The 288,358-nt window shown below is 48.7% G+C and overlaps 2 protein-coding genes across 4 annotated transcripts; both read left to right on the forward strand.

Moving 5' to 3' along the window:
• The first annotated feature begins 34,826 nt into the window (after positions 1–34,826).
• SNTG2 (syntrophin gamma 2) lies at positions 34,827–239,436 on the forward strand. Of its 3 annotated transcripts, XM_066385768.1 has the most exons (18): positions 34,827–35,047; positions 85,141–85,228; positions 160,454–160,591; positions 165,594–165,650; positions 165,736–165,793; positions 169,118–169,161; positions 169,263–169,304; positions 174,978–175,065; positions 177,175–177,266; positions 188,931–189,067; positions 196,378–196,504; positions 198,023–198,061; positions 208,739–208,855; positions 214,268–214,339; positions 221,127–221,333; positions 226,453–226,545; positions 230,382–230,492; positions 239,225–239,436. In XM_066385768.1, exons 1-18 carry the CDS (start codon positions 34,827–34,829, stop codon positions 239,354–239,356), a joined length of 1,863 nt encoding a protein of 620 aa, XP_066241865.1. In that variant the 3' UTR covers positions 239,357–239,436. The 3 variants fall into 3 exon arrangements, with proteins under 3 accessions (XP_066241865.1, XP_066241866.1, XP_066241867.1); XM_066385769.1 differs by lacking the exons at positions 34,827–35,047; positions 85,141–85,228 and adding an exon at positions 130,035–130,237; XM_066385770.1 differs by lacking the exons at positions 34,827–35,047; positions 85,141–85,228 and having other exon boundaries at positions 160,518–160,591; positions 165,599–165,650.
• A 14,371-nt stretch (positions 239,437–253,807) lies between these two features.
• On the forward strand, positions 253,808–287,268 carry TPO (thyroid peroxidase). Its single transcript, XM_066384947.1, has 16 exons — positions 253,808–253,995; positions 254,663–254,757; positions 258,515–258,599; positions 259,871–260,034; positions 261,156–261,288; positions 266,067–266,196; positions 266,565–266,771; positions 267,953–268,465; positions 271,649–271,901; positions 273,064–273,234; positions 275,495–275,732; positions 276,557–276,765; positions 278,460–278,630; positions 280,903–281,034; positions 282,759–282,858; positions 286,713–287,268. Exons 1-16 carry the CDS (start codon positions 253,814–253,816, stop codon positions 286,852–286,854), a joined length of 2,925 nt encoding a protein of 974 aa, XP_066241044.1. The 5' UTR covers positions 253,808–253,813; the 3' UTR covers positions 286,855–287,268.
• The last annotated feature ends 1,090 nt before the right edge of the window (positions 287,269–288,358 follow it).

Below are 288,358 nucleotides of genomic sequence, written 5' to 3' on the forward strand. Positions count from 1 at the left end.
TTTTCATATGCCTATTGGCCATCTGTATGTCCTCTTTGGAGAAGTGTCTATTCATTTCTTTTGCCCATTTTTTGATTGAATTGTTTGTCTTCTTGGTATTGAGTTTTACAAGTTCTTTATAAATTTTGGTTATTAACCCCTTATCAGACATATTGTCAAATATATTCTCCCATTGTGTAGTTTGTCTTTTTTTTTTTTTTTTTTTTTCCTTTTTCTGAAGCTGGAAACGGGGAGAGACAGTCAGACAGACTCCCGCATGCGCCCGACCGGGATCCACCCGGCACGCCCACCATGGGGCGACACTCTGCCCACCAGGGGGCGATGCTCTGCCCATCCTGGGCGTCGCCATATTGCGACCAGAGCCACTCTAGCGCCTGGGGCAGAGGCCACAGAGCCATCCCCAGCGCCCGGGCCATCTTTTGCTCCAATGGAGCCCTGGCTGCGGGAGGGGAAGAGAGAGACAGAGAGGAAAGTGCGGCGGAGGGGTGGAGAAGCAAATGGGTGCTTCTCCTGTGTGCCCTGGCCGGGAATCGAACCCGGGTCCTCCGCACGCTAGGCCGACGCTCTACCGCTGAGCCAACCGGCCAGGGCTGTAGTTTGTCTTTTTATTCTGTTCTTATTGTCTTTAGCTGTGCAAAACGTTTTAGTTTGATATAGTCCCATTTTTTTATCCTGTCTTTTATTTCACTTGCCTGTGGAGATAAATCGGCAAATAAATTGCTGCGAGAGATGTCAGAGAGCTAACTGCCTATGTTTTCTTCTAAGATGCTTATGGTTTACAGCTTACATTTAAGTCTTTTATCCATTTTGAGTTTATTTTTGTAAATGGTTTAAGTTGGTGGTCTAGTTTCATTTTTTTGCAGGTAGCTGTCCAATTTTCCCAACACCATTTGTTGAAGACACCATTTGCTTCTTTACTCCAATGAATGCTCTTATCTCCTTTGTCAAATATCAGTTGTCCATAAAAGTGTGGGTTTATTTCTGGGTTCTCAGTTCTGTTCCATTGATCTATATGCCTGTTCTTATGCCAGTACCAAGCTGTTTTAAGTACAATGATATCTGGAAGTGTGATACCTCCCACTTTATTCTTCCTTTTCAAGATTGCTGAGGCTATTCGTGTTCGCTTTTGGTTCCATATAAATTTTTGGAATATGTGATCTATATCTTTGATGTAAGTCATTGGTATTTTAATCGGTATTGCATTGAATTTATAAATTGCTTTGGGTAGTATAGACATTTTAATGATGTTTATTTTTCCTAACCATGAGCACGGTATATGCTTCCTGCTTCCACTTGTTTGTATCTTCCCTGATTTCTTTTATCAATGTTTTATAGTTTTCTGGGTACTAGTCTTTAATCTCCCTGGTTAAATTTATTCCTAGGTACTTTATTTTTTTGATTGCAATGGGGAAGGGGATTGCTTCCTTAATTTCTCTTTCTGGCAGTTCATTGTTAGTGTATAAAAATGCCTCTGATTTCTGAGTATTAATTTTATATCCTGCCACCTTGCTGAATTCATTTATCAGGTCCAGTAGTTTTTTGACTGAGACTTTAGGGTTTTCTATATACAATATCATATCATCTGCAAATAATGATAGTTTTACTTCTTCTTTTCCAATTTGGATGCCTTTTATTTCTTCTTCTTGTCTGATTGCTGTGGCTAGGACTTCCAAAACTATGTTGAATAAGAGTGGTGAAAGGGGGCACCCCTGCCTTGTTCCTGATCTTAAGGGGATTGCTTTTAATTTTTGCCCATTGAGTATGATGTTGGCTGTGGGTTTCTCATAGATGGCCTTTATCATGTTGAGGTATGTTCCCTGTATTCCAACTTTGCTGAGAGTTTTGATCATGAATGAGTGCTGGATTTTATCAAATGCCTTTTCTGCTTTTATTGAAATTATCATGTGGTTTTTCTCCTTCCTTTTGTTTATGTGATGAATCACATTGATTGATTTGAGAATATTGTACCAGCCTTGCCTCCCAAGAGTAAATCCCACTTGATCATGGTGTATGATTTTTTTCATATATTGCTGGATCGGTTTGCTAATATTTTGTTGAGGATCTTAACATCTAAATTCATCAGGGATATTGGCCTATAATTTTCTTTCTTTGTGTTGTCTTTGCCTGGTTTTGGAATCTGAATTATACTCGCCTCATAAAAGGAGCTTGGAAGTCTTCCTTCCTCTTGAATTTTTTGAAATAGCTTGAGAAAGATAGGAGTTAATTCTTCTTTGAATATTTGGTAGAATTCACTTGTGAAGCCATCAGGCCCAGGACTTTTCTTTCTTGGGAGTTTTTTGATAACTGTTTCAATCTCATTTGTTGTAATTGGTCTGTTTAGGTTTTCTGATTCTTCCAGATTAATTTTTGGAAGATTGTATGTTTCAAGGAATTTGTCCATTTCATCTATGTTGTCTAGTTTTTTGGTGTACAGTTGTTCATAGTATTTTCTTACAATATTTTGTATTTCTGTTGTGTCAGTTGTTATTTCTCCACTCTCATTTCTAATTTTATTTATTTGAGTCTTCTCTCCTTTTTTTCTTGGTGGGTCTAGTTAAAAGTTCATCTATCTTGTTTACCTTTTCAAAGAACCAGCTCCTAATTTCATTGATCCTCTGTATTGTTTCTTTAGCCTCTATGTCATTTATTTCTGCTCTGATCTTTATTATTTCCTTCCTTCCACTACCTCTGGGCTTTAATTGCTGTTCTTTTTGTAATTTTTTTAGATGCAGGGCCAAGTTGTTTATTTGAGCTTTTTCTAGCTTCTTAAAGTATGCCTGTAATGCTATGTACTTCCCTCTCAGGACTGCTTTTGCTGTGTCCCATAAATTTTGAGTTGATGTATGCTCGTATCATTCATTTCTAGGAATTTTAAAATTTCTTCTTTGATCTCATTGTTAACCCATTTGTTATTTAATAACATGCTATTTATTTTCCAAGTGTTTGAATATTTTTCAGTTTTTCTGTTGTGGTTGATTTCTAGTTTCATGCCATTGTGATCAGAGAAAGTGCTCAATATGATTTCAATCTTCTTAAATTTGAGACCGCTTTTGTGCCCTAACATGTGGTCTATTCTAGAGAGTGTACTATGAGCGCTTGAAAAGAATGTATATTCTGCTGCTTTAGGGAGAAAGGTTCTGAAGATATCTATTAAATCGAGTTGATCTAGTATGTCCTTTCAGTCTGCTGTTTCTTTGTTAATTTTCTTTCTTGAGGATCTATCTAGTGATGTTAATGGGGTATTGAAATCCCCTACTATTATAGAATTGCTGTTAATCTCACCCTTTAAATCCATCAAAGTCTGCTTTATATATTTAGGTGCTCCTATATTAGGTGCATAGATATTTATAACGGTTATATGTTCCTGTTGGATTGCTCCCTTTATCATTATGTAGTGACCTTCTTTATCTCTTACTATAGCTTTTGTTTTAAAGTCCATTTTGACTGATATAAGTATTGCTACCCCACTTTTTTTTTCATTTCCATTTGTGTGAAATATTTTTTCCATCCTTTTATCTTCAGTCTGTGTGCATCTTTTGTTTTAAGGTGTGTCTCTTGTAGACTGCATATGTATGAGTCCTGTTTTCTTATCCACACAGCTACCCTATGTCTTTTAATGGAATCATTTAATCCATTTACATTTAAGGTTATTATTGATATGTAGTTGTTTGTTGCCATTTTATTCTTTAAAACTGTATTCCTCTTTTGCTATATTCTTTTTCTCCTTTGATCTGTTTACAACAGGCCCCTTAGCATTTCTTGCAGCCTTGGTTTGGTTGTAGTGAATTCCTTGAGTTTTTTTGTCTGAAAAGCTTTTTATTTCTCCTTTAGTTTTAAACAATAGCCTTGCTGGATAAAGTAGCCTTGGTTGTAGGCTCTTGTTCTGCATTACTTTGAATATTTCTTGCCATTCCCTTCTGGCCTCAAGTGTTTCTGTTGAGAAGTCAGAAGTCATCCTTATGGGGGCTCCTTTGTAGCTGATAGTCTTTATTTCTCTAGCAGCTTTTAATATTTTCTCTTTATCACTTAGCTTTGGTATTTTAATTATGATGTGTCTTGGTGTAGATTTCTTTTTAATGGAGTTCTCTGTGCTTCTTGAACTTGTGAGACATTTTTCTGCCTTAATTGAGGGAAGTTTTCAGCTATGATATGTTTGAACAAAGTCTCTATCCCTTGTTCTTTCTCTTCTTCTTCAGGAACCCCTATGATGCGGATGTTATTTCTCTTTATGTTGTCACAGAGCTCTCTAAGATTTTCCTCAGACATTTTGAGTCTCTTCTCTTTTTTCTGCTTTGCTTCCATGCCTTCATTTATCTTGTCCTCTAATTTGCTGATTCGATTCTCAGCTTCATCCATCCTGCTTTTAATTCCTTGCATTGTGTTCTTCATTTCTGATATTGTATTTGTCATTTCTGACTGATTCTTTCTTATTATTTCAATGTCCTTTTTATTTACTATCTCTTTATTTAGGTGTTCGTAATGACCATCTATTGTTGTTCTAATATCTTTGAGCATCCTTACAATTGTTATTTTAAACTCTACATCTGGTAATTTGGTTATATGTGACTCATTCAGGTCCTTTTCTGGGGATTTCTCTTGATTTATTTGTGTTGCATTTCTCTGCCTTCTCATTTTGTCTATGTAAAAGAAGATTTGGCCACTGGAGTCCACTGGGTGTGGCCTCTGTGTTCCCTAGGTGTGGTCTGTCTGCAGGCCCACCATCCCCTCTGCTGTTGCTGCCTAGGGCGTTTGGGTATGGGCGTTGCCGGTGACTTCCCACTGGGGCTGTTGCTGTGGTTTCCACCTCACCTTCACAGGAGTGGCTGTGATCTCCTGCTCGGTGTACAAGCCTTGGTGGCCTTGCCTTTCGTCCCGCCCCCACAGGTGGCATTATGCTCAGCCCTGAGGGCAGGGGTGAGCACCTTTGCTCAGCTGTGGGTCTCTGTCTGATTCCTGGCTTTCGCCCCACCCCCGCAGGAGGATCCCGCTCGTGGGATGGCTGCAAGCCTTGGTTCCACAGGCTGGGCGGGACTGCATGCCCATGCTCAGTAGTGGGACTCCACCTGTTCTGGGCTTTTGGCTCCACCTCCACGGAAGGAGCCAGTTCCCAAGTCAGGCCATAAGCCTTGGTTCTGTGAGCGGGTCAACACTGTGCTCCTGCGCCCTTGCTCAAGGGCGGGTCTCCACCCCTTCCTGGGCTCCTGCCCTTCCCCCTCAGGCTGGATTGCAGGAGGCCTGCAGCTGGGCTTGACCACTTTTGCATGTCCCCTCTTCCCCAGCCGTACAAGATTGAGCTCACACCTGGGCCTCAGTTGTGGCCAGCCGGCTGCCACCTTTGTTAACAGAACTGCGCTTCCACGTCCCACTGCCACCCGCCCTCTGGTGAGCCCTCAGCCGTGTGGATAGGGGTGCTGCAGCTCAGACCCTAACACTTACTACTGTAGTCCTGAAAGCTCCCTCCTTCTAAGCAACTCTGCTCTGAGTGCCACGGGAGAGCTTGTTTGGCTGGTGTCTTGCTTCCCTTTGCTAGTATTGCTGTTTCCAGGGGAAATGCTTACTTCAGATTTGGGGAGTGACTCATCCCAGGGGTTAGGGTGGCTGTCTTTCAAAATGTTTCTCCCTGTGCCTCCTACATTACACTCTCTTCCTGCTACTCAGTCCTCTCCTCTCTCCCCGTCCCCCAGAGCGCAGGGTGAGTGGTTGTGAGAGAGGTTTTCTGAGCGGCCCCTTTAAGAAGAATCTGGGTCTGAGAAATCAGTCTCTTTCTCACAAACAGTATCCTATCTTGTTTCCAGCTAAATACTGTCCTTACACCTCTTCTGGGATCTGGGGCTGCAGGCTGGGGCTTTGTTCTTGGGACTCAGGACCCTCCCCTCTCTGCTAAACTCACTTCCCGCCACATGAGTCTCTCCCGGCTGCTGTTTGCTCCGGGGAGCTGGGCAGCCCTCTCCGCATTTCTGCTTTTTCTACCAGTCTCAGTGTGCCTTCTTCAGTGTTCCTTGGTTGAAGAGTCCTTAGTTTAGTCCAAAGTTGGTTTTTCCAGATGATGGTTCTTAAAATTAGTTTGTAATCCACTTTGGTTCTGGTAGGTGGAAGTTGGTATGTCCGCCTACTCCATCGCCATCTTGTCTTTTCCCTGTTTGGATTTTTTTAAGTAGCAGGTTTTATTAATTCTAAATTCCTGTTGGAAAAAGTCTGGTTACATCTAAAATTTTGTGGGAAGCTTCAGGATACAACAGTACGTCGTCTCTGTCTCCTTAGACACCAGCCTGCAGGAGCTGTTGAAAGACTTGACAGAACCCAGCTCTGCCCCGGGCCCTGGCCTGAAACACCAGGGTGAGAGGTCCACTTGCTTGATGCCTTGTCATGTCATTTATTTCCAACAAAGTCTCAGCTGATTTCCTTGGTAGAATGGGCATTGCCCTGGTGATGAGGTCTGGGTTATCTGCATAGGTTTGAGAAAGTGGCAGATGCACAGCCAGCAATAACAAAGACCAAACATCCACTAGAGACTGAATTGCAAAGGGCAGGAGGGGAACACGTAGTAATGACAGACATTTATGAGCTGTCAGCACTGCTCTATTACCAGTGACTTTATCACAGGCTCTGAAAATCAAGAGCTTTTCTAACAACCTTCATTCGCAGGGCTCAGTGCAGTAAAAGTCATGAGACCATGTGCAGGTCAGAATGACCCATCCTGCTGCAAACTTTTCAGAGGGATCCATGTGCTGTTTCTTCCAGGTGAAACCAGGGTAATGGGCTGTGTTGACTTCGACAGTCACTGGATGACTTAGCCACGTGTTGTTGTGAACACTCCTGAGAGTGTTTTGCTATCGAGTGTGTTAACATCGAGCAGATTATTTTTTATAATAAATAGATAACTAAAACAGATAACTTACTAGAAATTTATTAACCAATATTAACCCAATACATTTAAGTAAAAATAAAAATTCATGAACAGAAGATAAGTATCTATGACAGATGAGGATATTCTGGAAATCAGTAAGGAAAAGATAATGGGAAAAGGCCAAGGATCTGATCTGGTCATTTACAGGGGAAGAAATTCAAAATAGTGCTCAGCAAATGGCTGTGGGCTGTGAGTGCCCAGACCAGAGCAAAAGCCTTCCAGCCACACTGGCCAAGAGACTCTGTCTGTGAGTTCCGACTGATCACAGATCCGGTAATGTGCACCTACAAAGATCACTACTAGCACTGGGACGGCTCACCTGTACCAGCTGTAGCTGAATACCAACAGTTTTGAAAACATCCATGAGATAATTTTGTGGAAAAAATACACTTGGCCAACATTCATTTAAAATAAAAAGTCTGACTATATAAATACCTGACACAGAAAATGTTAGAGTAATGAAGAAGCAGTAGCAGTTTCAGGAGGAGAAAGCTTTGGCCATTAGCTCTTCCCACATCTCCATGGTAGACACAGCGGAACCTGGTCAAGTTCTGAGCCTGCCGCAGAGAACCCCCACTGCACCGGAACCCTGACAGACACATATCATGGGGGAGGGGCGCTGCTGACAACCCCACTGCTGAGCACAGAGGGGAGCATCCCAAACAGTGAGTGACTTTTTATGCCCATGATGTGCTTCCCTTATAAGGAGTTTAAATACAAGGAAGTGAAGTATTGTTCGTTCTATGTATCATTTAGGGGCGTGTGATTTATTCAGTCGTCTCAAAGGGTTCCAAATAAAATCTTATACCCATTTCCAATATAAAGCTGTCTTCAATCCACTGCAGAAATCATATTTAGCAAGTGATCCCATGGATAGCCCAACCGATTTTAGAACCACAATTACATTTAGAACATGATTATGGAGGTTCTGATCAAACTAATTCAACAGGAGGTAGATTTTTTATTTTTATAGAACTGCCTTTCAAAAATCCTTCCATGCCTCAGACAATAAGTGTGTTACATAAATGAATGGCTGAACGATGAGGAAACAGTGTTATTTTAGATCATATTACTACATGCCCAATGGATGACCCAACCTGGCTCTGTGCCGCCTTCTGGCAAACGGGCCCGTGTTTCTGTATGGTATACAGGAAGGAGTGTGGTCATGGTGTGTGGGTAGCACAGGGAGCTCCTCTCCGGAACTATCACATAACTGGGCTTGTCGGGACTCCGGCTGGGTGACTCCAGTCACTGCACACCTGCAGGGATGAGGTCAGAGATGCCCCAGGGGCTTTCGGAGGTGCCTCTCAGAAAACCTCTGAAAGAGAGAGACACACACAATAAGGCCCTGTGACGGCCACTGTTTGTGCAAGCCTGGGAAGTCACCAGCACCCGTGGGACTTTTGAGGGCCTGACACTGAATGTCAGCTAAGCAGTGGCAGCAGAAAGACAAGAGAACAGGAGCCTGCAAATGATGACTCACCAAGTGCACACACTCCAGTGACCAGATTCTGTTTGACACAGCAGCGCTGGGGCTGTGTTCATGCCTTGTCCCTAGAAGGAGCTCTGACCTAAGGAGTCAGCAGGGCTCTAAACAGAGAGGGTGCAGATGCTGACATCACATTGCAATTAGTGGGCACGTGAGATGAATCACCCAACTTTGAAATGGTAAGATGGACGTATTTTTTACATTTCAGTTGATGTGCACATTTTAAAATAATTCTATTTTCTCAAGACTACAAAATCCACGTTATTTCAAAGCTGTTGGATTTTATATATTGTAGAAATACGTATTTACAGTGCTTTCTAAATTACTCTAAAATAGACGGCAGGCAGACCGTGCCACTCTTAGTAGCATGGTTCTCCTAACAGGACTCCCAGGCAGAAGTAAAACACACAGTCCCACGGGGATGGCTTCCTTCAATGAAATATTTACCTGTTATCTTATGCCTTACATAAACTAAAGAGATCATAAAACTTTATTATTAATGCCTTAGTTTGTAATTAACTTTAAAATTCTGGAACTTATGCAATATATTATATCCTTCATCTATCAAATCTATATTTCACATAGGGATAAATATTCCTCATATGTAAATATCTTGATTGTATTTCTTTTTTTTGCTTTTTACTGTGAAAGGAGGGAAGGCAGAGACAGACTCCCGCATATGCCCCGACCGGGATACACCTGGCAAGCCCACTAGGGGACGATGCTCTGCCCATCTGGGGCGTTGCTCCATTATTCAACAACTGAGCTATTTTTTAGTACCTGAGGCAGAGGTCATGGAGCCATCTTCAGTGTTCAGTGCCAACTAATTAAAACCATTCAAGCCATGGCCGCAGGAGGGGAAGAGAAGAGAGGAGGGGGAAGAGTGGAGAAGCTGATGGGCACTTGTCCTGTGTGCCCTGACTAGGAATCAAACCCCAGGACTTCCACATGTCAGCCAATGCTCTACCGCTGAGCCAACCGGCCAGGGCCTTGATCATATTTTAGTACAGCTACAATTTCACTTCTCTGCTCTGTTGAACAATAAACTTCCTTAAAAATTGTTTTCGTCCCACAACTATTGAATATTTATGACTCAAAGAACTGGCATAAAATATCGTAATGCCTTTGCACCGAGGGCATCCTGTGTTCATGTCACCAAAGGCAGATGATTTTCAACATTCCTCTATTAGAATAAATTAACTTTCATTATAGGAAATAAAACAAATAATGGTCAGTAAAAAATGCAGCCAATGAAAATTTTTCTCATTGCACATTGTATGTATAATTATGCCTCTACCTTTCTTAAAAGATGAATAACATGGGCCCTGGCTGGTTTGCTCAGTAGTAAAGCATTGGCCTGGTGTGTGGAAGTCCCAGGTTCGATTCCCGGCCAGGGCACACAGGAGAAGCCCCCATCTGCTTCTCCACCCCTCCCCCTCTCCTTCCTCTCTGTCTCTCTCTTCCCCTCCTGCAGCCAAGTCTCCATTGGAGCAAAGTTGGCCCAGGTGCTGAGGATGGCTCCATGGCCTCTGCCTCAGGCACTAGAATGGCTCTGGTTGCAGCAGAGCAACGGCCCAGATGGGCAGAGCATCAACCTTAGTGGGCATGCTGGGTGGATCCCATTTGGGTGCACCCAGGAGTCTGTCTCTCTGCCTCCCTGCTTCTAACTTCAGAAAAATACAAAGAAAAAAAAAGATGAATAACATGGACCATAAATACATTACTGTTTAGTTATGTTGACGTATTTTGGGAAAATGTCACAATGTCTGAGGTATCAGCCTGTCATGGTTCCCTTGCTGCACTGCAGGTTCTGCCCTTGAGGACCAACTTTGCAAGCGGCTCGGTGCATCTGCATGAGCATCGGTGACCTTAGTCACGTCTGCTGACCTGGTCCAGACCTGCTAACTCCCCTCAGTGCCGGACGGAGAATTTCAGTCACTTCCGTTTAGGTTTTCCCTGAGGCCAGGACAAATACTTGGGAAATAACCCTGTCCATGCTCAGCCCTGTGGGTGTCCCCACCCCGCTCCTGTGGGCTGAAACCCTGTGGGTTTCAGTGTGGCCCCATCATCATGGCTGGAACGGGTCCTGCCTCATGTTTTCATGAACTCTGTCCTGGGGCACGTCTGCTCAGAGAGGAGGAAACCACTTGTACTCACCTCTCTCTGGTACCAACTATTGAGTGGTGTTGGCCCAGTGCCTGGTGACTAAGTAGGTTCCTGTGAAGGGGGGATGAGGTTACAACCATTGACCTGTCTGCAGGCAGCCAGAGAGCTGGGTGTCCTCGGATGGGGCTGTAACCTGGCTGGGCACCCACCGTTAGCTGCCTTCCGGGCTCTGTCTCCCTAATCTGTGGTTGGTAAGTTGACTAATGGCATCTCTAATTGGCATCTGCTAATCCTATCGCCATAGGAGAACATTGCTGTGACAATGTCACCAGAACGGAATGACAGGTGTGCAGGACCCCTGAGCACTGTGCAGAGTGCTGGGGCCTGTCCCTGAGCTGCAGGCAGGGCTGTGGGGATATTAGACTCCAGCATGGGCCTGGGACCCAGGCAGGTGGCCCACAGGGACAGGTGAGGAGACCACTTCACCAATACACATACTTACATGCATTTCTATAGTTCTTCATTTTCTATTTCAAATGCCAAGCAGTTCAAAAGCAAATCTTTCTTAGCCAAGATTTTTGCAAGACCCAGGCCCTTGTCCTTTTCCTCCTGGTTGCTGTGTACACACCTTTGACTGTAAGTGACATTGTTTTCAGGAGCAAGAGACAGAACAGCAGAGAAGGACCTGGGTCCATATGACAGAGGCTGCAGTCAGAGCAGGGGACTCGGGGCTTCGTGTCCGTGCCATCCTGTCAATCTGGATCTTGGAAGGCCTGGCTGGGTAGCTCTGCTGGTTAGACTTGCAGTTTTTGAACTGCCAGTACGCAGACCGGCCCACCAGAAATTTCATGCTGGTCCATGAAAGAGTTAACCACCCTGATGTTGTATGAAGATTACAGACCCAATGATCTTAGCTGAATTCACTTATGCTCAGGGTGATTTCTGCCTTAGCAGTCCCTGAAATAATTTTATTTTTACTGGTCTCCAAGAGTAAAAAATGTTGAAATCCACTGGGTTAGAGTGTCACACTAATATGCCAAGGTTGTGGGTCCCTGGTCAGGGCACATAGGAGAATCAACCAAGGAATGCATAGATAAGTGGAGCAAATCAGTGTTTCTCTTTCTCTCTCTCCAAAATCGATTCATAAAACATTTTTAAAAATTGTGTTTTCACACTAAAAGTGTCTCCCTCGTTCTAGTTCACACTGACCTTCTCAGTATGTGTTAATCCATTTCACTTATTATTATCCAATCTTGTTGTGTGTGTCTTACCTCAAGATCACGCTGCATCCCATGTTCCAAGTCTTGAGGCTTTTTGATGCGTTTCCATAGCATTTCAGACCTTCTGACTTCCAGGAGTGAACTGTTGGCCTTTGTCTCCTTCTTAGTCATGTGAATGAGTATGTTTTCCAGCGAACACAGGTGTAAGGTTTACATGGGCCTTAATTCGGAACTAATGAGAGTCGCGCCTGGAGGCCATGTGCTCACATCTGGGGCTGAGGTTGACTGACACCCTCTCTGGTCCTGTGGGCCCCATCTGCAAGGTCCTGTCCTACGATGTGACATATGAGGTGGGACTTAACTAGACTTGTCCTCAGCAACATTTATGACAAAAACGAAACACGTGCCGTACACCTCGTTATTCACGGTAACGGTCACCAAGTACTGACATTCCTTATTGGAGTGGAAGCCACCATAAAACATTAACATTTTGAAGTTGACTATGTCTGTTACTAATACTTTAAATCTGCCATCTTAAATATCTGTCTCTGACACATGAAATGTGCAGTTATGGGTGAACTCAATTTAAAAAACCACAGCTTTACATTTATGTCACATTTCAATGACTAAAATTTATTTTATACTATTAGTTTTCATTATTTTATGAATAAAAAAGCTCTATAGTTCTCATTTTAAATGGTATATTTAATCTTACTGTTTAAAATAAGAATTTTAAGTTGACCAACGTCACTCTGTTAAATTTAATCATCTAAATCAATGGTTCCCCAACCCCCCGGGCTGTGGACCGGTACTGGTCCGTAGGCCATTTGGTACTGGTCCACAGAGAAAGAATAAATAACTTACAATATTTCTGTTTTATTTATATTTAAGTCTGAACAATGTTTTATTTTTAAAAAATGACCAGATTCCTTCTGTTACATCTAAGACTCACTCTTGACGCTTGTCTCGGTCACGTGACCACCCTAAATATTTTTCACGTGGTCTGTGAAAATATTTTCTGACATTAAACCGGTCTGTGGCCCAAAAAAGGTTGGGGACCACTGATCTAAATAAAAACATAAATAAGAATTTAAGCTGTAGGTGAGTCCCGTTTTCTCACTCCATACGATGCACTTTTCTCCCCCTAAAAGTGGAGGGGAAAATGTCCGTGCATCTTATGGAGTGAAAAATGCAGTATTTTATTAAATATTTTAATACACTATTTGGTTCAGAATATTTTTTTTTCTTATTTTTCTTCTTAAAACCCTAGGTGTGTTTTATAGTCAGGTGCGTCTTATGGAACGAAAAATACAGTATATTTTGCGTCACGAACTTAGGAACTTAGAAATACTCCCTCCCACCTCCCACTGAGGTGGCCTTCACACTCCATGTTAATTCTACTGCACGGGTATAGCGCAGGCCTGTGACACATGTGTTTGGCAGTAAAACCAAAAAAATTTATTAGGAACCATTACTAACTTTCAAAGCTTTCAACGTTGTGATTATCGTTTAGTTAATGTCACAGGGAGAGTTAAAGTGAGGGTCTCGCCTGTTTGTGAACCGGGTGCTGAGATACGGGGACATGGATGTGATGGAAGTCGACAGGGAGAGAGTGTGTGGAAGGAATAAGGGAATCAAAGTCCTTGGCTAGGATCGCAAGGACAAGGATATGTGGGTGGGCCAGCCCAGGAGGAGGACGCTAGTGGGGACATTTGTGACAGTGCCACCTCTGTGTGTGTGTGTGTGGGGGGGGAAGTCACACTCAGCCAGTCCTTCAGCTCACGCCTGCAGAACGCGTGGCTGCCTGTGGCTCTGCCAGGCCTGGGTCCAGCGGCGTGCAGGCCTTAACCCTAAGGCTGATGGTGACCTATCAGCTCATCTGCAGCCACGGGAATATGGCTTTGTTAGCTGCAGGAGGTTGTTGTGGGGGCTTTCCCAAGCTTTTCAGTGGAAGCTGTGAGGGTACCCAGGTGTCTTCACAGCGTGACCCCTGCTCCATCAGGGTCAGCACACTGGCCTGGGATACTCGCCGGTGCAGATGGGGACACCCTGGTCAAGTGCTGAGGACGGCTGTTGGTCCCCAAGCTGCACTCACCCGAGGACAAGTCATCAAAAGGAAACCCCTCACTCTGACCAGGTGGCTCACTGGATAGAGAGTGTGGTCTTGGCGCCCTGAAGTTGCAGGTTTGATCCCCAGTCAGGGCACACATGAGAAGCAATCAATGAGTACATGACTAAGTGGGACAACTAAGTGGAACAACAAGTTGATGCTTCTCTCTCTCCCTACCTCTCTCTCCATCATCAATGAAAAAATTAAGAAAAGGGGGGGAAAAAAGCAAACCCTCTGGCACCACCTGCTGCCCACCTTCTGCATCACTCCTTCCAGCTCCGGAAAGGGGACGAGGCCAGAGTCCAGAGGCTCAGCACCAACCAGGGAGAAGCTGTCGCCCCACATCACTCACAACGTGTCGTTTGCTTGCGTCATACCTGGGAGATAAAGGCTCACCATAGGTAGGAGCACCAAATAAAACTTCCAACAAAGGAGAGACTTTATTTAAAAATGTTATTGAAGGGGAGACCATGGTCCAACAATCCGGGCGGGAGCGTCTCAGGCCTGGGCCGGACATCTCCTTCCCGAAGGGCAGCCACAGGCTGGACAGACGGCACAAGTAGGTTCGGCCCGATGGGAAGGGACAGGCGCTTTGGCAGAAGGTACAGGGACTAGCCTCCTCTTTGGGCATCGACACAGGTCCTGACTGAGCTCTGTGCGGCACAGGTCACTAAGTGTCCCAGGAAAAACTGGCCCACCGTGCACCCAGGACTAGCCCTTCATTCATCCTAACAAGGGAAATGTGAAGAGACTGTGTCAGTTGTCTGAGCCCCCACCTTCCATCCTTGACGCGCCTGAGAAAAGCTGTGTCCAGGGGGCAGCGAGGCAGTGCGTCTCAGGGCAGAGTGCACACAGACACTTTGAGAGTAGGAAAGTCACTTGTGCACCCCTATTGGGCCCCTTGAGCTTAACTTCAGAACTACTGGCCTAAAAGACTAAACTTGCACTTTACAAATTCTATTATTCACATCCCTATAAAAGATAAGCTTTAAAAATGGCAAAATATTAGAGTTATCCCGAGAGTGGAATCATAGTTTGAAGACAGGTCTTGCTGCAGACCTTGACCTGTCCATCGATGGCTCTCGGCACTATTGAACGCCAACAGGAGTCCCCAGTTTGGATACGGTGAAGGAGGAACCTTGATTCTGCCCAAACAGAACAGCTCAATAGTGCTATGCATAGTGCTGGAGCCAGCCCAGCTGAGAGACAGGTTGCCCGGGTCAGGCAGCCCTGGGGCCGGCCCGCCTTAGCCAGTTCTGTTCTGAGCTGTGTGATGCTCCGTGCCATGCTGCTCCAGGAAGGTATTGCTGGTGTTTCAGCTCAGCCTGGGAAATGTCATCTTCAGTCTCCGGCGGAAAGTGTGCTCCCTGAGCCAGGGGACCCCTTAAAAAAAAAGCCCAGAGCCCAGTCAGGAGCCAGCTGAATGAAAGGTCAGAAAATTTGAATCCTAATACCTGCTGACACTAGCAGCAAACCAGGAAAGGCGGTTGCTTCTGCTTCCCCTTGAGAAGAGCAGTTATCCAGGTGCAGTGGGAGGTAGTGGCTATGGCACCAGCTCCTCCCAGGGCTGTGGGCACACAGCTGGGTCCTCTTGTTCAGGACGCGTATGTTCAGGAGTCTTTTTTTTTTTTTTTTGTATTTTTCTGAAGTTGGAAATGGGAGGCAGTCAGACAGACTCCCGCATGCGCCCGACCGGAATCCACCTAGCATGCCCATCAGGGGGCGATGCTCTGCCCATCTGGGGCATCGCTCTGTTGCAACCAGAGCCATTCTAGCGCCTGAGGCAGAGGCCATGGAGCCATCCTCAGCGCCCAGGCCAACTTTGCTCCCGGAGCCTTGGCTGCGGGAGGGGAAGAGAGAGACAGAGAGGAAGGAGAGAGGGAGGGGTGGAGAAGCAGATGGGCGCTTCTCCTGTGTGCCCTGGCCAGGAATCGAACCCAGGACTCCCACACGCCAGGCCAATGCTCTACCACTGAGCCAGCCGGCCAGGGCCTGTTCAGGAGTCTTAAGGTGTTTGCTGGGCTCAAGGGGTTTTGGTGGTTGAGAGCGATTCGATGGACGGTTCTCAGTTCTCGTTAGGTCTCATATCACACCGAATAAAGCAGTCTCAAAACTCACCATGCAAACACAACGCTGAGATAGAGATTACCCTCACCTCTTACAAAAGCACCTGGCAAGTGACATCCCACAGAAAGGCCATGAGTGCTATCTTCATAAATAGGGGGATCCTCAGCTTGACAAAGCCCTCTGTTTCCTCTGATGAGAACTTGGAAGGGTGACTGTTGTCATTTTGAAAAGAGGAAAAGAGAGAGCCAAGTGACCCAAAAGGCACCGCCCTATCAGCCTCCAGCTGTCTGCCCAAGGCTGACTTTCCTGTGCACAGACAAAAACTAGACCTGCAGGGGCACAAAGGGAGCCTGTGAGAGTTTGCTCATTCATATGTTCATCACTAGTAAGGAGGTGAGAACACGTTCCAACTAGGGCTCTGTCTGGTTTGAACATCCCTCCAGAAGTCCTTCCCTACGTCTAAGCATCATGGGGTGGACATCTGGGTTTGTAACATGCTAGGCTGTTTCCACTCGCGATGGCCTTACAAAGGGGAGTTCCACAGTAGACAGGTTTGAAATAAGCGCAGCCAGATTTAAGGCACTTAAGGTACAGGTAGCAATGTAATAAGAGGTAGCTAGTGACTAATTCAGCTGCGGGAGACGGTTGGGTCTTCCCTGGGGAGAGGATGACTGATGTGTATATAGAGTGGGCTCAGGGAGACCAAGGGGAAAGGTGGAACTCCCTTTTGCCATTTAACCTGGTAAGTTTCAGAACAGGGAAGTTTGACAAGACCCATAGTAAAGTTAGGGACAGTTGAGGAATTGCTAACAGGAATGATATGGGGTCATCAGTTTTATCAAAGGCAGAAGCAGGCTCTGTGTGGCAGACCCCGCATTCAGACACGCTCCCTGGGGGAGGCCGATGTTTCTGAGTAGTGCACTGTGGCATTTCTGGGCCAAGGGTCACCACTTACAAGAGTTAAGGCATCAGGACGTGGTCAAGGATGAGGCAAGGTACCTAGAGCACTGGGGACACGACTTGTCATTGAAGGACCAAAAATGTTAAAATCTTCAGGAGCATAAACATCACAGCAGGGACTTTTCTAGAAGGATACACAAGAGTCAACATTACTAGTATAGGTCCAAGACTTTGTGGGGGGCGGGGTCTGGTCATCTCAGATATCATCTGGTTATTGGGACTTGTGGTCAGCTGGGGTTTGACCTCAGGGGTGGGCCGAGCAGTCCACTCAGAGGCAGGATCTGGAGTCTTTTTAGGAGGAATATGACTCCAGGGTTATCAGGGCGCTCCAAGGCTGGGGCCAAAGTAAGCTAGGTCTTTATCTTTTGAAGGATGGTTGGGCATCAGGGGTCTGTTGCTGGGGATGGAGAAAACTCCTGAGCAGGTTGTAAAGGGGCCAGGACATTACAGAGTGATTAAGAAGCCGACTTCAACATTAGCCAGCAAGTCCTAAACATCCTTGAAGCAGCCTTTTAGTCTAAAAAAGAAAGGTTACTATTCCATGTAGCACAAAGGGTCGAGGTTTAGTCCCTCCAGGATAGGAGGTATCCCAGAAGTTTAATAGAGGGCTGACAAAATTGGAGTTTTTCTTTGCAAACTTTTGTGTCCGTTGGGCAGACAAGCTTCTTTAGAAGGGGAACAAAGCCCTGGCCGGTTGGCTCAGTGGTAGAGCGTCGGCCTGGCATGCAGGAGTCCCAGGTTTGATTCCTGGCCAGGGCACACAGGAGAAGCACCCATCTGCTTCTCCACCCCTCCCTATCTCCTTCTTCTCTGTCTCTCTCTTCCCCTCCCGCAACCTAGGCTCCATTGGAGCAAAGTTGCCCCGGGCGCTGAGGATGGCTCTATGGCCTCTGCCTCAGGTGCTAGAGTGGCTCTGGTTGCAACAGAGCAACGCCCCAGATGGGCAGAGCATCGCCCCCTGGTGGGAATGCCGGGTGGATCCCGGTCAGGTGCATGCGGGAGTCTGTCTGACTGCCTCCCCTTTTCCAACTTCAGAAAAAATACAAAAAAAAAAAAAATAGAAGGGGAACATAAAAAGCAAATCATCTATGTATCAGCATAAGGTAACCTCTGTCAGAAGGAGATGGAAGCTAAGTCAGCCTTAAGAATTTGGGAGAAAGATGTCGGGCTGTCTGTGTATCTGAGAAAGAATTGTTCGGTATTAAATAGCTGATCTTCCCAAGTGAAAATAGAGACACTGGCTACCTAAATTGACGGGAATGCTGGAAAATCCACTGCAAATGTCAACCCATGAGAAGTATTGGCAACAGAGGGAGGTTTGGAAAGCAAAGTGTGGGGCTCAGGGACCACTGGGTACTGGGGGATAACTATTATTGATAGCCCTTCGATCTTGGACAAACCACCATCCTCTTCCATTTGACTTATGAACAGGTAGGAGGAATAGGGTTGTTACAAGGATTGGTTCAGATAAAATCATCTACAATGGGCCATATTCCAGCTTACAGCCCCGGGGCTCAAGGGATACTATCTAATGTTGGGGATCGGCTTATTATAGTCTACCTGTATTATAGATTGGAGGTGTGGGATGACCAGAGCCTACATCCATGTTGGAATGCCTGGAGGCTTTCTGGCTGGTTTTGAAGAATGAGGTGGTGCCATCACTGAGGCCTGTTGGATAGACAGGAATTTGGAAGAGAGTCGTTTCAGGGACAGGATCTGCCTGTGGGGAGAGTTTAGCCATCCCGTCCCCATTTTGAGAAAAGGAAATATGTACCTGATGGGACAGGCAAGAAGCAGTGGCTGCCCTGAGGGTCCCAGTGGGAACAGGTAGGGATTGGGGACCATTGTGGGCTGGTGACCCTGACTGGGGAAGAAACACAGGGAACATGTTGGGGTTGAGGACAAACACGTAACTCCAGTATCAGCTGGGGCTCTGACGAATCCATCCCCAATTCTAACACTGAATTCCCTGAACTTGTTGGCTTAAAGTAAGGAAAATGACCCTTGATCTCCCGAGCAGCCCTAGTACTGCATGGGGATCTCGGGGACCCTCACCAGGATTCGGCTGTTGCCATTTCTTAAACCCACAGTAATCCTTTTTAACATGTCCAGGTTTTTACAGAAACAGGTTTTCTGGTTTTAGTTCTGAGCAGTAGGTGACGTTCCTTCGTAATTGCTGCAACTAAAGGGCCGTTAGTTCGGTGGTCTTTTCCTGGTACTCTAAGGCATGAACAACCCTGGAGTCCTGACCCTTTTTCTAAAACTTTAGGTAATTGATTTGCCAATGAAGCTATCTCATGAGGACAGTTTGCTGCCCAGTTAAGATCATGCTATTTGCCTGACCAGACAGCGGTGCAGTGGATAGAGCGTGGGCCTGGGATGCTGAGGACTCAGGTTCGAAACCTCAAAGTCACTGGCTTGAGCCCAGAGGTCGCTGGCTTGAAGCCCAAGGTCTCTGGCTTGAGCAAGGGATCATTGGTTTGGCCAGAGCCACCCCCCACCCCACATCAAGGAACATATGAGAAAGCAATCAATGAACAACTAAGGTGCCGCAACAAAGAATTGATGCTTTTTGTCTCTCCCCCTCCCTGCCTCCTCTTGCTAAAAATAATAAATAGATAAATAAATAACAACATTAAGACATTTATATTCATGAAACAGAATTGAGTGAAGCCTATGAGGGTGAGAGATAACATCATCCACATTTTTGCAGAGGGGGCATTCTAATTTCTTAGATGACTCCCAAGTAGCCTGTCCAGGCTCACTGGAGTCTCATAAAAGAGTTATGTTCAAAGAAAGTGAAATTCTCCAGGTGGTCTGCCAACTTACCCCTCCACAATACCCAAACCTAATTCAGATTTAAGTATTTAGAGTATTTTTTATTCATATGGAAAACACAGCCAAATAGACTAAAAGACCAGTGCATTTACATGATGATAACTGTGGTATTCTTTTCTAATGCAAAGATGGTAGAAATAATTTTAAATAAAGGGAATTTGAGTTTGACCTGGGCCAAGGTACTTAGCAAATAGGTGGTCGCAGATGAGCTTGGAGATGTTCTTACTCAGAATTCCAACCCCCGGCCCCCTGGGGAGCCTGCAGAAACCACAGGTGGTACTTGTGTGCTGGTCAGGTGGGTTTGGGCCCCTGCAGCCCATACTTCCTGGCAACCTTTCGCCCACATCAATGAGGTAATATTTTCAAAATGGCTCTGAAATGCATCTTTAGTGAGTGAAGTACAACACACCTGCAGACAATTGGAGCAGCACATACCTTTAGGTGCAATCTCGAGCTCTCGGAAACCACACAGCTGTTATGGCAATCAATACTGCCGTCATTTGAAGTCCTCAGGCATGGGCTCCGTGCCCAGCACATCTGTCTTTGTAGAGAGAAAATCATTTCTCCAACTTGCCTGCCGCTGTGATGGCTAGAAGACCCTTTAGAATGCCCAGCCCAGGGCAACGTTTTGTGATTTTGTTTCCCGTAGACTTCGTGCCTATGTGGAACTATCCCCTGGTCAGTATTCACTCAGCCCGGCTCCAGGCCTTGGGTGGAGACACACTAATGACCGCAGCCAAAGACCACAGACTCATAGTAGTTTTACTTGACTTTTCTTGTATGGCCTGGTTCGCTCCTTCATGAGAAGAATCATCTGGTTAGTGTGGTTAGAACCACAGTAACAGGAGCCCCCATTTGTTTGGTGCTGCCAGGTCCCAGATGAAATGTGCTTTCTGTGACTTCCTCTAATATTTACAGAAGCACTGTGGGTGACTATAAGCTATTCCTTTCTCCAATTGAAACTGAGATTCGCAGAGCTGAAGTATGCCACTGAGATGTTTAAAAACACACAGAGCAAATAGGTTGTCCCATCCACAGTCATTCCCTGTTTACCCCACGCATTGAGAGACACAGAGAATGGCCCCACATGCTATGGTGGCACCCACACTGTTCACCGGGTCCTTCAGGGCTGGGCACCCTGGCCCTGACAGCCGTCAGGCCTGAGGAGAGGGGAGAGAGGACAGGAGATGATCTGGGGGGCAGGGGACAGTGACGGAACCCAGGAGGAGGCTAACACGTTCCCAGCCAGGCGCGCCCATGGGCATTACCCCTGGGGGCACCCTGCTTGGCTTTCCCACCTGTCCTGGCTCAGGGGCCACAGGACTCTCTGGAACCCACACAAAGGCTGCTGTGTGTGCGCCATGGCCCCTCAGGACAGTGTCCACTCTGCCAAATGAAGGGGAAGAACGGGACTCCACAATGACCCAGGGGTTCAGCTTTAGATGCCCTTTAGATGTGTCAGGACTGGGGATGGAGGACGGGCGACTAGGATGCCTGCAGGGAGGTGGACGCCGGCGTGGCCTCAAACGTCAGTGTTCCTGTTGTCAACGTGGAACTCTGAGGCCTCAGAGTCTGTTTCCATTGACTTCCCCACCCTGCCCAACACGGGGCATTACTTATTTATCAGCCGAGGACAAATGCTGGTGGAGGGCCTGGTGCACACTGACCAGGCACAGCTCTGGAGGGGGCGGCGGGCAGCAGAGAAGCTGCTCTGAAGACATCTCAGGGTGAAGGTCAGGTGAAAGGGACACATGTTTTGCAAAGGTGTCTGGAGACATGGGGCCTCTGTGAATTCATTCGACGTCCAACGAAGCGTGAACCAACAGGCCACCCTCCTTAGCTCCGAGAATTAATTCAAAGGATCATCACGGAAGGGCCTGTCCCATGAAAGCTTCAGAGTGGAGAACAGAGGAGAGGGGCCAGGTGGGTAGGCAGAAGCTCGGGCCTCCCAGGTCCCTCAGGCTAGGAGGGTAGCTGTCTATGGGAGAGGACGGAAAGGGAAGAATGGCTCCAGGTTTGGTTTAAGCACTCGGCTGGAATGCAGTGCCGTCATATTGCGTGATGCTGGGTTTGACCTGAGAGCATGAGGTGGCCCACAGGGAGCCCAGGTCTGAGGGTTGGATCCAGAAAGGGTGAACTGTCCCTCAACCTCTTCACTCTCACCCATCCCCACGGCTGCGTCTTTACAGAATCCCAAGTCCTCCCAGGTCCTGAGGAGACAGCAGGGCCCTGCCCTCCTGGGAGCCCCCTGTGCAGACCCACCAGCTCCTCGCTGCTGACTACATGTCGAGGTTGGTCACAGGAGCAGTCCCGACAGCTGACAGTTTTGCATGTTGACTGTGGGACAAGCATCTACTAAGGTCGAATGCTTTTCCTCGCCACTTGTGTTCACTGCCCCATGTGGCAGACCAGAAGGACACTTAGAGTGCCCTCTGTGACCATTCATGGGACTCCACAGGCCAGGACTCCTTCCCAGGAAGCCCAATGCTCCCTAATGCCAGGCTGCAGCCTCGGGAATAATGGCCACCTGAACCCTGTCGGTGCTTGTGATCAATGATACAGCTCCTGACCACAAGCTCATAGGACACCTGGGACTTCAGGGCACTGTCTTCGGACACGGCACAGACAATTTCCTCACTGCGTATTGCGACATCTCTTTTGCTACAAGTCCCATTGTCCGGCATGTGTGACACTGCATCTTGAGAAACTTAGGAAGTACTCGAAGCATTCTGTCTCCTCGGTGGACACGGTCACCACAGCCTGTGCCCAGAAACCAGGGAGTGACTTTCTGGAATGGATTCTAAATATTTGCACTCAGGGGGTGCGGGGGTGGGGGTGGGGGGGTGTGGGCGTCGTCAGATGTTGCCAATAAAGCAAAGGTCAATTACTGAGCTGTAACAGCCTAAATGAATGCCACATGACGGGATGTTCAGGCTACTTAACATGCAGCAAGTTTTAAAGAGACTTGACAAATTGAGCTTGGGTCTGTTTTCTTTTGAGTGAAGAGCTGTACAGAGATCGCCCCTCAGATGCCGTCACAGATCGCCCGCACATCTCTCCACAGGGACCATGCAGGAGATGCAAAGGTGATTCTGAAGACTCCAGAGTCAACCCCGGTTCCTGCGTGTACTCCGAGGACAAAGCTTTAGCTTCTCAGTGACTCCCTCGCCCTCACCTCGTACCTGGTGGGTGCAGCCGGGTTGTCCTGTTGAAGAAGCTCACCTGTCTCTGCCCCTTTGTTCCCACGGGAGCTCCCCTCTTCCCTCACCCCCCACCTGTCCCAACAAAGGTCCCAGCATTTAGCATGTACCAAAAATTAAAGAGTTGAACTACATAACAAATGCTAATTTGAATTCAGTAAAATCATTTGCATGTCCACCACCGGCCAGGTCTGCAGGACTCTGCAAGGCTTTTCGCTCTGATTTACACGGGAACAGGAGGGGGACAGTGGGACCCTGCACCCTCTCCCGGCCTCACAGCCCAAATGTCCCCTGGGAGCCCTGGGGCCGTGAGGTTGTTTCTCAGCAAGGGGAAGAAAAAGGCTTTACAGGTCGTCAAAGGGATTTCATGCAAAATGATAACAAAACTCCATTCAAAGATGCAATACTTAGTGCTCCTGGGATTCACAACAGGTTCCTAAGCAATAGGCTCTTGGTGATGATGGGGCCTCTTGTTCGTGACCTGGTAAACTCATGCTCAGAACAGCCCCAGAGCCGGTTAAAAACCGTTCTCTGGGAAGAGCTCCCTGAGACTGTGCCCCTCAGGACAGCGGAGTCTTCCTCACAATGGAAATGTTTTCAACAGCATGTGAAACAAGGAAAAACAAAACAAAACCAGCTAAACTTTCAAGTGTTGTTATGGAAAAGTATTATTTTCTCTTCAATTGTAGTCCAGGTTGTCACCTACACTTCAGTTTCCCTGTAAACGCAAGGTCTTCTTAGTGTAGTTATTGTCAGACAAAGAACCAAACCAAACTTTATTTTATTCTTTTTTTTGAAATTGCATCTTGGGAAAGTTCCAGATCATGTGTGCATTTTTTTTCTCTATAGCTTTGGTCATTAATCAACTCACCTGTCACCGTTGTGAGAGCCTGAATCTCTGGCATCTGAGACAAGCCCCAGATTGGAGATTCCACTGCCCCGAGCACGTGACTTGCACAGCTGTCTGCTCCTCTCCTTCACTGGAACCAGGAGGGGTAGGGTTAGGGTTCTGCAATCTTTTCCCCTAATTCCTGGTCATTCCTAAGAGTCATGGTTTAGCTCGAAATGCCCCCTCCTGATGGGCTGCTACAGCCAGTGCAGTGTCCCCTGCCACCTCCCGGCCTTGACTGTCCTGCCAACCTGCCTTCTGTTTTGCATCAGAAAATCTGATGAACTAGACAAACACTGGTGACTGTAGGACATGAGCTGTATGTTGAAGGGTGAGGTTGAACACCAGCCTGGGAGACAAGAGCATGCATTGCTGTGACACATGGACGAGAGAGGGACAAGGTCCAGCCCTCAGGCCCAGATGTGGGGTAAACAGCTGTGTTAGGCTTGCTCACTTGTTTTCTAGCTTCAAGCACCTCGCATGATTAGTGCATGAGCTTGTGGCAGAAAGCCACATGTGTGTAGCCTGTGTAAGGCTATGGTAGGTACTTTCCCTTGGCGTGGATCACTTGCCCACCACTGCAAGGGGTGGTAATCCCGTTTGCTTGCCTGCTGTTGCAAGAAGCACTCCTCTGTTGCAAGAATCCTATCAAGGGAATGGTTGAATGCTTTTAGGCTCCGCAGTTCTTCTGTGGTCTGCCAGAATCCAGTGTGAACCTGCCTGGCCTTGACCACCGGCGTGACACCAGACAACTGAGATGGCCTTTCTTTCTTTCTTGCACCACTGAGCAGGCCGTAGTGGCCACCTCCAAAGCCAGGTCTGTACTCAGTTCATCTATTTCTGTAACTTCCTTGTTTTTCCCTCAGCCCCGAGCTTTCGCCAAAGGGTAGATGAGGCCAGGTATGTCTGTTGTTGCAAAGGGACAAGCTGGCGACTGATGCTCTTTCCCTCCTGGTGACTCCCTGTTGTCCCGGAGCTTGACCACTCTCCAAGCCCTCAGAGCCCAACACTGACGACATCTGACTTAGCCGTTCTGTCTGGCTCAGCCTTAGTCACAGCAGCCTGTAGGCAGGGGTCCCCAAACTATAGCCCGCGGGCCGCATAAGGCCCCCTGAGGCCAAAAATCCGGCCCCCCAGCACTTCTGGAAGGGGCACCTCTTTCATTGGTGGTAAGCGGATGCATCCTGTGCTCCTGGAGTACTGTATGTGGCGGTGCGGCAAAGCGCAGGGTCGCTCACGTACAGTACTACTTCCGGTGACACAGGACGCACACGGCTCCGGAAGTGCATCATATCACTTGTTACGGCTAGCAGTGACAAATATGGAACCGGACATTGACCATCTCATTAGCCAAAAGCAGGCCCATAGTTCCCATTGAAATACTGGTCAGTTTGTTGATTTAAATTTACTTGTTCTTTATTTTAAATATTGTATTTGTTCCCGTTTTGTTTTTTTACTTTAAAATAAGATATGTGCAGTGTGCATAGGGATTTATTCATAGTGTTTTTTATAGTCCAGCCCTCCAACGGTCTGAGGGACAGTAAACTGGCCCCTTGTGTAAAAAGTTTGGGGACCCCTGCTGTAGAGGGACCAGCTGTCACACCATGTTCTCTGGAGCCCACGGAGCACACTGATGGGCTTCCATCCTAATTTGCAGGTTTTCTTTTGCCAAGAAAATCCTCAGAGGGGAGTAGGGAAGGGACAGGACCAGAAAAAGGTAGTCTAATGCACAGGGATCTGAAATTCCTGGAGGAACCCCTTCCCCCTTGCCCAGTGAGTTTTGTCAGTCTGCGTCACTGTCGGGTGGTGGCACTAACATCATCACTACGGGAAACCCTGCGTGTCTGCGTTCTAGGGGAGGGAGACCCTGTGTCTTGAGCTGCGTGAGTCGTCTGGATCCACAGATGAAATATGTGGCTGTGCGGTGCCTGTCAGCTCCCAGCTGAGTTGTAAAAGACTGAGCATCTTGGGTGGGGGCAGCCTTGCCAGGTGGGTACTGAGCACGCGTGTGCTGGGCACCCACAGAGCCTCTGTCCAGGATTGCTTGTCCTCCATCCACTCCAAACTCGCCAACTTGTCCTTTTCAATCTCCTTCATTTTTTCATCTGCTGGTTTAATCTGCTCTTAAGCATATTCCTGAAACTAGAACGTCAATAATTAAACTTGGGTTTATTCATTCAGACGTAGTTCCGAGCCTGGGTGTGCCTGCACAGGGGTAAGCAGGTGTTTCCTAACGTTGAATAAAGGTGAGCTCATCAGCTGTTTTTCTCTAGCTGCCTGTGCGCACGTGCACTAGAGTGTCGGGGTTTGCTTCTGGCAAAATATAAACAAACACAATTCCTGCGTTATCGACCTGACCTAGTTCAGATGAAGGAAGGAAGTGAAAGCCGACCGCTGTCGGTCCTCCCTGAGCTCAGGACAGCACCTCGGCGTCCGAATTGCTGGGCTTCCCTGCACCTCCTCGTGGGGGCCCCAGCTGTGTGGAGGTCAGTGCCCTGGAGCCCGCGGCGGTGCACTTGTGCCCCCTGCAGGCTGTCGTGAGAACATCTTCCCGGGCTGAGAGCTGAGGACCCAACTCACCGCTTTGGGAACTCAGAAGGTCTGGGCTCAACTGTCTGTGCCCTCCGCGTGCAGCCCAGGAGCCCGGGCTGAGCCCGGCCAGAGAGTCACGGTCACTTGTGCACGTGTTTTCCTCTCCCTGCAGCCAGCCAGCTACCACTGCAATGCTCATGGGGACCCCGATACCATTTGATAATTAAATGCTGATCATCACCCACCTGCTGGGAACAGGTAGGGTGTGCCCTTTCAGAATGGAATATGCAGCCTGTCTTCTGGGCCTCGCAGGAGTGTGATTAAATAAGCACGGAGGACGTGACACAGCTTTTCCACAAGGGAAACTGAAGTTGAGAAAGATCAGGGATTTAGCCGGTGTGGCATCTCAAGCTCAGAGCAGGGAGCCCACACACCAGGGTTCTCTTCTCCACAGAACATCTCATGCTCACGTGACTCTTCTAAGCAAATCTCTGAGAACACATGGAAGCAGGATTCAGAACCTCTGTGCTCTTGGGGACGAACCAAGATCAGGGCGGGTCGAAGCCCAGGCGGCAGACTCAGCTCAGGCAGCAGCCACTCTGAAACCCTGGCTGGCCGTGGAAACGGCTCCACAGAGCACCCAGCTGCCCGCAACACATCTCCACAACTACTATGTGCTGACGTGTAGCCCTGACAATGGCTGTGGCTCTCATCTGGGAAACCAGCTGTGTTGTAATGTGCTGACAGCCTCACCCATGAGAGGAGCTGACAGTCAACTTCCAGGATGGTACGGGGGCCCCACCACAGCACAAACGTGACAGCCCGTCTGTTCTGTTACTCCCCTTGGGACTGAGATTCTAGGGAGTGACCACCCGGTCTAGGTTGTGGGCTGGAGAACACACAGCCCCTGGGTCACTAGCCCAACCAGGCTAACAATGAAGGACAAAAGGAGTGTGGATTGAGGTTGGATATTATGCTGGCAAAAAATTAAAAAGACAAAGTCCCACAGATGTTTATTAAATATGTGATCAAAAATGTGAAACTTCATATTAAACACCAAGTATATTTTGAGACTCTTGGATAAACGCTTATATTGTCAATATAGAAACTGCCTGAATTTACTACTTAATGTTGGGACTTTACTACTAAATGAAACTTCAACAGTCAAAACTGATTTCATATACAGTGAATTTATTACTTTAATGATCATGACAGCAGCAACTGTTGCAGAAAAAACAGGGAACAAAGACCTGTCATGTTTTTATACAGAAGTCATTGAAGGTCAAATTCATGCAAACGGAGTATGACTGATTGTCACAAAAAAACTGACTGAGTGACATGGCCCCATGTTCAGATGGTCCAAATGGTTTACGGACAGAGGACGCGTCTCCAGCCCCTGGGCCCCTTGTCGACCACAGCAAATGCTGGGAGCTGTCTGGACAAGACCCACCACGAAGGGTAGGGTGTGACAGCCCCCGTGTCCCTTCCGAGCATCTGTGCATGGTCACAGGACCTGCACCTGTTTGTCTTTCCTTCCTGTGACACAGTAAACTCCATGAAGCCATCATACTGTTAAATACCCTGAACCGGTAACTTTCAGAAATGCAGTCGAGATGACAGGTACAAACTGAAAATCTGGCTTCACATGGGATACTACTTTTGAAGCCATTTTTTAAATGTTCAGTACAGAAGTTTAACACACCAAGAAGGAACCAGAAAAAATTTCAGGTTAAAAGCTCCAGATTTACCTATAAGACTCTTATCAAATCACTTTTAAAGTTAATGCCAAAACTCAGGAAGTAATTTCTGTGCTGAGTTCAAAATTGTCCACAAAAACATTAACTACCTGGACTTCAAGGTTTAATTTTAACCTATCAGCATCGATCTTAAAGCTGCAGAATGTAAATGTTCATCTGAACACTTTTTTTTTCCTTTTTGAAATCTGAATGTTTCACTTAGGGGAAAACATCTAGTTCAAATTAAGACAACTATTACCAAACTACTTTTTCAAACCCAAAGCAAGAACCAATAGCATTTCCTTTATTAAATACTGTATTTTTAAAAAGAATTGGGATTTCTAGTCCACGGTCACTCTCAAGCTATGATTCCAGGTGGGCAGGGACAAGATGTCCCACACAGTTGTCTGATGTCAGCATTATAAGTAGTTTGTACCTGTTCACATGCAACTGGTAGCATTATGTTCTTGTGCACCCAAACCAAAAAAAATCACCAAAACAAACAAGAAAAACACTGAAACTCAGGAATACAACTGATCTGTGTCATAAAAATGTATCTGAAACAGCTCATAATAAATTCAAAGGGCTGATTCACGCCTTCCCGTGGAACTGGATTCTGTGGCCCGTTATGTGTGACCCTTCTAACAAAGAGCAAAGGAGCCCCTGGTCGGTTTTGCCCCGGGACAGTCGAGATGTTTCCAGGGACCTGGCCTCACAGGAGCTGGCCCATGGTGCTGAGATGGGCCCTACTTTGTCATGACCCTGCTTCCAGGGTCTCCTCCCAGGCTCCTCTAGCACTGCTATCATCTGCAGTCAGATCACTTGGGGACCAGCCTGGGAAGGAGACCAGAGGGCCCAGCAACGCCAGCGCCCTCGTCCCACCAGCACCACGCTGCAGTGATGAGGGACTTGCAATTCGCGCTGCAGCAGGATGTCAGCTCTCAGTTGGCTAAGCAACTCTTCAGAAGAACCAGCTCTAGAAAGGTCCACCTCAGGCAAATCTGGGTTCCAATCCCGGAACAGCATGTGACCACCTGTTCCTGGTTCAGAGCGCGCTGTTCCACTGTTGGCCGACTGAGACACTATCCTGGACACTATTCCTTGTGAGCTGTTGTTACACACAATAATCCCTGCAGTACCATGTGTTAAATGAATGACTAGCAAAGACAATCTCAACCCTGAGCACAACCTGCTACAGACAGAAGTGTGGCCATCAAGGACGTACTGCCCAACTGTGGCCTGCTGCCCGGGCACCTGTGACCTGTGACTCGTGCACTGCATCTTGGAACGACAGGGGAGGGGAGCCACGAGGCGCTCAGGCCTGGGCTGTCCATCATTCCTCCTTTCTCCTCCTCCTCCTCTCTTTCATCTTCTCTTGTAGGTTTTTCAGGTCGGTCATCACATGCAAAGTCTTCCGTACCCACATCACCTGAAAGCAACCGTTTTCAGCGTTTAGACTGGAAAGCACGTAGAGAGAGCACAAGAACTCTGTGGCCCCACCACACACGCACCACAATGATCATGGCGTTGAGGAGCAACGGCATCGAAAACACCAACGAAATGAACATCCCTCTGGAATCGAAGTACTGGTATTTTGAAAATAACCTGTTTTAAGAAAAATTTAAAATTACTTGGTGTAACAAAACAGTTTTAAATTATATTCTTTTTAACATAGGGCTTTTGGAGGGGTCTCATATCAGCGCAGGCAGAACCCACCACTCCCTGATTGCACCTGCCCCCAGGCTGCCACACCCCCTGTGAAGAAAACGCAGCCAGTCACTGGTGATGAAAACAAGGCCGCCAGCATGGGGGAGGTGATGGAGAAGCAGCAGGAACCGACGCAAAGTAAAGACTCTCACCAGGCGCTCCTGCTGAGCAGCGAACCTGACATCCATCCTAATGTGCCCGTGACAAGAAAGTCCCAGACCACGTGGTCCCAGCTCCCACACGTGATGGAATGATAACAGCTGTGTGCATGTCAGGCATGTCCTGTGGCTGAATTCTCACACAGCCTCCCTGTGGGGCCACAAGGCTGGCTGGGTCACTGACCTGCTGAAGGTGGCCCAGGGCGGGGCCTGACTCTCCCACAGGGACCTGAAGGAGCTACTAGGGAACACCAGCATGTGGCTGTAAGACTTGGCTGAGACCAGCTGCCTAGCCTGGGTGACGAGGACCTGGCGCCTGGGGAAGCTAGGCTGGACCATGGAAGACAGGGCCAGCAGCCAAGGAGACTGCACTCATGGTCCGTGTAAAGGGCTGAGGCTGCAGGGCTCTGAGGCATCTCAAAGTACCGTGGGGCCTGTGGCCTGAGAAACAGGAGAAGCACCTTCAGGTGGGGAGGTGCTGTGGGCATTCCTCATAGCAGTGGAATGGTCAGGTGGGAAGGGATAACGTCACAGTTTACTAGACACCTGCGGGGTCACTGGGGCAGCATCCCAATATTTGGAGGTCAGACACGAGGAAAGAGCAGACAGGTGAGGGGTGGCCTACGAGAGAGGAGGAGACCAGCCTCAGGGAGAGATCACGACGTCACCCGACAGGGACAGGCTCCAGGAACAATGGAGCAGTGACAGGGTGACAGCCTCACTGTAGAGAGGCCTGAGGTATGGGGCTGGGGCTGGGTGAGCTGTTTCTAAGATGAGAACGTATGTTTCCTAAGCCCACTCATTCTCCATGATGGCACCCCTGCTACAGGGGTGTGTGGCCTGCAAGGCTGGGGGACGGGAGGGAGCTGCTGTGCGTCCCCTCTGGGGACACGGTGCTCTGTGGGCGAGGAGGGGCATTCGTCAGCTGAGGGTGACAGGGAGGAGGCTGCGCTGGTCACTAGAGAGGTATCTCAGCAAGGGCACTTCTGTGAAAGAGGAGCACAGGCTTAGCTCTGTGGGCTGAGAGGCAATGTCTCCAACTTGCTGTTTCTGACAGGATAGTTTTTCTTTTTTATATTCAAAAACTTATAAAAAGCGTACATTTAACCCTTTGAGTAGTGAGTTTTTTTCATGCTCGCTGACCTCCGGGAATAAGGTTTTTTTTTTCAAAAAATGAAATTACTGTAGTTCCAGTTCCAGTTTCATTAACTTAAAATCATGTTTGTTTGATAACTAATTTATGGAAACAAGAACATACAATACATTTGCCTTTTTTTAATGTTGCCTTACACATGTACGATCCTACTCTGGATGGTCAGGAGGCATGAGGACGTCCACGAATGTTCGTACTACTTAAGGGTTAAACAAGTAAAGCCACTCTTGGCTCACAGCGGTATAAACAGCTCGCCCAGACCTGGCTGCAGGCACTGTCTGCAACCCAGCCCCCCAGAAACATGCATGGTTTTCAGATCTGGGGAGGCTCCACCTGACACGGGACAAGAAAGGTGGAGGGTCACTGCGAAGCCCCTCAGTCAGCATGGTGTGTCTCGTTCGCTGCTTGGGTGCAGGCCCTAAGGCCTAACCAGGGGGCGGTGTGACCCTCCCTCAGGTAGGGTGACACAGGAGACAGAAAAGGTGTCAGCACAGGATGAGGATGACTGTCCTGGAGCGGGGCAGGGGCAGGACATAGGAAGTGGTCTGGGGGAGCAGGAGGGACTCCTGAGGGAGGGTGGAGGGCAGGGTTAAGCCGCACACTGGACATGGCGGTCCTAGGAGGGCAGAAAGGCCTCAGTATACCCTCCCCTCGACTACACGTGCCTCCAGCTCTAGCGCACCACTTCCTTACTCTGCTAAAGTTACTTTAAAACAGTCCCCTGACCTCTCTCTCCCTCACGGTCATGAATGGCATTACCCAGTTTTCAGCCAGACTGCTTAGTAAGAAACATTTAAGGAGCTGTTTCCCACCCTGAACCTGCCCGCACAGAGGCTGCTGCCTCCTCTCGGGGCCTGTGTTCTGCACACTGGGGTTCTTCTCAAAGAGCAGAACACAGGACAGCGATGAGCTCACCTCCAGTTCATGGCCGCCACTTCATTGATGTACTCAGCACAATAGACTAACATTACTGCAAAAAGAAGAAACCATATCAGAATCTAGGGGACTGGTTATTAATCACTATAGAAGCACATTTTTTACGGGTGAATAGTTAATGTAAATGTAACAGGATAGTAAGAGTTTGAGTAGAAACATAATTTCTACTTTAGATATAACACAAGGAAATTATAAAACTGTAAAGCTAGCCTGACCAGGCGGTGGCGCAGTGAATAGAGCGTCGGACTGGGATGCGGAGGACCCAGGTTCGAGACCTCAAGGTCGCCAGCTTGAGCGCGGGCTCATCTGGCTTGAGCAAAAAGCTCACCAGCTTGGACCCAAGGTTGCTGGCTCGAGCAAGAGGTTACTCGGTCTGCTGAAGGCCTGCAGTCAAGGCACATATGAGAAAGCAATCAATGAACGACGAAGGTGTCGCAACGAAAAACTGATAACTGATGCTTCTCATCTCTCTCCGTTCCTGTCTGTCTGTCCCTATCTATCCCTCTCTCTGACTCTGTCTCTGTCCTTGTAAAAAAAAACAAACCACCACCACCAATAAAAAAAAAACTGTAAATGGGTATATACAGATATACCCATTTAACAGAAAGGAAAACTAAGGTCAATAGACAAAGTTACAGTCTCCACAGTCTAAGTGAAACCACACAAAGCTATTCGCTATACAGAGCTACCAAAATCCAGTTTTTCTGCCTGAAAACCAAGAGCCCACCACACTGGCTATCTTGCTGAGTTTCCTACATGCCCTCAGTCACAGATCAGGCCTATCTGATAACATGCAGCAGAGTCAGGAGCTGTGCAGCTCAGTCCTCACAGCTATTCGCTTCTCAAGTTCACAATTCTGACAGCAAGGCTATCCCTGTGAGCACAGTGGCATTTGTGGTGACGTCAGGGCAGCAGGAATCCCACTGCTGCAGACGCTGGCCTCACGCTAACAGGTCTACCTGATGGGGGTGCACCGAAGCAAAGGGACGCCTGACCTGCTGTCCTCGTCCTGCAGGTCCAAGGCTGCTGCGTCTCTTGTCAGGAGCCTTTACCCCAGATCTCTGCCTGGGCCAGAGGACTGTTCTCTTCCAGTCAGAGGGGCTTTTACTCCAGGATTTTATTTTGTCCGTGTCATACTTCTCAATCATTCCATGTATAGTCTCTGTATTCATGGGTGGGCTCTTACCTTTAAAACTGACTTGGGCAACATGTTACTTTACGCACTAGTTTCCTTCCCAGTTTGCTTCCTCCCTCCCAGAGCAAGCGACACAGTGCTCAGCTCGTGGAGAAAAGCTTCCCGTGTGGAGGAATGAACCTCACTCTTCCGGGTGTCGCTGGCAGAGAACCCCTCCCTGGTAAGCCTGGTGCTCAGTAGACCCCTTTCAAAGCCAACATCCACCATTTACTTTATCTCCAAAAATCCCCCGAGTTCACTCTGGAGGGTGCCCTGAGACTCCAAGGACTGCACAGATAGGAGTGTCAGGTCTCTGGAATACATTACACTTTGAGAACACACCAAAGTTCTGTTTAGTCTACTCACCAATGCACAGGAAATGCCCGACCTGCAGTCCATATCTCTGGGACGAAAGACAGGTGAGCAGCAGGCAGAGCACATGGAAGGCAACCAGGCCTATGAGCCAGGGCTCGGTCCAGTCTGTCTGCTGCGGGACACACATGACACTCATCGTTAGCTCTCACAGACCGGGCCTCATGTTTCCAGGGTCAGTGGGGAGTCAGTGGCCCCTCTCTCCTGAGTAGTTACTTCTGGGGCTACTGAGGAAAGTGTCTAGACAGCCCCTGCCCTGGGCTTCACAAAACAGGGGAGGGGCAGGAGGAGAGGGAAGGGGAGAAGGGAACCAGGAACCCCTCCATGGCAACGAGGGATTTGAAGAGGAATTCACAGGTTTAATGTTCCAGCACAGACTGAAGAACTCACCGAACTGTCCCTTGGGAACAGATCACACTTAACCTCAGGGTCACTCTCCCATGAGGTGAGAAGGAAGTGGCTGGTTCAGGGGATGCACTTAGTTACTTCTACTTAAAACTCCTATTTCAAGGTCCTTAAACTAGCAGATACCGCTTTGGGAAATCGGAGTCATGCCAATTTGCAAAATTTTATTTTCTCCGACCTTTCTGCCTTACATCCAGCCTTGCAGTAGGGCTGCGATTTCTGGTCTCTCCACCCGTGGGGGTGGGCATGTCCACACCCCACGCTCAGATCCCCGCCAGTGCTGAAGATCCTCCAAAACTCAGACCACACCACCGAGCTCAGATCCACGCCCTGCCCAGTCCCCGCTCCACATTAGGCGGGACACGCCGCAGAGCCGAGAGCCCTCGGATCTAAGTGTGTCCACCCCGCTGCACGGCCCACTCTGCACAGGTAAGCTGGCCACGAGCTATGTCCATCAACTCGAGTTAAGGGCCAGAGAGAGGGGCAAGGGGAGAGGGATAGGGACGCCGCACTGGAAGGGGACAGGGAGGAGGCGGGAGCCGCAGCACCACACGACTCCCGCCCCATACGGGTCACACCGCCCCGGCCAGCGGCATGCCCAGCACACCGTCCCAAGCCCCGCCCCCTCCACCCAAGGCCTACCCCAAACCCCGCCCTCTCCCCAAGCTCCACCCCGGAGGCCCCGCTCCCGGGAGCCCCGCCCCCACTACCCAGGCCCCGCCCCGGAAGCTCAGCCATCACCGTCCAGGGCACCAAATACGCCGAAGTCTCGCCCCAAACGCCGTCTGGTGCCCTGGCGTCCATGGCGGATGCGGGAAAGCCCAGGGCGGCCCCAAAGGCCTACGTTGAACTAGTCGCCAAGATACCATGATGACGGCAGGAATGCTGACGGGGAAAGAGGTGACCGAGAAGGCGGACGGCATGGTGCGCAGAAAACCTCGCCTTCACCACCACCATCGGGCAGGCCCCGCCCATATGCCGGCTGGCGAGCTTCTGGCGTCGCCTCTCGTGGGATCTCATGTGTCGCGAGACCCGCTGTGTCGGAAGTGGGCACCTGGGGAGTGCAAATCTCGCGATATTTGGCGGTGGTGAGTACGATGACGTTTGCTAGGTTTTAGAGCATCACCGCGCATCTCCGTCCGTCATGGGTCCCTCCCCATAGAGCGAGCGGGACGGAGCACGCCGTGAAGTCCGCAGGACCGGTCCGGCGCCCCGAGGTGCAGCTCGGCGCCTGCCCCGGGTGGCCGAGCGCATCCCTCGGGTGGCCGTGCGCCAGCGGGCCCGTGCTTCCGCCGCCAGTCCGTGCGCGCTGCTGTCCGTCTCTCCACCCCCTACCGGGAGCGCGGGGACGCGGGCGCGGCGATCGGGCCTCGGGCTGCGCTGTTTGTGCCGGGGTGCGAAACCCAGGGCCGTTTACAACCCAGCAGCAGAAAGCCGTGGGGGTTTTTATTACCCGTGTCGTGGGAGAGGGGGAAGCGGGTCGGGCCGTCCCCCCACGGGCCCGCGCCGCCGCCCCCGGCTGCCGTCGCTTCCATTCCTCCCTCCCTCCCAGCACAAACCGAAGAAGCGGTCCCCTGGTTCCAACAGCCAGTACTCGTAAGACTCCAGTGAGAGCAGCGGGCGGCGGGCCCTCTTTTCCCCGGTGCGCGGTAGGCGCTCTGCCGAATAAGATGTCCCCTTCCGTGGACACGCCGGCGCTGTGATAGCCCCGGGCTTGCCCTGTTCTCCAGTGTCAGGGTTGCGTTGGCCTCTGCCCTGTCACTTACCACTGCTGCCCCTTTCATTTCAGGGCCACCTCATTCTCCATCATAGATTTCGCCCTTTGTCCCCAAGTCAGATGCACAGTGACACTGTGTTTCCTACATCCATGGATGTGGAAAGATCTAGAAATACCTACAGGCGTCCCGCAGGTGGAATCTATAATTCTGTGTTGAACATGAGGAGCCACTGAGCCATTTCACCCGCAGGTGTTGTAAAGTACCAAAGGCTATAGAATTAATATTAATATTTTAGGAGGCTTGGAGAACATTTTATTAATTTGGGTTAAGGTGTGCAGAGAAATTGTGAGAATAGTCTCTGTACTGTGTGATTGGCATAACCAGGATGGCCCTTGGCATTGTATTGTAAATGCAAGGGGAAGAAAACATGGATTCCCAGACATTCCACCACACCTGTGGGGAAAGGGGTGAATGGCTAGCCAGGTGCAAGAAGAGAAAAGCCAAAATAAACCTTTTCTTATAGCAATGAGCCATTTGCGGGCATTTGTCTCCACCGAAACTACCTCTCCTATGTACATGCGTGTGTGACTCTGGACAGAGAGATAGCAGATGAACACTAGATAATATAGGAAAGCCTTTAATATGTAAAGAGACATCTTTCTACCGTTGTGTTGACTTGTAAATTTTGTTTTCTCCAAAATGATGTATGGTGTGCAAATTGAACGTGGTCCTATCATGTTAAAGGACATATGACTATAACCAATAGCGGTAAGGGGCTCCTAATTGCAATTTTTGCTTCTGTACTTCCCACTTACAAAACTATAAAAACTGGCCCTGGCCGGTTGGCTCAGCGGTAGAGCGTCGGCCTGGTGTGCGGGGGACCCGGGTTCGATTCCTGGCCAGGGCACATAAGAGAAGCGTCCATTTGCTTCTCCACCCCCACCCCCTCCTTCCTCTCTGTCTCTCTCTTCCCCTCCCACAGCCAAGGCTCCATTGGAGCAAAGATGGCCCGGGCGCTGGGGATGGCTCCTTGGCCTCTGCCCCAGGCGCTAGAGTGGCTCTGGTCGCGGCAGAGTGATGCCCCAGAGGGGCAGAGCATCGCCCCCTGGTGGGCAGAGCGTCGCCCCTGGTGGGCGTGCCGGGTGGATCCCGGTCGGGCACATGCGGGAGTCTGTCTGACTGTCTCTCCCCGTTTCTAGCTTCAGTAAAATACAAAAAAAAAAAAAACTATAAAAACTAAGTAGAACAAAGGGCCGGCGTGCTCTCCGTCAGATTTCTGTCGGAGTTGCCGCCTGGCCAAGCTAAGACAATAAAGCTTTGATGTGTAAACGGTGGACCTTGTTCCTGTCTTCCATATTTCGGGTCCCTCTGAATTTGGATTAACAAACACAAAGCTGACATTCTTGTTCTCGTCCTGCATCCACCCTAGGGGGTAAGTGCCCTCCTGCCGGCGCCTCAGCGCGTGTCTCAGTCCCAGGACAGGTGCACAGGATCAGGGGGGCAACTACGGGGCGGGCGGGCCCGTACAACTGGCCGAGTGCAGTGCATGGGGCTACCAGCAGGTGGCAGCACAGGCCGGTTTCAGGTCCCAAGCTGTGGAGACCCGCACTCGTCCATGGTGTTGGCTGCAAAATGTGTTTTCATATATTCATACTTGTTGGACTGAGAAGTTTTGGTCGACGCCATTTAATTTTAGGTGGACAAATGATTTATTTTTCTGAACATTGTGGGGTAGCTAAATGTTATTTTTGAGTTCTATATTAGATTGTCTTAGATAATTGTGGTTATTTTGAAATGCGCTTGTGAAATCCGTAATTATAGATGATAAAAAGATTTACAGATAAAATCCAACAAATGTAATACCTCACTTTTATTCTTTCAGTATTCTATTAGTGCATCTCCACCTCAGGGCTCACAGAGGAGTAACTGCATGGACCTCACAGCATAGTGCTGACTTGGTTAGTTTATGGCTCCTTCTCTCTGAACTCAGCCTCTCCAGGACATTAATCATGTCCTATCTGCTTGTTTTGCACCATCAGCACATCTGACAGTGGGTTGTCTGTGAAAATGTTTGTGATGTGAATGAATGAACCTGTCATGACCGCTCATTTAGTAATTAGTAGTGAACCTGTTCTGGAGTTTTATTTTTGTATAGACCCTTAGGACCACACGTAATTAGATGCAGTTACTGCAAAACCTTATGCTACTAGACAAAGACCTTTCATGCACAAGAAGAATGAAGAGTTCAGAAAGAATGTAGAGTCACTGTCTTTGGGGAAATTGAGTCAATAGTGATGTTACCAGTTGAAGAAGTTCCCTTTTTTTCCCCCTAAACCAGCAGATGCTGAAGACCGTGTTTCCAGCACAAGTTTGGAAGGCCAGCACCGGAGACCATGTGCCCCCTCTAGCCCCAGGGATTTCCATGGAGTCCAGACTTATCTCGGCTGCTAATAACACACAGCATAGCGTGTGCTTTGCATTTGGAAACTTTTTCTGTCTTTTTTATTTTATTTCATTGACTCAATATAGATAAAAACTGGGCACCTGTCGGGAGCTGATTCACAACTGCTGGCTGACAAGGTCACAGCAGAAGAAGACCCACAACTGCTGGCTGACAAGGTCACAGTAGAAGAAGACCCACAACTGCTGGCTGACAAGGTCACAGTAGAGGAAGATCAAAAACTGCTGATTGACAAAGTCACAGCAGAGAAGACCAATGGCTGCGGGGTGACAAAGTCACTGCAGTGAAGACCAATGGCTGCGGGGTGACAAAGTCACCGCAAAGGAAAGGCACAACGATACTTCCCCCTTTGACTTTTTGAATTAATCTGGCCTTATATCCCCCCTTTTCTGGGTGTGTGCTATTATTTGTGGCACAGGGATAATAATACCGTGCTTTCCCTGTAGATTCATAGTGATTTCTTTGGATATGAGACAGAGGGTGTGAGTACCACAGAAAAGCCTGTAAGCCCCTTGAACTGGGCTCATAGACATAAGAGGCTGGCTATGATATCCCTCGTAAAGGGTTAAGTCTGTAGGAGAATTCCTTCTTAATCATGTTAAAAAGAATAAATTGTGACTTAGGAGGCAGTGGCTGTGCACAGAGCACCCTTCGGCCTTCACTTAACATTTTTTCCTCCCTAGCCTTTTCATGTGATAAGTAGAGAAACATTCCTTTCTTCCTGTTTATTTGATCTGCAAATAGTAGTATATTCTGAGAAGAATAGAGTCAAAACTTAACTAGTGTTTAAATAAAATGTAGGAAGTAATAACAGTTAATGTCTTGTGTTGCTGCTGGGCTATCTTGCAAGTGCACTCTGCATATCTTTGGGTGAAAGCTATTCTTAATGTTATGTTAATTTCTTTAGAGGCAAGCCTTTCAGAATCTTGTAGGACACCGCATAAACTCAAGGCCATTTAAACCTGAGCAAGCGGTGGTCCATTGTTAGTCGTCTGCTAAATCTCTGCCCCTTAACTCACGACAGACTAATACTTTAAAAGCTTTTACTGATGTTGTTATTCAAGTTATTTTGAATGATTTGCTACCTGATTTGTGACTCATAGATGTAAATTAACTGTTATCCGGAAACATGAAAACATAGTGAAACAAAAGCAATAATTAACACCAGGTGTGTGTGTATAAAAAGGGAGCTATACTAGCATTGAGCAGAGATGCCTGGCAGTAAATGCTAACCGGAGAATAAAGAGAAAGAAAAGAATTCGGCTCTCTCACTCCATTTTCGCCAATGCCGTCTCCTCCTGTGGGACCCCTGGATCCCCCTGGGGCTGGACCCCGGCAGGCACCCACCATGGAATTGAGGCTCTCCGCTCCATTGTAATCTCATCCTAACATGATTACAACCACAGAGATCCTGTTTCCAGTGAGGCCACAGCCATAGGTACAGGGATCAGGACTTAAGCACATCTTTTGGGGACACAATTGGCCACAAGAGGCAGCTCCACTGTGACCATGCTGCCTGATCAGGAAACACTGCCTGGACCACAGTGGGTGGAAACCAAGATGTTTTGAGTACAGCAGGTACAGAGAAGACGAAACCCCAGCAAGGTCTCGCCTCCGTGGGTTTCAGCTGCCAGTATTGTAGGGAGAGACACGACTGCATAATCTCCAGTCTCCAAGTTAACCTCTCTCTGTCATCTGCTCTTCACGGACTTTGGCCTCAGGACGACAACACTGACGGAGCAGTCTGTGGCTGTGACGTCATTTCTTCACCTGGCCACGGCCTTTGCTGAGGCTGGTGCACTCCTGTGTTCCCACCAACAGGAAGCCACCTTGGTTTTGGTTTTGCTGGCAGTTGTTCCAAACCCTGTGGTGGTTTACTTTCTAAGTCCTATAGAATTTATAACAGTAGCCCAGCTTTGTTTAGTGGGAAAATACCTCATTGCAACTTTGTTCCAAATGCTAATTTGCATTCTGCTGCATAATTAGGTTTTTATGCATATTCCTTTCTTTTTTTTTTTAATATTTATGATTTTAGAGAGAGAAAGGTGGGAGGGAGGAGCAGGAAGCATCAACTCATAGTAATTGCTTCTTGTATGTGCCTTGGCCAGGTAAACCCAGAGTCTTAAACCAGCAACCTCAGCACTCCAAGTCAATGCTCCATCTACTGCGCCACCACAGGTCAGGCACATACTGCTTTTTAACTGGAAAGCTTTTAAGAGAATTCCATGCAATTTGACTACTCAGGCATAGCAGCATGGCTTTCTGGGGACATGCTATTCCCAGCCACTGACTGTGAGGGGCTGTCGAACCCGTCCTTTCTCACTGCCCCCAGCATGCGGCAGTGCGTCTGGGGATGAACGCCGGACGCACAGGACAGCAGGCCTTGTCCTTTGAGCACGTGCCTCTCAGGTCTAGTGGACAGACCTGTGGACCCTGACACACAGCTGTACTTGAAGTTTGCTTCACATAAGCATGACTTAGTAGATTAAACAGAAACAAAGCAATAACTGTCAGTGGTTTAAATATGCCACTATGACATCATTGTGAGAAATATTTTAAAAATTATCACAGTCCACATATTTAAATATTATGGTCAGTTTTAAAAATCACACTCTTCCGTGATAAAACGGCAATCAAAATGTTTGAAAAGAATTTTACACATTACAAAATGTGTCTGGTTTAATGTTAAAAATGTGGTGGTTGAAATATATATGGACTGAGCAAAAAAGTAAAAAGAAAATTATATGAGGCACGCAGCTTGTGAACTAAGGGTAGTTTTTGTCAAGTCCTCATAGTATTGCACACTTTCCTCGGACAATAACTGGATTTTTAAAACAATTTTCTCTTAATTTTCAACACTGAACCTTTATTATAATAAAATGTAACTCATTTTATTAAAATACCAGTTGTGAAACATGAACAGGTTTAAAATCACTGTGTATAAGACCCATTTAAATATGTTCCACGGTTTTTTGTGATTCATTAAAGTTCTGTGTAAAGGATTTGGTTTCTACCATCTTTTAGAACAGGAAAATGAGCATAAGATTATATTTTAAATTCTCAGGGATGTCTTATCACTGAGGGAGGTGGCAGGGGCTGATTGTTGAGTGATTTCTAGTAACTGGAAGCCAAACCAGAAATGCCCGTCTCTTCTCTGCCCACTGACACCACGCGGATGCCAAACCTGGGCTGAGCCCCGGGCTGCCAGGCGGCCCTGCAGCTGTGTGTCTGAAGGCGGGGGAATGTGGGTGGAATGCCAAGGACTGCCCTGGCAGGGGGGGGGGGTGTACAGAGAAGCCCCCTCCCCTCCTAAGAGCCTCCCTCCTTCTATAAACCCATTTCTCCCTCTTTTGGAGCTACCGTGTCCGTGAGCATCTCACCGCGGCAGCAGCCCCAGTGACATCCGTTTGGTGCATTTTATCTCGACATCATCATTAAGACACCAGTTAAACATCACCCGACAAGATGGTTCCATGTCTGAGCCCAGAGACAAAACAACCGAGTAAGCAGTTACTAATGGGGAACGTTGTCATCAGAGGGCGAGCCCCACGCTACACTTGGCGATTGGCACAGAATTAAGGACGCGGGTGCTGCCACCCTAACAGTTGTCCCACTACACAGGTCCCCAAGGACAGGCAAGGTGGGACAGCTGTCTGTTTTGCAGGAGTGTCCACTCCGACCCCTCAGTTTTCAGGCCATGAGAAAGCCCCACGCTGCCTCTCAGGACACTCAGAAAGAGTCCAGCTCCTGACCTACATCACTCAGAGTGGAGGGGCATCAGTTCTCATCCCAGTGAACCATGTTAAATCTGCTCTGGAGAAGGGTGTCTCTGTCACCACAAGATGGGGCCTGTGGGAGGGACATCTGTTTTAGGGGGGACATTGGCATGTGACCCTTCCCTGATTGCTGCCAGCGCACTGGTCGCTGGGGCCTTAGCAGTCACCGTGGGTCAGAAAAGACCCCGTTTTATGTCTAAGGTGACATGATTATTATCACAGATCTTACCCATCTTCTAAATGTCTTCAGACATTTAGAAACAGGAAGTTAATCATGTGGCCAAGGTTGGACCCTCGGTGCATCCAAGTAGCACTTTGCATGTCTTGTGTGTAGCTTTTGTCTGAGGGACTGACGTGGCCATCACCAGAAGCAGAAACCCTGTACTGACACACTTCTTGACTACTCCCACACCGTCCTGAGGGACAGACGCTGTTCTAAGCGCTGTGCGTGAGAAAATGACTCCAAGAGAACATGGCTGTCTGGGTGACGCAGCCAGCAGGTTGGGGTACTGCTGGGCTACGCTGCCCTTTCCCTACAGACTGTCCCAGGCAAAGTCTTCCCTCATCAAAACTCCCTCAAATCGGAATGGTGACGTCCCCAGAAAGTAAAAACTGGTGACTCAGGATCTGCTTCTCTTGCCCCAAATGTAGGTTTCAATATCCAAATTGATTTTTCTAAAAATTCTGCTGAACCCTTATTCACCTCGTCAGTGTTTTGGGGGCCCTGTCACATTGCAAGGCTGCGGCTGTCAGCAGGGACAGAGCGCTGTGCTGGTCAGTCATCTGTCCGGTCGGGGGCTCTGTTAGAAAATGGGGCTATTTGGGAATAAGAGTCGGCTGTTTAAGTACAGTGCTTATCTTCCTGGCCTGTCTGGGAGATGGGCTGGAGGAAGCACAGGCTCGAGGGCAAGTGTCCTGCTGGCTGAAAGGACTGTACACCTAGGACACTGAGGGAAGGTTGCGGGCACCAGAAACGCGCTTAACACAGGTGACTCAGCAGCTGCCATCCACTCTGCTTGTTCCCAAGGCAGCCTGCCCCAGGGAACTAAGAGGGTCCAGTTGGTCGCCACCCAGGCGCTGCTGTCTGCACTTCAGTGCCCGGGAGTCTCTCAAAGTTCAGGACAGGTGGAGAAGGCTCCTGGGCTTTCCTCCTGGAGGCCATGAGTACTGGGCATTGTCACCTCACTAATTTTTAGACACTCCAGGTAAATGAAATGTGATCATAAATGCAGTCATTAAATTCTAGTGACATTTCTTCCTTCACTTCCAGCAAGCGTCAGCTACTCTCACCAAATTAACGGGCCTGCGGCATCCTGGGGCGTCTCATTCCCTGTGTTTATTTAGGGGCAGCTGCCATTGTACTGGTGCCTCAGAGAGAGAAAGAAAGACAAAGCCCTGGGAGTGAATAGTGTTGGCTTCAAAAGCCAAGTGTGACAGCGGGCACAAACCAGCAGGTGATTATCCGGAGCTTTTGGAATGCTGATGAGTCTAGGGATGCTCAGACACCTGCAACCACCTCCTGAGCCAGCTGGCAGGCCTCCGCTGTCCCTTGCTGGTGAGAATCACAGTTTGATACGTGGTGGTTAGTTCCCCTGGACGTCTCCTGTGGGGTTGGAGTTGGACAGGTGGTTTACCCTCTCATTGGGACATCTCAGTCCTTCAATAGCAGCCTGTCGCATGATTTTCTGGACACTCAGCCCCTATTGTGTGATCTGCTCACCATGGTAACAAGACACCAAGATGAGGCTTAACAATTTACTTTCTCACCGTCCTGGGGGCAGGTGGTTCCTTCTGAGGCCTCCTCAGTCTTCTCCCTGCTCCTCACATGGTTGTCCCACTGTGCCTGTCTGTGTTCTCATCTCCTCTTAGTGGGACACTACTCGTGGTGGAGAAGAGCCCACCCTCGTGACCTCATTTTTCCTTAATCAAAGTTCAGTTTTCCTGATCCCATCCCATTCTGAGGCAGTGGGCATTGGGACCTTTTCACATGAATTTGGGGGACACAACTGAGCCCATTACAACAACCAAAGGGAACATTCTGCACAGAGCTGAGGACGAGGCTCCCTTTATGTCCTCTTGTCTCAAATGACAGCATTGGGAACTGGGCAAAGAAAAGGACTTTAGATCAGAGAGAACTGAATTTGAATGAGAATGATTTCCCTCACAGCAGCGTGTCCTAGGGATTGTTATTTTTTTAATTATCTGAGTCTTAGTTTATTGTAAATGCAGTTAACTTGGCTTTCTGATGGGTGGTCCCTAGGACACGTGGTAATATGCCTTCAAGACCGAGCACTGTGCCAAGTGACTGGCTTTTGCTTAATAAATAATAGCTGTTGCGACTTCAATAATGGTTTATCCCAATGACCCCTGGGGTGTCTTCTTTCAGCTCCTCTTTCTAATGCACAGACTGATGTTCCTGCTGCTTGCAGCTCTGCCCTGCACGGTGAGGGACTCGTCAGTAACTGCGTAGACAGTGTGTGCATTTTATTCTGAGAGGTGTCATTTCTAAACATAACATCATAGCTCACTTGCTTCTTTGAACACTCTTGCACATGGATTACTGCGTCTTGAAAAAGGTGTAAAGGTCAGAAATGTTTTTTCTGAGACCAGACCCAGTCCATGTCCAGTCAAAGTGGCCATGCAACTCCAACCACTTTCTGACGTGGGTGCTCTTGTGTGTGTTGTTAAACAAGCCAGTTATTGAGACAGAGCTCTTTTTCTGAGGTTGGAGGTTGAGGTTGCCTAACAAACAGGTCTTTATTGAAGATGTGGATTTCTTGATTTTTTTTAACTTGCTAGGTTCAGTTTCTCTTTCTGTGAAGGAGCCGGAGATGCACTGGACACGGTACAGGAGAAGGTTTTGTCAAGAGAGTTAAGTATGTGCAGTTACTCGGCAGGAAGGTGGAGGCAGTGTGACCCTGCAGGAGGCAGACCGGGGTCAAGTTTTACCAAACCCCTCCCCTCTTTCGCATGAGGGCAGTGTGCTAGTGTGCGGTGGGAGAAGTGGAGCATGACTTTTCCCAGCCGCGGCCCCCACATGTCCTCGCCCCTGGCCAGCTGCACCCTCCACAGGGGGCTGCAGAGCAGCTAGCCGGTGGGTACCCCCTATGGGTCTCACCCAGCAGAGAGGAAAGACCTTGTCAGATCTGAGTCTCTGTGTAATTTGGGATGTTGGCTGTATCTGCTAAGATTAGCTGAAGAAAGAACAGTTGCTTCCTTCTCAAGTTTGGGAACTTTAACATTAGTAATAACAGTTACTATTTATGAGGTGCTAACCTTGTCAGACAGTAGACTGCGAACTTGATGTATATTTGTGATTTAAGACAGAGAAGATGGTGACTAATTGCCATTATTGTATCCTCTATGTACTTGTAAGAAGATAGTATGTTGAAGAGATATTTTCAAGAAGTAGAAGTGCCTTGGCCACCAACTGGATGGAGAAAAATTGAGGGAGAGGAAAAAAGGGAAGAACACAGACCAAGAGATTGACGGGATGCTGAAGACGTTAAAGAACATAGGTGACAATGGCTCAAGGACCAGTTTGATCTGAATGATAATGATTTTGCTTTTGCAAAATCGATTTGAGCTGCTTACATGAAATTCATGTGTAACCATGCAGAAGACTGGAGGGAATATAAAAAGAAGTTGGGATTAAGAACTTGGCATTCTTTAGCATGAAGAGACTTGGTGAAGTCATAGCGGTTGATGAAATCTCGGGTTGAAGCCCAGAAGAGAAGGTCAAACAGGTGAAACGGTAACAACCCACTTCTCTCCCAAGTACAGAAAAGAGCAAAGTCTTGGGATGAGGGTTCAATTGACTTAAAGAGTCAGTTACAGGAAAGGATGACAAATCGATACCTTAACACTGTGAATATTTTTTAAAAATATAAGCTACATAAATCATTGATTTCAACAAGAGTATGGGACCTCTACCTTGGTGTGGATTTTGGACTGTGGGAAACTTCGCCCCAAATGCATCCTGAACATTTCTCATTGAAAGTGGGTGTGATTTTAAGGACATTTGCACAACTATTTAACTGTAGGACATTTCTAAATATTTGTTGATTTCTTTTTTTTTTTTTGCTTTTCCACCAATCCCTATGGACTCCTATATTTACATCTTTCCAAACCATTCCATTCTGTCCTAACTCATACATCATGAATATTCATAGCTGATCCAGTTGCATGGTACAATTACAGTAACAAGCAGGGCCATAGGAGAGGAGGGAGTAAATGCCACTAGGTCTCATGGGAACATACTGTACTTCTGGGCACGCGTGCTGTTTCCAGCATTCGCCACGCCCCCTCCTCCCCAGGCCACAGCAGCATAAAATGACACAACACAGAGGATTTGTAGAGATTAGATAAAGGATGACATGACAGTGACTACTGTAAGGAGAAATATTCCTGCAGAAACTTAGCAGATGGACAAGAGTGTGGGGGTTATGGGGGGTGGGAGAGGAGAGGGAAGAGGTTGGGGGAGGGGAGGGGCACAAAGAAAACCAGTTAGAAGGTGATGGAAGACAATTGGACTTTGGGTGATGGGAATGCAGCATAATCAAATGTCAAAATAACCTAGAGATGTTTTCTCTGAACATATGTACCCTGATTTATCAATGTCACCCCATTAAAGTTAATTTTAAAAAAAGAAAAAAAACATTTAAGATTTAGATATATAAATAAACGTAGATTAAAAAAAACTTAGCAGGTAGAGAGATAAATTTAAAAAAAAAATTTAAGAAAAAAATAAAGTGGTTACCAGTATATCCTGAACACCTACATTGCATTTTTAAGTTGTGCATCTCATAAAATAAAGCCATTATTAAAATTTATCTTTTTTAACATTTAAAATACAGTAATACATTTAGACAATTTTACGCCTTTATAGAACTTCAGACTTCTATAGAGACTCAGTGTTGGGAGGCGGGCTGCAGTTTCAAATCATCTGACCCCCCCCCCCCCAGGTGCCTCTAGGTCCAGGTAAGAAGATCCTTACAGAAGCTCCAAAGCATCACATTGTACCCCCAGAAAACATGCAAAGTTTTATTTCTCAAGTGTGTCTCCCCATCCCCTGTCACCCACAGAACTGATGAACGTATTAATAAAGGAACTGTAAATGAACCAAAGATGTAATCCGCACAGAGCATCACATGACACTTACCTGTAGCTGCTGGGATTGAGTTTCCTAGCGCAGTCTTGGGTTTCTGCCATGCTCTTGAGAACGCTGCCCTGGGCACCATCAGCGTGATGTTGCAGCAAGACTGAGTCCTGCACACGTCTCCTTTCTCGGGTCTGTAGCATCTGCTGGTCGTGTGTGCAGACTTGGTGTCTTCCTTTGGCCAAGCCGCTCAGATGTGCCCTGTGAAGCCCAGACCCAAACAAGCAGCATGTATGACTCTCAAATGTCTTTTCCAAGAATTCCTTTTGCTCTCTACTGCTTAGCCCACAGGTGAAACACAGACCACTCACCAGAGCTCACTTTGGGTGTGAATTCAACAAGCTGGGGAAAAGGAGGGCTATTAATTTCACACCACACCCTGCAGAAAATGTGCCTCTCTTTATTAGCTGATAGTAGGAAGAAGACAAAAAAGGAAAATGAAAGATTCCTAAAACATTTATTATACAGAGCTTGGTGTTCAAATTAATCTAAGTTGATATAAAAAGAAACATATCCATTCTTTGGCACAATTATGAAATATTTGCCAGTTAGAGGTTTCCTAATCTTCTCTGAGTCTTCAAACGTTCTTCCAACTGAATCACTTCTCTCATTTTTGCATCAAGTCCCAAATGCCATTCTCAGAAGGAGGAAAGGGATAAAATTAAAGAACTCTGTTATGTTAATAAGAGAGTTTAACCCAAGAAAGAAAACAAAACTAATTGACTGAAGAGGCTGCCCTGATTTCCATAGAGCCGTCTGGGGCTGTGTCTGTCCCTAGTCCACCTGCCACTTGGCACAGTGACCCCTGACGTCCGTGTCTAGTCTCGGCTGTGGTGCCGAGTTGAACTCTCTGGTTTTTCTTTTTCACCTCCTACTCTTACTTCTGCTCATAGAAATTTCTGGCAGCTTTGCAAAGGAGGTGAGAGGGAGAGCAGGTGCTGAAGTTGGCCACAGGGCCCAGGCCCGCCCTTGTGACACCCAGGGCTGTGTGGGGGACACATGCTCATTAGCGTCCTTTCAGGTGGCCATGTTGATGCTGGTCATCTTAAGTTGTGCTTCAATTAAGGCCTGAAAATGACATAATTAAGAAACATGACATTTTGGGTACCGCAAATTTTGTGAGTACAGCTGCTGGATTTCAATAAATCTTAAGGGCTATCTTCCGTAGAAGAAGAATGCATTATGTAATCAACAGCATAAATTTACAGTGAATGGCAGTGCTAGTTTGTTTCCAATCATAGACCCCCATCTGCACAGATGCAAATGCAGTCCTGGCTAGTTGGTAAGTCTATGGATGACTGATAATCTCATGATGAGTTGACCAGCTCAGCAGGGTGAATCTAACTGCCTAGACGCAGGCGAATCCAGCAAGGTGTTCAGACAGAGTGGATTCGTCATTAATTTAAAGGCCAATTGAACACCTTTTCTCTCTGCCAAGATCAAGCTCTCTGAGGCTAATGTTCATGGGTGGGCTTCAGCAGACCAGGAAGTTCTGGAATCACACACAAGTCTCTTTCTCAGTCTGTTTAACATGTGATTTTTTTTTCTGCAGAGAAGATCTAAATCATTAACTTCTCCAAGGGTCCATGGTCCCTGGAAGCTGAGAAGACTGCATTTCCCAGTTCCCAGAGCTACACTATCCTCCACTCTCCCTCAGGTCCTTTCTGTTACACTGCGTTTCCTCACACCAGGTCAGGGCCTGGGCTTTGTCCACACGCTCACAAAACCACAGAAACATCTTGCTTCCCACGCACTAAAGGCTTTTCTCTCCCGTGGACGTTGTGCACAGAAAGTAAATGAGGTGGGAACAAGACACTTCAGCCCACGCAGGATACAGGGGCACGTGGAACATCCTGCAATGAGGACTTGGCTGTGATACTCAGTCCAGTGGCCACCGCCTTTATTCCAGAATGGAAAAGCTCCTGTGGCGTGTATCAATGTGAGGTACTGTGGGAGAGGACAAAGGTCACACTGCCCTTGGCTTTGAGAGGTCCACCTGCTGGAACTAGGTCCTCGGTAGCAATCAGTACCATGGACAGAGAAATGGAAAGCCATACAGGGACTCTCCAAGAGTCCTCCGGGAGCAGCGACCGGGCTTTGGCAGATCATTAGGGTCTATAGCTCCAGCCAAGGTCGTGACCGTTCATGCTAGAACAGTGCTGCAATAAGAGTCATTGGTCCCCTGGTGGGGGAGGGGATGTCACACATCCTCCAGCTCATGTCATAGTCCAAGTTGGGCTGATGAGCTTCATGCAACTCATAGAACAGTGCATGTTTTGGGGCCTCAGTGGTGGGAGGCGGGCCCCAGTTCTCCATATCTATCTAGGAGTTTTCGGGACCTGCCCTGGAGTGGGCCCCTGTCACTCCAGTCACCTTCCATGGTCCAGAGCCTTGTCAGGTGTCCCAGCAGAACTACCACAGGGAGGAGCATCATGGGCACAGAAGGCATGGCTGGGGCCCACGAGGCTGAGGCTGTGAAGGCAGCAGCCACAGGTTTGTGGGTGACGAAGTACCGTGTTGAGGGTCTGCCACCACAATAGGTCCCTTTGGCCCAGACCCATGCTTAGGCCTGGAAGAAACAGCACCATCGCCATGGTGGGGAACAGTAGCAGGACACCCCAATCTCCAAGGTGTGGGCCCCCGTTCAGCACTGAAGCAGAATCACCCATGTTTATCAGTGGGTACTTCACCACCCCCAATGTCAGGCACCCTGGTCAACCTCAGAAAACCCTGCTCTACTCAGTTCATCGCAGTCACTAATAACAACCCCCTTCTGTGTTAAAACCACCCTATTTTGGATGATAAATAATACAATAACCTCACAACAGTATATGAGCAGATTAGTGACTCCCATAGTGCTTTGCTTTTTCACTGTAAATGAATTATTTTGTTGGAAGTGATGCTTTATGTGAAATTATGAGGACAAATAGACATGTCAAACGTCCATCATTGGTGTTAGCAGAGGAAGCTCGGTAAGCAGGAGGCAGGGTTCTGGCAGTGTCAGTGCGAAGGGGTCCATGAGCTTGGCCGCAGCAGGGCTGCATCCTGTGCGGCGTGGTCACTTGTGGCCTGCAGCAGAGTGATGGCAAGTGTGACAGGCAGGTGGTATGGGGAAGGCAGCCAGTCCTGCCTCAGCAGGACAGTAAGAAGCTAGGGAATTTCCTTCACAGGTGGAATGGGGAAACTGAGACCAAATAACTAACCAAGGCCAAACAATTTGAGCAATTTTAGCCAGCTACTAAGTCACAAGGTCTTATCTTCCCTAACCAAGGACACTTAGGAATAAAGAGTTTACACATTCCAGACTGTCCAGGGCAGACCGGCCTTGGTCCTGGTCCCTCTTTGATGACAGTCTTTAAAAAAATTAAACTAACCGGATAATATCCCTGACACCTCCTTACACTTATTTTAATATATAAACATATTGAAGGACACACCTGGAAAGCTAATGAATATTGTGTTAAGACCCTCCCCTGAGACCTCCCCTAGGATTCCCACCGGCTGAAGAAAGATACAAAGCCTCAAGACAGCCCACCAACACACTCGCTCTAGAGCACACCCAGACCTCTCTCTCTTCCTCTAAGGTCCCCACAAGACTTGCAGCCCAGGGAGCAGTGGGTGGTGGTGGCTTATCCTAGGCTTACCCTCTGAGCCTGTCTCCAAGGCCCCCTTTATCTCTGACTTTCCAGAGAGCCAAAGCAGCTCCACCTTGGCTCACTTCTGTCACTGTGACTTTTACTTCTCAGTGAGTCCCCACAGCTCTGTGTGGCTCACTTCTTTCCTATAACATTTCTAGGGAGCCAAAGCAGCCTCACCTTGGCCATCTCCTAATGCTTCTTCTATCCTAAGCCCTTCCTTCGTTGCACTGTCCCCAGCTGTAATAAACAGAATTACCTGGACTGGTGTGAAATCTTTCCTGCACAGAGTTAAGAACCCACACACTACAGGCCAGCCCGAGGCAGACCTGCTCCCACCCCAGCCCCTGTCTAGTGACACTGTGAGCAAAAGCACCACCCTTCCCAGCATCAAGGTCACCGATGTGTCAGCTTCCTAAGGCTGACACCTCCCTTGTGGTGGGGGCTTTGGTGTACATTTAGGTGGGACGCAAACATCCTGCCACTCAGGACTTAGCCCTGCGGTTCATCAACACAAATCTTCCTTTAGCTTCGTTTCCAGTAATTCTCCATTTCACTTTCCAGATCCCTGTCTGACCACACAACGGGCGTGCAGGTTAGCACCCACCTCCGCCTCCCGCTGGCCAGAACTCTTCCGTGTGTGGATACACACTCCATATGACTGAAGGGCGATGTAACTTTATTCCACAGAAAATCTGGACCTGGTTAAGGGGCTCTTCCTTTTCTTTGACTATTACTAGATGATCCTTTGTAGAAATTTAATGTGCCCAAGGGTGAAGTTCTGGCCATAGGAAGTGCTTAACAAGACTCAAAACTTGTTACATCCTGCTCAGCTCTGTGCTTTCTTGGCCTTTGAATTAGATCAGTGGTTGGCAAACTCATTAGTCAGCAGAGCCAAATATCAACAGTACAACGATTGAAATTTCTTTTGAGAACCAAATTTTTTAAACTTAAACTATATAGGTAGGTATATTCCTTGTTGAGGTAGCGCCCGCACGTGGTATTTTGTGGAAGAGCCACACTCAAGGGGCCAAAGAGCCGCATGTGGCTTGCGAGCTGCGGTTTGCCGACCGCTGAATTAGATTTAACCAACCATTTAGGGTTTCGTCATTAAAAGGACAGAATGGGGACAAAAAAGCCAGGTTCCTAGGCTCCTGAATGAGAAGGGGCTTATGTGCTCTGCAGGGAAGGCGTGTGATCCGACCTGTGACTGCTAACCTGATACCTGTAAAAGGTAAACAAGGTAAAACCACTACACAGAATATAGCCATTCGTAGGTTTCTACCCCAAATAGGGTGCGACAGTTTGATGTTTTAAGTAATATTTTTCTGAAATAATAATTGGTTTACCCGGGTTCGATTCCCGGCCAGGGCACATGGGAGAAGCGCCCATTTGCTTCTCCACCCCTCCGCCGCGCTTTCCTCTCTGTCTCTCTCTTCCCCTCCCGCAGCCAAGGCTCCATTGGAGCAAAGATGGCCCGGGCGCTGGGGATGGCTCCTTGGCCTCTGCCCCAGGCGCTGGAGTGGCTCTGGTCGCAATATGGCGACGCCCAGGATGGGCAGAGCATCGCCCCCTGGTGGGCAGAGCGTCGCCCCCTGGTGGGCGTGCCGGGTGGATCCCGGTCGGGCGCATGCGGGAGTCTGTCTGACTGTCTCTCCCTGTTTCCAGCTTCAGGGAAAAAAAAAAAAAGGAAAAAAAAATAATTGGTTTAGCCTCCTCTATTCCATTGACTGATACAGAGAATGTTTCAATTTTGCTTTTTACTGTGTTGCATTTCACTAAAAAGTGTTTAATGTAAATGTATGTTAATTGCCTTTACCAACATCTAAAACTGAAAAACATAGGCATGCATTAGGAATTTCTCTTTCTATTGATTTTTAAAATTACTCCATCCCATAGAGCTTATAAGAGCATATTTTTTATTTCCTTTATCCTCGATAAATTTACAGTAAAGTCAATTTCATCATTTTAAGACTTTAGCCCATCCTAATCATATCTCCTGCACACGGCCGTGAAGAGTATTTATGAAAAGAGGCTGCACTGGACTGTTTTATGGAAGCTGTAACTGCAACAATAGCTTTAAATCAATGCTCCATCTCCTACTGGAGGATGTGGTGCACCTCTCTGTCCTGCGAGACTGCGTTCTCTGCAACCACCTCCATTTATTGTGAGGGAAGATCCACGTTTTTCCTCTGCAACCCATTATGTCCTCGTTTGTAATGGATTTCCAGTTATTTACGCAATAGTATATTTCTTATTTTATTTCACTCATACATTTGCTTTTCACTGAAGGGTATAAATTGAACTGAGGCTTATATGTCTATTTTAAATCCCCTCAGGCGTGGAAGGGGTGGGGGCAGTGAGGGGGGCTAGAGGGGGACCGATGGGGATGGAGGGAGACTTGACTTGGGGGGGTGAACACACAATGCAACATACAGATGATGTGTTACAGAGTTGTACACTTGAAACCTGTGTAATTTTATTAACCAGTGTTGCCCCAATAAATTCAACAAGAAATACATTCCCTCAGGCATAAAAACAAAAGTGATTCAGAATTTTGACACCTAAAATTTTATCTTCCCTCTCATCAGGACTAGTTTTATAACATAATTACTATTTTTTTTCTTTAAATCTACCACCAAAAAATGGTCATCATTTTACAAGGATTCTCTGAGTTGCCAGCTTTGCCGCTGTCGGAGGAGCACGGACACGGGAGTTCAGGGCCACCTCGTGGGGCAGGAGGCCCCCACACACGTCCCCGGGCGGCTTGCGGGGTTGGGGTGGAGGAGCAGCATCCAGGTCCACACTGACCACGGAGTTGGCTGGGGAGGTGTGAGGTTGCAGGTCAGGCGGTCTGGTGCCGCTTTTGCATTGCTGTCCTACTGGAGAGCGGACACTGGGCCCACGGACCCGCCCCTGGAAGCCCTGTGGACATGTCCCCGTGAGCCCTGCTGGGATGCAGGCTGGAGGGCAGGGAGCCAGCCACGGGCGCGCAGGGCCTTGTGCCACCACCCCGTCCAGTGTCCCAGGTGCTCCCAGCACAGGTGCCCCAGTCCCAAGGGGGAGGACCCCGCCCCACAGCAGGTACTCACTGTGGACATGTCTTTGCATCAGAGACAACTAGAAAACCATGCGAGTGCCAGACAGAACCTGAAGTTGTAGAGACGCCGGGACTTCACAGGTGGCAAGGGCTGGACACACTGAGGTCCCGGACAGGGACAGACATGGGAGGACAGGGACACAGGAGTCGCAGACAGACAGAGCATCTCAGTAAAAACTAGTTAAAGTGGTTGAGACATCCAGAAAATAATATTTAAATTTTCAGGAATGTAGAAGACACAAATTTGAACTCAAGGACCCATCAATGAGAAGGCGCCCCAGATGCCAGGTGAGCAGGAGGGTGTCCTCATGTAAAGACCTCACAAGACACCTGCCAGTCCCAAGTGACTCCACTTTGGGAAAGGCAATGGCTCCGGGGTTCCAGATTTTCTCTAAAATCACCTACATACATTGTATGTTACTCACTCAGAAGTTTCCGAGCACACAGGAGACATGAACGGCCTAAAACCAAGAAATGTAACCATAATTTCAATCAAACATCTGGACCTTCAGATGCTGGGGGCTATGGGACATGGATTTAGAAAAAAATAAAATATCTTCAAAACATTAGTTGACAAGATGGAGAGTTTCAACTGGAAACTGAAAATAAAATTTGAAAATTATGGTGACAACAATTTTTTAAATTAAGAGCTTAACAGATGAGCTGATCGGAGAGTATGGTGCCTGAGAGAGTTGGGCGCTGGCGTTGAATGGGAAGAAAACATTTTAGTCTCCACACAGAGATGAAGAAGAATGCAAGAGATGAATGATTTGCACACACGATAATATCGTAAAATCGTGGAGGTCCTGACTGTCTGTGTTTGGTGTCCAGGAGAGAAAAGGGCAAAAACATATTTAAAGAAAGGGGACCAGTTTTTCAAAACACAATATACCCATCAAAGTCATCAAGATGCAAGACGAACTATTGAACCTGAAGAGTAAATAAACTGAAAACTCATCCTCAATGCTCTGTAGCCCGGTGAAGGAAAAGGGAAAGTAAGTGAGCATTTACAGCAGAAAATGGAGTAGACACATAATTTTTCAAGGAGCACTTAGAACACCTATGGTTGGTTTCCCAGTGGTAATAACAGAATTGATGACCAGGGAATCACATTTGTAAAGTGCTGGGAGAAATAGATACTGAGTCTGAACTCTGTACTCTGAGAAAATCTCCTGGAACTTAGGAAGGAAAGATGAGCCAATTAGAGACAAACCAAGTGAGAGGATGTCATCATCGGGCTTTAATGAAAAGAAATACAGGTAACATTCTTCAAGCAGAAGGAACATGAGCCCACATGGAAACAATTTATATTGGAAGACATAAAAGCTATGGACGTAGGTAATTATGTGGTAAAACTAAGTGACTTTTAATGCTATAAAGCAATTGAATGATATTTTGTGGAATTTAACTATATGAGTAATTAGATAATTTAAAGAAATTATCTAAATAACAGAAGGCCACTGAGTCACTTCAGCTGTCCCATTCTGGCCATGAGCTTTCAAAGGTTTCTACATCCCATGTGAAAGTTTTTGATATAAGCATTTTTTTTGTTTCTTTCTTTGAGTTTTCATCTCTCTGCTTACATCACTGATCAGTTCTTGACTGTTGCCTTTTTGTGAGAGCCCTTAATAGATTTATCTTAGTCAATTTACCTACCCTTTCCGTTACTTCCCAAACCCGTGCCGCCGTGTCTGCGTCTGGTCTGAGGTGTGCTTTGTCTCTCCAGACGGTTTCTTTGTTTGGTTCTTGAGCACGTCTCACCATCCTCTCCAAACACTAGACATGCTGTGTCCAACCACAGGAACGGACACAAGTACTGTATTTTTCGCTCCATAAGATGCACTTTTTCCCCCAAAAAAGTGGAGGGGGAAATGCCCATTCATCTATGGTATTTTATTAAATATTTTAACACACCATTTGACTCAGAATGTTTTTTTTTTTCTTATTTTCCTCCTTAAAACCGTAGGTGCGTCTTATGTTCAGGTGTGTCTTATGGAGCGAAAAATGTGGTGAGATGTTTGTCTGGGTGGGAGTTGGGCTCTGTGTGGTGGTCATTCCAGCTGCAGGTTGCAGGCTCCAGGTTCCATGCTGCCCGTTTGGTGCCCTCTGACCCGCGGCTTCCCTAGAGACTACTCCATGAATAAAGCCCAAGAGGAGTACTGCTCCATGTGTGCTCCCCAGTGACCAGGAGACAAAGTGTCACTAATAAAACAGAATACGAGCATTGTAAGAGGAAGTTATAAAGAAATTTAAGCCAGTTGTTTAAAAATTTGAACAAAATGAGTAATTTCATAGGAAGACACCGTACATCAAGACAATATGAGAAGAAACAGAAAATGAAATAGGCCCAAATCTCTTAAAGACATGGAAACTTATTAAAATCTCCCTGCTGCATGGACTCCTGGATCAGATGGCCTCACTGGTAGATGAGATGAAACTTTTACTATAGAAATAACCAATTGTATATGAACTCTTCAAGAGAATGCAAGATGATAGATTTTATCTAATGGTTTCAGGACACCCATAGTCTCCAAAGAGAGGAATACAGATCACTTACTAATCTGCGTCCTAAACATAGGTACAGATATGCCAGACAAATATGGGTAAGGTGGATTGTTTGGTATATAGAAGAATAAGTAAATCCAAACTAAGGTTTTTAATTATAAAATCAATAAATGTAATATTCCATATTAAGAAAAATTTTTTACTCATCTAATTAAATAAAATAACATTTGATAAAACTATATTGATTTCTTACTAAAAATACTTTATATCCAAGTACCTATAGAACATCACCTCCTTACTCTGATAGCTCATCCACACCCACAGCAGACCCCTTGGGAAGGTCGGTGTGTGGAGACCTGTGTGCAGTCAGAGTGAGAAAAGGGTATTTGTCATCAACATTTGTAGCCAACACAGTTCATAAAATTTTCTTGTCAGTAAAATAAATAAATGGTAAGGATATTTGAAATAAAGACATAAATGTGTCTGTAAGGTACCATGTTTATGAAAGAAATATTCTATAAATTATTGGATTTAACAGATGAGTTAGACAAGCTCACTGAATATAGTTCAATATGGACAAACCTGTCCTATTTATCAGCAATTACCTAAAAGGGAGCAACTTTCTAAAATGGTACCATTTACTCTAGCATCAAGAATGACTGAATATCTAGGGAACGTGTAGACAAGGTCTCTATGCCAAAATTATTAAAAGATTGTTGAGAGGAATGAATGAGGACCTAGATAAATGGGAGAATATACTATTTCTTGGATTGAAGGAAGCAATATTCTTTTTACTTATTTTTTATTTTTCTGAGGTGAGAAATGGGGAGGCAGAGAGACTCCCGCATGAGCCAGACCAGGATCCACCCGGCATGCCCACCAGGGGGCGATGCTCTGCCCATCTCAGCCGTTGCTCCATTGCAACCAGAGCCACCCTAGCACCTGAGGCAGAAGCCATAGAGCCATCCTCAGCACCTGGGCCAACTTTGCTCCAATGGAGCAATGGCTGCAGGAGAGGAAGAGGGGGTGGGGGAAGGGTGGAGAAGCAGGTGAGCACTTCTGCTGTGTGCCCTGGCCAGGAATTGAACCTGAGACTTCCACACACCCAACCAACGCTCTACCACTGAGCCAACTGGCCAGGGTGGCAATATATGTTTTTTTAAAAAAGAGTTTATTGATTGATTTCAGAGAGAGGAGAGAGAGAAAGGGGGAGAGCAGGAAGCTTTGGCTGTGTGTGCTATGGCCCTGCACCACGAGCACGAGGAATCAACAGAGGGACGTGGACTGGAGTCAGACCTAACAGGATGCCCAGGGTGTGACCTTGACTTCCAGCCTGGCTTCCGTTAGGAAAGGCAGCTCACCCTGGAATGAGCTATGCAGAGACTACGAGGAGGGGCCCCGTACAAAGGACAGAAACAGCAGTGGCAAACCTGAGTTTTCTCGTCTGTCCGAAAAAGGTATGATTGATTTTGAAAGTGTGCAGCTGCCACGGTGAACATGCATGTTCGATGAACACCTTGTCAGAGTGACCGGGTGGTGGATCACCTCGCTAGGGGTGTGGAAATGGCCGAGCTCTCCTCTGAGGGAAGTTGGGAGACTTCCGAACATCCCTCTGCACCCATGAGTTCATCCTGTGAAAATAACAGCGCCTGACAGGGAAACTGGCGTTTGTGACAGGCAGTTGTGTGTGTCTGTCTCTGCAGACTCGCCCTCTTCTCTTTCCTGAAGAGGAAAAACAAAGGTTTTGCTTTTTTTGAAAATGGAGCACTGACTCAGATCCGTGGAGGATGTCAATGAGGCCCCGCTGCCCGCAGCAGGAAAAGTCACAGGACCATGAGAGCCCGCATTTCATAAAAATAAGCCCCCTTCCACATGTATGTTCTTAAAATGCCTATTCACTTAACTCTGGGGGGAGTTTGGACAAACAGACTGAGCGGAACTCGTCCCATGTGTTTGGGCAGGAAAACAAAAGGCTTCCTTGTCTCTTTTCTACCTTTGTTCAGTTCTGAAAGGAAATAATTTTCCCACAAGCTTCCATAAAACCCAATTTAAAGGCATTTCACAAAATTATATTTGTTATTGGATTTTGTATACAATTCTCTATCAGAACTGAATTTACATAAAAATTCCCCGCAGCCTCCCCCTCCTGTGAGACTCAGGCATTGATCAAAGATGAACGGCTCTCAGACTCTCTCCATTTGATCCACGGCCTCGTGTCTGAGCACAGCCCCGCAATTCTATTATTAGCCTTCAGCTCTGATTCATCCACGTGCAGAACGGAGATGATTGATTCTCCGAGGAAGCTCTAAACATGAATATTCCATCTGTAGTGGCATCTTTTCTAAAGAATACAGTTTTCTGCAAGTGACTCGCATGTCCCGGTGGGGTTTCAGGCACAGGCACAGTGCACAGACATCTGTCATATGGCACAGGCTGCCGAGGATGAGCTGTTGCTGGGGCTCAGGCACTCCTGGCAGGTGCAGTGGGAGAAACGGCGAGGACGGAGTTTTTTTTGGGGGTCCCTGCAGTATGGCAGCCCAGGGTGAGACCAGGTCAGCACCCAGCAGAGAGATGGGCAATCGTGTGTTGTTACTGCTGGAGTTTGGCTCCTGCCTCTAGGCCTGGGACAGGGACTGTGTCCCTCTGCATTTCACAGGATATGTTCTCATCCTTGAGAAACTACTCCATTCCCCAGGCCAGGGCCGGGTTTACATCTGAAAGTCAGAAAGGGGCTGGGAAAGAATTTAAGTTGCATGTGTTTTTAAAGCCATGCTCCCAGGATGGGCCTGGGCCTGGGGACCAGCGTGAGGGTCGCCCAAGGCTGCCCTGCTCGTGGTCAGGGAACTCGTCCGGTGTGCGGGAGCATCCACCTCACATACAGACAGACAGGGACCCGCAGGCGCTGTTTGACACATCCCTGAGGGGTTTTCCCACTTTGAGCTCACCGTGGACACTCTGGGCTTTCAGTGGCCGAACCTGTCGCTGCCTCGCACCTGGGAGTGACCCAGGACGTGTGTCTCTCAGAATGGCTCCTGTGTCTGTGACTCTGAGAGGCATGCACACACGGCAGGAAGATGGAAGAAAAAATGTTCTAAAGACTTCTGTGCCGTGGTCCCCAGTGCCTGTGAGGGCCTCCCTCTGTGGGACTGCACACAGAGGATCCAGTTATGGTTCCTGAGGGAGAGGTCTTGGTGGCCCAATGAGACCGCAGGTCCAGGTAGAGGAGGCAGACAGAAAGGGGGGAGGCCGTGGTTGGAGGTGGAAACTAGAGGGATGTTACCCCAACCTGGGACACCTGAGGCCACCAGAATCTTGACGGGACCAGGATCAGTCTTTCCAATCAGCACTTTGACTTCAGCCCAGCAATGCTGATTTCAGACTTCAGGACTCCAGGACTCTGAGAATATGCATTCCTGTTGTTTCATGCCACCTGGCTGGGGTTAACTCTTTATAGACAGTGTCTGCAGACAATACGGCAGGGCTAGAAGATGCTGGTAATGACCAGTCAGCAGCTTGGTTCATACGATTCCAAGCAAAACATGCTGTTATCCGTCAGCCCCGGGTCAGAAACCCTAAGTTTCCCCAAAGGGCAAAGAAAGAAGACATTTTCTTCATATTAACAGTCTCATAGCATTTCTTTAAGCAGAAACTCTCCCAAGGGCATTTAAATGGTATCGAACCTCACACTTCCACACACAAGTAACACTCATACGTTCTACACGTGTGTCCTCCTGGTGAGGGGTGAGAGGTAGGGACAGAGGGATGGTGCATGATTTCAAATATTATGACTAAGAGACTTCAGGACCAAAGTGTGGATGGGTACTTGTGACCGGAGTCCTGAGCGGTGGGCAGTGCTTCCCAGCGGGGAGGGGGGAGAGGGGCAGGTTGCAGGGTTTTCTGAAGGGTGCGCCGAGCTCTAGGGAGACACCCAGAAACCCAGGCTGAGGTCCCCGACGGTCTGAGACAGCAGGCGTCCCGCGTGTTCTCAGCACACAAATGACAGCCTTCAGGCATCATATTTTGTCAGACATGCAGGTTTTAACCCCACTCCCAAATATAAAAAGTAAGATTTTCTCGCACGAAAGAGCAGTCTGTCGGCCTCCCCCAGTGGAGAGAAGGCGTCATTCAGAGGCTGAGGCAGCGCCAATCGAGCACCGGGTGTCCCTGGAAAACTGTCACGGTTTCCTTTTTTCCAGCTCGCGGGTCAGGTGGTTAGATCTGTGTGCATCTCGCGCGCCCTTCCTCCACACCGTTAGAAGTTCATGGCTCATTCTGCATGATTGCCTTATTTCTCTGGAAGAGAGCCATTTCTGGGATTAAAGCAGAATTTAGAAGCTTGACCGGTGTGAAGGAAGCCAGCCAGGACAGGGCAAGGCGGGACGGGGACACAGCAGACACAGAGTCCTCGCCGCTTTCTATGGTGCTGGACCTCACAACGCCTAGCCATTTACTCGGGTGCCCTGCCCTTGACAGTAGTGAGAGGAAGAGAGGGGGCCTTTCAGTGCCTTTTACAAGGCAGCGGAAAGAAGTGTTGGCATTTCCACACTAATGATGCTGGGAGCCAAGAGTTGAAGCTCGAAGTCATTAAAGATGCAGAGCATTGTCTTCAGAGTAATCAGAGGGGAGGGCAAGAGTGCATGGCGAAGCCTCCAGATGGGAGGGGTCACGGGGCACCCACCTCACCTGGGGAACGGGAGGAGGCAGGCTGACAGGAAGGCTCACAGTTCCAGCTACCCCTCTAAGGGGAGCAGCATCCAACGTTCAGCTTGCAGAGTTGGAAACAGAGAACTGTGCTCTTAGGACATTGAGGCCGATCTGAAACGAGCAGGTGTGATTACGGGTCTCCGAGCTTCCGTCACACGAGATGCATTTCAAACATGGACGCAGTCTACGGCCATACCACCCTGAACGTGCCCGATCTCGTCTGATCAAACATGGACGCAGGGCTTCTGAGGATGGTCCCTCGGGGACTGCACAGTCCCAAGGAGTCGGGGTTCTCTGTTTAATGAAAATGCGTCTTGTTTGTGCTTTAAAAAAAAAATTGACACCTAAGTTCTAGCATATTCCCATTTGAACATAGGTACTTGAAACCAGATGTTCAGTTTGACTGGTTTAATTTCAAACCATGACGACAGGACTGAGATGCAGGTGAAAGGGGGCGTGAGGGCTGCAGAATGGGGGTGTCCTCCCTCCCCCTTATCAACAGGCCAGCAACCCACTCAACTCCTTTCCCTATTTGAGTCTTAAATTATTTTAAGTAGCCAAGTTTCAGTTCCCAGATGGAGTTTTGAAAGCATTTTCAATTTTATTCTTTTTTTTATTTTTATTCTTTTTTGGTTTTCCCCAAGTCCAAAGTAGCAGCTGTATTTGGGCTGATGCCGTCTTGCTGATCATGGGCCTGGGGACTCCTGCCAGCTTGTGCCAAGTAAATATTTAATTCGGGGGTACACTGCAAAGCAGCAGAGCCCTCCGGACCGCAAGAGGCATTTCCAGGGAAACAGCGCCACCTTGGGAGCTTTGGGGAAGCGCAAGCTGATCACAACTGACAGAATGCTCTTCCTGTTTTAGCGCCAACGGTGGGTTAGGTAACACTCCCAGAGATGCTTTTTTAATTTCCACATTGTGGTAAATAAGTAGCTCCTTTTGAGAAACCTTTAAATGTAAATATATCTGCTAATGTTACTTAGTGAATTCTTCAATTTACCATTCTTGCTGTTTACATAGCATGGCATCCCTGAGAAGTGATTTACAGTTGCCCGTAATTTTGCCAGATGTCAAGATAATTTCATATAAATAATAATGTGAGAAATGAGTAGTTGTTTTTATTTATAAAAATACCATGTGGAGAAAAGATATGTGCTAGAGCAGCAATTATCGACCTTCTTCATCTCCTGGCTCATATAAACTAATTACTTAAGCTCAATAGCACACCAAATAATTTTTGCCAATCTGACTAAAAAAAAAAATGGGTGTCATTTTGATTTATTCACAGCAGATGGTTATTGTGCTGGCCATTGTCATTGTTTTATTTGACAATCTGCAGGAAAGGACCTCAGTGCCCCTGACTAAACAGGCAGGTATCACGTGATTTAAAAATTCTTGCAGCACAGTGGTTGAAAGTTGCTGTAATGGAAGCTTTAGGGCGTCTCTTTTTACAGACTAAGTGGTGAAGGGGGTAACATGGGAGGGCTGGGACAGCTTCAGTGTTTACAGCAGAAATCTCTGAGGATGATGCTAAGAAATGTAATCACAAAAATATCCATGCACAAGCCCTCTGGCGTTCTACCAGAGAGCAGTGTGTGGCCCGCAGACAGATGGTTCCTGTGGTATTGAGGTGCAGAGCCAGGGTCGTCATCAGGGGACATCTGCACAACGCACACTCTCTGTGAGGGGACCCTGGAACCCCGCTGCACAGCCGACCTTCACATGTGGTGCCCACGTACGTCAAAAATAAGAGATTTATACAACAGTATTAAGTGTATAAGTTAAACACACAAATAACCACATTATATTTGTATTTCATATACAAATATGTATATCACATATACATGGGTGTGTATGTGTGTGTGCATATGTGTGTATGGTATATATGTGCACACACATGCACATGCATGTTGGATCAGGAAGACACCCACCAGTTACGGCAGAATGAGTGCCTGTTGGAGATGGAGCACAAGGTTGGGAGCAGAGAATCAAGGGAACAAAAGAAAATAAAATTTCATAAGAGAAGAGCCTCATGTGGTCAGCTGATAATCAGTAACTGCTGGGGACATGATAGGAGAGAATCAATTTCATTCATTTGAGGTCTTTACAATAAAAAATATAAAATACAAAATGAACCTAGGACCTAAAACCATGATATTAAAACTGGTTTGGGGTTAGAAAAATAAATGAATTATTGTTACAAAGAATATTTTTAATTAACTATGCTAAACAATGGTTAATTTTTTTGAGAGAGAGAGAGAGGGACAGACAGAGACAGATAGGAAGGGAGAGAGATGAAAAGCATCAACTCATAGTTGTGGCACCTTAGTTGTTCATTGATTGCTTTTCATATGTACCTTGACCAGGGGGCTACAGCAGAGCCAGTGACCCCTTGCTCAAGCCAGTGACCTCAGGGTTTGGAACCTGGGCTCTCAGCATCCCAGGCCGACCTCTCTATCCACTGCCCCACTGCCTGATCAGGCTGGTTAATATTTTTGAAATGCCACCGATTGATAAAATAAAAATATCCTGCAAAAGTTAAGGATGTGTGCGGTGGACCAGCATGGCTCCAATGGCAAAAAGCCATTATATTATAAATTTGAGGCTTAGCAAAAGGCTAAGTTCTCCCCCCTCCATCTCCATATTTGGCTTTAATGCTAAGTATTTGCACCCACTCCACTTGCTTCCTTGGGTTGCTGGAAACAATATACATGCCCTTCCTCTGACTCTAAGTTTGTTTCAAATGTTTGTAAATTTCACTAATGCATCCTGTTTTTGCCTTGAGAGAGTTTCTGTCTTAGCCTTTGATGTGCAACTTTGTATCAAGGTCCTTGATTTGCATAGGTCTATATAATAAAGCGAACTGGGGCTATGAGGCACTCGGATACTGCCAGGCAGTTTGAAGAGTCCTCCCAGTCCCATCGGTTTTGTTTTGACAAAGTGTGTTTCCTCAATTCCGCACCATTATTAGGAACTGCGCTGGTCCGCGGCAAGTGGCGCCCCAGGTAGACTGGAAAAGCCATCCGCAGCACGCATGAAGATGGAGCTTCTGTTTTCTTTAAACTGGAAAGATGAACCCAGGGGTCCTATACTGGAGCTTTACAGCCATGGGGTGGTGAGGAGAACCTTGGGATACACTAAGCTGGGTGGCAGAGGTAAATTTGTAAGTTGGCAAAAAAGGAGCTCTGAATTAGGAGTAGGTCCTTGCCTAAAATATGAGCGGGGCATTGAGGCAGGAGGAATAAAGGAAAGACTATATATTAAACAAAGCAGCAGAAAATAGGACTATCAATACCCACAACAGAGATCTTCAAGGGAAGAATAAAAAACCTGACTATTCAGGCAAGACATAGTTAAGTGGCCCTTGTATAAATGAGACCAGTCTACCGGCCACTTGGAAGAAATACCCCAGGCTCGTCCACGTAGATGAGGCCAACGGCCCTGGGCAGCTTTTAGCCTTCAGTGGCAAATCCCAGTATTTTGGGCAAGGTTAGGTCACAGGTGGCTGGAGCAGGGCTGGAAGAGACTGAACCCTCCCTTAGAGGAGCAAGGGGGAAGTCTACCTTCCAGTGTGTCCCTTCTTCCTCACAGCAAAGGCATGTAAGCCTGGCAGGCTTTGGCTTAAATGACCATCCTTTCCACTATTGAAGCAGGGCCCTGATGGAGTTCCAGTTGGAGCGTTGGAGCCTTTGAGGGCGTATGCCAAGAGCTAGTATTTTACCTGATCTCCTTTGGGCTTTTTCTGCCTCTTGGTACCTTAAAAGCCATGCTCAGAAGATCTCGCTGAGGGGCTTGAGAGCCCCTATCTGCCTATATATCTGGAGCTATTTGGAAAAAGACAAAACAGTGTTATTAGCTGAATCAAATAAAAGAGGGTAGAATTTTGCAGGACCAAAAAATTTGGCATCTCTTGTACATCAGTATTCAAAAGAAATTGTTTAAAGTAAAAAGCATGATAGGATAAACCTGCAGGAGCTCCAGGACATGACCCCCCCCTTTCTTTTTATATTATTTACAATTGAATCTTCAAGCAAATGTTAAGCACACTTTACAATATTTTGACTTCAAAGATTGCAAGAAATTCTTGACTTTGTTAACTTTTAACAAAAATAGAGTAAATGCACCTTCAAGCAACATTCCCACACTTATCAAAACACCCCCTTAATATTAATTAACAGGCACCTTAAAGAGTACATATCAAAACTGAAAAATCCCAGTGTGATCTTCATTATTCTCCTATAGTAAAAAAAAAATTTTTTATACTTTTATTATGTAAATCTATGCTGCTTCAAGCCTTTCACTTGCGACCTGGAGCAGCCTCCAGGAGCAAGTCTTTTGGATCCAAAATGAGCGCGCTTTACTTATTCCAAACAAAATTATATTTATGTAGGGAAATGAAATTATTATTATTATTTTTTTTTTTCTGAAGCTGGAAACAGGGAGAGACAGTCAGACAGACTCCCGCATGCGCCCGACCGGGATCCACCCGGCACGCCCACCAGGGGCGACGCTCTGCCCACCAGGGGGCGATGCTCTGCCCCTCCGAGGCGTCACTCTGCCGCGACCAGAGCCACTCTAGCACCTGGGGCAGAGGCCAAGGAGCCATCCCCAGCACCCGGGCCATCTTTGCTCCAATGGAGCCTTGGCTGTGGGAGGGGAAGAGAGAGACAGAGAGGAAGGAGGGGGTGGGGGTGGAGAAGCAAATGGGCGCTTCTCCTATGTGCCCTGGCCGGGAATCGAACCCGGGTCCCCCGCACGCCAGGCCGACGCTCTACCGCTGAGCCAACTGGCCAGGGCATGAAATTATTTTTATTTTGTTTTCAATACTAGAGCCGGCATTTCCAAAATTATTATTATTATTACTTTTCATGTAAGGACTTAATTCAGGCCTTATAAACAAAGACACTTAGACATTAAACAGAGACTTCACATACAGTCACACAAATCAAGAGTGAAACCCGGGGTTTTAGAGATTAAACTATGGCCTGCTTGATCTTAAGTAGGGCTACCTTAATAGGAATGTAATAAGGATATATACTAAACAGAGATCTCTCTCAAAAAATCTCAAGACTGCCGTATGAGATTTCTGTTCAGCAACACCCAAATCAGGCTCTCCTTTCGCCCTCTTTTCAGGCAGTGGAGCAGGAAAGAAATAAAATGATCTAAAACATTCAAAAAAATTAGATAATAATAATTGAGAAAGGGAAGAGAGCATAGTAAAACAAGCCTCATACAATTGCGCTTGTGAAGTGAGTCTCTCATCTAGAATCATGGTGTCTCAACAGTCGTTCAGGGATCCACCGAGGAGCTTCACCTAGGAAAAACACACACATATCCTTGGCCCCATAAGAGAACAGGGTCTGGCCCTTGCCAGATTCCTGTGAGTGGGTCCCTCTATCACACTTCAGGGAAGGCTTTCCTTGCAGGGTTCCAGAGTCTCTCTGCTGCTGAATGACCCTGTACATCAGTATTCAAAAAACTTAAAGTAAAAAGAGCATGACAAAGAAGATTTGCAGGAGTTTCCTAATACTTAAGTTGCTGTTTGGCTCCTAACTCTGAATACACTTCACAATGCACTATCCAAATCAGTAAGTCTTAAGGATCTACATTCTATTCTATTTAAATTTAAATGAGCGCTCATTACAAGTTCTAAAAACATTTTATTTTTTTTAAATATTAGAGCCAGCATTTCCAATTTTTGCATGCAAGAAAACCTTAATTCAGGCCTTAAAAACAAATACATTTTAGACAACATTAAACAAAGACTAAACAGAAACAAGAATTAGACGAACCAGACAAACCAGAGAGAAATCCGGTTTTTCAGAGCACATCCAGATTAGAAAGATGCCTGCCTGATATTAGTCAGGGCATTTTCTGACAGAGAGACTGAAGGATGTGACTAAACAAAATCTCCTCGAGAAAATTTGCTCTCGGCAGCTGCTGGGATATTTTCTATAGTCAGATCCAACACAGGCCCCCTGCCTCAATTTCCAGGCAAAGAACAAGAAAGAAACAAAATGATAGTTCAGAAGACCATAGTTAAAACATTAAAGAAAATCAGATCATTACAGGAAAAGCTGTAACTTTCCTAATACCTGAGTCTCCTATCCATTCTCAAATTCTATAGTTGCTGTAACCGGCGGCTCAGGTTGACTATGCTGAGATTTTTCTCCTACCTCAACAGCCCCTTCATGAAAGTCCAACTTCCACAGCAAATAATCACCACCGGAGAGACAAGCACAAGCAATCACCTTCCAGTCATTTGGAGGAAGAGCCTTTGTACTAATAATATCTGATAAACCAAGTGAAAAGGGGGCCGTAGGCCCATACTGAACACAAGCAAGTTTAAGCTTTTTCAGAGTTCTAAAAGGTACAGGTTTATGTTCTCGCACTAGTCTCCCTGTATCATCCGGTATTTCTACAACAGGAAAACGGGTAAAGCCATCATTTATTGTTTCTCCTACATTTCAAGCCTGATCTATAGATTGTTGGAGAGGGGATTTCCCAGATTTTGAGCTATAGACTCCGCAATCAGCCCAGTAAGGGAACGGAGGAGCAGAGGGTTGAATGTAGGAAGGAGCTGAGGGCAGCAGAGGCCCCGCGGCTAAGGCAGCCATAGCCACGGATTTTTCATGCCCCCCCCCCATCATCCTCAGACTCCAAGTTATCCTCGTATTCACATACCTCTGTTTCCAGCTCACCCTGATATTCTTCAGACAACGATTTGTCTTCATACGGAAACATTTCTACATAAAGGTCCCTTACTTTTGACCCTATCTGTCCCATATTCTTTTACTCCCAACTACACTTTCCCCAAAAACTTTCTTTACTCACTGTGTGCACTTCACTTTGGGGAGTTACATCACCTTCCTTCAGTTTTAGTTTCCTCATACTCATACTCAAGTCGTCTATTCGGGTGCCACTTGCCGCGGACCAGCGCGGCTCCTAATAATGGTGCGGAATTAAGGAAACATACTTGGCAAAACAAAAACAATGGGACCGGGAGGACTCTTCAAACGGCCTGGCAGTATCTGAGTGCCTCATAACCCCAGTTTCCTTTATTATGTAGACATATGCAAATCAAGGACCCTGATACAAAGTTGCACATACAAGGCTAAGACAGGAGCTCTCCCAAGGCAAAAACAGGATGCATTAGTGAAATTTACAAACATTTGAAACAAACAAAGAGTCAGAGGAAGGGCATGTATATTGCTTCCAGCAACCCAAGGAAGCAAGTGGAGTGGGTACAAATACTCAGCATCAAAGCCAAATATGGAGATGGAGAGGGGAGAACTTAGCCTTTTGCTAAGCCTGGAATCTATAATGGTTTTTTGCCATTTACGGTCCACAACAGATATGTTTTATTAACTGATCGAATGGGTCTGGCCAGCCATTGCATGAAGAAAGTTGACTCTTCCATCCTTGACGGATTAAATCAGAGCCACTTTAATTAAAATATTGTCAGCTGTGATGGAGATCTAATAGTTTGTGAGCCAAATCTGATGTTAGAACATAATTTCTTGATAAAATGGAACACTTCAGCTCCTAACATGTTGCTGTTTAGATTGTGTAAAAATGGTTTCACACACTAACACAAGTCAAGAGGTTATCAGGATCAATTTCAAACACGGCTGAACTGCATGCTGTTTAAAAGAAGCTCACGTCTAATGTAATGACCCACGGAGGACCAAAGAGAAAGGATGAAAGAGATAAACTCTGCAAAGTTTAATTAGAAAAGCAGTAATTATTTATTAACACCAGGTAAAGTAAACATTAGATCCAAAAAAAATTGCCAGGAAACAAGATGAGTGTTACCTGTGCATCCAAGGGCTGGTCGGTGCCAAGGCCACTGCTGTCCCCAATGCACCTCACCAAACAGCAGAGTCCAGTGCAGGACACGGACACATCAGCCAGGAGAGGAACAGACAGTCACATGCCAGTGTCCCTTTCTCATTGCTGCCAGATGTGGTCACAGATGGAGGGAAACCAGGCACCACGAAGGACAGGACGTCACAGATGGTCCTGGAACACCCACCACAGCCATGTCCCAGGGTCCACAGAACCAGCCACACCCCAGTTCATATAAATAGTTGAACAATTAAAAAGCACATGAAGCCCTGGCCGGTTGGCTCAGTGGTAGAACATCGGCCTGGCATGCAGGAGTCCCGGGTTCGATTCCCGGCCAGGGCACACAGGAGAAGCGCCCATCTGCTCCTCCACCCCTCCTCCTCTCCTTCCTCTCTGTCTCTCTCTTCCCCTCCCGCAGCCAGGGCTCCATTGGAGCAAAGATGGCCCGGGCGCTGGGGATGGCTCCTTGGCCTCTGCCTCAGGCGCTAGAATGGCTCTGGTTGCAACAGAGCAACACCCCAGATGGGCAGAGCATCGCCCCCTGGTGGGCATGCCGGGTGGATCCCGGTTGGGCACATGCGGGAGTCTGTCTGACTGCCTCCCCGTTTCCAACTTCAGAAAAATACAGAAAAATAAAAAAATAAAAAGCACATGAAGCCTGACGGAGTGTGTTCTCTGACCAAGTAAGAGTCAAATGAGAAATAGTAACAGGAAGAGAAAGTCAGAAATCAACACAAATAGGAATGAAGTGAAAACCACGTATCACAAGCATGAGAAGACGCTAAAGCAGGAATTAAGCAGAAAGTGTTTTTTCTCAGGGGACACGGTGTGACCACAGGTTCATGTCACTCGGCCTGGGAGGTGCAGGGACACACGCCGGTCACTATTCCTGGTGAGCTGTGTGTTCACCTTGAATTGGGTGAGAGATCTCAGAGGAAAGTCAGAATCAAGAGCGCAGCTCTGTGGCTGGGGACTGGGTATCAGCCAGAGGACTGGAGTGGCCAGTGGCCCATGTCTGACCACGCCTCCCAGACACATAGCTCTGCAGTGAGCCCCACGTCTTCCTCCCGAGGGGAGCACGGGATGCGAGCCTGTGACTTCTCACCTGCTGGGCAGTTCTTGGACTGTCTTGCACCCTCTCAGCCCGGGAAGATGCATCAGGTCCCCCGCCTGTCACTGTTGCCGTCAGACCCATGAGGTTAGTGTTCACAGTACTCCGCGTGCTGGCAGATGGCAGCACATTGTCCGGGGCACATACATGGCGTGGCATTTGCTGTGGGATCCCCCTAACGAGCCTCTCAGGCCCCTTTCCCACCCCACCCCCAACCCCGTTCAGAGCCAGTCCAAACGGCCTTTGCTCACGGTCATGTCCCTCCAGCCACCAGCAGGCGACCACTCTGGGATTTCTTTTTCTTTAATGACACCAACCATCTTCACTCTTCTGTGTTGTTCTCCTTCTTTCTCATCATGTAAATTATTATAAGCTGTGACCCTGTATTAACAAAACACAGACATGCCAGGTAAGGAAAAGCAGCCGTCACACAGGCCACAAGAGGGTCACACTGGGGGGTGGGGGTTCAGCCCATTTCCTCCAAATACTAAAAAGTGCTTTTTTAACACTTGGGTCAGCTGGTTCTCCCATGTCAGCTGAAGGACAGTATTCCTATTGGCAGTGCTGGTTTAGTTACCCAGAGGTCTAACAAAAGGTGGCATCCGTTACCTCCGGATGCAGGTGGACAGGGCAGCTAGCCTTCTCCAGCCAGTGACTGGCATCTGCAGTGCAGCAGGCAGGTGTCCTGGACGGAGCTCCGGGGCTGGCAGGGAGTCCACACTGCCGCCATCCCCATTGGCCTGGCCTGTCAGACAAGGACAATCATTTGCTTCGGGGACAGCACCGGGGATGGGATCGCATTTATCCTGCCAAGTGTATTTCTAGTTCTTGAACCTGAGCCAACAGAGGGGTCCACGACATAGTCTGTGCACCGTTCTCTGAAGCAGTATAATTGGAAGTCAGCCAGATGAAAACTACTTTCTCTAACCCGTGTATCACTTTAAAAATAAAGCAAATTATTCCACTCTGCAAAACGATTCCTAGTAAGAATCTAAATTGTGTTAAATTGTGGCGTTGGCATTTAACTTTGTGATTCAGAACTTTTGCCTTTGGCAGCCGGCCACAGTGCAGGCGCGACATGGATGTTTGTGCAGAAAGGAAGCGTGTGGTCTGGCCACCGATGGTCCTCAGGAGCTGTCTGAACATTAAATAAGGACGATAGCCGTGAAGGGAAGAGGTCATTGCAGACAGTGGGGGTCTGACTGTGGAAGGGACATAGGTCACTGGGGCCAGAGAACAGCAAGCTAAGCAGCTGCCACGGCTTCCCCAAGGTCCCTGGTGTGTCCAGCGTGTATAGCCCCCTATCCTCTGTGAAGGACGGACCAGTGACCTAGTTCTAAAGAGCAGGGTGTGAGACAAAAGGTGGTGTCACTCCAGGTTCAACATGTAACAGAATATGACTTCTACCTTATGAGCACTGTCACCTCCTGTCCTTCCTGTCACAAGGAAGCTTCTCTGGTCATGGCTGATGGGGGTTGATTTTATCGTGTCACTAAAACCAGGGCTTGCTACAGGTTTATCTCCTAGAATTAGCAGGCATAACATTTTTGGTAAGGACTTGTTTGTCAAAAAAATCTTCAAAAATCATAGTTGATTGATTGATTGATTTATTTATTTATTTATTTTTTTTTTTTTTTTTTTTTTTTTACAGAGACAGAGAGAGAGTCAGAGGGATAGAAAGGGACAGACAGACAGGAATGGAGACAGATGAGAAGCATCAATCATTAGTTTTTCGTTGCGCATTGCGACTTCTTAGTTGTTCATTGATTGCTTTCTCATACATGCCTTGACTGTGGGCCTTCAGCAGACCGAGTAACCCCTTGCTGGAGCCAGCGACTCTGGGTCCAAGCTGGTGAGTTTTTGCTCAAGCCAGATGAGCCCATGCTCAAGCTGGCGACCTCGGGGTCTCGAACCTGGGTCCTTCAACATCCCAGTCCAATGCTCTATCCACTGCGCCACCACCTGGTCAGGCAGTTGATTTATTTTTGGTAGAACATTGAGCACCTGCTGGTCCTGTGGCAGCACGGCTCTGCCTGGATGTGTCTGTAGCTGACGGTGTGAGGAGTTTTCTAAGGTAGCCCCTGCAGGGCCCAGCGGCACCTGGCTGCAACAGGCAGCACGGTGGTTAGTCACCACGGCAACTCAACACGGGGCAACTTGTGCAACTTAGAGAGGTGCAGAAGCTCCAACTTTCCTTTAGAAGGTGCCTGGGCCGCCACATGGCTCAGAGTGGGCTCACACCACTCAGCAAGCTCTCGCTAGGATTCGTGGCCATACTGCCTCTGGGCTGGACCGCAGCTGGGACTGGTTGGCACTGGACCCTGGAGAAGGGGGTCTCTGATCCAGGACGCTGTCCCTGAAGTGGCCTCGTCCATACACATGCCCCACCGTCAGTGCACCCCACACGCGCAGCCCCTGGTGAGTAGGAGTTCCCCCTCCCCGAACCAGCGCACCTTAGGGTGGGGGGGCTTCCACACCTGCTCCAGGGCACCCTTCCCGCTCCTTTCTTCTCACCTGACATGGGATTAAAACTCAATTAAAACAAACCTAAACCAACAGAAATACAATGAAGTTTATTTTATGTGTTTGGTTTGTGGCCAGGTGACTTTCTTTTCATTTCTATTTATTATATTTCAAATTAGCAAATTAAAGAATATAATTTTCAGTAACTCAGGGGAAAATGGCAAATATTATACAATGCGTAAGCTGTATGAGCAGGTCTGCGATTTTCTGTATCCAAAAGTACATTTTTTTTGCAATGTTTCAATTTTTATACACAGTGTGCCTATTAATTATTAAACACAGACCAGTACCTCAAAAACAAGAGTATTTTGTTTGAACTTACTACAAAGAGTGGTCATTTTTGTGTTAATCTAGTGTATTTGATATACCTCAACTCAGCACAGTGCCAACTGTGAACAAGTCATGATTATCAAATGGCAGAGATGTCATGTTAAAAGTCAGATTTTCTTTATTTTTTTAAAAAATTTTTGTTTATTTATTTTAGAGAAAGAGAGAAGTGAGGGAGGAGCAGAAAGCATCAACTCCCATATGTGTCTTGAACAGGAAAGCCCAGGGTTTTGAACTGGCGATCTCAGCATTCCAGGTCAACACTCTGTCCGCTGCGCCACCACAGGTCAGTCAAGAAGTTGGCTTTTCAGTTGCTCTGCCCCTCCCAAGGAGGCCACAGTCCGGGTTCCAGGGCTTCACTGCTGACATTCGAGAACAATGTAATCTATCTCAGTTCTCTGGGACACTCCATCAGGGTGGGAACAAGAGGGTCTTACCACTGGGAGCCCGGCACGAAGCAATTATTTCTAGTAAGGAAGGAAAATGAGAGTGATTTTGCCTAAAACTAAAGAAATACATATAATCACTTCCAATTCTGAAGTAACAATAGAGTGATTGAAGGCTTTTTTGTTACTTATGTGACTATCAATAATGTGGTGTTGTTGTTTTTTAAATGAAGCTTTAAAAAATGGCACCCAATAAATCCATGAAGGAAACACATAATCACCAAATAGCTAGAAATAAATTAACTTTCTTATTTTATTGGGTTAGACATTCCTATTTCAGTCGAAACCTTATAGACACACTAAAGGAGATTTTTGAATGCTTACCAGTTTTTACTTCTGCACAATGCAATCACACAAGTCCTGAAACCCAGAGACCTTCTTGCTGTTGGGGGAGAGACTCAGTGACAGAAGGAAGAGAAAAAAGAGAAAGGAGAAAGATTAACCTTGTTAACCTTGTCTCTGAAGCTGGGGGTAGTGGCCACAAAGCAGGGGATGTGTGTGGCATTTAGAAGGAGATCAGACCTTATCTGACACCCACCAAGGAAGCAGGAATGTAACTCCTACAACCACAAGTATCTGAGTTCTTCCAATGATCTGTGAACAAGGACACTGACCTCCCCCGAGCCCATGGGAAGCCCCCCTCAGCTTCTGACCTAGAGAACTGTCAGATGATACATTTGTGTTCTGGAAGACACTGTGTTTCTATTCATTTGTTTCAGCAACAATAGAAAACTAACTTTCTAATGCACACTATGAACATAAGAATACACAGAAGAAATGAAAACAAACTTATAAGCATTATAAAGCTGCTCCATTTTATCAGTGGTTCTGCGATTCCAGATTTCAGAAACGAACTGGCATACTCTCCACCTTGGCTGTGAAAGGCAGAGCCTAAGAACGCAGCTCTGAGCAAGAGGGCAGGACCCGGAAGCTCAGACGTTGATGGGGCTCGAACGGCATGAATGATTGATTGCAAAGCCAGTGTGGGGTTGTCCGTCAGTCTTTAAATCCCACACATAGCTCTGGCCCGTTGGCTCAGTGGTAGAGCATCGGCCTGGCATGCGGGAGTCCCGGGTTCGATTTCTGGCCAGGGCACACAGGAGGAGTGCCCATTTGCTTCTCCACCCTTCCCCCTCTCCTTCCTCTCTGTCTCTCTCTTCTCCTCCCGCAGCCAAGGCTCCATTGGAGCAAAATTGGCCCGGGCGCTGAGGATGGCAGTGTGGCCTCTGCCTCGGGCGCTAGAATGGCTCTGATTGCGGCAGAGCAGCGCCCCAGATGGACAGAGCATCGCCCCCTGGTGGGCGTGCCGGGTGGATCCTGGTCGGGCATGTGCGGGAGTCTGTCTGACTGCCTCCCCGTTTCCAACTTCAGAAAAATACAAAAAATAAAAAATCCCACACATAATCTACCTCAGTAATTCTACTTGTATAAACTCACCCATATTCCTGTAATTGTTCAAACGTACATATACAGAGGTGCTCCATTACATTGCTGTTGACACATTTTGGGGAGAAAAACTGTTGTAAACCTGTGACCCATTGGTTGCATTGTATCACAAGATAAAATGAAAAGTCCTCCACACTCTGAACATGTGGTCAAGAGCCGCGTGTGCTGAATGAGACAGTTTCCTTTCATAGATTAAAAAAGACAATGGAAATAGAGACTCAGTATGCCAAAGAGGCTGCATATCAGCATTCTACTGTTAACACTACGTTTGAACCACATGTGCATGGGCTTCTGAGAACACCTGTCACTCTGGGTTGTTGCGTTCACTGAGAAGCCCTGTTAACCAGCAGGAAATGGGTAGAGTGTTGCCAGTTGCACCGTGCATAGCGTTGGGAATTTTTACTGAAAAAAAAAATCTTACTTTCACAATAAAAAAAAATTAGATATCATTAAATTTTAAAATTACAGCTACGTTACAACTTTTATTCTTGGAAAAGAGTTTCATTATCTAAACCCATAGTAACTTTTATTAAAAAATGCTCTCCAGTGTTCTGGTACATTTGAGATATGCTAATAATAATATTAATTATGAATTAACTGATATTAACGTTATTCATCTAAAAGATATTACATTCTGTGATGTTTAATCAACCAAGACACAGAAGAAAATCTCTGTGAAAGATGCTATTCTTCGTTTAAAAAATAAATAAAAGAAACATTCTTCATGTTAAAGAGCATATATATACATATTTTAGTAATTAAAACATATCTGCATGTGCACTCTTTGCAAAATATTTTATTTTTATGACACTTCTGGAATGATGAACTTTCCTAGTAGCACAGAGAATTAACGTGGGACAACACATGTAAAGTATACCATTGCTAACCGCGGGTGTGTTTGCTTCTCTTTCTCAACTGTCATGCACCATCCTTTCTGTTCACAAGTATTGTCTTTCCTGTGTTTTTATTGCTGTTGCTTGAGTCACAAACACACACATTGGGCACAGGAAATGCAATAAATAACATGGTTCACTTTCCACAAAGCATTTTATGGCCTTATCTTTTTCTTTCTTTCTGTTTCCCAGAAAATCTTTCTTATGAAATTTGGAATATGCTACATTCTAAGTCAGTTACACTTACTGGGTTTATATACAGATTACCTTGCTTTGACTTTAGATCTTTTTTATAACTTCTTCACTTTGCATGTTCGGGAGATGGTCATCTGTCCCTGCCTTAACTCGAAAGGACAGCCTGGAGTTGAGTTTAGAAACTCTGCAAGTTGTGTCCTGAGTTTGTGTTATGTGAGTTCTCTTACTGATAAGCCGTGCAGTGTCCTCTCTTCTTTCCCTAAGTAGTGGCTCCCACCCAAACCTGTTTCCAGAGCCTCACGGTTTTCCATGGAGAAGCTGAGAAATATACAACTTAACAGAAAGCTGGCATATCCACTGATTTGCTAGCTGAGAGCTCAGTCTGCACTCTAGGAAGAATGGAGCCCTGAGACCTGGATGAGGGCTCTGTGGACATTTGGAGAGATTTCATGTTCTCAGTTCAGAGCGTCCATGTCCTAAACCAAGAAGCCACACATCGCAGAGTCTGAGCTGGCTGTCCTCTCGGACCCGGCGGGGGGCGGGGGGCAGGGGACGGTCAGCTGAACTGGCCGGCGTGCTCAGTCTCCTCAGCCTCTTCCCCTCCGTATTAGCATCGGGTCTTATGTGACCTGACAGTGACTTCATAAGAGACCTATTCTGTCAATGATGGTCAGAACACTGGCGGGGACAGTGGCCGTTTTTGTGAAGTGACCCTTTGCTAATTTTAGATACATCAATGCGTTAAATGCGTTCCCCACTTAATGTAATTTCTATGCAACACTTGTGGGTTCAACGGGGTCGGAGATGTGTGTTTACAGAAAGTGACAGATCATTAATCCAAGACACTCTAGACATGACCTTGGTGATGGGGACAGTGACAGCAATTTCTCAAGGCTTGGACTCCCACGCGACCTCTCGTGTGCTGCCCGTTGACTGCACTTTATGAACTCCTTGGTAATAATCTCCTCAAGCCAACGTCCACTAGCAGCATGAGCTGTGATCAAGCTAGAAACGACCGTTCTCTTTGTTATAATCATGCCTTCCAATTTTACTTCTTTCATGAATGGTATTTAAACATGGACCTATAAAATAGTGTTTTGTGTACATCATGACGATTCCTCTTCACAGGCAGAGAGAATTGTTTGGTTACACTACATACCGCATGGACTTCTTCATTAAGATTTTACCTTTTAGTTTAGAGAAGGTTCACAGCAAAATAGAGTGGATGCCCTGACCAGGCAGTGGTGCAGTGGATAGAGCATCAGACATGGATGCAGAGACCCAGGTTTAAGACCCTGAGGTCGCCAGCTTGAGCCCAAGGCCACTGACTTGAGCAAGGAAGGGGTCATTCGGTCTACTGTAGCTCCTGGTCAAGGCACATATGAAAAAGCAATCAATGAACAACTAAGGTGCTACAACGAAGAATTGATGCTTCTCATCTCTCTCCCTTCCTGTCTATCCCTATCTGTCCCACTCTCTCTCTGTCTCTGTCACACACAACAATAAATAAATAAATAAATAAATAAATAAATAAAGTGAATGTACAGATTTTCTCATCTGGCCTCGACTCTACACACACACAGCCTCCCCCACCACTAGCATCCCCACTGGAGGGGGACACTGGTCACCACTGATGAGCCTCCATGGATACAGCATTGTCACCCAGAGCCCATGGCTCACAGCTGGTGTTGTACATCCTATGGGTCTGGACAGCCATATAATGACACATGCCCATCATCACAGTATCACGTAGCACTGCCCAAACGCCCTCTCAGCTCTGCCTATGCACCCCGCCACGTCCTCCACCCCTGGAAGCTGCTGACTTGTCCCTTTCTCTCTGTGTTCAACTGTCCCTAGTTGTAATCACACAGTGTGTAGCCTTCTCAGCTTTTTCTCTCATTTAGTCATGTACATCTGAAGTTCATTTATGTCTTGTCGTAGTTCGATAGGTCATTTATTTTCAATTGAATGATACTTCATTATCATTCACCTGCTGAAGGACATCTTGGTTGCTCCCAAGTTTGGGCCATTATGAACAGAGCTTCTTTAAACATCTGTGTGCAGGATTTTCTATGGCCTTGACTCTTCCTCTCCTTTGGGTGAATACCAAGGAACATGGTTTCTGGATCTTATACAGCAACTGTATGTGTAGCTTTTTGAGAAAACGCAAAACTGTCTTCCAAAGTGACGGGATGTTGGCTGTTCTAACAGGTGTGCGGTGGTGTCTCTGTGGCTTTGACTTGCATTTCCCTGATGACTCACAGCGTGAAGTCTCTTCTCCTGTTTTTACTTGCCATCCGTGTATGTATGTATGTATGTATGTATACACACACACACACACACACACACACACATTCTTTCTGTATGTCAGTGGCCCAGAGGGGAACTGGCAACAGAGCCATCCAACTATGCTCAGCTCTCAATTTGGACAGTTTTTATTACTAAACGTTTTCATCACTTCTCAGGTGTTATAAATTTAGCCCTTAATTTATGTCAGAGTTGACTCACAGCAATGACTCATGCTAATGACATCAATGATGTCATTCCTGACTAAATGCCATAGGAGTTTGTAGAGAGTCCAAGCCCGCATCCAGGCAGCCACCTTCAGTGGTGGCAGTTGGGCATCACATGGGGCCGTGATCATGCAGACAAAGGAAGACAGAGATGGGAACAGAGTGCACCGCAGATTAATTCTGGGACGCTTAAGGTGTGGGAAGACGTCCCATCGGTTTCCTAACCCTGTCTGCCCTTCCACCGTTCCAAACTGTGGTGTGAGAGACACGTTTCGTGTTCAGGGTAAATGTCCCGGTCCCTGAGCTAGCTGTGCTTGAAGCATAAATCAGGAACGAGGAGATTCGTGGAGAGGAAGCGCGCTTGTAAAATACAGAGTGATCAATGATTTCATTAAGTATATATTAATATGAGCGCCCAGAGCGGGCTCCTGTTAATAGTGGCGTCTGGCTGAGGGGAGGGGGGCACCCTGCCCCCTTTTCTGTCCCTTGTGCTTCCTGCTCATCTTACGGCTTGGCTTGTGATAATGAGCGTTGAGCAAGAGGTGTTCCATCACGATGACAAGCAGGCAATGAAGAGAAAGGTCCCAGGCACTCACAGCAGTGTGGCCAAGGGATCGTTTGTCATTTTTCAAATGTAACTTTTTTTTCACACAAGCCAAAATTAAGGCTTTTGTTTTGTTTTTTTTGCTAAATTTCGTCTGTAGGGCTGAAGATGAGCACTGCTGCAGAGCGCCCCCCATGAGCCTGCCCGGTGTCCACAGAGGGGCCCCCGCAGGGAAGTGGCAGCCCCCTCTCTGCTCTGCATGGGGGTGGGGGGAGCTTGTGTTCTTCTGTTCCATTTCCTCAGCACCATCATCTGCCTCTTGCCATGTTGCAAACACCGTGTGTTTTCTGAAAGAATAAATACACAGTGTCCAACGAGTGGGAGAGTAGCCCCCAGGCTCCTGCACACCTGCACCTGCCCTCTCAGTGACGTCAGATGTGGCCGCATCACTCACCTGTGACCCGGAAATGGGCCCCCAGCACTGAGCTAACGCAGGGTCCGAGCCTGCACAGTGAAGCCCGGGGTGCCGGGGCCGGCTGCATTCTACACTCAAGTGAAGTGCTCAGTCAGGAGCAAGAACCAGGCACAGGGCACACATGCCGGTGTCTGCAGATGGGGCAGGACGGACGGAGTAAGGCTTTTACTGCTCATCTGAGTGATTTGACTGTTTTTTTTTTTAAAGTGAGTATTTCTAACTGCTAATGCATCACAAATAAGTCACAAGGAGGCAGTTCATGTTTCCGAGTGCCCTGTAGTTAGGACCCTGAGCACGTCCATGGGGTCCTGCCTGATGGAGGGCCTTGCTGCTCTGTGTCTTAGTTCTCTGAGATCGGGGCTGGTCCCTGTCCTTCGGGCTTCATCCGGACGGAGGCCCAGGTGGTTGCAGCGGGCTGTCCCTGGGAAGGTGCTCACAGTCACCTGCAGGCACCTTCAGGGCACATGAAAGCCCAAGGTCATAACATGGGAAGGCGACCAGAGGACAGAAGGAAGGACGGACAGAGGAGGAGGAAGTGGGGTAGAGACGCACAGACTCACCTATGCGATTTCCTGGGCTGACCGAGGTGAGGGGTCACAGAAGGGTGACCTTCGCGAGCACCGTGGCATCTGTGTGCAGTGCAGAGTGTGATGGTGGCTGATCCGTGCACAGCCAGGACCCCACTGCTGTTTCCAGATGGCGGCTCACCCACAAACGTGTCACACGTGAGTCATGACTACAGAGGCAGCCTTCTGGCCAATGAAATGGCCTGTTTCTCTTTAAAATAAATTTCTCATGCAAGGAGAGCAGGTGGCTGTCCTCAGGGAGACGTGATGGCAGCTTCAAGAATGTCCTGGGTTTGCGCTCGTAGCAGGTACAGGATAGCAGCGGAAGCCCCCCCCCCCCCACTGCCACAGCAGTGGAAATGGTCACCACCCTTCTGCCCTGGCACCTGGGAGAAGGCAGTCCACCTTTCTGGACAATCGCCCCACCTCTGTCCCCCGAACTGCACCAGCAACTGTGCTCAGGTCAGCCTTGTTCTGAGGTTCCACGAAGTGGCCGTGGGTCCACCCCCCTGTCTGCTTCTACGCATGGTTCCCTCCGTGTTCTGCGTTCTGTCCCCTTTGTCCTGTGGCACATGTCAGGGGGGCGACCCATCTCACTGCTTTTCCAAAACTGCCTTTGGCCATTGAAAATATTGAACTGCTAGAGAATCCTGATATGACAACAGTGGCCGCAGTCTGTCCCTGCATTTGGTGATGTGTTTTTACGTCCCCTGAGTTTTCACTGTTGTGCTTGACAAGCCCGCTCCCAAATGACTTGTTAAATTATTGGGGGAAATCTACTTTTTCTTTCTGCGTATTTTATGCTTGTATTATGATTTTAATTCTAGGCTTCTATTTTTTTCTCACTGAAATCTACTTGGAAACTTGAAGAAATCTTTTGCTACGCTGTTTTTCCCCAGCCTCTTTATTTCTTAAATGATTTGAGCACGCTGGTGCTACATGCCGTGTCTAATCATTCTATACCTTAAGAATTCGTTGGCCTGTCTCTCACTTCTTGTTCCAGCTAAGTCTCGCCACATGCATTGTTTTCTTTTAGCACACTATGACTGGAAGGCAAGCTCACAGCCCTTGACATTGGACTTTGAGAACCTCAAGAGATAGGCTGGAGGCTACACCCGCCTTGTTTTCTTTGCTGCTGGCTGGCACACAGGGAAACGCTGTCCCACAAATTCTCCCCATAAAGGGCACACAGTTGGCACAATTTCAGACTCCAAGCGAGGGTGCCGGACAGTGAGCGAGGTCTCTCTCTCCCCCAAGGGCCAGATGGCAGACGCGTGACTCTCCCCACCGGGTCCCTGAGTGTGCAGGTCTGCCCTCTGTCCCCTCACGCAGGATGCAGCCGGCACAGCCCTTTCCGTCTCTGCTCTGAGAGCAGGGAGAAGGCCGTCTGTCCATTCATCCATCCTGCCTGGCCCCAGGCCGGTATCTTCCCCACAGTGCCGGCCAGCCCCTGAGAAACAAAGGTACTGGCCCACGGGTGGGCAGACACCCTTCAGTTGGGTTCTGGTCTCGGCTCTGCTGACCTGTAGTGCAGCTCTGTCCCTGTCCAACTGTCCCCATCACATGCACCCTCTGCCGTCGAGTCAGCTCAGTCAGGTTTAGCATTATATCTGCTTCTCTCTGACATGATGCTGGAGATGGAAGTCCAACTCCAGGACTTCTAGCCCAAGCTTGTCACAGGTCAGACAGGCAGGTAGTGGTGACTAAACTGGGAAGGGTTTTGTGATCATTAAACTGCAATTTCTTACGTATTTGAAGTGATATTTGTGAAGAGACATGAAGTAATTTGGGCAAAATCACAGGCTTTGCTGGTGTCTCATCCAGGTTTATGGAAGGGCTGCCCCAGAACAAGTCTGGCTCCTCGGGTCGACGGTAAGTCGGAACCGGGCTCCCTTCCAGGACTTACAGATACTTAAGATGAGACATGACTCGAGTCTGGTCGTTACCACGTGCACTAATGCATGCAAATGGTTATAAAGCAGCAAGAAAATACTAAGTGCCATAAGAAATAAAGTTTATTCTGACACAGGCATTTCCATAAGTATTAATAATCATGCAACCAACAGGAAATAGGGTCTATAATTGAAGATAATGAGTCTAATTAAAACAGAATCTGTGAATGCCTCACTTCTCCCAGGACCGCATTCTCTGACTCTTGGTACCTAATTCTGCATTTTCATCAGGAGAACATCTCCCCAGGCTCCTGCAACAAAGCTTTCCTATGGATGCTAGTAACAATGATTGTACTACGCACCATACACACCATATTTTAAAAACGTAATTAAACTAGAAATTGCTTTGGGACATAAAAAATTCAAAGCGGCATATTGTAGGATCCGAACAATTTACACGGAGACCGGCAGCTTTGGGCAGGCGAGCAGAGAAGGCCGCCGGCGGCCTGTGGTGAGCTGGGAGCCGACAGCCCGTCTCCAGACAGCTGGACGGCAGGTTTGGAATGGGCTGAGGCTGCCCCTTGGGCACAGCGTCCTGTGCAGGAGCCTCTCCTAAGTAAACACGTCTCTCTATATGCAACGTCGGCGTATTCACGGAGCTGGTAATGTTGTTAAGTAACAGAACTGCCAGGTCCTTATTTCATTGCCGTACTATAGCCAAAGAAACAAGTTACACCTCACAGGTGCCACTAGCACATGATGAAAAGATCTTCTTGTCTCTGTGCTCCCTGGGAAAGCTCCACGATGCTGACAAGAAGTCAGTAACCCTGCCTGACGAGGCCGTGGCGCAGTGGAAAGAGCGGCAGACTGGGACGCGGAGGACCCAGATTCGAAACCCCGAGATTACCAGTTTGAGCGTGGGCTCATCTGGTTTGAGCAAAGCTCACCAGCTTGAGCCCAAGGTTGCTGGCTTGCGCAAAGGGTCACTCGCTCTGCTGTAGCCCCCTATGAGAAAGCAATCAATGAACAACTACGGTGCTGCAACGAAGAATTGATGCTTCTCATCTCTCTTCCTTCCTGTCTTTCCCTATCTGTCCCTTTCTCTATCTCTCTCTGTCTCTGTCACCAATAAATAAATAAATAAAAAGGAAAAAAAAAAAAAAGAAAGTCAGTAACCCTGACTTGAGGGGCCTCCTTTGCTGAGAGTCTAGGGCTTCTATTCTCTCTCAGGCTTGTGGTCGGCCACGCAACTCACGGGAGGCGTGCCAGGGCATTGGAAGTCATGTGGAACAGGGAGGCAGATGTGTGGGTGGAGGGGCACCCCTCCCGTCCCCATGGCCTGCCCTCGGCCTGCCAGCTCTGCCTCAGCTTCCTGACTGACACCCCCTCCAAGTCCCCGCTCCCAGGCAGCTGAGCCCACTGACCTAGACAAGCAGGTGCAGCTGTTTCTGGACATGCGGGGCCGTCCTCTACGGGCGCTCTGCCCCAGAGCTCTGTGCTGAGCAGCCATGGACACTGACGTGGCCCTATGGACTGACCGCCCCCCCCCCCCCATCATACTGATCCTTCTACAGAAAACCTTTGTACTCCAGACTTGTGATGGCGGTTTTGGGGTATGGGGACCGGGTCGCTCCAGCCCCAGGCCTGGTGTCCAGGCACTGGCTGCCTGAAAGTGGTCATCTCTCTGCAAAGATCCTCCCCTGGCGACTCAGACTGTGCGGGGTGGGGGTGGGCGGGAGAAGAGGTCTGCACTCCAAAGACCCAGCAGCAATGCCAAGGGCACGCCCGCAGTAGCCCATCAGAGGGAATTGAGGCGGCCAGCGCCGAGACTGGACCTGCAATCCATGGACTTGTATGCTCTCAGTCCTAAGCTGGTGTCTGGGAGCCAGGGGAAGTGGCCATCTACAGAGGGGATGGCCCATGTACCTGACCTCCAGGTAGCAACACTGGGGACGCCGCCATGTTTATGTCACAGAGCCCGATGGTTAGGCTCCATGGGACGTGGCAACAGACACATCATGGACCGAGGACGCCAGAACAGCACTGGTGAGGAGGCCCCGAGTCACTGGAAATTATGTGTGGGGCGTGTGCCTTCTGTAGGCCAGGACCGCCAGTAGATGGCGGGTGGTGGCTGTGAGGAAGGCACAGCCCCAGGGGCCTGGGGGAGGGGGACCTAACAGGATCAGAGTCCCAGCCTGGGAGGGAAAGTGAGGGGCTGGTAACAGCATATGTTAGAATTAATATGTACATATGGATTTTATTTCTTGTAGAAAGAAATGCATATTCTTAGTAAAATATCACAATATAGAGAACAACAAGAAGAAAGTAAATGTTCTCTAACCTCGTTAGCCGGTGGTCACATTGTGTCTAGCACTAGCTGTAATTTTGCTCGTGTATTTACGTATATGAATAATTACTACAAATGTGATTACAAACACATTTATGCAATAGCTCACCAATTTTATTTATAGCTTCATCATCATTTTCAATAAATATTTTAAAGTAGAATTTTTGATAATCACATGACACAAATACAGCTGTATATATAATCTTAATGTGTTTGCTGCCTTTAATTTTGACAATAGCGCAGTGGTGAATAGACCTGTAACTCTATGTGCTCATATACACACAGTTAACGTATTACCGAAGGTCATTTCACAGCTGTGGAGAGTGTACATGCTTGACATGGTCTCTGTGTGTGTGCATGCACGTGTGTGTGTGTGTGTGTGTGAGAGAGAGAGAGAGATCACATCCGTGTATGCATGTGCAGATGTTTAGTACCTACCTAGTTATTGGTAAGAATCTTTTTTTTTTTTTCTTTTTTTTTTTTTTTAAGAAGCTGGAAACGGGGAGAGACAGTCAGACAGACTCCCGCATGCCCACCAGGGGGCGATGCTCTGCCCCTCCGGGGCGTCGCTCTGCCGAGACCAGAGCCACTCTAGCGCCTGGGGCAGAGGCCAAGGAGCCATCCCCAGCGCCTGGGCCATCTTTGCTCCAATGGAGCCTTGGCTGTGGGAGGGGAAGAGAGAGACAGAGAGGAAGGAGGGAGGGGGTGGAGAAGCAAACGGGCGCCTCTCCTATGTGCCCTGGCCGGGAATCGAACCCGGGTCCTCCGCACGCCAGGCTGACGCTCTACCGCTGAGCCAATGGTCAGGGCCTATTGGTAAGAATCTTAGCTTTGCATTTAATAGTCATTACTGCTGGAGAGATGGAGCATTTCCATATTACCCCATTTGGTTTTTTTGCAGGTGGACGGAGCTCCTCCCTCCTGCTCACTCCCTTCCCTTGAGTAGGTTTGATCTATGCCTCCCGTTCACTCACATTCATTTTATTTTCTTGCTGCAGTGGTCCAAGATCACACGTCCTTGAACGCATTCTTGGAGAACCCGTCACATCCGTAATGGAGCTTATAGCTTTGCTGGTGTCACTGATGGTAAGAACTTCTCAAACTTTTTAAAATTTTATCTTGGTGTCCTTAGACCTTTCCCTCATGGTTTAAACACTGTTCCCTGATCAGTAGTTCCTGAAAGTCATTGAATATGGTGGAGAGCTCATCATTTCAACAAAAGTATCCTTGATTGGCAAGTATTGATATGCATGATTCTCAGAGTGGAAAAGCTTCAACCATCCCAGGGCGCCCTCTGATCTTCAGAGCCTGTCAGCAGGAGTGGCTGATTCTATTCCTGCTCAGTGAGGGGGGGTGGGGAGACTTCGGCTTCTGGTCCAAAGGCTCAGTTCTCTTAGCCTCAGGTCTCCTGCATGCTGAACAATTGCTGTCTGGGCCCCTTCGGGTAAGCCCTGAGTTCCTATGCCTGAGGTAAAACCAGAGCCCCATATGGACACTGGATGGTCAGGATGGACAAGCCAGGGGCCCAGCCTTGCCCAGCAGTCACATCGCTCCACAGACTGTCCCCACAGAGTGTGCGTCCCTGAATATCATTTCTGTCTGATGCTGCAAAATATCAAAAGCGTGAGGCGGCATTTCCAGTAGCCAGAGGGCACCACAGAATTAATTCACTCCAACTGTGAACCGCTCCCTTCCCACATGCCTGAGATTTTCTGTCCCCATCAGACCTCAACACAAACACTCTTTGGCAGTCCAGTGGCTGAATGGAATTGCAATAGCTAATTTTATTCAGCTAGCTAAAGACGCCTTCTGAGGCTTCCCAAAAGCGGGTAAAATAAACTCCCTCTAGACACAGCCAGTCCCCATCGGTGCCCACCGGTCTCTTCCAAACGTGCCATTAGGAACGTGTTTGGTTCATTGTCACGCGGCTGGAGGGGAGGCTTCCTGCAGACCCTCGTACAAGTCTCTAGGGGGTGGATCGCGGGATCCCACAGGTCCTGTGCACGGCTCTGGTGGAAACCGCACGGGTGGGTGAAAGAAACCGATGCTGTTCACACACCCAGGCTGAGGCCAGGCCACCATCCCTCTGACCTGGGGGGCAGGAGGAGGGCACCCCTGGAGGAGGGCTCAGTCGCATCACACACAGCATGTCTTTTCTGATATGTTCAAATATCTCTGGCGTTAAGATTTCTGAGCTGAGGAGCCAGACACCTTGGATTTGATTGAGTTTAATTTTTAAACAGCTACCATGCTGACAAGATGAGAATGTTGAATAACGTTTTATTTTAGATAATAATTAGGGCTTTTTCATAAAGGAATTTTTAAGAAACTGTTTGAAGGGGTTCAAAGCCTGCTTAATTTTAGGCTGTCTCAGAAATAGGGACACTGCTCATAAACTTGTTTTTGAAAGTATAGACCTGTCATTCTTCTAAGCACCTCGAGGAAGCAATTTTCTTTAAAAGGTTATGGAAGCTATTTTCCATCCATCATATTTCTCTTCAAAAATATTCCCTTTCAAAGAACAGGTGAATGTTTTATGTGCTTTTAAAATCTTCTTTTTTTACTATTGAGAACTGATTCTTTGTTTTTATTATAGATAGCATCTGCTGGAGATATATGTATATATGTGTACTTATCTACCGTATTTTTTGCTCCATAAGATACACCTCTTTTCCCCCAAAAGTGGAGAGGAAAATGCCCATGTGTCTTATGGAGTGAAAATACTTGAACATACCATTTGGTTCAGAATATTTTTTTTCTTATTTTCCTTCTTAAAACCCTAGGTGTGTCTTATGGTCAGATGTGTTTTATGGAGTGAAAAGTATGGTGTTCTTTTATATAAAAACCACAGTTTAGAAAACCCTGGTTTGGGGACCACGGTGTCCTATGATTCTAACAGTTGTGGTTCATGGCAGCCATCCGGGGTGCATCTAGGACAGGACATGACAAGTTTCTTTTTTTAATTGAATTTATTGGAGTGACATTTGTTAATAAACCACACGTTGCCAATTGCTACTTACACACTCAGGGCTGTCTGGCTCTGTGGGGCTCGCTGGCCCAGAGGGGTAGCAGGGGCGGAGGTGACCCCGGCTCAAAAGCATCTAACTCAGTCAGGCCCATGGCCTTATCACTGGTCCGGCACCAGCTCTGGTTTAAATGAAACACCATCAGAGCAGGTGAGAGGTCGGCAGGAGCACACGGATGTGGCCCATGCGCAGCCCCATGACCACGTCGCTTGGACCGCTGACTCCCTGGACGGTCAGACCCTCAGACCCTGGGGGTCACAGACCTTGCTGTGTGCTGGACTTTCCCCAGGACCACAGGGTGGGGTCCTGTGGGACTGGCCGTGCTCGTGCCCGCGACCATGGACAGCGATGGGTTTCCAGGAGGAAAATGGGGAGAGGTCGTGTCCACCCTGCATTCTGGGGCGGGGGGAGAAGGGTTATCCCTCCGCATGGCTACCGGTGTCAGTGCATTTACAGTGAAATGTATTCTCAGAGGTTGTTTCCTGATAAAAAGTCATGCATGTTTGTTGTATTATTATATGTATTTAGGAAATGCAGGAAATACAGAACATCACTCACCCTCAGTGCCACCATCCAGTGTAACTGAGTCAGGGCTTTTTCCCTGTGTGTGTGCTCACATGTGTGGAGGTATGGGCACGTGTGCAGTGAGTGCACATGTGTGTGAGTATGTGCACGTTTGTGGTGTATGCACACATCTGTGGGTATATGCATGTGTGATGTAATGCTCATGTGTGTCAGTATGTAGATGTGTGTGCACACATGCATGTGCATGTGTGGACATGTGTGGGTGTACTCGTGTGGGTGTGCATGTGTGTCAGTGTATAGATGTGTGTGCACACGTGTGTGGTGCAAGTGCTGTGCAGCACCTATTCAGTCTTCTGAAAGCACGTGCCCCATCTCACAGCCTACCCACAGGGCAGTGTGCTGGCCATGTTGGGACAAGTAGGCACCTGTCCTCTTCTCACTTGCCCCACGAACACCTTCCAGAACAGTTTGCTGTGCTGGGCGTGGGTTGTGCTGTGTGCCCGACTTGGCCTCCTGGGGACCCACCCAGCGCCTCTTGTGCCTCGCAGGTGGCCAGGTGACCCTGGGGAGCCTCTGGCCTCGCTGGCCGCCCCTGGTGTGCTCAGGGCAGCCTTCCTGAGTTTCCCTCCCACTGGTCCCACATGGTGTTAAGTCCCTTTGTGAGTGGATACAGACGTGCGTGACAACACAGGACAGAATGAGAAAGTGGGACACTGGCCCTGGAGACACAGCCAGACATCCACATGGAGGGCAGGGCAAATGCCACACTCCATCTAGGATCACTGCAGAATGGCCCTATGCCCTCACTGCACTCGGGGAACGGGAGGACCGCAGCACCTCCTGGAGGAGACAGTCAAGGTGAACCAAGGGACCCAGGTGTTGGCTCACTCCTTCCCACTCCAACCCCACAGCTCAGAAGACGGAGCATGAGAGTCAGGCAGGCAGGACGTGCTTGGACGTGATGCTGGAAGGTGGAGCAGTCACACAATGGTGCCGACATGTCCATGCTGATTCAGCTGGTGGTGCAGTGCACCACATGAATGCAAGATGGCCACTCGCATCATGAGACAGAGCTCAGAGGCACAGGATCTCAACGGCAGAGCGACAGCCCAAAGCCCTTTGATGTCCTGGAGCTTGAGCCCCAAGGCGGGTCCCAGCTCTCGGTCACAAAGACCCACTGGTGACCACAGAATGATAGAAGCCCGCACAGGCCAGGTGATGGGTCGACCTGACCATTTCAGCATGCGCAGGAGGTGTTGTAGATACACTGTAAGAGTCTGAGTGACAGACACTTCCCACAGGCAGGGCGCCACAGTTCTCTGGGGACAAGGGTAGGTCCTGAGGCCAAGAAGGAGGCTCCGCTCATGCCCAGTCTGGGAATGGTTCTTCCCGGCAGGGACTCAAGGACTGAGGTGAGGGACATTCTGTCCTCACTGCTGTCCCGCGAGATCGAGGTGCAGCTGGAACACAGGCTGAGAGGGAAACAGTTACCCTCCCCCTACAGAAGGGAGCAGGTGGTTGAGCCAGGCCCCTCAGCCTGCCTGGTGACATGCCCCTGACGAAGATTGTCTTACACCCTCCAGCTCAGAACAGTTTCCTGGCCCTGCATTCAGAGTGCGGGGCTGCTGTTAGCACCTGACTTTCGAGCGACAGCATCCGTTAACCTGTGAGTTCAGACAAGTGACCGTCTTCCTGTAGAGCTGAAATGCCCATTCCAGAGGGGCAGAAAATAACACTAATTGACTAAAATAACACATAGCTGAACAGCACATGGCACCGCCCTCCAGGCCCTGAATAGAGGGATGGCCTCATTGTCAGACTCCTGACTGTGGGTCCCAGGCAGCGTGACACAGGGCCCACAGCACATCTGTATAAAACGACTCCAGCATGGGAAAGGTAGGGACTGTGTAACAATGCTGCAATGACAGACAGACCGGCAGAGGTTACTTATTTTGGACAAGTGCCCTTTATTCTTCTCAGGGGGAGGGGAGGACGCCAGGCTCAGATTCTCTGGATTGTGAGCACATGTGATGATACGAATGTGTCGTTTTCACAACTCCTTCCTGTCTTGGTGCACACAATTCATTGCCCAAGTCTCAGGATCCTGAAGCTGCTTGTTCATTTCTGTGCCTGGGAGGTGCGCTGAGGATACCCTGTATTTAAAATAATTTGTGAATAGGCAGTGTGATTTTTGTTTGTCTGTTTGTTCCTTGTCAGTGGGCACGGTGAAAGCTCACAAGGTTAGTGTCTGCATTTTGTGGTTCGTTGGGAGGGTTCAGTTCTGGGGTGCACCGCAGACACATCACAGCAGCTGACTCGCTTGGCACCCCCCACCCACCCGGAGCCTCTCCTCTCCTCTCCCGGGGTCTAGGTCCAAGGCTGGGTGGCACTGTGCCTACTTAGGGGCTGTTTGTCTGTCAGCGTCTCTTCTCTCAGAGCCTCTAGTGGCTTTGATTTTTCTACAAGATCAAGTTTCGGGCTCTGTGCTGACTCTGAGATCACACACCAACTCCCTGCTGCCTGGCCCTCCATTCACTATCTCCCATACCAGATCTGTGTGGCGCAGACTCCGGGCTTCTCTGCAGGGACTGTCACGTCACCACTGCTCACACTGTCACCTGCTCTCCTAAAGTGTCACCTCTCCTCCACCTTCCGGGAGCATGACCACTTGACTGGATTGTATTTCGGCTTCTACATTAAATGTCCATGTTTCTCTCTGAATGTCACGCAGCGGGGGGGGGGGGGGGGGGGGGGGGGGGGGGGGGGGGGGGGGGGGGGGGGGCCAGAAAAGATTATTAGGAGAGGCTCTGGTCTCAGCAAGACAATCAGCAAAGTATTCAAAATGAGCTTTGTGACCCGGGGAGCTTGTGGGAACTGCCTGCAGCCTCCCACCTGCTCTGAGGACATGGGAGAGGTGCTCTCGGGGGTCCTCAGATGCCTGCATCAGACCAGTGGTTTCTCCCGGTACTGACCACGCTGCAGAAAACATTTGCAAACACTTGTCCTTCCTGTCCTGTACCTTGAGTGCTGCCTCAGCCACTCTCGCCCTGTCCCCGTCCTCCACAAGGACACGGCAGGTGTCAGCAAGGAGGGTGACGTCAGAAGACTGGCAGTCATACTTCTTCGTGTTTAAAACAAGCACCACGCCCAACCCTCAGCACCCTACAACTACTCACAGCACACGTGGGTGCGGCACTCTGGACAGCCGCTCATGCCAGGGCTTTCTGACCCTCTGGGCTCGTGATCCGATCAACATAGGGGAGGGTTTAAAGCACGCTGAGCAGAGACGAACAGGACATATCCTTTCAGTGGAGACCTAAAAATACATTGGGTTGGAATTAAAGAGTCAGAAAAATAACTGGGTACACCTTTCCAAAATACTTGGGATTAAATTAAGTGCAAATGCTACTTCTCCTGTCAAAATAGCAAAAAGTAGAATTTCCCCCTACTTACCGACCCGTGGCTCTCCTGTCACGAGCCTGTGCTGCATTCAGAAGGAGACGCGGTCACAGAACGAGTGTTGGAGGAAACCAGGAGCATTTTGTCTTCTGCTTGTTTAAAAGATAAAGTCACAGTTTTGTTATAATGAGCTTTACACAAATAACTTTAAATTGTGCATGTGCTCGTGAGGTGGGCATTTTCCTGAGGGTGGGACATTGCAGGGATCACTGAGAATTGACCTGGCATTGACTTTCAGAAAAGATTCACCCTTGTTTATAGGTTGACAGAGACCAGTGTCTGTCTATTCCTATAAACTCACTTCTGTGTTGAGATTATCCCTGGAGTCGGATCAAAATTTAGTTAGGGGCCCAGACCTGCGGAATGTCCCCATTCTGATACGCAGCCCGTTTGGGTCTCTCTGTTCCATCTCAAAAGACGGTATGTCCCAAGCGTGTTCATGATTTTCAGTAAATTGTCTTGACTGGCACATTAACTCATCAGGGCTGCCGTAACTAAGTCCCAGTAATTGGATGCCGTCACCGACAGAAATGGACTTTCAGTTTGGAGGCCGGAGGCCGCAGGGGGAGGTGTCATCAGGGCTGGCGCCCTCTGCGTCTTCGTGGAAGGTGGTGTGTGCTTCGTGTTTGCAGCAGCCTCCGACGCTCTGGCGGCAGTTCTTGGCTCAAGGTGGCATAACTCCGGTCTTGACACGGAACTCTCTCTCTGTCTCTGTCACCCTGGGCGTACTTTCCCTCTTAATAAGAACACAGTCATGTCAGATCAGGGACCCCTTCACCTGAACTAACCACATCTGCAAAGACCTTGTGTTCCAATAAGGTCATATACACAAATATTGTGGGGGGCAGAGGGTTAAGACTTCAGTATCTTTTGGGAGACATAATTCAACCCACAACAATTGGTTTATCTGTTTGAAAGTAGAATAGAATCCCATTTTCTCCACATGTAACAGAGATGGGGTGGGGGAAAGGACGGGACACTTCAAAAGACGTCCAAACTATAATCAGAAGGGCAATCTCAGCAAAATGTATGCTGAACTATTTCCAGTTGCTTGGGATGAGCTGACCACAGCAAATTGCATTCTCTGGTTGCAAATGAAGCTGACAGTCTGTTTATGTAGCACCTCACGTCCCTCCCCAAACAGGTCCTCGCCACTCGCAATGGGGTCTCTCATGGAGCCCCTCAGGGGCCCTGCTAATTCTGACTCATTTGCTCTGTCCATTGACACCCCTGCCTTATTCTCAGGTTCAGGTTTTAAGGCAAAATCAGAAAATCCAGCCATCTGTAGAGTAGATGTTTTCTGCTTCACAAGCTCGGTATTTGGCGGATTAAATGATGGCTCCCCCACCCTTATTGTGTAGATAACATTTCATTTGTGGAGAGAAAATAAATGTCGCTTTACTCACACCCGATTTCTGGCTCAACGACTTTGCAAATCCATGTTAGTCACCTGAGCTTTGCTGTGTTTAGAAGAGAGAACCATGCTTACGCCACAGTAAGCTAAACAAAATACCAGCAGTCTGTCTGGCGTTGACCAGCACACCGTCTTTGTTCCCGCCGGACACTGCCTTTAACTCCTGTGGTTCCACAGCATCGAACTCAGGACCCCGGTGTCGCTGTGGGCACCCCACGGGCAGCGTGCCCAGGGGCCTTTTCACCCTGGAGGGGCCATCAAAGCATGTCACTGCTCCCAGGTGAGGACACGGGAAGTATTTTTAAAACCACGTTCCTAAAATAACTGAAGATCGTGTCTGAGGGCACGTGATGTCCTGAACCACGGCAGAGTGAGGTTTGCAGACTCTCTGCAGTAATAGCATCGCCTCAGAACGCACCTGCACATGGCTTGTCGTGGAGATGGTGCCCCAGTCCTAGCTCATGTCTTCCATCCACACCCCGAGGCTGGAACCAGGGGGTTCACGATTCAGTGAGCAAATACCCACCATGTGTTCAAACCGAAGACAGCGATTTTCAAAGAGCAGAGGCTGGCGTGCACGCGGTTCTCTGATGTGCGGAGGAGAAGGCGCGGCGGGACGCTGCAAGTTCCACCCAACCTTCCCCGGCCCCCGCCCCTCCTGGGGGGACCGGCAATATCTCTCCTCTTCTGGGAAGGTGAGGTATTTACGGAGTGGACAGGGAATGCCCGGACCTGAGCGGGGGCGAGACAGGCGGCAGGCTGCTGTTCTTCCCGCTCTTCGCAGGCTCAGTTGTCCGCCCTGTCCTATGACTCATGTGGATCGTCCAGACGACACAGACTGTGCTGCGGGGCTAGAGGCTTAAAAATGAAAAGTGACCAGAGCTGCGGCCTGGGCCATCAGAAGCTTGGAGTCACGGCCATTTCCCACAGGACAGACGTCGGCATTTACGCGGACTCGGTTCCACAGGCCCCACGCAGGATGGCTCTGTGTGGACAAGGAGAAAGCCCATGACCGTAGGTTAGGCAGACGACGAGGGCGTCCTGCAGGGTCTGATGCACTGAGCAGGAGCTCGGCAACAGAAGCTGCCGCTGTGGCCCGGGGCTGGGTTGACAATAATCCACAGGGAACCCTAGGAGGGACATAGGCGAGTGTTGGATGTCAGCACAGGGCTGGGCTGCTTGGAAATAGAGGGAAAGAGTGACCTCACGAGGAGCCAGAGGTCCGGGGCTCTGTAGGGACACAGAAAACAAGATACCGGTCTCATGTGAACCCAGCGGGCAGTGAACACCCAGTATTTAACAACACTTATACTCTCACATAAGACTCAGCAATGCAAATAAGCAAGACAGGCGACTGGCTCTTAGCACTATCTTTGTGCAGGTGAGAAAATAGGCCCAGGGAGCACAGAGCCTTTTTCACGACACTGAGCCCCTGTGCTCCTTGGGGACACTGGGCAGTGGGAGGTGCCACATTAGGACAGGGCTCCCCCAACAACTGTGGGCCTCCAGCGTTGCCCGGGCTCAATTGGGGGAAGGAAAACCAGGCAAAGTTTAAGTTACAGACAAAAAACCAAACAAACCCAGAAAACAAAAGCAAGGACCCAGAATCTGTGACACAGAACAGTGGTAAAGGGCACTGATGCTAGGCCTTCAAGAAATGCAATGAATATTTATTTCTTATAACTTGGAAAAGATTCATGTTGGTTTGAAAAGGCACATTGGATCCTAAAATAAGAATTAATGAGCCCTAGTTAGGAGGGTTGGAACATTGCAGGGGTGGGGAGGGAAGAAGGTGGTTATAATAAAAAATTTAAAGTTTCATATGCCTGTTTTTATGGAGAGAAAGTGAAAACACTGACAGTGATTCTATTTGGGGATTTGGGTAGTGAGCCGTTTTTATTGTGGTTTCTGGGCACTGCTCTTGCAACATTAAGCTCAGTAACAGCAAGAAATGTCAGAGTGACTTTGGTTTAACCAGAAGAAACTTTTAGTCTGTTCACAGCCCGACAGCCTGCATACTCAAGCCTGGCCAGGGTCCCCAGCTGCGGTTCCGGCACCACTGCCACACTCAGCATCCCATCTGCTGGGCCCTGACCTTTATGTCGGCACCGGGTATCAGGGCCGCGGTCTGCAGCCAACTGTTTAAAATATATTTGCAGTTCTGTTAAGGACTACATGCATGTGTCTGGGTACGTGTCACACAAAGTAAGTGCAGCGCACCCATCACAAATCATAAATTGTGACAATTACTGCAGACTCCAGTAGCTAATTGATTTCCCATAGAAAGCACTCATTGATTTTTGCTGAATGCTCATCCTCTGCTCAGCTCTGGTGTAAGTTTGACAAATGGATCTGTCCCCCATCCACTAAGCCTTTTCCCAATAAAGTGTGACATCTTGGGACAAGCGGTGCAGGCCACCAGCCATGAAAACCGAGTACATCCAATACATGGCTGGAGGAAAAGATAAACAACCGTTAGAAATGTAGCAATATTTTCCACAGAACTCTATGTACCCAGATCAAGGAAGCCCCTACCCTAGAGACTTAGCCAAGAATGAGGTCAGCTAACCGCACCCCTCCCGCCCTTGTAAACGCTGCTTGCTTGCTCAGCCTAGATAGCCACCCTATAAAAAGGAGCCATTTTAGAAGCTCGGGGCTGCAGTGCTCCCTTGCGTGGGTTGCCTGCAGTCCCTGCGCAGGTTTGCAATAAAACTTATAAAATTCACTTTGGGTTTGCTGTGGTCTGTCTCCTGGGATGTAACACATGGAGGCCCCAGCAAGATAGGCCGTGTAAGACCCCTCCTCACGGAGTGGGCTGCAGCAGACGTTGGTAGCTGGCCAGCCTCCGACAGTTGCCATTTGGAAACTGAATTTGGCTGATTTGAAACATTTGGAGTCTCGAGACTGTTTGGTAAGGAAGCTTCCTCTTTGAATATTTGGAAACAGAGCTCTGGTTAGAAAAGGGTGTAGTGGAGCAGGCAGGACACCACCTGATTTCTCCCCACCCAGTCAGTCAGGGAACGCAGGTCACTGCCTTCTCCCTTTGGTTTTGGTTTAGAAGTTTTGTTTGTTTCGTGTGCATATTTGGTTTGTTTGTCTGCTTCGCCCATTGCTTCCTCACAGGATTCCTTCGAGAGCCAAGGGCCATGGGTCAGGAGCAATCTGCTGCCCTAACGCCTCTTCAGTGCTTGCTTGATAACTTTTCTGATTTCTCTCGCAGGGCACGAGACTATGGGACTCCTGTTGATTCCGCCACGTTGCGGACTCTTTGTGAACTAGAATGGCCAACCTTTGGTGTAGGGTGGCCCTCGGAAGGCACCTTCAATTTACCCACACTCTTTGCTGTCAGGGCAAATGTCTATCGGGTCCCGCACCCTGACCAGATGCCATATATAGATGTGTGGATTGACATAGCCATGGGAAGATCAGGTTATGTTAAGAAATTTTTTAAGAACTATATTAAGGGAAATTCGTAAACAAGCCCACAAATTATAGGAACTAACTAAAGACATAAGAGAGTGCTGGAGGAAGTAAAGAGTAGAAACTAGTTTCAGATATCAGATATTCACCTACTGACCCATAAAAATTTTACCCATTTAGAAAATAAAGGGTAAAAATTAATATTAAGAAAATATATTGAGAACTCTCTGTAAATTAAAATGGCCAATTTAAGAGCAGACTGGCCAAACCAAGGATTGCTAGACCCATAGAAAACATAGAGAGTCTAGCGTACTATAACCAGCACCCACCCACAGGCAGGTGGCACGGTCAGTATGCAGCCCAGTACGGCAGCAGAGGTAGAGAAAGAAAAGGCAGCCAGGCTGCAGCTGGCTGCAAAAGAAGTGGCAGAGAAAAGGAGAAGCAGCAGGCTCCCCTCACAGTTTCGGGCACCTGCCCCTCCCCCTTGGGCATCGGGAATCCCAGGCACCCTGATTGATTCCCTTATAGTATATATAACAAAGAAACCTCTTTCTTAGCTCAAGGGCTGAGCCACTGCTTGGTCAGGCAAAAGATAGTGCAGTAAGCTAGAGGCTATCATCACCTTGCTACAGCCCCCTTCCCTCCTCTGCTTTGGCTCTGGGGAATCCCCACCTCCTACCTGGAGCCAGACCCGAGGAGAAGATTTAGGGAATACGGCCCCTTCTAAACCCACTGCTTTAGCCATAATAGTCAAGAATTATAAGAAAAAGGTCCTCAGGGAATTATAGGGTTACTATGTCCTTGAGGGAATTGAGGACCTTAGGTAAACTAGAATACCCCACTGTTAAGAAAATAAGTTTATAAAATTGTGGGGTTTTTTAGTTTACTACCCCGACCCTTATAATGACTTAATGTTGTAAAGCTCTATAGGTCAAAAAGAGGGTTAGCATCTCTTTGCCAGCTGGGAAGCCACAAAATAGTAACTACATTTTGACCATTCCTTATTTTTCTCTGAAAATCAGTAGTTCATTAGGGATAGTAGTTTATAATCTCTTATTATAAATCATACTAAATTTGTACTACTAATAAAGCATATAGAATTGTATAGTCTGTCAAATACAAAGACTTCCTTTTTGTACCAAGGATCTGTTGTTGTAAAAAAAACATTTTTTATGTTAGAAATGTATATGTTATTTCAACAGTCTTTTGTTAATTCTCCCTTTCATTTGCTATTTCATAGCCTGTGATGTTAAAATTTTAGTTTAAATATTAGGGGATATGTAATAATTCAGTAATTGCTAATTGTTCAGTGTTAGGTCACAAAACCCAGAGTGACAAATATTACTATTGATTAGCTTAATAGAAGAATTCTTAACATAATAGGTAGAAAAGAGAACTCTAGAGACATAATCCTGAACCTCCACCTGATTTACCACCCTATCAAACTGCAATTGTTAATCAGCTAAGTAAATAAGTACATTAGGAAAAGTACAGAGGAGAAACTGCTCGGGTTCTACATAATATTTCCTATGGAAATGTCATAGATTAGAGCCCTCATAGTTCCAACCGAGTTAAAGGGCAGGGTACTGATTTAAGGTAGCATAAGAACAATAGTTCAGTTACAGCTGATAGTCAAGGAAAGAGAAAATAAGAAATAGTTTAAATTCTTTTTTCCAAGTAGCCTACAGAATTAGAAAGCTCAGAACCCCCTTTTCTCAGAGGAGCCTCAAGCCTGAACAGGACTGTTAGAAATCTGTACTGTACATAGGCTGCCCCACTTACAACAACTGAGACCATCTTGAGAAAATGTTTCTAATTGCCTAGCCTAAGCGGGACCCCACCACCCAAGCAAGTAAAGAATTTTTTAGACACTTTCCACCAGTTTCTGTTAGCCTGGATCAGAGAAGATACTCAGAAAAACAACCATAAGTTTATCTACGGTGTCAGAAGTTATTCAGGATCCTCAGAAGACCCCCACAACTTTCTTAGACTATAGAAAGCTTACAGAGTCTATACACACCCCTAGACTTAGAGGAGCCAGAAGATACTAAGGCAGTCAACTTAGCCTTTACATAGCATTCAGCTCTAGGAATTAGAAAAAATATATAAGTTTTTCATTAGGTAGAAACATTGGCTGCTAAAACTAAGCATTTTAGAAGGGACGTTGCTCCTCCCTCACTCTCATGGCCATAAATAACACTGGCCCCTAAGATGGCTGGTTAGCCAAAGACGGGTAAGATTCCTGAAGGCAGGAACAACCTAAGACAGGCACAGTCGAAGAGGGGCCATCAGGAGAAGGCTTAAGAACCAGCAAAGGTGAGGCTCAAACCCTCACCCCGGAGAATGCAGGAGACTGCTCTCCTGAAGTAGTGGTCATCATTCACTGTCCAGGCCACCTAGAGAGGAGGACTCCGTGGAAACTCTCAAGAAAAACCAAGCAAGCAGCTGATGATGCTACCAATAAGGTAGGCCTAAAACCAGTGGGGTTTTAGGAAATTTTAGTAACTTTTCTAGAACCCAGGTTGCCAAAGGTTTTTTTACAACCAAGTAGAAAAGTCAGACTTAGAATCTAATAGAGAAAGCATAATTTCTAAGTGTTTAATCTGTACCCAAATAAATATTAAGCAAAGTAAAGAAATTATAAAGAGAAACAGAGAGAGAACTTTCCCAGGTGAACGTTTATAAATAGATTTTACTAAAGTAATTGACAGGTAGAAAACATGAATCGGATCTTAAAGGAAACCTTAAACTTGTTTTAAACCGGTGGAAAGTAGCCCACCTTACTCCCCTTAGTCCTCCTTAGGGCGAGGTACACCCCCTACAGGGAAGAATTCACTCCTTTTAAGATAATGTTTAAGAGACTCCCTCCCTTCCTACTGAAACTCAGAGAGGAAATAAAACAACTAAATTAAATAACCACTCCTTTCTTAAGTACTTACAGCAGGTGTCCCCAAACTACGGCCCCCTGAGGCCATTTATCTGGCCCCTGCTGCACTTCCGAGGGGGCACCTCTTTCATTAGTAGTCAGTGTACTAGAGTACTGTATGTAGTGGCCCTCCATTGGTCTGAGGGACAGTGAACTGGCCCCCTGTGTAAAAAGTTTAAGGACCTCTGAGTCTTACAGGGTCTACAGATTACTCAGCAGGCTGTCCAAAAGACTGTCCGAGAGGTGATTCCAGCACTGCCAGAAGACCTAATACATCCCTTCCAGCCTGCAGACTCAGTCTAGGTAAAGAAGTACACCACCCAAGGACTGATTCCCATGTGGACGGGTCCACACACCATGATCCTGACCACTCCCACTACTGCCCAGGTAGAAGGCGTACCCACCTGAGTTCACCGCAGCCGGCTGAAGCTTGCAGTCCCAGCAGAGACACCTTTGTGGATAGCGGAGACTGACCCCGCCAACCCTTGTAAGCTGACCCTGAGAAGGACAGCATGCCCTGCTTCAGCCACAAACCAGAAGTTGACTGGTCCACGCATGGCTAATGCCTAGAGAAACTCACTAAGGACCTCCTTTTAATTAGACTGATGTCCATTGCTTTAGGTACAGTATATGATGTGATTGATCACTTCAGGAGTAAGACCTGAAATCAAAGTTCAATATTGTGTGAGCCTTTGGCACTGGCATATTCCAGGAGGCGCACGTGGCCTCACCACATGTCCCCTTCCTCGACAAACCGCCCGTCACGGAGCCCATCAACCCCCCCAGCTGCTGCCCGAGATGCTGTGGTCTGGGGGAAGGTCATGCTCAGTTTGTGGCTGAGAAAGAAAGTTGTCCACATGTGGAAAGGCCCTGAACATAGAGGCGACTGAGGGGTCTCGGTAAGTTTGGTGGAAGGAGAGGAGTTGTTAGCTGGTGTATATTTTTGAGGAATAACATGCCTCAGGGATGTTTAGGGACGTGCGACTGTGAACACTGGTTTTTTTAGCCCTTGGAGTTCATCTGTGTTCTGGCTTCCCTGTAAGAAATAAGCTAAAACCACCTGTCATTGCCTAACGCGGAGAGGACATGAAGATTTAATTTGCGAACATTTCCAGGGAATGAATCAATGTTCCGCAGCCAGAACAAGGGCTTTCTTTCCAGAAAAAGGTGTCTTGCCTTAACGAGCTAATAAGCAGGTAATGAATTTTCAGCTGCAGGCTCCCATGAAGGGAGACCCAGTGTAGGATGGGGGACCAGTCAGTGCAGGGGTGCCCAGTGCAGGGCACGCACCCTCCCGTCCTTCCCCAGCATCCCGACCGCACACACCCAGGGCAGGAGACTGCTCAGCAAGGAGGACTCAACAAGAACCAAACCAAGACTTTCCCCCTTGGGCCTTTCTGCTCTCGTCGTGTCTGACTCTGCACCTGCACTGGCTCCGTCTCCGTCTCCGTGGAGACACCACCACCACCTTAGCACCTTGACAACCAGGGGCAAAGGCACTTCAATCTCAGCTCACCTTTACAATTCAGTTATTAATCGGGGAGGTGCTTATAGGAGCACTTAAAATAAATCACTTTCAGGGTGATGAATGTTCCCCTGTTTTTAGTTCTCAAAATGTTAAGAAATGAAACTCCATCCTCGTTCAGGTAACAATAAATAAATACACTGGGAAGGCGAGTGTCCTAGCAGGATGCTGCACCCCGCTCCCCCACCCCCACCCACCCGGCGTTCTCTGGGGCACCTCAGCAGGGCGGGAGCCCAGCGACCCCAGAACGTGGCTCTGAGGCTCTCATTGGAACGCCTCCCCAGGCAGCAATGCGGCCCTTTTTCTTTTGAAAGATGAAACTCTCCTTTCCCCCCTTCGGCTATAAACCATCGCTTCTTCACCTGTCAGACTTAAGGGAAAAGACGAAAATCTCTTGCCACTAGTTTATGGTCAATATGAATTTCAAAAGAAATATAAGAACAGTAAACCTGATCAATTAAAACCGTTCTGATTTTCTGGCTACCAGGTAATCAATAATCAAGACCGCAGTGCCCTTATGTGTGACGACCTAAACCAGCAGTTTCCTTGTTTTGGGAAATGCCACAGAAACGTTGGAGACACGAAACTGCAGCTTGGAAAAAGTAATTTGTGAAAAAATCGCTTATGTCCGTCTTGACAGTGGCTTCCATACTAGAATGTATCAACGGCAGGTGCCTGCCTCTCATGTCCATGAGCCTTTTATTAAAACCACCCCCCACTATTTTGCGGTCGTTTACCGTGAGCAGGAGTCAATTCCATACCACAAGCGTCAATGGATAGTAACTTATTATTATAATAACCTGACCCAGCACCTCACTGTCCAAGAAAACTTGAATGCTAATATACAGATTATCCACACATCGACATCAATGCAATTCCAATATAAGTAACCGATGGCTTATTCAACATTAATGTCTGGCATTTGTATTGCTTCAACATTTATGGAATAGAGAAAATTTAAAAGGAATTCAGTAGAAATGAATAATATTTTTGCAGCAGATGAAAACTTAATATTTGCTAAGTATTTGAATTGTTATTAAGTAATTTTTTATTTAGCCTGTTTAAAAATATCAAATGGATTTTCTAAAGTAGGAATTAACATCAGTGATGTACGCATGTGTTATCCTTACTGGTTAAAATTTCGTGCGCACCTGCTGAACCTCAGTTATAATATTAAACACAGGTATACTGAAACTAGAGTATCAGGTCACTTGACGTCACAACAACCCTGCACCACGGAGGTGATGTTGTATCTCCTTCCAGGAAGATGTAACAACCTAGGTAAGGAGCTGAAGACCATCTCATGGTGACCCCCAGCATGGGTCCACGGACGTTGGCACCACGTGTCCCGGTCGGCCTCCATCCTGTCTTTGAGTCGAAGGCTCCTCTTCTTGCCACACTTCCGGCTTCCAGAACCCACGAGCCTCTCTCCTCTATGTCCCCAAACGTGTCCAAGACAAGGAAATGATACACATATTCAAGCCAAACTGTCCTTGAAGGGCAGGGCTTCCCTTCCGCCTCCTCACAGCCTCTCTGGGTGTTGGCGTTTAGTGGAAAGAAACTTAAGAGAAAGGAAACACACACCCTTATCGCTGTGAGTGGATGAAGAAGCCATGGAGGCACACAGGTCACAGTTAACCATGATCAAGTGCTAACTAACACACCCATTTCTAAAACTAAAAGGTATGCGGGTCCCATGCCCTGATGCAAATCAAGCTCAGCACCTGGGCTGGTGGACACTCTGGATTCCCACTTTGTACCTGTGTCTTCTGTCCGGGTGGCAGTCCCTGAAAACGGTGCCTCCGTCGAAATGTAGGACATCGTATCATATTGTGAAAGTTAACTTGCCCACAGTCTAAACAAAGATGAAAAAAAAATCACAGTATCAAGTCTGACAGAGAAGAAGTTCATCTCTTAAATCAACAACTTACAGCCCTCGCCTTCCCAGGGGGAGCAGAGGTTGATGAAGTGTCAGGTTTGCCGAGGTTCAATTCCAATCTGGAGAAATCTCACCCGAGTGCAAGGCCAGGATGTGGTGGGGGCGGGGGTGGGGGGTAGAATTCAGCTCCACTGCAAACAGCCTGGTCGGGATGAGCCAGTTTCCATCCGCCACCCCTGATGTCTCTGGTGGCTGCGCCTTAAGCTCTGATGACAATCTACCAGGCACATCTGGTCTCTGAATGTGGCTGCACACTCCCCTCAAATAAATGAAAACCTAAGTGCCCGCTCTCCCCTCGAGCTGCTGTTCAAACAAGCCAATGAAAACCAGTCTAGCTGGGCCCCCAGCAGTGCCTCAGCCCCCCCCCCCCCAGCTCCAGACAACCTGCGACATGTGTGCGGTCAGTCCAATCCACACACGCCTGCGAGAGCCTCACACGAGCCCACCCTCCTGGTGGCCCCAGCAGGCCTCACTGGTAGGTTCGGTCACTTCTTGAAGCACGGCTCTAAATGTTGCCACACTTTTTTTAAAAAGTCATTCCTCTCTCAGCAGAATCAACTACACTGATAGACTGGCCAATGACTTCTGTGATTTGAAAACAGTTTTCTTAAAATGTATCCCCTGGACTCTTCACCGCTCCCTGTATGGCAGAGGTGCCCACGGTGAGCAGGTGGTCAGTGGCCACCCCTTCCTTCATGCAGTTCTTCCCCTGGTGCAGCCCCCACCGTGGCCCCCTGCCTTGCTCTGTGCTGACACCTTCTTTGTCCCCACTGGGCTCTGGACTCCATGGGGCAGACTAGTCTTATATCACTATCAGGAACCCTTCCTCACACTTAAATGACGTTCGCCTTATGATTCACGGTGTCTGGGACTATCTGTGATGTGGTATTTGTGACACAATGTGACAGAATGTATCCACTGTGAGAGGATGGACCCACAGAGACGCTAATCAGCAAGATAAATGTCAATCGCACAGGTAAAGAGGGAAAAGGAAGTTGGAAGAAAAGACACAGCATGGTCTCATTTGGTTAAAGTTCAGAAACACAGTTGACAATGTGTGTTATTTATGAGTATATACATATGTATTTAAGATGACTACAGATACTTCTACAGTGAATGCCACACATCTAGGTTGTGGGAGTTGGGTCAAGATGGATTAAACCAAGGGCTTGGAGTCCTGGAATCAATAATCACTCATTTGTGATTATTCAGTAGTCAAAGGGAAAAGCCAAAGCCAATGAAAGGTTTACTCTCCAGAGTCAGGGATTAAGCAAAGAAAAAAAGACTTGAAGACACACAACAGTGTAGGGACTGCAGGAGGGGCAGAGGGTGGGGGAGGTGGGGGAAGGTGGAGAGGGGACCGATGGGGATGGAGGGAGACTGACTTGGGGGTGAACACACAATGCAATGTACACATGATGTGTTGTGCAGTTGTGCACCTGAAACCTATATAATTTTATTAACCAATGTCATCCCAAAAAGTCAATAAAAATTTTTTAAAAAATGGAAATCAGCACAGAATTAGTACCAGCATTCTGAAGATTTTGGGAAAGTTCCAGATGGTTCTGGAAAAGTTTCAGAGGGTTCCGGTGCGTGTGCTGCCCCACACAAGACAACACTGAGTTGACCTCAACTGAATAAACCATCTCACTCCAAGTCACCACCTCCTTCCGGGACAGTCTTCACCCAGTGACGGTCAGCAAAGGGCTGCGAGAGCTGCTAGGCAGGGTCCTGCCAGCTCTGGCTGTGGAGTCACCCCTCCTTCTGGCATGTGGACCCCAAGGCCCTGCATCTCTAACAAACGCCCTGCATGTTGACATCCCCTTAGAGGCTGCTGCCCAAGGGACCCTATTCACAGGGATGCATTTCCCCTGTGAGCTTGTGCGGGGCTGAGAGGTCTGGGGTCCTGTGGGCAGCACTCCAGTGTGTGACTTTAACACAATTCAGTCCACAACAGAGTGATCAGTTGGAAATCACTGAGCTGTTTGGGGAACAGGACCAGATAACCTGAACATAAAAGGAGAGGGGAGGAGACAGAGAAAGGGACCCACCCTGGGTTACTGAGACCCAGTACAATGAAGGTGCTGTCTAAGAAAATCGGGGATGAACTGAGAATGCAATCAGAGCGGGGACATTTTTCAAAACAATGCAAAACTGAAACTTCTGTAACCGAAAAAGGAAACAATTGAAGCAAGTACTTATGGGTTTTAGAAGTGATAAGACATTACGCACAATGGGACCAGTCAGCGGGACTGATGGACAACAGAAAGTGGACAGGCTGAGGCACGGAAGGGAAAAGGATGAAAATATTTTAACAAATAAAAATTAAAATGAAAGACAGGACACCAGGGATTGGCAAAACCAGGCTGTGACCCCAGGAAGACAATGGTCAGGATGGTTTAACGGCTTTTGTGATGCAACCTTTAGTAACTGAGGACAAGTGTGGAGAGGAAGGTGACATTGCTCAGGCTGTTCCATTGCTGACTGACCAGGGTTTTCAGCTCGGTCAGGCCCCGCAGTCGGTCATCCTGAGAAGCTGCTGAGAAATCAGGAGGGACCCACAGGCACTTGCTTAACTGGTTTCTTAATTTTTCTGGTTCCTAATGTCCAGGCCTATTAACTGAAGGTTGGACACTCTTCCAGCTTTTAAATCACTTGACATGACAGAGTGTTGCAAGAGTGTGTTTGGTTTGGAGAGATTCATTGAGCTGGACACTCCCAACCTGTGCCCCTTCCTGTTTGACAGTGTCACTCACTGAACTGTCCCTGAAGTATGCTCAGGATACAACGTAAACAGAGTGGGACAGTTTCAGCATCAGGAGTGATAATAACTTTAAGGGACGGGAGCACATCTATTATATAAAGTGCCATGAATTATTAATGATTCTCAGCAGTAAGGAGAATCAAAGGAATCCATGATTACTTTGGAGAAATGCTAGAAAAACAACTCATAATTTTGAAAGTGGGGAGAGAGGGGAAGAATAAAGTATTTATCCCGCCTTTTATATAAAAACTGTGCCTCAGAGTAACCAAACAGTCGACAAAAGAGGGGGTCTCTTTAAGGAACTATTTCAGCTATAAGTAAGGAAAGAATGGTAATATTAAAACACCATGACTTCACTGTTAATGGACATAGTCATTGGTTATCAATGTTAGCTAATGTGAGAGAGAGAGAGAGAGAGAGAGAGAGAGAGAGGGAGAGAACCACAGACTGCCTACTTCTCGGGGCAGCACATGGTATCCCCAATGGAGTAATCTTGCCAAAAACATGTAGTATGACTTTGGTCAAGTATCTTGACTTAGCTATCAATTTATAGGAAATACTGGGAACTGATGAAAAAACCTAAAAATGTAAACACCAGAAATGCAATTAGCTACACCAGCTGATAGGTCAAATGACCCAATTCCTTTAACAAATAAATTGTAAGGAGAAAAAGTAAATTGGAGGAGAAATACTACCTAGACCAATAGTCACAACAGAAACATTATAATAACTCATGGGCTTTGTTTGAATTATATTTCAAATACACCCAGTGATTTTTAAAATGCATTTTATTTTATTTTTTAGTGAGAGAGAGAGAGAGAGAGAGAGGGAGGGAGAAAGACAGGAACAGACAAGGGAGAGAGATGAGAAGCATCAATTCTTCGTTGCGGCACCTTTTAGTTTTTCATTGATTGCTTTCTCATATGTGCCCTGACCAGGGGGCTACAACCAAGCCAGTGACCCCTTGCTAAAGCCAGTGAAGTTGGCACCATATCTACCATCCCATGCTCAAGCTGGCAGCCCTGCGTTCAAACTGGAGATCTCACACCCAAGCCAGCTACCCCGGGCTCAAGCCAACAACATTGGGGTTTCCAACCTGGGTCCACTGCATCCCAGGCTGATGCTTTCTCCATTGCACCACCGGGCTGGTCAGGCTTAAAAATGCATTTTAAATTCATTAGAACAGGAGTCGGGAACCTTTTTGGCTGAGAGAGCCATGAACGCCACATATTTTAAAATGTAATTCCGTGAGAGCCATACAACATGTTTAACACTAAATACAAGTAAATGTGTGCATTTTATGTAAGACCAACACTTTTAAAGTACAATAAGTCTCTGAATTCTTTTTTTTTTTTTTTATTCCTCTGAAGCTGGAAACGGGGAGGCAGTCAGACAGATTCCCGCATGCGCCCCACCGGGATCCACACAGCACGCCCACCAGGGGGCGATGCTCTGCCCATCCGGGGTGTTGCTCTGTCACGACCAGAGCCACTCTAGCACCTGGGGCAGAGGCCAAGGAGCCATCCCCAGCGCCCGGGCCATCTTTTGCTCCAATGGAGCCTTGGCTGCGGGAGGGGAAGAGAGAGACAGAGAGGAAGGAGAGGGGGAGGGGTGGAGAAGCAGATGGGCGCTTCTCCTGTGTGCCCTGGCCAGGAATCGAACCCGGGACTTCCGCACGCCAGGCCGACACTCTACCACCGAGCCAACAGGCCAGGGCTCTGAATTCTTTTTAATAACGTTGTTATGCTGTTGCTAACCAATGATGAATAAAGTACTTCTTACCATTAATGCAACTTCTGGTGCTGCATAGTTTTGCTGATGGCTTTGTAGTCTGGTTGATACGTGGTGAGGTTAAGCTTCATGCAGGCATTGAGACTTCTATCCATTAAATGTGATCGTAGGTTGGTCTTAACATTCTTTAGATGTGAGAAAGACTGCTCACATGCATACGTAGAGCCAACATTGTAATACAGCAATACTCACACGCTGCAGTGTGTGGTATGTGATGGGAGGTGCGTTCCAAGTTTTGTTTTTTGTTTTTTAATTTTTTATTTTACAGAGACAGAGAGTCAGAGAGAGGGATAGATAGGGACAGACAGGAATGGAGAGAGATGAGAACCATCAATCATCAGTTTTTCATTGTGACACCTTAGTTGTTCATTGATTGCTTTCTCATATGTGCCTTGACCGTGGGCCTTCAGCAAAGTGAGTGACCCCTTGCTCAAGCCAGTGACCTTGAGTCCAAGCTGGTGAGCTTTGCTCAAACCAGATGAGCCCACGCTCAAGCTGGCGACCTCGGGGTCTCGAACCTGGGTCCTCTGCATCACAGTCCGACACTCGATCCACTGCGCCACCACCTAGTCAGGCGCATTCCAAGTTTTGACAATCAGCTGGTCCGCGGGTTGAAGTTTTTTTTATTTCTCCCCACTTGTGTTTGCTCGCCAACTCTGCTTGCTGTCATGCAAATCTTTCCAAATCTTCATTCAGTGACTTGAACTTATTTACCCACATGTCTGAGGCCTTCAGGTCAGCAGCTTGTAGCTCAAAATCTCTGACAGAGACACCGGGGATGTAACTCAGGTCAACGCTGTCCACTGCCCACTCACGTGGATGGGTGATGAACTTAAAAAGACGAGTGCACTCATGAAATTCTCCAAAGCGCACTTTGAATGACTGCAGGAGATTAGATGTGAAGCCCGCTAGCTGCTGGAGATCAAGATATTGAGCAGGGTCACTTGCTGTGCATGCATCATTAAATTTTCCCAGTTTTTCAAAGTGTAGTAAATGATCTGTTTCAATGTCGGCGGTGAAGAGTTCTAGCTTGTTTTCAAATGCAAGCACTACTTGTTGAAGGGATAAGACTGTATTTCCAATGCCTTGCATTTTTACATTGAGCTGGTTCAGATGTTCAGTCATGTCCACGAGATAGTAGAACTTCAGGAGCCACTCATTGTTAGCTACTCAGGATGCTTGACATTTTTCATTTCAAGAAAAGTCTGGATTTCGCTCAGACAAGCTGCGAAATGGCTGAGCACCTTCCCTCTTGACAACCAATGCACATTGCTGTGCAGAAGCAGACCAGAATAATTACTCCCAACTTCATCCAGCAGTTTTATTTTTTATTTTTATTTTTTTTCATTTTTCTGAAGCTGGAAACAGGGAGAGACAGTCAGACAGACTCCCGCATGCGCCCGACCGGGATCCACCCGGCACGCCCACCATGGGGCGGGGCTCTGCCCACCAGGGGGCAATGCTCTGCCCATCCTGGGCGTCGCCATATTGCGACCAGAGCCACTCTAGCGCCTGGGGCAGAGGCCGAGGAGCCATCCCCAGCGCCCGGGCCATCTTTGCTCCAATGGAGCCTTGGCTGCGGGAGGGGAAGAGAGAGACAGAGAGGAAAGCGCGGCGGAGGGGTGGAGAAGCAAATGGGCGCTTCTCCTGTGTGCCCTGGCCGGGAATCGAACCCGGGTCCTCCGCACGCTAGGCCGACGCTCTACCGCTGAGCCAACCGGCCAGGGCCTCATCCAGCAGTTTTAAACTAGCGATCATTTAAAGCTCAGGCAACAATAAAGTTGACCACCCAAATGACCAGCGACGTCACCTCACCAAGCTGCTCGCCACACATCTGAGCACAAAGCGCCTCCTGATGTAGGATGTAGTGAAAATTTAGGATGGGTCTCTTTTCATGTTCACAAAGAAGCGCTACAAATCCTCTGTTTTTCCCCACCATGCACGGAGCACCATCAGTACACACCGAAATAAGTTTATCCATCGGTAGATTTTTTTTTTTAGCGAATTCAGTGAAAGACTTGAATAAATCCTCCCCTCTTATTGTCTCTTTCATAGGCAAAACAGCAAGACTTTCCTCATGTAGTGTGTCACCAACAGCATACCTTGCAATCACACTGAACTGGGATAAATGACTTACGTCTGTTGACTCATCCAAAGCAAGAGAAAAGAATGGTGCTGCATTTATGTCCTTCACTTGTGTTGCCTCAGTTTGATTTGCCATCATGATGGTACAATTGTGAACAGTTCTTGCCGACAGAGGCGTGTCTTTTATTCATTTGATTATCTTGTCTTTATCCGAAAAGTCATCAAAAAGTTCATTGGCAACATCAAGCATGAATGTTTTGGCATACTCCCCATCTGTGAACGGCTTTCCGTTTCTCACAATTGCTATAGCACCAGCAAAGCTAGCCAAATTCCAGTCACCATGTTGGGTCCAAAAACGGAGTTGCTGCTGACTAGCTTGCACTCTGCACAGTAGCTCTTGACATGCTTTCTTCCTGCTGTCCCCCGCTGGATATTTCGATGCAAATGTAGTATGGCGTGTGTCGAAGTGCCGCTTTATATTTGATTGTTTCATTGATGTAATTTTATCATTGCATGTTAGACACACTGCAGAACCTGCTCTCTCCACAAAGGCGAATTCCTCTGTCCGTTTCTGCTGAAAAGTATGATACTCCTCATCTTTTTTTCTTTTAGCCATCTTCTTCATCAAAAGGGTTTCTGCAATTAGCTAGCTGACTACTTGATTAAAAGGAGGGAAGTTTACTTCCTGACCTCACAACGACCCGTGTAAGTTAGGCATTATTCAATAAAAATTTGGTGTTGTCCCGGAGGACAGCTATAATTGGCTCCAGCGACCTGCAACTATGAACATGAGCAGTAGGAAATGAATGAATGGATTGTAATACATGAGAATGTTTTATATTTTTAACATTATTATTTTTTTATTAAAGATTTGTCTGCAAGCCAGATGCAGCCATCAAAAGAGCCACATCTGGCTCATGAGCCATAGGTTCCCTACCCCTGCATTAGAACCATTGCAGAAATAGCCATTTCAATTCTAGGAATCACCTTAAAGTAACATTCACACAATCTCCTAACAAAACAGAGAATGCTTATTGCCGCATAATTTCTCAGAGTGAAAACTGGAAAAATATCCAGTCACCCAACAGGAAGTCAAGGACAAGTGAACTGACATGGTGAGAGGTGGAGGGTGGAAACTGTGGGGTGAGGAGGACACTCTGTCCCCACTGGGGCCTTTGTACACACGGCTGTATCCTCTTGTCAGCACTCCTCAGCGGCCCTTAAACCTTCTGCACTTGATGCTCTTGGAATTACGGTATCCGTCTCTCCCTTCCTGGTCTATTCTGACATGCTGCAACACGCCTACCCTACAAGACAAGCCTGGGAAATACTGTGAAAATCACATAATCCTAATGTCTGTAATTAGGTAATCCTTGTATCTTCTCCTTCCTATCACCTGTTATCTTCTGCTTACATTTCCCTTTGTAGAAATCACCATATTTTGTTGTTGCCTCTGTTTTAGTCCATTAACTTTTGAAGAACTCAAGAGAATAAAAGAAAACGGTGGCACTTCTGTTTATCCCGGTAGTCTTGTATTGCTGCTGGGCACAGATTTCTGTCTGCTGAAGCCTCTCTCCCGCCAGGGCCTCCTTCAAGGTTCCCTGAGCCTGGGCCTGCTGGGAGCAAGCCTGTCCGGCTGTAATTCATCTTAAATGCTCTTCATTTATCTTTCATCTTTGAAAGATAGTTTTGCTAGATATGTTTTTAAATCAACCATCTTTTTTCTTTTTTTCAGTGACATTTGCTTTGGGACTCCATTACTTTTGTGACAAAATATCATCTGTCCATAGCTTTCCCCACTCGTAGTAAATCTGTTTTTATCGGGCTGCTTTTTATCTTTGGCTTTCAGCAGCTTGGCTCTTGAGGGACCACGGGGCGATTTTCTTTGTAATTAATAGTTTGGGGTTGGCTGTGACTTCTGCCTCTGTGGATTGCTGTCTCAGATACATTTGGGTTATTTTCAGCCAGTATTTCTTCAAACGTATTTTCTGTCCCATTCTTTTTTTGTTAATATTGTTTCCTTCCAAACTACTGATATGTTTCTGTTTCTTAGTGTTGTTTCTTCCACAGGTGATAAGGCTTTGTTTTTGTTTTTGTTTTTCTCACTGTGCTTCAGTTTGGTAAAAATCAAGGCATGTCAGGGCACATCACCCAGGCTTAGGAATGTAAAAGTCAGGAAGGCGCTGGCCGGGTAGCTCAGTTGGTTAGAGCGTTGTCTCCAAACACAAAGGTTGTGGGTTTGATCCCCAGTCAGGGCACATATGGGATGCAACCAATGAATGCACAAGTAAGTGGAACAGCAAAATGAATGCTTCTTTCACTATATATATGTGTGTGTGTCTCCCCTCTTCCTCTCTCTGTTTTCTCAAATTAATCAATATATTTTTTAAGTGTTTTAAAAGTCAGGAGATGAAGCCAACCCTTCCTTTATCCTTTAGAATCCCCAATATTATACCTAATTCTGGTCTTGTTCTTCTGACCATCACGGGACAGCCATGGGTCACGTAGAGACACCACACCACTCACGCCCTAAAGCACACAGGGAGAACATGGCCACAGGCTCTGTTGTGGAGGAACTGAAACCACTCGGGAGGAAATGGACAACTTCTTTGTGGTAAGGATGAATACCTTCAGGTCTTTGCATAGTGAAACATTTTTGGTTCAACCATAAAATGTGGTCAGTGACTATACAATTATTGATGGACAGCATCCAGAGGAAGAAAACTCTCCTTTACAGAGGGTTTCCCGGTGTGGCTTTAGGCAGAGGTAGAGGGTCATTTGGAACCTAAATCTGGACGCTTCTCAGGTTCAACAATTCAGTCTCACTGCACAATTTTTAGAAAATTAATAGCCAATTACTCATGAACAACTGGGCACGGGATGGGAGTGACTTAGCTCTCCACTTCAAGTGCTTGAGTTTTTGAAGGAAAACAACAATTTCCAGAAGGAGAAACGGTCTTTCCTTCAGTGAGTGAAAGTGTGAGGTCATATCACCAGCAAAGCAGGGCCCTGGGTTTCCCTGAGCATTTCCAGGCTGCTCGGTCTCCACTCGGAAAACCACATTACAGAGCCCGCTGGAGGGACGTGTAAGATAAACCTTGTCTGCAAGATTTTTAATGTCCTGTAAACTCTGTTATCAATGTGGCCGAGCTGTTTCCCCCACAGGCGACCACGTGTGTGCCTGTCTCTGCACACGTGCTGAGGGGCAGGACGCCCGGGTGTGTGGGACCGGTGAGCACTCCTGCCCTCGCCCGTGGCCAGGAATTCAACCCTAGGGCAGCACGTGCACTGACGCCCACTCCCGGCTAACATGGGTGATGTGCACAAGTGTCTAGCACAGAGCAGCCTTCTCAAAAGGATCAATGTTATTTTTATTATGAAAATATAATCTGTTTAGATTCTTTTTATCAGTGACCCGTTTATGTCCCTGAGAACCCCCCACTGGGAGAAAGCTTTTCTGTTTTCCTTATTTAGAGTGTTGTAATTACTTCCAACATGTTACTTGAATGGGGGAATAGTGTTCTTCTCCCCCCAAAACCTAAATTTTTTAAATCTTACATTGCTTCCAGTTAGTCCATAATAGGAGTCTATGGGATCTTGATGGAAGGGAACATATATGAAGAAATAAGCAATTGCAGGGGACACTGCTAAGTGGTTTTTCTTTTAAATCTAACTTGTGTTGAATCTATTTAATTTTGAAATAAATATAATTATTTGGTTAAAAAATCTGTCTTTTACTACTTGATAGTGAAAACAAGTGAGTATTTTAATGACTATCCTTATTAATACTTTTGCAAAAGATGAGAATTTTTCATAGTTACTGGAGTATGTCATCTAATTATAAAATATAAGCAGGATTTCAGGAGCTTGGGGATTAAACTGAATCTTCTGGTGTCCAAGCTTCAGTTTTTGTTGTTAGTCTACTGAGGACTCACGCAATGCTGAAGTGCATAGCTTTTGACAATCGTGGAATTAATTTTCCCTGAAACCACCCAGGATATCACATTATTCTATCAATTCTCCATAAAAAAAAAATCAATGTGATTATCCATTCAATTTATTTCTAACTATAGAAGATGTATATTTCAAAAGACTCTTGAACTTTTTTTTGTCCTGTGAAACCAGCAGTATTTCATGAAAAGTATGCAATACAATCAGTGAATGTCTATTTTTGGCCACAATTTCTACCCTCAGAAAAATGTAGTGAATTCAATAAGGCTCTTGAAAGCATTTTAAAAAGTTCTTTCTCTCTGGAAAAAAAAAACCCTCATAAATATGAATAATCCCTTCTCCCATTAGTGTGGCATGACATTCATTTTTATAGATCAAAGCAGGGAGGCTGGCAATGCATTTGTCACGTAGGACTGTCGCCGTTTCATTCCAATGTCATTCGCTGGAGCTTTAGTGGCTGAGTCACCACGGCCACGGCAGAATGGACTCGTGTTCTCGCCCTGCGTCATCCGGGAGAAGCCTCCGCATGCGTGGACTTGTCCCACTCGCGTCATCAGAACAACGGATAAGGGTCCTTCTTGGCACCGGGTGAGGTTGTTAGGCAACATGAACATTAAATGGTTCTGCTGTTTCCAGCTGGGAAGGAGAACATCTGACACCTGGAGCTCGTCCGTACAGCGGTGAGGAGCGTGGCCCGCTGACACAGTCCCAATCACACAGGAGTGACAACCGTGTGACCACATCAGCGTGACAACGGCTTCTCCACAAGAAAAACCTGCACGCCCCGCCCCGCCCGGCCAGGAACCTGTGTTCCGTTTCTGCACGTTTCCTGTTCCAGACACTTTCTTGCAAATGAACTTGTGTTGTGTTTGTCCTCATGTGGCTGGGTTCCCAGTGCGTCCACAGGGGGACTGTCAGTACGGTATCCCTTCTACCCAAGTTGATGACATCTGTGTATGTGTCACGGCGTGGGTGCCAGCGCCCTGTGTGTACCTCACAGCGTGAGTGCGCCTGTCATTGTGTGCGTACTGTGTGTGTGTCACGGTGTGGGTGCGCCTGTCAGTGTGTGCGCACTGTGTGTGTGTCACAGCATGGGTGCGGCCGTCTGTGTGTGCATACTGTGTGTGTGTCACAGCATGGGTGCGGCCGTCTGTGTGTGCGTCATGGCGTGGGTGTGCACGCCCCATGCATGCATGCCTTTTGACTTGGACGTCCCAGAAGATTCTTGCTTCCAGTCGGCGAGCTGCGTCTGTTAGGAATTCCCACGTCACCCTGGCGCTCTGTGCGTTGGCGTGAAGCCCTGTTGTGCCCGCTCGTTGTGTCCCTGTGTTCTGTGGGTCAGTCTTGACCATGTGACCTTGTCAACCGAGCAGGGCAGCCGCGGAGGACACAGTGCTGCCTGCTGCCCCGTGTGCAGACTAGGGAAACCACCACCTGCACCTGCATGAGGAACGGTTTCATCTGAGAGCCAGAACCGCAGAACCCCACTAGTGTGCCCCACCAGTGTGTTCACTTTGACATCGGCTCAGTTCGTGTGTAGACAGAACCATGGTTTCCACGTTGTGACAGTCACTTCACCGGGTTGGCAGTCCCACTAGCCTGTCTGGCCAGGCTCAATTTTCACGCGTGCTTCTCTGGATCCGGCTGAGTCCCCATAGAGCAGAACAGGGTCTCCGTGTGTGCGCATGTGACAGTCCCCAGTGTCGCCCGTGGGACGCAGGTGTGACTGCGGATTCACACAGAATTCTTCCTTTTCGGGAAACCGCAGCTTTTGCTCCCCAAGCCTCACCTGCACAGGTGATGCCCACCCACATCACACGGGAAAACCTCCTTTGTTCTGTACTGACCGTGAATGCGGGTCACGTCGACAGACACCTGCACAGCAGCACCGCCGAACCCCTGTGTGGACAGCCCAACGGCGTGAACGAGAGGCTGACCTCAGCCTCTCTCTCGGGTTCTTGGGCAGTGTGGATTCTGGCTGAGCACTTGATCTCATGTGGTTGCAGCGGACGGAAAAGGATTCGGTCTCTGATGACATCTGTCCTGTGGAGGTAACAGTGAATCAGGTTAGTTCCTCTTCTCATTTGCTGCAAAAACAGTGTCGCCTCCCCACGGAAGGGACAGCTCTTTGAGCTGGAGACCTGTTTACCTGTATGTCTCTGTTTCCTCTATGTCTGAACTTGAAAACCCGAAGCTGTGTGTTTTCTGGGAGTCTGTGCACACCGGTTATTGGGGAAAAGCTTTGCCCTTCACGGTGGGATATTAACCTATCCTAACTCCGGCATGTGTTCTAAATTAGGTTACAGAGCCTCTTGAAAGAAAGGGTCACTCTTCTGAGTGCTTTATAGATTGCAAGGGTTTACGGAAACCTAATATTTCTTAACTTCCAAGAAAATAAAAGACTGGACTCCTAACACTTTAAGTGTACTAGCTGATGGAAAAAGACCAGCCTTTTCAAAGAAACTGCTAGCAAAAACCTATTTTTCTCTATAAGAAACCAAACTCAAAGAGAAACATAGGGGAAAAAATCAATCTGGTTTGATCACTGAATTTTAAAAACTGGTGTACACTGTTAAAATTTTTTATTAAACTTTTATAAGGTCTCTGTGTTTTCTCATGACAAGTCTAATTAATTTGTCTCCTATATTTCTTATATTGGTTTATGGTTGGGATAAACTAGGAATACATCTATATTATCCCAAAGGTTATAAAATATACGTATAATTACATTTTCAACTAACTGTGCTAGTGATTCCGACTTGCAATTTTTTGGAAACAATAATTATGTATTGTAGGGTCAAGATCTTTAGCTAAATGAAGACCCTGGAATAATGAGGCTAAGTTCTCTGCCCTGAAAGGTGAAGAGGCAAAACCCGGATGACAATAGTTCACAGGACAGAAAAAGATCGCGAATCCTTTTTCACAAGGAAGAATGTAGACCCGACTGCCTCTCATTTTTGGCACTTCCCTTTTTTGGGGAACAATTTTTCCTGGACTCATTCCTGTGTTTGCAGCATAGCCCTATCCCGAGGGGTCAGCAAGACCACGTCAGTGCTGAGGTTTCATAGGAGTGAGCCCTCTTACTGCTGTGAGCCCACACAACTGACCGAAAGGCTGGTCATTGATGCATCCTTCAGATTGATTTATGACCAAAATGGGAACTGAGGAGGAAAAAGGGTTCTATGAAAAGGACCCTCCCAGGGCGACCTGATTGTAAATCCCTACCTGGGCAGGTCATGGTGGGTGGTTGTCGCTCAGGCCCTTGAGTTCTTTAGAGAAAGGATTTCAGGCAGCTCTGCCCATTGTTCTTGTGCATCTGGGAGATCCCATTTGTGAAATGCCAGGAGTGGTTATTAACCCTCAGGAGAGCACATGATCACATGGACTGTCCCCTAGTCCAGTCCACCTTACTTTCTCCAGTTTTCCTTATGTCCCCTCCCTAATTTCAGATGCATAAAAGAAGCTCAAGACTGCTGTTCTGGGCCTTTGAGATCTTGCTCTGAAGCTGTGTCATCAGTTTGGCTCAAACGCTTACAAAAATCCTCCAAAAAAAGAGAGAAAACAAGTTGTTCTGCCTGTGCTTCGAAGTGATTGCACCCCTGAGTCATGACAGGGAATGCACTCGCTGTCCAGTTTAAGTAGGTGAAACTGCGTGTGGCCGTGAGCAGTAGGGTTGTGTGACTCACGGTGTTGCTGATGGGAAAGAGCTTTTCTGAGGTGAGCGTCCTCACTCGGGTCTCCGTGAAGTAGAAGCAGTTTGTTTGGCTACACGTGTTCGTCGTTATGGGTGGCTGAGATGGGTGGGGTAGGAACAGCCAGGGTGGCAGGCGTGGGAGGTGAAATGCCTAGTTACTAGAAAGAGGGTTGTTTTCTCTTGAAGTTGCTGGTTGAGCCTGTAAATAAATGAGGAGTGCTTGTGAAAGGACTTTTTTCCCCCTTGAATTCTAATTAGTCTGCAAATAAGAAATCTCTATAAAGAAGCAGCAGAGTATGCCAGTGCCTTGGCCCATTTGGCTCCATGTTGACAGAATCCTTCATAAGACTTTTAGGAAGGATCTTGGGAATCCATTCCAACCAAATACTGTCATCATACGAAACTTCATGTTCTCTCCCTAAAGTGACAAGCCAGCCTTGGATTCTCCTGGCTGGTTTTAACACCAGGTTCCTGTGTATTTTCCGTCAGACCCCGCCCCCCAGATGGCAAGGCCTGGGTCTCACCCCAGTAACGTTCTGTTCCATGGGTTGGTTGTGTCATTCCTCTCTTTATTAAAGATGAAAAACAAAGAAGTTTCTCAGTTCTGAAGGAATTAACGTTTGTTAAAGCGGCAGCCGTCTTTGGTGTCCTGTTTCCAGGTCCTCCGCGGCCTTGCTTCTCGGCCCTGAGCTATAGGCATTCATCGTCCTTGGGCACCTGCGGTCATTCCTTATGAGACGACATCTTTCTGATAAACAGTTTCATTCCCCAAATTACAACCTCAACCCAAGAAAAAAAATTTTCAGAGTGACTTTTATACTATTTTCGAGATTTCCCACGTGGCCACGGAAGTGCCCAGAATGAGTTCTTTCACTCCATAAGGTGTTTACCTGATATGTAAACTGAGAAGTGTGGGGGGGAGACGTCCTCTTGGGGAGAGACCCAGGCACCTCAGGTGAGTGTGGTTGGGTCACAGTGACTGCAAGTGGGTCTCAGGGATGACATGTTACGGAAAACACTGGGTCCCTTCCTGGTGAGATGGCTGAGTTTAACCAGGACAGGGGATGTGACTCCCCTCCATCCCGATGGTGTGGTCATCATGGTAACTAAACCACATGCTTCATCACGTCAATGGTTGCCTTTTGCATCTGCTCCCACTTTTGACCAAAAGATGGAAATTCGTCCACATGGAATAATTTAAAAATAAGAGAATTAAGAGCCTAATAATGACTAGTGGTGGCATGAAAGAAAAATAATAATCTGAGAAAAAACTGAGTTTCGAGATAAAAATTTAGAAACTCTAGAAGTTATATCATAATTAAATGATTGAATATTGATAAGGGAGACAAAAATTAAATGAGAAGAGTAGGTAGAATTGAAGATTTAAAAATAGGAGCTAAGCACCTTAAGATTAAGGAGGATTAAGAAAGCCACTATTGACAGAAAATAGAAAAAGAAATGTGAAGATTAGAGAGATGGATATTTTAATTGAAATCATATGATAAAGGGTTAACAGCATCAGCTGACAACAGAGTCCATAACAAGTGCAGAATACATCTGTATCATTTGCTTGAAGAACTCAACATACTTTCTTGGCAAAAACCAGGTTCTGATGTGGTTGGTGACAATGCCAGACTGGGAAAGGGACCTGTGACCAGTTTGGGCACAGGCAGGTGCTGGTGGGGGCCACAGTAGGTGTGTCTTTTGTCTGCGGGGACCACTCCCTTGCCTTTTTGTGGATGTAACCAGATCAAGACTTAAATCTTCTCTGCAGATGAAGGAGAATTAGCATGGGTGTTAATACTGAAACCTATCCTGGCTGAAATGAAAAGCTATACTCAAAGCGGAATGTTGACTCAGGGTTGTTGAAGAAATGGGTTAAACTTTTTAAAGCGGGGAGGGGAAGAGCAAGCCTCAGGCAGAGCAATGATCGCCACACATGTCCATGTGCTGCTCAACAGGACCTGTGGTTACGCAGGTCGTAGATGGAATTAGGGTGCTATTCACTGACTGTGAGCTGAGAAATTATCCTGGATTATGTGGTGGACGAATGTCCTGACAAGGGTCAGTGTCCAGAGCTACCACGTGAGAGCCACTGTGCTGGGGAGAGGGGGCCAGGAACCCCGTGATGCAGGCAGCCCCCAGATGCTGGGCAGGAAGGAGTCTCGGAGGAAATGCCACCTGCTGAGGACAGGTCAAACCCACCCTGGACTCTGGCTGCAAACTTTAGGAAAATACATTTGTATAGTTCTAAAGACGCCAGGTTGTGATAATTTGTGACAGGAAATCATTACATTATAGATCTCCCTGTCCTGTAGGATGAACACTTAGTAAAACCTCCATTTAAAAAAGAATGTCGGGAGTGTAAGCACTGAACAATGGCTTTTACAGCTGTGGGGGTTGCGATTGTGTCCCCTCATGATTCATATATTGAAGTCCTAACACCCCAAACCTCAAAATGAGACTTTATGGGGGAATACAGTTGCTGCAGATGTAATTGGTTAAGTTTAGCTGAGGCCATGAGGAGCCCCTCATTCAGTAGGATCAGTGTCTTTACAAAAGGGGAAATGGAGACTCAGACATTGATGCAGTGACCATGCCATGTGAGCATTACGCAAAGGTTGGCAATGCTTCTACAAGCCAGGGACACCGAGGATGGTCAGCGAGCCCCCAGGACCCAGGGGAGAGGCAGGGGCAGCCCCAGGGGACCAGCCCTGCACACCCCTCACCCCAGAAAACACGTACTTGGGATCCCCCTGAGTTGTGGAGCATGTGTGTGGCAGGTGGGGGGCGGGCTGCGGTGGGGCCTCTCGGGTCACCTGTGATCTCACCAGTGCAAGTGAGGGTGACCATCCTGACGCTCTTGGTGACAGCTTAGCAACAGAAACACACCGACACTGCTCTGGGACATACAGTTGTGAAAGTGCCCTTATGAGATTCATCTTCAGAAATATAGAGATTTACATAAAATTATTCATTTTTATAGCACCTCCAGTGTTCATGCAGTCTGAAAGCATTGCGTTTAAATTTGATAAATAACAGAACTTGACATGGCTTCAGGGTATCTCCCCACAAAATATTAGAGAGGGAGAAGTGGTGACCTTACGGCAGTGAGACCTAAAGGACACCATGGTCGTTAGTGGTCAGCGCAAGTGTTGCTCGGGCTGAGCCCACCTCAGAAATCACAGGTCACCTAACGAAAGGATCAGGCCGGCTGACTTTGGGAGGACTAATTCATGTCCAGGGCTCAGCAGAGCCTCTGCGCCTGGGAAGACATCGGAGTGGGCTCTGTCCCCTGGCTCAGTGCCAGCTGACCAGGGCTGCACCCCTGGCCCCTCAGCAGCAACGGCCCCCATTCCAGGTCCACGCAGAACAGAGTGCCCACGTCCTTGCAGTAGACAGGAAGACGAGATGTGTGCCTGTGTACGTGTGTGTGCCTGTGTGTATGGCTGACACTGAGGCGACATCGCCTTACCCACACCTGTCTGACTGTTCACAGAAGGCTGTGGAATGCGAGAGGGGGGCAGAAATGCAGCATCTGGGAGGAGGCTTTCTCGACACTGAACGGGATTTGTCTCACGTCGTATTCTCAGTTTGTAGAACAGATAAGTTGTATACCTTCTATTCATGTTTCAAATAAAAGTCTCTCCGTTTATTTGTAGTTTGGGCAATATTTGCCTATAGGTCAGAGATATATCTTACAGTCTACAACTACATATTGTATGTTCTTTCAGCTGGACCCAGACGCTTATAAAAAATATAAAATGAAACAAAGAAGAGACCCCAGGCAGTGAGGTAACAGCCTCCTCCACACCCACCTCAGCCTTTCAAAGTCAACCTAGAAAGGCATATTAAAAAGAAACCATGTTTTGGAGTAATCCAACATCTGAATGAATACTTAAGCTGTTTGGCAAGTTTGAGCTAAAAAAAAAAATGCAGCTCAGTTATTCTATATTCCAACATCTCAAGCAAGGAAATGGGAAAAAATTATTTTTAAAAGGTAACACTTAAAATCAAGGTCAGTGTGCATTACCAGGCACTTAGCATGAAAGCCTCCAGAAGAGCAACGTGCATGTGGGTGTGCTCAAGTCCACAGAGCACGTCTCTGTGACCTCCAACCTGTGAAGTAGCCTTTATTCTTCAGATTCAATAAAATGCAAGGGATCTAATGCAGAGTCAGCATCCCCATCACGAAACGGTGCTCGCAGATCTCCAAGTAGATGTTTTCTTACGTGTGGTGGCACGCCAGAGCTCAGTTTTTACCGAAGCAAGTGGCTTCCATAAAAGTTCTTTTCTGTTGAGTTTTCATATTTTCATTTACTGAAGTGCTAATGAACAGAATGGCCATATTGCACAGTGAAATGAACAGGCCATTCAAAAGCAAAGTAGGGATTCCAGCAACACTGTGGAGAGATTAAAAAATAAAATAAAATAAAATAAAAAAAATATATATATATATCATAGCACACTTCCCAGTGGAGGAAGCATTTGTTTTATGGGGGAAGAACGTGAAAGCCTAGTCACATCAGGATGTGACATCCAGCTGCAATGGCCGCTAGTGTCTATACCACAACTACTTGTCATGGCAGTAGAGGGACTTTGAATAATTATAGGGAATAACTACATTTACTGATGTTCTTTCCTATTCCAGACAGCACCAGGCATTTTTACACATGAATCATTATAACAAATTTCCGAAGTAGGCACTACGAATTTGGTGTTGGAAATTCGAAGCTTCCCTTCAGTCAGGCGCGCAGAGGGAGGTGGCGCGGTGCTCAGCCACATGCGGTGGCCCCCCCGTCCCCACTCACCAGCTCTGTGGTGTCATCTGTAAACTGGGAGGAGATGAGAGTAGCCCCAGAGGCTCCTCGGGCCACCACAGGGAAGACAAGATGATGTCCAAGCTGGTCCACACGAGGCTCAGCGTTTTCCCATCCCCGAGAAAGTCCTCAACACCAACCACTGTCCTGACTGGAGGTGGTGGCACCCTCCCCCTGCGAGCTCCACTTCCCGTCCCCTGCATCTGACCCACCTGCATGGGACTCCACTAAGTTTGGGAAGAACAAGGCAATGTTAGGGTTCTATCTGTAAATCAAATCACTGGCTCTAAGGGAAGGAGCTAGCAGTTCAGCCTGCTGAACCCTTTTCACAACAAACTAAATATTCAACGTGAGCGTCCTCCTTCAGAAACACTTTTGCAAAGCACTTCTCATTCTTCTTCATGTGCTGCGTGGACTTTTCCCGACCAATAGTGTCTATTACGTGACCCAGCAGGGCAGGGGCTTGGAAGAATGGCTGTGATGAGCAGACCTCTCGGGAGAACAGAGGCTTCTATGAGACAAATATGAAGACTGTATTTGTTCTTTTTAAATAGAATAAAAAAAATAGGAAGGATGAACATGCATAGTGAATTTTATACAGGACTTCCTGTGTAATTTGTGAAAGTGAAATGATTTACCTGTTTCCAAAACACTCCCCACACACCTGGGGAGAGAGAGGGTGCAAAGGATTTCCATCACAATGTTGTTGCAGTAGCAAAGAGTTATAGACAGAAAGACTTATCCTTTATTTATCAGGAAAATAGGTAAGTAAAATGATGGAATTCTATGAAGCACTTGAGATAATGCATTAAGCCTAATGTCATAGTAAAATAAATCTCAAAAACATAGAAAGGTGGAGAGTGTTGGAAACAGAATGATTTCTAGGCAAAACACTGTTTACACAACTCACACACACACCCCTACATATTTCTAAGAATTCCAGAAATGGATTGTATAATAAACAGAATAAGGAATAAATATGAATCGTTTGAGGGAAGGGTCCGTGGTTGGAAGTGCAGGGTTGGGCACACAAGAGTGTGGAGTAAATGAGGAAGGAGAGGCTGGGGAGGGGGAAGAGGGGATTTTGGAGAAGAAGTCTGGTGACGCGGTCACAGGCTCTGTGGACAGTGGGCCCGACGTGCAGGTGAGGGCTCTGGGCTGAAACCCACGGGGTGGTGGAGTGTGAGGGGACCCCAGCGAACACCACGGTGTCTGACAGGCAGTCACTAATGAACGCCAACTCCCTCAGATGCCACACTTCTGCCGACGCCCCATCTGCGTGCCTTGCACACTTGACAGAAGAATGAGGACGGTCTCCCTGTTGTGTCCCCCACCCAGCACAGTGCCCGCTCAAACATACATCACACAGTTGGGTGCATATTTTTGAATAAGTGATGAACAAACAGGATGAACCTTGTAAAATTATGGAGCAGGTTGTCGCTGGCTGTTTCATGAAAGCACTTTCTTATAAATAATAATATTGGATTGGAAGTAATTTTCCATAAGGAAAAGTAAATGAATTAGAAATCCAGACTTCTTAAAATTCATATAATTTATTCCTTTCTAATGTATAAGGTCTATCGGAAAGTTCTGTTCGTTTCTATCACAAGTTTCGACACATAAGCACATTTATTTGGCACATGTGTGCCTCTCTATTTTTATCACTTAATGTATACATACTGATGTAGCAAATTAACTAAAACAAAGTTGATTTCATGTCAGTCTTATGTGTGAAGCGATAGTGTACCCATGGCTACTGATAAAGTTCATTTACGCCACTGTAATTTTTACGAATTTCAACAAGGAAGAAATGCTACAGAAGCATGTCTGTTGCATCCACCATATTCCCTGGACTTAGCACCCTCCGACTATCACTTGTTTTTGTCCTTACAAAATTTTTTGAAGGGCAAAAAATTCAAAAATGAAGAAGATATCAAACAAACAAGCACTGGTTCAATTTTTCGCATCAAAAGATAAAACATTTTTCAAAAATGGGATATACAAATTGCCCTCACGCTGGCAAGAAATCATTAATAATAATGGCAATTATACTATTTAATAAAGTTCATTGACGGTAAGAAAAATTTGTATTTTGTTTTATTCCAAAAACAGACAGAACTTTCCGGTAGACCTTATACTTACTGAAAAAGGAAAGTATTACATGAGAGGCTGGCTTTATAGTGATTTTTATCCTGGGATATGCTGGAGAGAATCACATAGAGTTGCTCAAATACCTTATTCATCTTACTCAAGTCTGTGAACATTGAAGTATCTTTGTGTTCAGAAACTAATTATCTACTCCTCAGAGGCTCTGTACACTTATTTAACAGAATCAGGTGTGTGGCCTTGGTTATGAGTCAAGCCTAAATGTATTCATGGTTTGCTTCTATTCAGAGACCATTCTAAAACTTCAGGTGCATATTTGACTATTCTAATGCCGAGCAGATATTTTTAATATCATCTCCAAATAGTCCCACTCCGGTTAGGATAGAGTGACACATCACTTACGAGTTCATTTACTCTTTCTCAAAAATGTTTCACAAGTACTTCGCACCTAATCTGTGAAGGACACTTGTGCTGCATGGGTAATAATCTGGGCACCCATGCCCCGGAAGGTGACGATTTCTTGTGAGTGGTCCACACCTCTCTGAGCCTTGGGAGGACCCAGGGGGGTAGGGGTCTAACGTGGTAGCACCTGCAGCACTTCCCAAAGCATCAGGACATGGTCAGCAATCAACCAATAGCTATTGAATGTGTGACTAATGGAAAAAAATATCGGAAAATAAAAGAGGTAAAAGACATAAATATTTGCCTACAGCTTCGGGCACTCACTGATCACTGCCTTAAAAGCCACTCTTACACCATGACCTGAGATAATAATACAAGCTGCTGAGTCCTCTGGGAGTCCCTCCGTGGCCCCCTGTCCCCAAAGCCAGGCTGTGTCAGGACAGTGCCTCCACCGTCAGCAGACGTCCACATCCCCCTTTCTTTCTCCTTTCTCCTGTTTCAGGAGCAGCATGGCAGCTGTCTCGTCTCACACCGTCCTTCAAAATGGGACAATGTCATTTTTTCCAACAAAGTCTCAAAAATAGTATTCAACTCTTTTGTATATAAAAATATCCAGGAATTTCCAAAACAATGATTTAGTGGTATTTGAAAGAATTCAAACTTATTATGTGAAGAATGGGAAGAAGTGATACCCGCTCTGTAACCTAGTGCTTGTGAATTTTGAAATCATTCTTCTCATCAGTTTTGGGAAATGAGGAATGTGGTAAATGATCTTAAATAATAGTTTGTTTTCTTTTTACTCTGTAGTGAATTTCCACACTTTAGACAACACCAAGAAATTATGTGAGAGACAAACATACTTTTTTTGTAGCAAATATATATCATTATAAAACCACAGGTGTTGGCCCTGGCCCATTGGCTCAGTGGTAGAGCGTCGGCCTGGTGTACAGGAGTCCCGGGTTCGATTCCCGGCCAGGGCACAGAGGAGAAGCGCCCATCTGCTTCTCCACCCCTCCCCCTCTCCTTCCTCTCTGTCTCTCTCTTCCCCTCTTGCAGCCAAGGCTCCACTGGAGCAAAGTTGGCCTGGGCACTGAGGATGGCTCTTTGGCCTCTGCCTCAGGCACTAGAATGGCTCTGGCTGCAACAGAGCAATGCCCCAGATGGGCAGAGCTTCGCCCCCTTGTGGGCATGCCGGGTGGATCCTGGTCGGGCGCATGCGGGAGTCTGTCTGACTGCCTCCCCGTTTCTAACTTCAGAAAAATACAAAAAAACAAAAACACCACAGGTGTTTACAAGTCTTGTGCTTGGAACTGTGACAAGCAACCTGCACCTGCCAGCCCGTGCCAGAGGCGAGCATAGAAGCTAGAAATAGCACAGGACATGCTAGGAGGAGGGAACCCTGAGATGAGGCTCATAGTCAAGGAACCTGCTGCCCTTTTATAAACTGGGGACACTAGGACCAGTGCTGTCTGCAGCCCACAGATCTGGGAGCTCCCAGAGACCAAGCAGCGAGGACTCGGGCCAGGCCATGGAGAAATGACCCCAGAGCAGACGTGTGAGCCCTGTGCGGTTCTCCGTCTGTCCTCACAGCCACCGGCTGGTAGTGGTTCTGGGGGATCCTGGCCAGCACGGACGGCTGGGGCATGCTGGGGCGGGGGAGGTCTCGCTGGGCTCACAGGAGCCCATGTTTGGGGCCAGCTGAACTGAGTCCAGTGGCAGTTGTACGCTTAGAGAGCTGACTAGATACAGGGGCTGAGTGAAAATGTAAAGAGAATTGAGGTGATGCAGATACTAATGGAGAAGGAGAGGGGGCGGCGGAGAACCAGGCCCTGGAATCAACCCTGCAGGCGGCTCTGAAGGAAGGAGCAGGTACTAATCTGCACAACTCGATCGGCAGTTCAGTGCAGAGGCAGAGGTGGATATGTTTTTCATTTCAGTTTCTAAATATCATTCTCCGCTAAAAAGAATCAGGGCCCCTGAGAGAGAAGGCCGATTCTGAGAATGGCCTCACACAGAAGGTGAGGAAGCCCTTAGAGAAGAACGGGGATGGGCAAAGGGCAGAGCAGTCACAGCTCCAAACACTCTTAATTGGCCACTGAATAAAATGCAGACCCATTTGTTCATAGTAATATAAATAAATGAATGGATAAACAAGTCCTTTAGCATAGAATGCCAAGTTGTAAATGTAGAAAGAAAATGACACAATCGTCATTTGCAATCATCAGGGTAATAACTGACTCACGTAAGACTCATCAGAGGATTATTTAAATATGTACTTCTTCCTTACCATGGCAACCAGCCTCCATACTGACCTCCAGAGATCCTGAGGCACCTGCCCGCGTTCTTGGCTTATCCTCCCACACTGACTCAGGGTGGCTCTGCGTGGCCCTGATACTCACTTAGAGGAAGTAATGATCATACCTTCTGAGGCCTGGCCACACGAGACATGCAGCCTGGTCTCTCTAACTGCTTGTCCTGGGGGAGCCCGCCATGGTGCCAGGAGGACCCTCATGCAGCCCTGGGGATAGGACCAGGTGGGGAAGCTCCCAGACCCTACTCACTGGCCAGGTGGGTTAGCCACCTTGAGAAGGAACCTGGAGGCTAATCCCACCTCTTGGGACAGTGGTCCTCGTGGGCAGCCCACTGCCTCCCAAGACGCCTGGGTCCCAACCACCGAGGTCAGCCAATCCTCCTGTCTCTGAACGATTGTGAGACAATCGTTCATTACTGTTATTTTAAGCCATTGCATTTTAGGATGATTTGTTATGTAAAATTTAATAATTCCAATGTAAATTTATATTAATCACTTAATAATACACTCACTAACCAGTTATATAGTCACACGTTCCCACATTTATTAGTTTCATAGTAGCAAAACCTGCAGACACTTTGACCAGTGACAAAGTTAGCATCACCAGAACTGGGACACCAAACCCCATGTATCTTCTGATAATATACACAGTGAGTAATTTCCCTGATATTCCCACTTAAATGTAGAGGAATTCAGTGCTGGGGATTCTTTGGACCAATCCCAACTGCAGGTCCTCCTCTCCTCTTCAAAACATCACAACTGAGACTGACAGGGACCAGAGGGGCACAGGCTGAAGGCCAAGGGCCATCTGAGTTGGATTGTGAAGCAGAAGGGAACAGAAAGAAGTCAGTAATCGTGGGTGTGACGGCTACAAAAGGACATAATTAGGAAAATTGGTGCGATTGGAAAGCGGTCAGCCATTATGGTGTCAATGATAATTTTCTGATTCTAATGTGCTGACTCTGAAAGGAAAAGTGGTTTCCCTGGTGTTCTGGAAGGACATTTAGGACTCAGAGGTAACTCTCCACACACCTCAAAGTATCTGTGTATAAATAGAAACCAACCACACGGCAAACACTGTCAGATATGAACAAGGTAGAGTCTGCATGAAGGATAAGTGGAAGTTTTTTTTTAAAGTATGTTTGCAACTTTTCTGTGAATTTGGAATTATTTCAAAAGTAAAGATTAATAAATTATAAAGAAATTTACATCTATCATGAAAATTTTAGAATTTGATTTCACATAGGAAATTCTTTTCAGGTTATTCCCTGTCAGACTTTCAAGATAGTCAGTGTTCCACAATTTATTGTCATTATTATTGTTGTGGTAGAGCCCCATTATTTAAAAATAAGCAAGCAGCCTGATCCATGGAGGTGCAGTGGATAAAGTGTTGACCTGGAATGCTGAGGTCACTGGTTTGAAACCCTGGGCTTGCCTGGTCAAGGCACATACAGGAGTTGATGCTTCCTGCTCCTCCCCCCTTCTCTCTCTCTCTCTCTCTTCTCTCTAAAAATGAATAAATAAAACCTAAAATAATAATAAATAAAAACAAACAAATAAACCTTAATTAACAATCCTAACACAAAATGCATAGAAGCAGAGAAGCTATGGTTCAAAGGTTGAATTACTTAGCTTTTCAAAGGCAGCCCCAGAACATCTGAGACGTCCTAGATGTAGAATCATACACTTTTTTAAAAAAGATTTTATTTATTGATTTTAGAGATGGGAAATAGATAGATAGATAGATAGATAGATAGATAGATAGGAAGAGAAAGAGGAGTAGGAAACACCTTGTAGTAGTTGCTTTTCGTATGTGCCCTGACCAGGCAAGCCCAGGGTTTCAAACCAGTGACCTCAGCATTCCAGGTGGACGCTTTATCCACTGCGCCACACAGGTCAGGCTAGAATTATAAACTTTTAATGTGGAAAAGATTCCAGAAATGGCCAGGTAAAACCCACACATCTTACAAACGAACTAAATTTGGCCTGAAAAAACCCCCACAAAAGTATGCCCATATTCTTTAACCATTCAAACATTTAATGATAAAATTGGACAAATCTCAAGTCTCCCAAAACCCACATTTATGCATTTTTTTCATCTTTGGACCCAGGAGTAGATCTTCCCTCCAGGAGCCACTAAGAATAATAGTGAGGAATTAAAAAGCAAATAACAAAAAAACTAGAACTACCCTATGACCGGACAACCCCACTTCTGCCCTAAGGAAATGAAAACAAGATCTCAAAGAGGTACCCACACCCCACACTATAGCAACATCATTCACAATAGCCAAGATATGGAAACACTCTGAGAGACTGGTGATGGATGGATGGATGGATGGATGGATGGGTGGATGGGGAATATAGATCTGGAATGTTATACAGCCACCAGAAAGGAGACAGTCCCACCATTTGTGGGTGAACTTTGAAGGCATAGTGCTAAAATAAATGAGACAGAGAAGGATACCTCTCCATCTCACTTACATGTGTGTGTGTGGCGGGGAGTGGGAAATCCAAACTCAGAGAAATAAGAGTGGCGGCTCCCAGGGCCCAGGGGATGGAAGAGATAAAAGGACAGATGTTGGTCAGAGAGCTCAAACTCTGTTATGAGTATGTCCTAGAGATCTTTATACAGCGTGGTGACTATGGCTACCAACGCCACATTCTATACTTGAAAGTTAAGAGAGCACATCTTAACTGGCCTCACCAGTAGGAAGACACGGTTATTATGTGGCCTGATGGGGGTGTGAGCTAGCTGTTTGGTGGTAATCATGTTGCAATATAAATGTATCAGATCGACACTTCGTACACCTTATTGACACTACGTTACAGGTCAATTATGTCTCAAAGGTGGAAAGTGAAAACATGTAGGAGTCAGAAAAAGGAGCATCTGGAATCCTCTGTTCAATACACACGTTGTCTACCTGCGCCTGGCGGCCCGCGGCTCGGCCTCTTCCCCGCCTTGGAAGGTCACAGACTGGCTCGCTGAGTTTACATTGGGGTGTGGGATTCATGGGTGGGGGAGGGGAGCACGGCACAGGGTTTGGAAAGGGGGAAAATAGGTGCTTGCTTCTTTGTAACAGGTTGCTAGCCTGCTTTTTGTGTTTATTTCCTGAGATGTACCCCCAACTAACTTCCACTGACATTTACAGTCGACACTATAGGATGATCTCAGTCCATAACCTGATCCCGCTGCCCGGAGAGTCCTTTTGGCGCAAAGCTGAGTGAGAAGGGGAACCGGCCCACAGCTGGCCGTGCGGAGGGCGCGGAGGGCGCGGAGGCCCAGGTGGCAGGGCCACCGCGTCCCCAGCGGCGGGCACTGTCTCTTGGTGTGGGCTGACGCCGAAGGGACAGAGGGACGCGGGCTGGGCAGGACAGAGATGAGGCTTCTGCTGTCCTCTGCCCGCGGTCCCCAGGGTCCCGAGTCGGCTTGGCTGTGACAGGGACACCCCTGGGGAAGGGGTGGGAGACGTCCCCGGGGCCAAGAAGCGGCCGCACCGGGACCGTCCGAGGCCGAGAAGGACCAGTGCGCGCCCGCGGTGGACGTGTGAGTGCCCACCCCGGATCAGATCAGCCCGGGAGGGGTGCCGAGCCCCGCGGGGCCGCATCCCCGGCCGCGGAGCGCGCCCACTCGTTCCGCCGTCCCCCGGGTCCGCCCGCCACGCGTGCCTCCTCCGGGGCGGGTCCGCGTGGGCGGAGCGCACGGGCGGCGGGCGGAGCTCGCGGCCCCTCCGGCCTCTACCAGCCGCGCGCGATCCCGACCCGAGTGGGGCGCGGACGCGGCGCCCGCGGGGCCCTTTGATGCTCACGCGGGTCCCGGCGCTGAGCTCTCCCGGCCCGGAGCGCGGGCCTCGCCGCGTGGGCGGCGATGAGTGGCGACAGACCTCCGCCTCCGGCCGCCCCCCGCGGGTCCCCGGGCCGCCTGCTGGTGCCCGTGCGGGTGAGTGAGCCCTCCGGGCCCTTCGCCCTCCTCCCCAGTCGCCCCCTCCCCCCTCCCCGTCCTGTCCTCTCGCTTGGCTCCTCACCGGGAGCCCCCTTCCCTCCCTGCACCCCTCCTTAGCTCGAATCCCCCGTCCCCTGAGCCTTCTCCCCTGACCTAGTCCCCCGCTTCCTATCCACCCCTCGCACCTCTCCTCTCCTGCGCTCCTCCTCACCTGGAGCCCCCTCACCTGACTCCTAACCCTGCGCTCCCTTCCTCGTCTCCGTCTCCGGGAGCAGCTCCTGCAGCTGGTCGCCACAGGGACCCTGGGGGTAGTGGGCACCCTCCCCTGACCGCCCCGTTCCCCCACCCCAGGAACCCAAGTGGGGACTTGCGGGGTTTGCTGATTAGTGTCCTGGAGGGCCGATGTTGAAGCGCGGGGCTTTGGCTTTGCCGAACCGGGCTCTGGGGTTCGCTCCTGCTTCTTTGTGTGAGCGGCTCCTGGGTTCCCAGCGGGCGGGCCGGGGTCGCCGAGGTGCCCACCTGGAGGTGTCGTGGACGCCTTCCCCAGCCAGGAGCTTAGGGGCTCACAACGCCGGAGTTTGATGTGTGTTCTCGTTCCTATCCCAAACAACTCCCCTCCCCCTCTTATTTTTGAATAACCGAACTATTGATTGAAGGAGAAAGCAGGGATGTTGGCTCAAACCTGAACGAAAAGTTCTTGGGAACGTTCAAGTTGCCGCCCACAGCCCAGTGTTCTGGAAATAGTTTGAGAAAGAACCGATTTTCTAGTTCCTGCTAGTAGTCTGACGTCTGGGCTCTTGGCAAACGCAGTGACCTCACCCCAACCGACCCGGGCCGCAGACCCCAGTGCCAGAGTGCAGTGCAGTGCAGTGCAGTGCAGTGCGAACCGAACTGGGGATGCGCTTCTCAGACGTCAGCAGGTGAAGGCTTTATCCATTCATGTTTGTCATACGCTGCTCACCTACGGTGTAGAGATGTTTTAAAAATCTGTGTGTAGGTAAGATGCCTCTTCCATTAATTTTACCACTCTGGATGTTATTGCAAAATTTTAGCATTAAATCTTGTACAGAGTGGTTGTTTACTTTTTAAAGTGCTCTGTGGTGTGAATATAGCTGTTGCAGGTGGTCCTTACACCTGGAACATGTGCTTCAGGGGCTTTGAAACTGGACCACTTGAGATGGAGCTGAGAAGCCCAAAGTGACACTTTCATTTTAAAGCTACTTTGAATTTTGAAAGGATGCCCTTCCATGGCACGGAGCTTGAAGTGTTCTTGCCACAAGTCTAGTTTGTAATCTTCGTGATTTTAGTGGAAGAATGGCGGTGGATTGATTGTACGGTTATCATACTGCAGAAGTAACCCAGTTGATGAGTTATCGGCAGTAAATTCGGTTTTTTAAAAAAATGTGTCAGCTGCAAGGCCTCCACATAGTACTGTGTGCTGAGAGTTGTGCTCAGCCCAGTGGCTCCATACACCTGTGTGCTGCCTGAGGGGGTGAGGGCTTCTTTGTAAGAAGAGCCTTGATTGTATCATACAACCTGTGTGAATTGTGCTTGCAAGGAAATGTCAGCATCAGAAGGCCAGATATTAGAATAACAACGTAGAGCCTGTTAAGAACAAGAGTAATTTGTCTCTATAAATAATGTAAATAGTTGATGGAAAGTGGCCCCTGAAGATTAATACCCTATGAACCTTTCATGGCCATTAATTTTTACTTGAATGACGAGTCTAGACAGCCATGCAGAATTGCTATTTTTCTTATTAGTCACTATCTGTAATATCATTGAGTTTGCATAGTCATTTGATTATTTCAGGTACGAAAGAGAACTTAGTGCTTCTAATTAGAACAATGATAAAAAAACTGTTTTAAACCTTATATTTCTAGTCATAAATATATTTTTTTTCCTGAAGTTAAAAATATAACACATTCTTTATAATGACCGCTTGTTTGAATAATGGGAATTTGGCCAAATGTAAATGTCTCTTGTTCAGTACAGGGGCTTCTTTTTTCTTTTTCCTTCCGGGTAGCTGTTTCCTGTCTTGACTTGCTTTAAGTTAGGTGAGTTCGCATGTTTCTGTGCTTGGTTATCTCTGTATTCCTGGTGTAAACCCACTGCCGCTGGAGAGCCATTTCTACACTGTGCCCGTGTTTATGTTAGATTTGAATTGAGAGCCTATTTTTTGATTTTGAATAACAACACCACTTCAGTGGAAGGGGCAGGAAGCTTGAAGTGGCAGCAGGTGGCAATGTGCTGTTTTGTAGTAGGTGACAGTGTGTCGGGTCATTTTAAGTTGTGGCTGTCCTGCTAACAGCCATCTCTTAGAGAGGCAACTTACTGCAGGGTAGGGTCTGCGAAGGCACCTCCCTCCTAGGGAGGCTGCCCACGTATCTTAAGCTTTTGTGACACATTTCTCATCCTTGCTGACTCATCTTTGGCTTCAGCTGTGGGATTTCTCGTGATGTCTGTGACATCACCAGCAAGATTCCCTTGTTTCAGAGTGGGGGCATGATCTCATTTTATCAGGAGATGTGTTTGCCAGTGACCATTTGAACAAGATCCAAGTTAGAAAACTGTGCTCAGTTATGGAAAGTATTGACGGTCAATTTGTCTGATTGCCCAAACAGCATGTGTGGAACAACAACCTTTTCTAACTACATGTCTGTATAAATACATAACCATACATGTGGCTTTTGAATTTCAATGTTAATTTAGTTCTACCTCCCAGCATGTCGCGTGAGACACACTTTGAGAGAAGCTAACGTGCGGGCAGCCTCGGAGTATAGTCCAGCGAAGAAACGTATTCTGTCAAAGAAATGAGTTAACAAATAAAAAAAATCTGATTTATAGACTGAGTCACAAATGAAGACATTTAGTTGCCTTATAATCGGGATGGAGGAAAGAGATCCTGTGTATTGAGTGAGTTGAATAAATTCACATCCCAGTCCCCTTACCTATTAAGTGGGTATATGGGCCCATTTCCTGGGGTCTTTCCCTCAACTCTACCTGGTCGCTGCCCAGTCACCTGCAGCCTGCCTTCAGCCTCCATTCCTGAGACACCAAAGCCCCAGTGTCCCCAGACCACAGACCTGCCTCATGTTCACCTGGCTCCACGTCTCAGCCAGCACACCTCTGCTTCTCTGTCCTCAGGGTCTCTGGGGAGTGAAGCCTCAGTTCTGCCTTTCAGAGTTGGAGTATAGCTTCTGTTGTACCTTCTCTTGTTTCCTGGCCTTGTATCCAGGTCACCTCACCCTCTGCCCCTGTGGTTCAGATTGTCACCCTCCCTCGTGACCCCCAGCCTGGGGCATCAGCCACTCAGCTCAGACCTCTGTGTGTGCGTCCTGTTTGGACATTGAGTTCACATTTCAAAACCAGTGTCAGAACCTGCATCCTGAAACCTGGTTTTCCTTCTGGTATTTGCATGTCAGAGAGTAACCGCATCTCCCACACGCTTGTGCCATTGTCCAGAGCATGGCTGCTTTTGATGTCTGGTTCACGGGCTGGCCTCCTGCTTGCCTGGGGCTTTTCATAGAACTGTGTATTACAGCGGTATGATGTTTGGCTTACCTGTCGGCCCAGGTAGCCTATGGTAGCCTCAGGCACGGGAAGTGAGTTCTGGAAGAGGACTCTTCAGGCCCCCTATCTGTCCCTAGCCCTGCACTGTGCTGAGCACCAGTGGGTATATTTGCTTTGCATGTTCAGGGTGTTGGTGGCCGGATCCAGCTCAGGTACATCTGGACACCTCAGGTAGCCTGGGACACTCCACATTCCATGTTTCCTTTCTCACTTGAACTTCTGTGGTGCGGGTTCTGAAGGTCACTTTGAATCTCTGATCCCAACACCCTGAGAAACTCTGTGTTTAATTAGAATCTACAGGTATTCTTTTTTAAATGAAACAAGGAAGATTAAAAAAAATCCTTTAGAGGAAAATGCGTGAGAATTTCATTTGCATTTTAAACCAGTGTGTGTTTTTCTTTCTTTTTTTTTTTTTTTTGTATTTTTCTGAAGCTAGAAACGGGGAGAGACAGTCAGACAGACTCCCGCATGCACCCGACCGGGATCCACCCGGCATGCCCACCAGGGGGCAATGCTCTGCCCCTCCGGGGCGTCGCTCTGCCGCGACCAGAGCCACTCTAGCGCCTGGGGCAGAGGCCAAGGAGCCATCCCCAGCGCCCGGGCCATCTTTGCTCCAATGGAGCCTTGACTGCAGGAGGGGAAGAGAGAGACAGAGAGGAAGGAGGGGGGGAGGGGTGGAGAAGCAGATGGGCGCTTCTCACAGTGTGTGCTTTTCATTGATTCCCACTGGTTAGTGCATATTGTCATTCAGATTCTAGTTTTGGATAGATTTTTGGGTTATTTTCAGCAGACGCTAGATGTCACTTTCCCCCAGTCCTTGCTAACACTGCTTTTGGGCACAGGAAGCCAGCTTATCCCTTCTATTTCTGAACAAGACAGTAAGCTTGCCTGCTCTGCTGACCCAGGGCTGATCACCACCCCTGTCCCAGAGCCACCCCTGCCCAGAGCTACCCCTGTCCCCAGGACCCTGCCACCTTCACCAGGCAGTCCTAAGCTTCCTCTTTGCTCTGCACTTTGTCTTCAAGGCTGTTAAAAAGAGCTGGGAGGCCTGACCTATGGTGGCACAGTGGATAAAGTGTTGTCCTGGAAATGCTGAGGTCGCCGATTCAAAACCCTGGGCTTACCTGGTCAAGGCACATATGGGAGTTGATGCTTCCTGCTCCTCCCTTCTCTCTCTCTCTCTCCCCCCCCTCTCTCATTCTCTCTCTCTCTCTCTCCTGTCTAAAATGAATAAAGTCTTTAAAAAAATTAAAAAAAAAAAAAGAATGAAAGAAGAGATCTACTTAAAAAAAAAAAAGCTGGGAATACCATGACGCCATGATTTTTCAATTAAAGTTATTGGGTAAAATAGCTTTTGTTTCCTAAAGAGTCTACAATTGTAGATCCTGTCAATACAATTAATAATTAGCTTTTAGCTAAGTAAATATTAGGACAAAAAATGAATATGCTTCTCAACAATTAGAAAACACAAACTGTATTTTAGCTCATGACAAATTCAACTTCAGAGACCTCACCTGAGGGAAGTGTGAGCTTTGACGGCATTCCGGGTACAGTGTCTAGAGAGGTGTGTCACCCATCTCTCTCTCTCTGGAGACCTAGCCCAGTGTAGGCATATGAACTAGCCACTTATGTGGTGAATGAATAAGTTTGGCCACACCGTTGACATTTGGACATCAACTCTACCTAGTATGTTTTTTTTTTTTTATTTTTTATTCAGTGAGAGGAGGGAAGGTAGAGATAGACTTCCACATGTGCCCTGACCGGAATCCACCCAGTAAGACCACTAGGGGGCAATGCTCTGCCCACCTGGGGCTGCTGCTCTGTTGCTCAGCAACCGAGCTCTTCTTAGCGCCTGAGGTGGAGGCCATGGAGCCATCCTCAGTGTCCCGGGGCCATCTCACTCCATTGGAGCCATGGCTGCAGGAGGGGGAGAAAAAGAGAAAGGGGTAGAGGGGGGGGGGAGCAGATGGTCTCTTCTGTGTGCCCTGACTGAGAATCGAACCCAGACATCCACACGCCAGGCCGACGCTCTACCACTGAGCCAACCGGCCAGGGTCAACTCTACTTAGTTTTGATAGGCACCAAGATTCACTTGAAATTTGGATATCCTTTCTGACAGCACTGAATTATACTATTATATAGCATCACGTAAAATACTAAAATTCAGCAGCATCATCCCTGATTTACTCTTCATGCGTGTTAGGTCGGAGCCCCTAGCTCCAGATACAGATGCACCTCTGGTCCCAGCAAGTCACTGATCAATTACTTTTCAAGCAAAATAGTTTAAACAACAAATCATGGGTAAGAATTAAATTTCATTTCCAGGATGAATGCTGTTAGCAGGCCAATATTTTATTGTCCATTTGAAGAATTGTCATAGGTTAAATATAACCATGTGAATGCACCCAGATTCTATAGTCGAACATTTTTGTCCACTGAGCTAGAGGTGAGGGAAAAAACCTGTTTATAAAGTGTGGGATAATTGTCAGGTGTTCCTATCAGAAAGACGGAACATTTCCTGTAGAAAATAAATGCTTTGTATTAGCTCGCCGGGGGCCTTCCATCCTGTCTCCAGGTCCGCCCCAGCCCCGGCCTCCAACCCAGGCAGCCACACACCCCTCGCCCGCTGCCGGACCCCGGCTCTGTCCAGGATTCTGGGAGTTTAAATATGGACTAATCTTGGGGACTCATCTAAATCGGCACAGCCTTTCGAAGGGGCCTGGCTCAGCTCTGCCCGTGACACTGTTTGTGCCTGAGTGGGACTTGCTCCCTCGCTTCCAGAAGGAGCAGAGGTTGGCGAGCCCTTTGTACACCTGCTACGTCGGAGCCAGTACGCCCACACCAGCTGCATCAGCGAGTGTTTATGTGAATTGATGGTGTGCAGTCCTCTGAGCAAGAGGGAGGCAGTTGTGTTCCTGGCTCTTCCACTGAGAATTTTATATTGGTGATGAGCTGCTTTGGGTTTGAATAAAATTCTATCTTTTATTTTTGTAACGGGTATTTTTTAATATCCTTTTTACAAATCAGCATAACTGTTCATGGGAAAAGGTCATCTCGTCTACACCTCATCTCTGTCCTGTTGAATATTATTATCCTTAATGGGTCCAGATAATCATACTTGACCAAATGGCTCCATCTGTTTGACTTCTCATGGTATGGTTATCTTAGGTTGACTTTTAAGCACTGAGAAATATGAAATACCTCCTCAGACCTTAACCCTGGGGACATCCAGAACCCAGGCGCATTAGGAGTAGTCCTGGAACGGGATTGGCCACTGATGGGTCAGCACAGCTTCCTGTGGTTCCAGTGAAGGAAATCCGAGTCTGTGTTTAGTCCTAACCTTAATCATGGTCCTTGTAACAAAGTAACGAAATACCAGCTTCTGCCGTTATGTCGTAGAAACGCAAAGGGTCTGCTGCCTTCCTACCTTTGGGGGAACCTGGGTGGGCACGGGCTTTCTCAGCCTGTAGAAGGGGGATGTGGTGAGGGTACAACTGCGTGTCCTGTGGGAAACTGCTTTGTGATGACAAAGTACACACACGACACAGGGTGTCTGTGCACCTGCTAGGAGCCTTGTGCTGGGAGCTGGACGTGACAGGAACAGCAGACTGTGGTCCGGATGCAGGCCACTGACAGTCACCCAGGAGCCGCGTGTCAGATCCTCGCCGTCCCTGGCTTCCGCCCATACCACAGGGACCCACAGACTATTTTCACGTGAAGTGGGTCTGGCCCATTTAGGTGAGTTGCTAACTTCTCTTAACATGTTTCTCCGTCAGGCGCCTCCTGCCCCGTCCATGTTTTCTGGTTGATGGTGTTCTTGGTCAGTGTGGCGGCTGGAGCTCAGAGGCTGGCGTGTGAGCCCTGGTGACCGCAGACAGGCGAATGTCTCTGTGACTCACCTGTGCGACGGGGAGAACTGTATAGTCTGCCCTGTGGGGTTCTAGTGATGGTTCCATTTGCAGTGACTGTTAATAAATCTGTAATGCAGGGACAACCATATCTTCTTGCCACCATTGTTAGGTGCATCTGATTACAGGTGAATCAATGTGCCCTTCTACAGTTTCTACTTCTAACTTCGTAATAAGATATGACCCTGAGAATGTAGATACCAAACTTCTGTCTGGTGTGGTTTGATGGGCTTTGTCATAATGGGACCATTGCACTATGGGATGCCTTGTGACATGGAGAATTTATGTGATGCCCCTTACCAGCGGTGGCGGGGCAGTGTGTGCTTCATTGGCTAGAAATAAAACAGCCTGGTGTGGTAGGATTCTGTGAACCACTTGTAACAGTCACTGTTTCTGCTGGAGTTTTGCCCCAGGGTTTGGCTGTGTTGTGACTGAGACACTGATTGTCTCACTGTGATTTTCTTTAGGAAGACACTCTACGAGCCTATAATCTTAAGGTTGTCAGGTATCTTCTGTAGTCAGTCAGACGGTGGTCTCCAAGCAGAGAGGCCATGCCCTCCTCATCCCTGAGGATGTGAATGGCAAAGCTGGGAGGGAGTAGGTTTAGAGGCCCAGAGAGAGGGGTCTCCTGAAGGATTCGTGTGAGCAGGAAGCCCCAGGACGAGGGCTTATGAGACGGAGCAGAGGGTGTTCCCACGAAGGCGGCGACGAGCCCGGGATGCCGCTGCCCCTGGAGGGGGTTCATCTTGGACTTCCGACCTCCAGAACTGTGGCAGGGTCCATCTCTGCTGTGAGGCGCCAGGTCTGTGTGCACTGTTCCAACTGCCCTGCAAGGCTAACACATCCCTGGAGGAGGAGACCATCTCACGGGAACACCTCCCGCCAAAGTAAGGCACCTGCGCACGGCGGCCAAACTGAGAAGTAAAGTACTGTGTAATTGCTGACCTTTGCTGAGTGTCCTGAGCTGTGGAGCTCCGTGAGAGCGATGCTGTCAGTGCCCCTGAGCAGCTCGGCGCCGGCCCATGTGGCCCTGGGCACAGCTGCAGCCCCGGGTCTGACGCTGACCGGTCCTGTGTTTTATCTGTTAATCATAAACTAATTTAGATCTCAGTCTGGAGGACCAAACTTGACTATTTTTCTTGCTCAAGGCAATTTCAAGGGTCACACTGCAGAAAATGGAAGTTGACTGGATGGCAGGACGAGCAGATGTTGCTAAGCTGAAAGGTTGCGTTTCCTGCAACACCTTCTAAAGCAGCACCTCCTTTTTCTAAAATTTTAGGCTTATTTGCATCCATTGTCTTGTTTCCTTGAGAGCTGTCACGTTATTTTGAATTCTATTTCCCCAATTCTGAGACACAAGCTCATTTCCAGTGGCCAAGTCCAAACTGAGGTGACAGGTGTCTCTGGGCTGAGCTGAGGGCTCCAGGCTGCTGGGACAGGGACGGGGACGAAGATGCAGATGGGCTGGGCTTCCAGGGACCACGCTGCACATCCTTTGTAGGAAGCTGCTGCAGACAGTGTATATTTTTATCACAACCATGATGTTGAACTCCTGATGAGATGAACAGATTAAAAAAAAATCACTTTTTAAATTTTCTGTTGAGAAAGGTGAACCCATACCATTCAACATACCTTTATTGATTCTTCAGTGAAATGTGGAAATTCTAGCACCAAGGGCGCTTTTACCACGGAGCGCAGAGCATGGCTTCTGGGGCCATCTTGGCCCTGAACCAACTCTCTGGGTAACAACGTCGCCCGCTGTTTCTCCGTTGGTAAAAAGGCTCCGGTGGCTGAATGACTCAGAGCCATGTGGGCTTCTGCTCACAAGAGCTCAGAGTCTTGTAGGAAAAATGGAAATGTCATGAGAGGTATTTCCATAAGCTTGTGGTTGGCGGCCACCCTGGTGACTCTCGGAGGCAGTGGTGGGAAACAGATAGGTCTGCTAGTGACCAGTCCAGTGAGGAGGAGGAGTAAAGGTCAATGGAAGAGAGGCCAGACGGTGGGCGCAGACACTGTCAAAACTCTGGGAGCAGGACGGGGAGGGGGTATTTTGGGGCCTGATGGATGGAAGAAACAGAGTTTCCTGTCCTGTCTTGCTGACCACCTTGATTCCATTGGCCTCATTGGGACTGTTGTGTCTTTGCGATTGTGTGTGAAACACCATGTCTGTCATCTGTCAAGTGGCCTTTTGGGAAGCTGGAAGGAGCCCACAGTTTTGTTGCCGAGAAATATGTTCTTCACAAGTGGTTTGAGGGAAACCATCCTGTAGTCTGCGGTCTTTTCCTGTTCTCCTTAGAGTTGTTTCCTTCCTCACAGCTGCCGCAGCAGGGACCAGTCAGCCCCACGTGCGCTGCAGAGAGATCTCCACTGAGCAAGCTTTTTTTTTTTTTTTAAGTGAGAGGAGGAGAGATAGAGACAGACTCCCACATGTGCCCCTAGCGGGATCCACCCAGCAACCCCAGTCTGGGGCGACTGCCCAGACCAATCAAGCTATCCTCAGTGCCTGGGGCCGATGCTCAAACCAATCAAGCCACTGGCTGCAGGAGGGAGAGAGGGGGAGAGGGAGGGAGAGAGAAGCAGATGGTCACTTCTCCTGTGTGCCCTGACCGGGGCTTGAACCCAGGACATCCATATACCAGGCCAACACTCCATCCACTGAGCCAACCAGCCAAGGCCTAAGAGTTCATTCTTAACCCTACACAGCCCCGTCGAACCAAGTGCTAAGGTGTTAAATGTGTCGGATTGCGTTTTCAATTATGACTGTCTGAAGATTCCTCTTTATAGGTGAGCAAGTGAGAGATTCTTTTCATAGTAAACACCGAGGAGAAGGAAAAGCCTCTTTGAGGAAATGAACAAACACCGGGCAATGAAGAATTCATGGAGGAGGCTCTGCTGCCCTGGGACCTGGGGGAAAGGTACGGCTGTCAGGAAACCTCGCGGCTCCCAGCCGCTGGGACTCTGCCAGAGTGAACAAAACAACATGGTTTGGATGATGATCCCCTGCTTTCGTCCCGTGTTTCATAATTAAACTTTAGCAAGAGTACAAGGGTCTCTGCAGGGCTCCTTTTCTCCCCCAGGTCTTATTGGAAATGTTAGCCCATCCGAGCTGTCTGATGGAAGCGTGAGGAGTGGGTCGGTCCGGTGTAATTGACTTATTGATAAATAAGAAAGAAGTGAGGGGGTGATGTGAACGCTTGCTTAAGATACTTTCTTTTTCTCCAAAGTTATTGCAGTGAGGTGCTGAGGGACAGGGAGTTAATGACCATGTCCACACCCAGCTAAGTATGCGCTGTGCCCCAGCACCTCCTCCCCTCTGACTTTCTGATCACATGTCAGCCCTGCCAGGAGCCAGAAGCACTGGTTTTTGTCTTATTTTCTGTATGACTTTCTGGGGCTGAAGCTGGAGGCTGTCAGGGCTGACCCTTGCGTCCGGGCAACTTCCTCCCGAGCACCCTCCTGCATCTCAGCTTGTCATGAGCAGAGAGTTTGCATCAAGCCGGGAAGGGTGACCTGGGCCAGGCACTACACCAGTGAACAGAATGGCTGTTCTTCTGTGGCCACGCTGGTAATCATGGAGCAGGGATGGCGTGCGTGAGCAGAGGTGGCTCACGAGACAACCTCCCAGGCTGCGTTCAGTGTCCTTCCCCAATCACCCCCTTCTTTACTCACCAACGCTACCCATGGACACATGCACACATATGCACATGCAAACACATGCACATGCTCACACATGCAGATAGGCACACTGTTCCCATGTGCACACACATGTACACATATCCTCTCGCTTTGCACAAACCCATGCATATATGTACACATATGCACACACATGCGTTCCAAGCAGGCTTCTCCGGCTCCAGTGTCTCCGTGGATTTGGCACGGTCACTCGCCTGTGTGGACAGAGCCCTAATTGGAATTCAGCGTCCTCATTCTTTGAGTTTTATTTTTTTAAGTTCACACAAAAGCCTACTTCATAATGTGTGCTTGGTTTTAATATGAAACGGGGTTCCAGTTACCACCAGTTAAAGGAACAGGTTTCCCTCACTTTCCTTTGAGAACAGTTGATGTTTCGAAGCTGTGCCCACACATGTATCTGGGTCCGGAGATGAGATAGATTGACCGCCACTGTTGTCCAGCTGCTGCGTGTACATGTCACACACAGGACGTGCCTGTGGATCTACTGTCTGCTTTTCCAAGTCCTGTTCCCTGGGGATTGTGGGTAAAAGTCAGGAGGTGATAAGGCTGTCGGGAAAAACAGGAAGTGTCACTCTGAGTGACAAGGTGGTCACAGGATGAAGCTTGTCCCTGCACACGGTTTGTGTTCACGTCAGCGGTTCATGCATCTCAGTTCTTGTGGCAGAGGTGCCTTGCACACCAGGCGTGTGGTCTCAGCCTCTCCTGGACACTGGCTCTGCAGCCCTACTGCGCACCAACCCGACTGTGACTCAGTGACGTGTGGGCTCCTCACACAGCCTTGCTCTGCTGGAGCAACACCATGGCCTCCTTCCCCTCAGTGAGCGTCACCCACCTTCTCTGCTGGCCCCTCCCGGCTCCCTGGGCCCACGCTGCTCACTCTGCCTTTCTGGCTGCTTGCTCTGCTGCTATGGGCAGGCCAGTCCTCTGTGGTGTGTCAGTGGACCTGGTGGGGAGGGACGCAGAGCACTTAGGGAAAGTGCAAGTGCGGAGACAGGAAGTCCAGACACTGCCACGCGACAGCAGAACATCCCACTCTCAGTCCACAGGCCTGGCCTCCAGCCTGCAGGTCCAAAGTGCACTCTGTTACGCAGGGTGGGAATGTTACCGTCGGAACCGGGCAGCGGTGGACAGGGCTGCTGGCTCCCTCTTGGGGTTTCGGCAACTGAACCAAGGAGAGGTTCTGGGGCACGCCGTTCCCTGAGGGAGATTTTCTGGGCAAACAGATCTTCTCTGTCGTTTTTCTACCCAGGGAATTAACGGTTGTTCATTTCTTTCAGAAAGCAGTCTGCTTAATTTGTGAGGATATAAAATTCAATCAAGTGTTGCCAGAGAACCAAATATCCATGAATTACACTTGTCCTGAGACACAGTCTGGTCTCTGAAGGAGCAAACAGGCCCGGTTCCTGGGAGCGGTGGCCTTCCCTCCGTTATTGCGTGTCCGTTCCATCAAGGGAAATCCACCAGGACCGTGTGCCCGCTCTCGTTAAACACAGAGACCGGATGAGTTTTTTTTTTATTTTTTTTTGGCGAATGTACTAACTGGTGAGAAAGCATCTTCTTTCCCCCAAACAGGACAGTTCGTGAGCTGACAGATGTGTGTTTTGTGCTCACGGTTCGTCCTGTCTTTGGTAGGAAGTGGGAAGAGCAGGCTCTGGTCTGAGCTCTGGGCTGGGGCAGGTAATGTGGTTGTCTCCCTCTGAGAAGCGTGCTCCAGCTCCGCGGGGCTGGTCCATGCAGGGACAGTCACCCCCACTCCCACCCCCCAGCACTGCCCCTGCCGGCCAAGGCTTTGAGGGACATCCATGGCATGATTTCATTTAAGGAGAGAAACTGACCTCTGGTTGCTGGTCTCCCAGAATGTCCATGGGAAGTGTGCTTCTCCGTGGCTGATGTTACGGGGACGCTTGACCCCAGATGGAAGGGTGGCCCTCTGTGCAGGACTCTCCACCCCTGCCCCCAGGAGGCCCAGATGTTGCTGATGTTGCTACGTGTCATGAATCCTCGTAACTACTTAAATTTATCGCAAGAATTTTAAATATCCAGGAGGCAAGTATTACCAGTTTCTGAGAGAGGAAATGGGGGCAAGCATTGTGTTCAGAGATCCAACCAGCTTATTTTTTTCTGAGAAGCACAGCTAAGAGAGGGAGAAAAGTGCCTTTTACTTAACTGTCTTGATCATTTCCGGGTGTGTGTGTTGCGTAACTGGTACCAATCTCATACAAAAACGTAATGTGTATATTGCTCTGCAAATAGCGATAGAAACATGTGCACTTAGGGAGACACAGAGTCTGGGATGACAAGATATCATATTTGCCCCTTTTCCTCCTGGGCCCTGGGGTGAGGACTGGGGAGGCGGGAGGTTTACATCTGCGGATGGGTGTGTCTGGTGCGCACCCTGCAGCCCCTCTGGGACCGCAGCTGGCCCTCCCCCACTCTCCATGGGTGTTCTGCGTGGAGGGACAGAGGTAACTTCACCCTTTGATTCAGGGAAAATGTCCCATGGGATCCAGTTTCTTTCTCTGTTTTGAACGTTTGTAAAGACGGCCGTGGTGTGAGCAGACCTGCACTCAGAAGCAGATGGCGCAGATTTGAACCACAGAGCTTCCTGCACGAAGCCTTGTGCGGCACATGATATGAACAGGACCCCCCGGCAGGCACAGGACATGCAGGGCGAGGTCCGAGGCTCAGGCTATGGTGGGAAGGACCCCTCTGCAGATGATGCAGGAGGTTGTTGAGTGTGTGGGACGTTCTTTTCTTCCTCAAATACGTGTTCATTATGTCTGTGGAGACAAAATGTATCGCTGTTCTAATTAAAGGACAGATTGTGCTCTTTACAGAAGATGTCCTTGGCTCTCCCAAAAGATAAAACACGCTAGATAAACCAGTAAGCGCTTAGTATTTTCAGAGTTCATATCTCCCAGCGATGCTCACAGGGTTATCCCAGAGTACAATAGCACTTCTCTCTTTAATAGCTTTAGGTTAAAATTGAAACATTACTTTGGAGCTGCTCCACAATGAGTGACACATCATAGTATTGTAACACATTTAACAAACAGTTTCCTGACACATCTTTGTGGCAGGTGCTTTGGGCAATGCACATGTTATAGGAAATATGATCTGTGCACCTGGGGGCTACACCTGACTGGGCAGATGGAACATGTATGACAGGGCAGCAAGTAACAGGAATGGAATGGTGACATGCTCCCGTGGAATGGCACAGAGGGGTTGGGGCAGCCAGGAGGTTGTGGGAGCCTGGGGGGTTGTGCAGGGCTATCTGACAAGGGAAGCAAAGGTGGGCACTCACAGCCAGCAGGAGAACAGAAGGTGGGCCGCTCCGCCCCTCTTCACAAAGCCCCGACTCGTCTCTGAACCTTGTCTTGGGGTGTTCTGGGCTGCCCTGGGTCCCAGGAGGATTTCCCCATCTCATTTGCTCCCTGTGTGGTCTCATAAAGGATGAAACTACCTAATTTTGCATACCAGGAAATAGAAGCCGGAGAAGGGAGGTAGACTGTCCAAATGGGTATAGCCAGCCGTGACTAAACTGGATGAATTCGGTCATTGTCTGAGACTCTTTCTCTGACATCACTGTGCTCTCTGTAGAAACTTCCTTTTTTTTACGTATTGTAAAAGTAGTTGGTTAAAGCTGCATAAGCCATACAGTGTCAGTTACACCGTGTACAGTGTCTGCAGTTGGTCTGGGAGAGTTTCCTCTGCAGGCACCTCCTGGGTGACAAACTGTTGTAAGGTACCAGAAGAGCTGAAAATTGATATTGATATTCTGGGAGAAAAGGTCAGGCTTTCCTATGAGGCTTTCCTGTCCCATCACTCCTTTAGGGAGGGGAGGGGAGGAGAGGGAGAAGAATGTATAATAGAAGTTTCTGGCTTGTAAGAACAATAGGTCATTCAGTTTCAAATCTAAAATAAAGGTTAACCTAGAAACTTTTCTCTTTCAATAGGAGGCAGAATTTACATACCACCTTGCATTGATTGCAGTTCCTCCCCCTCCCTGGAATCTTGAGAGTAAAATATCTATAGGCTAGTGAGGGAAGATAAACCTTGAAAGATTTGTAAACATCTTTGATTGTGTTACCTTAAAGGTCTTAATGTTTCTGTGTATCCCCTAAACCAGGGGTCTCCAAACTTTTTACACAGGGGACCAGTTCACTGTCCCTCAGACCACTGGAGGGCCGGACTATAAAAAAAAACTATGAACAAATCCCTATGCACACTGCACATATCTTATTTTAAAGTAAAAAAACAAAACGGGAACAAATACAATATTTAATGAAAGAGGTGCCCCTTCCAGAAGTGCAGTGGGGGCCGGATAAATGGCCTTAGGGGACTGCATGTGGCCCGTGGGCCATAGTTTGGGGACCCCTGCCCTAAACAAATGTTGACAGCTCATACCATGATGTCACGTTCTCCCCCGCCCATGTGTGATCAAGGGTATATAAACAGCCCCTGAACTATTTTTGGCACTGCACAGTTTGGGCCTGGAGATGCCCCCTGTCAGCCATATGCGGCCGGCATATTTAATAAATCTTCTCTTCTAATAAAACTCTGCAAAATTTATCTGGACTGGGTGTCTCTACGTGAACTCGATGAAATGAGGTACAGTGCCTTTCAGAATCTGGGGTGCGGTACTGTAAAGCCAGTAGCCAGGGCCACCATCACAGCCGCCCGGCCCATGCAGGTTCACATTGGATTTTGACAGTTGGTAAAGAAACAATGGAGCCAAAAGCTGATGGGCCATTGTTGGTCAATTAAGTTTGTAAATATAATATATATGTTTGCTCACTTATGATTTATATTGGGTGTGGGGGACAGGCTGTAAGCAGGCCAGGTCATTGTAGCCTAAGGTTTAGTTTTAAGACTAAGCTTTTCCCCACACCCTTGACTGATTGTATGATCTGGGTGGTGCACTCTTATGAGGAATCCAATTATGCCTCAGATAAGTGACTTTGTATCAGAGACTTCCTTATTTGTATATTGGATTAAGGGTTTTTGGTTTTCTACACTATAAAGTGGGACAGACCAGGAGCTTGCTCTCTCAGTTCCTGCTATCACGATTGCAGGGGCTTCCCTGATCCCTTGCCTTTCATGGGAAAAGCTGGTTTTCTGCTTTTCCCTTGTCTTCTTTTGTGGTTTGCCTGTCTTGGTGAGACACCAATAAATAGGATGGCCCACCATCCTCCGACTCCTCCGCCATTTCTTTACCGTCTGCCCGAATCCATTGGGAACCTGCATGTGAATGGCCATGATGGCGGCTCCTGGCCTTACAACTTGCATAGTTTGCGGCAGGATTCGGAGATTGGTATGGGACCGCCACCCTTGATGGGTGGGGTAGAGGACTGGTTGCTGTTCTGGCTTCCTATGGCTGTCCTTTTAGGGGCCGTGGCTGGGTGTTCTTTACTCAAGAAGAAACCAGGAGTTCTGTGCAAGAAGCCACCCAAGGTCGAAAGCTTCAGTATGAATTGAAAATCGGACGGCAGAAAAGGCTGGAATTGGAGCGAGCACTGGAGAAGGAATTACGGGTTCATGAGTTGCAGTTTGCCCTGGAAGCTGAACGTTTGCACCGGCAGATTCAAGAGCTCAAGTCTCAGCTTCTGGCCAAAAGCCAGCAGCCACAGGAGCCTAAATGGTCACCAAAGGAGCAGCAGCATCCGTGCCAGTGGATTAGCTTTGAATCAGCGGAGCAGACACTTGCAACTCCTCTTCTGAGGATGAGAAGGCTCAGGCTGAAGCTGCCATATGCACACTGAGAGCCCGACCAGTGGTCTCCAAGAAGGTAAAAACCCAGCAGCAAAGAGTTCCTCAGGGGCAGCCACAGCCTCCTGCCCAGGTACTGTAACACTCTGTGGTCTGGCCCTATTCCCAGGCAGAGCTGATGGAGTTGGGGGCACAATTTAGGCAGAAACCTACTGAATCCCTGGTAGCCTGGTTACTACGATTATGGGACATAGGGGTGCATAACATCATGCTCTCCGGAACAGAGATGGAGAAATTGGCCGCCATTACCACACACTCCTCCTTGAAGCAGCGTCTTCAGAACTGCCATGGCAACCCAGGAGACCATACCCTAATTAGAATGGGTGATGGCTGCCATTTGTATGGTCTGGCAGAATGCTGGAGAACTGCCGGGGGCAATGAGTCGGTGGCAGTGCTACAGTGAGTTAGTAAAGGTCCTTCGGGAACTAGGTATGAAGAATGCTGTTTTTAACCCTGGGTCCTGTGGGCCAGACGAGGAAGTGTTTACGGCAAAAATGAGGGAATTTGTCCTTGCTAGCGCCCCATCAGCCCTTTTTGGGTCACTTGTGGCTATCCTAGGCCCGTATGTGGGGCAGCCCATCAATGCAGTTACACAGATGGTAGCAGATTTGGAAGAGCTGGAGGCCGCTCGGGATCATAAAGCAGTGAGGGCTGCTGCATATGTTGCCCCCCCCCCCCCCCAAATAACAAGGGAAACAGGCCTGTAAAGGTTACCCGAATGCAGATGTGGGTAGATTTGATTGCGGCTGGAGTAGATAAGGGGAAGTTGGATGGCCAGTCTAATAAAATTCTTTTGGAGCTTTGGTGGCAGCTTAAACCAGAACAGATGTTCCAGCCACTGAGACAAAAGGCCCCAGCAGCTACCAATAAAACGTTTAGTGCGCGCACAGCTCGGTTACAAGATTATATGATACAGACAGCTGAGGGAGAGGAGAACTCCCAAGACCCACTGTACCAGTTTGAATAGGAAAAGGGCCGAGGGACCCGTCTAACGGAGATGGGCGGGGACCGGAGGCCACACGTGGAACTGGCTATCCACTGGTCCCCTTCCAATGTACAATGGGTGTTGGCCTTGGTGGATACAGGTGCAGAATGGTCCCTCCTCTATGGGAACCCAGAGCGCTTTGCTGGGACCCCAGTGGCCATTGACGGTTATGGGAGCCAAACTGTTCAAGTGAAGCCAATAACTATTCCATTGGGGATAGGAAGACTGCCTCCTAAGCCATATAAGGTGTATGTGTCTTCTATTCCTGAATATATTTTGGGGGTAGATGTCTTGCAAGGACTGTGGTTGGAAACTAGAGCTGGGGAGTTTTGGCTGCGGATCAGGGTCGTGAAGGCCATATTGCAGGGACACGCATCACATTCCCCTTTGCAATTACCCATCCCTCGGTGTGTGACTAACACTAAGCAGTACCACCTGCCAAGTGGTTATGAAGAAGTCACAGAGACAGTCCTTGAACTAGAAAAGGTGGGGATCATCCGGCCAGCACACAGTCCTTACAACTCCCCAGTATAGCCTGTGCGCAAACCAGACGGAACCTGGAGGATGACAGTAGATTTCTGAGAACTTAATCAAGTTGTTCCCCCTTTGCATGCTGCTGTTTCCTCGATAGCTAACATGATGGATCGGCTAAGCCATGAGTTGGGGACATACCACTTTGTGGCAGACTTGGCCAATGCTTTTTTCTCTATTGATATAGTCGCAGAGAGTCAAGACCAATTTGCCTTCAGTTGGGAAGGGAGACAATGGACCTTTACAGTGTTACCCCAGGGCTATTTTCATAGCCCCACCTTGTGCCATGGGCTGGTGGCTGCTGACCTGGCTAAATGGAAACAGCCAGAGGTAGTCCGCATGTACCATTATATTGATGATATTATGCTAACTAGTGATTCTCTTCCAGAATTGGAGCAAGCAGTCCCTACCCTGCTATCCCATTTGAAAGCATGTGGCTGGGCAGTTAACGAGAACAAATTACAAGGACCAGGGTTATCTGTTAAATTCTTGGGAGTTGTCTGGTCGGGTAAGACAAAAGTTATCCCTGACGCAGTTATAGATAAGATCCAAGCATACCCCGTGCCCACTATAGTAAAACAGTTACAGGAATTCTAGGGTTTGTTGGGGTATTGGCGAGCATTTATACCCCATTTGGCTCAGTTACTATGCTCCTTGTACAACCTTATTTGGAAGGGGGTTCGTTGGGATTGGACTGAGCAGGTGTAAGGTTCATTTGCAGCAGCTAAGAGAGCTGTCAAGGTGTCCCAGACCTTAAATGTGTTTGATGCTGCCAGGCCCTGTGAGCTGGATGTTCATGTAACCTCGGAGGGGTTTGGATGGGGCTTGTGGCAGCAGACAGAGCACTCACGGCAACCTATTGGGTTTTGGTCCCAATTGTGGAAAGGTGCTGAAGTTCGTTACTCATTAGTGGAGAAGCAGCTGGCAGCTGTGTATGCTGCCCTCCTGGCCACTGAGAGCATTACAACCACAACACCAGTTACAGTCAAGACAACATACCCTATTGCAGGATGGGTGAGAGATTGGGCGACCAAACCACGTAGTGGTATGGCCCAAATGTCCACCCTGGCCAAGTGGGGTGCCTGCCTGCAACAACGCTATGCTTTTAGCACCAGCCCTTTGAGGGCAGAACTGCAGGGTCCAGTCACCTATGCGACCTTAGAGTCAGGTGCATCTGGGGCTCAGGAGGCAGAACCTGAAGTCAGTCCCTACCAGGAGGGGCGGGTGCCCATCCCCGAGGATGCCTGATATACTGATGGTTCTATCAGGGGCCAACCTGCCAAATGGATGATTATAGCCTTCCATTCGGTCTCTGAGACTATTTGGATGGACATGGGTATAGGCTAAAGCAGCCAATGGCAGAATTAAGAGCTGTTTGGCTAGTTGCCCATAATGAACCTTCACCTCTGGTGATCTGTACTGACAGTTGGGCTGTCTATCTTGGACTGACCCTTTGGATTGCTACTTGGCACATTAACCAGTGGATGGTAATGCACTGTCCTCTATGGGGTCAGGCCATGTGGCAGGACTTATGGGAAATAGGACACCAGAAGCAGGTGACAGTATATCATGTTACAGGGCATGCCCCTCTAGCCCATCCTGACAATGATGAGGCAGATACATTGGCAAGGGTGCCGTGGTTGGAGACTGCCCCTGCAGGTGATGTGGCGCAGTGGCTCCATCGGCGCCTGCTCCAAGCGGGACAGAAAACTGTGTGGGCTACGGTTAAGGCGTGGAACTTGCCTGTGTCCTATGCAGAGGTACTTGCAGCCTGTGAGCAATGTGCAGTATGTTCCAAGGAGCACCCTCGGAGACCACTGGTGTCACCTGACAGATACAGAGGGGTTATGTTCCACTGACACGGTGGCAGATAGACATCATTGGACCCTTACCAAAGTCAGAAGAGTACCAATATGCAGTCACCTGAGTAGATACTGCCATCGGGCTGCTTGCTGCTTACCCCGCTCGTAACCCTGACCAGAGGGCAGTCATACAGGCTCTGGACCGCCTGAGTGCTGCATACGGGCGACCGCTGGTCCTTGAAAGTGACAATGGTACCCACTTCACTGGTTCAACGGTGAGGCAATGGGCTCAAAAACTGGGGGTGGACTGGAAGTACCATGTTCCCTACCACTCCCAGGCTGCTGGTATCATTGAGCGTTATAATGGACTCTTAAAGCAGGGACTGCGACAGGAGGGGGCACCGGCTCTCTTACTGGATGGACACGCCGCTTATGGACAGTACTTCGGATTTTGAATGAGCGACCTCGACGGGGAAGCCCAGCTCCAGTAGAGGCCCTCTTGCATCAGGCAGCTGCCCCCATTCAGTTGCAGATATGCACCAAGGGCATTTTACTCAAGCCAAGTTTCGGACAGCAGGGCAACGTGCTCTTGCCTGCTCCAACAGCCCTTCTTAAAGGCCAACGGCTTCAATGGACTTGGCCCTGGACTGTACAGGCCCCCCATCTGAGATGGGTGGCCTTGTTGGCACCATGGGGAAAGGGGTTAGAGGTGGACCTCCAGTTAACTCCTTGGGCAACCAGCACCTGGCCACCTAAGGTAGAAGTGTATTATCCCTTGAGTGCTCAAAGGGACAGCATTATGAAGGGCACCTTTGTAATTTCTTTATGACCAATAATGAGTTCTCCTATTTTACTACACATAGAACCAGTAGATGCTGGTGTATTGGCCAATAAGGTTTGGTATGCCCACTCAGGGCGGCCTCTGGTGCCAGCTACGGTGCTGTCTGCAGACAAAACTCCGGCCTGTATTCTGCCAGAGGGAAAAGATTTGCCTCTCTTAGTGCCTCTGACAGCTCTCTCATTTTGCCCATAGCTTTTGATTTGTTAATCCTATTGCTGTAGTTGGTACTGTTTCTGTTTATGCAATGTACCCCACTCCTTGCACAGTGACCATCATGGAAGATACCTGTGGTTTAGATTGTGACGTGAGCAAAAGGGGTGGAATGTTGGTCAAATAAGTTTGTAAATATGATATATATGTTTGCTCACTTGTGGTTTGTATTGAATGTGGGGGACAGGCTATAAGCAGGCCAGGTCGTTGTAGCCTAAGGTTTAGTTTTAAGACTAAGCTTTTCCCCACATCCTTGACTGATTGTATGATCTGGGTGGTACACTCTCATGAGGAATCCAATTATGCCTCAGATAAGTGACTTTGTATCAGAGACTTCCTTATTTTGTATATTGGATTAAGGGTTTTTGGTTTTCTACACTATAAAGTGGGACAGACCAGGAGCTTGCTCTCTCAGTTCCTGCTATCACGATTGCAGGGGCTTCCCTGACCCCTTGCCCTTCATGGGAAAAACTGGTTTTCTGCTTTTCCCTTGTCTTCTTTTGTGGTTTGCCTGTCTTGGTGAGACACCAATAAATAGGATGGCCCCCCATCCTCCGACTCCTCCACCATTTCTTTATTGTCTGCCCAAATCCAATGGGAACCTGCATGTGAATGGCCACGATGGCGGCTCCTGGCCTTACAGCAATCATCTTTAATCCTAGCTTGCACCCGGAGGGCAAGTAAAAACATACACTGGGCTCCAAAACCCACTCATTCAGTGCTCACAAAGCTACTGACTTTATCTGAGTGTCCTAGAATCAAAGGTTTCTAGCTCACCAGACTTATTCACCTCTGTTCCCCATCTCCTTCCTTCTCTCTGCACAAACTGGCTTCTCATTCAGCACCTGTTGGTCAAGTGGGTTTGTAAATATGATGTATATGTTTGTTCGCTTGTGACTTGTATTGGGTGTGGGGGACAGGCTGTGGGCAGGCCGGGTCGTTGTAGCCTAAGGTTTGGTTTTGGGACTGGGCTTTTCCCCACACTCTTGACTGATTGTATGGTCTGGGTGGTGTACTCTCATGAGGAATCCAATTGTGCCTTGGATGGGTGACTTTGTATCAGAGACTTCCTTGTTTGTATATTGGATTAAGGGATTTTGGTTTTCTACACTATAAAGTGGGACAGACCAGGAGCTTGGACACACAGTTCCTGCTATCACAATTGCAGGGGCTTCCCTGATCCCTTGCCCTTCATGGGAAGAGCTGGTTTTCTGCTTTTCCCTTGTCTTCTTTTGTGGTTTGCCTGTCTTGGTGAGACACCAATAAATAGGATGGCCCCCCATCCTCTGACTCCGCCATTTCTTTATCGTCTGCCCGAATCCAATGGGAACCTGCATGTGAATGGCCACGATGGCGGCTCCTGGCCTTACAACTGGCATAGTTTCCGGCAGGATTCAGAGATTGGTATGGAGCCACCACCCTTGATGGGTGGGATAGAGTACTGTTTGCTGCTCTGGCTCCCCATGGCTGTCCTTTTAGGGGCCATGGGCTACATGTTTTTTACTCAAGAGGAAACTGCCCGAGGTCAAAAGCTTCAGTATGAATTACAAATAGAACGGCAGAAAAGGCTGGAATTGGAGCGAGCACTGGAGAAGGAATTACGGGTTCGCGAGTTGCAGTTTACCCTGGAAGCTGAACGTTTTCACCGGCAGTTATTGGAGAAACAACTGCGGATTCAAGAGCTCGAGTCTCAGCTTCTGGCCAAAAGCCAGCAGCCACAGGAGCCTAAACGGTCACCAAAGGAGCAGCAGCATCCGTGCTGGTGGATTGGCTTTGAGTCAGCGGGAGCAGGCGCTTGCAACTCCTCTTCTGAGGATGAGAAGGCTCAGGCTGAAGCTGCCATACGCACACTGAGAGCCCGACCAGTTGTCGCCAAGAAGGTAAAAATCCAGCAACAAAGAGTCCCTCAGGGGCAGCCACAGCCTCCTGCCCAGGTAATGGAACACTCTGTGGTCCGGCCCTATACCCAGGCAGAGCTGATGGAGTTGGGGGCACAATTTAGGCAGAAACCTACTGAATCCCTGGTAGCCTGGTTACTACGATTATGGGATATAGGGGTGGATGGCATCATGCTCTCCGGAACAGAGATGGAGAAATTGGCCGCCATTACCACACATTCTTCCTTGAGGCAGCGTCTTCAGAACTGCCATGGCAACCCAGGAGACCATACCCTATTAAAATGGGTGATGGCTGCCATTCGTATGGTTTGGCAGAACGCTGGAGAATTGCCAGGGGCAATGAGTTGGTGGCAGTGCTACAGTGAGTTAGTAAAGGTCCTTCAAGAACTAGGTATGAAGAATGCTGTTTTCAACCCTGGGTCTCGTGGGCCAGACGAGGAAGTGTTTACGGCCAAAATGAGGGAATTTGTCCTTGCTAGCGCCCCGTCAGCCCTTTTTGGGTCACTTGTGGCTATCTTGGGCCCCTATGTGGGGCAGCCCATCAATGCAGTTACACAGATGGTAGCAGATTTGGAAGAGCTGGAGGCCGCTCGGGATCATAAAGCAGTGAGGGCTGCTGCCTATGTTTCCCCCCCAACTAACAAGGGAAACGGGCCTGTAAAGGTTACCCGAACGCAGATGTGGGTAGACTTGATTGCGGCTGGAGCAGATAAGGGGAAATTGGATGGCCAGTCTAATAAAATTCTTTTGGAGCTTTGGTGGCAGCTTAAACCAGAACAGAAGTTCCAGCCACTGAGACAAAAGGCCCCAGCAGCTACCAATAAAACGTTTGGTGCGCGCACAGCTCGGTTACAAGATTATATGATACAGACGGCCGAGGGAGAGGTTAACTCCCAAGACCCATTGTACCAGTTTGAATAGGAAAAAGGCCGAGGGACCCGTCTAACGGGGATGGGCGGGGACCGGAGGCCACATGTGGAACTGGCTATCCACTGGTCCCCTTCCAATGTACAACAGGTGTTGGCCTTGGTGGATACAGGTGCAGAATGTTCCCTTCTCTTTGGAAACCCAGAGCGGTTTGCTGGGACCCCAGTGGCCATTGACGGTTATGGGGGGCAAACTGTTCAAGTGAAGCCAATAACTATTCCATTGGGGATAGGGAGACTGCCTCCTAAGCCATATAAGGTGTATGTATCTCCTATTCCTGAATATATTTTGGGGGTAGATGTCTTGCAAGGACTGTGGTTGGAAACTAGAGCTGGGGAGTTCCGGGTGCGGATCAGGGTTGTGAAGGCAGTATTGCGGGGACATGCATCACATTCCCCTTTGCAGTTACCCGTCCCTCGGCGTGTGACTAACACCAAGCAGTACTGCCTGCTAGGTGGTTATGAAGAAGTCACGGGGACAATCCTTGAACTAGAAAAGGTGGGGATCATCCGGCCAGCACACAGTCCTTACAACTCCCCAGTATGGCCTGTGCGCAAAGCAGATGGAACCTGGAGAATGACAGTAGATTACAGGGAACTTAATAAAGTTGTTCCCCCTTTGCACGCTGCTGTTCCCTTGATAGCTAACATGATGGATCGGCTAAGCCATGAGTTGGGGACATACCACTTTGTGGCAGACTTGGCCAATGCTTTTTTCTCTATTGATATAGTCGCAGAGAGTCAAGACCAATTTGCCTTCAGTTGGGAAGGGAGACAATGGACCTTTACAGTGTTACCCCAGGGCTATTTTCATAGCCCCACCTTGTGCCATGGGCTGGTGGCTGCTGACCTGGCTAAATGGAAACAGCCAGAGGTAGTCCGCATGTACCATTATATTGATGATATTATGCTAACTAGTGATTCTCTTCCAGAATTGGAGCAAGCAGTCCCTACCCTGCTATCCCATTTGAAAGCATGTGGCTGGGCAGTTAACGAAAACAAATTACAAGGACCAGGGTTATCTGTTAAATTCTTGGGAGTTGTCTGTTCGGGTAAGACAAAAGTTATCCCTGACGCAGTTATAGATAAGATTCAAGCATACCCCGTGCCCACTACGGTAAAACAGTTACAGGAATTCTTAGGTTTGTTGGGGTATTGGCGAGCATTTATACCGCATTTGGCTCAGTTACTACACCCCTTGTACACCCTTATTCGAAAGGGGGTTCGCTGGGATTGGACTGAGCAGGCGCAAGGTTCATTTGCAGCTGCTAAGAGAGCTGTCAAGGTGGCACAGGCCTTGAATGTGTTTGATCCTGCCAGGCCCTGTGAGCTGGATATTCATGTAACCTCGGAGGGGTTTGGATGGGGCTTGTGGCAACGGACAGAGCGCCTACGGCAACCTATTGGATTTTGGTCCCAATTGTGGAAAGGTGCTGAAGTTCGTTACTCATTAGTAGAGAAGCAGCTGGCAGCTGTGTATGCTGCCCTCCTGGCAACTGAGAGTATTACAACCACAACACCAGTTACAGTCAAAACAACATACCCTATAGCTGGATGGGTGAGAGATTGGGCAACTAAACCACGTAGTGGTATGGCCCAAATGTCTACCCTGGCCAAGTGGGGTGCCTATCTGCAACAACGCTGTGCTCTTAGCACCAGCCCATTGAGGGCAGAACTGCAGGAAGTCTTGGGTCCAGTCACCTATGCGACCTTAGAGTCAGGTGCATCTGGGGCTCAGGAGGCAGAACCTGAGGTCAGTCCCTACCAGGAGGGGCGGGTGCCTATCCCCGAAGATGCCTGGTATACTGATGGTTCCAGCAGGGGCCAACCTGCCAAATGGATGGCTATCGCCTTCCATCCGGCCACTGAGACTATTTGGATGGACACGGGTACAGGCCAAAGCAGCCAATGGGCAAAGCAGCCAATGGGAAGAATTAAGAGCTGTTTGGCTAGTTGCCCATAATGAACCTTCACCTCTGGTGATCTGTACTGACAGTTGGGCTGTCTATCGTGGACTGACCCTTTGGATTGCTACTTGGCACATTAACCAGTGGATGGTAATGCACTGTCCTCTATGGGGTCAGGCCATGTGGCAGGACTTATGGGAAATAGGACACCAGAAGCAGGTGACAGTATATCATGTCACAGGGCATGCCCCTCTAGCCCATCCTGGGAATGATGAGGCAGATACGTTGGCAAGGGTGCGATGGTTGGAGACTGCACCTGCAGGTGATGTGGCACAGTGGCTCCACCGGTGCCTGCTCTATGCAGGACAGAAAACTATGTGGGCTACAGTTAAGGCTTGGAACTTGCCTGTGTCCTATGCAGAGGTACTTGCAGCCTGTGAGCAATGTGCAGTATGTTCCAAGGAACACCCTCGGAGACCACTGGTGTCACCTGACAGATCCAGAGGGGTCATGTTTCACTGACACGATGGCAGATAGACATCATTGGACCCTTACCAAAGTCAGAAGGGTACCAGTATGCAGTCACTTGTGTAGATACTGCCACCGGGCTGCTTGCTGCTTACCCCGCTCGTAACCCTGACCAGAGGGCAGTCATTCAGGCTCTGGACCGCCTGAGTGCTGCATACGAGCGACCGCTGGTCCTTGAAAGTGACAATGGTACCCACTTCACTGGTTCAACGGTGAGGCAATGGGCTCAAAAACTGGGGGTGGACTGGAAGTACCATGTTCCCTACCATCCCCAGGCTGCTGGTATCATTGAGCGTTATAATGGACTCTTAAAGCAGGGACTGCGACAGGAGGGGGGGCACCGGCTCTCTTACTGGATGGACACGCCGCTTATGGACAGTACTTTGGATTTTGAATGAGCGACCTCAACGGGGAAGCCCAGCTCCAGTAGAGGCCCTCCTGCATCGGACAGCTGCCCCTGTTCAGTTGCAGATACGCACCAAGGACATTTTACTCAAGCCAAGTTTCGGACAGCAGGGCAACGTGCTCTTGCCTGCTCCAACAGCCCTTCTTAAAGGCCAACGGCTTCAATGGACTTGGCCCTGGACTGTACAGGCCCCCCATCTGAGATGGGTGGCCTTGTTGGCACCATGGGGAAAGGGGTTAGAGGTGGACCTCCAGTTAACTCCTTGGGCAACCAGCACCTGGCCACCTAAGGTAGAAGTGTATTATCCCTTGAGTGCTCAAGGGGACAGCATTTTGAAGGGCACCTTTGTAATTTCTTTATGGCCAATAATGAGTTCCCCTATTTTACTACACATAGAACCAGCAGATGCTGGTGTATTGGCCAATAAGGTTTGGTATGCCCGCTCAGGGCGGCCTCTGGTGCCAGCTACGGTGCTGTCTGCAGACAAAACTCTGGCCTGTATTCTGCCGGAGGGAAAAGATTTGCCTCTCTTGGTGCCACTGACAGCTCTCTCATTTCGCCCATAGTTTTTGATCTGTTAATCCTGTTGCTGTAGTTGGTACTATTTCTGTTTATGCAATGTATCCTACTCCTTGCACAGTGACCATCATGGAAGATGCCTGTGGTTTAGATTGTAAAGCGAGCAAAAGGGGTGGAATGTTGGTCAAGTGGGTTTGTAAATATGATGTATATGTTTGCTCGCTTGTGACTTGTATTGGGTGTGGGGGACAGGCTGTGGGCAGGCCGGGTCGTTGTAGCCTAAGGTTTGGTTTTGGGACTGGGCTTTTCCCCACACTCTTGACTGATTGTATGGTCTGGGTGGTGTACTCTCATGAGGAATCCAATTGTGCCTTGGATGGGTGACTTTGTATCAGAGACTTCCTTGTTTGTATATTGGATTAAGGGATTTTGGTTTTCTACACTATAAAGTGGGACAGACCAGGAGCTTGGACACACAGTTCCTGCTATCACAATTGCAGGGGCTTCCCTGATCCCTTGCCCTTCATGGGAAGAGCTGGTTTTCTGCTTTTCCTTTGTCTTCTTTTGTGGTTTGCCTGTCTTGGTGAGACACCAATAAATAGGATGGCCCCCCATTCTCTGACTCCGCCATTTCTTTATCGTCTGCTTGAATCCAATGGGAACCTGCATGTGAATGGCCACGATGGCGGCTCCTGGCCTTACAGCACCCCACCATCTTGGCTGCTTCTCCTGGCCTCTTCCACATGGCCTCTCTCTGCTCTCCTCCTCTCTCTCCTCTAATGCTAATCTCAGAAACCGAGAGAGCAAGGTCCTGGTCTGCCCCACTTCATAGTGCAGAAATCAAAACCTTTAATCCAATATACAAATAAAGAAGTCTCTGATACAAAATCACTTATCTGAGGCATGATGGGATTGTACCACCCCACATAAAAAAGGGTGGGAAAGGCTTAGTCCTAAAACCAAGCTCCAGGCTACAAGGATCCTGCCTGCCCACAGCCCGCCCCCAACACACATTAATATCACCTGGGCTACGGGCTTCTACATGGGCAGTGTCATCTTTAACAAAGTGAGCATAATCTATTTTATCTGCCCAACAGGTAGGTACTTTATAACAAAATGAGACAGGTTCTATAGGCTTGTTCTTAAGCTGAATTTGTATGTAAGTTGGAAAAGGTACATTTATCTATTTAATGCAACTTACACAGGTGTTTGTCTTACATAGTATTCAGTTTTACCTTCTTGTGCACATAAATACTTGAGCATTTTCAAACCTATAGAAGCTATCTTGTTTGCAGCACGGGGACCTCCTGTAATGTTGACTGTTGCACAGACCGAGCAGACCAAGATACAGAGACAATGTCAGGTTTGGAATTCTTCATTGAGGAGTGCCGTGCATAGCGCCCTTGCTCTGTGCAGCTGAAGACTGGGCTAAATTGTAAACCTGCCCATTTGGCTGACGTAGACGAGACCTTTGTTCACTGGGCTTCTCCCTGCCCTGTGCATTTTCATAGCTTTTATTTTAAAGTTTTTTTCAGTAAGTAGTGTTCCTCCTGTAATTCCTGTCAACAAGTCAGTGGAGTAAACGTGCTTGCTTCAGAATAATCAGGGCAAATGCACTAAGAGCAGGACTCAGTGGGGGCACAGGTAAAACGAGACCAGGTCCCAGGTGTGTGCTGTGACTGGCCTGGTGACTTGGGTGGCTGTCGGAGTGAGTCTGGATACATTTCACAGATAGGGTCTGTGGGATTTGCTGGTGGGCTAGATGAGAGGCAGGGAAAGGCAGGTCAAAGGGCACCCTGCTAGGGCTGAGACACCAGAGTGATGACATTGCCACGTAGCAGGACGGGAAGTCACAGGGTGTTCTTGTGTTGTTTTTGGTGTTTTTGTTTTTGAATGGCAAAGGCCAACATTCAGTTTAATTTTTTTATTTTTCAATTACAGCCATTATCTGCTATTATTTTGTGTGTTTATGCATGTGTGCGCATGTGCATATGCGTGTCTGTGTGCATGCATGCACGTGTGCATGTTTGTGCAGGCACACGTGCACATCTATGTATGCATGTGTACATGTGTGTGTGTGCACGCACACGTGTAGGTGGTGACTAGGACACTAAAAGGGACAACACAGCTGTGCCGTGGACAGCATGCGGTCAGGACCCACCGAGGCAGCAGTGGAGCTTTGTGTTGGGCCGCTCACCAGACAGTCCTGCACGGGAGCCCCTCCTTCAGGAAGGGTAGAGGCCGTGCTGCCCTGCCAGGGGTGGGGCCTGGCTGGTCTGTCTCAGTGACTGGCAGGTGGAAAGGGAGAAGCTTGAGGAAGGGCTATGGTACAGGGACCAGGCCATGTCTGCATCACAGGGCAGGGGATCTGGGTGACATTTCAGCATCACCCCTCAGGCCTGTGTCCTTCAGCACAGACACGACTGCTTTTCTGGACCAAATGTGAAGCGCTGGGTAGCATCGGTACACAGGTGTGGCTGACTGCCCATCCCGAGCGCTGCACTGCTCCTAGAGCTGACACCGCCCCCCCCTCTCCCCAGCTGCCAGGAGTCTGGCAGGTGCAGCCTGGGGCTGCTGGGTGTCCGTTCTTAGGAAGTTGCTGGAAAGGAGCAGCTTGCAGTGTGGGTGTCCTGCCCGCCCTCACCTGCCCCCTACCTGCCCCCTCTCTTTACCTGCCTGCCGCCCTCACCTGCTGTGTGCTCTTCCTGTGTCTGCAGACGAAAGCTGGCATCGCCCTGCTGCACAATGAAGCGTCTGGCCACACCTACAACGTACGGCTGAAGCTGACGAGAGAGGTCCTGACAGTCCAGAGGCAGGATGTCGTCTGTGTGAGTGGAAGCAACCCCCATGCAAATGTAAGTGCCCACATCTCCAGGCACCATGCACCACACTCCCGAGAGGAGCCAGGGCCCACACACACGATGGTGCCCCTGCGTGCACATGCCCAGCGCTGACTTGGCTGTCACAGAGCAAGCTGTCATTGTCAAGGTTATGTCACTTACTCTCCCTGACTGTCTTAATTTCTCTGCTGACATGAGTCCCGTAAAGAGCTTTACCAAAAAGAAGCCGCAGATGCCCCAGCAGGAAACGTGACATTCTCATTGGGAGTTCAGAAGACCTGATGTGACAGATAATCTACTTACTAGAAGACTTGCGGTTTCCACGTAGAAAGGGGACAAGGTGACCAAAGCAGACAGGTTTAGTGTTAGGGTTAGGGTTAGGGTTAGAGTTAGTGTCAGGTCTGTCCCTGCGCCACTGGGGGTGTGAGGATGAGCTTCTCTGAGAACGTGTGGTCCTTGGCTTAAATCACAACTTCTGACTCACAAATGAAGTTTTCTTATGGGTGAGAAACTTATGTGTTATGTTGCCAGTTCACGCGGTGTCTCTGGAGGCAGGGACTCTGGAGACCCCTTATTTTTCTGGTTTCTGTGACCTCATGATTTTTGCCTGGGAAATGAAATGTGTACAATCCTCCAGACCTCCCTCCATGGGCACAGCTGTCCGCCCAGCACAGGGTTGTTGCTGAGACGTGCCCTCCAACTGGAGACACAGGGCTGTGTTGACCTCTGAGGCATGCACGGCTCCTCCCGGGCAGCAGAGCTTGTGCCTGCACATGGGATCCTGCTTCTTCCGTTGTCCGTACCCACATCGCCGCCCCCTACCACAGGCCTGTGGCCCCAGCGCCCACCCTGGCACCAGCCAGATGTTCCCTATGGGTCCAGGACCGCCCTCCTGCTTTCTTCTCTTGAATCTTGGGCCCAGATCGGGTTTCTCTCATCCTGCCATGGCCACTCCTCATTCTGGAGGATACCCCCACCCCCGTTGTCCACCCCCAGTTCTCACAAGGGTTCCAAGTCTTTTCTTGCTGAAATGTGGCCACATCATGAGCACAATCCCCCACCCCCATCTCCATCATCTTGACTTCTCTCCCCTTATGTTTGCACCAGACAGGTGGGGTGGGAGGGACCTTAGGGCAGTTTGTAGCCATTAAAACAACCACCCTTCCTAATACAGTGGTACCTTGAGATACGAACAGACCAACATATGATTTTTTTTTTTTAAGATACAAGCTGCGACTCGGTCCATATTTTTGTTCGAGATCCGAGCGAAATTCTGAGATACGATTCGTAATTCGGAAAGCTGCCGCTAGTTGGCGCGTTGGCGCACGGGTCCAGTATCGGCAGTTTGATATACGAGTTGACTTACAAGCTCGGTTACAGAACGAATTAAATATGTATCTCAAGGTACCTCTGTAATGTTTTATAATCTATGGAGAATCTCAGATGAGTTAGAGTAAAAACACTTATTTTTACGCTACAGGAAACATAAATTTCACCTCTTTTTTCATTATATCTGAGTCTCTAACGAGGGTTTCTTGTTGAAAATGACCCGTTTCCCCCCTTTGCCCCCCCCCACAGAAAACTGAGTACATGTTATTGCGTAAAACTTATGTTTATAACATCTGATGTGGAGACGAGGGATTTCCCCAAACAGCGCTTTCAAGGATCGTAATAGGAAACTTAACTTGAATATCCCAAACTCACTTTTTTATTTTGTTTGTTTGACAGACACGTTTGATGGGTAAAGAAGTACCTTTGTCTTTGGAAACAGCTCTAAAGACTTGACAGCCAGGATAGGGTGGGGCTGACTGACTTCTGGTTATGATGGGGCCAGCTACCACATGTGAGCTCGGTTCAGTGTCGCAACAGTTTTGGATTAGATGACGGAACGGGGAAGAATTTTTCCTGACGGATCTTATCTCGCGCGTTTGTGACAAAATTGAGCTGGACCAAATGTGAACGGATTACTGACTAGTTACTGTAGACCCCGGACTTCATTCCCCAGAGTCTCACACCTTTAGCTGCATCCTGGGTTCGTTCCTCTGAGTGGTGAGTGAGCCCTGAGCCTGGAAGGAAGCCATGTTTGTGGGAACCGTGCAGCTTGAGTGAGCGGGTCCCTGTGGCCACCATTTCTTTTTGTAGTCAAGCCTCCGTCAGGTCACACCCGTGCCCACTCTTATCAGTGGCTGGAACAACTCCGTGTGTAATGAGTAAGTTAACGGAAGAACGTCTGTTTAGGTTTAATTAGAAAATCCCCTTTGATAATATTAGTTCCTGTCTGGGTCCGTTCACAGAACCACTGTGGGTGGTTCTGCCCAGGACTTAGCGTGACCAGCTCTTGTCTGTGGGCCATAGTCAGGACACATAGGAGGAGGGACTGTGTGTGGAAAGGTTTCAGTTAAAAGCTGCAGCCTGACCTGTGATGGCACAGTGGATAAAGCGTCGACCTGGAAATGCTGAGGTGGCTGGTTCAAAACCCTGGGCTTGCCTGGTTAAGGTACATATGGGAGTTGATGCTTCCTGCTCCTCCCCCTGTTCTCTCTATCTCTTTCCTCTCTCTCTCTCTCCCTCTCTCTCCCTCCAATAAAAATGGATAAATAAAATCTTTAAAAAAAAAAGTTGCAAGAGTTATGTTTCCTTTTTTTTTTTTTTTTTTTTTTTTTTTACCATCCACTGACTTTTACAAGTTTCATTTGAAAAAAAAAAAGTTCTCAGGCGTGAAAATATCAAATGCATTTTAGAACCTTGATAGTCACAGAATCTTCCTGTATGGACACTTGGCTTAGCTGAACTTTTCTCCCCTCTTGAAAAAGCACTAGGAACACTTTATGCTTGAATGAGAGAGTTTTACAAGATAAAAAAGAACAACTTTTCATAAAAGAGACTGAACATTGTAACAGTTTTTTGGAACTTAATGGCTTGCCGCGGACTTCCCTGTAGAGACCTCACATAACTTCTGTCTTCAGTCTGCTCAGGCTGCCCTCCCTAAAGAGCAGAAGTCCATTGTCTCACTGTTCCAGAGGCCAGAATCCAAGACCAAGGTGCTGGCAGGCTTAGGTCCTCTGGCTTCCAGGCGTTCTCTTCCAGACGACCGTCTTCCCGCTGTGTCTTCACGTGGCCGCTCCCCCATTGCGGTGTCTTCCTCTCCATGTAAGGACACATGTCCTGGAGGACCAGGCCTGGCCCTTTGACCTCACTTAACTTAATTAGGTCCCAGAGACCCTAACTCCAAACACTGTCCCATGGGGCTCAGAGTGACAGCATGGGGATTGGGGGACACCATCAGTATGTAGCGACTTCATACATTGGACCCTGCTGACCAGCCTCACTTTCCAGATGCAAACACTCCGTGTTGCAGAAATTCCAATGCCTGAGCCAGACTTTCTCAGGAAATGTTAGCAGACTGCATAGAGCACTACCTGAGTAAATGGTGTTCTAGTTCTAGTAAACAAATACTAAAAATACTTATGATGCATTTTTTTTTCTTCCCTGTGAGGAATATGAGTCTAGATTTTGGGTCTGCACTTACCCATTTTGCCACAGGGGATCATTTTTTTCTATTTCCGTTGAATTACCTTCTTGAGATCTGTACGTGAATAAGATGACAAGTTTAAATGCCATTATTTGGCAAAGTCTGTAGAGATAGAAACAAACTTGTTTCTTCTAAAAAAAATGTTTTTTCTAATAGGCACTTACTTGCTTTCAGTACGGTTCAGATGCTCACATGGATGGCTGAGGTTGAACATATTATTGAGTATTTTGAGAAATCCCATGTAATAGACCTTCTTGGTTAATAGGATCTTAGATAATACAATCTTTTAATTTTATGTTTCTCAGAAAATTTATCTTAAACGCATAAAGTGTGATTGTCACCCAAGGAGTATTTCCCCACATGTCCAGGGTGAGGAGCAAAGCGGGAATTCAGGGCATCCTGGGTGAACGAGTGTGATCTAGAGGGGATGCGTGAGAGATCTCACACATAAGAGGTTAGGAGACGTCCACCGGTCCATCCCCACGGGAGGGCACACTGAACTTCCAGCTGTCCATCCCCGGGGACCCTTTTAAACAGGGTCAGCACCCCCAGCCAGTGTACGGGACAGTAACTGAATAATCGTGCTCACTTAGGAATTAGCCTAGAAAGGATGGGACCATGTAGAGCAGGGGTCCTCAAACTACGGCCTGCGGGCTGCATGCGGCCCCTGCCACACTTCCAGAAGGGGCACCTCTTTCGTTGGTGGTCAGATGCATCTGCATCCTGTGCTCCTGGAGTACTGTATGTGGCGGCGCCACAAAGCGCAGCATCGCTCACGTACAGTACTACTTCCGGTGACGTGGGACACATGCATCACGGCTCCAGAGAAGCGCGTCATATCACTTGTTACGGTTAGCAGTGACAAATATGGAACCGGACATTGACCATCTCATTAGCCAAAAGCAGGCCCATAGTTCCCATTGAAATACTGGTCAGTTTGTTGATTTAAATTTACTTGTTCTTTATTTTAAATATTGTATTTGTTCCCATTTTGTTTTTTTTACTTTTAAAATAAGATATGTGCAGTGTGCATAGGGATTTGTTCATAGTGTTTTTTATAGTCCAGCCCTCCAACCGTCTGAGGGACAGTGAACTGGCCCTTGTGTAAAAAGTTTGGGGACCGCTGGTGTAGAGAGATGGGCAGAAAGAGAACAAATTTCCCAGACGGAGCCCAGTGATCCGGGAAAACGGGATCGGTGTCGTTCCTTGGGGACAGTATGAGGGACGACAGCTTGGCAGGAACTCTGCGTGGGTTTTACATAACACACGTCACTGGGCCTGTTTTTATCTTTTCAACTTTGTTTCCTTATTCGACATCACAGATGGAAGACGTGAAATTGAGTCATTCCTGTTGTATCCGAGTAATGCCGCTTTTGCAAACACAGTTAAACAATTTAACTGAAGATGTTCTCTATGCATGCTGCGTACACTTTCTGATGGTGCGTTGTAACCTGAACTTGGTTTGTTTTTTGAAATTTCTTAAAGCGCAGAACTGTTACACTTCGCAGAGAGCCTGTTGGCGGCTTGGGCCTGAGCATAAAGGTACGATCCGCCCCCCACCCCACCCTACATTCCCCTGTGATGAACTCTTCAGTGTCGGTTATACCCACACTCCTCTGTCTTCCAGGGAGGCGCTGAGCATGGAGTTCCTGTCGTCATATCGAAAATATTCAAAGACCATGCAGGTAAAAACAGCCAAGATGGCTGTGGTGCATTGTGACAGTTCGGGAGATAATATATTACTTAACACGAAAAACTAGCAACTCTTTATTTTGCTTGATTGTGTACATTTGCCATTTACTTCTGGGGGTGTGTCTTACTTTATTCCTGATGCCATGGGGTTTTGTTTCCACTGGCCCTGCAGACCCAGGGAGAGAGTCCCCTCTGAAGGCACACTGACTCTGGGGTTTGGGCGCCGGGTTTTCTAATGACCTGGGGGGCACTGGGCTGGCTCGTCAGTGATCGACAGAAGGAAGCAGCGGCTTTGGGGACACGCCCCCAACTCCTTTTGTGTCCTGAGCGGTCACTGTGCAGGAGGGAAGCTGGCAGTGCTGGCTCTTCTCCAGGGCTGGGCAGCTTGTTTTTCGTAAAAAAGAGAGATTGTCTGGTATAACAGAGTCAGTCCGTTAGGTGGTGCTTGTGGGTCCAGCTCCTGTAGGACCCTCACGTGTGGTAGTGCCTCCCCCACCCCGTTTTGTCTGCCCCTAGTCCAGAGCCCAGACGTGGGTGACCTGCGGCATCTCAGCTGGAGAGGAACTAAGGACAGACCCTGAGTGTGGTCATTGGCAGGGAGGAAAACAGGGGTGTCGTCACCACCGGGGGCAAAGCCCACACACATGGTCGGGGTGCAGAACTCTCAGGCCCCCAATGTCACCCAGACCGGAGCCACCGTCAGAGCAGTGCCCTGCGGAGCCTGGAACAGTGTTGGCCTGGTCCCCACCCCTGGGCTCTGCAGGTGCAGGGAGCTTACAGGCGGTGCCCCTCGCCTCCTGCCAGGGAGGCTCCCTGCCGGTCCCATATTGCCGCAGAGACGGTTGACTTGGCATGTGAGCCCTACAATGACTTGAGTTCATTCTTGGGGAATGAGAGATGTTAACCACGAAAGACCAATAGCTGCGTCTGCCTGAAGGCTCTGTTTAGGACTCGACTCAACAACACGTGTTTTCCCCTTTCTGAGTGAAGTCACCAAACCACCTCTGTTGTGAGGCAGACGGGCTGGCCCTGAGTCAGGGTGGAGGTCCGTGAGCCGTCCACGGCTGCCGACCTCACCCAGGGGTTTCCCCGACTGCTGCCCCGTCCCTAGTCAGGAAGGAAAACGGGCACATGTGGCGCTCCTTGGAACCGTTTTTCTTGGTAACACAAAAGGATTGCAGTTTTGTAAGAAAATACATCTTTAATTAAAACCGTAGGTAGCAGGAAAGAGCGGTATAAGTCTCTGAATCAAAGGATCTTTTTTTTTTTTAATGTTTGTAAAGTGCGGCAAAACAAACATGGACGCTCCGTTGGCCTGAAGCATCCGGTGCTGTGTCCAGTGTCACGGCTGCGAGACTGGGCTCCCCGCAGACGCTCCGGGCCATGGCAGGGACAGAGCCACCATGTTTGGTCACCCCTGTGCCCTGCTCTCTGCCCCACACGCCTGCGTCTGTTTCCACAACCCTCATCAGTGCCCTCAGTTTAGGGATATTTTGATTTGCGGATGTAAATACAAGTTTCAGAGAAGAGTGAGGACATGGGAATAAGATTAGCATCAGATGAACAAAAGAATTTTTTTTTCACTTTTTTTCTTTTTGTATTTTTCTGAAGCTGGGAACGGGGAAGCAGTCAGACAGACTCCCGCATGTGCCCGACCAGGATCCACCTGGCACACCCACCAGGGGGCGATGCTCTGCCCATCTGGGGTGTTGCTCTGTTGTGACCAGAGCCATTCTAGCACCTGAGGCAGAGGCCACAGAGCCATCCCCAGCGCCTGGGCCATCTTTGCTCCAATGGAGCCTTGGCTGCGGGAGGGGAAGAGAGAGACAGAGAGGAAAGAGAGGGGGAGGGGTGGAGAAGCAGATGGGCACCTCTCCTGTGTGCCCTGGCTGGGAATCGAACCCGGGACTTACGCACACCAGGCCGATGCTCTACCACTGAGCCAACTGGCCAGGGCCGAAACAAAAGGATTTGATGCTTCACTCAGAGAAAAAACGTGTTTCCAACGAGGAGCCCACAGTCCCAGAGTGGTGGGGGAGGGCTCGCCTAACCGTCACCATGAACCTCAGAGCAGACACCAGCCTGGCTGGCAGCTGGGGGATGTGCAGGAGGGGGCCCGGCTGGTCCCTGTCCCTGGAGTCAGAGTGGCTCAGACAGTTCTCCTCACACAGGCACCATCCCTGCCTGCTGCTGGGAAGGTGCAGTGACTCAAACCCATAGTCTCAAAATGGAGTCGCCTTCTCCCAGGCCTCCTCCCCGTCTGCACCTGTGACCCTGAGAGGCAAGTGGTGTCCCTGTTCTGTCGTGACCTCATCCTGTCGGACTGTCCCCCCTCTGTCACCCTGTCCTACAGGGCTCACGTGCACGTGTTGGAGGTGACGCTGCCATCCCCTCACTCCCGGGCTCCCCCACGGCTACCACGCTGGAGGGTCTCAGAGGCATCTGTGTGTGTCACTCGTGTGCTGGTGCTAGGGACAGGGCAGCTGTGTGATCTGAATGCAGCATGTGCCGTGGAAGTGGCCTTCCCAGGCTCTGCTGTGTGCCGAGTGTCTGCGTCCCACGCGGCCTCGCAGTGTCTGCATCCCTGTCTGTGTGCGGGATGCTCACACCCACACCAGACATTCACAGAGACGGGAAGTAAGCAGATGCGTCCACTCTCCCTGTATCTCTCAGACTTGATTTTCAGGTGGAATAGTCCGTGCTCCTTTCCAAGGTGAAACCCATGGCAGTGATGTGGCGCAGGCTCTGGCTAAGGAAGTCAGGCCGTCCGTGCCAGTTTGCTCCAGGGAGGACGGGGGCTTCCCAGTGGCTCTGGGGTTTCTGCTTTATTGTTGGTGTTGACTTAACAAAAAATGGGGGTGGAGGCCCCACCACAGGCAGGGCACCCTCACTGGGGAGGCAGCATGGGTGCCCCACCCCCGACACAGGCTTGTACTTAGAAAGAGATGCTTTCAGTGTCTTAAGTCAGCCATCTGTTCAGCTTCGGAGGGCTGCCTGGGCTGCGGTGTTGGCATTTCCCACACCCATGCACACCCATGCATACCCGTGCACACACACTGACACACATGCTCTGTTCTCACATGCATACACACATCCACAGCCCCATGCACACCTGCAGGCACATTTACCTGCATGTGCTCACGTTCACCACACACACACACACACGTGCACACACTGACACACTCACATGTGCAATCGCATGTGCATATGCCAACACGTGCACACACATGTAAGCCTTCCCTGTTGCTGCAGACAAGGGACAAAATGTGACGTCGCTGACTTTCTCTTAACACTTTGCCACTTTTGCAACTTTGCAGCTGACCAGACAGGGATGCTGTTCATAGGGGACGCTGTTCTGCAGGTCGGTAGCTCAGACTTTAGCCCTGACTTGGTCGCATGTTTGTTTCGCACTCACAGTTGTCAACCATTATCCTCAACACTCTTCCCTTGTCATCTATTCAGGTTAACGGCATTCATGTGGCAAATGCAACCCACGAGGAAGTGGTAAGTGTGTTCCTTTATCTACCTTTTGTTCTGTTTTATCAGATGTTATTTTATTCCCGTTTTCTCTCTGAAGTTATACCTCACCGAGTGTATCCGTAGACACAGAGTTTTAGAGTTGGGCAGACAAGTTCAGAAGATGCTGTGAGTCATGTTTCAAAGGGACCTCCATGCCAGGTGCACCGTGTTGCGTGCCGGGAGCACATCTCAAACATTACCTAGTGCGTCCTCACAGCCCCTGCAAAGGCAAATGCCACCAAGTCTGTCTCCACAATGGGAGGAGTGAAATTCAGGGATAAGGCCACCCGGGCTGGCTTGAGGGTCCCCGTCCATGCCGACAGCAGCCTCTGTCGGGTTTCCACACGCCACCACCCTCTTGCCATGCTCGTCTGGCCCTGGGGGATGTTTCACCTGTGGTGGCTGCCGGGGATGCTGGCATGTCGACATGAGGTCAGTTCCCTCCGTGGAAGGGACTTTGCCTCATGTGGGTTCAGGCTCCACTGTACAAGGAAGAGTGAGGTAAGCTTTCAGCCTGCAGCTTTAGTTCCACAGTGTGTCCTTGCAATGTGGCCGCATGCAAGACACGTGTGAGGAAGGGCCACAGGCACACAGTTGGGCATGGTGCCTCAGATACAGCAGACCACAGGTGGTGATGAGGCCGGGTCTTGTAAATGAGAGGGAGGGCGAAGGGAGGTCAGGTGGAGCTGTCCACGGGCTGTGGCCAGCACAGAGGTGTCCACGAGAAAGGGGCAGGACACGGCTGAGCTGGAAGGTACTCCTGGCCGTCAAACTTCACATGGAGTTCTATTGTGTCCGAGCCAGGGTAGTCACGCCCTGTTTGAGTTTAACACTCGCTGTGGAGGGGCAGGTGTCGAACCCTCACCGTGATTCTCATCCATCAGCGTTTTCTGTCTAGTTTCAGGTCAGGGCCAGTGACCCACCCTACCAAAGAGTCGCTCTGTCTGCATGACGTTGACTTCCCAGGAAGCCAGCACTCAGTCCTCAGTGGTCACTCAGAGGGCTGACCGTGACTGTCCAGCCTCCATCCCTCCCTCAGGGTATATTGACTGACTGCTCCTGCCTGGGCCCCGAGAAAAGACTCACAAATGAGAGAAAATTGCTTTTTGGTCTCAAGGGACTTAGAGTTCTAGGCTCATGTTCAAATGATGGCAGCTTTAATTTTTCTCAATTTTTCAGACTTCTGTTTGCCTTTGAACTTAACGTTGTGTTAGCTGTCCAGTTTCTGCTGGAGTTTTGTCTCTTAATGTGAGAAAACACATAATTTGAGGAGAGACCGTGTGCAATGTAATGGCTTTCCTCCCAACCCTGGGGGAATCATTGCGGTCATCTAGGGTGCGCACTTGGAGTAAACGACCTGTAATCCTTATAAATGGAGCTACTATAATATTTGACTGGTACAAATATACTTTTTGAACCAAATGATCAAATTGTACATCTACATTGCTACGTAACACAAAAAACATGATTGGAGCACTGTTAACAAGACATGTAATCTCAGTTTTTCAGTTTCATAAAGTTCACAAAAATATTAAATTTGTAAGAGAGCCCATCAATCACATAGTTTTACACACTCATTTTTCAGAGTCTATTCTAGATTCGATTAATTCCAAAAGAAAAATGCCAATTCTGTTCAGCACGAGAGTCCACAAAAATTAATCCTAATCATTCTACATAGTAACTCCTGCTTTGAAAAAGTTTTACTACTTGAAACATGTAACGTCTGTTTTGGTTTTTTTTGAAGTGAGAAACAGGGAGGCAGTCAGACTCCCACATGCCCCTGACCAGGATCCACCTGGCATGCCCTCCAGGGGGCGATGCTTGGCCCAGCTGGGGCGTTGCTCCATTGCAACCAGAGCCATTCTAGCGCCTGAGGCGGAGGCCATGGAGCCATCCTCAGTGCCCGGGCCAACTTTGCTCCAATGGAGCCTTGGCTGCAGGAGGGGAAGAGAGAGACAGAGAGTAAGGAGAGGGGACTGGGAATTGAACCTAGAACTTCCACACGCTGGGCTGATGCTCTACCGCTGAGCCAACTGGTAGGACCTGTAACATCTGTTTTTATCCACATGGATGTATGATGTCTTGGCAGCCATGGAGGAGAATGAGCTGTCCGTGAGTTTATAGGATAGGTTTGGGGACATGTCGCCATTCAGAGAAAAAAGAAACTTGATCGCTGGGAAGTCACTCTGTCTGACTTCTCTGTGCAGAGGGAAATGATACCTGGTGGGGTCCCTGTCCCCTCCCCCATGGTCTGTGAAGCCCCTCCGCTCCCTGCAGGGAGAACTCACAGAGCGCCCACAAACTCCTTTATTGTGAGCAGACAGGAGACCTTAGCAGCCCTTCCTCTTGTCACGAGAGCATTTGTGCTGTGATGAAGAAACAGGCAGATGTAACTGGATCACGTAGCAGATGGAGGTCGATAGAGAAGTGGACGGATAAGTCAATAGATTATAGGTAGGTAGATGATTGATCTGAGTAAGTGACACCAATAAGCTGTTCGTCAGTTGGGAATGTATTTGGAGAGGTGGCTCTCCACTCCGATGCATACGAGTCGCCTGGCCCCACCAAGGTTTGCTAGATGCCTTTGGTCTGCAGTGCCCTCCCTGAGTCGCAGAGCCCTGAAGAAGAAGGCCCCAGATTGTAGGAATAGAAAGCCAACTCCAGTGAAGTCCTGGTGTGGTCTGTGGGCAAGCTATGTGTGACCAGTGGGCACCATGCAGGCCTGCACTCAACTTTTCCACCAGGACCTGATCATGCCGTCCCATACCCTTGCTCCCTACTGGTCGTGGAGATGCATATACCTGCCTGTGCAGTTTGGTGGGACAGATGACACTCAAGTCTTGTTGTTTCGTGTTGTGGCTTTTTGGCCCATGGTAAGGCACTCACACACTATCAGGCCCAGTAAGTAGTCTAGAGCCTTTTCAAGAAGAGAGCGTATATGTGGGGTTGTTGTACATGTGTGTTTCATGCATGTGTGGTTATGTGTTTAGTGTGTGCGTGCACACATATGTGGGTTTATTGTGCATGTGTGTTTTGTGTGTATGTGTGTGCATGCTCCAGAGTCACAGGATTAGTGCTCTCTGATCCTCAGTCCAGGTCTCTGGTAATGTGAAAAAAAGAGTGGTCAGCATCCCAGAGCAGCGAGGCTCTGAGTGACCTCTGTGTCACACAGAGCCTTACTGGATCAAGCATCTTCCCATCATCGGGTTAGAGTGTGGCGTGCCCTGATGCTGCTGTTGCAAATATCCTCACACTCTGCAACTAGGCCCGGGGGTGGGGGTCCAGTGGCCCTCTGGTAGGCCTGTGTCAGACTTTTCCACAGGCTGTTGTTAAAGAGCAGGACGTCAGATGATGTGGTGAGTTGGTGACGTCACTGTAGGACTGAATCAATAAGCAAACCCAGTTGTGACAACCTGGACTGGCCTCATGTTTTTCCCGAAGGCCCTTTCACTCACTCAGACTTCTGCTTCATTCTCTGACACTGATTTATGTCCTTGAATTTTAGTTCATTGGATAAATTCCCAATTCCCCCCAAGATGCTTCCTTATCAGAAAGTCCTCCAGGGCTCTGGCCCACGTGAACCTAAAATTGGTTCAGTGGGAGAGTGTCAGCCAAGGGCATGGAAGTCCCGGGTTCGATCCCCAGTCAGGGCCCGTAGGAGAGGCACCCATCTGCTTCTTCACCCCTCCCCCTCCCCCTTTCTCTCCTCCCCTCTTGCATCATGTCTCAAACAGTTTGAGCAAATTGGCCCTGGGCGCTGAGGATGGCTCCATGGCAGGGGTCTCAAACTCGCGGCCCGCCCACCAATTTTGTGCGGTCCGCAGACTAATCAAACTTCGTGGATTAGTCTGCGGGCCAGTCTGCAGGCCGCACAAAATTGGTGGGCGGGCCGCATGCGGCCCACGGGCCACGAGTTTGAGACCCCTGCTCCATGGTCTCTGCCTCGGGTGCTAAAATAGCTTGGTTGCTGAGTAATGGAGCAGCGGTCCCAAATGGACAGAGCATCGCCCAAGAGGGGGCTTGCTGGGTAGATGTTGATCAGAGCGCATGCGGGTGACTGTCTGTCTACTTCCCCTCCTCTCACCCTCTCACTTAATAAAAAAGAAAGAAAGAAAGGCCTTCAGGAGTAAGAGACCCAACATCCCAACAAAGTTGGAGCATCTCAGCCTGAGTCTCTTGCTAGTTCTAGGGCAGGGGTTCTCAACTTGTGGGTCGTGACCCCTGGTGAGGGTCGCGACCCACAGGTTGAGAACCGCTGTTCTAGGGTGTGTTTGGACAGAAAGGGACAAAATTTTTAAATAGTAACACAGTGTTTTCCTACATGGCTGGGATTTCAAGCACAAAGGTCATCAAACAGTTGACAGACAGTATTTCTTAGGGTTACATAACACACACACAGTTACACACACAGTTACACATATATACAGCAACCCACATGCATGCACATGCATGACACACATGTAAAACCCACATAAATGGGCATACATGCACATTACACACATATACATTAACCCCCATGACATCCTTGACAATTCACAGATTGCACACAGCAAGGAAATCTGAGATGCTCTAACTCAAAAAAGTGGGCGCTCACACAAATCTTAAGTGGTATTCATAGCCGCGAGACACAAACCCAGAGTGGCTCAGATACAGTCGCTCTGTGTGAAAGTGATTATTAGCTTCACAGCGTTCTAAACAAGTTCCTACTAATAGCCATCCCTTGCATTTTGAGAATGTGAAATTTTCAGAGATGCTTGGAGATAACACAGCCCTGATTGTGATCTTGCAGGAAGTGCAAGTTCAATTAGCTGAAAATTTCTCAGGTTTTACTAATACATCAAAAGGAACTAAAATAGTCATCACATTTTAAATAAACTGGTCATCTGAATTTTCTTTGGCTCTTTTATCTGTGTTTAAGTATACTGCTCACAAAAATTAGGGAATATTTCAAAATGAATATGAAGCGTTGAAATATCCACTAATTTTTGTGAGCAGTGTACATAGAATAATATTAGCTACTCAGGAAACAATTTTAGGTTCACGTGCCATTTCAAGTGTGACCTCCATGATAATCCAATCAGGGAGAGCAGAGAAAATTGTGATACCCAAACTTTTGGGACTGAAAACATTTTTAAAAATGGAAACTAAGGAAAGAGCTTGGTGATTCTCTGGTGGGTCCAGTTCTGCAGTTCAGACATGTGGATTTTGAGGCAAATCATGGCCAGATGAGTGATCCATGTTCCTCAACAAAGTGCGAAGGCTGAGGTGGCGTGTGAGCTCTGCACACGTCCATGCAGCATGTCAGTGCCCAGTGAAGCACGGCCCTGGGCCAGCAGCACAAAGGACACACTTGTGTGTCTCCGGGTGGGTTTGTCCCCTCTGTGAGGTCCTCCCTGCTTGCAGTCAGAGAAGAGAGACTGAAATGGACACAGTGCAGGGCTGGCTGCTCAGTGCTCCTTCGAGGTGCATCCCCGAGTCTGGGCGCACACGGAGCAGGGCCGTGCTTTCGTGGTCCCAGTGTCAGCCTAGTTACAGTGCCTCGGAGGGAGCGTCAGCCCTGACTTCCTGAGAAACAGATAAGGTGTGTGGGGCTTGGGGTTTTGTTCTTGTACCTGGTCCTTTTGTGATGACAAAGAAGTGTTTTTTTCTTGCCAACAGGTGCATCTTTTGAGAAATGCTGGTGATGAAGTGACCATCACGGTGGAGTTTCTCAGGGAAGCGCCATCATTTCTGAAGCTGCCACTGGGTAAGGGTGATGTGCTTGGGCACACCCAAGCTTCCTCCTGCACACATTCTAATGCACATGACTTGTTCCTTCCTGAGCGCATGGTCAGAGAAAGACAGAAATAGTGGCCCTGGGCGGTTGGCTCAGTGGTAGAGCATCAGCCCACTGTGTGGAAGTCCCAAGTCCTGGTCAGGGCACACAGGAGAAGCGCCCATCTGCTTCTCTATCCCTCCCCCTCCCCTTCTCTCTCTCTCTCTCTCTCTCTCTTCCCTTCCTGCAGCCATGGCTTGATTGGTTCAAGCACATTGGCCCAGGCACTGAGGATAGCTCTCTTCGACCCTCTGCTTCAGGTGCTAAAAATAACTCGGTTGCCAGTAGCCCCAGATGGGCAGAGCATCAGCCCCAGAAGAGGGTTGCGGGCTGGATCCAGGTCAGGGCGCATGCAGGAGTCTGTCTATCCCCCCTCCACTCACTTGGAAAAGAAGAAGAAGAAGAAGAAAAAAAAGACAGATAGGCCCCGTGTTACATGCTCCTGAGGTGTCTGCACTTACTGCATCAACAGACTTCTCAAAAGAATGTGTCGTCAGTCTGCATTGCTGATGATGAACATTTTCTTCTTTGAGTCAGCTCCTGTGTATGCTCACCACTCAGATACACAGGCTCACGTTTAGAACAAAGTCTGTGTTTAAGATACCTCTTGCCTAGAGAAACAATTTAGGAAGAACACTGTAGAAATTCTGAGGGGCCTCCCCTACCTCAGCCGGACACGGGCCCAGCGAGCAGGGGAGGTCTCGCAGAGCGGTGGCAGCCGCGGCCGTCAATCCCTTGCTGTGGCTGTTGTGACTGTAAAATGCATCGTCATCCTCACGCCGTGGACTCTGGCAGTGTGGCCCGGGGCCCCGTCCACACTGTCCTTGCCAGCCAGAGGGCTTTTCACCGGTCAGACTCCCCAGGAGCTGAAGTTGAGCTGGTGACTCTGTAGTGTCTGCCGAGCTGTGAGGCCGAGACACCTTCAGGTTCCTGGGCGGGGGGCTGTGTGATTGGGGTGCAGGCTCTGGTGTCTGACTTCATGAGGCATCAGCACAGAAGCAGGTCACCCCCGGGAGCCGCCCAGGCCTGTGCTCTAGCCGGAGAGAATCTGGGGTGACGTTGTGGGACAGCACAGTGAGCTCCTTACCGGACCCTCACCCTCCATGTGAACACCATGAGCTTGTCTTGATTCTGTCGAGCTGCTTACAAGCTCTGGCTGTTTGTTGGCTGTTTGAAGGGAAATTGGGTTGACTGAGCACCTGCTGTGCCTGAACCGCCCCGGGGGGAAGGGGGGCTTTGAGTGGACGCCTGGAACTGCTGACCCGTGAAGTTGATGGGTCTGAGCACCTTTTTCCAAAGGAGAAAACATTCTCATTGGTGGTGACAGGAATTAGCAGCAGAGGGCAGAGGGCTGTATTCTGAAGCAGTGAACACAGGCCCATGTGCCAGGCTTGGACTCTGCTCTGGTGACCATGACAACGTGACTGACGCCCACAGCGTGTCCATGCCTAAAGGCACCCCCCCTCCTCTGCTGCCAGAGGGCCCGGCAGGCTGGTGACGGCAGCAGGCTCTGAGGTCTGCTGAAAAGGGGCAGTCCCTGCAGCTCCTGTCCATCCCCTAAAGCAGTGGTTTCAAGCCACCGGTCCACGGACTGGTGCTGGTCCGCCAGAAATTTCCTGCTAGTCCACGAACGAGTTAACCACCCTGATGCTGTATGAGGGTTAATGACAGTGTCCGTAATCACCCGGACTGGCGGGTAAAAACCATTGCCCAACCGCTGATGTAGGAACTTGCCCCGGAAGCACCCAATTTTGTCATTTGTCAGGAAAGCGAGAAATCTGGACTTGCCTGTCCTATCTGGTTCCTGTCAAATGAACCAGAGCTGTGGGTGAGAGCCCATTCCGCCCGCCCTGCCCCGGGCACCTCTGCCTCATGGGGTTTAGAGCCCATAACCGTCTCCAGCGGGGCTCCCGGGCCTCCGCGGTCCGGGTGATGGCTCTCCCTTCCTCCTCCTGCACGTGGTCCCTCGATTGAGGCAAGGTGGCCCCGTGACAGAGCATCTGGGGCTTAGTTTGCAACAGCATATCTGTTTTGTTGCAGGGTCCCCGGGAACACCCAGCCGCCGCAGCAGCGGGGCCTCCTCGCCCCTCTTTGACAGTGGCCTGCACCTGAACGGGAACTCCAGCCACACAGTAAGCCGCCTCTTCCTACACTTAACTTAAGGGACGTTGGCTCGCTGCTGACATGCTTGGGGTGGGGTCAGAAAGCCTCTCACTGCCTCACGCCACCTGGTGACCATGTCCAAGGACACGCTGAACAAACACACGGGTTCGAGAAGCTGTTCCGCTGGCTTTTATTCCCGGGCAGGGCCCCTTGTGAGCAAGCGTTGTGTGGGAACTCAGGGAGCCCTGCCTCTGACTTACCGGGAAGGACAGACAGACAGACAGATGGCAAGAATAACAGCAGGTCATTTTCAGACGCACAAGAAAGGGACTCTTCTGGGGATTGCTTCTGAATTTAATAGAAAGCCTTGAAGAAATGCAAATGTCCTCTCTTTGCAAGGAGTTTTCACCATGTCCCTAATCTGCCCCCTGGGAGGCCCCAGGCAGCACTCTCTCAGGCTCAGTGTCCCCCTAGTGGGCAGCAGCGCAGAACGAGAGCCAGTGAGCACTTTGAAAAACATTCTCTTGGAGATCAGCACCATCACCAGGGCCAGCTGTCCGACCTTCAGGTGGAGCCCGGAGAGAAAGATTCCTGTTTGTGTGATACATGGTTAAAATATTGTAGACTTGCACATTTTACCTTTTAATAGCGTTCTGCATACATTAGAGCTGTATTTAATATCTCCGTGAGTTATGAAACAAAGTAATAAAACACGTGCCCATGAACCCTTAACTCAGTTCAGTAATGAGAACGTTATAGCTGATGCGCTATCTGCCCATCACTCCAGTGTCCCGCTCCTCCGAGTGCCCGGGAGGAAAAGGAAACAGTGTCCTGACTCTGGTATTTCTCATCTCCTTGATAAGAAGTAGCTTTATATATGGTATATATCCCTAAAATATGCCATTTCGTTTTATTTTGAGCTTTATGGAAAATTTTGTCATAGCCTCTGAGATTTACTTTTTTTTTTAATTTTTTTTTTTTTTTTTTTTTTTTACAGAGACAGAGAATCAGAGAGAGGGATAGACAGGGACAGACAGACAGGAATGGAGAGATGAGAAGCATCAATCATTAGTTTTTCGTTGCGCGTTGCGACATCTTAATTGTTCATTGATTGCTTTCTCATATGTGCCTTGACTGTGGGCCTTCAGCAGACCGAGTAACCCCTTGCTTGAGCCAGCGACCCTGGGTCCAAAACCAGATGAGCTCGCGCTCAAGCTGGCGACCTTGGGGTCTCGAATCTGGGTCCTCTGCATCTCAGTCCAACGCTCTATCCACTGCGCCACCGCCTGGTCAGGCTGGGATTTACATTTTTATGTACTGTTAGGTTTTCAGGATCCACAAATGTTGTGTATCAGCTTAACATACACACACACACACACACACACACACACATATTCCTTTTTTTGCTATATGGTATTTGTGTGATAATACTATGCTTTATTTGCCGATTTCACTGGGGAACAAAATTTTTTTTCATTTTCTGTTGCATGAGGTTTTAGAACTGTTTCTATATATTTCTGTATCGCTGATTCCAAATCTGAAATCTGTTTTTTTGGTGCATGCTCTAGTTTTTATGCAATTTTAATTTTTTTGTTACAGTTAATGGCATGCATTGGTTTTTAAATTGGAGTTAAAGGGCAACGACTCTTGGATTGAACATAACCACAAGACAATGTTTTACAAACATCACTTTTACATAATTGTAGTTGTTTTTAAATGTAAAAAATTACTATCTGATAAAAACACCCTCTTATCTTGTTTTAAGATTGAATAATGACTTCTTCGAGTAGGCGTAAATGTAAGAATAGTCCTGACACCTTCTGTTATATATGTAGCTGTTACACACTTCAACGTCAAAGGTGCAATATTTCATCATTTGTGACACGTGCATATATTGCCTATTTTCAAGTTCCCCTTGGTGATCAAGACAAGAATTGGGCTCCTCATATTGTGTGTCATAATTGTGAGGAAATGCTTCGTGACTGGACAAAAGGAAAATGCAAAGGAATGCCTTTTGGTATTCCCATGGTTTGGCATGAACCTAAGGACCACAGCAGTGACTGTTATTTCTGTCTGATCCATACAAAGGGCATCAGCAAGGAAAAACGGCATATGATCGCATATCCTAATATTCCTTCACCAATACGACCCATCCCACACTCTGAGACACTCCCGGTTCCAGTTTTCAATGGTTTTATTTCTTCTAAGGATGAAGAAAGTGAACATGGTGATCAAGTGTATTTTGATAAGATGCATGAGGAAATGGTTGTAAAATCTGAAGGGTCTTCTTTTGATGCCAAGCAGTCATTAACCCCTCAGCAGTTTAGCCAACCCAAATTGAATGACTTAGTAAGAGATTTGGGCCTATCAAAGAAAGCAGCTGAGTTATTAGCCTCTAGCCTTCAAGAAAAGAATGTACTTCACCGATCAGATAAAGTATCCCATTTCAGGAAGTGTGAACAAATTTCTGTGGACTTTTTTCTGAAGGCAAACACTTTGTTTACTGTCATGATATCAGTGGTCTTCTCAGCCAACTAGGTGTTATCACTTACAGTCCAACAGAATGGCAGCTATTTCTTGACAGCTCTAAACAGAGTCTGAAATGTGTTCTCCTACACAATGGTAATGTTTATGCAGTGGTTCCAATTGGTTATTCAATTCATCTGCGAGAAGATTATAATGACATAAAAATTGTCCTCGAGCTTGACCAGGCGGTGGCCCAGTGGATAGAGCATCGGACTGGGATGCAGAGGACCCAGGTTTGAGACCCCGATGTCACCAGCTTGAGCGCAGGCTCATCTGGTTTGAGCAACAGCTCACCAGCTTGGACCCAAGGTTGCTGGCTCGAGCAAGGGGTTACTTGGTCTGCTATAGCCCCACGGTCAAGGCACATATGAAAAAGCAATCAATGAACAACTAAGGTGTCGCAACGAAAAACTAATGATTGATGCTTCTCATCTCTCTCTGTTCCTGTCAGTCTGTCCCTATCTATCCCTCTCTCTGTCTCTATAAAAAATAAAAATAAAATAAAAAAATTGTCCTCGACTTTCTGAAGTATGAGAAGCATAACTGGGTCATTGTGTGGATCTTAAAATGGTAAATTTCCTGCTAGGCCAACAGAGAGGTTTCACGAAGTATCCTTGCTTTCTGTGTTCGTGGGACAGCCAAGCTTGGGAGAAACACTGGACACAGAAGGAGTGGCCGAAACATGAAGCTCTGGAAGTAGGGATGCAAAATATTGTGAATGAACCTGTAGTTAATCGAGACAGGATCATTTTTCCCCCACTTCACATCAAACTTGGCTTAATGAAGCAGTTTGTTCAGGCTTTGAATAGAGAAAGTAAATTCTTTCAACATATTATTTCTGCTTCTCCTGCCTTGTCTTTCAAGAAGATTAGATGGACCTCAAATTCAAACCCTCATACGTGATGAAGAATTTGCCAGGAAGATGAATAAGGAGGAGAAAGCAGCATATCAGTCTTTTGTGGCCGTTACAGAGAACTTCCTTGGCAACAGAAAAGCAGAAAACTGAACTTCTGGTTCAAAGGATGCTGTTGGCTTTCTGTAATATTGGATGTAACATGAGTGTTAAGATTCACTTCCTGAACAGTCACCTTGATAAGTTTCCTGAAAATCTTGGAGCTGTTAGTGATGAGCAGACTACTGCTGGAGCATCAAACGAGACTGTCCTCAACAAGTATACAAACACAAAAGCTACAAATGAAAATTTTTGCCTGAACAGAATTTAAATAAGTTTTGCGCAAATGTTATGATTAAAATAAGTGTTTTAATATGTTCTATTTCAAAATTGTAGACAAATTCTGATGCAGTCATATTTTTTAGTGTATTAGTGTATTTACTGCATTATATAAATTATTATATTTTCACAAAGATGATGCCCAAGAAGACATTCTACTTCATTATGTTAAACTAAATGTTGAAAATTTTACAATAAGATGATAACCTAAAATCTTGAATTGCAAAAAAACTGTAGCTTACAGAGAAAAACTAATGTCATATTTGAGATCAGCATACTCGAATTAGGTAAGAACAAGTGTTTTTGTGGATGTAACGAAAATTTTGTTACCCAGTGTTTTCAACCACCAGTGGACATTTGACTCTTGTTTTCTGGGTGGGTTTTGTTCACTCCGGGTTGTTGTGATGCAAGTCAGGGCGCCCCTCACCACAGACATGCAGGGGGATGTCTGGGTGTGTGTCCATTTCCATAATAACAATGCTGTCTGCACAAGGGTCTGACCCACCACTGCCCAGCAGGTGGGACGTCCCACTTCCCCATGTCTTCCCTGCTCCACGCTCAGTATTTTGGGGTTTAGCACATCGCAATCTAGTGGCTGTGCTGTGGCCACCATGGGGGGTCATCTCATCCTGTCTCCCCTGGGGAGGTACACTTGCTTTCCTGATCACATTGGCCTCCGGTCTCTCCTCTTCTCACTATTGATTTACACGGGAGGGGGCTCTTCTCCACACCGAGCCACAGGCATCCCTCAGCTTTACTTGCAAATTCATTTTTTGTTGGTTGTGAGTCAGAATTCTCTTCTCACAGTTCACAGCTTGTGGTTTTCTCTCCAGTATTTTTTGACAAGTAGAATTTCAATGCAGCAAGCTTGTACTCATCTCTTCCCAGCAGAGTCTGTGCTTTTTAGGATCTTGTGAAAGAAAACCTTTCTTATCCTGAACTCATAAAGCTATCCACTTATATTTTCTTCTAAATATTCTTAAGGTCTTTTTTTTTTTCACTTGACATCTCTAATGCATATGAGATATTTGTATAGAACATGTTGGAAGGCTGGAGCCCGTATACATTTTAATGGGTGGCCAGTTGTCCCAAACCATTTTCTAAGTGACCTATGAGGGCACTGTGGTCATGTAACACGTGCTCTGGTCCCTGGCTTATTGCTGGCATCTGATTGTATTGTTTGACAAAATCAATGCCAACACACTACTTGGCAACCAGATAGTTATTACGAATCTTTGTCGTCCGTTAGGCTCAGCCTGTCACCCCTCACCATTTTTTCATCCTCTCTCTTCTTATGTTTTTTTCTCGTGATAAATTTTTTAAAACCTTTGAGTAGATCCCACAAAGAGCCCTGTTGGGGTTTTGAGTATAACCGCATGTCATTTAGATCTGCTGAGGTAGTCTTTCCCGTCTGCGGAAAGGACATCTGTTCTTTATCTGAGTCTTCCTTCGTGTTATTGTGTTGTTTTTGTCTTTCTTTTTTTGGTTACTTGCAGCAGCGATCACATATTCCTCGTCTTTTCAAAGAACTAGCTTGGGCTCCACGGGTCCCTGGGTCACCTCCATTTTCTCCTTATTTTGTCGTTTTTCCTTTTCTTTGTGTTTTCTCGCTCTTTCTCTCATTTTTTGCAGTCCCATCTGACAAGCTCTATGCTCTCATGTGAGCTCACGGTGACTGCAGATGCATGTTCACTTGTTTCTAATCAGTAACTTTAATTAATTCTTTTTGTCCCCGTTTCTCTGTGCGCCTTTCCCCTTCTTGATTTAAGTGTTGAGTCAGACTTTTCATGTGTCCTTTCTTTTCTTTTCTTTTTCTTTTCTGAAGTGAGAAGAGGAGAGGCAGAGAGACAGACTCCTGCATGTGCCCAACCGGGATCCACCCACATGCCCACCAGGGGGTGATGCTCTGGCCCTCTGGGGCATTGATCCATTGCAACCAGAGCCACTCTAGTGCCTGAGGCAGAGGCCAACTTTGCTCCAATGGAGCCTTAGCTGCAGGAGGGGAAGAGAGAGAGAGAAAGAAGAGGGGAAGGGGTAAAGCAGATGGGCACTTCTCCTGTGTGTCCTGGCCGTGAATTGAACCTGAGACTTCCACATGCCAGGCCAGTGCTCTACCACTGAGCTAACTGGCCAGGGCCATAGTGTGTCTTGTCTTTTAAATTCTCCTCTACAGGTTTGAAATGGATATACTTCGTTTCCATTTATTTAGACATTACCCTTGACATTTACCACATGACTTTGATCACAAGATGTAAAGATGCACTGTCTCAGCCTCCTTGTAGAATAACACATGACCTTATCATATGTGTGCAGATCATCCTGTCCTACTGCGAACCTGCCGTCCTGTGTCTGGGAGTCCGCGACCCCCACACTGGTGACTTCTGGGATGATGGTCTCTGTCTCCCACCACGACCAGCTGTGCTAACGCCCCACATGGTGTTCATTTTCTTTCCCCTGGGGATGCTTACTGGGTGTCAGAGCCCTTTGGCAAACTCAGCTTCAGCTTGTTTTGAAATAGGGTATTTTCTCTAAAACCTGGAACCTGGTTTTTGCTGTGTCTGGTTTCTACTGCGGACACCAGGAAGAACTGGGGGAAGCTGCTGGCCGGCGTAGTCCCCTGGGCCCTCGTCGGGTCCCTGCCGATGGTGACCGGATACAGATCCGCTCTTGTTTCTCCTGCTTACCGTACCACGCGTTTTCTGCATCTGAGTCAGGTGCAGAGAATCCTCACGCTTTATCTTGGTCACCTCACCCCTTTCCCGGCAGCATCCTGTCTGGGGCTCAGGTGGTGCGTGCCCCCCCTTCTACCTGTAGAGCCCCGATTTCTTTTCCAGACTTGTTTCTTGTCATTGTGCTGCATTCTGGGGATTTTATTTTATTTCATTATTTTTCCCAACTTTGTATGGTATCATGGCTAAGCCATCCAGTGAGTGGGTTTTTAAGTTACTTTTTCTTCGAGAAGGAGGGGCTAGAGGCAGAGCACGAGACACTTGCGCTGTCGCCAGTTCAGGAGGATGAATTGTCTGTGTAACCAAGGAAGGTGGTGGAGAGAGGCTACCTGACTCCCCGCCCCACCCCCAGCATGTCACATTCACGGCCTCAGGCCCCAGTGTGTGATCTCCACTTCAGTGGGTGTGACGCTCATGCAGAAGACGGCTGTGCAAACAGAGGGCGGTGAGCACGGTGGCCTGCCTGGTACCCTCAGCACCTACATCATCCTCACCAAAAAGGAGGAGGAAATGGAATGTAACAATGCTCTATAATCATTCAAACAGTTGTTTCACCTTCAAAATAAAATGTCATTGTTGTTGAAACTCATTACGGTGAATCTGAATTTCAGAGAGTTAAAAAAAATAGCATTTCTATATTGCTTCCTCAAAGATATCTGTGTGCAAAGTCCATAATGATTGCAAAGCCAGCCTCAGGTTTCCATAGGGTCATGGCAATAATCTAATAGTCCATTTGCTCTCCATTCGTGCCCGCTGGGCTTTGACTGTCTAGACTGTGATCATCTCTTGCACTCAGCATGGATCGTACAGTATGTAGCAGAGGATAACTCGGGAATTAATAGGACCTGTGGTTGGAGAATGCGGCAAACTGCCGTGCATTTGTTTTATTGAAAGAAGTAAGTTGGAGACTGGCCGTGTTTGCAGACTTGCTCCGATTTCTCCCTTCTCCTGGAACCAGACCCAACAGAGTGGGAAACTGCGTTGTCAGTGGGGCAGACTCAGAACCACAGGAGCCCCGGGGCCAGGTTTCATCTCACGATAGCAGACAAACCAGACAAGGACACGACAAAAAGAGAGTTACAGGCTATAGATGCAAAAATCTTCAACAAACTGTTAGCAAACTGAACCCAGCAATGCAGTGAAAGAGTCACACACCACCACAGGGTGATTCCCAAAACACAAGGTGGGTTCAATATCCACAAATCAATTAACATGACAACCACATAATGTTAAGGGGTAAAAGGCATATGATCATATCAATAGCTGCAGGGCTGGGAGATAGCCGAGTTTTATGCAATACAGACCCTGACAAGCTTTGGGCTGGGCAGGTGGGTGTCTCCTCTAGAGCGAGTCCCCAAGGCCCGACAGCAGCACTGCCCGCCTCAGACAGGTGCCTGTTAGACTGTGGCGCTGGCCCTTAGCTAACCCAGACGCACTGAGCCCTGTCAGCGTGTCACGGCACAGACCTGCTCTGCTTCTCACCTGCACTCGGGAATGGCCAGCCGTCTCCTGCGGCGTGGCACCCAACACTGAACTGGCACATGTACACATGTGTGTGTGTGTGACGTGAGGCAGGCAGAGACTGGGGGTCTAGAGAGTGAAGAGGGGCAATGCGAGGGGCCTGCACTGTCACACAGGGAGACAAAACCCAGGAGGAGAGGAACTTCTAAAGTGGAAATTACCACCTCACAGTCCCCGAGAAAGCTGAGGGGAAAATTACATTATAAACAGCATGATCAGCCACCCACCCGATGCTAGGCAGTCACAGGTTTTCAAAGTGAGAAGGGCATAAGCATCGGGCCAGCGGTGGGTAGAGGGGATGGTGACGCTGTAGTCAAAACACTCCATCACCCGCACACCGTGGACTTCCCTTACGTGAGACGCTGACGGTGAATTGAGTGCAGTTATAAAAAAAAACCCTCCCTCCCTCCAAGAAGAAATTTCCCACTACAGACGGAGCTGGGAAGCTGTGGCACCAGCCATGCTGGCTTGTCCGCCCTTCATCCCTAGGTCTCCCTCTGACTAGGTGTAGCCTTCTAGCTGAGGGTCTGGACCGAGATCCCAGTGCGAGATGACCGATTCCTTCCTGTCCAATTTTAGGTCTTTCTCATAGGGGAAAAAAGATGTTTTCTCGGGCTATGTTAGATTCTTTTGGGGTTTTTTTCTTTCAGTTTTTTAGAAGTACAAGTTAGATGCGTTTCATTTTTCACAAAAGAAGTATTTGTAAAAGTTATACATATTTTGTTCTACTCAGTTTCATTCTTTAAAACATAAATTTTATGATAGAATGTCAGTTCTTTAGTAAGACAAGGAATGTTTGTAGATTTTGCCTCTTTTGAGCGGGGGGTGGGGTGGGGGGGTGGCAAAACAGTCAATTCAACGTCCAGAAAAATCTTTCACAGAGAAGGTACAGTTGTGGGTCGAGTTTGGACCATTCGCTGCATTCTGAGCAGCACGCTGTGGCTCCGGCCACACACAGCATGGGGCGAGGGGGTGCTGGCCACACTGGGGTCGGCTGCCGGGGTCAGGGCCGACCCAGTGAGGACATGTCAGATGTCTGAGGGATTCTTGTTTCCATGTTTCTGAGACAAACACGTGGGACTTGAGTATTTTTGGAGCCCTTTCCAGTTCTCTGTTGCTACAGCCTCTTTATCAACATGCTCACCGTGCCTTTGCTTTCTGTCTACCAGGATCATTTTCTCAGACACTGAATGATATTATGGGGGTGGGGGGGCTGGTTTGACCAAGATCTTGGGTTACAGAGATGTAGGCAGGTGGCTGCAGGGGAATTGGAATGAGGGTCATCCTCCAACAAGCCTGTGTGGCACTGCGGGGCAGGCAGCTTGATGCCACGTGAGGCCACATTCCCATAGGGTGGAGGCTGGCCCTCTGCTTGGGCTGTTGTGTCTGAGCAGAATCACAGAGGTGTGGGGACCAGTGGGGGCAGGTGTGGGGGTGGCAGAGGCCTAGCAGGGTCTGGTCCATGTGAGAGCCCTGTCAGGGGTGTGTTTCTGTGGACAGGTCAGCACAAGTACAGGGACAGAACAGGGGAAGGCAGGACGTGCCTCCCTGAATGTTTCCGTGGTGCTTTGGCCATGTGGGTGTGAGGTTTTCAAGGGCAGCTCACAAACCCCAGGCAAAACCCTCAGGTGGTCTCACCCTGTGACACATGAGGCCATGAAAGGGACATGAATTTCACACATTTAAAGTATGGGGATAGTTGGGATTTTCACAGAAATTCTTCTTTGAAAGAATCACACCTGAGTGAGGTGGCAGGTGGGGGAGGTCAGAAATTAGACTGTGGGGGCCCAAGTCCGTGGCTAAATGCTGGGGTCTGAATGCCAGAAAACACCCAGTGCCACGCATGCTGCTGAGGGGAGGAGCCTGTGCCAGTGCAGGAGGTCAAGCTGACGGCATTGCAGTTCCAGCAGCTGGAGCCGGGGAACACTTAACCCTCCACCCCTCATCCTCGCCAGGAAGGCTACACTGCAGGCACCTAGCCCACCCTGAACCCGCCGCTGCAGGTCTGAGATGGCAGAAGAGACAGAGTTTGAGGCTGAATCGTTCTACGTTATGGGGTTGTGATACACACCTTAGGTTTTCCACACACTTGCCTCAAAAAAGTTGGAAGCTCCCTAAATTTAACATAAAGGAACTAACTGCCTGTTGAACAAAAATCAGCTCATCAGAGAAAGGAAATAACATCCAGAGTTCAAACCTCAGGCCACGGTCGAGGGCACGGGGCTGTGTGTCCTGGAGCCGATGCCCAGGAACAGCTGGGCTCCTTCACCTGTTCCTGTGTGTCGTTGGTCTGAGAGAGGTGTCTGAACATCACAGGAAACCCCTTACTCTGTAAGGAAAGCATCACGGAGACGCGATTGCCCTCCACAGTGGCTCCGGGAAGCACTTTCTCTGCATGTGCAGCAGCATTTCCAGAGGAAACGTCTGTCAAACCCAATGTGAAGCACCAGGCTCACCAGCGGCCCAAGCACAACACCTTCCAAGGTGAAGGACAGGAAAGGCTTCCTCTGCCTGTGACAGTCTGGGGTGGAAATGTGACCAATGGGCTGTGTGGCATGGATCTTGATTTCATAAAGGAAAAGTTGTTTTTTTTGGGGGGGGAACTGCTTTTTAGCCTATATTTTTAAACATAAACTTAAAACGATTCCATCAAGTAACCACGTTGTCCTTGTTCGTTTAAATACTGTGTGTTGAGCACTGGGATTCTCCAGGACATTTTAAGGGGTGGTTTTGCAAATTGTTGCAACAACGTTGAGAACGAACACATGTTACAGCTTAGGTGTTTACATCTCCACCAGGTGCATGAGACATCGTTGGTGATGATCACGTATTCTTTGTATAGCGTCATGAAGTTGTGAAGGCAATGCCGCTGATAAAAGTCAATGGATACTTGTAGTTAAAGATGTGCCATGATATATAATCAGTTATATCAGACCTTTACACAGGTTCACAGTGGGTCTTTACCACTAATCAATAAGCTCTATCTTTAGGCCAAAACTTCCATTAGAATAGTATCAATATTGGGTGGCTCTGGCCAACTGACTCAGTGGATAGAATGTTGGCCTGGTGTGCCCATGTCCTGGGTTTGATTCCCGGTCAGGGCACACATGAGAAGTGACTTTCTTTTTCTCTCCCCTTCCCTCTGCTCCTTCTCTCCCTCTTCCTTTCTCACAGCCAGTGGCTCGATTGATTTGAGCATAGGCCCCAGGCACTGAGAATAGCTTGGTTGGTCCGAGCGTCGGCCCCAGATGGGGTTGCCAGGTGGATCCTGGTTGAGGCACAAGTGGGAGCCTGCCTCACTATCTCCTCTCCTCTTACTTAAAAAAAAAAAGAATACTATCGATATTAGTGCATGTTGTTTCCTGGACCTGAACTCTGAAACTGACCTGTCAGGTGGGTGTGTCTTCTCCCAGGGTCTCCTGACTCTGCACCTGTCAGGTCTGCAACCTCCCTTCCAATTTAAGTCTCTCCCCACCTCCCTCCCTTGGACTTTTCTTTCTTTTCTACAATCTTCTGTTAAAAAAAACACCACCACCAGAGAAGAAATAGTTTTAGTTCAGAGGAGCTGCCCCACGCTGTCTCGGCAGCTGGCTGGTGTTTGCTTGGCGGCGGTGAGGCTGCTACGTGGGTGCCCGCGGTGCTCCCGACTGGCTCTGTGACTCCTGGTTCTCGTTTATTTTGCACAGGCCCCGTCATCGCCGTCCTCGCCATCCTCGCCCATAGCTAACGAGCCCACATATGAGAAGCGCTGGCTAGACTCCTTGTCAGTCCCTCTGTCTATGGCCCGAATCTCCAGGTACAAAGCCGGAGCAGAGAACCTAAGGTGTGTGACCCTTGTCTGAAGTGGCAGCGCCAATCAACCTCCACACCGTCCACCCGGTCTCAGTTGTCCACTGACCACTTCACACAGCTGACGGTCCTCACGTGGTGCGTGTGCCTGTCCCCCGGTCAATGTGGCATTTGAACAAGGTGGAGGGGTCAGAGCGGGCGCTGGTCCCTGTAAGGTGACTGTTGTTGGTTCTGTTGAAACGTGATCATCAGAAGTAGACATCCCATGTTCAATGTTCAGGATTCACAGAATTCGAGGGGAGTAAGGCTGCAAATGGTGACAGAAGTCACCTGCAGTCGGTGGTCTCGTTTTCTTCATCAGTAAAGTGAGTGGTTAGACCAGAACCATGTTACATGCTCACGAGTGTTTGAGCTCCATTACTGAATAATTGCAAAAATGTATCTGTGAAGGTTGTATTTTCATGACTATTGTTTTGTGGGATAAGCTAGCATTTTGCAGTCTTGCTTAGTCATCTTTGGCTGACTGCTGCCAGGTTCCTGGGAAAGGCAGGGAGGTGGTTGGTGAATCCCTCTCAGTCTTTGGGACAGGTGCAGAGAAAACTCGTGTCTGCTCACCTGTCAGCAAAGGGAGAGTGTGTGTTGCTTTGACACTGAGCACTGTCCTAGATAAGACACGTGTGCATGCCTGCCTGCATGTGCATGCATGTGTATGAGCACATGTGTGCAGGCATGCACGTGTGTATTGTATGCACATGCATGTGAGCACCTGTGCGAGCATATGCACATGTGGTTGCATGTATACATGTGTGAGCATGTGTGTGTGTGTGTGCATGCATGTGGTGGGGAGAGCGAAGTCTGAGGTTCTTTTCACATGTCCTTCAGTGAAAGGGAAGGGCTAACTAATCACACTTTTGATAAATGGTTGTAATTTGATTTTCAGTGTTAACCGGTACTAGTTGTATAACCTCTTACAATAAAAGGATGTTTGTGATACCATAGCACTGACAGTAACTCTAAGCTTGATTTTTAAGTGTGTGTCAGTATTTGAAAAAGGTAGATAGACCTGATAAGATGTGTGTGGAGAGGTGGAAAGATAGGGGAATAGATACATAGATGATGGGTGGTTAGGCAGAAGATAGATAGATGGGTGGACTACAGAGGGATTGACGGACAGACACAGGTAGATGGGTGGGGAGAGAGCCGTTTGTAAATTTGACCCCATAGCAAACTGTATGAGCAGCCAACACACTCAATGCCACAAACCCCTCCTAGACAGGCGTGCGGACACTCCATGTGAGGCGTTCTCACAACATGCTCCTTGGTTCAGGGCTGGACTGTGTGGGAACCACGTGGGAATTTGGACACTGGTATGTCTGAGAGGGAAGACGGAAAAGTCGTGCTGTCTGATGTCTGTCCGGCTGTGTGTTTGGTTAACGGCTCTTGAACAAGCTAAGCTGCTGAACTTCACAGAGCACTTGGCAGCCCGTCTGCCCTCGGGTGCCTTAAAGAGGAGACATGACAGCGAGCTTCCCATGGGAGGGACAGTGCCCCATCGTCTGTCTGTCACAGGCGCAGGGCAGAGCACCTCCTGCTCTGGGCACAGGTGGGGTCTCTCAGTGACTGAAAACCCCCTGTGGGTTTCACCAGCCGTCCTGGCTGCCTGATGGTGGGAGAGAGTCGAGACGGATGAGTGCCGTGTCTGCAGGAGGAAGTGGGCTGAGCCCTGCCGCCGCCTCGAGTCTACTCAGCATCCTTTCCCGGTAGATGTGTTATCCACCCTGATAGCAAACCAGAAGGCTTCTGATTCTTCATACGGCAAAAATATATGTTGTTTTATGAAGGCAAATATGGTATTCATTTTGCTGACACTTTTACGATTTTAAGTAAGGTTTACTGTGGGCAGGGAGGTGTGAAAAGCACAAGGACTCAAACTCTGCGTTTTATAAAACAGGTGTGATGCACGCAGGTTTTAGTCCTTTCTCGAGTCTGAGCGTTTCATGTCAGCTGTGTCCTCCCCGGGGCCCCCATGCTCCCATTGCAAAGGAGGAAGAAGTGACGTGAGCTTTTCCACCCGAACAGAGGAAGGCGCCTCCACGTCCCCCCGCCTCCCAGGGAGCCATGGTCTGGGGAGGGCAAGGAACAAACAGGTTTAGAAATAGCCAATTCTAAATTAAATCAAACAGTTTTTACATCTCAAAACAAAGGCTGCACCCTCAAGAACTTTGATCCATCAAAATGGATTAAAGATGGACAGGACGAATAGGTTAGAAGTTGGTGTACTGGGTCCCGCCTGTGGCCACCTGTTGCAAGACCTCAGGTTTGCCACCAGCTCTTCGGGGTCTTCCTCTTCCAAAAGTAACTGTACCAACGTGGGCTGAGACTCCTTAGCTTCCTGAATTCTTTTGAAAGATTTCTGTAGATGCATATTTAAACCATACTCATTATAGTACATAGCGAAATATCAAAAGCCAGTTTTCATGGTGAACGTTCCTGTGCACTGTCCCTGATGCACAGCCATCTCCCACCAGATCCCCTCTGATGTCCCCGCCCAGTGGAGCTCAGCGCCAGGTGGCACGAGGGTAAAGTGGGAGGTGAGATTTTAGAGAGATGATCTGTCACTACTGACGCAGGTTAAGGCACAGGCTGCACAGTCCAGGGCTCAGTGAGAAGTAGGGCGATGAAGCTAAAGCCAGCATGATGGCTGCGTATTGTCAGCAAGGACCACGGCGGACGCAGCAGGAGCAGGGCTGTCTCCATGGTGCTTAGGAGAGAACATGAAGCCTGCCTGGGAAACGGCACGTTGACTGCATTCTCGTGTGACTGTGGCTACCGGGTTGGTTACCAACACGTTTCCCTGACATTATGTGGGGAAGACAGACAAGAGCCCACTATTGGTGGGCTCGTTGGGTAAAGAGAGGCTGGTGTTTGCTGATGGTGCCAAGCCCTTTCCTGCAGCGTGTAAATAGTTGGTGCACATGCAGCGGCTCCCATGACACAGATTTCTTAACCAGACGTTGTCTGAGGGTCAGGAGTCTGGCCAGCCCAGGCTGAAACTGGGGGGCGAGCTGGGCTGCTCTCCTGGCTGAGGCTGGGGCCCTCGCGATCCATCGTACTAGACGTGGACACATCGCAGACAAGCGCATTTGGGAAATGGTACTCCAAGTCAGAATTATCCTGCCGAATACCTGCTTTGTTTTGCAAAGGACAGTTTGTGTTTATTCATGCCCAAAACGGATGCTCGTGAGGAAATGCTCTGCGGTTGGGACACTCTGAGGACAGAGACCTGTCAGGCTGGGTGCAGGGGCAGAGCTGAAGAGACAGCATCCAGGGGCCCTGCGCACCTCAGTATGAAGGGGGGCTTGTGTGGGACAGGGATGCGCTGGGGTGAGGGAGGTCAAGAGCTCGGATCCATCAAAATGGATTAAAGATGGACAGGACGAATAGGTTAGAAGTTGGTGTACTGGGTCCCGCCTGTACAGCGGGCGGTCAGCAGTCAGCTGCATCTGTGTCTTGGAGAGCGGTTCGGGGAGGGCCTCCTGGGAGAAGAGAAGCAGCTCCAGGATGGGGAGTATCTGACAGCGTGAGGACCAGGAGGGGCAGGGCGTCTGCACTCTCACACACACATACACACACACACACATACACATACACTCACACGCTCACACATACGCATGCATATGCACCTGTGTGTCCAGTGCGTGCACATACATACACACATGTGCAGGTATTCATGCATGTGCACAGATAAAATATTGGTTCTGGGAAACTTAGAAAATATGACTGTATGAGAGGAAATGCTGATACTCTATACCAAGAGAGGTCACTGCCTTCTCACTTTGATGCATTCGTCTGTACATTTTCTGTGGAGAGGAAGCAAACTTATGGATTAATATATCAATACGGGGATTTTAATGAGATTAGATGTTTGTAGTCACCCAACTCAACATGCATACGCATGTGTCAATCAGCATGCCTTTAAAATGGGACCTGGGGCTCTTTTTCTGTTTAAAAATAGTTTTAGGAAAGCTATAATGTTCTCATATAAATGTTTATCCATGTTACTGATCATTAATTAGAACAAATGATATCATTGGATCGTGGGTAAAAAGTTCAAACATTGCAAGGCCTCTAAGATATTGTCAGACACCCGTTCACCAATGCAGGGCCCGCTCTCTTCAGCATGCTGGTGTGTTTCTCTTGAATAAACTCTTAAATTAACTTCCTGTGGAGTAAATGAAAGTTATGTTCAAAGCTGATGTAGTATGCAAATAAAACTGAATATTGAAAAGTGAGAACATCTGTTGACCAATAAACCCACCTACCCACCAGCAGACTGCGGTTTACAAGCGTTTAGTTGACTCATTTGAGAGTCTGGCAGGTCACCCATTCAGGTGAAGTCCACACGGAGTAAGTGGTTTCCACACTGAGTAAGTGGTTAGTGAGACGGATTTGGAAGAAGAGAGTTAGTCAACATTAAGGAAACGGGAGGGCTGTGTGGACAAGAGGTGTGTGTTCTGGGAGGGAGTCGTTACTCAGATATTCCTCCGCGTAGGCGAAACCATTTGAGGAAATTCATGTGGTGAAGTCAGAAGTCACCTGCGTGAACAGGGCTGCCATTCACTCCTGTGGGTACCAGCCAGAACTTTCTGCTGGGTTAGCAGTTGTTGCCATTAGAAATGACCCACTGTCCTGTTGAAAGACACGTTTGGGGATTTAAAAGGGCTCTTAATAGAACAGAAAGCCTTTGAGGGCCGACGAACATCTCTGGGCTTAGAACACGCACTCCTACCTGACTTAGAGCTGCGAGAAGTTCAAGTTCTACCAAAGATGAAAGAAAACGTAGGGACACCAGGTGTGTCCCCAAATGTCCTTGGCCCTTGGCTAACACTGTCGATGTCATCAAGTGGTCAAACCCGAGGCTTTGAGTCACTGTAGCCTCAGAGAATTTAAGCCTCTGTAACCCTTCAGGATCAGGTTGGTTTTGTTTTATAGACAAGAAATGCATCTCTCTTCTTTTGATTCATGCTATTTTACATTGATTAACTTCCATTGTTATGTAAAGTGGGCTTTTAAAATGTTGAGTTATTTGTGAGAACGTAAAGAATCTGAGACTACAGTCGATACCGCCATCCACACTGTGCAGAAGTCTTGACAGAGCACAGACCCAGGCTCCTGGCCAGCCAAGTAGCCGGCCACATGAGGGAGGGCAGCTGGAGTCCCCTGACCCTGTCCCTGGCCTGCTGCAGCTGGACTGTCTTTCACTGCCCTTTTCACAAAGAGCTTCTTCCCATCAACAGGCGCGTGTGTTTTGTTTTTAATATAAACCTGTAACTCCCTACAATTGCCCTTGAACACAACACAAAACAGGGACATCTCTATGAGCCATGGTGAAGCAACTCATTAAGGAAGACCCCGGGCTTTCTTTTCAGCAGGAACCAGGCCTCCCACACAGACACAGCCCCTCAGATGGCGGTGACCGCCCGTAGTGGTGGCTTTTCAGAGCTGAGGGCCTGTGGGGTGTCCTCTGGTTTTGGTATCAGGATAGTATTTGCTTTGTAAAAATGCGTTCTGTCCTACCTTTGGCAGAGTTTGTGAATCATGGCAGGTTTGGTGGAATTTAGCCCTGAAGCTGCAGGGACCTCAGCTTTTCCTGGTGTTAGTTTTTTGGCAGATCAGACTCTTAATTGTAACATTGTCCACTCAGATTTCTTCTGGACTCAGCTTAGTACTTTGTATCTTTCTGGGATTGTTTTTGGTTTTGCCTTTGTTATCGCAGAGCACAGCTAGCTGTCCAGGGAACTCTTGACAACCCTGTCTGCTTTGGTGGTGTAAACAGTGATACCTCCTCTTCGTTTCTTAGTCCATATTTTGAGGGGATTTTTTGTTTTGTTGGTTTTTTTTTTATAAAGCTAGCTAGAGTTTGTTGATTCTGCCCATCTTTTTAAAGAACCAGATGTTGTTTATGTTAATGTTCTCTGTTTTTCTCTTCGGTTTGTCAATTCCAGCTCTGATCTTTATTGTTTCCCTCCTTGTGTGTGGGCAGCATGCTCAGCACACTCTCTGTTTTCTCCTGGAAGCTGGAAAACTTCATCTGAGAGGCCTGGATCTTTCATTCTCCAGGTGTTGCAGTGCCTCCTCTTGTAAGGACACCAATCCTACCAGATCAGACCCCACCTCCCTTATCACTGCATTTAAACCTTACATCTTTCCTTAGGAGACTCCTCCTCCAAACACGTCCCCCTTGAGGACAGGGGCTTCAACCTGTGGATTTTGGGGATTCCACAGTTCAGTCCATCACAATAGTGACTCATAAATTTTCCTCCCTGGATCTGCGTGGTAGGGAAGAACTGTCTAATGAGGGACCATTGCTTTGCTGCTCTGAGTAATCGACCGCATAGGCTTTGGACAAGTTGGTTTTCATGGAGAAAAGGAAGGATAACCAAGTTCTTCAAAATCTCTACAGTCAATAAATGTCTGCGTGGTCATAAATATCATCACTGCTGAGTGAGGGCAGTGCTCGACCGGCCTGTCATCTCTGTGCCAACAGCTTCAGGTGATGCAATGGATGGGTTTCCCAAAAAGTCATGACTAAGAACCCCCTAAGACAATAACTCCAAAATGTCTACTAGAGCAAGTGTTATTTCCGATACAGGTTTCTTTTTTTTTTTTTTTTGTATTTTTCTGAAGCTGGAAACGGGAAGAGACAGTCAGACAGACTCCCGCATGCGCCCGACCGGGATCCACCCGGCACGCCCACCAGGGGGCGACGCTCTGCCCACCAGGGGGCGATGCTCTGCCCATCCTGGGGGCGATGCTCTGCCCATCCTGGGCGTCGCCATGTTGCGACCAGAGCCACTCTAGCGCCTGGGGCAGAGGCCACAGAGCCATCCCCAGCACCCGGGCCATCTTTGCTCCAATGGAGCCTTGGCTGCGGGAGGGGAAGAGAGAGACAGAGAGGAAGGCGCGGCAGAGGGGTGGAGAAGCAAATGGGCGCTTCTCCTGTGTGCCCTGGCCGGGAATCGAACCCGGGTCCTCCGCACGCTAGGCCGACTCTCTACCGCTGAGCCAACCGGCCAGGGCCTCTTTCACATTTTTATAGGGTTAGAAATAGCTGTCAGTGATAATTTCAAAGTTCTGAACTTAACGTCAGTAAATGTCAGTGCGTGAGATGCTGAGACATTAGTGGTCTGACCCTCGTGGTGGGCGGTGTTCCCCACAGTGACCACGGCCACCCTGGGAGAGGCTGGAGAGGACACCCCTGGGTGGTGGGGAGGGGGGTCGGAGTCCGATGACCATGCTGTCCCTCTGCCCTGCTCACGGCCCCTCGTTCTTGTCCTCCTGCAGGTCCAACGCCTTTGAAGTGCTGGCGTTCGGGGTTCGCACGGGCACGCTACAGTTCCCCACGGCCCGGGAGAGCGCAGACTGGCTGCGGGCTGTGTCCACGAACATCAGCGACCTGATGCTACAGAACGTGAGCCCCTTCTTGCTGTGCCCCGCACTTCCTTTCTGAGTGACACAGATAATGAGGGTGGTTTGTTGTGTGTGATGAACCCACACCCAGTCAGTTATAACATTAAACAGAACATGTCTTTTTTTTTTTTTTTAACCACATTTCAAATCTCTTGGTTAAAAAGAAGTTTAAAATGTAAGTGTTTCCTAAGTGGAGAGGGTGGGTTAAATCAAACATCTGGGTCTTTTACAGCTGGTTCTCTCCCTTCCTTTCCACACACGTAGACAGAAATCCTTGTGTGCATTTAATTTTAGCTGTATTCTATTCAAAGGCATGGATGTGCGGTGGCATTGTTATTTGGGGAGCCTACCTGGGTTAAAGATGTAATTCCCGCATACACTGTAAAATGTACAAGGAGGCATGTCCAACCAGAATCACTGCTTGTCCCATCTTCACCGCAGCCGTCCAGGACAGAAGTGATGTAAAAAATGAAACAAAGGACAGAATGCGATGGGGGCGGGGGAGGGTAGAAAAATCAACAACGTAGGAGACTGTCTGAAGCAGCCCTAGTGTGGCAGGGGCTGGTGGCCACACCTGTGGGGCTCGCGGGAGAGGGCCACTGACCAGCTTCTGTCCTCCTCCCTCCCGGCGACTCCCCGTTGACTGTGGTGTCCCCTGTGTCTGTTCTAGGGCAGCGGGTGTCAGGAAGATCCAGGGCCACCTTTGGGCACAACAACGCTGTGCAGTCACCGCTGCCCCTTCCTCTGCACTTCTTGTCCTGGACGCTGCACATCAGCGTCCTGGGGGATGTGTCTGGTTTCTGCTCCCCGGGTCTCAGCACCTTCCTTCCCCAGTTATGTACAGAAGCACCAGGGCCCCCTGAAGACCGTAGTCTCCTCTGGACATTGAGTTCCCTGGCGTCAGGGTGGATACAAGGCGAGGAAGAGAAAAGAAATGAGTGGTCTTTTCCTGTTTGAGGAAACACACTGGACAGCGAGAACCCTTCAGTTCTCGGTGAATTCCACATGTGCTGCAGCTTGGAGGAGCAGAGAGAAGAACGCAGATGCTGCAAGGTTCAGGGATTGGGGTTCTTCCCCATGTCAACTAGGGAAGTCATTCCTCTGCACCCCCACCTCCTCCCTGGTGAAGTTCGAGAAAAGACTGTCTGCCCTGCGGGATGGCCAGGAGATCAAATGTAGGAACAGACAGGGCGTGGAACCTACAGTTACCTGAGATTATGGGGAGCAGAAACCACCTTCCCTGTTCCTCTGTTGTTGAACGTTGAGTACCTCTGGGCCCATAGCTTCCCTGACATCAAGTGCGGACGCGGGATCCACGTGATGTGCATGTGCGACGGCAGTTCTGCTGGGAGGGCTGCTGCTGTGCGCTGCACTTGTTGCTCTGGTTTGGTCTTCAGGTGACGAAGGTGTCATGAGAGAGACTGTTTCCCGGGCCACCCCCTGCGGCCCATGAGTTAGGCCGAGAACCTGAATGTGAGCCTGCTTCTCAGAGTGACCCCTGGCTTCTCTCTCTCCACAGGTGAAATTGGCAAATAAGTGCTGCTCCCCGTGCGACCAGGTAAGGTTCGGGTTGTTCGTGTTGATTGTGTAACACATCTCCAAAAGCAGACCTTACCTGTGTATGGCATGTGCTACAGAAGGTTTGATGGGGAAATGTCACACAGCAGATGGGGGCCGGGGCTCTGGCCTCCTTGGTGTTTGCCCCATAACTCCTCTTGCACAGTGGAAACCACGGGGGGGTGTCGTCTCATCTCCTGTGTGGACAGCGCTGTCCATGGTCTGTTCATGGGCAGTTCATTCTGCAGGGAAACGTGATTAAACAGTGTGTGGGAGTGATGGTTTGAGCTGGGAGGCAGGTGTGATGGAGTCGCACCCCTGTGATTTGGAATGCGCCATGAGATGTTCCAGGATAACATTTTCATTTGGAAAGCTTCACCCTTGGGAGGGGGTATGAGATGGAAGGGGTCACTGCGGGTGGGGGAACCAGATGGCCCGGAGTCTGTCCTTTCCTCTGCCCCAACGTGCTGGAGTGGCTCCCTCCTCAGGCCCTTTAGCTCACTCCCTCCAAGGGCAGAGGCCAGCTTGTCACCTGCCTGGTGTCCTAATTCAGGGTGGGCTCAGGAACTTGGTCTGGGAGTCCTCCTAGGAAGAGCCTACTAGGTCAGGTTGAGCATCAGGTCAGTGGGCTTTGTAGCTGCTGTGTAATCCTTTCTGAAAAAGCCATCGTTTGGGTTGTGATGTCGGCGCAACTCTTTCATTGGTAACTCTCTGGTGTTCTGATTATACTCCCATAGGGTGAGGACATGTGTGCCCTGCAGCCTCAGGTCACCGAGACTGAGGAGTGTCCCATTTGCTCTGAGCTGTGTCTGTAAACATTCTTTAAGTCGCAGTTAGTGATGAAATCTGAATTCAAGATAGAAGGCATTCAGGAGAATAAGCCCCTGCCGATCAAAAGTTTACTGAAGAAAGATTGGAAATTGGGGCCGAGTTTTAAATTAAACTGCTCTAGTCAACATCTTTAACTTAGAAAAGAAACTCTTAAGGAAAGTTCTTCTGAAAGCAACATTTCTTTCTGGTAATACCTTTCTAAATTTATGATCAACTATTTTTTGCTTCACACAGCTAAATGAGGGTGTTAGTTATTTAATGAGTAGTGGTTCCAGAAACATCTTTAACATAGGATCCATTTCGGATTCTTATACATAAAGCATTACTTTCCTGCTGTGCTTTGTGTTTCTGAAACACTAGTTTCTTGTAGACTTCTCCGTCGAGGACAGAATTCTCCATGCTTCACAGAGGAAGTTTGTCTTCTCTGGGTGTGCTGACCGGGACCGGAGGCAGACAGACCAAATCGGTGCTGTTGTCTCCAGGGATAATTTGCCATTTGAAATTGGATTTCTAGCCCTGGCCAGTTGGCTCAGTGGTAGAGTGTTGGACCAGTGTGTGGAAGTCCCAGGTTCGATTCCCGAACAGGTCACACAGGAGAAGTGACCATCTGCTTCTCTGCCCCTCCCCCTCCTCCTTCTCTCTCTTTTTCTCTCTCTCTCTCCTTCTCTTGCAGCCTTGGTTCAATTGGTTCAAGTGGGTTGGCTCCAGGTGCTGAGGATGGCTCCATGGCCTCCAGCCCTGGTGCTAAAATAGCTTAGTTGCCAAGCAATGGAGCAATGGCCCCAGATGGCAGAGCGTCGCCCCCTGGTGGCTTGCCTGGTAGATCCTGGTCGGGCACTTGTGGGGGTCTGTTTGCCTCCCCTCCTCTCACTTTAATGAAATTAGATTTCCGTTAGCACAATCGAAATTAGCAAAATGCCCTATGAGATTCTTTCTGTGGTAAGTCAGAGACACCTTGGAATCCTCAAGAGATTGAAACTAAGAGATGCTCCTTAGTTTCAGCATGAGTGATGGGTAATTGCCCTCTCCTGGGACTACACACATGCACACACATCTCTGTCATGTCCACGGTCAAGCACAGACACGGTGCTGACAACATGTCCGTGCGGAGTGTCACTCCCCAGGATTTGCACTTGCTGCGGTGGGAAGGGCACCGTGGGTTATGGATGCACCTGGACCACCGGCCACAGGGAAGCGGCCCTTCTGGAAACAATCAGAACACATGTTGTTTCACTTTAAATTTAACTTCTCTTTCCCTTTGCCCGGTAAGAGAGAATCATGAATTAAGTTCAGAGAAACTCAGAACTGTCACAGAGCAGAATGCCCGACACAGAGAACATGAAATAAATGATGGCTGCAAAGCCTTGGAAGCCGCGGGGCAGTCTTGCTTTTGTTTTATCTCAGTGAGTTTATCACACTGGAGAAACATCATTCGTGTGATACCAGCCGTCCTGGCTTTTTTGACTAAACCCTGGATTCTAATCTCAACCAATCCCTACTCTGGTGGCAGAATTCAAACAAATTAATGCTCGGGCCCTAGTTCCTTCATCAGCAAAATAAGAAAGTTGCACTTGGCAATCAAAAGTCTTTGTTTTTGATGGGAAGATGGCAGCGGAGTAGGTGGACACACAGATGCCCAGCTCTCACCACCAAACTGGAATACAAATCAATATAGGAAAAATCAGTGTGAAAAACCAATTCTGGACTACAAGAACAGCTCTCAAAAACCAAGGAGCAAAGAAGAAGCCACAACAAACCTGGTAGGGAGCGCCTGAATCTCCTCTGTTTACAGGAAGGGAGGGGAGGGGGAAGCTGAGAGCCCAGAGGGGATCTCACCCAAGGGAAAAGAGCAGAAAATACTGCTCACAGCCACTTTCCTGGTGACCAGGGAGCGAGGTGTGTTGAAAAGACCAGCTTATCTCCCAAGTGGAAAGAACAGGGAGAGGGACAGACTGTGAGGGGCTAAGGAATGCAGGAAATGAACTAAAAAAGCTGACTCATCCGTGCTGGAGGCGGCCATAGCTGGGAGAGGGACTGAACCTTCCACAAAACAGTACTAAATTGCTTCCGGAGAAGAGATTTCCGGACATCTCTACAGCTCCAATCAGCGCAACAAGACACAGCTGAAAACAAGAAGTGGGGAGGAGGGGCAGTAACTCAGGTCTCCATGGAGATCTGAGATATACCTCCCCCTACTGAAGCTGAGAAAACACCCTGCCCCCAGAGAGATTAGTTGGCTGAAGAGGCCTTCAGAGTCTCAGGTTACACCCATCGCACTCCTGGATACACTTTCAAGGAAGCCCCCTGCTGAGATCAATAAACAAGACTATCACCTGTTAAGAAAACAAATCAAGACTTCAAAGCTGCCCAAATCCGAGAGTGGATTACAAATAATAGCTGATACCAACCCAAGAAGACCTAGAAATAACACAACTGAAAACTGGAGGCAGACAACACCAAGCCTACACTCAACCAACTCTACAAATAAAACACCCAAACACAATGAGAAGACAAAAAAGTGCAATCCAAATGAAACCACAAGAGATACCTTCAGGAGATGAACTGAGTGATATGGAAATAATCAAACTTCCAGATGCGGAGTTCAAAATAACGATTGTAAGGATGCTTAGGGATATTAGAACAACAATGGATGGTCATTATGAACACCTAAATAAAGAAATAGAAAGTATAAAAAAGAATCAGATGGAGATGACAAATACAATATCAGAAATAAAGACCACAATGGAAGGAATTAAAAACAAGATAGATAGAGCTGAGGATCGAATCAGCGAGTTGGAGGACAACTAGAATGAAGTCATGAAAGCAGAGAAGAAAAAAGAGACTCAAAAAGTCTGAGGAAACTCTTAGAGAGCTCTGTGACAACATGAAGAGAAATAACATCTGCATCATAGGGGTTCCTGAAGAAGAAGAAAAAGAACAAGGGATAGACTTTGTTCAATCATATCATAGCTGAAAACTTCCCTAAATTAATGCAGGAGAAACTCTCACAAGTTCAAGAAGCATAGAGGACTCCATTAAAGAGAAACCCAAAGAAACCTACACCAAGACACATCATAATTAAAATACCAAAGCTAAGCGATAAAGAGAAAATATTAAAAGCTGCAAGAGAAAAAAAAGCTATCACCTATAAAGGAGCCCCCATAAGGATGACATCCACCTTCTCAACAGAAACACTTGAGGCCAGAAGGGAATGGCAAGAAATATTCAAAGTAATACAGAAAAAGAACCTACAACCAAGACTACTTTATCCAGCAAGGCTATCGTTTAAAATTGAAGGAGAAATAAAAAGCTTCCCAGACAAAAAACAACTCAAGGAATTTATTACAACCAAATCAATGCTGCAGGAAATGTTAAGGGGCATGGTGTAAACAGATCAAAGTGGGAAAAGAATATAGCAAAAAAGGAATACAGCTTTAAAGAATAAAATGGCAATAAACAACTACATATCAATAATAACCATAAATGTAAATGGATTAAATGATCCAATCAAAAGACATAGGGTAGATGCGTGGATAAGAAAACAGGACACGTACATATGCTGTCTACAAGAGACACACCTTAGAACAAAAGATACACATAGATTGAAGGTAAAAGGATGGAAAAAAACATTTCATGCAAATGGAAATGAAAAAAAAGCTGGGGTAGCAATACTTATATCAGACAAATTGGACTTTAAAACAAAGGATATAGTAAGAGATAAAGAAGGCCACTACATAATGATAAAGGGAGTAATCCAACAGGAAGATATAACTATTGTAAATATCTACGCACCTAATATAGGAGCACCTAAATATATAAAGCAGACTTTGGTGGATTTAAAGGGCGAGATCAACAGCAATACTATAATAGTAGGGGATTTCAATACTCCACTAACATCACTAGATACATCCTCAAGAAAGAAAATTAACAAAGAAACAGCAGACTTATTGGACACACTAGATCAACTCAATTTAATAGATATCTTCAGAATCTTTCACCCTAAAGCAGCAGAATATACATTCTTTTCAAGTGCTCATGGTACATTCTCTAGGATAGACCACATGTTAGGGCACAAAAGTGCTCTCCACAAATTTAAGAAGATTGAAATCATATCAAGCACTTTCTCCGATCACAATGGCATGAAACTAGAAATGAACCAAACAGAAAAGCTCAAAATTCTCAAACACATGGAAACTAAATAGCAGGTTGTTAAATAACGAATGGATTAAAAATGAGATCAAAGAAGAAATAAAAAAATTCCTAGAAACGAATGACAATGAGCATACAACTCAAAATTTATGGGACACAGCAAAAGCAGTACTGAGAGGGAAGTTCATAGCACTACAGGCACACTTTAAGAAGCTAGAAAAAGCTCAAATAAACAACTTAACCCTGCATCTAAAAGAACTAGAAAAAGAACAGCAAGTAAAGCCCAAATGTAGTAGAAGGAAGGAAATACTAAAGATCAGAGCAGAAATAAATGACATAGAGGCTAAAGAAACAATACAGAGGATCAATGAAACTAGGAGCTGGTTCTTTGAAAAGGTAAACAAGATTGATGAACCTTTAACTAGACTCACCAAGAAAAAGAGAGGACTCAAATAAATAAAATTAGAAATGAGAGTGGAGAAATAACAACTGACACAACAGAAATACAAAATATTTTAAGAAAATACTATGAAGAACTGTATGCCAAAAAACTAGACAACCTAGATGAAATGGACAAATTCCTTGAAACATACAATCTTCCAAAAATCAATCTGGAAGAATCAGAAAACCTAAACAGACCGATTACACCAAATGAGATTGAAACAGTTATCAAAAAACTCCCAACAAAGAAAAGTCTGGGGCCTGATGGCTTCACAAATAAATTCTACCAAATATTCAAAGAAGAACTAACTCCTATCCTTCTCAAACTATTTCAAAAAATTCAAGAGGAAGGAAGACTTCTAAGCTCCTTTTATGAAGTGAACATAATTCTGATTCCAAAACCAGGCAAAGACAACACAAAGAAAGAAAATTATAGGCCAATATCTCTGATGAATATAGATGCTAAAATCCTCAACAGAATATTAGCAAACCAGATCCAACAATATATGGAAAAAATCATACACCATGATCAAGTGGGATTTATTCTTGGGAGGCAAGGCTGGTACAATATTTGTAAATCAATCAATGTGATTCATCACATAAACAAAAAGAAGGAGATAAACCATATGATAATTTCAATAGATGCAGAAAAAGCATTTGATAAAATCCAGCACCCTTTCATGATCAAAACTCTCAGCCAAGTGGGAATACAGGGAACATACCTCAACATGAAAAAAGCCATCTATGAGAAACCCACAGCCAACATCATACTGAATGGGCAAAAATTAATAGCAGTGCCCTTAAGATCAGGAACAAGGCAGGGGTGTCCCCTTTCACCACTCTTATTTAACATAGTCCTGGAAGTCCTTGCCACAGCAATCAGACAAGAAGAAGAAATAAAAGGCATTCAAGTTGGAAAAGAAGAAGTAAAACTATCATTATTTGCAGATGATATGATATTGTATACAGAAAACCCTAAAGTCTCAGTCAAAAAACTACTGGACTGATAAATGAATTCAGCAAGGTGGCAGGATATAAAATTAATACTCAGAAATCAGAGGCATTTTTATACACCAACAATGAACAGTTAGAAAGAGAAATTAAGGAAACAATCCCCTTCACAATTACAACCAAAAAAATAAAGTACCTAGGAGTAAACTTAACCAAGGAGACTAAAGACTTGTACTCGGAAAATTACAAAGCATTGATAAAAGAAATCAAGGAAGATACAAACAAGTGGAAGCATATACCATGCTCATGGTTAGGAAGAATAAACATCATTAAAATGTCTATATTACCCAAAGCAATCTATAAATTCAATGCAATACCAATTAAAATACCAATGACATACTTCAAAGATATAGATCACATATTCCAAAAATTTATATGGAACCAAAAAAGAACATGAATAGCCTCAGCAATCTTAAAAAAAAGAATAAAGTGGGAGGTATCACGCTTCCTGATATCAAGTTATACTACAAGGCCATTGTACTCCAAACAGCCTGGTACTGGCATAAGAACAGGCATATAGATCAATGGAACAAAACAGAGAACCCAGAAATAAACCCACAGTTCTATGGACAACTAATATTTGACAAAGGAGGTAAGGAAATACAATGGAGTAAAGACAGCCTCTTTAACAAATGGTGTTGGGAAAATTGGACAGCTACCTGCAAAAAAATGAAACTAGACCACCAGCTTACACCACTCACAAAAATAAACTCAAAGTGGATAAAAGACTTAAATGTAAGCCTTAAAACTATAGGCATATTAGAAGAAAACATAGGCAGTAACCTCTCCAACATCTCTCGGAGCAATATATTTGCTGATTTATCTCCACGGGGAAGTGAAATAAAAGACAGCATAAACAAATGGGACTTTATCAAACTAAAAAGCTTTTGCACAGCTAAAGGCAACAAGAACAGAATAAAAAGACAAACTACACAATGGGAGAACATATTTGACAATACGTCTGATAAGGGGTTAATAACCAAAATTTATAAAGAACTTGTAAAACTTAGTATCAGGAAGACAAACAATCCAATCCAAAAATGGGCAAAAGAAATGAATAGACACTTCTCCAAAGAGAACATAGAGATGGCCAATAGGCATATGAAAAAAAATGCTCAACATCACTAATCATTAGAGAAATGCAAATTAAAACCACAATGAGATATCACCTCATACCAGTCAGAATGGCGCTCATCAACAAAACAACACAGAATAAGTGCTGGCGAGGATGTGGAGAAAAGGGAACCCTCCTGCACTGCTGGTGGGAATGCAGACTGGTGCAGCCACTATGGAAAACAGTATGGAGATTCCTCAAAAAATTAAAAATCGAACTGCCTTTTGACCCAGCTATCCCACTTTTAGGAATATACCCCAAGAACACCATAGCACTGTATGAAAAGAAGAAATGCACCCCCATGTTTATGGCAGCATTGTTCACAGTAGCGAAGATCTGGAAACAGCCCAAGTGTCCGTCAGAGGACGAGTGGATAAAAAAGCTTTGGTACATATATACTATGGAATACTATTCAGCCATAAGAAATGATGACATTAGATCATTTACAATAACATGGATGGACCTTGATAACATTATACAGAGTGAAATAAGTAAATCAGAAAAAAAACTAAGAATTATATGAATTCATACATAGATGGGACATAAAAATGAGACTCAGAGACATGAACAAGAATGTGGTGGCAATGGGGTGGGAGGGTGGGGGGAGGGGGGAGGGGGCGAGGAAGGAGAGAGGGGTTGAGGGAGGGGAGGGGCAGAAAGAAAACCAGATAGAAGGTGACAGAAGACAATTTTACTTTGGGGGAGGGATATACAGCACAATCAAATGTCAAAATAATCTGGAGATGTTTTCTCTCATCATATGTACACTGATTTATCAATGTCACTACATTAAATTTAATAAATAAATTTTTAAAAAAGTGTTTGTTTAAACCTTAAAATATTGATAGAACTTTGAATTTATTGGAGGGGCTTGAATTAGCTCATTGGGAAATAAATATTAGTTATGAGCCCCACTCAGTAGGGTGAGTAAAGAATCACCCCCCAGCATCTCTCCCTGTGCTCTGGTTAGATATTTCACATTTTCTCCAAAAATTAAACATTTTGTGCAGGAATTTATAATTATGATATTGGGCCCTTTAAAAGCAGGAAGGAATGTTTAAACCATTCTGAGCAACTAATTATTGATTATGTTGCAGATAAACAGTATTTGAATAAATATGAAAAGAACAAAGATGGTTAACAACCACTGAAATCAGCCAACAAAAACAAAAGAAAACAGAATTAGAAGGATACCAGGAAAATATAATCCCAGAATACAGATGTTTAGACTCTTATATCTGGTAAATACAATGACCATATAATTTGTCATCCAAATTGGGACACTTCTTCCCGAGACAGAGGACAACCTGAAAGTGGAACTTTCAGATGTAAATTCAGACCCGTCCTGGGCAAACCAGAACACAGGTCCACCTAGTGAAATGATAGCAAACAGCTCTGTGTGTTCTCAAAGTCGGTTTCTTCTCAAAAGCCTGGAATTAAAGGGAAATGTGGATGCCTTACCCACCGAATCGAAAAAGAAAAAATGCTGAACAACTCAGTGTTCGGGCTTGTCCTGTGTGAAGGGAAAAGCCAGATGTTCAGTGGTCCCCTGATGGACGCTGAACTCATTATCTTGACTCATTCAAGTGAGGAAAAACAAAAAAAGGAGTTTCCTGTAGAAATGCCATTCGGAAAAATACATGAAAACAGGCTTCTTTATTACAACGGTTCTGCCCTCTTTAATTAGGCTAGCACAATCAGGTAAGCTCATCAAATTATAATATACGTTTCTTGGGGCATATGATAAACCGTTAGAAAATTCATAATGTAGAAGATAAAATTAGCTTTCCTTAAAATTATTTATGAACTGCATATACCTAAAAAAAAAGGTTCATAAATCAGCCAATGTTTCCAATAATAGCTAAGCTATCACTCATGCCTTTGCTAATTAATCTAGGCAGAATTAAACAACATATGGAATTTTACTGAATTCCCATCCAAATTATGGGCATTCCAGATTATTTATAATCTGTGTATTGCCATCGTTACCAGAAAAGGAACTTCTCATTTATTTCTGAGCCGTCCGAGTCCCGCTGAGCTGTGTGCCTGGGCTCTATGCCCCGGACTCAGGAAGGAAGGACCTTCCCACCTTGACACAGCCCTTCATTCAGCTCCTCATACCACGTCATTTCATGAAGTGGTTGGTTGGCATAACGATGACAGCTCAATTTCTGAAAAAACTTGTATCTTGATTTTAGAGAAGATCTGAGAGAGAAAGGAGGAACAATTGGTTGTTCTGCTTGCTTATGCATTCATTGGTTGATTCTTGTGTGTGCCCTGACTGGGGATTGAACCCGTAAACTTGGTATAGTGGGTGATGCTCTAACTAACTGAGCTACACGGCCAGGGCTGACAACTTTTAATTGTATTTCAATGTACAAGTTGCTTTAAATATTTAGTGTCTAAGAAAATAGATGTTAGGGTGCTTTTTGTTAACCTGGCAATATGAAGAAATGAGAAAATTAAAATGAAACAACTTACCCATACTACAAAACATGTGTCACATTAAAATTTTAGGCAAGACACACAGGGGTTTTAGCTTAACATGAGGATGAACTTACGCACTGAACATTTCAGTTGTAGTAATATGTCATTAGCTCTTTGAATTCTGTTCTGACTTGTAGTTTGCATTTTGTGTGTCACAAGATTAAAAATGCTCCATGCCAGCTGCTTTATGTCCACGATTGTCTGGAAGTTGAATTGTGAAGAACCAACCATTTTTCCACCATATGTCAACTCTTAAGTTTACTAAAGAACAGGAAAATGGAATCTGTTGTTCTGCAACCACATGGACAACAAGTCTGTGATACTAACTCCGGACAATGTCATAAGATAATGCATTTTTAAAAATCATGTGGGATGCACTGCTCTGATGCAGTTGTGGAGTTCAGCAGTGGCCAGAACGAAAGTCCTCAGACACCCATGTGTGGTGCCTGGCCCTGTGCGGGACTCTGAGTGTTATACGTTTATGTCGAGTCCACTGGGTTGGGGATTAGAGACTGGGCTAGAGAGCTCCCGCTCCCTGCATGCCGGCTGTGAGCGTGCCGGAAGACGCGTGTGCGTTTGTTCTTCTGTGCTGTGCCTGTGCCCTGAGTAAGGCTTGGTTTTAATTTTAAAGGTTTCCTTCTACAGGTCGTGCACATGGGTTGGGTCAGCGAGAGAGTAGAAGACGGTGACAGCTCCCCAACTTTCAGATCCAAGTTCCTGGCCCTGAAGGGCTCCTCCGTCTACATTCTCTGCACTCCTCCGGTAAGGATGCCCGCGAGGCTGCAGGGGAGGTTGCTGGGAAGGTCCTGCCTGAAGGAGAAGCAGCCATCTGACCTGGGTTCTCAGGAGACCCTGTCCTTGTCCTCCGTCCCCACGTGGTCAGTGGGAGTTCTGCTTGGGGATGACGGGCTTTTCTTACTCTGAATCCATAACTGTACTAACCCATGTATTTCAATTCAGAGAGCTGCTGAGGTAGTGTAGCTATCATCATCCTGCTTCAGCTGGTTGGCGGGCGAGGGGGAAGTAGAGGCTGCGTCTCAGAGCGTCGATTGTGGGGTTAAAGACTCCAAAACAGGCCCTGGCTGGTTGGTTCAGTGGTAAGGCGTCAGCCTGGTGTGTGGAAATTCTGGGTTCGATTCCTGGCCAGCGCACACAAGAGAAGCACCCATCTGCTTCTCCACCCTTCTCCCTCTCCTTTTCCTCTATCTCTCTCTTCCACTCCCACAGCCAAAGCTCCATTGGAGCAAAGTTGGCCAGGGCGCTGAGGACGGCTCCATGGCCTCTGCCTCAGGCACTAGAATGACTACAGTTGCAACGAAGCAACACCCCAGATGGGCAGAGCATCACTCCCTGGTGGGCATGCAGGTGGATCCTGGTCAGGTGCATGTAGGGAGTCTGTCTCTCTGCCTCCCTGCTTCTCACTTCAGAAAAATAAAAAAATAAAATAAAAAAGAATCCAAAACAGACAGACAAATCCCTTCTCTTCAGACATTTCTGATATATGGCCAGATATGGAGATTTAAAGGCTATTCTTTCCCTCATATTGTCCATGTTTTATTAAAAATAGCCTGATTTAGTCGGGTCCACTGAGTGCTACCGTTCGCCGTCTTATATTTCGATTCCCACCAATACCACTTTCTTCAGACAGGGTGTCCTGCCTAGAAGTGTATCAGTTCAGACAGGGTGTCCTGCCTAGAAGTGTATCAGAACCGCAAAGAACAAAGCCTGGTCTCTTCAGGGATCTAGAGCAGGGGTCAGGAACCTATGGCTCGCGAGCCAGATGTGGCTCTTTTGATGGCTGCATCTGGCGCGCAGACAAATCTTTTTTTTTTAATCTTATTTTTATTAATTTTAATGCAACGACATTGATAAATCAGGGTACATATGTTCCGAGAAAACATCTCCAGATTATTTTGACCTTTGATTATGCTGCATACCCCTCACTCAAAGTCAGATCGTCCTCCGTCACCTTCTATCTGGTTTTCTTTGTGCCCCTACCCTCCCCCCACTCCCTCCCTCTCCTTCCTCACCCCTTCCCCACCCCTCCACCCCACTCCCTGTTACCATCACATTCTTGTCCATGTCTCTGAGTCTCATTTTTATGTCCCATCTATGCATTGGTTCATATAACAAATCTTTAATAAAAAAAATAATGTTAAAAATATAAAACATTCTCATGCATTACAATCCATTCATTTCTTACCGCTCATGTTCATAGTTGTGGGTGGCTGGAGCCAATCACAGCTGTCCTCCGGGACAACACCAAATTTTTATTGGATAATGCATAACGTACACAGGTCATTATGGCTCTCACATTGTGGCATTCATGGCTCTCTCAGCTAAAAAGGTTCCTGACCCCTGATCTAGATGTTTGAATGCAAGTACCCTGCTGCATGGATGGAACTTTCTGCATAGAAAATAAATTAAAAGGACTTCCTTCCTTTAAGGCTAGATAATTTCCCCCTATGAGCCGCTGTCCCATGTCCTCCTTCCACCTGTCCATCAGCGGACACGGTGGCCCCCGTGGCCCCCTGGCTGTGAATAACACCGTAGCGAGCACAGGGGTGCGGATACCCTAAGATCCAGACCTCATTCATTGCCTGCGCCTAAACACCCTGGAGTGGAACTGCTAAACTGTATGATGGTTCTAATTTTTAAATTTTTGAGGACCTTTCCTACTGTTTTCTGTCACAGCCGCACCATTCCACATTGCCAGCAACAGCATGTGAGGTCCCTTTCCCACACCTTCCCTAGCGCCTGAGGAGGCGGTTCTTTGACGGCACAGGTCAGGGTGACGGTTCTCTGCACGCCTATCTTCATCTTAATAAGATGTATACATTATAAGTATGCTTTTCATGTGTCCGTCGTACTTCGATAAAACGGTTTGTAGTAAAGGGACAAAACAAGTTTTGCATTCAGACATGGAGACAGTAATTCATGTTTTCTTGTTGTTAATAAGGATAGTTCTCTTAAAGAAGCTTTTTATTTTGGAATAGTTTTAGCTTTACCAGAAGAGCTGCCCATATAGCACAGAGAAACCCAGTATATGCTTCCCCTAGCTACTCCAGATGTAAACCTATGTCACTGCGGTATGTTTGCTACAACTACAAATTAGCAGTGTGTCCCTGTTTACTAACCATGGACACTATCAAACCTTGCCCATCTCTCCCCAAAGCACTCTTTCTGTGCCTAGGATTTAATCCAGGTTGCCACGTTGCGTGGACAGACCAGCCCTGGGAGTTAATGGGCGTTGAAGAGTTGCCTAAATAGTTGCGTAAATGATCATCAAATTCTTCTTGGAACAAACCTGCGATAATGTTCTTGAGCATGTGTTGCCAAATGTAACCTTATATGGTTCCATCTGACAAAGTGGAAGAACTTGACTTTTTAAAACAGAAGAGTGAAAGAAAATAACCCTGATGGCCTCAATTTGGGCTCCGGGAGGAGGGCTGATGAACCCCAGAGAGTGGCCATCAGTAATCAGTACTCGTGAGGTTCCAGGCAGAGGTGTCCCCTGCGTCCCTGCTGCGGAGGAGAGTCAGTCCTGCAGCTCGGCCTGCCCGCCGCGGGGCGTGAGGATGGCCTCAGCTCGCTCTAGGGTCCCCTCGTCTCCGTGCTCAGCACCGGAAGCTGGGTCCCCGCCACCCAGAATATCCCCCGGCACACAGCTGACGGCTCTCTTCATTTTCTCCTTGTTAGGGTTCTTTCTGTAAGCTCTCTTTTCTCATTCAACATTCTAAATTATGTGACATGCTTTCAGTACTTAATCAAATTTCTATACCTGTGTGAGCAAAATCCAATTTAATTCATGTCCCTTGGGAGTTTCGACTTATGGACAGAAATCCTAATTTGGGGGTAGAGATCCCCACAGTCCCTCGATGGATAATGTCATCTTATTGATGCCAGGCTGTGCTTGTTTATTAAGAAATCTCACACAGTCCATTGTCTTGACTTTGATGCACATCACGGACACTGTTGTCACACAGACAAATTGTCCAGCTGCACAGACTTGGCCAAAGCAAGCAACACCGTCTTCTACCCCCATAGATACTGTGCTCAGAAACTGGAGGTCTTTCCGGTCTCTGCTCTGAGCAAAAAGACTGACCAGTAAATTGAAATTGATAGGATACAGCATCCCCTCCTCGGTGCTGGGTCATCTGACTCCCCTGACCTGGCGTCCATGGCTCTGATGAGCCAGCTCTGTCCCCTCCTCTCTTGAGTGTAGCCCCAGCATCTTCTAAATGGCATGTACTTACTGTGCCCACCAGATGGAAGACACCCCCATCCTCCAGGGTTGGTCAACACTGTCACCCTTGCTCCCAGGGGGCAGTGACTGTGGCCCCTAAAGCCTCGATCAACCACATTCATGGAGCCATTTCTCAACATTGGTGTCCGAATATTTAAATAAGTTTTTTTAAAGGTCCAAAGATTTTGTGGCAAACAATTTAGGAAAAACTAAAAGATAAAGTCCTGTACTCAAGGATGGTTTCTGAGCTCTGTCAGATGAGGGAAAGGGGGTGGTATTGAAGGAAAAGAAGAACAAGAAGAGAAAGGGGGAAGAAGAAGGAAGTGGAGGGTCTGTGTTCTGTCCTGTGCAGGGAAGCGGGGTCCCAGATGGTGACTTTACCTCGGGTCCCCCCAGAGCACGGAAGATCTGCAGACATGCAGATTAACCCAGGACCCTCCTTCATCCACCAGAATGTTTATTTCTTATTTGCAAATTGGAATCGCAGCAGTAACATTTCAGCTACTCATGTTTCCAAACACCATTAAAAAGTGTTAAATTATAGTATAAAATAGATTTTACAGCATCTTAACAGCATTAGCATAAATTATATAGGAGGTGCCTGTGAACATGCTGGAAATATTAAAAGCAATTCTAAGAATGTCAACAAGGCAAGAAGATGCTATCATTTAAAAAATATTCTACCTGGAAATAATTTCCTTGAAAATTTGAAGACTGAGGAAATGTTAGACAAGTGTGTATCTAATCTGGGGGGTGGTTTACTCTGTGTCACCTCAGTGATACATATTAACTGTTCACAGTAACAGTAAAAGATGCCAAGGTATTGCATCTTATATTGATAGTTCAAAATGTCTGCTGTATTTTTTTTTTTTTCATTTTTCTGAAGCTGGAAACAGGGAGAGACAGTCAGACAGACTCCCGCATGCGCCTGACCGGGATCCACCCGGCACGCCCACCATGGGGCAATGCTCTGCCCACCAGGGGACGATGCTCTGCCCATCCTGGGCGTCGCCATGTTGCGACCAGAGCCACTCTAGCGCCTGAGGCAGAGGCCGCAGAGCCATCCCCAGCACCCGGGCCATCTTTGCTCCAATGGAGCCTCGGCTGCAGGAGGGGAAGAGAGAGACAGAGAGGAAGGCGCAGCGGAGGGGTGGAGAAGCAAATGGGCGCTTCTCCTGTGTGCCCTGGCCGGGAATCGAACCCGGGTCCTCCGCACGCTAGGCCGACGCTCTACCGCTGAGCCAACCGGCCAGGGCTGTCTGCTGTATTTTAAGTCAAGTGTGGTCAGATAACATAGAAAATTATAAACTATTATTATTTGGGGGGAAAAATCAGAAGTTTTTACCCCTTTCTACAGGAGAAGTGTATTCTGAAAAACAGAGTGTACAGTAAGTCACATCTTCTTTAGTGACCTTTTTGAGTTGAGGAAATTATTGCATGGAGAATCTAGTTTGCAAAACAAGGAATTTTATATGACATAAGTAGTGATTCAATGTGCCTCTGCTTTGTAAATACAGTTTTCTCAGGCCGTCCTCCCTTTCACCCCATTTGTCCTCTCCTTTGTGAAGCGGTCAGGCTTTTTACCCTTGAATTGTTTTCTTAAGGCCCCGAGAACACTACATGCACCAGGAACACCCTGAGGCTCTGCCTTTCTGACCAGGAGATGCTGAGCCTGCTGGCTCACACGTGAGTGGCCTTTGTAGTACAACAATAGTAAATTTACCAAAAAATAGGATGAAGATCCCTGAGCACCACCCCTACATCCTAAATCTGAGCCACCTGGAGGGGGCTAGAATCATATCATAAGGAGCTTCCAGGTCAGCATAGCACCACGGACCTTCCAACTTGGGGAGCTTCTCATTTACTTTGTTTCGTTTGTTTTTGGTGAGAATGCTTATGGCTCATGCACACGCTCTATTGTCCTGCAGGTGAGCACATTGGACTGGGTACATGCAGAAGAAACCTATGACCTCTGTGAGGTGCTGTTTAAAGTTCACAAGGTGAGTGTCCTAGTGTGTTGGCTGCTTTCACACAAGTGGATGCCTTTTGGGTTTAAAGAGGGAGAGGAATACTTGTGCATACTGTCCCTTGTAGTGAAACAACACAGAGATCTTGTAGGTTCATTTCTCCACTGTGTCCTCAAAGATGTTGTCCTGCTGTTCAGCAAGGCAGACAGGGATAGATGGATAAACGGGTGTGCATGTGCATGGGTGCCTTTGTGTTATGTGTGTGAGTCTGTATGAGTGTATGTGTGTATGTCATTTGTGAGTATGTGTATGTGTGAGTATGCATGAGTGTGTGTGTGTATGCACATTCCCATGTAATAGAGTGTTCTAGTCACTTTTAATTACAATAAAATGTTGCAGGAACAGGAACTTCACAGTTTGCTGTTGCTGCTGTTTTTTAACAAATCAGAACAAACCTGTGTCTAAAGCTTTTCTTCCGGAGCTTAGCCTGAGCTCACGTGACCTCCCCCCCACACACACACAAACACAGACACACCGTGGGAGGTCAGCCCCCACCCAGGGACAGCAGGCTGACCATGTGACATCTTTGGCCACACGGGGTTCCCACCTGTGACTGGAACCCAGGCTTATAGTGAGGTTTCATCTCTGGTGCTCCTGCTCTAAGGAAGCCTAGGCTGTGACCACTGTCCTCAGAGGGTAAGAGATGCATGGGGCAGAGCTGCCCCCCAGCCTGGAGTCCCCAACACACACTGCACGTCCGGGAAGCCGTGCCAATGGCCGAGCCCCCTCTGTTTGGAAGCAGCAGGTGCTGACACCCACCTACTGGAATAAACACGTCCCCAGTGACGAGAAGCCACACGCCAGCCAGAAGAATGCTGCCCCCTCGGCGTGGGGCAAATATTGCCATGATGGCAGTTGCTATTCCTGAACAGTGGACTAAATTCTAGGAGTTGAGTGTCCTCTTTGGAAGCTTTTAACTGGTGAGGTTATAAAATGTTATCTCCTTTCTGCTATCTACATTTAATTAATGTTGGCATTTTGGGGCACATGTGAATTTAAAATTATATATCAGCATTTAATTCAGTTTTCAGAAACTTAAATGTGTTAACTACCCCCAGAATTCGCACTTTTGGTGTAGAGCTATTTCAGTGATTTGTTTTCATAATTGCTATTTCAGAGTATAGGCATTAATCTTTAATCCAGAAATCAAAATTTGTCACTGCAGTTTTGTTTTTCTGTGGCACATTGTCCTCCTTAAAAATTACTTTTTCGAATTTCTAAAACGATCTGTTCTGTATTTCAACTCTCGGCATGAACTGAATGAGAAAATGGCACCAATCAGCCTGACTGCCATTGTGACTTGATTCACAAACAGCCTCCATGCGGCGTGTGACCAGTGGCCAGGAGTGTCCGCAGGCGGATATATCCCCTCAGTGTGGGGATGTTCCATTTAAAACTTCCAGTGACGTTGCACTGGGATGTTCCATTTAAAACTTCCAGTGACGTTGCACTGGGATGTTCCATTTAAAACTTCCAGTGACATTCCACTGGCTCCTGTGTTTGGCAAGGACCTTGCTCATCACATCTGTCTTGATTGAGTGCTTCCTGAAACCTTACTCATTGCTCGGTTTGGGTCATTGCTGAGCCAGACCTCTCCCAGGAAAGAGTTGGCCCCACCTTCTCCGTTCCATAGCTAAGATCCCCACCGGGCTACCGGGTCAGCCTGCTTCAAGCTCATCTAGGTCCTATTCCATCCCACTTGTCAGAGACACTGGCTTCTCAGGAGTCTCTCTGGAGAGGACACTGAGGGTTCTATGACATGGTCGCCAGCCATGATTAGAGTAGAATTATTAGAATAATGAGGAAGACAGTTCCTAAAGGATTCTTCCAAATTGCATCTGTCAAAGGTAAACAAGAAGACTTCAGGCTGTTGTGATGGGGAGATTGGCTTCCACTCCCCTGAAACAAGGGCAGAGTGTCCCCAGGAGCAAGGGTGTAGCACCAGAGCCACCCCTGTGTGCTGCCTCCCGGGAGGCAACGTACACTTGCTTGAATCTTTGGGGTAGGATGAGGTTTTTTGACTTGGAGCACACCCAGGATGAAGCTCCTGACCAGCACAAAGAGTGGGAGCTGGGCTTGTCCCTTAATGTTTCTGTTTGGAGGGCTGTCCCGGGTCCTTGACGAAGACAGCCCCTGGGGGCAGAAGTGCCAGGAGGCTTTTAGAAAGATTTATGACTGAAAGGGACTGAGGAAGGATTACTGTGATGATGTTTCTAATGTAAGTGCTCAAGGGAATGGATGCAAGCAGCCTGGAGCCCATAGCCTGTGGGCAGGGCAGGGAGCCTCAGTTTCCTTAGCAAGTTGTGGCCTTTAGCTCTGCAGTCCTCAGATTTTCCCCTCCCCGTTGGCACAACTGCAGGTCACAAACGCTGAGTTACTCTTTCCAAAGGCGCTACAGGAAGGGTCTGGGGAAATGAGCTCTATGTGGGTCCTTAATTTCACTTACATCACTTTTAAAGCTCGGTTTTTGTGAGGCTATACGGTTTGGTTCCAGAAAAGACTAACACCTACGAGCTCCTTCAGAGCTTCTCAGGAGGTTTCTCGGGTTGTTCAGAAGCTGCCTTCAATTCCTCCTCTTTGTCCTTCTCCATTTGTGAAGAGCCATCAACATCTCCCTGCTCAGAGCTGACACTGAACAGTCACAAGGATCAACAGCAAATACTCAATGAGATGCTGTGAATGCGTGAGCCCTCGAAGAATTATGCAGCGGCCACTGAGAAATATGTCAACACCCAGTAGGACCATGTATTTAAGCAGTCCATTACAGTTGTGCTGTAAATTTGTTAAATTGTGTGCATAATCAGATACAAGGTAGTCACATTGAATTATTTTTTTAATGTTTCCTATATTGTTACTATAATTGTTTCGAAATGAATAGGAGGAGGGGAAAGTCCAACTATTTCGAGTTCTGTTTTGTTTTTAGCTAAGTGGGGCTGAGACAACTTCTGTGCCTGGGAGGGGTAGGAGCATGAGGGAGGGGGGGGGTCGCGGGGAGTTTGCTGCAGGGGGTGACCGCTGAAGTTGTCAGGAAGCTGGTGGCGGAATGCGAGCTGTCAAACTCCAATCTCACGGCAGTCAGCCTGGCCTTGACTGGATAGATGTATGGCCAGGGGCTGCCATCGTAGCCATTCACATGCAGGTTCTCATTGAATTCGGGCATACGGTAAAGAAATGGCGAAGGTGGAGAAATGGCGGAGTCGGAGGATGGTGGGCCATTCTGTTTATTGGTGTCTCACCAAGACAGGCAAACCACAAGAGAAGCCAAGGGAAAAGTAGAAAACCTGCTTTCCCCATAGAGGCCAAGGGATCAGGGAGGCCCCTGCAATGCTGATAGCAGGAACCGAGAGAGAAAACCCCTGGTCTGTCTCATTTTATAGTGTAGAAAGTTAAAGCCTTTAATCAACATACAAATAAGAAAGTCTCCAATACAAAGCCAAATAAATGGGATTCCTCATAAGAATGCACCACCCACATCATGCAGTAGTCAAGGGCATGGGGAAAAGCTTAGTTTTGAGAAGACCTTAGTATCAGAAGGGAGGGAAAGACTTAGTTTTAAAACTAAGCCTTAGGCTATAATGACTTTGCCAGTTTACAGCCTGTCTCCCCCACCCAAAGCAAGCAAACATATACAGTGTGTCCATAAAGTCATGGTACACTTTGACCGGTCACAGGAAAGCAACAAAAGATGATAGAAATGTGAAATCTGCACCAAATAAAAGGAAAACTCTCCCAGTTTCATACCTATTCAGTGTAGTTTGATGTGGGCTCATGCACAGAATTTTTAGGGCTCCTTAGGTAGCTATCCCGTATAGCTTCTACAGACTCGTCACTGACTGATGGCCTACCAGAACAGGGTTTCTCCACCAAACTGCCGGTTTTCTTCAACTGCTTATCCCACCGAGTAATGTTATTCCTATGTGGTGGCGCTTCGTTATAAATGTGCCGATATTCACGTTGCACTTTGGTCACGGATTCGAATTTAGCAAGCCGCAGAACACACTGAACTTTCCTCTGTACTGTCCACATCTCGATTGGCATGGCCATGGGCTGCTCCGCTGTATACACAGTGTTACGTCATCATCTGCGCATGCGCACATGCTGCCACATCATCCTACAGAAACTGGGAGGGTTTTCCTTTTATTTGGTGCAGATTTCACATTTCTATCGTCTTTTGTTGCTTTCCTGTGACCAGTCAAAAATGCACCATGACTTTACAGACACACTGTATATCATATTTATAAACTTATTTGACCAACAATAGGCTATGCACTAACGGGAACTGAGGACTCACGTGCCTGTGCCTTATCTTGCCGTCATGTCCTTCCTCTCTGTTACAGTTCCTATTCATACTTCCAGGCCCAGAGAAGAGTCAGTGGCTCAAGGTCAACAGCTAATCGTTGGCCAAGAAAGGTCTGCAGTCCTGTCTGGCTGGTTCCAAAGCCAGCTTCCTTTCCAGGACTGTGCACTAATTGTAACCAGCGATGGGAGAGAAAATTAATTGGCCACATGGTCGATGGCGTCGCCCACATACACACTTTCTAAGGCGTCTCCTTTGATTGTCAGTGTTGACACAGAAATTCAGCAGCTGTAGACGTAATTTATGAAATGTCAGGTCAGTGACTAATGTCTTGCTGTCTTTGGTTTATGATGTGCAGTCCTGTTTCTTGGGTGGTATCTGTGTGTCCCCGTTTGCTGCTAGGGACCTGGAGCTCCACACACACAGCATGCATATGCTGTGCACACACACCACGTCTCACACACACCATGTGCACACACGTGTGGGTACACCAGATGCAGGTTCAGACATGCATGCACACACACACAGACCATGAGGGAGTAGGTCTCTAAATGATGCCCAGAGTAAATGGGCTGCTGGCTGGGTGACCAGAAGGGAACAGCACAGAGTGGAATCCTGCAGAGAGCCCCCAGGGCCCCTGGCAAGCCCCATGCCCACCCCCATACATCCAAAATCACCATGCCCAGAAAGCATAAGAAACATATTCCCGATAAAACCATTTGTCCAACTGCAAAGTTCATAATGATTTGGGGAATGGACTTTGAACACAGGTGTGAATGGTGTGTCTGGCTCAACTGGATGGCTAAATGGATAGAGATGTCTCTGAATGAAGATGTGGAGATCCAGCCTGTGGGCAGCTTGCCATGCCTCTGGGGCCCCTGCTGAGCTGCAGCAAACACTCAGCCACCTGGGCCGGTGTCACCCGTATCCCGGGGACTGCTGTGCCAGCGCCAGCAAAGCCCACATCCAAGGGTTGCAGGCCCAGGCCTGAGTCCATCTGCTGCATGTGCCGGCGGAGAGAAGCACACAGGCTGGAGTCCTGCGCACAGCGCAGAAATAGGTTTATTAGACTGGGAGCCAGAGCTCAAAGACGCGACTCCGTGGTGTGTAGGTGGCAGATTCCATAGGAAAGAAAACCACAAGGCACGTGGTTGGGGACTGGGAACTGACTGGTCAGACGTGCAGGGCGGTCGACCAGCTATTTCTTCAGGTCTGGAGGGCAGCTCAGAGGCCTGGTTTCAGGAAAAGTAGTGAGTTCCACCTTTGGGCTCAGAGTTGACACATAGCTTAGGTCGAGGCGTAATCGTTATCCTGCAGAAGTCTACACCCCTGTGCCCATTAGTTAGGTTCTCTGCTGCTTGGGGGTACTGATTTTCCAGGGGAGAGGCAGGTCTCTGAGGGGTGGTCAGAGAGACAGAAATGATTTCTAGGGCTCAGACTCAGAGCTAGGTTTTATCAGGTTTCACAAGGACGGTTTCCCATGCTGTGCCTGCTGTGGGCTCGACGGTGCGTATCTGTGGAGTGAGGGGATGAACCGGCTTGCTGAAGGCCGACCGACATAAATCCAGAGAGAGGGACAGGGCCCGAGCATTGAGTCCTCCATTCGGGACAGCGGTCGGAGGCAGAAAGGAGGAAGGATCCTCATATCTCTGAGGGTCCCGGGCAGCCATGAGATGCTTTGTTGTGTTTGCTGCTTTTATGTTGAATTAAAACTTGGATGACTCAGGATTTTTACCTTTGTCTTTAAAGTTAAATATAGAATAAGAAGCTATGTTGACCAATATTTTATTTTATTTTATTTTATTTTATTTTATTTTTTCTGAAGCTGGAAACGGAGAGACAGTCAGACAGACTCCCGCATGCGCCCGACCTGGATCCACCCGGCACGCCCACTAGGGGCGACGCTCTGCCCACCAGGGGGCGATGCTCTGCCCATCCTGGGCGTCGCCATGTTGCGACCAGAGCCACTCTAGCGCCTGAGGCAGAGGCTACAGAGCCATGCCCAGCGCCCGGGCCATCTTTGCTCCAATGGAGCCTTGGCTGCGGGAGGGGAAGAGAGAGACAGAGAGGAAAGCGCGGCGGAGGGGTGGAGAAGCAAATGGGCGCTTCTCCTGTGTGCCCTGGCCGGGAATCGAACCCGGGTCCTCCACACGCTAGCTGACGCTCTACCGCTGAGCCAACCGGCCAGGGCTGACGACCAATATTTTAAGGGAGAGGTGCTTACAGATCATTAGGTGTTGGACATCACTTACATTCAGATTTTTATTTACGGGCTCATTTCCACAACAGCTGAAGGACACTCTGCTCCTGAATTTGCCTCCCAGAGCGTGCCCAGGCGTGGAACAGCGTACCAACGTGGCCGCCCCCCCCCACCCCCCCGGCTGAGCAGACACCCCGCCCCCAGGAGCTCTTAGTCTGGGGACCACCTTCTGAGTGCACACGTTTCAGTCCGCGCTGTCTCAGTTCTGTCCCACAGATGGCTGCTGGCCACAGACAAGCCTGCCCCTGGGTCTCCAGGACTTTGATGCAGAGGACCAGCAGGCATACAGCTTCAGCGTCCTGGCCGGCCTTGGCAGGTGTCACTCCTTCACTGTGGAACTCGGCAGCGAGCTGGCCGTTTGGGAAAAGTCCTTTCAAAGAGCCACCTTCATGGAAGTCCAGAGAATGGGGGTAAGTGATGCACACAGTCCGCGGAGAGTGACAGATGTCGCTAGAGAGCGTGTAACAGTGTGTGTCAGTAAAACAATCTTTGAAAGTTGAACATGTCTCATCTGAGTCATCGGGTCAGAATGATGTTTCCAGTCAGTGTGCAGGGCGGGTAACAGGAAAGTGAGGCGTGTGTCGGGCATGTCACTCACTCTATTTTCATCGTAACGTGGGGAGGCGACCATGCTCTCCATGCCGGTGACTGAGTGACAGCTCTTGCAGTCCCGATGTGTCCGCACAGGGCACAGTGAGGGATGGTAGTTCACGTGGTCACTTGAACATTTAGGATAGTTTAAGGCACCAGCATCCCTCCCTCTCAGACTTGATCCAAAGGCAAAGGTACAATAGCTCGTGTGTCTGAGTCGCTTCTCCCGTCCCACGACCTGAATGCACACAGATTGAGTGGACCAGGAAGAATGTGCTGTAACCCTCATTATCACAATAGTGGTCCCTTTGTGGGGGATGCACAAGAGTTAACAGAAAACAAACGAAGCCATGTGCGCCTATAGGGAGTTTCCCGCCATGGCCCAGGTTCCGTCCTGGCTGGGTGTCCTCAGCCCTGATGGCAGAACTTACTAACTAGAGACTGCTGCTCTGTTTCATTAGCACATGTTTGGATGTGAGAAGGTTCTGTACAATCATGCATCTCTCGTTCCGGTTGTCAAAACCTGTAAAGTGTCCTGATGCGTCATGTCATTTCAGACTGGAAATGTCCCTTTAGCTGTTTGCTGTCCTCTGAAATCTGTTTTTCTGCATCTGACCAAGCGAGGAAAGCACTCGGCTTTTAAGGATGGTCCTGGACCACCTGCCCATCTCACGGTCCTTAACTTGACCACATAGGCAAGTCCCTCTAGCCATACGATGATTCATCGTCCCAGTCTGTGGACGTCCAGGGGCCACCCATCCTGAGGGGGCCCGTCCGTTTGTTGCATGTGTGTCTGCCTACAGCCAGCCCACGTCAACACGACGCTGTCTCTGTGTCTGCACGTATGAGTGAGGGTGGTTCACGTGGTGTCCCTCCGTGGGTGCCGTGACAGCTTTGTAAGGGAGAAAAATTAGTGGTTTCACAAAGATTTGGACCTTAAGGAAAATTATTGTATTGAAATATTGATTGTAATGTAAACCTGACTAAAATATTAAAATGTGTAATAGATGTATTCCAATTTTAAATATTCTAAACATTGTTCTCATGAACTGGTTTGCATAATCAGGTTTTTGTTGTTCACAGACATGAATTTGCAGTGCAGGCTAAAGATTAGCCCCTTATCTGTCCTTTGCAGACATGCACACATACAAACACATGCCAAACAGCATGTACACACCCACCCACACATATGCACACATGCAATGCACACATGTACACTCTCAAACCCATACATGTACATGCATACCCAGTGCACATACACACCTACACGTGTGCACGCATGCACACTCTGCACACACATGCATGCACATAGTACACACATGCGCACACACCACACATGTGTGCATACACGGTACTCATGCACACACACGCACACACATACCTTAGAAAAGGGCACTGGAATGCTGGCCTAGGTCCTGGACCTCAAGCTCTGAGTTAGTGGACTCGGCTCAGGGGGCCAGCGGCAGACTTTCACCCCCAGAGCTCTGCCTCCAAGAGCGAGACGATGCCATCAGCATGCCACATGGTCAGCTATGGTCCTGGCCGCGTGCCGTGTTGCCCCCCAGTGTGGAGTCATCGTCAACATTCTGCCCCTGGCCTGTCTGCTCTGTAGGAGAGCTGTTCCCTGGCTCTCGAGCTCTGACTGCTGTGGGCCTATGGGCGGAGGCCGTGTGGGGTGGCCTATGTCTGGATTATCAAAAATACAATAAATACTAATAAATACTAACATAATAAGATGCAGTGTATATCTCCCCTATTTACTGATTGGATCTGAAATGACCGCAGTACGTGTTGACCTTCCCACAGTCCTTTGCACAGACCCAGACGTGAGCATGGAATCCTCTTTCTCAGCGAGGTAAAGACCTACCTGTGAAAAAAGAGTTAGAGGCGCCGCCGTCAGTACAAATGGAACAGACGCCCTTGCCCTTGTTACCAGTATAACTGTCATTGTCACTGTCATCGTTGTGCTTGCTGTCCTTCCAGTTGACATTAGCACCTGCCTGTGGGATTTGTCTCAATTCTTCTTCATCAGCTCACCCAGCTTATTTGGAAACTGCAGGTCTAAGAAGATGTCGCGGCTGCCCTTAAACCCACAGATGCACCCAGCGTGTGGAGGATGCAGGCTTCACACTGGGCTCAGTGGGGGTGGGGTCGCATGCTGTTTAAACCTAATCCCCCCAGGTTCCACCGAACAGGAGAGCCCAGCCTCTCTGCCCAGCATGTTAGTATCCTCCCGTCCTGCATGTCCTTCACAGATCTGTGGTCCCTGCTGCAGGAGCAGCCTTCCATCTCTGACGCCATCACCAGCACCGCGTAGAACACCGGCCTCTCAGGTGTCACCAGCGTTTGTCTAGCGCAGCAGATAGAACTCTCGTTGCCACAGACACCCTTTACTTTAAGAACTTGTGCGTGTTTTCCAAATTAAGTTTAAAATATGATAAAGACACACAACCTGCAGATGTGGAGGTTGCAGTGGCCCTGGAGGCCAGTAGCTGAGCTGACAGGAGCGAGACCCAGGGGGGCTGCGTGCACAGGGGCTAACCCTGCAGGCCTTGGGGATGCTCTCCCAGCCCCTTCCAGGATTAGGCAGATAAGGGGCCCTCCCCCTCTGTGGCCCCGAATCCAGGCCCTTTCAGCACATTTCACACCAGGCCAGGGCCAGCTCTCAATCACCCTGACCTCTCCTCTGCCTGAGTCCCCCAAGACCCTCAGATCTGGGCGACTGTGTCCACTCTTAGATCATCAATGGCCTTGTCAGGGGCAGAGACCTCCCGTCCTTGCATTTCTGCCGCCCGTCAGAGCAACCGTGGACAGAGCTGTGACCCAAGTCCAGCCCTCCTGCCCTGGCCTGAGAAGCTAATGACACAGCAGACTGCCCCAGCATGTCCACTGTGATGGCTGGGAACGTGCACCTGCCAGCGGACACCCCCCACACTTCAGTCTGGCCTGGCTGTCGTCTGCCACTGTCCTCTGTCCACACCCAATGCATCTGCTTCCCACAAGGACACGGTGGGAGCAGCAGCCACAGGGCGGGGTTCCGGGTGTGCAGAGCGGACAACTGCTGGCAAACATTGGGGTGATTCTAGCAGACCATAATTAAGCCGGGATCCGGCAGTTAAACAGCCGGTGTGACTGCTGCCACGGTTTGCAGAGAGGGGTGGACACGGGCACGTGCTCCTGGAGGGAATTCCGGTTTCGGCTCCAAACCAAGCAGCCTCCACACTAACTATGTGAACGTCCCCAGAACAAATTGCCGGCACGTGTTAGCGTGAGGGATGCTGCCTGGTTTTTCTTGCTCCTCTGAACATGTGTCGGAGGGAGACCGGGGACTGGGCTGGGTGACAGCTGGCATCTCATGTCTCTGGAACCGTTACAGCTTAATTTAATGAAAGGGAACTGGGAACATCGCTGGTAATGTTTCTATTTCTGCTCCTGAATTTATTTCAGGGTTTAATGCATCCTTCCGTTCGCCGCCCATCGTGGCGTGCATTTTAAAGTTTCTTCTTCCACAGATGTGACAGTTCTGGCTCTGATGGATGTTGTAGGGAGGGAATGGCCGGTTTGACCCAAAAAATGTGGGACCTGAACTGACATTTCGTGTGGGCTGGGCATCTAGTTCCTGTTCAAAACAGAGAGGCGAGGGTTGTCTGACAAGTATTAATATTTTAAAGCAGCCACGATAAAAAAGCTTCAAAAAGCAAAACATGGAGACGAATGACTAATGGAGAGCCTCCACCCAGAAGCCTGAGGTCACAGCAAAATACAGACTCAGAAAACCCAGATGGGACTTGAGACACGAGGCCCCAGTACCTGAACCGAAAGCTCGGCAGGTGAGCTCAGTCGCGGACAGAGGGACAGAGGGACGACCGTGAACTGAATGTGGACCCACAGCAGTGACCCTGACCCAGAACACAGACTGAAGAAGTATGAGCTCGGCCTTGAGGACCCACAGGATGGTGATGAGGCTGAATCATGGGGAGAGGATGGTGGATGGGGCTGAGAGTGGTCAGGACTCGGGATGGAAACTCCCCAGTTTCTCACAGTGGAGCAGATGAGCCCCAGAGACCCTGCGTGTCTCCTGTCACCCGTGGCCGAGTCCCTCTGAGTGGGAGCATTTTATCTGCAGGTCCATCCCAGGGGTTTGTGACCACAGCACTCAGCAAGACCTATATTTCTGGTCCCACGTTTGCAACTTTGTTACCAGTGGGCCCAGTGAACTGATGGCCCAGCCTCTGCCTCTCTGTGCTTTTGCCTGACGTGGTTAAAGTGTGCTCACGTGTGCACAAGTGTGACAGAGACAGAGAAGACAGGAAGTGCATGCCCGTGTGCTCACATGGTTAGGGCCTGACTCTGATGGTGCCCTGGAGACAGACAGGTGTTTCCTGGTTTGGTTTCGAGCTCAGGTGTCAGCTGAGGCCACCCCCACCCCGCAGCAGCTGGTGCCCTGGGAGGGATCCTTGGCCCTGGGTTCGGTTTTCAGTGTGGATGGCTGTTGTATATCACTCTCGACGTCTGCGTTCCCCTGGGACAGGCCCTCAGCCCCGGCCTCCTGTCCGGGGGCAATGTGTTCGAGCAAGGAAAAACAGACATCTTACACAGGGGGTCCTGTCTGGACCAGTGAGCAGCCAGGAAATTAGCATCTGTTGGTTTTCACAGATGCTCTGTGGACAGAGGCTTGTTGGGCTGTGGTCACACAGCTGGAGCATTGGCCAGTGGACAAGAAGTGGAAGTCTCCACTTCTTGGGGAGAAGTGTTACACCTATTTAAAAATGATTAAAGCCGTGGGGCTCCAGTGTCCCTCATGTGGCTTGCCTGTTAAGACTTGAATAAGTCGTTCCTGAGCTGGGGAGAGGGGGGACACAGCTCCCTGAACAATGGTAAACAGCATCTTCCAAGAATGTTTTCTCCAACTGATACTATTTTTTTGTTTTTTTTTAGTCTAAAACATACCCGTGCAGCTGGCAAGGGGAGACGCTGTGCTTCACGGTGGACTTCGCCGTGGGCTTCACCTGCTTCGACAGCAGGACCAAGGTGAGACGCACTCTGTCACCTTTCAGAAGCTAACACCCAGCGTGTCTGGCCGGGGTTCCCAGCTCTGACAGGTGGAGTTGTGTTGTGTGTAGGTTGTGCCTCCGCAGACGATCTTCTTTCTGACGCATGGCTCAGGGGCCCAAGGGTTCCACAAGCCCCAGCGCGGGCAGTGTGGTCACCTGCTGGGGGCAGGAGGCATCCGTCCACTCTCCCTTTGGGGTCCCCTGAAGCCACAGGAAACCCTCCTGGCTCAGATGCTGATGCTTTGAAAGTCCTGCCTGGACAGGACCAATGACTGGAGCAAGTTGTAACCTGTGTCCCTCCCGGGCTGGGCCCTCCATATGGCAGCTCTGGGCATGGTGGCTGCAGTGGGAGTTTGTGGTTTATGGTGCCTCGCACACAACTCACACACTCCTACTTTTCACACCCAGCGAATTCCTTTCTCTCAGGCTGTTCCAGGGTTTGTCTCTAGGGTCTCACATCCCTTCCGCTTCCCGAGACATTTGTTCCGGCAGGTCTGGACTCAGGGCCCCGAGATCCGTTGCCGCCCATTGCATGCATGCATTCCCTGGTTAGGCCTGAATGAATCATTTTTAAATAGGTGTAACCGTCCCGCGTACCGAGCTGAGCTGGGCCGAGCACCCTCAGTGTGGCGCTGTGGTGTCTCAATGTCCTGGAGACACAGACCTGCATGGCCACCCTAAACTCTCATAATGAACACATATGAATCTATGGCCTCGATTGCCCTGCTCTGCTGAACAAAGGGACAGTCCCCCAGCAGCACGACCTCGGCTGTGTTAGCGTCGGCCGGCCAGTGGTGGGGGGGGGGGTGCAGAGAAGACACGGCGGCCGGCCAGTGGTGGGGGAGGGGGTGCAGAGAAGACACGGCGGCCTGCCAGTGGTGGGGGAGGGGGTGCAGAGAAGACACGGCGGCCGGCCAGTGGTGGGGGAGGGGGTGCAGAGAAGACACGGCGGCCGGCCAGTGGTGGGGGAGGGGGTGCAGAGAAGACACGGCGGCCGGCCAGTGGTGGGGGAGGGGGTGCAGAGAAGACACGGCGGCCGGCCAGTGGTGGGGGAAGGGGTGCAGAGAAGACACGGCGGCCGGCCAGTGGTGGGGGAGGGGGTGCAGAGAAGACACGGCGGCCGGCCAGTGGTGGGGGAGGGGGTGCAGAGAAGACACGGTGGCCGGCCAGTGGTGGGGGAGGGGGTGCAGTGAAGACACGGCGGCCGGCCAGTGGTGGTGGGGGGGTGCAGAGAAGACACGGCGGCCGGCCAGTGGTGGGGGGGGTGCAGAGAAGACACGGCGGCCGGCCAGTGGTGGGGGAGGGGGTGCAGAGAAGACACGGCGGCCGGCCAGTGGTGGGGGAGGGGGTGCAGAGAAGACACGGCGGCCGGCCAGTGGTGGGGGAGGGGGTGCAGAGAAGACACGGCGGCCGGCCAGTGGTGGGGGAGGGAGTGCAGTGAAGACACGGCGGCCGGCCAGTGGTGGGGGAGGGGGTGCAGAGAAGACACGGCGGCCGGCCAGTGGTGGGGGGGGGGTGCAGAGAAGACACGGCGGCCGGCCAGTGGTGGGGGAGGGGGTGCAGTGAAGACACGGCGGCCGGCCAGTGGTGGGGGGGGGGTGCAGTGAAGACACGGCGGCCGGCCAGTGGTGGGGGAGGGGGTGCAGAGAAGACACGGCGCCGGCCGCCCCAAGCGCGTGTGTGCCCCCCACCAAACGACTGCCTCTCGGCAGCCTCTGCCTCCTGCAGAGACATTGCACCTGGCGTCGCTGAATCTTTTACCTGCCAACGTCTCTGCCACTCTAAGTCAAGTTTTTAAAAAGTCCCAATTAGCATCTTTTTGCCCGTCGGAACCTCGGGCTCAGAGCAGGACGTTCTCGGGTCCGTTTTCCCTGAAGGTGGACTCTTGACGTACATTCTGGCTGCGTGCCCACAGACTTACTCTGTGTCCGACGGGAACTTGAACGGAAGAAAGAGAACTGCTTCAGCTGCATGTTCCGTGTGTCCCTTAGATGGTTTTCTTTGGAGTCACACGATTTGAATTAATTTTCAGAAGAAAAGCTTTCCCAGCTGCCCTGGGATGCGTAAACAAACGGGCAGCACATCCATAAAATATGAGTGATTCTACTTTATTTGACTTCCCTTCATGTTTCTAAAGGTCGGAGGACACTTGCGAGTTCAGTGCACAGGGGTTTTCAGGTTCCTTCCAGACGAATACGAAGTAATGATAAAATGATTACTGACTCTTGAGTGACTCTAAGTGTGACATTGGCCATGGAAAATGTGACTTTCAATGTAACTGCTTGAGGGGCAGTGCTGGAGACTCTTAGTGATGAGAAAGTGAGAATCAGCTGAGGTCGTCTTTCTGGTGTTTTCCTGATGAGCCAGCGAGACCCTTTGTCTCCCCAGCCCGGCCAACACCAGATCTTTACTGTGAAAACCCGCCCTTCCTCTGTCTTACTCAACCTCACATACTTCCTGGGTTTCAGCCCAAAGAAGAGACTCCACCCCCACTGACCACCCTAAATACAGAAACATCGTTCTCGGTGGGGTCAGACATCCACACGGTGAAAAGGCTGTCTGGAATATAAGTCAGCACATAGAGACAAGGCTGCTTGTTAATATATCTGCAACAACAGCAAGCATGGAAGGAGTTCACCCTGGTTTTAGGTCTTGAACGTCTGATCCCATGCCCGTGGGTGGCGTGCAGACTCGGGCCTCGTGGGACACCACCTTGTGGGACTCTCCGCAGCCGACGGTCTGCTCCAGGTTCATCCCCATGCGAGGGTTTGCGTCAGGACCAGCACAGGTGGTCACCTGGAAAGGCGGGTTGAGTTCACTCAATGTAAGAGGGGAAGCTGCTGTAGCCGTTCCCGACACCCCACGGAGCTCCCATTTCTCAGAACCACGAGGAAGGCGGTTTTGACACTTTGTCCTGAAATGCACAAACTGTTCCACAGCAAGACTGAAACTAAGCTGGGGACTGACCTTGAGGTCAGTGTGGGCACAGTGTCCACAGGCCTGCTGTCTGGCCCCTCCACCTTTTGGGACACATGGGAAAATGTGCATTCCTATTTCAGAGCTACGGCTTTGAGTGGAAACTCAGTCTGCAGCTTGCTAAGGAAGAGTCGCTGCTCTCTGTTGGGACTGATTGTCATCAAATGTCTACGATGAAAGGCCACCTTCTATGAAAGACAGATATGAACTCGTTATTTCCTGAGGCCTTGTTTACTAAAGAGTAAGAGCTTATGGAGCACTTTCATCTCTCAAGAGCCTCAGCCAACATGAGGAACTTGCTTCTCTGGGGAGGTGACATGGTCCACACCTTCCAGCCCAGCTCAGGAAAGAGGGGTTTGACCAGAGCGGAGGGGTGTTTGACCATAGCATGGTCAGCCTGCTGGTCAGGATTAGAGTTGTTGCTTTATCTCACATGCCATGGGAAGAACTGGACTTGGCAGTGGGGTTTTTAAAAAAGTTTTACAAGCAGAAAAGGGGATGATGACCTTATGATGCTCTTAGACTCTGTCCATAAAAGCCCAAGAGGAGATGGAGAGGGTGGACAGGGGTGGACGGGACTAGAGAGGGACTGTGACTTCCTGGCTTCGGGACCGGCTCTGTCAGGCTTTTGGCTGGAAGGCCAGCCAAAAGGCTGGAAGCTGGTGATGTGAGGTCAGTTCCCAGGGACGGAAGAAAGAGAAGGTTGAGATTCTGAGGAATGATCATGTGCTCGGTGTAGACAAGCAAATATCTGCATTTTACTTCAATAGATGACTTATTTAATTAAACACATGACCTCTTGTTTCTAAATCACAAATCAATTTCCTTCCTTTGCAGACCGTTCTCTGGAGGTTTAAATTCTCTCAGCTGAAGGGATCTTCGGACGATGGAAAAACTCGGGTCAAGCTGCTGTTTCAGAATCTGGACACCAGACAGATTGAGACGAAGGTAGGGGCAGTGGTCCTGCCACCTGGCCACATGTCCTGTAAGCGTAAATGGGGTGGAAACATCCACCTGCCCACGGGAAGTAAAAAGCCCCGTCCCGTGGTGTGGACCCTGCTCAGAGGCCCGACAGCAGGGTCATCCACAGAGCTCAGGTCACATCCCCCAGTGGAGATGTTTGCATCCTGAGACCGAGATCCGTGAGACATGATAGGATTCTGCTAGAAATCACAAGCTTCTTAGTAAATGTTAGCAAAAAATCAACATTGAAAAATGCATGAAAGCCTGACCAGATTATGACCCAGGTTTGAAACCTGAGGTCACTGGCTTGATCTGGGTCGCTGGCTTAAGCGTGGGATCATAGACATGACCTCATAGTTGCTGGCTTGAGCGAGGGGTCACTTGGTCTGCTGTAGCCCCCTGGTCAAGGCACATATGAGAAAGCAATCAATGAACAACTAAGGTGCCATAATGAAGCATTGATGTTTCTTTTTTTTTTTTTTTTTTTTTTTTTTTTGTATTTTTCTGAAGTTGGAGACAGGGAGGCAGTCAAACAGACTCCCACATGCGCCTGACCGGGATCCACCCGGCATGCCTACCAGAGGGCGATGCTGTGCCCATCTGGGGCGTCACTCTGCTGCAACCAGAGCCATTGTAGCGCCTGAGGCAGAGGCCATAGAGCCATCCTCAGTGCCCGGGCCAGCTTTGCTCCAATGGAGCCTTGGCTGCGGGAGGGGAAGAGAGAGACAGAGAGGAAGGAGAGGGGGAGGGGTGGAGAAGCAGATGGGCAGTTCTTCTGTGTGCCCTGGCTGGGAATCGAACCTGGGACTCCTGTACGCCAGGCCGATGCTCTACCACTGAGCCAACCAGCCAGGGCTGCATTGATGTTTCTTATCGTTCTCCCTTTCTATCTGACTCTGTCTCTCTCTCTAAAAAAAAAAAAAATGCATGAGAAGTCATAATGTAGAGGAAGAGTGTTAGGAACTGCGTAAAATGTGTGATGAGTTGTCTGTGACGTTAGGAACAAAGTGCTGCTCAAAGCGTGTCAGGTGGACTCACAGACCCACCGCCTTCAGCTGCCAGCTTACTGTCAATGGGCATTCTTTCCCATATTTTATGTATAATGTGCTGTCACCAGCCCAGCTGTAGTGTAAACTAAAGACCAACCAAAGGACAAACTCAATACACTAAAGAAAGAAAGGGGGAAAAATGTGAGCCCCGAGCACACACATTATTTGACAACAGAGTCTGCACGTTGCATGCACTTTTTTTCTGATGAAATTAACCAGAGGGACATGTCACCTGTGGCACAATTAGACCTAAGCATTTAGTATCAGCTTTTAACAGCTCTTTATTGAATTTAAGGAAGTGATTTTCCGTCTCTACTTTTACATGCAATCGTAATTGCGCAGAATTTCTAGACATTCTTATGTTCAAGGGATGGATGAAATCAACTGTGCCCAGAAATGCCATCCAGGCTGTCGCGTGCATAAGGGGCAGCCAATGAGACAGCAGCTGTCAGGGACGCAGGGTGCTGGGCTGTGATGGAGAGCTGGCCTCGCTTGGTCTTGCTGCCCTGAACAGAGTCTAGGGGACATTAGCCACCGGCAATGTGGGCTCCTTAAGGAGGGCAGGAGTTGAATAATGTCACTTTACTGTTGGCGGTTTATTTGAACTGTGGCCCCCATGGCTAACACTGCCCTTCCTTCCTCGTCTCCTGGACTTACGTTGGACTGCCGAAGCCAGGCCAAGCAGCAGAACCTCTTCCGTGCTTACGTCCTGCAAGTCCCTTCATCCACACTGTGAAACTTGCTCACTGGAGTCGTGAGGACCTTACACTTATGGTTCCCGGTGGCTTTGTCCCAGGGCACATGCTCTGGAAATGTCCAACTGCTTATGTTGACAGGCAACACCTGTTTCATTAGAAGTAAAGGTATATTTTTCTCTTTGACACTTCGTCAGCTCTGGTTCTGAGTTGTAAGAGAATCACAAACGTTGAATAATCTGCACCGCACGGCCGATGACATTAGCTCGGGGCACACGGTTGAAGCACTCGGTTTCGCTGTGGCGCTCTGTGAGACAGCACCTGTTCCATTTCAGTTGACGGAGAAGAAGACCCAGCCCGAGGGCAGAGGAGAGAGGACCAGACACAGGGTCTGCAGGGGTGAAGCTTAAGCAGTTCCCAGGCGGCTCTTTATGGAAAAGCTGCCAATGCAATAACTTAGCTACACACAGAAATGAGTGTGAGACAAAGACACGTACCCCAGCAAACCCAGATTAAGAGCATCTCTACCCTGTTCCCCCTCCACCTGGTCCCCAAACTGCCCCGGCCTCCAGCCTCCCCTCTGGGCTGTGAGACGCAGGGGTGAGTCAGAGGGACTGAGCCACATTCTGGGAAGGAAACGGCCTCTGAGCCCGACAAGCGCACCTGAACCGGACAGAGGAGGGAGTCACCCACCCAGGAAAACCCCATGGAAAGGCCAGCCCGGGGACAAGGCCCTATGTCACATCCATTCCCTACAACAGGCAGCCCGCCCTCCCGGAACAGACACACCTCATGGGGACTCTTCACCTCCCAACCCCTCTTAGTTGGTCCAGGCTCTGCCCAGGGACCCACCAGAGCTCTGAAATGCACCTGTCACCAGCCCCTCCACCAGCCCATTGCCTGGCCGGTGTTCCCTGCGAGGGGTTCACGGCCCCCGGTCTTCTCTTTCCTCCCATCCAGTGGCAGAAGGTCATCTTTGTCACACAGACATCACCTTCCGTGCAGGGCAGCATCGGCACCCACGGGGCCCCCACACAGCCCAGCTCCCCACTGTCGGGGCTCATTGCCCACCTGCTCTCTACCCTTCCTGCTCCTCGCCCGCCACCTGTAAAAATCCAGTTCCTGTCCAAGGGTGGTGCAAATGGCCAGTTACCATTGGAACCATGCTCCATTCACTCTGGCCCCTTTACCTCTGGTAGTGCACGAGGAGCTGGCCCTGCGCCCTGAGCTCCTGCAGGGCCCAGCTCCAGGGCAGAGCCTGAGATGCGGCATTCTCACAGCTTCCAGACCTGAGAGAAACCTGCTACAGCCGAGCTTCCCCTGGATTTGGTCCCATGGCGACCATGCACGTCCGGAAATCTAAAGTCAGGGACATAGTGGGGACACGCTGGGCTCCAGCGCTGAACCAGAAACCTGACACTGCTCTCACCTGCATGATCTGAGCACCTGTGGTGGCAGCTCCATGCCCAGGTGGGTTTGGGGCCACTCTGTCCTTGGGAGCCACGTGGCAGATTTTCAGGAATTTTTCCAGTGAGTATTAAACTGTCAGTAAGCCATCAGTCGGGTCACCACACAGCCATGGACACACCTGCCAATCAGAACACCCCTCCCCCAGAGCATCGGCACCTGGGCTACAGAGTTGTAAGTGGAGGACCGAGGTTCACACTCCAGTGACCATCTGCACAGGCGGAGGTCTTAACCATCAAGTTACCAAACTCAGAGAGGGGTCGGGCAGTCTAAGTCCCTGCAGAACTTTAGCTGGTCAAGTGGGTCCTGGGGCAGGACCTCCCCCATGGTACTGTGTACTGTCATGTTTTTCCTCAGCCTCTCCAAGGGAAGTTGCAAGCACGCAGTTTGTTGCAGTCACGCATTCATTTACCTAGACACCGGCCCGTTCAGCACGGCTTTGACCTTCAGGCTGCCACGGCCTCGATCATGAATTCATTAGGAAGGGTCTTGGCCATGGCTCGCTCTGAAGTTCAGTCTGCATGGGAATTGTGACAGCGGACTGGAAACTCTTGTCTGAAATGGTTCCAGACTCTCTATCTTGCCTCCCGCACGTGGTCATTAGGTGACAATTAGACAAAACTGAAAACGCCAGCTGGCCACAGTGCGTCAGAATGGTGTCAGTCATTTCTGACCCTATTTTGACAAATGTCTGGCAGTTTGTGCCCTGGGATGGAAATACAGACAATTCCATAAAGAAATGTGATTTCTAGTGGAGGAGATTGATTGGGGACGGGCGGGTGACATTACACTCCGGTGCTGATTGAAGATGTCACTCTCGCGGTTGAAGGAGCAAGAAGGATTGTTAAGGGAGAAATGCTTTCTCCCATTTTCGTGACCTCATTATTCATATTTCCACAAGCCCAGCATAGGTCCTCATGGCCTCCTAAAAGTTTTACTGAATTAAGGAAAAGTTCAAGGAATTAAAATGCTCAAACATTGATCATCATGCCAAGCTATTGCTCATATTGAAAATCATTACTTAGCCAACAGGAAATATGGAGAGACCAGTGAAAGTCAAGGTCATTAGGACAGCTGTGTAGCAGAGGACAGCAGCTGGGTGGTGGGACTTCAGTGGATGATGTGGGCCAGAACCCAATAGCCCCTGTGTCGGCCTGAGGCCCACGCTGCTGACTCCCTGACCCCCCGGCTTCCTGGTCTATGAAATGGTCCAGTTCCCACATTACAGGTGTCCTGTGTTGGATTGGGGTTGACTGGATGGTGCATAGAAACAGCTGGAGCTTTAACGAAGTTTAAAACCCTAAATTTTGAGGTTGGCAAATATGCTGGGCAGGAACATCGTGGGAGTGAGGGAGAGAGACCCCAGCGTCTTCTCCCTCACCCACCACATCAGTCTGGCGCAGGCTTGTGAAAGCCTCCGTTTCTTGTCTGGGAGACAGTCTTCCTCCTGATGTGTCTCTGTGAAGGTGAGAAGGCTCGTGCGGAGGCCCAGCCTGGGGTCCACAGAGCCCTCATGCCACTGGTTTTCATTCTTCCTTCCACATGTTAGTTAGTGCCTTTGTCTCATTGCTCTGTAGCCCAGGAACTCATTTAACGTTTCCAGGACTCAGAATCTTTTTATTATTATTATTATTGTGATAAAATAAATAATATGAGATCTACTCGCTTAACTGGTTTTTAGTGTACAGGTCAGGAGTGTTAAGAACACTCACGCTGTTGTGTGACTCATCTCCAGAACTTTCTCACCTTCCCCGACTGAAGCTTCATCCCCACTAAACACTAAACCCATCTCCAGTCCCCCGGCCCCTGGCACCCCATCAGTCTCTGTGACTCAGAGAACTCTGGGTGCCTCACAGGAGTGGAATCACACAGCATTTGTCCTTCCATATCTGGCTATGTCTCTGAACATAACGTCCTCAGGGTTCATTCATGTTGTATCAGAATTTCCTTTTTAAGGCTGAGTACTCTTCCACTGTATGAACGCACCGGATTTTCTCCACGCACTTATCAGTGGGCGCTAGGGTGGCCTCCGCCTCATGGCTGGTATGACTTGTGGTGCTGTGAACACGTGTGCAGGTGCCTCTCTGCTGCTGTCACTCTGGGAGAGAGACGAGATGGTCACCCAAGCAACGGCCCGCCAGTCCCCAAGTGACTAAAGCTGTTTAACTACTTTTATAGACTTTCTCTCCAAACCTATTTGAACAAAAACTCCTTGTTCAATATGACACATATGACTAGTGTCAGACCTTCTGTGGACATCATCACATTTCAACATGACTTTCCTGTCTGTGTGCTGCTGTGCGGGTGCACGGTCTTCGAACCCAGCACCAGCATCGAGTCTGGCAGAACGTCAGCATCTGTCCTGCCCGATTCGTGTGGCGAAGTCAGGGCTCTGCAGGTTCTGTGGTTGGAATGTCAACCAGGCGGAGACATCGCGGCCAGATCTCCACCGGATCTGCGGCTGGTCCGTGAAACGCTCTCCAGGTGCCTTACTCAGTGCCCAGGAAAAGACGAGGTCGAGGCTTGGTTCCTGGCTTTGCAGCCGGTTGACTGACATGGAATTTGGTGGTGTTTCCACTTTGTGCTGTTAGCACATTTAGAGAGTTTGCTGTGCTACTTTTGCATAAGAGACCGAAACTTACTGATTCTGCGTTCGGACTTGCACCTCCTTATTCCTGTACACTGAGCTGCCCTTGGTTACATCTGGGGAGCTTGAAGAGCAGCTTCCAATTTGCATATGTAAGACCAAGACCTGAAGCACAAATGACATGGACTTTATGGCTCCTTTTTGCAAAATGTCCCTTCAACAAGCTCAGTCGTTGCTGCTTGGAGACCCTCCATAGAGTAACTTAAGTTTGTGCTGTTTGCAAGAACCATGTGCTTTTTCTAGAATGTTTCTTGGTTTCCTTCACATCCGGGGATGAATCCCAATGTGCAGAAGACTGGGCATGGTTCCGGGGTCTGGCTGCAGGGAGTTAACCACTGGAGGTCTGGATGGGGCGAGGGGACCGAGTGACAAGTGTATCAATTCTTCAAGAAACTACTTAAATGCTAGGACGCTTTCACAGGACAATATGCCTGAACATTTTGAACATTCTGCTTATCATCACTTAGAAAACGTCAAGAGAAACAAGCGTTGGTGACAAATACCGGCTAACCATGTAGCTGTCCAGTTTATGCCGAGTGGTGAAGCACGTGATGAGGGAAAGGGCCTCCTTTCTCATGGTCCTGCCAGCCGGGCAGCCGGGAAGCTGGGCACTCACCATAGCCTCTACACCTGCTCCTCTCTAGGCAAGTGTCCTTCTGAGCTGAGTTCATGCCCCAAGTTTCCCTCCTCTGCTGGCACAGAGGTGACAGCTTCTGTGTGCATGTCCCACACACGGCCACCTACAGGGACAGTCCTGGCCTCCCTCCTGTCAGCCACATCTGCGTCCAGGGACTCTGGTTGTCCACCTGTGTCCTTTATCCACCCTGTGAAAGGGGCAGCTTCCCAAGGAAGTCAGGCTGCACCTGGCTCGAGAGCGGGACCCAGGTGGACTCTATGCTTAAAGGAAACTTGGGGTCATTTGTGAGAATTGTGTATTTGAAGAGAAGCAGCTCAGCAGCAGGAGTGGGTGGCGGAGAGGACACCCCGTGAGCTCCCAGGCTGGGTGCACCCCTCCTTGCTGCCATCCTGCCCAGAGATCCTCCCAAGAAGTGCTGGCGGAGTTCTTGTTTCCTTTACAGTGATGCCCCCCACAGTTTAGAGCAGTGGTTCTCAACCTTTCTAATGTCGTGACCCCGCAATACAGTTCCTCATGTTGCGGTGACCCCAAACCAAAAAATAATTTTGGTGGCTACTTCATAACTGTAATTTTGCTACAGTTATGATTCGGAATGTAAATACCTGATATGCATTATGTATTTTCCGATGGCTTTAGGTGACCCCGCTGGGGTCACGACCCACAGGTTGAAAACCGCTGGCTTAGAGTAACTATGGGAGACTCTGGACAAAATTTAGCCAGTAGGATGTTAATCAATGAGTGGTCACCTCAGAAGGAGTTTTCTGGGCCCTGGCCAGTTGGCTCAGCAGTCGAGTGTCAGCCCAGCGTGTGGAAGTCCCGGGTTCAATTCCCGGTCAGGGCACACAGGAGAAGAGCCCATCTGCTTCTCCACCCTTCCCCCTCTCCTTTCTCTCTATCTCTCTCTTCCCCTCCTGTAGCCAAGGCTCCACTAGAGCAAAGTTGGCCCAGGCACTGAGGATGGCTCCATAGCCTCTGCCTCAGGCGCAGAATGGCTCCAGTTGCTGCAGAGCAGCGCCCCCTGGTGGGCATGATGGGTGGATCCCGGTCGGTCACATGCAGGAATCTCTCTGCCTCTTCACTTCTAACTTCGGAAAAATAGAAAGAAAAAAAAAGGAGTTTTCTGGTTCTTCATTATTTTGTTACATCAAAATAGAAGACAGAATCAGCCATGGAAACCCCCTTCCGGTGGGGGGGGGGCAGGACCCTGTCGCCATCAGAACACAGGACATTGAGGCTGTTTTACCTAATGGTGGCTCAACTCCACCATCCTGTCCCACTGCTGTTTCCGCAGAGGGGTCAGGGCTGCCTCGCCTGTTGCCACCGGTGGGGACTTATGTGCAGGCTTTGACATATGTGGGGGGTTTGCAGGAAGAGGGGTGTTACTTTATGGTGTGCTTTTGCTTTTAAATCACGTTTGGGGTCTTCAAAACGGGAATAGGATCCAGGAGTTTATTTTGAGTTTCTAACTTTTTTCTTTCTTCATGGGGCACCACTATCTGAAGGAAATTCTCTCCGTTGAGCTTCACTTCTTAGTTCTCCTGTTGGCATGGCAACGAGCTGAGGGTGGACCAGAGTCGCTGTAGGTCCCCTGCCCCTGTACACTGTTCCTCAGCACCACACAGCTATGGGCTCTTCCAACAACATATTTGTTGTGAAGTCCTCACACACAGCTGCACACGCACACCCTTTCTCCATGCACCTGCACATGCACTGTGAGCATACAGGCTTGCAGGCACACTCAGAGGCACACTCAGACACACACGTGCACAGGCACACATGGGCACAGGCACATGTGCACGGTGATTAGTTCTGCTAACTTGCAAATACTATAAGCTCTGCTGTGCAGAGATGCACATGCCAACCTCCCGGGGCGCTGAGCGGGCCGCACCCTTATGGAGGCTGAGTGTGTGACTCTGCTGAGCAGGTGATGTCAGAGCCGGCATGGGTCATGTTAGGAGGCCAGAGAGAGGGAGTGAGCTTCAGCCCGTGCTAGTTACAGGAAATAGGAGCTCACACCGAATCATCAGGGCACCAAAGCAAAATAGCCCCGTGCAGTCATGGTTTAGGCACGTGACTCAGCCATACTTTCCACTTTTGTCCTGTCCTGTGTTGTCCTGGAGTGGCTTCCATGGAGAGGACACAATGGAGACTTCGTTAGCCCTTTGGCTCATGTGCCGGTCTGGTGCCCAGCCCGCACACATTTAACCCTGTTCTCCCTGCAGGAGCTGGAGTTCCAGGACCTGACCGCGGTCCTGCACGGCATCCACGCCTTCCTGGCGGCCAAGGTGGCCTCGCTGGACCCCGCCTTCATGGACAGCCAGAGCGTCGCCCGGAAGTACCTGTACAGCAACTAACCTTCTCAGCTGGGGATGGGAATTAAATTATTTTCTTAAGAAATGCACACTGTTGCAACTCTTGTGTGATTTTATAAGGAGCCTATCGTGATACCAATAAAATTCATCCCCGTTTCCAGCAACGGGTCATCCCTGTCAGAGCCCAAGGGCCACACATGGCCCAGGCACGGTCTGCTTGCAGCCCCAGCAGCCAAGTGGAAATCGCGTCCCTGTATCCCTCTGGGTCCTGAAGGTGCGAGCACTGCACACACGTCCCGCTCCACCCTGGGGACACCCAGGCTTCATCTGCACAGTGTGTGATGGGGACCCACACGCTCTGCATTCCTGTTTCCCTGGGGGGGGGCTTCCTTGGGATGTAGCTGGTCCCCCCCATCCCCACCCCCAGTCCCCGAGGAGGAAGCTGGTCTGAGAGACATGCGCAGTAGGAATGTATGGGAGAGGCAATGCACGTGAGCTGATTTTATATTAAACATTTATGAGCCAGTTACTGTGTAATTAAATAATGAATAATTTTAAAGTTAGTTCTAATGGTCCTCCCTGTTCATGAGGAGAGCCTGCATGGTGGCTGCCTTGTTTCTCATGGAATTTATTACCTTTCAGGGCATCCAACTGCTTTTGTTACCAAAAGCAATTTAAAGGATGCTTTTGAATGTTCTTTTAGGGCTACACACTGCAGTCAGAGAAAGTCAAAATCAGGCATTTTTATGGCTACAGGTTCAGAAAGAGGGTAAACCCTCAGGGGGTGAGGTGAGGAGGGGGACCCCAGCAGGTTGATGCTCCCGCAGCGTGCTGGGAAGCAATCATGAGACACTCACTTGGCTGAAATTCCAGGGATTCTTCCCATTCCTTGTGGTCCTTGAACCCTCCCCCCTAGTCCCTCCTGCTGACTTGATATTTACAAAGAGGGAACTATTTTTATATATAATACAGTAAATATTTACAATCAGTGGTTTGTCGTGTTTGAAAATTTATGCTTTTTCGAAGATATCTATACATTCTCATATATTTCATAGATAAAATTCCCATTTATGACCCTGGCCAGTTGGCCCAGCAGTAGAACATCAGCCCAGCATGTGGATATTCCTGGTTCGATTCCTGGTCAGGGCACACAGGAGAAACGCCCATCTGCTTCTCTCCCCCTCTCCCTTCTCTTTCTCTTTTTCTCTCTTTCTCTCTCTCTCTCTCACCCTTCCACAACTATAGCTCAAATGGTTGGAGCAAGTTGGCCCCAGGCCCTGAGGTTGGCCACATGGCCTCTGCCTCAGGTGCTAAAATAGTTTGGTTGCCTAGTAACAGAGCTACATCCCAGATGGGCAGAGCATCACCCCCTGGTGGGCATGCTGGATGGATCCTGGTAGAGGAGCATGCAGGAATCTGTCTCTTTGCCTCCCCTCCTCTCAATAATAATAATAATAAAAAATCCTATTTACATTTTAATGGTTTTCACGGAAACCTCTTAAGATAAGCAGAGAACATTGACAATGAATTTCAAGTAATATTCCAAGAGAATGGTATTCCCAGAGCGTCAGGCAACATTTTTCTTTGTAGGGTAAGCTGAGTGTCTTGCTGAAATAAAACAGTGTCCAACCCAAGCCTCCCCATGAAGAGCTGGGCAGAGTTGGAACCAGTGCCCTGGACAAGTTCAGTTTCAAAATGGGGCAACAGCTCAGTGTTGTGTGCCTCCCACCCTCCTGGGTCTACAACCAGAGGAGCCCGTGGTGCCCTGAGAACCCACTGAGAATGACACGTGGGCATATGGGCACCTGTCCAGCTGGGCGTGAGCCGTTGCTCACATGGCCCCTTCCTCCTGGGAGACAGGAGCAAAGGCACCGGGCGGCAGGGAGCATTAAGGAGCAGTCCCATGTTCCTTGTCACCTGACGGAGTCATGAGCGGAGTTAATCCTTCCAACAGTGAAAGATACAGCAAGGACATGTTTCTGAAAACATTCCCAAAGATAGCTCTTAGTCAGTGAGCGCTTTCTAGAAAAAAAAAACAACACACTGCATTTTGGCAGTGACAAAATAGGTCATCCCGCATCTGGTTGGGGGAAGAAAAGGATGTGCACATTATTTGTACCTAACAGCTTGTCTACACCACAGGAAGACTCGAGAGTATTAAATAAGAGTTCTCTTCAGCAGCACATATACTAAAAAGGCGAATTAAATAATACGTTATTTTTATTTCTGAGGAAATGTGTTCTGTAACTAACTGTTTTTTCAAAACTGGAAGTCAGAGCAAATGAAAACAAAAGAGACATCCAACCTCTGTCCCCAGGGAAGCTGGTATTCCTGCTGGCTACTCTGGGTGGGGACAACACCACTGCCCCACAGTGCAGTCCTTCTCACAAAGACTAGGGTAGGTCTCCTGAGCCCTGCAGGGGAGCTCTGTGGGAGTCCTATTCCTTTTGTGATCTCCTGTGTGTGATTGTCAGAAGTCAGCTTCCAACTGGGGGTGTCTGCCTCCTCCGCAAAGCTTCTCTCCCTGAAGCTCAGAGCAGAGACAAGCTGATGGCTCGGCGGGGCGCAGCGGTCTCCTTGTAGGAGCAGGGGTTCTCTGTGCCTCCCGGGAGCTCACAGGGAAGAACCCAGGCAGATCCAGAACAGGACAAAGCCAGGCCACAGGTTTGGTTTCTAATCCTTTGTGCTCAGAACTGAGGAGATTAATGCCAACTTTGCCACCAGAGGCTTTCTCCTGCCCTGCAGAGAGAGTTGGGACAACCATGGAGGAAGCCCAGAGGACGGAGGTGGACCCCCAGCTCAGCATTCCGGGTGAGTGCTCACGTCCGTGTGGATATCTTATTCAGAAAATGGTTAAGTCAGTCTGTGCATCTGTTCCTCTCCCTTCAAACTCGGGTTATTGATGTTTTATTCGCCTTTCAGGTGTCTGAGAGCAGAGTCAGCCACATGTGGCTCATGGACCAACCCGGTGGCACGGCCTGTTTTTGCAAATGCAGATTCTTTGGAACACAACTGAGTCTGGTCTACACCCACATCTCTCCGCAGTGGCCGAGTTGAGCAGTTGACAGCCTGTCTTCCCCGGAAAGTATGCTGGTCTGCAAGCCCTGTGCGGTCCCCCGTCTGTGTCACGTGGGTTCCCTCGTTAGTCTTTCGGCTGTCAGGGGCCACGTTCCCAGAGTGTGGCAGGACTTGGGGTCTCCGGGAAGCAGTGGGCCGGGCTGCGTATAGAAAGCTCACCTTGGGTAGGTCCACTTGCAAGGTGGCTCGTCCTGGTGGGCTCTCGATGGATGGGCCCAAGTGAGGGGCTGAGAGGGGCAGAGTCTCCCTGCCTTTTCTGGCTCTGTCCTGGACGTGACAAACCCGGCTCAGTGCGAGTGGGGAGGCCTAGGAGGCAGCAGGGACCCGTGAAGCCGTCCTGAGGGTTGCCTTCCCGTATTCACCCCTGAAGTCCACTTTTAGTTCATGTGCTTCAGCACAAACTCGAACGTCTGTTTCAGTTCATTTGTGCTGGCGTTCACTGGTGGTTTTTTTTTTTCATTTTTTTTTTTTTTCATTTTTCTGAAGCTGGAAACAGGGAGAGACAGTCAGACAGACTCCTGCATGCGCCCGACCGGGATCCACCCGGCACGCCCACCAGGGGCAACGCTCTGCCCACCAGGGGGCGATGCTCTGCCCATCCTGGGCGTCGCCATGTTGCGACCAGAGCCACTCTAGCGCCTGAGGCAGAGGCCACAGAGCCATCCCCAGCGCCTGGGCCATCTTTGCTCCAATGGAGCCTTGGCTGCGGGAGGGGAAGAGAGAGACAGAGAGGAAAGCGCGGCAGAGGGGTGGAGAAGCAAATGGGCGCTTCTCCTGTGTGCCCTGGCTGGGAGTCGAACCCAGGTCTTCCACACGCTAGGCCGACGCTCTACCGCTGAGCCAACCGGCCAGGGCCCACTGGTGGGTTTTTAAAAAGCTTTGCTATCTCCGCGGTATGAATTACCTTAGTCCAGGGGTCCCCAAACTACGGCCTGCTGGCTGCATGCGGCCCCCTGAGGCCATTTATCCGGCCCCCCATCGCACTTCCAGAAGGGGCACCTCTTTCATTGGTGGTCAGTGAGAGGAGCATAGTTCCCATTGAAATACTAGTCAGTTTGTTGATTTAAATTTACCTGTTCTTTATTTTAAATATTGTATATTTTCCCGTTTTGTTTTTTTACTTTAAAATAAGATATGTGCAGTGTGCATAGGGGTTTGTTCATAGTTTTTTTTTATAGTCTGGCCCTGCAACGGTTTGAGGGACAGTGAACTGGCCTCCTATGTAAAAAGTTTGGGGACCCCTGCCTTAGTTGGTCCTCACTCCAAACCTGTATGATGGATACTTTTCTGTGTCCATGTTTCAGACAGGAGAAAACACGGCGTGGAAAGGTGGTGTGGCTTGGACAATGGTCATGAACCAGTACAGATGGAACGAGGAATTCTGACCTACGTAACCTGGCACCATCCACTGAGGTCTTACATGTTCTATCATGGTACCTTCCAGGTGTAGCATTTGCACCCCACTCACTGAGCATTTCCTGGGTGCACATACTGAGTAAGGGCTGGGCAATCAGCCTGACACCCCCCGTGGGCCCTTCTGTAGTGTGGAGAGGACAGACACCTGTGTCACTGGAAACATAGTCAGCACACATCCGGGGGCGCAAAGGGACCTCTGTAGCCCAAAAAGGTTGCTGGGGACTCCTCCACAGTGCCCAATGGGCAGGCTGGCAGGTGAGGAGGGTGGGGGACAGCAGACCAGGAGGCAGAGATGAGAAAGGCCTTCAAGCAGGTGAGTGTTGTTGGCCTACAAAGCCCAAACAGCCTGTAGACACAGTGCAAGGAGGGGGGTCCCCAGGAGTCGGGGAGTGAGGTGTGTGTGGGTGCTGTGTGTGTGGGGAGGTCATGTTGTCATAAGATGCCCACCTTCACCCACCTGTTCTTTAACATATTTTGATCACTTTCTAGTTAAAAGATACTGAGACCGCAGAAGTCACTCTCATGAAGCCCTTGCCCTCTAGGATCAGACCAGAGCGACACTGGTCAGAGAGGGGCCATCACGCAGGAGGGGCAGAGCCCATTTTGCAAAGCCCGAGTCTCTGGAAAGCCTGAGAGATCTCAGCCCCGCTGGACAGGGGGATGCAGACTGGAGGCTGCCTGCGCCCCCAGGGGTGGGGGGTGTCAGGGGACATTGTCCTCTTGCTGAAGGCAGTGCCCTGCATGGACTCAGACCCCTCAGCATTGGCTTTAGAATCACACTGAGTTTCCTTGACTCCATTCCTGAGTGAAGGCAGGGAGATGGAGCATTCATGGGTCTTATCTCGGTGATCATGAACCCAGCTCCTCCATGCATGGGTGCTTCACCCAAGGCTTGGCCAGTGCTGGTGGCATTCCTCTGCCAGTGCTCAGCGAACCAGATCGACCGTGAATAAGTTGGAACCAGAGAAGAGGGGTGGAGAGGCATCTGCTGTACATCACGGGTGTCTGGAGACCTCCAGCCCCTTTCTTGGTGCTGTGGGCAATGTGTGCCGATGTGCCCACCTGAGAGGGTGCAGGTGGAGGTGCCTGTCTTCCCCTGGGCGCTGTTCCTGTGTCGTGTCTGAAGCCCAGTGATTTCCAGGCTTCCTCCCCTGGAAGAATATGCCCATACCTACCCCTGAGGAGCTTACTTTTGTATGAACGCCTGGGAATGCCTTAATGTTATAACTTTCCTCCCGAGAAACTTGCATCTTCAGCCCACAGTCTCTTAACTCAGTGGACATACCAATGATGTCTTCAAAGAGCAGTTCAGTCACGGTCATATGTTCAGCCATGTTACAATGGGACAGCCAGGCAACCGAGACCACACGTGGAGAAAGAATAGTTCACATCTGTCGATGAATGTCAACAAAATGTCTCATTACTTCATTAATTTGAAGAGATGTCCATCAAACCTGACTTCACAAAAGGTCAGGTAGAAAACCTGTTTGTTCTTCATTTTGTTGAAAACACTGGAAAGTGATTTTTCCAATGAAAAGCTAATGTATGTTCCATGATTTTGTAAGACAGCTGCCTAATATTAGACTAAAACAACTGGTCAAGTTCATCATCCTACCCTAACACGTTACTACTTGTAGCATTTGTCATGACTGGGGTGCCTCCCCACACCCTGAAGCTCCTCATTAAAGGGAAACACAAGGTTGATTGTTGCGGTTTAAAGCATTTTACCTCAGTGCCCAGGGACACCACCAGCAGCCTGATCACAATGGACCATCCGTGCATAATCAGTGGAGTCAATGGCTCCATGACAAGGGGTTGGGACTGGGGGGGAAACATGTCTCGAAAAGATAACTCCTTTAATAAGTTAATTATTTTGTGTGGAAAACTAATGTCAGTTTTATGTGCACTAACAAAAATTAACAATGTACCAACTTCTTTCTAGACAAACAACGTCCCACCCAGCCCACAGTCAGCATCACAACCCATGTTGGGAACCCAGTCTTGTTGGAAACACACATTCACACAGCCATTTGCTCTGCTTTGCCCAGGATGTATCGTTGTGTTTTCATGTTTCTGTATCCCTGTTTATTTCTTTTTTTTTCATCCACCCCATTTGCCAACATCTGCTTGTTCTTTGTATCTGAGTCTGTTTCTGTTTGGTTTACTCTTTGTTTTTGTGTGTGTTTTCTTTTATTTATTTATTTATTCATTTTAGAGAGGGGAGAGAGAGAGAGAGAGAGAGAGAGAGAGAGAATGGCGGGGAAGGAGCAGGAAGCATCAACTCCCATATGTGCCTTGACCAGGCAAGCCCAGAGTTTTGAACCAGCAACCTCAGCATTCCAGGTCAACGCTTCTATAAGGGAAATCACACGGCAGTTGTCTAGGTCCATCCACGTTATTGCAAATGGTAAGATTTCATTCATTCTTATTGCTGTGTGATATACCATGGTGCACAGGCCCCGCATCTTCTTGACCCACTCAGCTGCCGATGGGCACCGAGGCTGCTTCCATATCATGACTGTTGTAAAGAACACTGCAGTGAACATGGGGTGCATGTATTCTTTCATATTCGTGTTTTGGGTTTCTAGGAGAAATTTCTAGGAGTGGAATCGTTGGGTCATAAAGCAGTTCCATTTTTAATTATTTGAGGTAACTCCACCCTGCTTTCCACAGTGGCTGCACCAATCTGCATTCTCACTCGCAGTGCAGGAGGGTTCCCTTTTCTCCACACCCTCGCCAGCTCTTGTTGTTTGCTGATTGACGGGTGACAGCCATTCTGACGGGTGTGAGGTGGTATCTCCCTGGGGCTTTGTTTTGCATCTCTTTGATGATTAGTGACATTGAGCATCTTTTCATATATCTTCTGGCTATCTGTGTGTCCTCTTTGGAGAAGTGTCTGTTCAGGTGTTCTGCCCATTTTTCTGTATGAAATTCAAATAAAGGATGATGAGTAGTTTTCCTAAATGTGGAAGGAAAGTATCAAAGATAATAAAGTCAAATGAGAAGTTCCTGAGCATGAACCCCTCAATCCTGGGCCGCAGGCATGGGGCAGTCGCTGTTGTCAGGAGGACCCAAGGGCCATGATGAGGAGTGGTCCTGACTTACACACAGAAGACTCATTAGTTCCCTCAGCCAGACCCATAGCTCCCTCTCACACACCAGCCCTCAAAACCCCGAACACACACAGTGCTCTGGGAAGCAGCCTATGTTTGGACAAATCCGTGCTTGCTCACCTCGGCCCTCTGTTTTCTCAGAAGAAACAGAATGTTCCAGAATACTGTGGTGGGATTCTTTTAAAGGTTTTTTTTTGTTGTTGTTGCTGTTTCGTTTTGTCATTTTGCAAGTAGATCAAACCAGCACAAGAATGTCATAGGCACTTGGCTTCAGTGAGCCTGTAAGTGGCTCTCATGGCCAGAAGCTTCCAGAGGCTTCCAGCAGGTCTGACAGATTGTGTGAGTTTAGGAAGGTTGGCTCCAGGGTGGCCCTGAGCTGTGCTGCTGCTAAGTCACAGCTCCGTGGGACAGTGTCACCTGGCAAACGGACTGCCCCACCTAGGGAGGCTTTGCTGCCCCAGGATCCAGGGTGACATTCTAGACAGACACAGTTTCTGTCCTTTTTATGATACTTGTCCCTGTCATGTATGGAAAACTTGTCTTTGAAATGCTACTAAAAACTGTCAGGGGGTCTCCTGGGTTACAGAAAACACACGAAACTGTAACTAGCTCTTACTTAAAACCCAAAAATATTTGTGGCTTTACTTTGCATGTATCTTAGAATAAGAAACTCTATTATGATGTGTGAAGCTGTCCACACAGAGTAATGAAATATAATTTCCTTCACATCTCAGTGAAATGGATTTGTACTTTTATTGTAGGTATGAGTTTATTCAATAATTCTGTCAGCAAGAATTGACACTTTAAACAAGTGTCCCGCGGGCTTTGTTTCGGCCAAGAAGCTATTGTAGCAAACTCCACTGGCAGAAAATAGGGTTATACACACACCCCAGTGAGGAATTTGCACTGATTCCTGGGGTCTAGGACCCAAGACCGTGAAGTGTGCCAGTTAATCTCTTTAGAATTAGGACCTATGGAACAGCAGCGATCTTTGTTGGCTGTATGGTCTCAACAACACTCGCAAATGTGTGAGAGAGAGGATGAGATTTGTGTTCAGTGCTCATTACACTTGAGAGTTTATTGTATATACAACCCGTTTTAGCATGGTCATTGCTCAGTACCTTGTCACTGGACTGATAACAGGAACGCACATTTGACTCCTTTTCTAATCATCCATGATTAAGTAGCACACGTCCATTATGATGGGTTAAGTGATAGGAGGTAAAGTAACTTTCTACCCCGTGACTCGTTGATGAGGGAAGCTTTGTGGCCACTTTAATCCACTATAGGGACGTGGCATGGCAGGTACTGATACTCGCTGAGGAGCAGGACAGAGACACAACCAGTGTTTGCATTGTGGCAAGACGAGTGGCACTGCTGTATGGGCAGCGAGACCAGCTGCTGAGGTGGCCCTGGGGCCACCTTGCCTAGCCTGACACCCCTTCTCTTTTATTTCTGTCCTTTTTTTCTTCTTTATCAAGTGAGAGGAGGGAGGATGGAAAGACAGACTTCCACATGCAAGCACCCCAACCAGGATCCACCCGGCAACCCCCAGTCTGAAGCCGATGCTCTGCCTAACGGGGGTCGATACTGATAACCAAGCTATTTTTAGTGCTGAGGTAGTATCTCTACAGAAACATCCTCAGCACCGGGGTCGATGCACTTGAACCCATCGAGCCATGGCTGTGGGAGGGGAAGAGAGAGTGAGAGAGAAAGGAAAGGTGGAGGAGTAGATGGGTGCTTCTCCTGTGTGCCCTGACCAGTAATTGAACCCAGGACATCCACACATCAGGACAATACTGTACTACCACTGAGCCAACAGGCCAAAGCTATTTCTGTCCTTTTTATGTTACTTGTCCCTGTCACGTATGGAAAACTTGTCTTTGAAATGCTACTAAAAACTGTCAGGGGGTCTCCTGGGTTACAGAAAACACATGAAACTGTAACTAGCTCTTACTTAAAACCCAAAAATATTTGTGGCTTTACTTTGCATGTATCTTAGAATAAGAAACTCTATTATGATGTGTGAAGCTGTCCACGCAGAGTAATGAAATATAATTTCCTTAACATCTCAGTGAAATGGGATTTGTACTTTTATTGTAGGTATGAGTTTATTCAATAATTCTGTCAGCAAGAATTGAATATTAACTCCACATGGAGTTTTCCTCATGTCTTGGCAAATCAGTTATTAATGACTAAGCCTAAAGGAAATCTTCTTAAAAATGTCATTTATCTTTTACAGAAAAATGTAAACAGATTGCTTTCTAATCATGTATCCTTGTGGAAAAAAATTTCAAGCAGAAGTAGAAAGGTCTCTTTTAAAAGTTTTCTTTTCCCACCCCTTCTCACACATAAAACAACTATGATTTGTCATGTGTCCACTTTCCAGCCTGGCTGTGTGCTGGGAGTGCCTCTCCCTGTGGGTCTGAAAAGATGGTCCTCATCTTGTTTGAACAGTGGAGAGCATTGCATTGGGTGCCTATTCAGGAAGCTGATGTGTACTGTCAGCCCAGGCTCCCTCCCCTGTTATCCCTCTCTCCCTTCCTTCCTCCCTCCCTCCATCCATCCATCCATCCAACCATCCACTTATTCACAAACACTTTTTAATTGTTAATATATGCTAGACTTTTCTTGGCACCATGGATAGAACAAGAAACAAAATGGACATATCTTGGAGTCTTCCTGCTGAGCACTTTGACCAACAGTCTCTCCTCTCTCCCCGATCACACCAGGCTCACCCTTTATTGTCCCCAGATAGTTTGCTTCATCATATTCGATAGCTAGGCACCCCAATCTGTGTTCCCACTCACACAGGATTCTAATGGGAGACGTCACAATCCATGGTCATGAACTTGTACAACTTCCTAACTACACCCACCCTACCTTTCGTAAAGGCAGGGAGAACCCCTAACTCATGTTTATACCTGTCCAGCACAGAGCTCAGCGCCAAAGAGGAATTCATTAGTTATCTGTTGAATCCAAGAATAAATACATGCCATTTATCTGACTGAGTCAATATAAAAAAGTTCAACTGAATTGTATTCTAAATTAAGCCATAAAAAAAGCATGTATATGTTTTAACTGTCACCCATAAAACCAGAAAACTATCTAGAAAGAGAACAAATGTTCTCTCAGACTGAAATTTGGTCAAAACTACATTGAATACACAATTTCTGTTTTGTTGTTTCCCTACATTGACTGAATTGGCTATTTAGGAAGAAACAGCTCATCCCATTTCCTGAAAAAACTGTACCTACTTGTGAATCAAGAGGTATTTTTAGATAGTCACACTCTCTTCTAGGAATTATTCAAGTGCATTTACTGACCTTCACTGTGCAGATTAGAGAGACAGACATGGTGAGAAGCTGCATCGTCTAATGTGTGAAATCCCAGAGCCAAATTTTCCTAAACTAACCATTCTGAGCCCAGGTGAAGTGTGGCACTGAGCAACATAACAGTTCTTCAGTAGTCCTGATCTTTTTTTCCTTTTCCAGGGAAGGTGTGTTATACATTACTGTCTTTTGTGACTATCTATTGTAGGATGTGTGAAGATCTCAGCTCAGTGAGAAGGTGACCACATGTGGTGACATCTCCCTGTCATAATCCTCTGAGGATTTTGGGCGTGATTTGGCTAAAATTGGCTCCCATCACCTCCTGAGGGTGACAGTGACAGGCACCTCTGACCTGCTGTGTGTTCTCCCAGTCGGCCCTGCAAGGACACCGTCCATCTGCTCTCTTGGGTAAGGTAAGATTGCCACGGTAAGGGCAAGGTCATTATCTTACACATTACCTCGTAGCAGCCTCTGACAGGGACCGGAGTCCTCCTCCTCCTTCTTTTCAATTTTTAAAAAAATATTTAATTGACTGATTTTTAAGAGAGAGGAAGGGAGAGAGAGAAAGAGAAAAAAAACCCACATCAACTTGTTCTATTTATTTATGCATTCACTGGTGAGTCTTATACGTGCCCTGACCAGAGACACAACCTGCAACCTTGGCGTCTCGGGACGATGCTCTGACCCACTGAGAGACCCGGCCAGGCTGTTATTCTTCTTTCAGGAGCGGGAGCGGGAGTCATTTCTGTTATTAACAAGGGCAAGATGGAATTTTCCCAAGAGCTGGGGCATTTGATGAGGCTGCGTCTCACGCCATGGTCAAACATTCCGCCCAAGACATTCTTAAAGGAAGTCATCGCTTTGACCCAGTCACCACTGGGAAGATCATGGTCCCAGGAGGAACAAGTGTTCTGCTGTCACCGCCCATCTTTCACATGTGCACTGAGTGTGTACAACAATGGAGCTTCACTTTGCTACGGGTGTCGACTCAGACATATGCTGGACTAAAGGGAAGTTGATGAGGTCATGGAGAGATGGAGGACAATGCAGTTGTTTACATGGGACACATGTGCATGGTCTTCACAAATCCCAGGACATGTGTCTTACTAGACATGTCATTCTGGGGCATTGGTCTCTATGTCAACACTCAACACTTTCGGAGAGACGTTCTTGTTGACAAAGCGCACTCCCAAATCCCAGCAGTCCTCATGGTCTGGGGCCTGGACATTGTGGGAAAGCAGGTGTTGCATGTACTGGCTTGATAGAATGTTCCACCGAAATGCCAAGAAGTGGCCCCCACCCTGGGCCATCAATCCCAGCTGAAGGTGACCCAGAGGCTCCTCAGAAGCATGCGTCTGAGCCATCTTGACAGATGGGACAAGCCGGTGGAGCCTTTTCTATGTGTGACCCTAACAAAAGCCAAAGTGTTTCCTTTAGCTCTGTTTTTAAGTGATACATTTCTGTTTTTAATCTCCAAATAATTTCCTCTTCCTCATTATCTTTAAATATAGTACTTAGTTAAGGAATATAGTCCTTGCAGGGAAGTCATAGAGTATCTTGTTCATAACTCATCCAATGCCAGTGTTTTTAACACACAACTTAAAAGTGAGGTCACAGGGACATTTAATCGACCTGGAGAGCCCAGTCCCCTCCTGACGTCCCTTGCAGTGATTTAAATTTGCTAGAAGGAAGCTTGTGTTTGTCTGACGGCTGCCCCTTCAGGGTGCGCCGCGAGGCTGGATGGCCTGGAATCTTCGGGAGCGACGAGTGAACGTGCAGAGTGGACGTCCAGGAGTCCTGTCTTCCAGTGTTTCCTGCTGTTTCTGCAAGGATGCTCTGAGCCCTCTCCTGAACGTGTGACTTGTGACCTGGAACTCCTCAAAGGTGCAGTGGACCTCAGACAACCGTTACGGTTCACAGGCCTCCACACAAACCTCCACCATCAGCTGACGCCAGCCACAGAACGTCTTTCTGCAGAAGGAGGGCACTTGACCTCAGGCCAGCATTCCCATGCACAGGGCATGTCCATGTGAGGTGCCCATGGAAACGCATCCTGTGTGCGGACTAAGGTTTGTATGCACATGACCCATGGGCACTTTTACTGGAGGGACAGGTCCTGTGACACCCCCCAGGGTGACTGCTGTCCCTGCAGCCTGGCTGCGTGCAGAATTGAGCGCCCCCTTCAAGCAGAGGCTGTCTTCCTCCACCCCGCAACTCCCAGCACCTCTCTGTCCTCTGTGGCATCTCTCACCTCTGCTCTGCACTATAATGATTTATGTAGATATCCCATCTCCACCTCCAGCCACCATACTGTGGACTTGGAGTGTCAGAGATGGAGAGAAACTTAAATTTGGTTTTGATAGGAGAATCTCTGGGTGACATTTCCAGCATTCTAACCTAAGTCGAGAGGAACCTCCTAGTTCCTGGATCTCTTCTCCACCCCACCTACCCAACACGGAGTCAAGCAGCCAAATCTCCAGGGCCTCCCTGCCTTCTTGGGGACCTGGGGCCACTGCCCTCCCTTCCTCACCCCCGACCTGGGGTGGCATGCCTGAGGGGCGGTGACACACTCCAAGATAGAGAATTCAGCACCCCTCACCACACTACCAGCCACTTAGCTCACTCTCCTCTCCCCAAACCTCAATATTGTCATTTTCTAACCCCAAATCCTTCCCATTCCTTGAGAACAAGACCCAGGGGGACCTGTGACCATGTGTCCCCAGCTCCTAACAAAGGGGCCTCGGGAAGGTGGGAAGAACCACATGGCCAATAATATCCCTCTAATCACGGAGCCTCAGGTTGTTTTTAGATCCACTCATTATCAACCCTTTGGACTAAATACACTGATGACCAGAACTGGTCCATGAAAGGATCCAATTACAAGGAAAAAAACTAAGTGGGTTTTGACTCCTGCTGATTCTTCACCATTGATTAACCGCACAAGTGGAACCCCACCGGGCTGGCCGGGAGCAGCTCTCTCCACACTGACCATCACCTGCAGAGCGACCCTCCCACAGCTGATGGTGACATTGTTGTGCTTCACATGCCTCCCAGCCTGTGATCTGAGGCTCAGGGGCTGATGCCTCTCCCGGGTGAAACCCTGCATGTCCCCCAACAACTCCCGAAGGAGACAGGGAAGGGGAGAAGGAGGAAGAAGAGGGTTTCCTAAGAAACCTGAGATGAGAAGTTCAGCAAACAGCATTGCCAGCAGACCAGGAAATGTGCTGCTCCACCTCAGAGGTGTTCGGGGACAGAGGGCTCAGGGACGCTGAGTCAACCACAGCCCCCACACAGCGGGTCCTCTGCACTGTCCCTGGAGCGGCCTCCAGTTCTGCTAAGCCTCCAATGTTCAAGTCCTCTTGTTCGTAAGCATCTAACTCAGAAAAGCAGGAGAGAAAGATGCAGGTGTTGCCAGGTCAGTTCTGGGTGGTTTCTCTTCCTCAGCACATGATTTTCTTGTCCTCTGTCTCTCTGACGTGTGGCCAGAGCCTTCCACAGGCCTTGTTTCTGACCTACGCACGGACGCCGGGCGTGGATCCAGCCTGGGACATCTCGTCGCCATGGGAGCGGGAACCACTGGAGCGTGGGCCGCTTTGGTGGGTGTTGGAGCACAGAGCTGGTTTATAGGGAGAGCAGCCCAGCCCTGGACACACCTGAGACCCACGGTCCAAAAGAGCTACGGCCACAGGAAGCTCCCGGTCCTCACGTTCAACCTCCGTGGCTCAGAAGAGGAGAAAATAAGGTCAGGTTGTCACACGCACCGTTTCCATTTTCTGGGGGGAAAACTTACCATGGAAACTTGTAAAGTGGTCCTGGGGTGGTTGTTATTTGGGCCAAATGGCAAATGTGGGGAGCTGATGGACAGACAGCGGGGATGGCTTCCAGGACCTGCCTCTAGCAGGTCATCCATCGCCCAGACGCACCCCGTCTAAAACAGCGACTGCACGTCGGAGAGCAGGAGAGCGAAGGTTTGGGGAGGGGAAAGGATTGATTTAGAATCTCCCACTTCGTCTTAACAGCTTTTTAAGTCTGAGGTCATTTCACTAGCAGAAGCAAGAATGCCATAAGGATCACGTGTGCCTTCACAAACTGCATTCACCTCTCTTCTAAAGGCTGCAGTCCTAGTTAGTATGCATGCTTTTCTCTGCACAGCTGGATTATGGAAAATGGATGCCACATTCTCCAGATTTGTCCTCAAATAATGAGGACATGGGAGGCCTGCTCAGCCCTGTGTCTGAGTGGGTGCGTCTTCTCGGTTCAGGAAGTAAACCAAAATCTTCTGCAGCCCAGACGCCAGCTTCTGAGCCTCTGTCACTGTGGTAGGGATGAGCAGGGGTCAGTTGCCTAGAAAGGCAGCTCCTGCGGCCCTGGCCCAACTGAGTTCATTTCTCTCTTTATCTTGGTTTCAGAATGAGAGCACTGGCTGTCATCCTGGGTGTCATGCTGCTCGTGGCCAGCAGCCATATTGTCTTCCCTTTCTTGTGGGGCTGGGGCCTCCTCTGGGGTGAGTAACACGTGAAGTGTGGTCTGTGGACCTTTATAAAGTCACTGCTCTTAGTCCCAGCAAAGAACACAGTTGGCAGTTCTGAGGGGCAGTGAGACCCCCTCATGTTTTAGCTTTCCCGGGGAAAGAACAGTCATTCTTGAGTTCAAAGGATTAAAAAACCATTCTTTTTGAAAAAGTAACTGATTTCCCTATTATTACACCATTTTTGCCAGCTCAGGTATTTAGAAAAGGAAAGTGTTTCTTTGGGATTAGTGGCTTGTCCATTTGCTGTAAATTCCCTTTTTACTAAATATAAGGTGACCAAGTTTTTACAATGAAAAGGAAAACAAAAATAAATGGAAGAAAATATAAATAAAAGAAACATTTTATTCATTGCAAAAATAATGCACTATAACAGTCGTCCCCAACCTTTTTTGGGCCACGGACCAGTTTAATGTCAGAAAATATTTTCACGGACCAGCCTTTAGGGTGGGACGGATAAATGTATCACGCGACTGAGACAAGCGTCAAGGGTGAGTCTTAGACCGATGTAACAGGGAATCTGGTCATTTTTTAAAAATAAAACATCATTCAGACTTAAATATAAATGAAATGGAAATAATGTAAGTTATTTATTCTTTCTCTGCGGACCGGTACCAAATGGCCCACGGATCGGAACCGGTCCGCGGCCCCTGGGGTTGGGGACCACTGCACTATAATATGATCAATACATAATAAAAACATTTGTAATATTTTAATTATGCTTACATGCCTATTAATTTTTAATAATAACTTTAAGAAAAAAGTACTCATTTAGATACAAATACGTCACATTACATGCAATGGATCGACTCTGCATGGATTGAATATGGACATTTACAGATTAGTCTTCCAATATCAAAAAAAAGGACATATATGAGGACACTTTTTGAGGGAGAGTGGAACTTACAAAAGGACTGTCCTCCCTAAAGGAGGATGATTGGTCACCTTATTAAATAATGTCTGTGATGCATTTTTTGAAATCAGGGTATTAACAGTGCCAAGCTTGGTTAGGAGAACTATCTAGATGCAGAAACATCACACCTAAACTCTGCTTTTGGTTTGCTAAAAAATAAATAAGAAACAGAAGAAAAAAATTCCCAAACCCCAAGAAGGGATCGTGTGCTTAGCGGAAGGTAGGAGCCTGCTTGATGGGCAACTCCAGCTGCCAGACTCTGGAAGGTTCACACCTCCCTGGGAGGCCCCAGGCTCTCTGGAAGCCTCTGGGGCAACTGCAGTCTGACACAGGTCTCCCAACCATCCCCCAAGGACTGGTGGGCACTCTGAGTCCTTGCAGCCCATGCCCCCTCCAAGACGTGCCTCCTGCTGGGAGCCACCATTTTTTCCAATTTTACGGATGCTTGGGGCTCTGTGATCACAGGCACTTATGTTCCTTAAGAAAGCACCATGCAGCAGGACGCGGAGGTGAGCACCAGGTCGGATGGAGCAGGTGGGCTCACTGCCGGTTGCTCACTGGGTAGTTTGGGTTCCCTCCCCCTTGCTCATGTGTAAACTGGACAACAATCCAGCATCATTACTACTTGTAACCATCGTGAGACCCTCATCTGTAGCACACAAAGTTGTTACGCAGAGAGCAATTCAACAGAACAAAAATATCTGCACCTGTTTTGTTTCTGTAAAAGCCAGGAACTGTGGTATTTATAGCTTTCTAATGCATTTTAAAAAATTATTTCCCCATCTCTGGGAGCTGTGACTTTTTTTGCTTAAACTTTTAGTAAATATATAAATCATGCACAGTACAGCGTCCAATAAAAATGCTGTACTTTGGAGCTTATTTACTGTTAATGGGATGTTTTGAAGCTGGCTTATTACTTGTTTACCTTGTAAATTACTTATTAGAAAACATTATCTTATAATGTTTCACTTTTTTTGTTCTTTAATATGAGAGATTTTTTTCCTCTCAGTTGACAACAAGCCAGCAATAGCTTTAAAACAAAATAATTGCTGCTTAACTACTTGAGACATAACTGCTATCAGTCAAATGTCACCATGGCCAGAATTTAAATGGTGATGCCTCTTGGATTTTTTTGTGCGTGAGTTTGAGTTTGTATCAGTTGCGCTCAGACTGTGTGAGGCAAACACTGGATTGCTCCCTGTCCATATTCAGAACTAGCTGAGGCGCCAGGCCTGAGGACCAGGATTTTGCTGGACCACACTGGCCATCTGCAGACAGAGCTGCTCCCTGGGGCTGTCCACCCTGTGTGGTCCATGCGCCCATTTCACAGCTCAGAAAACAGAGGCCCAGGGGACTCAGGGGTGACAGAGCTGTGGTCACAATAACTCTCACCTCCCAGGTCTCCACACAGAAACATCACACCTTCGTGTTTGAATCTAGCTGATGAACACTGAGAACCAGCGTGAGACCGGACACACAGTTTAGTTTTGTGGTTAGTCTGTGAGTTGCAAGAATGTTTGGTATCACAAGCAAGGCCTCTAACAGCCTGGACATCTGTGCAGCACAGAGACAGGTCCAGGAACAGGTCCAGAGTGGGACCCCAGGAGGGCCTGGCTCAAGGAGAAACAAACTCTGTCCCTGGGAATTCTGCCACACAAGTAACTTGACAGTGGGAAGGGACTTTATTTTTGCTCAGAAATACGTGCCTGACTGTTGTGGGTCTAAGAAACAACGGACATAAGTCCCTTCTCAAAATCGTAAGAGTTTATCATGGAAACCATGTACATTTACCACGACACAGACCAGGGTGCATTTCTAGTGTTTGTACCAAGTTAGGATTTGTGTGCCATGGTCTTCATGACAAATGCTCCCACAGGCACAGCTATTAAAGAAAATAGGATGCAGATGAGCTGCAGGAAGTAGAGGCATTGCTCACAGACGGGGCAAGTGGGAAGCCGGCTGAATGAGCGCATTTGCTTAAAAGGGGAGAGGTTGGCAACCTTCATTCCAGTTCGTTGGACTTCATAGCATTTCTCACATTTTAACCTAGAAGTGGAGTCATGACATTGTTTTAGTCCGTCTGGGCCGCTGTCACCGCACCATGAGTGGGGACTTGTGACCAGCTGATGCTCATTTCCCAGAGTTCTGGAGGCTGGAAGTCCAAGTTCAAGGTGCTGGCAGGTCTGGAGTCGGTGAGAGCGTCCCGGCTCATAAACGTCACAGCGGGTGAGGAGGTCCTGGGGCCTCTGCTGTCAGGACCCTGATCCTGCTCGTGGGGCCCCGCCTCCAGCCACCATCAAACTGCATTAGAATTTCAACACGTGAATTTAGAAGGACAAACATCAGGCCATGGCCCTTACTAAGCATTCCAAGAACTAGAAAAAAAAAAGTAAAAAGGGGGAGTCTTTTCACAGGAAGGTGCTGGTACACTTGAGTAATTTCACTTTTGTTAAATACACAAGTTAACACAGGCAAAGATTATCAGAAATTTTCTATATTATAGGTTTAGGTAACAAAATATTAAGAACAAAAAGCTACAGAGAATTCTTAGTGGCCATTTGGGCAGAAGTGAGAGGAAAAAGCACAGCCCACTGAACTTGCAGGAGGTACGAACAGCGCTGGGCCCCTTCCATGTCCCCTGCCACCTGTAGGTCTGCCTGCGAGGAGCTAATACTGCTTAGGATGGGAAAACGGGCCCCAGGGGCCCCAGGTCTAACTAGATGGAAGCCGTGCGGTGTCCAGCTGGGCTCCGTGGAGGGGCCGACAGGACAGACGGCTGCTGGCCTCGATTGTGTGCTAAGTCTGCTCTTCATTCTGTAGGGCAGTCCGAAGACTCTCACGTGCTCAGCATTTTAGAGGAGAGTAAGCTCCTGGTGGACGAGGCCATCTACAGCACCATGCAGAGGTACCACCTTCCAGGGGGTGGCCGGAGGGGACAGTATGCCTGTCCCCCAGGGTGTGCCTGGTCCTGTGACAGTCTTCACATATTTACTGATTTCAGTTGCCACCAAAGTCAGTCCCAGCGACTTCATTTTACAAATTTGGAGCTGGAGTGCATGTCGGTGAATTCACTTACCACCATCATGTGGAAGCAACCGGAAGAGCCAGGAGTTAGTCTCCAAGGCTCACTAGCATAACAGAGCAAAGCACCGGGCTCCACATGGACTGACTACCCCCGACCTTGCCCTGGGTTGGCACAACAGAAACGGAAGTCCTGACGGGTGAATGGGCCTCCCTCCCACGGTTTAGGCACCAACCATGGAGAAAGGCCCACGTGAGTGCTGAGCTGACCTCCATGTCGGCCGCTGGGATAGAGCCACAGCTCACTGGGGTATTAAATCTGCCCCTTGTCCTCTATAAATAATTAAAACATGCCCTAACTTAAAATATATTACTGACATTACTATTAACAATATACCGGTCTGATATTATATGTCTGTGAAACAAGACAAGCAAACGTGAAACTCAGAAGCAGGTTTTTGCCTTACAGGCTCACTGTGATGGTGGAAGTTGACTAATAATTACATGAAATACACAAAACAACACCAGGCAGCAGTTGGTTTATTCCAAATTTCTATTATTCCAGACAGAAAAATTCCTTATTGTTCATATTGGTTGCAGACTCACTTTTACTTATTTTCTGAAAACTTGTATCAAAGGGAGAGAGAAAGAGAACACTATCTGCCCTGAGCACTGACCTATTTCGCTTTGTGTAAAACCAGGAACAGATGGAGAGGGGCACCCGGTCAAGCGCAGTCATGAGCTACGTCCCCCTCTTGGTAACAGTCACACTCTAATAGGATCCTTTTGAAATGAATGCCTCGCATGTGGTCTGCTTGAGGTCTGGCTGCACGCTGAGTCCCCATGTCATTGGCTGGAACCCAATTGTCCAGCTGGATTTTTAGGAGAAGGTTTATCTTGCACAGCTGTTACGAGAGTTAGCTAGGTTGAGGATTGGAAACGTGGGAAGGGCAAATAAATGCTGGCCATTCTCTTTGTCATTCAACAGTGCCAGTTACCTTGATTGAGACCCTGTGAGCCTGAGGTCAGGGTCCATGTGTGCCTGCAGTCCCTGGCACCTGGTAGGTTCTCAGTGAGTGTCTGCTTAGCTGACCCATCATTAGTGACCAGATTACTATAGAAGAATAAGATTGTCTGCCTCCCTTTGTGCTGTAGAAACCTCAAGAAGAGAGATACCATTTCTCCATCTCAGCTTCTGTCTTTTTCCAAACTCCCTGAGCCAACGAGCCATGCTATTTCCCGAGCGGCAGAGATCATGGAAGCCTCGGTGCAGGCAATGAAGAGAAGGGCAAACCTGCGACCACAACAGCTCCTCACAGGTACACACGCACCCGGAGGGGGTCTCTGTCCCACCGCAGGGCAGCAGCCACGGGGCAGACCAGGTGACCAGTTCAGGGGCTGGCGGGGGTGTCCTCCAGAGTGTTTCTCACTTGTCACCTGGGAGATGTGACTCCTACTCACTCGTAGAATAAAAGAATTGGAAAAACACAACATTTTATTTTTGTTAGTCTGAAAATGGACTGTGTCTCTGCTGTTCAACTCGAATTTGGAGAACTAGCTCAACATAATTTGTTGAATGAATAGCACTAGAATTGGCCAAAAAAAATAAATAAATAAAAAAGAAAAGGAAAGAAAGAAAGAAAGCTCAAAACGAGAGAGACTATTTCCTGGGCCGTGATCTAGAACATTCATAAGACAAAAACCAACATCAATGGGAAGGAACCTGACCAGGCGGTGGCGCAGTGGATAGAGCATCAGACTGGGAAGCGGAGGACCCAGGTTCGAGACCCCGAGGTCACCAGCTTGAGCAGGGGCTCTTCTGATTTGAGCAAGGCTCACCAGCTTGAGCCCAAGGTCACTGACTAGAGCAAGGGGTCACTCAGTCTGCTGTAGCCCCCTGGTCAAGGTACATATGAGAAAGCAATCAATGAACAACTAAGGAGCCTCAATGAAGAATTGATGTTTCTCATCTCTCTCCCTTCCTGTCTGTCTGTTCCTATCTGTCCCTCTCTCTGACTCTCTCTGTCTCTGCCACAAAAAAAAAAGGGAAAGAAAGGAAGGTTTTGTGGATGGACACGCATGCCATGAGCGAGCATGACCGAGGCAGAGTTTCTAGCGGGGAACCAGGCAGTCACTGTCCACTGAGCATTGCATGGTGGGGCACACACCACAGCTGTGCCATGTGACAGGTGGCACTGGAGACCTGCCCAGGGAGGTTGTTATCACCCTGAATACTGGCTTTACCCAGGAGCTCAGAGCTCTTAGAACGGCTTTTCCAAAGATCACAAGGAAAATAAAACCTTAAAAGCCCATATTCTGAGCCATGAGGAAGCTGTAGGGTTGACACATGAGCAGCCATCTCGTGGGAACCCCAGACTCAGAGAGCTCACATGGGAATGTGTCATCTGCACAGAGTTCACGTTCTGATGTTCGTCCTCAGATGCTCTGTCAGAGGAGCTGTTGACCATGGTCGCAAACGTGTCGGGCTGCCTGGCCCACATGCTGCCCCCACGGTGCCCAGACTCCTGCCTGGCAGACAAGTACAGGCCCATCACAGGAGCTTGCAACAACAGGTACTGTCTTCTCCTACAGGTTGGATTGAACATGAGAAGATGGTTTGTGACTCCTTCCTTCCCAGCCTCTGAGCTCCCAGTTTCCGATTCCTTGTCCTTGACACACTCACCCATCTGTGCGTTGTCTGGACATCTGTCTGGTGCTCCTGCCCTGGGCCAGGTGCCAGTTCCTTTACGTGACAGTTCTGCATGAAACCCCTTTCTTGGGGGGAAGTTCTGTGCTGTGCAACCTCAAAACCCATAAATTCATAAAGAAAATGATAAATTCAGAAGCTACAATTCTATGTAAGAATTTCAATTATAGGTACGATCCCCCAGATTGCCCTGGGTTGAAGATATTGTTTGGTGTGTCTATATAATTTGGTATGTGGTTTTATATTAATTTGCCGGGAAATTGTCAAAATCTAAATTAAATGTTGGATCTGTCATGCAGACACACCGTGGGTGTCCATGCACCGAACATCTGCTGCCTGACTAGACAACGTCCTATGTTTCTGGCGATTTGCCTTGCAATCATATTCACAGTCACTTTTTTTCCCCTCATCTGTGTTTTGACCAAATTGATGAAATTGTCCAGCAGCGAGGATGCCTTGTGGGCTTAGTGGGAATGAAACTTCTTAATGCATTCATCTCTGCTTTGGAAACGTCTATATTTAAACTTAAACTGCTTGAGACAACAATAGTCAGATGCTGTGGCTGCAAGAGCTCAAGTTGGGCTTTACTTATTCATAATTAGTTTTTTACTTTTTATTTTCAGTCACTGTTTACTTTCAGTTTTGTTTGTGTTAGTTTCAGGTGTACCCCTTCGTGGTTAGGCTCTGTAGTTTAGAAAGGGTACTTAGTGAAAAGACCCAAAATGAGAAAAACAAAGGAGCCAAGACTTGCGGTGGTGCCCTGAGTGACCCCTGCAGCCAGCCTCAGAGCAGCTCCTTAGTGCTTGCAGGGAAGTCGGTGGGCCCCCCAAGGGCTTCTTAACATGCAGTATCACCGAACATAGTACGGGTACAGATGAGATTTTCAGTTTTGCGAACAGTCGAGCGCACACCAACTACAGAAAGCACTCATCACCTTCACAACCACCTAGCACAAGCACCGCCTCCTAGCGGCTGGGCTCACTGGCCTCCGACCGCATAGCCCGAGGCCGACACCCCATGAGTCAAGCATCCGACTTTCAGGGCCGTCCACTAGTGCAGTTGTGTGGTCTGGGGCCCAGTCCTTCCTCAGGCCATGTGGGGGCCATCCGGGGTCCACATGCCCCCCAACACAGTCCTCATCCGTGTCCCTCGCTGCTGAGAAAATGGGCGACAGGTGCCATGAGGCAGAAGTGGGAGCCGGCATTCAGGTGGACCCTAGCCCGTCGTCAGCTTGACCATTTTCTGCTCTGACAGATCCTGGGTGAGGACGCCCTTTTTTTGAGGGAGGGCACCCACGCACGGCTCTGCGTGTCCCACGTCAGTGACAGGAGGGTGCAGTTGGTGGAGTATCCCAGTATCAACCTTGAGCTCTTTGTTTCTTCAGCTGGAAGTCTGGAGTGACTGTTCTCTGCAGACTTCAGAATACCATGCAGTCCATGGGACTGGTGTCTCAGACATGACATGGTAACTTGGAGCCATTGTGGAAGCACGGGCATCTGTCCCCCCCACGAAACTGTCCTCCAGGAATGTCTCTATTTGTTCGCTTTTGTCAGCTTCGTGGTGCCTTTTGCAACGTGGCCATCGATACAAATCCAACCATGTGATATTAAAAGTTTATCCTGCAGGGGATGGAGATGCTTCCAACACCAGTGAGCCCTCTCTAAGAGCCTCCAGGCCCCAAGAGGGTGGTACACGGGGGCCACAGTTCCCAGATGTCACCGGGCATAAGCACAGGGTCCCACTGGGCAGGCCAAGGCTCTGCCTGTGGTGGTTAAGTGCCCACATCCGCTGAGTGTTCAGGAAAACGTGTGGGTACTCCTGGGCTGGTGTGACATCCTCGTGAACTGCTGAAATGTGAAAGTCAATTAGCAAAAAGATCCTTGCCTAAGCAGTTAAATTAAGATCTCGTTATTTTTAATTGAGGGAAGTAGTGCCTCGCCCATGAGCAGTACTTGGCAGAACTCCAGTCGAGACAAACCAGCTGTCACCAGTCTGAATACTTTGTTACAGCGACTGCCTCCCATGCAGCTCATTCAAGGCTGTCTGTCCAGATCACTTGCAAACTGAGCCATGCTGGTGAGCTTGGGATCAATGAGGTGTTGATAATAGAGTCATTCCCCACGTACTGTCCCCAAAGACACCGGCACCGTCGCCGCGACTTCTGCTAGCCATCCTTGAATGACACCTGCACACCATGGCCGTGATGGGAAGGACAGTAGCCACAAAGTCCCTTTTCTCTTGTGTCAGGAATGTGTGTCCCTAGGTGACCTGTGGATGGAAAGAAGTCCTATCTGCTCAGTCTGTGACCACGGCCCAAATCAAAGTGGCCTGTCCACATGCCTACTCTCACTCTGCTGCCAGATTTTGAAAGTGTTCTCGGTAGCACACGGCTCCTTCCACTTTTATAGGCAGGGCAACCAAGTCACCCACTCTGGCACAGGAATGACCAATATGTGTCAATAATGATGTCAGCATCAAAACAAACCAACTAGATTTTAAATATGTATATTTCCAAAGGTTTTGAATAATCATTCGGCTGTCGCCGTTCTTGTAGACACAGCTCTCTGGATACTCTAAGTCAGGGGTCCCCAAACTACGGCCCGTGGGCCGCATGCGGCCCCCTGAGGCCATTTATCCGGCCCCCGCCCCACTTCCGGAAGGGGCACCTCTTTCATTGGTGGTCAGTGAGAGGAGCATAGTTCCCATTGAAATACTGGTCAGTTTGTTGATTTAAATTTACTTGTTCTTTATTTTAAATATTGTATTTGTTCCCGTTTTGTTTTTTTACTTTAAAATAAGATATGTGCAGTGTGCATAGGGATTTGTTCATAATTTTTTTTTATAGTCCGGCCCTCCAACGGTCTGAGGGACAGTGAACTGGCCCCCTGTGTAAAAAGTTTGGGGACCCCTGCTCTAAGTGTTTCGCATCAGAAGCTTGAAGGAATTTAAGAAGTCTGGACCCATTCTCTTTTCCAGTTCATATTATTTTACTCTCTAGCCGCAGAGAACCCCAACATTTGTCGACTTCAAATTTCAAAGTCATAGCCTCTCTCACTTCTTCATGCAAAGATTCTCTAACCAGCAGGCAAGCACCCATGGGTTTCCCCTCATGGGTTTAGAGATAAATGCCAAGGGTTTATGGCTACCATACAGTTTTGTACCTAAATAACCCTTTTTCAAAAAACAGAACAAATTTTTCTCCAAAAGGAAACCCTTTTGTATTTTTCTTTGCATTGATGTTTCCATTCTAATTCTGCCATCATTTTTTAATTTTTTGCAATAATATTTTATGGCTAGAAGTCTTTTATTTTCTCCTTTAACACATTCCTTTACTTCTTACATATGCTCTGTAGATCTTTTATTCTTATATAAATGTTATATATTTGTGTATATATTGTATCATATAGGTATGTTTCCATGTTCATATATTTATTTTAAAAGTTGAAATTGCATATTTTTAAAAAATCATCAGAGCGCATCAGGGCCTAAGTGTTAACTGTTTGCTTCAAGATTGAGGTTAATTTTAAAAATAATCTCCATCTCTTGTTCTGAGGACACAGTAGATCAGATCAGCACCAGAATATCACAAATGTTTCTAATTCTTAAACACAGACATGTTTGGGTGCAGGAATGGAATCTGCTTCTCCAAATGCCTTCTAAGATGTATGAGAAAAGAAACACATGAAGCACTATCATTAGCATTACTTTTACTCTCTGTCAGCAAACAGAATGTTCTTTCATTCTTTTTTTTTTTAACAAAAATTAGAAAGCACCCGATTCACACAAAGATTAGTTACCAGTCATCATTCTTTTATCTTCTCATTTGCCAAAAAACCTTCCAGGATGTACCACACCACTCTTAATCACACCTGTGCCTCCTATGTAGCGGGACCTTCCTTAGCACAATAGCTCAGAAATAGTTTGTTAGATCAAGATGTTATTGAACACCTTCATTTTATCTTTTCCGGCAAAAGGTAAAATTTGACCTGCAGAAGAAACTGCATGTCTGTCTCTATACAGAAAACATTCCCATTGAACTCACTGTCAAAACCCACCAGCCAAACACGACTTATTTCTCTCTGAGAAAGCCTGTTATTTTTCATTCAAATGAAATGTATTAATGCTTGCTCCCTTGACAACCACCTCATTAGTCCTGAGTTTAGAACATGTCAGCAGTTCCCAACAAACCCTGTTTCTAGCAGAACCTTCATGTTGAAGGTCAAGCATAAGGTAGGACAAGGCGCAGCGCCCCAGATGGTGCTAGGACCCCGGCTAAGGGACACGAAACCCTGCTGGCAGTCCCCCTGGCTTTCAGTCCTGCAGGGAGGGCCCCCTGTGTGCCCAGAGCCTGAGGGGTGCACCTGAGCGGGGAAGGGCAGGTGGAAGAAAGGGCGTGTCTGGAACGAGATCTTGGGAACTTCACTTGCTTGAGACGATCCACGTCCCATGCAAACATCCATGCGTCCCGAGAGAGCCGTTCTACTCGGCTGCACTGGTGAGAGTGTCCAGCTGGAGAACAGTAAGAGGCCAAGGGTCTGCAGAAGTGGCCCAAGTATTCTTCTAGAGAATGGTTCATTGCACGTGACGCACTGCGTTCTTCCTCCCTCCTCTCACCGCCCTCACCTATGCGCCTTGTTTCCACAGAGACCAGCCCAGGTGGGGTGCTTCCAACACTGCCCTGGCCAGGTGGCTGCCGCCTGCCTACGAAGACGGCATCAGCGAGCCCCGAGGCTGGAACCCCTACTTTTTATACAAGGGGGTTCCCCTGCCCCCGGTGAGTACCCCCCGACCTTTCCCTGAGCTCTGGGTCGGCGTGGCAGGCTCCATGTGGGTGCTCATAGGATTCCTTCCACCCGCATGCCCTGCGAGGTGGGCAATCACGTCTCACTGAAAGCTGCAGAGAGGGAAGTCACCAGCTAGTGAGTGGAGCAATACAGTTTTGCACGAAGGCTCTTCTTGCTGTCTCTCCGTCTGTGTTTCCGTGAGCTCCCTGACTCACAGTTGGAGGCTGAGGCCTGATCCACGACACTTGCTTGTTAAGTGACTCACTCATTTCTGCAACAGGGACGACGGCCACGCAGCTCCCAGAGGTGAAGTGTCTGCTAACCCCAAACCTAGCCTCTGATCCCATGTCTCACCCAGGTCTGGGAGGTGACCAAGCAGGTCATTCAAGTCTCCAACAAGGCTGTGACAGATGATGACCAGTATTCTGATATGCTGGTGGTGTGGGGGCAGTATATCAGTCACGACATTGCGTTCACACCGCAGAGTACCAGTAAAGCCGCATTTGGGGGTGCAGCCGACTGCAAGCTGACTTGCGAGAACAGAAACCCATGCTTTCCCATACAGGTAGGATTTTTACACATTCCCGTTTGTTTGTTTTTTTAATTATTTTTATTTATTTATTCATTTTAGAGCGGAGAGAGGGGGGGGGAGGAGCAGGAAGCATCAACTCCCATATGTGCCTTGACTGGGCAAGCCCAGGGTTTTGAACCGCTGACCTCAGCGTTCCAGGTCGGTGCTTGATCCACTGCGCCACCACAGGTCAGGCCTACACATTCCCATTTTTATTGGGAAACTAACAGGTGCCGTTTTAAAAAGTCAGACCAAGAAAGTTCCTTTGTCTTATTCCTGAGGGTTGCCGCTGTTAAGAACTGATCTCTGCCTCTGTGTGTGATGTCTGCGTGTGTGCATGTGTGTCTGTACTTACATCTGTGGGTCCGTCCCATTCGGCTGTTGTCCTGATCTGGGCCCACCCGGCAAGAGCTCTTCCTCTCATCTCCCTGTCATTAAATGGACTGGAACCGGGTTGCCGTGTGGCTTCTTAGTCACACACCGTGTACGCACTGTCACTTACTCGCCCCATGTGCTCATGAACAAGCATCTCAGTTGTTCTCAGCTTTGGTGTTGACGTGCCGTCACCAGCAGCTGAGCTGACCCCATGTGTGTGGAACCGAGCTGCAGAGTCGGTCGGTGCCTGAGGGGTTTTCACAGACAGCGCATATTGTTTCCATGAACAGTGTTCGCATCTCCCCTCTCACCCGCCAGCAGACAGGGCAGGCAGGGGCGTTAGCTACTTCCCTTCAGAAAACATCCTCAAACCGGCTCAGGGCATTTCTACCTAAGAGCAAAGACCAGCCCAGCTGCTGTCCTCAGTGGCACTCCTCTGGTAACTGGCATGAGCAGGTGTTCCCGGCTGAGCTGTGCGCCCAGGATGGGCCTCACCCGTGAAGGGCTTTCTGATGGGGGGTGGCGGTGTGGTATAATAAAAACAACCAGCAGTTGGGACACTCAGGCATCTGCAGAGGAGGCCCCAACAGGGAAAGCACTAAACAAGATGTCCCAAAAGGAAATGGGAAGAGGGGCAACATCAGGGCTGCACCAATTATGTAAATCGACCCTGGATGGAGGGGAGGGCTGACTTGAACTGAGGGCCGATAGCCACGTGGGGTCGTGGTCGGCCTGGGGCTCCTAGTGTCTGTAAAGAAGATGCCGAGATCCCGCAGTGACCTGCGCCCCCTTTTTAGCAGCTCCCCCCGAACGCCTCATGGACCATGGGTGCCACCTGCCTGCCCTTCTATCGGTCGTCCCCCGCCTGCGGCACCGGGACCCAAGGCGCCTTGTTTGGCAACCTGTCCATGGCCAACCCACGACAGCAGATGAACGGGCTGACCTCTTTCCTGGATGCGTCCACAGTGTACGGCAGCTCCCCAGCCTCAGAGAAGCAGCTGCGAAACTGGACCAGCACAGAGGGGTGGCTGCGGGTCAGCACGCACCACCGTGACAATGGCCGTGCCTTCCTGCCCTTCGTGACCCTGAGTGCACCTGCGGCCTGCGCCCCCGAGCCCGGCGCCCGGGGCCGCTCCCCCTGCTTCCTGGCTGGGGATAGTCGCGCCAGCGAGATCCCCTCCCTGGCGGCCCTGCACACGCTGTGGCTGCGTGAGCACAACCGCCTGGCCACCGGGCTCAGGGGCCTCAACCCGCACTGGAGTGCTGACACCGTCTACCAGGAGGCACGCAAGGTTGTGGGTGCCCTGCACCAGGTGTGCACAGAGCCTTGTGGTGCCCTGAGTGGGCGCTCAAAGCCACCGTGTGCCCCGAGGATAAACCAATGGCCACTCAATGGCAGTAAAAGATTCAGCCCACCCACCCCCCTTTCTGGTATTCAGAGCATTCTGAGCACTTCAGGATTTTCACCCACATCCTCCTCTTAGCAACCCCTTGAGATGCCTGTCCAGCAACGAGTTAGATATTTTTATATTTTGAAAACAATGGGGAAAATGAAAAGAATCTGTGTGAGATTTGTGAATGAGCAAGTTAAATAAAGAGTCTTAATTCTTGGCCCTGGCTGGTTGGCTCAGTAGTAGAGCATCAGCCTGGTGTGTGGAAGTCCAGGGTTCAATTCCCAGCCAGGGCACACAGGAGAAGCACCATCTGCTTCTCCACCCTTCCCCCTCTCCTTCCTCTCTATCTCTCTCTTCCCCTCCCGCAGCCAGGGCTCCATTGGAGCAAAGTTGGCCCAGGTGCTGAGGACAGTTCCATGGCCTCTACCTCAGGTGCTAGGATGGCTCCAGTTGCAGCAGAGCAATGCCTCAGATGGGCAGAGCATCGCCCCTGGTGGGCATGCTGGGTGGAACCCTGTCAGGTGCATGCGGAAGTCTGTCTCTCTGCCTCCCTGCTTCTCACTTTAGAAAAATACAAAAAAAAAAAAAAAAAAAAAAAAAAAAAGAAGCTTAATTCTTTCCTCACTCATGATGATGATTTTCAATGCTGCATCCGGGGATCACAGGTGAAGTCTCAGGCTGGCCAGGGACCAGCTGCTATGATTCCTTTGTCTGTTCTCCCCACCCTCCCCTGTGATGGTTTAGTGTAAGACATCCCGGAATTTTTCTCTGCCAATGGTGTGTGTGTGTGTGGCACGTGCGAGTGTGAGTGTGTGTACTGGTGTGAGAAGTGCAGGGGCTGGAACAGCAACGGGAGCCGGATACACAGAGCCTGACATTGCATGAACATGGAGCACTCTCCCTCATTGAACTGTACCCTCGCTGACCGGTGTGGACAGCAGGATGGTCAAGTAAATGGGAGGACAACACTTAAAAATCTGCGAGGGGACATTTAAGCTGACTTGGACAACAGCAGGGTCATGTGACCAGGAAGCTCGTCCCCGCTGTCAGTAAAAATCAAGTCTCTGGTCAGACATTGTGTCACCTCCTGTGTCAGTGGAATCCATCCATCAAGGGAGGAGAGTGGCTGTCAGTCCTTTCTCGATAACATTGGCTGGTTTGCACGGTGGTGGCTGCAGGCTCCCTGTTCCTCGTCCTGCTCCCAGTCCCTGGACTGACAGGTATCTCTGTCTCTTCTGCTGAGGGGAGAAGAGACTGAAGGAGGATGTGAGTGGGAGGCCATGCTCACTGGACACGTTGGTGGCCCTGAATTTGTATCTGAGGTCCAGGGGCAGCTTCTGCACGATGAAGTCATAACTGCTCCGAGTGCAGGTCAGGAGCATGGGCGCGCCTCATTCATCAGCTGGGAACCCCAGGCGGGGCTGCCATGTGTCTGTGGGGCTCCAAGGGGAAGCTGCATAGACGCCCTGGGACTCTGTCCTCCCGCCAATGAGGACGGCACCCATGCTCTTGCAAAAGCACCACATCACATCAGAAAACGCTTCTACCATTCAGAAGGACACATGTCAATTATGCAAATACTATGTTTTATTTTGTTTTGTTTGAACAATCTGAAAATGTTAACAGCTTGCTCTCCTGAACGGGTCCCTGAAATGTGAGGCCCTGTGTTCTGTGGTGGAATCATTCCTATTAATATATATATACATCAGATGAAGTTATTGACCAATATATTGTCTTGAAATACCAAGACTATTTGATTCTGAAACAAATACTGTAAAACCTAAAAGCAGAGTCCGGGACAAGTTCTGCCAGAGCCCAGCCTCAGAGGTCACACCGTGACCCGCCATGGGGGAGGCGCGGGCTGCATTCATCTGTGAGTTATTCCTGAGAGCTCAAGGATTGGGAGTTGTGCTTTCACAGGACAGGAGCTGCCAGCACTGCCAGGCACCTGCGGGCACTAGATCTGAGTCCGTCCGCTGAGTCCAGGGCACGTTTGTGATTATCCAAAAACAGACAGACAAAAACAAACCTTTTCTGCGAAGTTTGAATTGAGGCTTTTGTTGCAGGACAGGAAGCTGTGTAACTGAGACCTGGTCCCAGGAGTGAGAGGCCCCTGGCCCGTCCCCTCTCGTCATTGACCACAAGAGGTGCTCTGTCCTCTCATCTTAGAGGATACCATGTGCCTTGCAGGGAGGGACAGAGAGTAGGAATACAGACTCTTCTGCAAACGCACGGCACAAGTTCAGTTCCCGAAACCCTGACCGGCATCATCACCGTGTTTCTGCGGCTCCTATGGGAAACTCACATGTAGCTGAGGAAGAGAAGCCAGAAATTACACAGACTCTTAGTCTCTGCTTGAATGTTGATGTATGAACAAGCAGCTGGATGAGACATCATATTTAACTCCATTTCATTTTAAACTTGAGGGGACGGAGTTGTCCACCAGGCATCAATCTACTGTGTAAAATATACGCCTACCCTATTTTATATCCAGATGTAGTAGTTAACACACTTCACACAAAGCCGTGTGCGTTTTTTATTCTTGCACAAACTCTGTGGAAGAGGCTTTTGCGGATAAGGACACGGGCCCAGAAAGAATGACCACACCTCCCAGGGCCACAGAGCTGAGCCGCTGGGAAGAGAGCTCATGTCGGTCTGAACCCTGAGCCTCTGGTCCAGGATTCCTTAATGCTGTAGGTTCAGGTGTTAATGCCAAGCTCACAGGTGAAGGTGTGAGGGCAGAAGGTGGTCTGTACAGAAATGTTTTCACGTTTGTGCAAGGAGCCTAGTGGCAGTGGCAGCCTTCTTAGCCCGTCCTCAGAGCTGTGGCCAAGCTTGACTGGCCCAGCCCATCCTGCTCCACCCTGGAAGGGTGTTGGAGGCATCTTTGACCTGCCCTGTCCAGCCCATGAATGTGGGAGCTCTGAGACTGTCTGGAATGATTGATGTTGCTCACCTGCTCACCTGCGCCCTACCTTGAGGCAGTTCTGAGCCCCCGGGATATGCAGGAGGACGCCCCCCGCCCCTGACCCTGGGTCGGCATGGGCTCTGCCACCGTGGCTCCCTGCTCAGAGGCTCACTCACCTGTTTCCTCTCTCGTAGGTCATCACCCTACGGGATTACGTCCCCAAGATCCTGGGCCCTGAGGCCTTTGAGCAGCACGTGGGCCCCTACAAGGGCTATGACTCTTCTGTGAACCCCACGGTGTCCAACGTGTTTTCCACAGCTGCCTTCCGCTTTGGCCACACCACAGTCCACCCGCTGGTCAGGCGGCTGGATGCCAGCTTCCAGGAGAACCCGTCCCCGCTGCTGCTGCGCGACACCTTCTTCAGCCCCTGGAGGCTCCTCAGGGAAGGTGCGTCCCGGCCCTTGGCCGCCCTCCTCATCTGAGACATTTGCCGCAGCCCCTCAAGGGCAGCGAGCCACACTGCTCACGCAGGCAGTTGTCTGGGTCCTCTCCAGGCATCCGTGTTTGTGGAGAAAATTCGTGTGATCAGAGCTGTCTTTCCAACACGCTCCTCTCTGGTCCCCGGAGTTCTTTGGAATTCATAGCTCAGAGTATCCCAGGCCCAGGTTTACTCCCTACCCGTGATTTCAAAAATACTGAAAAGAAATTTTAATTTATACTGAGATAAACGATGCCATGTGTCACTACACGTTGTGTCCGATGGCCCTGCTCAGCACTGTACGACTTCAGGTCACGATGCTGGACGTGAGTAGTTTAGAAAACCATGTCAACTCTCAGGTGAGGGTTTGAAGGGCTATTTCCACACACCCCTGATCCCTCCTTTCTCCCCTTCTCCACATTCTCTGTCTGTCTGGAAGCTCCTGTCCTGCCTCCAGAGGCTCTTGGCTCTAAGTGGCTGTAGGGGGTGGAGTAGAAGAAGTCACTGCACCTACTTTGTCTCCCTGGAAACTTTCACAAACACCTTGTAGGAAGGAGAGAGGCCAGGGGTCAGCCAGGGCCACCAGGCCACCCACAGAGGCCAAAGCCCTGTGTGAGTTCTGTCCTGTACTGTGATCACCAGGAAGCTCCATGTGACAGGTGGAGGAGCTGAGCGTGCTCTGGTGGGTGGTCTGGTCCGTGTCCCACAGGGTCCCGGGGAGAAGGCTGGCACATTAGAGGTGAAGGGAGCAGGGTCTCTGGATACCCCATGGCCCCTTAGCCAAGCCAAGTCCCCTATTACTGACATTAGAATCCAGCAAGTGCTGCCTTTGACTGTAATGTTTTCACTGTAGAAAAACAAATAACTTGAGTGTCTGAGGGGCACCATGTCTGGGTCCCCTTGGACCTAACACTTGACCTCCCCACACCCATGGCTGGTCCCCTCGGGGCCCAGGCAGGAGCTAGTCACCCATGGGCAGCATCCTGAGGGTGCTCGAAAGCTTGGAGCCACAGAAAGTGAATAGCGAGCTCACAAGACCTTTGTTAAGGATAAGCACAGTTTACAGTCCGAGGTGTCACTGTCTCTGCAGAATGGGGAGAAACCCGGGCCCCTCTCTGGCGTGTCTTCCAGGTGGTGTGGACCCCGTCTTGCGGGGCCTCCTTGCCCGGCCAGCCAAGCTGCAGGTGCAGGGCCAGCTGATGAACGAGGAGCTGACCGAGCGACTCTTTGTGCTGTCCAGCTCGGGGACCTTCGACCTGGCGTCATTGAACCTGCAGCGAGGCCGGGACCACGGCCTGCCAGGTCAGCCCCTGCCCTTCCCCACACCCACTGCCCCTGACCTGGAGGAGCCACTAAGTGAGAGGCCTGCTCTTCCAGAGTCCGATCTAAAGTAGGATGTTTGTGCAAATCTATTGTCAACATCCAAGAAACAGACTTGAAAAGGTCTCTCGTCTGTTCCATTGAAGAGGCACCCAGCTTTCTTAGCCAATGGGGCTTCCTGGAGGCCCCGGCCACAGCTGGGAGGAAGGAGCCCACGTGGTGGGGAAGGGTATGTCCAGAAGAGGGAGGCTGGGTGTCCTGGGCCCATCAGAGCACTCCTTACTCATGTCTACTCTGACCTCAGCCCCTGCTCAGCTGTCCCATCCACACTTGCCCCCCCTCCCCAGGCTGACCCTGACCCCTTGCCCATTGTGGCCATCACCCCCTCAGGCTCGTGGAGATCAGCTATATGGCTGACCTCTCTGTGCCTGGTGACGCCTCCAGGACAGAGACCATCTGTTGTCTCTTCCTGCTGATGCAGGGGTCCCGCTGAGGTGTGTGGCTTGCGTAGACCCACACCAGCAGCCAGTCCTGCTGCCTGGGCCCTCCCAAACCTGTTGTGGGGCCACCCTCACCCCTCACAGGTGTCAGTACTTACACCCCCCTCAGCCTTTTGGGGTTGAATTACTTATAATCATTTAGTAACACTACTAAGGAGACTGAAGCATAGACTTCAGACAACACCCCAATGTTCAGTTCCAAAGAGGGGAGGGGTGTGGCCACTGCAGGGGAACGCATGTGCAACGGACACTTGGTTAGACCTGAGGCTCTGTTGTATCAGAACCCTCCTGAGAAAGACTTGCACGATGACTCGACAACGTGATGGGGCCTCCGCTCTACTGTGAAATCGTTTACTTTGCAAGGACCATGAAATAACCATCTACATCCTCCAAATGTCTGTTCCAGTCCCTCCCCCCTCTGGCCCGTGCCGACAGGCACTTCTGACGTCTTACCCTCCGTGCTCTGAGGTCCAGGGAGCTCTGGTGCCTTCTACCCTCTCTCTGTCAGATTCCCAGACCCCCCACCCCAAGCTGGGGAGGACAGGGGGGCTTCTCTTGACTTAGAGCAATGAAGGACAGTTTCTCTAATTTCTTTTTCTATGTAAAACGTAAGGTGGTAATCTGCCACAGGTACACAAATGTTATTATTACTTTTTACTATTTAAAACAATTTAATATAATTTCTGAATTACTATAGAAACACCCCCCCCCCTCAGTTGAAGAACGTTGGTTCACTTAATATTTTGGGTTTTGATGAGGTACCATCGGTTCCTGTCTCCTAGGGAATTTGAAGGGTTTGTTCGTGCTGGTGTGCCCGGTGTTGGCTCCGGTATCACAGCCCCCACAGCGCTGTGTCTCTTGTGAACAGGAGGCATTCCGTGTTCCTCCCGCCCATTCTGTGTCACAAAGGGCTCAGTGTCCTGCAGACCCCATCAGTCTAAATGCATGTCCTGTTCAGATGTCAATACTCAGACCCTTGCGGAGTATCTATCCTGCATGAGGCCCCAGGGAAAAAGACGTGACACAGGCTCAGTGGGAGAAGCACAGGGGGTGGAACCACAAGCCAGGAGACTAAGGAGGAACCGTGGCAGAGCCGGATTAGACTCCGGGTGGGTGCAAGGGCAGGCGGTCACATCCCCTTGAGGAAGAGGCGACCCTGCCCAGGGTCAAGGACACATGGGTTGTATCCAGAGGACACTGGACAAGGAGAAGCAGGGGGTTTGGGGTAGTGAGCATCCATGTTGAAGGAGGAAGAGGAAAGGAGACGTTCCCACCCCACAGGCTGAGGTGGCCCTGGGCAAGGGGGACAAGACAGCGTTAGACTCATGTAGCTGTTACCATGCCTTTCTGTGTGTGTGTGGGGGGGGGAGGGGAAGCTGCCCGCTGCCATCCCTGTCCCTGCCACTCTGGAGTACGATGAGCTGAGCAGGCAGGCGAGGCCATGTATGCGGCTCCGGAGAGACAGAGTCCATGTAGATGGGCAATGGTGTCGTCCCCACGGGGGTGTTGGCCACCACGCTGTCGCACACCCCAGCTTGTTTCTGAGCAGACTCAACAGCAAAGGCTAACATCTGGAATATTCCAGCATGTCTGTGCAGCAGGGGGTATGCACACTTTCCTCTGCAGTTGGACCTATGGGCACAGGCTGTGGGCCAGGCACACTTTCAGTGGACACATCGTCCGTGAGGGGGATGGGTAAGCACTGGGACCCGCCAGAGCCCACGGCCCTGTGTCCCATGCAGGTTACAACGACTGGCGGGAGTTCTGCGGCTTGCCCAGGCTGCACACCCGGGCGGACCTGAGCCGCGCTATTGCCAATAGGAGCGTCGCAGACCAGATAATAGACTTGTACAAGCACCCTGATAACATCGACGTCTGGCTGGGCGGCCTAGCTGAGGACTTCCTCCCGGGCGCTCGAACGGGCCCCCTGTTTGCATGCATCATTGGGAGGCAGATGAAGGCCCTACGGGATGGAGACCGGTAGGTATCGGTGACCAGTCACATCTGTGGGCTGTTCCAGATGGTCCTTTTGAAGTCACCCAGACCTGGGGGCCGACACGGTGCACAGCTCAGCCTGTGTGTGGCCCTGGGCAGGTTAGTTCTCCCACCTGTAAAACTGGGTTCTTGTAACAATGAGATCAACACAAAGCACATCCACGGTCTGAGCACTTGTGCCCGTGAGCTCTCGTTGCCTTTCCCACATCCCGTGACCCCGTGAACAAGCAGGCGCCATGTGAAGAACACATGGTGTTTCAGACAACCCTGAAACTCCACCCGCCCTCAGATGTCTGACCCCATCTGTGGGTGCTGTGGACACTGTAGCAGCTGCATGGGCACCGAGGACAGGTCCAGGGATGCAGTCAGGGGCATGTAAATGTGACCCTCTGTTTTCTCAGCCATCAACCTCCACCAGCATGAGGGAAGGGGGACCCAGTGAGAGAGCAGCCAGCTTCCTGTCCCTGGGTCTTCAAGCTGCAGCTCAGCACTAATTAGGAGAAGAACACAGACAGGAATGGAAAAACGCTCTCCTTTAACAATTCCTACACACCTTTCTGTAGTCTCTGTGCCTAAGTCAGACTTGTTTAAAACAGAATATCGACATTCTCTCATGAGAGCACACTAGCCTTCCCCCAAGCCTCCCCCACCTTCTACAAGTTCACCACTTATTTCCGAGGTGCAGCATGTCTGCCGGTTAAGAATTACTGGGGGAGAGAACTGGACGCCGTCTCAAAGCCACATGGTCCTTAACCTCGTGGGGTTTCCAGGACGCCGGTCACCGGCCTGCTGTTGTCTCTCCCGTGCAGGTTCTGGTGGGAGCACGGCGGCGTGTTCACGGAGGCGCAGAGGCGGGAGCTGGAGCAGCACTCCGTATCGCGCCTCCTCTGCGACAACACCGGCCTCCCGCGTGTGCCCGCGGACGCCTTTCGCGTGGCCACGTTCCCGCAGGACTTCCAGCCGTGCGCAGATATCCCGGGCCTGAACCTGGAAGCCTGGAGGGAGGCGGGTCCCCAAGGTAACCGTTTCAGGCTCCACCACCCCAGGCTCCACCGCGGACAAGCGACTGCTCAGAAAAGCGGTTTTACAGGAGCACGTGGGGAGGAAAGAACAGGAGGGCGAGCCTGCTCCTCAGTTAGGTCCAGACTCCCCCTGGGCATGGGAGGAGGGCTGTTCCTGGCCAGGGCACCCCGCCGGAAGGCACGGTCAGGGTGGGTGTGCGCAGCCACGGCCCCAGCCCCGCACTGGGCTCAGCTTGGCCCGGGTCCACCTGCTGCCCTCCCGATGCCCACGGGGGCTGGTGCCCACAGAGGTAGGTGCGCACGTCCCTGCATGACCGGCCCGGCAGGAACGCAGGAGCCTGGGTGACACCGGGTCAAGACCAGGTTGCAGGACCGACACGCAGGTCCGGGAAGAAGGCTCCAGGAGGGGTCAGGCAGGGGGTCAGACGGGCCCGGAACCTGCAGGCCACTCGGGGGTCAGGTCAACCAAGCCGAGATTTCCATTTTAAGGTTCCGGCCACCAGATTCCCCATCTAATAAGAGAGCGGGACTAGAGCAGCTGGTCTGGCCTCAGTACCTGCGCTACATGTGCCGGCAGCACAGAGTGCAAGCGCGCCACAGTTCTGCCTTGCGCAGGGCGGGAACCACTCAGGTCTCACGCTGTTGCAGAGACGTTCTGCCCACTGCCGGATCCTGTGCAGCAGGTGCGGCTCTGGGAGTATTGACGCACGTACGCAAGTACGACGCACGCACGCACGCACGCACGCACAACAAACTCAGGACTAGGCAGTGCTTACACTGAAAATGGAAGAGAGACAACCAGTGAGTGACGGTGGGTACGGCCTGTCCCGTGTGTGCGGCCCATGGGGACACAGTGGGAAGGACACGGGTTGCGCTGGGTGGGCTCGAGAGCGGAGACTCCATGACCGTTGCACCGCGCCCTGGGGAGGCTGAGCGAGCCAAGTGCCCACGGATTCCTGGAGGCCGGTCCAGGGGCCGAGAGGAGGCGAGGCGGGGGCGGCGAGACGCAGAGCAGCCGGGCCGGGTAGCGCCAGGCCTCGGCTCGTGACACTAGGCTGCTGTGGTGACGAGACGCTGCGCGGGGCGTTTTTCCATGTGTGTGTGTGGGGGGGGCATGGCACGGGAGCTGTCGGCCACTGGGAGGGCACGTGGCTGGGGTAGCGCAGGCACAGGGACCCGGAGAAGCCGCTGCGAGGTCCCGGGACAGGTGTCGATCTGAGCCATGCCTGTCGGTGTCTCCAGTGCGGGGTGCACTTCATGCCCAGAGCCCAGGCGGCAGCCCCGGGTGAGGGCATCCGTCTGTCCGTCCAGGACGGGAGGGCCTGCCCGCGGAGCACAGGCTGAGACGCAGCCGAGGGGTGGGACGGGACGGGGCAAGGGCGGTGCTGTGACAGGAAGGGCCCACGGATGGGGAGGGACCAGGGACTGTCACCGTTCAGAGTGGTTTGTGGGGGTGGCACGTGGAGCTGAACCCAGCGGAGACACACGAAGAGGGGAGGCATGGAGGATGTGACTGACCCCCAGCTGGCGGCGCTGCGTGGAGGGGGATCCGTGCACACGCGGGGATGCTGCTCTGTCCGGTGCCGTGCCACAGAGGATGGCACTTGGGACTGGACCCCTGGGGGAGCGCCGAGGGTGGGAGCCGGCCTAAAGGAAGGCGATGACTGTCCTTCCCTCTTACCCCACCCAGGCGACACATGTGCCTTCCCCCAGAGAGTGGAGAATGGGGACTTTGTGCTCTGCGGCCACTCGGATAGACCGGTGCTGGTGTATTCCTGTCGTCATGGGTTTGCGCTCCACGGGCGGGAGCAGCTCACGTGCACCCCTCAAGGCTGGGACTTCAGGCCCCCTGTTTGTCAAGGTCAGTTGCGTCATTGGGTGTCTTAACAACTTGATCCCGAAAGCTGCATTGTTCAAATATTAACTGAAAATAAATAGCATTCACCCAAAGGTGCTTTGGAGCACCATAGCACCATGATCTTCCCAGGGACGGTTCTGGCTTAGAAATCAAGGATTCTTTCCTTAGCTGGCCATGTCTCCAAGTGGACACCTTTCTTGATAAGGAAGCGTCAAGACAGTCACATCCAGCGTGCCCGACAGGATAACATAGGAGAGAAAAGTGACAGGCAGTGAGTCACTGTGGCGAAGGTTATAGTAAAAATGTTGTCAAGCCAATTTCTCTAAAGAAACAAGACAGAAGTGTTTCCACAGGAGGAAACAGTGGATGAGGAATGCCCCAAAGGAGCAGCTCGAAGTTCCTGTTCCTCTCTCAAAAAATAAAATAATAATAATTAATTAAAAAAGAAAAAAGAATTCCAGGGGGAAATGGACGTATATGTAGCCAAGAGGGAGCAAGTCACTTCTGAGGTGCCTGATCTGAGCCCGAGAGCTCTAGCCAGTCTCTAGCCAAGTCAGCTCGCCACCCATCTGTAGTTGGCAGAGAGGGGTGTGGTCCAATTGAAATAATACATGAAATTGAGTGACATTTGTCATTGTCTTCTCTACTCAATCCTACTTGTCCCCTCAAATCCACATGAAAACCAGACAGGATAAAAAACTTGCAAATACATCCTAACAGTGACTTTTGGGAACTTCAGAGCGGTGAATTCAAGTTGGAGACGTGTCCACAACTTTTTGGTCTACTTATTGCCAAGAGGTTACTTAACAAATGAGTGCAGATGTTCCCCCCTCAGCTTAGGGAGAGATGTGCAATAAGCAGAAACGTGCTCAGGGGAATGGGCACTCGGCCAGCGTGTGCTGACTGGAGGTGCTTGATGCAGGAGAATGGGTAACCTGGGCTGTGAGCGGGGCCCTGGCCTCTGTGCAGACTGACCCAGGAGTCTGGGGACATGCAGGCCTGAGACCTCCTCTCCTTTGTAAGGAGCATTGTCATCCGCCAGGGTGGGTGTGACACAGGTTCCTCAGTGTCACTACTGAGGCAGGAGACCAGCTTTTACCTTCCTGGTTTGGGCTTCTGATTAGAAGAAGTTGTTCACAGCTAGAGTCAAGTGGGGTGAATTTGTCCCCCCCAGAGGTATGTTGAAGTCCTCGCACCCAAAGAATGTGATCTTATAAGGAAATGGGGCCTTTGCAGCTGTCATCAAGTTAAAATGAGGCTGTTACGGTGAGCACTGATCCAGTGTCCTTATAAGAAGAGAAGGGACACAGGGACAGGCGTGGGGGAGATGCAGCTACAAGCCAAGGGACGCTGAGAGCGTGAGCCCCCACCAGATGCTGGACGAGAGCCCTCAGAGCCAGTGTGGCCCTGTCCTTTGGCCTCAGAACTGTGACAGAAACTTGTTTTGAGCCAATCTGTGGCACTTGTCATGGCAGCCACAGGGACATTGGCACGAGGGGCCTGGCAAGGGAAGTGAGGTGCAGGACTAGAGAAGAGGGGTCCAGCCTGTACAGGTCTGTCCACAGCAGAACGGCCTGCCCTGTGCCCACTGTCCCACCTGCCCCGGGGTAGTTGTAGCTCTCAGGGGCAGAGACATGGATCTTCATGCTGTGGTGACAAGCCCAGCTGCTTCCTCCTGCTCCTGGATCCTCCTCATCTGCGCTTTGGGTGCAGATGGACGTCCCAAGGGTTGACCATGGATAAGACTCTTCCCAACTTCTGTGTAGAAAGACAAGTAACAAAAGCTCTGCTTCCCTATTCGCTCTGCGCCTGGGGCTCCATGGCTCCCGTCCCTGAAATGCCTGCTGTTGGTGTCACTAGCAGTGATGTTTTCACTGGTGACAGTATGTCAAGAGCCAGTATGCCCAGCCCCCCTTCAGATTCTCAGCTGCTCTCCATAGTCCATGAGATGCCCATTGGTAAGTGAGAAAAATCAAGCTGGGGTGGGAGTGGGGTATTAGTTCCAGAGGACCGGCAGGAGTTTGGAAAGTAACCACAGGTGGCGCTGACCCCTGAGTCTGAAGATCAGTGCTCCTCTGAGGATCTGAGTCAGTGGGAGGGTCCTCAGGGGTCCTCAGATTCTCAGCAATGGAGGATGAAGTTCTCCTGCTTCCTGGATGGGGACAGCATGGGAGCAGCTGGTCTCTGTGGGGAAAGGGCCTCCACCTGTGTGGAAGCTTAGACTGAGGTTGAGGGTAGGCTGTGGCCGGGGCCTGATCTCTGCGTGTTCGTGTAGACGTTAATGAGTGTGAAGACATGATGGACCCGCCCTGCCACACATCAGCCCGGTGCAGGAACACCATGGGTGGCTTCCAGTGTGTGTGCACGGACCCGTACGTGTTAGGAGAAGATGGAAGGACCTGTGTAGGTGAGATCACACTTCTTTCCTGCCCTCACCGGGAGGGGGGGTGTTACACACTTAGAGGTGACTGTTGGGAACTGGTGACATCTGTGCGTCCACTCTGCTACATTCTCCAACACTGGGAGGGAGCAGGAAACCGTCCAGTTACTACTGAAGTTGAGATGGGGCCACAAGACACAAAGCTGTTGTGTGGACACTCACAATGCTCAGTGCTGGGCACTGGTCCGGACTGTCGGTGGTCTCCTGCAACACTGGGAGGGAGCAGGAAACCGTCCAGTTACTACTGAAGTTGAGATGGGGCCACAAGACACAAAGCTGTTGTGTGGACACTCACAATGCTCAGTGCTGGGCACTGGTCCGGACTGTCGGTGGTCTCCTGCCCCAGGACTTATGTTTTTGAGCTGAGCATGATGCTCAGTCCCATGCACAGAGCAGAGAGGCCCTGTGACTAGCTCAGGCATGGCCATTCTCACAGATCTAGGGTTCCTAGCTTGGCTTCCATCTCCTGTGAAAGAAAAGTGCTGTGCAAATACTGGTTGCAATGGAGATGCACACTGCAGTGGGGGCGGAGGCCTCCGTGCAGAACTTGGCTCAATTTCAAATCCAGTAGAACAGTGGGACTCAGAGCCAGCAGGCAGAGTGAGGGCCCCGTGGAGGGAGAGCAGTGGAGGATGGGGCTGGCTGCGGGAGCAGTGTTCTTGCTAGAATAGGCTGAGTGACTGACCTGCTGTGCTGACCGTCTCCAAGCATCATCCACGCAATCCAGACTGTGCACGATATCTGCCACTGCAGCGCACAGAATCGGAGTCTGGTGAGCAGCAGGCGTGAACCTGGTTCTCACAGCTTCCTGTACCTGCTGGGCCCCATGATGCCAGCAAACCTGACGTGAGCACCCACAGGTGCACGAGATCCAACACCGCAGAAAAGCCAGTGATGGACTGTCGCCAGAGGGGTCATGAGCCAAGCCTGCTGCCCCAGATGGCCTTTTCTCATGTGGACAGTGGAACCGATGGAGCTGGAGATGCCCCGAGTCTACCCTGTGTTCCTGGATAGTCTGATGTGGGAGAGGCATCCAGAGGACATGTCACTGAGAACCCACGGCTCCCAGGACCACTCATGCCCTCCAACCTGGATCTCTTTTACTCGATTTCTGCCAACTGTGCCCAGTTTCTTTCTAGAATGAGCGCTCATACCCATAGTGGAGAGACCTGCCAACTATCCCCACGGCTGCTCTGCAGGCTTTAAGCACCTCCCACACATAAACACGGCACTTTACTGAACCCTTTTAACCTCCCCCTGAGGTCTGCAGAGCACAGAGGCACGAAGGGGGTAAATTCTCCGTCACATTGGCCACTGGCTTTTCCTCCCTTTGGTCCCCAGTCACAGCCTGCTGTGCACCCACACTTTTCTGGGTCCTCAGGGTCTGAGGACTGCAGCGGACCCCACAGTGTCCCCAGATCAGGTGGAAGAGTGTTCCGTGTTCCTGCAGGGAGGGCCGAGACGTCCCCTAGAAAAGGGCACAGGTTTCTTCTGTCTGTAAACTGTTCCCTCACCTTCACACTCAGGGACCGTGTATGTGGAAACGCTGCTTCCGGGTGGGCCATGCTGTTGAACCTGGGCAGCCCTGCGTGGATCAGCATGGGCTCAGGGTCAGACCCAGGATAAGGGTTGGGCACACTGACCACTGCCCTTGGCCTGCCATGCTTGCTAATGGCTCATTCTCACTCCAGACTCCGGGAGGCTCCCGAAGGCATCCTTGCTGTCCATCGCGTTGGGCGCCTTGCTGATCTGTGGCCTGGCAGGTCTCACTTGGATGGTGATTTGCAGGTGGTGAGTCCCCCTTCCCATCCCCATGGGGGGGCTGGTGACAATCCTGGATGTTCTGGTCCTTCATTCTGCATCAGGTAATGAGGGTGGAGCAGTCACTCGCACACCGTGGGTCAGGGCGAAGTGCAGGGTCAGGACGGGGACCTGTGGTGACCAACAGTGATTGTACTGAGGCATCCGCTTAGAGCCCAGACTCACACAGGTTCCTCAGGGAAGCACGTAGCCACAGGTAAACCTCCTGCCTCACTGAGACCTGTCCTCACTCCTGGGAAACTGGGAAATTCACCTTCGGGTTAAAACAGCACTGCAGGTGAGGCCCCCAGGGGCCAGATCTGGGTGTTCCGGGTCCTGCGGGGGGGGGGACCAGGGTGTGAGGACCTTGGGGCCTTTTTGGGCCAGGCGTGTGGCCTCCGTCTTCACCCCTGGCTGCTGTGTCTTCACTCCCAGCTTTTAGAATCAAACTCCCTACTGTTGTCTGGTTGTCTAGTGGGCAGCGGTGTATTTTAAATGGTAAATAGTCAGAATAACAAGAGCACAAAACACCAGGTCCTTGCTTCACCCATCTGGCTTCTCCCCTCCACCCCTGACTGCAGGGCTCACTGGGGACCCGCTCCCTCCAGCCTGTCCCTTTGCCCAGTCGGCAGGATGCCTGCTCTGACCCCAGCAGGGCCACTCCACCCCAGCACTGGACAGCAGACCATGCTCACTGCTTGAGGTCGCTGTGGTGCCCATGTCCTTGTCCTGGCGACACTGTCCCTTACTCCTCCTGATGAGTTGCCCTGAGGCTCTCTCTAGCTTGTCCTCCCAGCTATGAGACCATTGTGGTCTAACAAGGGTCTCGTCAGTCACAGCCTTTTATTTTATTCTGAGGACCTGGGAGGGAGGTGTCGGAGCCTGTCCTGTCCACCTGATCATAAACTTGGCTGAAGTTGACAAAGCTGGTCACTTTCACAAACTAAAACACCACTCTCACTTTGGTGAGATCAACAAGCTGAGCTGCTGGCATGCGGTCCCTCCTACCCGGCACTCCATACCTGATGCTTTCAACAGGCCCTGAGCATCCCCAGTGAGACATGAGAACACCCCTGCAGAAGGCCTGTGTCATCAGAGATGCCTGGTCAGCAGGATCTGCCTCTGAGCCCGAGCAGTGGCTGCTGCTGTCCCCACATCCCCGTGTCTCCTCCGAGAATTGGGGATCCAGGTGGGGGCTGAGGAGGAGGCAGGGGAGCGTTTCCTTAGGCTCTCGTGTGCAGCTGGGGAAGACTGGGGTGGCCTCCATCTCCTGCAGCCTTGAGACCAGCTCTGAGTGCTTAAAACAGTCAGAAAAGCAGTGTATGGTCAGTACTTGGCAGCCACAAAGTATATGTACCCCTAAAATATATGTACCCCCAAAGCCTTAGAGAGTTAACACTCAAGTCAGCTCAAATGGGCCAGAACAGGGAGATGCGAATCACAAGAAAGGGTTCACATGCCGGATGTCACTTGACACTTCTGCATCTGGGTGTGGGAGGTGCAGGTCCATGCTGGGTGGACACGGGAGTCAGAGTGCTAGGTCCTGGCCCATTTGGCTCTCGTTCTGTCCGAGGGCAGTGCTCTCTGCCACTGACATCAAACACTTCTCCCCAGGGGGGCACCGTAACATGCAGCCAGACATGGTGTCCCAGCGTTGTCAGGACACTTTGAGCATTGTGTGTGTGACACACACTCACACACACACACACACACACACACACACGCTCACAGTCGTGCTTGGAGGTGTCTGCATTCAACTCCTACTGAAAATGAGCTTGTGAACTGATGTCATTCTGTGCGTCGGCTCCCTGTGTGCAAGCATCATTGTGTCCTCACCATTCCTCTTTTACAGTTTTTATACTGAAACTTACTCTGAGTCGAGTGCTATGCTAGACAGTGATGGTCACAAGGCTGAGGTCACTCACATCCCAGAAGGAATGACATGAGGACAGGATGACACATGATGGGTCCCATGGGGAAGGAACTCTCGGCCAACACTGGCAGGAAAGCCTCTATGGAGCCCCTGGCCGGTGGGGACCTGAGATTTGGGGACCCTGCCAGCTACCAGGGCTGTGTGTCCCAAACAGCAGGGAAGCAGCCCAGAGCCTGGTCTGCAGGTAGCACAGCCTCTCTGGGACCAGGTGGATGGCCAGGGACCAGGTTTGCTCAGGACGGTCAGCTGACATGTGCTTTGCTCCTGGAGACTGTACAGAAGGTCTTAGGATGTACAAAGGCAGCTCGGGGCCGGGGTGGGAAGGGCACTGAGAGGCAGGAGGGGGGCCAGGAAGGAGTGAGCACCCCCCAACACACTCCTAGTCTCTGGTCCACTCATGTCCTCTATGGTCCCCCCCCCCACTGTCCTTCCACTGGCTTTGGCTCCGCTCGCCCTTCTTTTCTGATTCTTTCAGTTGTGATGTCAGGTCGCTCATTTGAGATCTTTCCCCATTTTTAACGCAGGCGCCTGTGGCTGCCAACCTACCTCTCGTGCGTGCTTTGTGCTGCACCCATACTTTGTGTGTTGTTTTCATTTTCACTTGTCTCCACTTATTTATTAATTTTTGTTTAGACTTCCTTGACCCGTTAGTTGTTCAAGGGTGTGCTTTTCAATGGATTGTGGATTTTCCTGTTTTACGGACACCTACTCAATGGGGTGTAATGCAGCCCTTGAGGTCCCTGGGCAGAGAGAACCCCAGAGGACGGGCAGTGAAGCAGCTCAGATACTTCCATCCACATGTAGAGTGCAGGGCGTGGGCGAGAACGTACTGAGGAGGATTTGATTGACGGGTGGCTTGTGCAGCCGCGTTTCCTGTGTCTTCCCGTCACTGGTTCTGTTTGTTCATTTCTCTCCCGGCCAAAGGCCCTGGAGCGAGCGCAGTGTGATTGGGCTGCGTGTAGCTGAGGGGCCACAACGGGGGTTCTGACTGTTTACCCCCGCCTCCTGCACCCGAGCAGTGATGGTGACTGCTGGGCCGTAGATGAACTTGATGAGGTTATACCATTAGGGAATGTTCTGCAAGGAGGCACCGAGGCCTCAGGGCTGCTTTCCTAATGCCATCGGAAGACAGCGTCTGTTTCACTGTCACAGCAGTGCCACAGGTGGGCAGTGGGTGCTTGTGAGTTCTCCCGAGTGCTGACAGTATGACAGGTGTGTGCTTGTCCACAGGACACACTGTGACTCTGCGTCCTCGCTGTTGATCGTGGACGAAAATGGGAAGGCAGGCTCCCCGTCAGGATGTGGGAAACGCCAGGACCCGAGCACATCACTGTGCAGTGTCCCAGCCTGGGGCTCGGAGCAGGTGGGCTCACCTCTCGTGCCACTGAGGTTTCCACACAGGTATTTCTGAAGACCAGGCAGGTGCAGCACTCGTCATGCTGTGCCTCTGTCTGCACAGCCCCCGCCCCTTGCCTGCCACTCACACTGTGTGTACAAGAGAGCCGAGATGTGTCCCCATGGTAACCCACTTGGAAGAAGGTGCAGATGGGTTCACATCAGCCGGAGTGGAAGGGGTGCAAATAAATGCCTTGAGTGTACGAGAGGAAATGTCAGCTTTTATCAAAAATGAAATAATTATGTTCAGTGTGGGGAAAAAATCAGTCTAAACTGACTTTTTTACTGTTTTTACCTTCTGTATAAGACCCTGAGTGTAGTTCTGTTAGAAAGTCACTTCTAGACAGCTAGGGCCTATCTGAAATGTAAGTCATCGGCCAATCCTGTGACCTCCTGACCCCCTCCTAGGAGGCCTTCTGTTTGCAGAGTGAATGAGTGCTGGCAGCAGCCACCACGCATGGACCGAGGACCCTGCATGGGATCCGTTCATCAGTGCTCACCCACGTCTCTCCTGCAGGACTCGGCCTGTGGATCCCAGATCCTCCTCTGTGAGTAGCGGCCGCTGCCAGCTGCGTGGACTCAGCGTGGCCAGTGCGGCTCCCAGCTCTGATTGGAGGAGCATGGCCGGCTTGGAGCCTGGAACTCCCATCTCAGAGTGACAAGAGGGAATGTGTTTAATCTCGAGATGGTCTGTGTGTATGAAAACAATGCTGATCTGGGCACCTCCATCATGCAGGACGTGCTAAAGGAAGGGTCACAGTCAGACGTGGGTCAGGTCTGCTGTGTGTTACAGATGGTGAGCGGATGGAGAACAGATGCACGTTTCCGATGCCTGATTGAGGCAGACTGGCATGCCAGTGATGACTTCAGAACAGTGTGTGTTTCAAATATCACCACTGACACTTCTCCACACAAAGGCGCCCGGTCCGTGTCATAGCTGGACAAGCTCCAGTGGAGGAGCCTCACCACCCCATGGGCCCCTCTCTGCTGTGAGCCTGCCTGCGGCCTCCTCCTGGGGATTCGTGACACATCTATAAACATTTTCTTCCAGCAAAAGCAATGGGGAAATGTTATTTTCACCATACTCGTCTCACTTTTCCTCCAACTTTAATTTTCTCCCTTGTCCTGTCATTCCTCCTTTCCCTCCAATCCTGATGCACATAGCTGGGACACGGTACATGTCCAGAGGGGCTGACAGCATCAGCTGAGCAGCCTGGAGGTCACGCTAAGGCCACTGAGCAGCCCTTGCTCTTTATGGGGGGATTGCTGGGTCCCTGTGTGAGGACGGACTCTGTGACAGTAAATTAAAGTTCCAGGAGAGATGACAACAGTCATAGCTGACTGCTGAAGGAACCCCGGGACTGCTGTGCGGACAGCATCTTCTTGCTCCTGCACCTTTCCTCCGTGTTGTGTGCAGATGTCACCACCTGCTGGCTGACTTTGGGAATGTAGACATAGCAACTGCTTCTTGATGGCCCAACCTGGGCCTGATGGAGCTTCTGTCCACGTTACAGGAGCACCCTCTGGTCATGCCTGCCTCTTGTTCCTGCAGCCACCAGCGCCACTTTGTCACTCGGCTGCCAATATGAAGAGCCTGCCGGGATGAGCTTCAAATCGCAGACACCACCGTCAGACAAGGCCCCAGTTGCTTACGAGACCTCCTCCGACCTGTCGCTCACTCATTAGCTCACCACTTGCCCAGCACCTGCTAGGGGGGTGACAAGGAGGGACAGTGAGCTGAAATGTGCACAGCCCTCCCTCAGGGCCTACAGGTGCAGCTGGAAACAACGACCAGGTCCAGACAGCTAGAGCCAGCTGGAGGGACAGCATACCCCCCACAGGCCTCCTCCCCCAGACAAGACGCGGTCTGTTCTGTCCATGGGGCCTTTGGCTTTGCTGGTCCACTAATTCAGATGATCTCACCCATCTCACCTCATGATGATGTCTGTGTTACATAACGTTTGTCCAGCAATCTGGGCATCAGGTGGTCCAGTCACATTGGACGTGAAATTGGCCACACAGGGTTGGCTGGTTGATCTGCAAAGAGTGCCCAGAACCCCACTGGGATCCCTCATGGTCTGCCACCTTGGGGACAGCCCGGGGGGCAAACCTTGTAGGATGAGGACCGCCGAAGGGAAGTTTCTGGAGCAGGACCAGGACATC

This window comes from Saccopteryx leptura, chromosome 5 (genome assembly GCF_036850995.1).
Source record: "Saccopteryx leptura isolate mSacLep1 chromosome 5, mSacLep1_pri_phased_curated, whole genome shotgun sequence".
NCBI lineage: Eukaryota > Metazoa > Chordata > Mammalia > Chiroptera > Emballonuridae > Saccopteryx > Saccopteryx leptura.

Bases quoted from the DNA above. Each gene is read 5' to 3' on its own strand.
- SNTG2 (XM_066385768.1), top strand. From the start codon at position 34,827: ATGATGACGGCAGGAATGCTGACGGGGAAAGAGGTGACCGAGAAGGCG. The intron at 198,062-208,738 runs GTAAGGTTCGGG...TTCCTTCTACAG, and splicing joins GCTGCTCCCCGTGCGACCAG to GTCGTGCACATGGGTTGGGT. The intron at 208,856-214,267 runs GTAAGGATGCCC...ATTGTCCTGCAG, and splicing joins ACATTCTCTGCACTCCTCCG to GTGAGCACATTGGACTGGGT.
- TPO (XM_066384947.1), top strand. From the start codon at position 253,814: ATGGGAGCGGGAACCACTGGAGCGTGGGCCGCTTTGGTGGGTGTTGGA. The intron at 271,902-273,063 runs GTGCGTCCCGGC...CGTGTCTTCCAG, and splicing joins CTGGAGGCTCCTCAGGGAAG to GTGGTGTGGACCCCGTCTTG. The intron at 273,235-275,494 runs GTCAGCCCCTGC...TGTCCCATGCAG, and splicing joins CCGGGACCACGGCCTGCCAG to GTTACAACGACTGGCGGGAG.